A 241918-nucleotide genomic window follows, 5' to 3' on the forward strand; every position below is an offset into this window, starting at 1 on the left:
TTTATAATTGCTCAACTCTCTCGATAGGCGACCTTTTCACGTGTTTGTGCATTTGTAAACATAACATGGTCTATTGGCATCATTTGGTTACGAAACATTGTTTTAAAGCTAAATTTTCAAGTTAGACTTCTAAGAATACTAAATAGACTACAACGGTCAACTTTGATGCTTTAAAATTTCTCAACTCTCTCTATAGACGACCTTTTCACGTGTTTGTGTATTTGTGAACATAACTTGGTCTATTGGCATCTTTTGGTTATAAAACGTTATACGAAAGCTACACTAGCAACTTAGACTTCTAAGAACACTAAATAGAGTACAATACTCCACTTTGATGCTTTCCAATTGCTTAACTCTCTCCATAGACGAGCTTTTCACGTTTTTGTGCATTTGAGAACATAACTTGGTCTAGTGGCATCTTTTGGTTATAAAACTTTGAACGAAAGCTACACTACCAACTTAAATTTCTGAAAACACTAAATAGAGTACAGCGGTCCACTTTGATGCTTTAGAATTGCTCAACTCTCTCTATAGACGACATTTTCACGTGTTTGTGCATTTGTGAACATAACTTGGTCTATTGACATCTTTTGGTTATAAAACGTTATATGAAAGCTACACTAGCAACGTAGACTTCTAAGAACACTAAATCAAGTACAATACTCTACTTTGATGCTTTGCAATTGCTTAACTCTATCCATAGACGAGTTTTTCATGTTTTTGTGCATTTGAGAACATAACATGGTCTATTAGAATCTTTTGGTTATAAAACGTTGTACGAAAGCTACACTAGCAACTTAGACTTCTAAGAACACTAAATAGTGTACAATGCACCACTTTGATCATTTGGAATTGCTTAACTCTCTCCATAGACGAGTTTTTCACATTTTTGTGCTTTTAAAAACATAACTTGGCCTATAGGCAACTTTCGGTTACAAAACATTGTTTTAAAGCTAAATTTTCAACTTAGCAAAGTGATTACAGTTCAACCAACGACTCACCTCTACTTTCTTGATAGAGTTTTGTATAATAGATAATTTAAGTATTTATTATCTATAATCATTATTACATTCTGAACTATTAAAATAATATATTCTTTTTATCTTCTCTCTCCACTCTTCTGCATCACACTCCTCTCGTAAATAATATTAAATCAATAAAGAAATAAAAAATTAATGTTTTAATGAATTAGAGGTTATAAAAGAGATACTGATGCAGTGATAGTTAAATAAAGAAGCTGTAAATTGTCAAAAAATGGTGTTTGAGGAGGTAATATAGAGAATCGGTTAAGAGACACTAATGCGAGTGCTCTTGAAGAGGGTAGTGTTGTGCGCTTGTCATAAGAGAATGTTGTAGCCAAATACATAATATAGTTTTGTAAAGATCAGGATTAGACTTTTTTGTACATAACAAATGGAATGAAAAATCGGTTGATAACAAATAATAGCTTTCAATTAATTTTTATAAATAATAATAAAATAAAATAAATATTTTAATATTGTAGAGATTTAGAAATTAGGATAGAGACTCTGATGTAATTGTCGTGATAGAGAATATGTGAATTTAAAAAAAATGGAGTGAATTGTTAAAAAATGACGTTTGAGTAAGTAAATTATTCATTAAAAGATATCAATACAAATGCTCTTATCAACAATAATTATCATTTAAAACAAAAGAAAAAAACTTTAATGATTGAATATTTATCTCTCTTCTTTATCTTTAAAGAAGAGAGATAATAGAAAATCGAGATAGATAAATATAAAGTGAAGAGAGAAAAATTGTTATATAGTAATCTTAAGTATTGCTACAGTGATTATCTAAATATAGAGAACCACGATTATCTAAATGTAGAGAACCACTTCATAGGGTAATCCCATGGAGATTTTTTTTTTTTGAGTACAAGTATACGTACAGGTGTCAACAGGTCCCACGCAGGAGGCACAAATCAAGCCCACGCAGGGGCCGACTATCAAGCCCACGTAGGGGTAGACGAAGCTCACACACCTCCTTGTAAATATTCAGAGGAGGTGAGACTAGAACTCATGACCTCAGTCAGAGACATGCAAAGTTATTGTCATTCAACCAATGGCTCATTTACCATGGAGATTTGTTTTTGATTAGTTCTTTAACTTTGTTCTCTAATTAGCGAACTAAACTTGTTTAGATAATCTGGAGAGGAGTGGTCTAAAACTAAAAGTTCAATTTTGCAAGTTGACAATTTTAAATTACATGTCAGGTAAACATTAAACGATGACGTTATTATATCTTACATCCCACAACTGGCATGGCAACAATACTCGTCACATGGCAAAACCTTAATCCCACTCTCCTCTATTATTCGTGTACAGCACTCGCATATAAGACAAGCCTGGACAATAACATCTCCGCGTGGTTATCACAATTGCGCGTGGACCAAAATTCCGTATACTGCGGAACTTTCAACAGGCCTTCCATCAACCTTCCTTGCATATTCCCCATTCCCTCCCCCCCTTAACGCGTAAAAGGGGGTCGGTCTTCAGAGTTCAGTCTATTCTCTTCACTTCACTTCCCCTCTACGCACACGTACACGCGCTTCATAATGGAGTTCTCATGCCCAGAAAACAAACCGGCCGGTCGAGGAAAGGCAATCGAAGAGCTCCAACAAGGTTTCGAGCTCGCAAAACAACTTCAGAATCTCATGATTGCTAAATCTTCACCAGGAAATAACGAGAAGTCTGTGTACTCATCATTTGATGATCTAGTTGAGAGGATATCGGATTCCTTCAGTTATGCTATTTCGGAATTCAGTAATGATCAGTGCAGTGAAGTTAATCAGTCTCCGGTGAGTATGGCTGGCCGGAAGTCGGAGGATTCCGAGAGGAATAGCAAGAGTACTACTATGACGGTAAAAAATCGAAGAGGATGCTACAAGAGGAGGTGATTACTAATAATTAGTCTTTATGAGAGGGGCTGTTTTATAATTAGTGATCAGTTCATTAGTGGGAGTTATAGCTAATCGTTTTCGGCTGATCTGACATGTTGTCAGGTAGGAGTGGGTTGGATTGACAATCCAAATTTAGAGCTAGTCCAGTTGCGATGAATATGTTGGGTTTGAGAATTCTCGCTTATCAAATTTCTTAAAAAATTTGACAGTTAATAGCCAATAAGAAAAATGAGGGTGACATCAGTGACAATATAAGGAATTATTAGATTTTAAGGATACTAACTGGAATTTCTTGATTGCAGAAAGACAGAAGACACATGGTCAACAGAGACCCTTAATTGGGTGGAGGATGGACATTCATGGAGAAAGTATGGCCAGAAAGAGATCCTCAATTGCAAATACCCTAGGTATTAATTCTTACTCTTCAAATGGATATACTGAACTGCGTGTCTTCAATTGTTTTTATGTTAATTACGTCACAGATAATGATTGTCGCATTTCGGTTGGAAAGATTCCCTCTCTATATATATATATCTGAACATGGCGGTTTTTCGGTTATATATTTGTGTGTGTGTGTGTGTGTATACAGGAGCTATTACAGGTGCACAAACAAGTCAGATGGTTGTCCAGCTACGAAACATGTGCAACAAATCAGAGATGATCCCCCAACATACCGTACAACACATTGCGGCAACCATACATGCCAAGATTTGCTTAAACAATCTCAAATTTTGTTGGAAGATGATTCTGATTATGCTGCGGACTCTTCTGTTCTTGTCAGCTTTGATAACAGCAGCAACCTCAAGAACAAACAACAAGATCATAACACCATCTTTAATCCCTTTTTCTCCTCCTCCTCCTCGCTTTCAATAAAGCAGCTGGATCAGCACAATATTGTTGATCAAAATTATAATATAGTACAAAGTGATTTCACCCAAAACCAACCCTCATTGTCCGATCAATATCTCTTCTCTCCTGATGAATTTACTGCCTTTGGATCACTTTTGACATCTGATCATGCGGATCGTGCCATTTCTTGCACTGCTAACCTTGACATGGGATCCTTTGATGGCTTTGAGGTGGATGATGTGCTTAAACAATATGGGTTTGAGTAATCATGCATGATGCAGATTAAATCAAACTTCTTAGTAATTAGGAGAGCTGCCTTATGTTCAATGATGACGTGAAACATTGTAATTATATATGTTCTTGTTGTCGTAAATAAGAATAATAGTTGCAGAAATTGAAACCATGCAAGAAACAATTTTATTGATCACTAATAGATTGTAACAGATTATAAAAATAAAGCAAAGAACGGACGACTTTGAACCCATAGACAGAACCGAGTTAGAACTATTTTCTGAACACAAGTTTGACACGGTTTTGAATTACATCTCTTATTAAAAGATACGAGATTGGAGTTTAATATGAGAAAAACAATCCAGCAAAGAGATTAAACAGATCATAAAAATAAAGTGAAGAACGGACGACTTAGAACCCATAGACAGAATCGAGTTAAAACTATTTTCTGAACACAAGTTTGACATGGTTTTGAATTATATCTCTTGTTAAAAGATACGAGATTGGAGTTTAATATGAGAAAAACAATCCCACAAAGAGATTAAAATTTAATCAGAGAAGAAAGTATACCTCATTAGAATCTAATCACCTAATCAATTTTAATATAATAATATATTTTTTATTTTCTCGGGGGTCCATGGTGTGGAGAGTCTCTACACCATAAAACCTTGGGTGCTTTTGGATCCAAATATCTCGTCCAACACTTACCCTTATAAACTAAGGGTCTGTTTGGTATCACTTTTATTTCTTATTTTTTGTTTTAGTTTTCAAAAAATAGAAAATAAAAACAAAAACAAAAAATATCGTTTGTTTGTATTTTCTGTTTTTGGTTTTTATGAAAACTAAAAACAGGTTTTCAAAATTTGGAAAAAAAAGTTTTTAAAAGTTTTGAAAACAAAATTAGTTACACTTATTATAGATTGTACTTTCTTTAAGATTTCATATTGCAAATTGCATAAAGATATAAAAACAATGATCAAATATACTTTGGGTTATTGTTTTATTTCTTTTTTTTTCTTTCTGCTGATGTTTTCAATGGTGAAACACGGCAAAGGCTGCAGTTATAAAAAATATAGTGGTGTGGATATATTCCATTATTATGAAAATAAAAGCATAAACACGCTTTTTTTTCTCTTCAGTTTTATACTTTCAGTTTTAAGTGTTCAATCAAACAAGTTTCAATTTTATGTTTTTGTTTTTTATTTTTGTTTTCAAAATTTTTGGAAGTGATACCAAACACAACCTAACATTCTTATTACAAAGTTTTCAATGTGGGACTTTTGCAACACACACTTGTCTCTTTGGATTTAGTAGCCATTCACATATGTTTTTCCCAACAGCTCTTGTGTATTCATATTGCATGCATGCGTGTTTTTCAAATATTCTGCGAGAGTTTTCTCCTTCACCTTATTTTGGCTGAATAGTTTGATGACTTTGATCTAATTATGTTTCCGTTGCATGCATAGACCCATCCATCCATACATACATACATACATACATATATATATACATACATACATATATATATATATGGGAAACTTGACGTCTGGAAAATATCGACCTTAGACTTGGTCATTGATATTGCCCTGTGAGACTGAGACTAACATTTGTATATAGTGGGAGGTCCAGACAGGATCATTTGAGATATAAATCAACGATATTCTCTTTCTGCTACACAATACAACAGGAAAAAATAAAACGACATTTTCTTTCTTATTTTTTCGTTGCTTTCATCAAATTGAATGACCGTCTCATTCTTTATGCCATTTTGACTGCATTTCATAAAACATACCAACATCAACATACATACATACATACATATATATATATATATGTATATAACACTTGTCATCAGTGGGTAGAAAAAGTTTTGTGTATATATGTTAAACTAGATACGCAATTGGGAAGTAGATTCATGGATGTTGCCTTCCGATCGAGATAAGGCTTTGGCTTTGGCTGTCACTTTCACTGCTAACAAAATCTTCTTTGTGTTTATCGCTGTGGAAAATTATGCTAGTGTGAATGCTTGGAGAAGGGCCCACGTCAATACAAGCCGTTTTTCCAACAGTGGCAGATCTAGATATTCCAGGCCACACTATTTTTAAAAAAAATAAAAATAGAAAAGGGCCCACTCGTCAGTACAAGCCGCTTTTTCAACAGTGGCGGATCTAGATATTCCAGACCGCACTATATAAAAAATATAAAGATAAATAATCAAAAATAACGTACAATTGTTCCTTACAATTTGTATGTTTTCAAAGGGGTGTATTACACTATTATTAGTCATAGTATCAATCACTACTTTCTTTATAAAATATAGTATACAATCATTTAAAAATTGGTCATTTATTCTTTTGTACGAATTCTTTTTCACAATATTTATTTCCGAAAAATATATATCAACACTTGCAATTATTATAAGGCAATGAATTTCTTTTACTTAATAAGACAGCATCTCAAAATCATAAATCCTCAAAAGTCTTGGATTGTACTAAACGGCTCTGAAAACCCATGCACTCATTTATACTTCCTTCCCCACTATAGTTGTTGGTATTCTTGACAAGATTTAAGCCATAAGACACTTCTACAGTATGCCAAATTTCATGGTGCTGGGCACAAACATGAGGCTTACAATTTGGGTTAATATAATTTTTGCACACCGAAAAATAGTCAGTGTTTTAATTTGCACACTGTTATTTAAAATGTTCCAATTTGGTCCCCCAATGATACAATTGTTTCAACTTGGTCTCTCGGACAGATTTTCTTATTTTAGGGCAGTCAAACTACACATGTGACAAATTGACTATTCAAATATTGATTGCCACATATGCAGTTTGACTGCCCCAAAGTGGAAAAATCTGTCCGAGAAACAATTTTATCATCGGGTGACCAAATTGAAACATTTTAAATAACGATGTGCAAATTTAAACACTGATTATCTTTCGATATGTAAAAGTAATATTCACCCCTTACAATTTTCATCTTTTCTGGATCACAATGGCCGACACATTGTGGCAGGGTCTTGTTCTCTTTTACATACCACTGTATATCTACAAGGAGAACACAATTGATATATGGAGCATGGGCAGCTTGTGTACAATATCCATTGTTGTCCTCGTTACTATTTTGTAGTTACGAAAAATCGTATGGACCCACTGGGCTACTTAAGGACAAATCCAAACCCATAACACTTACCTTCACCGGTCCAGTTGGCATATTTCAGCACGCGTTGAGGCCCATACAAGATGTTCAAGGCTCGATCATCGAACAATAAGGTCACATGACAGCAATAGTGACCCTGACCCCACATTTGGCAAACGTAACTAACGTTACGCCTTATATATCTACTTTACTGTACTCATGACATCACTACTTAGCAGGGACTTTCTCTCACCCATCTGTGGCGCCACCACAGTAAAGACGCCTATACAACAAAGGCACTGACTATTTTACCAAGTAGCACAAGATCGAAGACTATTTGTTTGTCCAGAATAGGCTTGCATATCTGATCCATAGAAAGATATTGATGTGTACAAATATCAGAATCCTGGTGGATAATGTTCTGCATGAATTGTGTGAGTATATAATAATATATGCATAAAACTTCCCGTGATTAAGCTATCTTGTTCTTTCAATGTGAATTTATGTTGCGACTTCTGAAGTTTCCTTGTACTTGTTTAATCGGGTGAGCAACAAAGCTGATATTATAACAGATAAGGCAGGCAAGATCATATCGTTTGGCAAAATCATTGTGGGTGATAGGAAAAGCTAGGGAAGAGAACGTTCTACGGCAAGGAGAAATGGTTGGTGATAGAAATGAAACTTGGATGAAATGAACTTGGGACGTAAAGGTGACAGAGATGTCCTGAAGAAATTGCATAACAAGAGGGCTCTCGGGGTATTTGTTTTGATATATTTGGTGGGTGGGTGGTTGACGACAGACGACTTGCCAAAAAAAGGGTGGTTTGTTGACGGGAGTCAAAATATGGGGGACAACGTAACTGTAGAAAATAGAATTAGAAATGATTTCAGGGATCTGAAGAGGGCAGAGTTGTGCGCTTATCAGAAGAGAATGTTGTAGCCAAGTACATAACAAAGTTTTGTAAATAACCAATGTGAATATTAAATCCACAATAACTATAAACCATTTAGGCTGTGATTGGCACAAGGGTTCGGAGGTGTTAGCCAGGGGAGATTTGGGAATTGGTTGGAGAAGTGAGGGTCGGGGAATGCTTCGCCAAATTCTTTCTTATTTATCATATTTTTTTATTTTATGAAAACAATGATTTTTACTTCTTTTTTTTTTACTTTCTATTTTAATGATTTTTACTACTTTTTTTGTTATTTTATTAATCTGATATTAGTGCTCAGCTGGGAGATGAACCCTTCTAGATATAATTTAATTTTGTAAGTTGCCAATTTTAAATTAAATGTCAGGTAAGCATTAAACCATGTCGTCATATTCACATACCACAAATGACCTCACAACAATAATCGTCACAAGGCAAATCCTCCCTCCTCTCCTCCATCATTCGTGTGCAACACTCGCATGTAAGACAAACCGGTCAATGACATTTCCGCGTGGTTATTAACAACTGCGCGTGGACCAAAATTCTATACACTGCGGGAACCTTCAACATGCTTTCCAATCAACCTTCCCTGCATATTCCCATCCCCGCTTGAACCCTTAAAAAGGGATCGCTCTTCAGAGTTCAGTCTCTTCTCTTCACTTCCCCTTTCCGTACATACAAAACGTACACGCTTCTTAATGGAGTTCACTTGCCCAGAAAACAAACCGGCCGGTCAAGGAAAGGCAATCGAAGAGCTCCAACAAGGTTTCGAGCTCGCAAAACAACTTCAGAGTCTCATTACTAGATCTTCACCAGGAGACAAGGAGAAGTCTATATACTCATCATCTGATGATCTACTTAAGAGGATATCGAATTCCTTCAGTTATGCTATTTCGTTATTAATCGATAATGTTGAGCTCAGTGAAGTTAATCAGTCTCCGGCGAGTATGGCTGGCCGGAAGTCGGAGGATTCCGAGGAGAGTAGCAAGAGTACTACTACGATGGTAAAAGGTCGAAGAGGATGCTACAAGAGAAGGTGATTGCCAATAATTACTCTTTGTTTAATTTTCTTTTTCATCAGTGGGAGTTATATATGGTTAATCGTTGTGAATTTGACAGTTTATTAGTAGCCAATAAGAAGGGAAAAAAAAAAAGTCCGATCAGTGACAATTAGGTATAAGGAATTATTAGATTTTTAAGGATACTAATTGTAATTTCTTAGTTGCAGAAAAACGGAAGAAGAAGCATGGACAACAGAAACCCTAAATTGGGTGGAGGATGGACATGCGTGGAGAAAGTATGGCCAGAAAGTGATCCTCAATTGCAAATACCCAAGGTATTGTTTCTTGAAATGGATAAATTGAACAGTTACGTTACACGGATAGGGTTCAGAATATTATTAAGTTAGAACACCAACAATAATTGTCGCATTTCGGTTGGAAAGATTCCCTCTATATACATACATATATATATATCTGAACAAGGCGTCTTTTTGGTTATATATATCTATATATACACACACATATAGAGAGAGGTATCTGAACATGGAGGCTTTTTGGATATATATATATATACACCCACATAGAGAGAGATATACATATCTGATCATGGCGGCTTTTTGGTTATAAATATATATATATATACAGGAACTACTACAGGTGCACAAACAAGTCAGATGGTTGCCCAGCAACGAAACATGTGCAACAAATCAGAGATGATCCCCCAACATACCGTACAACACATTATGGCAACCATACATGCCAAGATTTGCTTAACCAATCTCAAATGTTGTTGGAAGATAATTATGATTATGCTGCCGACTCTTCTTTTCTTATCAGCTTTGATAACAGCAGTAACCTCAAGAACAAACAACAAGATCATAACACCATCTTTAATCCCTTTCTCTCCTCATTTTCCTCCTCCTCGCTTTCAGTAAAGCACCTGGAGAACAACGTTGACCATAATTGTCCTGTGGCACAATGTGGTTTGACCCAAATCCAACCCTCATTGTCCGATCATCTCTTCTCTCCTGAAGAATGGACTGCCTTTCAATCATTTTTTCATCCTGATCAAACGGATGCCATTTCTCGCACTGCCGGAACTCATCGCAACTTTGACATGGGATGCATTGATCGCTTTGAGGATGATTTGCTTAAACAATACGGGTTCGAGTAATTTTGATGCAGATTTATAATCAAATATCTTAGAGTTTATGAGAGCTGCCTTGTCTGTTTTTTCTTTGCGGGTTATGTATTTCATGTTCTTGTATATTCATATTGGATGCATGAGTGTTTCAAATATTCAGCGAGTTTGAGAGATCAAGACGGTATTGTGAAGAAAAAAAAAAATAGTGTGTTTTTTCTTCTCAAGCAATTTATATACCTATAATTTTCATGACAAGGAAACAATGTTGATCGGTGGAATTGATCAACATTTCTACAATTGTTGTTACTGTAAACAAGTCCTATAATTATTCTATTACTGTTATCTATGTTCACCACTTGTATTCCTATTTTGTATTTTTTTCATATATTTAAAAATATAGCAGATTGTTAACTAGGATACAACATAATTTTCATGTCAAGCCATACTCATCCCAGTAATATCCAGGGCTAGATTCAATTGATGAATACATGGTTGGTTTCGATCGAGCCACCGGGAATTTTTATTTTTCTGGCGTACTGTATAGTATTAATTGTATTAATGCCCATACAGAAGTAAGATGATAATATTGATTGGACCATATATATACACACGCGTAGCTGGCAACCCTTTGATTGTACTTTGAAACAAAGGAAGTGATCATGTCGAGAAAGAATATTTATGGCCCGTTTAGTTTGTTCTTTTCATTTTCTATAATTAAAAACGAAAGTAAACGCATTCTAATTTTTCGTTTTATGTTTTGAATTGATTTTAGCTATTTTCCTTTTCCAGGTATTTTTTAAAATAGGCAATTTCGGGTTGTTTTTCGTTTGTGGAAAATGGAAACAAAAAATGCATAGAAAGTAAAAATACCAAACAAACCCTAATTGGAGTTTAATTTTTCCTTAAAATAAGTAAACACAATAATATATTTTTATATAGCGATATTATATATATATATATATATATATTCTCCAGAGGATGGGACCTTCGACATCTCACCTGAAAGCATCAATATTACAACTAGTTATTGACTATAAAGTGCATGTGTATAATGTGCACGAACATACAAAATTCAAAGCCGTGGATGCGGTCAATGCACGGAACAGAAACATTAGATCAAACTATATATTAACTGTTCACACCTCATTAGTGCCAAAATAAGTTAAAGGAGAAAAGTCAACTAATACGTAAAATTATTATTGGAAGGGTAGGTGACAACAATTGATCATATATGTAACCTTTCATAAAAAAAAAATATATGTAACCTTATCATCAAGACGTACGACAATGACGTACATAAAATTCGCATAATTGCAACCAAATGCTCCTAAGGGGGAAAAAATCGGTTCCGAGTCGAACAATATCACGTGTTTACGAAATATTTATATGTTCAGATCCTAATTCAGATTGGATTTCAAACGTACTTAATTGACTACACCCGTATTGGTTTAAATTCAGATAAGTAAATCGAACAATAACTTACTTTGGATTAGGGTTCGGATAATTAAAGTAAACAAAACAAGATTTATGTGTTTAGACTCGTACACAATTTTAAACCGAATAAAAATCTTATGTTTGGATATATAACTTATGTTTGAATTTGATTTAATTCGGGTATAAAAAATTTGAATATAAAAATCGCACAGACTTTTGTCAATCCTACCCTATTCTTTGCGAATTGCGATCAAGCCGTTCTTTGACTTTGACTTTCACTGCTAACAAAATGCCAAAATCTAATTCGTCTTCGTGGGTATGGAAAATTATGGCACTGTGAATGCGTAGAAAAGGGGCCCACTTGCCAATACAAGTGGCCTTTTCAACCTTGTGGGAAACCTGATCACACTTCAACTTGTGCTAAAAGACAAAAGCCAATCCAAAGTTTGTAGGGTCCACCAGTACTACCATAAACACCATTTTTCAAGCTTAATATTGGAATCTAATTAGTAAGATCTTATATTTAATATTCGTAAATCGCTTGTCCAATTGGTTAATTCAAGCAATGACCCATTGTTCAAGGAAGACAGCACAAACAATAAAAAGTCATTTGTGACACGTGCTTAAAGAAAGCTTTAGCTCTTGTTTTCTACAAAAAAAAATTTGCTGCTACTGAAAGGTCAGCAAAACAATGCAAAACTATTTACTTTAAAATTTAATTGTCCTCTCTCCTTTCATCTCAAACAAAGTTTCGTGAGCTTTTCATCTGTAAGTATTACGGATTTTAGTGTTTTTTTTTATCAATTATTCTAAATATTAAAAAAATATAAATGATTTTATGTAGATCATATAATTTTACGTGAATTATGTGTATCTATCTTCAAATTTGGAATATAGTCAGAATAAAAAGTACGTGAGTCGTTTATTGCCTTTTGCGTCCCAACAAATCACATGAATTATTATTTGATTGAAAATGAGGTTAGAAATTAACCATGGTTCCATCCCGTGACCAGGCATTAGTCAAACGTGGGTGGGAGCATGAAGAATTTAAGATTAGGAACCTCAAGGAAAATGTATCAGTTTATAGTTTATGGTATGTTGTTGGACCAATTCTGGCCCAAAATGAAATCTTGGGCCTTTGTTCTTAACTGAGCCCAGACAGGACACATTGCATAGTTTTAAGTCTCCACTCTTGAGCCCAAAATGGTGCTTATAATCAGTAAGAGCGAGCCCAAACCATAATACTGATTTGAAGGGTGTCCAGGCCCGCTGAAAGTGACACATGGGCTTGGCAGGCTAAAGCCCATGAATTCAAGGAAATGAAACAGTACAACACCCACTCGTCAATCGTACAGTAGATTTCAGTTTGTTACAATTGTGTACAAGAAATAATATGAGCGATCACAATTCACAATTAGGTTTCTGCACATTACGTTTTACTAACTTGGGAGCAAAATCAAGCCCGTGAAGTCCCCAAACAAGTGCAACGGCTGACACGGCCATCGCTACTGGACCAAACAACCATATAATCAATGGAAACGCAACACAGAGTGTTCTGTTTCCTATAGTAGCCAACAGAAAACCTCGCTCAAATACCATTTGTGTGTGCTCGACAGAAGACAACTCGTTGAAAGCGTTGATCAAGAAATTGGCGTCGATGAGGTATCCGACGGCCATGGAGCTGCATAAAAAGCTTAGCGACACAAATATTGATGCCGAACCGAACTTGAGTACATAGATTTTGTCGGATTGTGAGCCGAATATTGGATTACTGAAGAGGTGTTTTTGGGTGTAGGAGTTGCTAGTAAGTGCTGCCAACGCGACGCTAATGAGAATGGAAACTGTAGCTGTGAGTATGGTCCCCATTAATGTGTTTCTTAAGCTTTGTACTGCTAGCATACCCATCTTGTCAGTAGCCTGCATATAATAATTTAATGTAATCTTAAAGTAGACAAAAATGATTAGGGCCTGTTTTCTGAGAAGGGTTAAAAGCTCTATTTTGAGTTTTGGCGTAGTTTCATTAAATTTATGGACAACTGTGCAGACAGAGTGACCATCCCAAGTTTAGAACTTGCTCAGTGATGACAAAGTGATCGTTGGAATTTGTGGCTTGAGCTCATTCAATGAAGCCTAGTTGTTTTTGGCATGTTGAAGTAAATTTAATTGAATTGTGTTTCACTAAATCCTTGTATTCAAGCTCAATTTGAAGTTTATTAATGAAATCTATCAAGCTCAAGCCTAATCAACTAGGATTATATTAATTTTAAGAAATTGAGCTTGGACGAACGTTAGCTACTAATTAAGGCTAAAATTCTGATAGAAGTGGGATTTTTACAGAACATTAAAGTGTACCTGTTCGATTTCAAGATGAGAAAACCAAGACTTCCTCCTTATTGCGTCGATGCCAATGGTGGTTTGAGACTGTCTATGCTTGAAGTATTGCCATACATATGTATGGTAACCTATCATCAAAAACAGACTCAAGGGAGCCAATACACTGTCCAGATAGCCGATTACACCCATCGATCTCCTTCAGTACTGTAAGCAGATGCAAGAAGCCTTATAATATATGTGTGATATATATATATATATAGAAGAACTATAAGCAAGACCATGGTGGTGGAATCTTGGTCATAAAATTGAAGCTGGCGTGGGATGCATTGTATATTTGTATGGATACATATAGAGGCAGTGAACATTAGGATCACATTAGGTTCCTATTCGCATTCGTCGTTTAGTGGGAGCTACAGAAGCAAACTCTAATAGGTTGGTTTGCCCACTATGCATTAATGCATGCATGATATATATGCGTTACACATCATCAACCACAATGTTTCATCAGTGAATTAAGAAACTACTAACATGTCTTAATTGGAAGATGCATATATATATGATCTTTGTAAAGGACCTATATATATATATATATATATATATATATATATATTAGCCTTGCACGTAAACTAATTAATGTCATTGTCAAAATTAAAGAAGTGGATCCGAATGCTTCTTTTTTCCCCCTTTTTGTAGAGTAATTTTGTATTTTGAAAAACATATAAAGGGAATAGCCGAAAAGGAGGAATACACATGAGTTGTGTATTGTTTCAAAGTGATCCCGTGAGGGATATTCAGGGACATGATACGTTATTCTTCTAAAATTGATGTTTTAAAGTAACGCGAAGTCCCATATAACCCTTGTACTCTGATTCTTTTTTTTTGAAATACATTGGATGGGAGGGAGATTGAATCCAGACCTAACATTCCCCACTTACTCTTATGCTGGACATATGTCTCAAAGAATCTTTCTATGTTTATACGTAAAAGGAAAATAGGAGAAAGAGGAAACAGAAGATGACATAAATTGGGTGAATTGAGATAATGTTTTTAAAAAGACAAGAGATGTGCATTCCACTTTAAACTATGTAGTAGATATTAAATACATAAGTGGACCGTCTCTTTCAATTATGATAAGATGTCACGAAGCATTGACTGACTCTCTTTTTCATGGTTATGTGGTAATCCAATGGATGAGACTATGACTATATATCAATAGCCATACTCGAGACTCGAGGAGTTGTCCCTTGTCACTAATTATTGATTGTCTTCGTTACAGAGATGAGGCCCAGTGACACCTTTATTGCTATAAGACTTCAGACATGACCCATTGTACAGATCAAGCCCAACTAAATGGGCTCGGAATAGGCCCTAGCTCAATTCCTGGTCCAGTCTTGCAGGCTTCGTATTTGACCCTGTGGTTGTCAACCGACAACAGTCAATGCTAATCACCAATGTTCTTCCTTACTCGCAAATTCCAAACTCAATGTTGGCGATTGAAGTCCATGGAACATAGCAATTGGCAACTGCTCCCCGTGGATTCATCAAGAACGACGAGAAGAAACTGAATGACAGAGACGATGGAAGGCCATGATTGAAGCTGGAAACTAGGGTTATTGTTTGTGTTTCTTTGTATAAGCAATTCAATCTACAATACTAATGCTTCGATTCACGAATACCGGAATGAAGCGTCTAGTGCGGAATCGAATTCGTTCTTCTTCCATGGCGGCGGCGAGGGTCTATACACTTATTCTTCTAAATTTCACGCTTTAATCGACAGTTCCCCTGATAAGCCCCTTAAGGGAAGCCCTTCATAAGGTAATCACATTTATTTCTTTGATTTTTGTGTGAATTCACTTTTGCGTATCGTCTTTGTTGGAGAATTTCCCGAGTTGTAGTGTTCAGTTTAACTATTATTTACTTGATTATCTATTATTTTCAGCCTAGAAGACCAATGCTTGTGTTGCTTTATCTGTATTATTGCAGTTACTTTAATCAATCTGTTCGCTACTGCCACGATTTTTTGTAAGTAATACTGAAAAAGTTCAATCTGTAGTGCACATATGTTTGAATGCTGATTTGATTTATGATTGAACTTTCGGGAATATTATAGTCAAATTATTATTTGCTTGTGTTTATGATCTCGAAAGTAGCATTGACTTGAATATTATGAATGATTATAATTGGATGATAGATTATTAGGATCATATGTAAACGTAGGACGAAAGGGTTGTCATGCCATTCTCAATGGAACTAAAGTTTCAGGTTTGAATGTGTCACCTTTGTAAGAACCAAAGAAGCTGCGAGTAAGCCGAATGAAATGCAGCAGAGTACCGGATTGGTTGATTAATGGAGCTCTAGATAATGAGAATGTGCTGTTTATTGTGATTAATGGGTCAATGGTGAGTAGCCAATGTGTGGGAACTTCACTGCAGAACTATTTCGTGAAGAATTCAAGTTTACGAGAAAAAATTTCTGCCATAGTGAGGATAAAAATAGTTTAGGACAAAATGAGACAAAAGAATGGAGAACTGAACTTTCTTTTTCAGGTTAAGTATGATGAAGAAATGTGTTATAATATGAGTAGCTCAGGACTTGAATTAAAAGCTGGTTATTGGTATGGAAGCAAGAGATTGCTATTTGTACAGAAATACTGCAGTAGTTCCTAATCTGAGCCTCCGCCTACATTCAAGCATGGGCTAGCTGATTCTTCAATTTCTTTTTCCTTAGTCACAACTGGAAATTATCTTCTCCGAGTTCTAATTCTATTACGTCTCATTGAGACAAACATCCAACCTTCTTTCTGAGCCAGATCTCTTTTGCTAGAAAGACGGACAGGCACAGCACAGATAGATGTGTGAGCAGTCGTGTTCTACCTCCTTGGCCTCAAGTGTACTGAACATCTTTCTCTAGGCTTTCAACATCAGTATCTGAGGTTTAGGGTTTTCCAACATTAACCTCATTTTGTGAGTTTTTTTTCCCCCAACGGTTTTCACCTTAGAAAATGTTTGCCTATCTCATGGACCACAATGGTGTCAACAACAATTGGTTTTCTTACTTTATTTATGCGAGAGTTTCTTCAATAAACCATTTGTCAACTTTCAATCATTGGGTTTGTGAGATTTGTTTCCAAAGCAACCATCATGCTGTCATCTCCATGCATTGCTGCAATTTTCTGCAGCCCATTTGATGTCTGCTTTGATTGTTTTTATTGGTGTTTTTTTGGCCACTGCTTCAGTAGTTGAAAATGTTTTCTCGAGCCTTTTGAGGGATTTCTGGTTTGGCCTGCCTTAGAAACTTGTGTCATATCTCGTCCTTCATGTGTTTATTTTCTCGCAATTTACCTGCTCTGTGCAGCGCGAATATAATTAGTGATGTGGGGGCGAGTGAGTGGTTCTTCAAATGCCGGTATTAGAGTGAGCTTGAGATAACAAATGGTATCATATCATTACGAATACCAATACTCATGCGGGGAGTAGTACCTTTGGAGATCCTTGGCAATTTGGTTGGCATATCTATCTTGTCTTGTGACCATGACTTTGACTAGAGATACATTATGATCATGGCATTGCTTTGAATGAATGCTATCCCATGCGAAAATGATAGCAATGGCTGTGCGTATATGAAGAGAATAACAGGTTTAGTTCAGACTTCAGGCTTCATAGTTAGGTTTATGGACAAGAGGATGGCATTATAAACGAAGATATGGGCAGGTTTGTGTTGCTGACTTGCTTCAGATAGGCTAGCTCTCTCAAAAACGAGAAATAAATTCACATAAAAATGAAACACCTGGATAGCATGCACGAAAGGGGCCAACGAGCCTCTGTCGTGGGTCTACTTTTTACCCGGGCCCAATAAAATCGGACACCGATGATTTTTGCAAGCTATTATTCACAATACAAGGTAGCAAAGGTACTAGTCGGAAAGCTTGTAAATTTTGGGCGTGGCATCATAGATTCATAGTGACAAAAGTTCAAAAGAGATGAGCCAACAGCCATGGAGTATGGCTTCGCAGGGCATCCGTCAACCGTCATGCATAATCAGTCACAAGCAAATAATTCATGAGAAACCAAATTTCCCATATGTACAACTCCTCTTCAAAACCCAGACCAATCAATAATTAAAAGAAATTCATGATAACCATAATTCACCAGATTATACTCCCTCCACGACAACACAAAGTAGCACGCCAGACGACTGGAGTTGTTGTAACACGCCTGATTCTGTAAACACCATACTAGAACAGAGCATCAAGCAGTCTTTGCTTCTGAATGATTTATGCCCTTCCAAGGTTTACCGGTCAAGTCAACCCGGTCCCCTAAACAGTAAACACGTAGTGAATGGGCCCTGCAAATTTCACCTGATCAAGCAAATATATTATTAAATCCTGTCACCTTGATCTACAAAGCCTTTCTTTTCAAATCAGCAGAAAGTGAACACCATTTTATCTGTTACCGTAAGATGTTTAAATCTAATAAGATTACCATTTTACACTCTTAACTAATTGATTACACATTTGACAGCGAACGAGTTTAGATTTAAACTTCTTAATTGCTATCATCTACTAAATCTCTTCTCTAACAAATAGAGCCTCTCCAAGACGTGGCCACATTGGGCCATTCCCAGCAAAGCTAAATCCCAATACCAGTGGTCGTCATCTACAAACCACTAATTCATACCAGTTAAACCCTAGGTGCAATACAAGAATTTTTCGTTCACAGCTAGCCCAAGAGTATTCTTCCCACTTGTTCCCTCTCCACACAGACTGGACTACTCTTGAGTGAGTTAAAACTTAAAATACATGCTCATCATCATTTTCAAGCTTAATACCCAATTTTTCCTGCTTGTTTGGTTGCTCCTAAACAAGGATCGCCTAAAATCTCTGGCGACCAGGGTCAGAATGGGAAACAGTAAACTTAAGCTGCTTTAGAGGCTTAGAGCACATTAAGGAGAGAATGTATGTGTTTCGAATTCATCATGAGCCCTAAGTTACCAAAAAGAAACTTTATTTACAAAATTTCATTCAAACTTCTACTTACTCAGCTTACAAAAATAAAATTTGTTTTTATCTTTTCCGCTAATGCAAAACGAAATTTAATTAAAGGGCACCAAGTGGGTGCCTTGTGCAACCCAAAGAAAAGCTAAGAGAGCAGATGAGTTGTTTCTTTGGTTTTGTACAATTTGTACAAAACCTACAATGGTACCCAAGGGCTAGTAACTGCCTGATATTTGTATACTTTTGTAGTAAAAGTATATTCAAGAAGATTGAGGTGATGATGCATAAATACCTAACAATATTGAATAAACAAAGATGGATCCATGATGGTCCAATATTGAAATATCAATGCATGCACCATTGGAATAAAAATTCAATAATATGATTATAGCAATTAGTATGTAGTTGTCCTAAAGTAACAGTGGTCATTGGCTTGTAAAAAACTAACATTTTACTGCTTCAAGTATACATTTATAACAAACTAACCTTAGACTGACTTAATTCTCTGAACCATGTTGCAAGTCTGATTCTTTGCTTTGCTTGGGATTCAATATTTTATATACATAAAATGCCACCACAACACCACTGCACACACAATCAACTTATCAGAAAACTGGATTTTACGTACTTGTTCGAACCCGAATCGCAACCACTGTTTTGCATAAAAATCTAGCTCCCAAAATAGTAAAAAGAAGTTCACAATGATTGGCTCCTCTTTACACTGAAGATAGAGAATTAACTCACAGACTGTGGCATATCATCATGCACAAATGAAAAAATAACTCATAGCAGCCAGATACTCTATTGAATTTCAAAGGAAAAAAAGAAATAACTAGGAGCTCTATTTGGGCAACAACAGCAAATAATAAGAGGTAAATATGGGAGTTTTCGACAAACCTGACAAACACAGGAAAGCAAGTAAGAAATGATGGTCTCTGCAAAAATGTAAAGAAGACCAAAAAAGGAAGAAGTTTGAAAAGGCATATCCATAACAAGAATGATTTAATAAACAAGTAGAAAATCCACATGAAAAAGTCCAACCTGATATAGGAAGCTAATCTCCCTCAGGAATATTACAGCTGCTATTGCTGCAGACAAAAAAAAAATTCAAAATGTGATATAGGATATGGAACAGAATATCATTTCAGATAAATTGCTGAAAAAATTTACGAAAAATGCAATAAGAAATTTACAGTTTTAAAGCATCTGTTAATTGAGTTAGAATTTGACATTATTGATCACGGAAATCAGTGAGAGATCTTCAACCACCACATACTCAAGGGAATTATAGATGATAGAATGAGATTTGCAAGGCACCATAAAATAATATTTCAACTCAAAAACTAACACAGCAAAAGAAATAAGTTCCTTAATTAAAAGGATCTAGAACTCAATCAGTATAATAGTCAAATCAAATGATGAAATCATGTTCTCCGTTCATCTTCAATCTCAAGGCAACTCAGACGCTAACCTGCCTGCCCTTTCAGAGCTAGATCATTAGGTTCCCCTCTCTTATATGATCTTAATCTCTGTACACTTAAGGCCAAGAGAGCACCACCGAGAATAACACCAAATCTAATGGCAGAAATGCTGCCTGTGAGCATGAAGGAAAGAAATCCACCAACAGAGAGAAGCAAACCTGCACAATGTAACCAATACCCATAACAACAACGACGACAATAAGAGCTTCAAAGGACTAAAATAACAGGATCATTGTCCCTCAGACATCAGCTTAATATTAACGGCCGATATAGCTAAAGAATGTCATCATTTGCATATAGCTGTAAGTTGTAACTCCTAACCTTCTTTTCATCCTAACAAAAACAGAAAATTGGAATCTCATATTCCTCAAAAATACCGATGAAACAGAGTAGTATCTCTTTACTCTCTGAATAAAAAACTTCATTGCATAGAGCACATACCATATGGTATTCCAAGATGAAAGTCCTGGAGCTTAGAAACATCATTCAAATCATCAGCTGAGGAAGTAAATGTTTCAACAACATCCTTCACTGGTTCAGGAGAATTCTCCGCAGCTGTTGACAAATATTCTTTACCATCTTCAGTGATTTCACTAGCTAGTACACTCAAATCATGTCTTGTCTTGTCTGCTTGAACTTTCAGCTGCTCTGAAGTTTCTTTTAAAATGACTATTGCTTTCTTAGAGTATATCTCATAAGCTTCTTCGGACACACTTTGCATCTTTAAAGCTTGTTCTTTGAAGGATTCTAGAGTCTGTTTCCATGCTTTTTCTGATCCCTCAACTTTAATTTTTGCATTATCATCCTTCTTTTCCACTTCAATTTCTGAATGCTTCTAAAAGGAATAGGATTAAAGACAGCCACAATCAGTACAAAGCAACAAAAAAATCATAAGCACACCAAACTTAAGGACATGTGAAAGTAGCAATATAGAAACACAAACCCTAAGAATTTGTTATATCAACAATATTACTCAATATGAAGCTTATCCCATTCATTCATAGAGTCTAAATGACAATTTTATCAGCTAACATTAACAACAGCAGCAGACAGCGACACATGGCTTCAAAAATTTGGAAAACTAAACGGAGCCATACAATTTGAAAAAGATAACTCGTACAGCATTCGAGAGATCTGATCATATCATGTTTTGAAAAGAAAAAAACAAGTATAGTTGGAAACATCTTGAGCACGAATGCTACAAGAAAAGGAATCAAAAATTAGGAGGGAGGAATTGTTATACGAAAACAAAATTCGAGAATTTGACAAATTCAACTGAAAAATTGAACTAGCCAGCAGATTTCCCTAATTTTCGCCAACCAAAATTTAGGCCAACTTTCATGTTAAATGTTCAACCACTGGAACCTCAATCCTACAGCCAATGGAAATATAAACAGACAATAAAGAATCCAGACTTCAATATTCAGATGAATGCTACTTAGAAAGCCTAACCTTGCTTATTAATCTTTGAAAATTGCCAAAAGAATCTCTCGCCACAAGCGAACCAAAAGTAATTAAAAAAAAAAAAACTGAACAGAAAGCAAAGAAAAAGGTCGAGTTACCGATTCCTCATGAGAAGCTGCGGAAGCCACAACAATTCGATTGCCCGACTTCCTTCGGTCCAGAGAAACGAAACCACCGCCAATTCCCATGGGAGCAGCAACACATCGAGCCACATCAGAAACTCTGCAACAGCGAAGTCTTAACATAGAGTCCAGTCTTATACTCGATGATGTACACGAAGCAATAGGAGTAAAATTAGTGAGAACTCTATTCATGGGAAACAAACCAGATAAGCTAGGGTTAGGGTTTTTGATGGATAACAAAGCTAATGCCGCGCTCATTTCGCCCTTCGTAGTGACAGATAACGGGGAGAGAGAGGAAATTCTGGTGTCGGGAAGAACAAGGCAGCTGAGCTAGGATTCTGCTAGAGTGCGCAGGAGGCCAAAGTCTCGTTTTGCTCGGGAAGAGGGAACCTTATAATGCGTCGATGACACGTAATCAGCTAAAGACACCGGCCCTACTGAATCTCCGAGGGCCGGTGGCGTTATATAATACGAGCTAGGTCTATTTTTACTGATGGTCTGATCGTTTTTAAGCCGTCGATCATGTCATGTCCAGTTGGCGATTATAAGATGGAGAATGCGATGCATTCATGAATTGGGCTTCATATCCTTTACAGATGAGCCCAATTCATTTAAGCCTTATATATTGAGGCCCAACTAATCTCATTCATTTGGCCCATGCACAAATAGGACCGGCAGCCCAAGAGCGAATCAGCGTGGTGGTACTCTCCGACGTCCGAAGTGAGCAAATCAGCATTATTGTGAACATGTTTCTCCCTTTTTTTAATTTTCAATGCGTGTGCAAATTTTTTTTCTTTGGTTAAAAAGGAAGAAGCTAGCAAGCACAAACTTTCTTCATCCACAAAGTCAAACAAGCCAATACTTTATTGGTTAATTTTGTTAGTAAGACTTGGATCACAGCCTAACATCTTTTGACCAGGAAAAACCTTCAAAGTCCAAACACATTGCAAGCATTTGCCTCCAGAAACCAAACTTATGTATACATGAATATACGATAAAGAATTCCATTTTACAAAACCTGTTCTCACTCAAAAACCCAAAACATGAATTTTTTTTTATTGATTTTTATCATAACCCCTGAAATATCGAACAAGGCTCTTGTACTAGAGGACCATTACAGACGTTCAGTTTATTTATCATTTATGGAAAGTTTTGTTGTCTTTAATGTTTACACCGTCCGCCGGAGGTTGAAATTATTACCTCGGCTGCCGTAAAAATATTAAAAAAAAATCTGAATTGAAGTTGACGAGCGCTAGCTATTGGTAATTAGGTACTTTGGGGAGTAACGCAATGTTGTGCATCCCGTGGGAGTGAGAGGAGGACTTAACACGCATAGGATTCTTGTTTGACCGAAGACTGCGTAAATGAAGTCAAAAGGTCAGTATAAGGCTATAATCCCTTCTTCTATGCCTTTTCTCTCTTATCAGAACAGAAGCAGCTGCAAAACATGTTGCCTCTGCTTTACTCTTCCGTTACATTCTTTTTACTGCACATAATCATTTCTTTATTTCATTTTTAATAATTGTTCTGTTTACAGGCCTCAGTCCTCACTGTCCCTTAACCTTCTTTAATGGCGCTGTAGGGTTCCCAGCTTCTCCGCTTCTTCTCCCTCTCTTTCTTTCTACCGCCCCTTCCGCCGGGAATCCCTGCCTGGAAATCTAGGTTCCAGGGAAAACAAAATATTGGTATTTTTTCTTTTTGGGTTTCTGTAATCTGTGATCTCTGTTGTTTCGGTTCAAATTGGACTTAATTTTATGCTTTTCTCTCTCATTTACTCTTCGTTTTGCAATTCATGTGAGTTTGGTGTTTTGGTATTTCTTGGAGATCAAAGCTTTACCCTTTTTTTTATCTGTTACTGTGAGTATATATAGTTTTACCCTTTTTTGGGTTAGAAAATACAAGCTTCAAACTTCAAATACAGAGAAAACGAAGAGGAAAGTTGTTCATTCTTGTCCCCAGACAGCTAAAGTGCATTGTCTTAACAACCTCGTCATATCATTATTATCATCATCAAGTATAGCTTCCATTTCAATAAGCATTTGAAGCTTCATTGAGGTTCTTAGTGGCTACCTGCTTTCCATTTCTCTGTTTTCTGTACACTATTTGTTTGTACGTGTGTTGTGTTTATATATCAGCTGATTTTCCTGGAATTCCTTTCATTTCATGGCGGACTGACATTTTTAACAACCGAGAAATCGACTGAAAAATGCTACACCGTCTACTCTTTTGTCTTCTTTTAGCTCCATTTCTGGTTGTGTTGGTTCAGTCTCTTGATCCGACTCTAAACGATGACGTATTGGGACTGATCGTGTTCAAGGCCGGTCTACGAGACCCAGAAGCGAAGCTGCAGTCATGGACGGAGGACGATTACAGTCCATGCGGTTGGGATGGTGTCACATGCGACCAGAGAACCAACCGGGTCACCCACCTCAGCCTTAACGGTTTATCGCTCTCGGGTCATATAGGCCGCGGCCTCTTGCGGTTGCAGTTCCTTCAAGTTCTGTCGTTATCGAACAACAACTTCTCCGGCAGCATAAGCCCTGATCTTGCTCACCTGTGGAGCTTGCAGGTTATTGATTTGAGTGAGAACAGTCTTTCCGGGTCGATCCCAGATGAGCTCTTTCAACAATGTGGGTCGTTGAGATCGGTTTCGTTTGCCAGGAACAATCTGACAGGGCAAATCCCTGTTTCTTTGACCTCATGCTCTTCACTTCAAGCTGTTAACTTCTCCTATAATCAGATTTCTGGGCAGATATACTCTGCTTTGTGGTATGTGAGGGGCATTGAGGCCATTGATCTTTCAAATAATTTGCTTGATGGGGAGATTCCTGAAGGAATTGGAAGTTTATACAATTTGAGAGTGATCAATTTGGGGAAGAACAGATTGTCTGGACGGATTCCATGGGATATTGGAGGTTGCTTTCTATTGGAATCCCTTGATTTTAGTGAAAATTATTTGTCTGGAGGTCTTCCAGAGTCGATGCAGAGTCTTGGTTCCTGCAGTTCACTGATTTTACGGGGGAATTCATTGACTGGAGATATTCCACATTGGATTGGAGAACTGACAACTATTGAGACCTTGGACTTTTCTGCAAATAGGTTCTCTGGTTGGATTCCGGAATCATTAGGGAGTCTAACAGTGTTGAAGGAACTGAATTTGTCTATGAATCGCTTGACTGGAGAGTTGCCTGAGTCGACGAAAAACTGTTTCAACCTTTTGGTTATTGATGTCAGCCAGAATGGATTGTCTGGTGATCTTCCTTCATGGATTTTTGGGAGGGGATTACAGAATGTAGTGCTTTCTGAGAACGGGATGAGTACGGCGGCTTTTAATCAAGGTCTTCGTGTGTTAGATTTATCTTCTAATGCATTTTCTGGCGAAATAGCAAGTACCATTGGATTTCTTGGTAGTTTGCTGTCTTTAAATTTGTCCAAAAACCAACTTCTTGGTTCCATTCCGACGAGCATTGGCAAGTTGAAATCAACTAATGTTCTTGATTTGAGTGACAATAGGCTAAATGGAAGCATTCCTTCTGAAATTGGAGGAGCTGTTTCACTCAAGGAGTTGATCCTGGAGAAGAACTTCCTAAGCGGAAAAATTCCAACCCAACTCAAGAATTGCTCGTCTCTTACCACTTTGTAAGTTTTTCCCTGTCACCTATCTTGTTTGACTGTGAGAACCTTCATATTTGCTTTGTCCGCAAATAGCATTAGTCATGTAATGGCATTTAATAAGATGGCAATTAAACTCTAGAAAAAGAAAATTTTAAAAACAAAAGGTCAACTGAGCATTGTTGGGGTGCACTGTGGTAACAGAACTTCATGGGATCATATGCTCATTTCTGTAGTTGTTTGAATATTGTTTAAATTTAAAAGCAGGCTTGTGTAATTGAGACTGTTTGCTAATGTATAACTTCATTGGCAATATGATTGTCAGGATTCTGTCTCAGAACAAACTCACCGGTCCTGTCCCGTCTGCAATTGCAAACCTAAGCAACCTTCAGTTTGTTGATTTTTCTTTTAACAACCTAACTGGAAGCTTACCCAAGGAGCTGACAAATCTTTCACACCTATCGTTGTTCAATGTCTCCCATAACCACCTTCAAGGTGAGTTGCCGCTTGGGGGATACTTCAACACAATATCCCCCTCATCTGTCTCTGGCAATCCATCTTTGTGTGGCTCGGTTGTGAGGCGTCCGTGCCCCTCAGTTCACCCAAAGCCCATTGTCCTCAACCCTAACTCCTCTGATTCGTCCAATGGCAGTTCTTCCTCATTCAATCACAGGCGTCGGAAGATAGTTCTTAGTATCTCTGTTCTTATTGCCATTGGGGCTGCTGCTTTCATTGCTGTTGGTGTAGTGGTTGTTACTGTTCTCAATATTCGTGTTCGGTCATCAATGTCACGTTCTGCTACTGCACTCGCATTATCTAATGGGGACGATTTCAGTTGTTCCCCGACTAATGATCCAAACTATGGAAAGCTTGTCATGTTTACTGGTGATGCTGAGTTTGTTGCTGGAGATCATGCACTGCTCAACAAGGACTGTGAACTTGGTCGTGGTGGGTTTGGGATTGTTTACAGGACAATTCTTCGAGATGGGCGTTCAGTTGCCATCAAGAAGCTGACAGTTTCCAGTTTGATCAAGTCTCAAGAAGATTTTGAGAGGGTAGTGAAACATCTTGGAAAGATCAGGCACCACAATCTCGTAGGACTCGAAGGCTATTATTGGACTCCATCCTTGCAACTCCTCATCTATGAATATATATCCAGTGGGAGTTTGTATAGGCATCTCCATGACGGACCTGGCAGGAACTGCCTGACTTGGCGCCAGAGGTTCCGCATAATTCTTGGGATGGCAAAAGGTTTGGCGCATTTACATCAGTTGAACTTAATTCACTACAATTTGAAATCAACCAATGTCCTCGTAGATGATACTGGTGAGGTCAAAGTGGCAGACTTTGGCCTGGTGAAGCTGTTGCCAATGCTGGACCGTTGTATTTTGAGCAGCAAAATCCAGAGTGCACTTGGTTACATGGCTCCTGAGTTTGCTTGTCAAACAGTGAAGATAACGGAGAAATGTGACGTGTATGGGTTTGGGGTCTTGGTTTTGGAAGTGGTTACCGGGAAGAGGCCTGTGGAATACATGGAAGATGACGTGGTGGTTCTTTGCGACGTGGTAAGGAGAGCACTGGAGGATGGCAGGTTGGAGGAATGTGTAGATGAGCGGCTTCGGAGTAATTTTCCAGCAGATGAGGCGATTCCAGTGATAAAGTTAGGTCTGATATGTGCATCACAAGTTCCATCAAATCGACCTGACATGGAAGAGGTTGTTAACATCTTAGAGCTGATCCAGTGCCCGTCAGAAGATCAAGAGGAGTTGGAGTAGATTGAACGTCTCATTTTCAAGAAAAACAAAGAAGAGAAGTGTCCATCTGGGGAAGAAGAATCCGGGTTTTTTTTTTTCCAAATTACAGAAGAAAATAATATATTGTTTGAATGTCCATTTCTTTTTCTTTCCTGCTTTTTTTTTGGTTATTGTTCTGTGTTGTTTCTGTTTTCCTTGTTTCTCTTACCGGATTCCTTTTCACCGGGTGGACTTGGTGCATTGGTACTAATCTTCATAGTCTATCTACTCCATAGACAACACTGAATCTCTCTTTTGTTTTGATATCATCTGCTGCCACTTTTTGCTTTTTTCAGTTAACAAGGGGAAACAGGGATGAAGGATTGAATTGCTAAATATGAGAAAAGTAAGTGGTGGAAGAGTATTATTCACTTAATATGATAACATATGATAGTCACCAGTTAAAGACAGCATAATTGACTACAGAAGATTAGTCATGTTGTCTGAAAGAAGTAATCCCTTGCTTTGCCTGCACTTTTGGTCTCAACACTAGTTTAAGCATGTACCAACTACCAAGTGGTGCTAATTATGGTCTAGAAATGCACCATTTTCAAAGTCATGAGTTCGAGCAGATAATATAAACACAACCCTTCAGGCCTTCTGTGTTTGTGCAAGTAGGGTTAATAATTGAGGCTTAGATTTCAAGTCTAGATTAATGGAGAAGTGTTGGACCAGAAATGAAATTGTGCTTGGACATCATTATAATCATGTCACATGACTTGGCGGGGTCCTGATCCTGAAAAGAATCTTTAAGCTTTTGATGGGGTGAAATCTTTTGGTGGATGACTATTATAGGCCATAGCATGTCACTAGCAATTGATATTTCTTTTTCTTTTTTGGACCCCAAAAGGCTAAATCATGAGTTTATTAGTTTTGCAGAGAAGTGAGTGTTTATACACGCACAAAATGTTGAAAATAGTTGTCTAGTTGATCCATAGCAATTAGCAAATGAAGAAAGTAACAAGTTTAAAGTTTAAAGCGATTACTGCTGAGTTAAAACTTAAAACAAAGACAATAAATGAGAGAGAGAGACAGAGAGAGAGAGAGAGAGAGTCCACTTTTCCCTTTCACATAACAAAAGGCCTTTCATCCGACACTTACGAGTGCATAGACTTCTCAAGTTGGGCTGCATAAGTAACTCTAAATGGGCTGTGGGCTTTCAAATTGGGCTGCATAAGTAACTCTAAATGGTCTGTGGGCTTTCAAATTGGGCTGCATACGTAACTCTAAATGGGCTGCGGGATTTTGGCTGCAGCTAATGTGATTGGGCTGGAACACACTATTGCGCTATTTGGGCTTTAAGCCTTTAACAGACAAAGCATTGTAGGGCACAGAGAGTCGTGATTCCTCGAGAAGCCGGCCAGCTTCGCCGTTTATCATTCTCCGAAGTTGTTGTCTGAAGTAGCTGAGAGGAGTCAACGAGGGGGAAACGTCCGGAAGAAGAGGAGAGAAGGCGAGGAAGACGAGAGAAAAAATCCAGGTACCACACTCTGGCACTGGCATCGTCGTCGAATATCTTCGTTGAAGCCTCTTGAAACGCAACGAAGAATTCTCCAATTTGAGCAGGATTAGTTAAGAAAGTCTCCAAATTCGAGTTGGATTCAAATACCAGCAGGGCTGAGAAGACACGACGATGTCAGAGGAAGGTGTTATTAGCAACCTCCAATCTGAACTAGAGTCTCTCCGTGAAAGGGTTAAGGAACTGGAGGCCGAGAATGCGAAACTATCATCTACAATCTCTCGTTGTCATTGTTCTAAGAGAGAGGAGAAGAAACTTATGGTAGACGAGAGTAGGAAAATGATTTCCAAAGTTAACAGAAAATCAACAGAACGACTTCCAGGTTCTACCGATCACTATTTCAGGAGATTCATTGCTCTCAAGGTCATGTATTTTGGCAAGGGGTTTTATGGTTTTGCTTCGGAAGCACAAATGGATCCAACTGTTGAGTCTGAGATATTCAAAGCTCTGGAGAAGACCAGGCTTTTAGTTGGCGACAAGAAGGAGTCGCAATATTCAAGATGTGGAAGGACTGACAAAGGTGTTTCCTCTGTTGGGCAAGTAATTTCTCTGTTTGTACGATCAAGGATCAAGGAAATCAGAGAGGAAGAAGAACACAATGATGGAGAATTTGATTATGTGAGAGTATTAAACCGTGTACTTCCAGAAGATATTCGAATTGTAGGCTGGTGTCCAGTTCCGGTTGGCTTCAGTGCAAGGTTTAGTTGCTTGAGCAGGAAATATAAATATCTGTTTTGGAGCAAGGATATGAATCTCTTGGCTGTGGAGGATGCAGGCAAGAGACTTGTAGGGGAACATGATTTCAGGAACTTCTGTAAGATGGATGCTGTAAATGTACACAACTATAGGCGGCGAATCACTTCATTTCAAATTTCCTCTTGTGATATGAAGTTCCTCGGCAATGAACTTTCTGCAATTGAAATCAATGGCAGCGCGTTCCTGTGGCATCAGGTCCGGTGCATTGTTGCTGTTCTATTCATGATTGGCCAAGGTCTTGAATCCCCTGATATCATTGACACATTACTGGACATTGACGGAACAGCAAGGAAACCTCAGTACGCTATGGCTCCGGAGATTCCACTAATCCTTCTGTCCTGTGAATTTGAAGGTCTCAACTTCATTTGTTCATCAAATGCTAGGCAAGCTTTGTGCGAACACTTGCAGAATGAGTGCAGAACCTACCAACTTCAAGCTGCCATCTTTCATGAGGCTCTGTTGGGTTGTTTGCCTTCAGAAAATAATCAATCTTCATTGTGTAATGGAGTAGCAAAGAAGGCTTCCCATGTTCCGCTCATGTCACGGCCTACTGAGCCATCTTACGAAGAACGACGCATCAAAATAAACTCCAAAACATGAAGAGTTTAGTTACTTTAGTGCTAAGTGAATAAGCATTGTACCATCAGTTATTACCTTACATTCAAAAGGATCTTTTGCCGTAGTGTTAATTATGTTATCATCAGAGAAATCAGGAATGAAGTTTCCATAAGAGGATCCAAGCTTGATTAATGAAGTTTTTCTACCTTCTCTATCTTGCCCGCCCATCCTTTCTCTGTCTCTTTTTTCCTTTCTTTAAAGAGAAAAATTGTCAGGTGGCAGACCTTGAACAACATCTCGCTCAACCTTCTGCAGCCACACAAATGAAAAATCTATTATTAAGATTTGAATCCCCAAAGTGATTTGAAAACACTCGAAAAACTATAAAATCCCTGTGACTTCAATTCCTTGGCCATTTTGATATCCTTTCTCTGAGCTCTCTTAGCTAAGTACTCACCAATTTTTTCTCCTGTAATATACCTCCAACTCCACTCTCTCTCTCTCTCTCTCTCTCTCTGCCCCCATGATCATTGTCACAGGAATCATCAGAATCCCTATCACGCGAGGACTTCCGTCCGCCACTACTAATCGATGCCGCTCGCAGGCAATTAGTCTCGAGCATACTTGAGGTGCGGGCCTCGTGCAGAATAGCAGTGATCGGCAATTCATCGTTTTCCTCTAAAAGATTTCAAACAAGGGTCGCGCAGGCTCTTAATGGTAGCGTAAGAATCATCTCCATATCCATCGAGCACTCTCTGAAGAAGCTGAGAATAGTGTCAAGTTCGATCAATCTGGTGAAAATAGGATTCCGTTTTAGGTATTTAGCTCTGCTTCGTGGCTTAAAGAACAAGGAACCAATGAATTTTTTTTAAAATTATCAAATTTAAAACGTAACGTAAAGAAAACCATCGAAAATGGGCCTTCGCCAAGTCACTTGGCCCAAGCTGTCTTGTAACGGACAAGCTAGTAGTAAGTAACTCTGGCCCACTAGATTGGGCCCCCAACACCTCAAACTCACCACTAATGCAGATCTCCCAAGTCCCAAGCAATTGACCCAACTCTGGCTTTGAACGACAAAGCCACCGGTCTCGGTCGGATCAGAATGGACAGTTCACATCACAAATATGAACCCCTGGGTACGACCTGTAGTGGTTACATGCACGTACATTTTGACCGTCAGATTGCACTCTATAACCTTTGGATTGTTTTCTCATTCTCTTCCGAAAATACAAAATAACCCAAAAAAAAGAAAGGAGAGAGATGGATGGCCGAACCCAACAGAAAAAAACTTCCGAGTTCCGTATCTATTTGTTTAAAAGATGTCCTATACAATTTGAATCAAAAGATAGTCGCCGCTAGATCATTTCTCCTCCAAGGTCCAACCTCTCTCAACAATACAACACAAAAAGTTTTTGAAAGAACATTCTGTTTTTACCCAAAAGGAGACTGGATGTCAAAATATTGTACAAAACAAATGTAACCCAGAATCATATCCAGCGAAAAAACAAAACAACAGAAGATAGGTTTCAAGAAAGAAAAATATATTACCTCCGGTATTTGAAGTAAAAATAGCATTCAGTGCATTAACCAGTGCAGCACAACCCCAAGTCGTATTAGAAAGCTTTACAGCTAACATTGCAGATTTGGTATTCTCTGTGTCTATTTTTTTCCCTTTTAATTTACCTCATCATCCAGCTCGGTATAAAATCACTAATCATCCCAGTCATTTTGCAATTCATCTCTGTTTGAGGCTCTTGAAGTAAGGCCATTGGCTGAGACGTTTCCTACAGGATGACTTACTGGTGACTTGAAGGCCGTTTCCTCGTCCCAGTCATCATCCCATCCTTGATCCCAACCTTCCGTTGATTCCACACTGTTAGACATGTGAGATTCCGGCAATCCCATTTCAAGCTCTTGATAAGCGACTTCACCCTGATGTCTCTTCTTCCCAAACTTACAGCAAGCCCATGCCCCACCAAAAATTATCACAGTAAAAATTATGAAATAAGCACCGTTGATGGGGGTCACCAGCTTCTCATAAGAAGGAAGGTGCAGGAAAAAATTCTCTTCAGATTCATCGGGCCCTATGTGAAGCACACACTTCCCATTTCCAGCATCGAAGATTAGCTTGGTGCTTTTGTCAACGGTGACATTAATCTGAAAGTACAGATGAGCAGAAAGTAATGAGAAATGCTTTTGTAGTTTTGTTTATGAGCTTTGTGGGAGAGCAACAACAAACAATTTGAAAGGATATTATATCAACTTACACTAGCTATTTTTCCCCTGTTTCTTATGCTAATCTTTGTTTTTAATTATTATTGCCTACCTTCTCACAGAGTTTTAATATTTTCCAACTTAATTTCATTACTATTCAGTTTCTGAACTCATATTCTACGCAACAACTGACAAAGACGAAGTAATAGAGCTCTGTCAAGACCCATCAACATAAAACAAAGGTTATGTAGGAAGCAGTGTTTTTGATACTGGAAAATGGATATGGACTTTTGCATTCTCTACATGTACGGGGGATAGTGGGGTAAGTTCAAGTGGAAAAAAATTTGAGGTCCAGGTCACTTTGAATCATTTATTAGGGTCATATGTGTGCTTGCCTTATGTATAGATGTGTGTTATGTATCTCGTTCCTTTTTCATTCTTTCTCCATGAATCATGTGTTAAAAAGCCATCAGAATGTGGAAGCACGAAGCCAACCCTCCCCCCCCCTCCTCCCCCCTCTTTCTTTTTCCCTATCCGTTGCATCTTTGTTTTTTCGCAATAAATTCTATGGTTCCTCCTTCATTTACTATTTAAGGGAATGAACACTTCAGAATGCAGTGCCCATGGAAAGCACGTCCAAAATCAGTATATTGAAAATTACAGAAAAGATTTATTTTCCAACAAATATCTCAGACAATAATATGCATTTAGGAATGTCGAGTGAACTCTAAATAAGCTAGTAATCAATCTATCTATGAGACTGCAGAGGTTTCACCACTCAGGTGTAGCTTAATAATGAGAAAGAAACATACGTCAAAATGTTTCTGAGGCCTATCCGAGCTTCAATTTCTAACATTATTGATCACAACAAATATGAGGTCCATTGTCCAACCCTTGTATGAGGAGTGTAAAACATTTAAATAAAATTAAAAAAGATTTTAGGATTAATAGCATGCATATAACAATTATGGAAATACGACAAAGTATCAGAATGAAGAACAAACCTTCCGGGAATGGTGTTTCGGTATTTCAATTGACTTGTAACTATTCTCTAGAGAAACTGGGAGAGAAAGATTCACGTTCAAAGCGACATCTCCTACATTTTCCACCAGCACACCAAATTCTTTCAACCCTTCAAGATAGCAAACAAGAAAAATAATAAGACTGATTAGTGATTACTCATATCATCAAGAATCAGTACAATTGTAATCAATTGTCCATCACTCCATTGAAATAAACAACTAAAGCCTGGAATATCCTAAAAGTGGTGTATGCTGATGATATTATTATGACTGCATAACCTTAGAAGATAACTAATAAGGAATCTAAACAATCTCACACTAGGTCAGTATATGGAAGCACCAAGAACCTCTCATTGAGATGCTGACATTCTCCAAGATCTAAAGGAACGCTAGGTTGTAGCATCTTGCTCAAAAATAGACTACCTGGGCCAAATCTCCTAGACTCCTTCAGTGACTGTTTGTGGCCGTGATGACGTTTCTACTTCTCCATAGATTATGTGCATTCTATAAGCAACGAAGTAATTGCGTTTCAATATTCTGTAATCTAAAATGAAACTTCAACGAGATTGCCATGAGATTTGTATTTGGTTTTGAAGTATTGGTTTGCAAAATAAGCAGCTATTTTTCACTTTTCATTAAGAGATAGTGTAAATTGCCCAATGCCATTAACCATCCAACTTCCATTCACAACAATTTCATAGGCCAAAGTCTTTGCTTCCATTTCACGGAAATATGTAGAAATTTGCAACCAAACGAATTATTTTGGTCCAAAAGTTAAAGGAAAGAAAATAGATAGGGATTTACCGGAACGGAAATTAGGAATACATGCAATCAATGAGTTCAGGTCCTTGCACCTCTTAACCAGACCCGTACAATTTTCACTAATTACTGACTTTGACATACTTCTATCATCGTCATTCTTCTTGGTTTCCTGATTATTGGCGCCATTTGTTTGAGTTTTAGGATTTGAGCTCCCGGATCCCTTCTTGCTCGAACCCGTATGATCGTCTTTATGTGGATCATTGCTGTTGGGTCCCTGAGGATCCTTTTTTGAATCGTTTGAACTGGTTGAAACAGGACTTGGTGATGGAGAAACCTGACAACAAACGCGTCATTCCATTGTTGCCCTCACAATTAACAAAAGAAAATTCTATATAAAAAGATAGATTCACAGAGAGAATTACTTCAATTCGGGCAGATTTGTAATTATTGTTGCTTGAATCTACAGCAACCAAATATCGAAACTTAGAGAGCAGTGAAGCACTGGAAACATCGGTGAAAATCAAAAACAGAAACAGAGCTACCACAGTTACATATTTATCCATAACACAAACAATAGAAGCATCCAAACTCCAATCACTTATCAGATCTGCGAAGCCAACTCATTCCGGGAAGCCACACAACTCGCAGTCACCGAATCAGCTCAAACGTAAACATTCGAGGACATCCAGAGCCAAATCCAAGCTTAGAATTCACGCAGCCAGAGCATATAAACGTCAAACGATTTAGAAGTTGACGAAACAAGAACACAAAATTGCTGGGACTTTCTATTCGGGTTATAATCAAGGGTTTTGTTCCTGATATTCGTGTTTTTTTTTCCTAGGTCGGTTACGACTCAGACTTGACTTACAAGAACCATACCCAAGCATAGATTTATTATTAATAATATATTATTATTGACTTATATAAGTTGGTTTTCATGGCAGCTGATAAATCATAATGGGCCAGATTTCTTTATTTTCTATGGACTTGACTTCAGAGCCCAATAGAACGTGAGACTTGGGCCATTATTATCCGAGACTGAGAGTTGAAATTGACACCACCTTTGGTTGGTTGGCTCATTTATAAACTTGGCTAAAGGACGAGGGTGGTTTGTAGGTCATTATGCGAGCTCATAAATTTATTCACACTCGAAAGGTTATATTTCCGGGTTCTTATGTCATGAAAAATATTTAAATTTCTCTCTTTGGGGATTTTGTTGGACAATTAAGTTATGTGCATCATTGGTTAGATTCAAGTGAGTACATAAGTTTTCGATGTCTGAAATTGGTTCTTAAATGAATATTTTCGGCCTAGTTACTAATATCACATTGACAACTTATTAGGAATTGACATTCATATCCAATATATGTTACATCCATAAGAGTCGTACCAATTTTTCACCGTGTTAGGTAATTTAGTGTTAATAGCCCTGCCCTTATGTCAAGAATGATATGTCCCAATAATGCTGAAGTTGCCCCTTCGCGTTGCTCCATTCCTTGGGTTCAACTGATCCATGATCAAGCTCTAAACAACCCATCACAATTCACAACCGAGAGCCGAAGGGGAAAAAAACCTTAATTGGGTATATGAAGAGTATGTAAGCCCCTTCATCCCCACAAAATAACGATACTCAAGTTAAATTACTCACATGCAGTACAAGAACAATTATTTTAATTTTTAAACTATTAAATTTTTCTAATTTTCGACCTACTTTTGTGTTAGACAATCAATTATATTCAGTAGAAGAACAATTCTTTTTAAGTTGGACAAGCATTTTGACAAAGCACCTAATGGTTAATATTCCCAAGCCACGTGTAATTAAATTACTCATCAACCCTTCTTAGATCCAGGCACATTAATATCAAAAATAATAAAAATATCCCAACAATTAATATCTTAATTATCTCACTCGCTGAATTAGATAAAAAATGACATGTTGCTTATCAGTTTGGTAGCCCATGGGAGTACAATTTAATAAATGAAATAGTTTTATTTCCACTATTTTATCCCGTAATTTATTGTTCAAAATTTATTGTTTTGATATAGATTTTATTGTTTTTAAAAGCACAGTTTATAATTCATTATTTTAGTTCTGAATTCGTTTGTTTTTGAAACTCATCAATAATTGATCTTGTTAGAAAGAGTTTTATGTGTTGATTCTGAATATGTAATTTTTTTAAAAATCTAACATGTATTTTGAGAGTTAAAATGTTTTAAAATTTTGTTTAAGAGATTTGGATACACATAATTCAATAGTAATTTCGTGGACTCTATATATCTCACATAATAGACGTAAAATTATTGTGTACCGCAATTTTGATAACTGATTGGGATGATTGAGATACTAACGGCTGAAATCGTACCATTAATACTCCGGACCGTATATATTTGGTGATCTGTATTAGCGACAGTGGCTGCATAAAACAACTATTGCTTGGGGACAACTGGGTAACTGCAAAAACTTGTGCACAGCCTTTGCCGTTTCCATTGCTTGGGAATTGGGCAAGGCAGCTTCTCTCTGATACAGAGTTTAATTGCGATTATAAAACACAAAGTATGAGTTCCTCTCAACAACAATCAAGTTTTGCAAATGAAAAGGAGATAAAATCCATGGATGAAATAGGAGTGGTTCTTAGAAGATTTGGAGACGAGCAGAGCACACCGTTGGACCGGTTCGAAAGGCTCTCCTTAGAAGTACTGTTGAACAAAGCCATACTGAACCGGAGCTTCTCTGAACCCAGTCTGGCTCGCTCCCCACCGCCATTGGTGACGCACGAGGTTCAACAAGGGCGCCGTGGTGGGTTTGGTTTTCGCAAGGTCTTGAAGAAGTGGCTCAAACCTATTTTCCGTAGAAAAGCCAATAACAACTGTGGTTGTCATGGCAGTGGGAGGAAGGAAGTCTCCGATCCCAAACATTTTAAGGCTTTTAGTAGATCAGTGCGGTTGTGAATAAGTCGTCTATTATTATTATTATTATTATCTGGGTATTGGCTTCCGCTCCGGGGTCGTTTCGAGTCCCATCCCATCCCACATACAACCATTGTGTTGGGGTCTAATGATATCACAACATGTCATCAAACTTAAAATCAACGTCCCATCCTTTTATAGGATGGGATTCGGAAATTTTAGGCTTCTCTTATTACACTTTCATTAGTTCCTATATATATTGTCCCATTCTGAATAAATGAACAATATACATAAACTTTCGGTACATGGTTTTTCATGCTCAGATAAGGAGTGGAAACGTTGGTTCTATGGGCTGGGCATGTTCCTCCACTTCCACGATACTTCTAGATTTTAATTTCACGGGCTTGGCCCATGGGCCTACATACTCTCTTGATTTTAATTTGACGGAGGCTAGCCCATGGGCCTTTCTCAATCTTACCCAGTCCGCTGTAAAAATAAGGAAAAAACCAGCTGTATTGTTAGATTCTTCCATCCCAAAAATCCGAGTTCCAACACCAATCGCAGTCAGGACGCGTGCAACGACCTGCAAGGTCAGCTGTCAGACGTGACTGTCCCTTCTTTCCGCGCGTGGAAGTTAGGGTTTCTCTTTCACCGTGTTAGGTATGGCATTTGAAGGTCACCTGGCTTACATCATCCCCATTATTTTTTGTCGTAAAAACTAATAACTAAACGAAATAAATAAAATCGTCGACAGTTGACCCAATAATAAACTCAGTGGGACGGCAGTAGGCGTGGTGGAGGAAGACCTTAAAACGACAGTAGGGTTATGCAGGTAATTTGACTGCTAAATGCGTATTGCATGCTCGCGATTGGTAAAAAAAGCGTCTAGTGGCGCATTGCTGCCGCGCCGTCGCCGTATGAATTTCTAGCACTCTTACATGACAGTAGTAAATACTAAAATAAATAAGTATTTTCGTTTATTTCGGAAATTTAGGAGAAAAACAATGAGTGGGTCCGTTGGGGAAAAGAAAGTGCGCGAGTTCGCCGAGTCTTGAAGTATCATCGTGCATGCATATTTGAAGGTACCATTACCAAACTCTTTCTCTCTCTTCCATGCATTTGTTTACAATTCCTTTACCAAAACACGGAGCTCAACCGCCGCCGGTCGCCGGGACAGACGCCGTCATCGATTTTAGCTTATTCTCTAGCTTGATTGTTGTCGATTTATGCATCGAAGCCTTACGGTGGACATAGACAGTGAGACAATCAAACATGAAGGCTTATCGTAGCGTTTGTGGAGTTGAAGCCATTATGTTTTGCTATTTTGATATGTAAACAGGGTTTTAGGTTGGTTCCTCTTGTTTTTGAATGCTCTGGTGTTGCTATTGCTATCTCTATGCTGTTTGTTGACCGATTTCTCTTATTTTGGTGAACTTATTGAGAGAGGATCGTTAGGGTTTTATTATGATTTGAGTTGATTTGATTCGATTATCTTTGTTGTCTTGGTAATCAGAGAATCGAGCCTTGATAATTTATAATGGCGTCGTCGAAGACTTGCATGAATGTACTATGCGGAACTCCAATCTCCACCGAGTGGAGGAAAGGTTGGGCTCTTCAATGTGGCGGATCCGCTGTTCTTTGCGATAAGTGCGGGTAATTTTACCCCTGTTCATCCCCCTTTTTTCCAAATGCATAATAGTGCCCTGCAACATGTACATATTAGGACTAGTGGTCTTGTAAGGGTCAGTAGATTCGTAAGTTAATCAATGGCGGGCTGTTATTCTGTATTGAGTTGTGATAAGCAACTAATTCCTGGTGTGCCCTATTCCCCTATATTTACTCCTTTAAAAAAGCCTTTTTGGTGGGTACGTTCGGTAGTTATATTTATTGGGTTCCTACTTATATTAGAATGGTTTTTGTAGGCTACTTTCTCGCAAAACATTAATACGGACTTGTTTGGTTGTTTACGGTATTTGTATGCCTTATTTTTGATGAATTTAATTGATATCATTTACCAAACTGGTTTGACACATTTAATTGGGAGCTTTTATTTTCAGTTATTGTCATCCGTCCTATAGCAAAATGACCAGATTGGCCATTCAACAATTTTGAAAGCAAAATCATTTTAATGGCCATAATGCAATATATATATCCAAGCTGTTCACATGACGTGATTGCATCCAATCATATGTCCAAGTGACGCACAAAGAGCATTCTGTGTTTTTTTTTAAAAGTCAGAATCCTGCTAATGTTTTGTAATTGCTGATTGTGTTAAATGCGTTTTAACATTTCTTAATTTCCCTCAAAGCATTTTGCATATTGTTTTGGGAAATCCAAATTGGAATTATATAAGGGTAAGTGACTCACTGCCCAATTTAGATGTGTTGTAGTTTTGCATTGCTGCGACTTATTTTGGAATCTTAATTTTGAAATTTAGCATCTCGAGTGATTATTTGTACTTAAGGCTAGTAGTTTCATTGTTTCTTTGTTCTCTTTCAATTGGATGAAAATTCTCATTGACATTTTGAATCTAAAGATAAAGAAACCAGTTAGATAACAATCTTACTTTGAGGATATTGACTCCATTGTTACTTTCTTTCTACCTCTATAATTGGTTTTTACGTTTCCATTTCTAATGGAATGGGCTGTTTGGGATGTATTGATTATAATATATAAGGGATTGAATTGATTTGATACGTTAGCTTCATAACATAATGCAATCATGATGATGACTTTAATTTGGCTTCATTGTTGCTCTAGTTCTGCATATGAGCAATCAATCTTCTGCGATGTGTTCCACGCGAAGGATTCTGGTTGGAGGGAGTGCAATAAATGTGGCAAGGTGTGTTAATAATCCGCAATGTGGATCTATTATCATAGTATTAAACCCTAGCTTTTTCAATGACTTCCCTACTGGCATTGAGGATTATGTTTAATTGAATTTTGGGACTGGCAGCGGCTCCATTGTGGATGTATTGCCTCCAGGTGTCTGGTTGAGCTACTTGACAGAGGTGGTGTAATCTGCATAGGTTGTGCAAAATGTTCGGGAGTTAATTCTGTAAGATCCTTTTACTTTCATGTCAACTTATCTATTTTTATTCAGAGATCTCTCATACATTTCTACATTCAAAAGGTAATAGGTACCCAGCTCCTTGTGCATGGTGATAACTAATTCATGTCAAATTTAGTTATCATAGGAGTCCTGTGAGACAACGTTAAAATCATGTTGGTATCATTACTCTTCTGTTAGATATGATATTTTTCTCTAGACACTGTTTGAACTGAAGTTACTTAAATACTTAATGTTCACTTGTCAATGCAAATATTTATGATCTTCTGAAAATATTAACCAGATGGCGGGAGATGGAAACCCCAATGGCTCCTGCGTGCCAATGCTTGATATAGTTGGTGAAAGGCCATCCACATCAGCAGACTGCCAAATTGACAGTGAAAGGAAGCATATTCAGTTTGACAATAATACTGAAAATATTGGGCTTGGACATCTACTACAGTTTCAGAATGATGACACAAAAGGGTCTTTTGAACAATTTAAAAGGGAGGGAATTCTACTTCATCCAGGAGAAAGTGGAAATGTACATTCCCCAAAACTTAATGAAGTGTCGAATGGATCATCTCAAGCAGCCAAACCTGTCATTCATGCACTGGCACAAACAAACTTGAGCATTACCCTTGGTTCTCCCTTGGGAAGCCCCAATCCCTTTTCTGATGGTGTTCCTGATGAAAGGGGATATAATAAGGCATCCCCACCATTCCAACAGGGACTGAGGTCTCGACATCTTTTGCCCAAGCCTCCTAAGTCCACCCTTGCCCAAGGTTTGGAGGGGAGCATGGGCATCCCCCAGATATGTGTTGCTAGGCCACCTGCCGAAGGAAGGGGGCGCAATCAGTTGCTTCCTCGTTATTGGCCGAGGATTACAGACCAGGAATTGCAGCAAATATCTGGAGAGTATCCATAAGGGTCTTTAGATATTGTATTTTCTAATTTCTGCTAACTGCTAAGCCATGCTTTGAATTTTATTATAATTATTATGGTTTCGGTGATTCTTAACCATTTCAACTCTCAGTACAAATTCCACTATTGTGCCATTATTTGAAAAGGTTCTTAGTGCCAGTGATGCTGGTCGCATAGGACGTTTGGTGCTTCCCAAAGCATGTGCTGAAGTAAGTTTTTGATGTTATTATTAGCATTTCAGTTGATTTTCTATGCTCACTCTGGTTTCATTGTGGAATCGACTTTCTTGATCAGCTTTGCTCTGTATCATTTAAAATAGAATGGTTCTGCAGGCATATTTTCCTCCAATATCTCAACCAGAAGGCCTTCCTCTAAGGATTCAAGATGTAAAGGGGAAAGAATGGGTGTTTCAATTCAGATTTTGGCCTAATAATAACAGCAGGATGTACGTTTTGGAGGGTGTAACCCCTTGCATACAGTCCATGCAGTTGCAAGCTGGAGATACTGGTATCTTTTAATGTCTTTCTAAGCTTGTCCCATGGATTTGGCATAACTCCTGAACATTCTTCATACCTTCATCTTGCTTCAAGAATCTATAGCTACTTCCTACTGCTACCATTACATTAACATGTCAGTATGTCACTACCTTCTATCTTGTCATGGTATATCATGGTGCTACTAGAAGGCTACTTGTTTGATGATTTTTTGACTCCATTATTTCTTCATGGTTTTTTGGGGCTAACTGCGAAGGCGAAGATAGAATAGGATTAGCCCTGCATGGGATATTATGCTATGGAATATTTTTTGTTGTCATTGGAATGGACAAAGGTAATATAAGTGTAGCTCTTTTTTCAGTGTTTGAGCCATGTTTGAATAAGTCAATATTAGATTTAGGTTAAAAATGCCCTCATTGAGCTAATGCTTGATTAGAACAAAAGGATTATTCTATCATATTTACCAATCTTGTGACGCCTCCTAAACAGGGCCTTATAAGCTTAAGTTGGAGTGGGATTTTCAACATTATTGCTTTGACTCTTAAGTGCTTCCAATTCTAAAAGAAACATGCTCTGACACATGGCTAATTTAAACTGTGTGTGATAGTTTAGCATTTAAGAGTAATTGTGATTGCATACTCATAGTCGTTGTCTGTCTTGATCCTAACTTTGACATTGTTTACTGGACAATCTGGATTTTGCTTCTAGTTTTATAGTTTTTGGGGAAGTGGAGGCACATACTGTAATATTTTGTGGTTCAATTTGTTAATCTGTGTACTTTGCTGCAGTAATATTTAGCCGTATGGATCCAGAAGGCAAACTTGTTATGGGGTTCAGAAAAGCATCAAAACCGATCACGATGCAGGTAATATCAGTCTGTTGTTCCTGTTAGCAAACTTGACCGTAATAATATTGATATATACCATCAAATAAACAGGAAACCCAACCATCTGCCATTTCTAATGGTGTTCATTCAAGTGAAAGTTTCTTTCCGGGTGTTTTTGAGAACCTGCCTATAATAAGTGGTTATTCTGGCCTTCTTCAGTCATTGAAGGGAAGCAATGATCCCCACCTAAATGCATTGTCCAAACATTTCAATCCAAACAGTGGTGATATTAGCTGGCTTAAATCTGAGAAGCATGATGACCAGACAAGGAAGGGCTTACTGCTGCAATCACTGCAGGTTCCAGAGAAAAAGAGACTTCGAAATATTGGGTCCAAAAGTAAGAGGTTGCTAATTGATAACCTAGATGCTTTGGAGTTGAGACTTTCTTGGGAAGAGGCACAGGATTTGCTCTGCCCACCTCTGAGTGTCAAGCCGAGCATTGTCACAATTGACGATCATGATTTTGAAGAATATGAAGTGAGTGAATTTATCAGTTTTCTTGATTACAAGTTTAATAGTGTCTTCTTAGTTGCTAGTTCTATGATCGTTTTGATCTCATGTTTTTTTTTCAGTGATCACATTTGCCACATCTCGTTTTCTTGATCTAGGCATTTTATTGGTCGTACATATCTTTCCAATTTGTTATCTTATGAAGACAATGAGAAGTTTGTATTTCACTAATTGGATGATGAGTCAGAACATGCATTATTTGCAGAGAAAAGGGAGCTTTTACCACTAATATTCTTCAGTAGTTTCAGTTTTCCTGAGATAAAATCATGTATATGCCTAGAAATAGAAGATACACTGTTTCCTGCTTGAGTTCTTGTTGGTCAACACTTCACTGTGTTTCAATTAAGCAAATCCTTTGTCCTATTCGTGTGATGCTGATTAAATAGCATTTGAAGTTGCTATAGAAGTTATAAAAAGACGTAGTAGCCTATAGCTATCGAAAGATGTAAAAAAGCCTAAAAGACTGTTGCGAATTATTTGCCTATTCCATGTTCCAAACAACCTCTTTCCCCTTTTCCTCTTCTATTCTTATTATTATAAATCTTTACATGCAGGAACCTCCAGTTTTTGGGAAGAGGAGTATATTTGTTGTCCGGTCAACAGGGTAAGAACTTTGGTGTTTCATATAATTATTTATCTACAATAGTTTGTAAAGAAAGTACTTTGGTGTTTCATATAATTATTTATCTACGCACTTTGTTCTTATGACGTAAATATGGCCGTTATGCAAGGTTTGGAGTTCAATTGCATCATCCCTAGGATATTCATGGAAATGATACATTATCAGTCCAACTGTGTGAAGAACCTTCTTAGATTATGAGTTTCTGTTAATACTCTTGTTGCATTTGTGTGATTTCTGCAACTTTTTCTAGGATGATTGGCAGCAATCCATTTTTGTTGCTGAACAGCTGAGCTTTGATTTTCAGGGGACAAGAGCAATGGGCTCAATGTGATAGCTGCTCTAAGTGGCGAAGATTTCCGGTTCACATTCTTCTTCCACCTAAGTGGGCATGTGGGGACAATTCTTTGGATCAAAGCAGGTGAATGATATTTTTGAGTTGTTATGATGTGAGGCAGTAAGTTTCCTGGGACACATTTTAAGCCTTGGCGATTCTATTTTCTCAGATATTCATGTTCTGCACCAGAAGAATTGACCCCAAGTGAATTGGAAAATCTTCTCAGGTCCCATATTGGTATGAATTGTGATTTTAATTATTTTCTTCTTAATTGGAAATTGCTATGTTACATTAAAAATATTTCTTTCCATTGATCATTTCACTATGCAAGGTAGTGTACGTGAGTAAAGCTTCGTTGGAACTTGCCCATCCATGATAAAAGTGATGTGACTGTCAATTGCTACATTTAGATACTTATCTTTACGTTATAAGTAATCAAATTTGAATTTGTGTTTGATGATCATTGACCTGACAAAGAATTGGGAATGGTTTGCATAGTTCTTTTATACTTTGGCCTTTTGCTTTTGGTATAAGAAATATGGATGAATTTCACCTCTCATGTACTCAAAATATATGTGGACTTGACTGTATCTTTGGTGTGGTATTTTCTTCCACCAAGTCAGGTAGATCAATACCAACCTTTTTAACAGATATTCTATTAGTGAGGGAAAGCTTACTCTATGATGTTGGTAAAAATGTGAACACGCGTGATCATTTTGGTCCTAGGTGACCTTATATATATGTGTGTGTGTGTATACACACACACAAACACATATATATTGGATAAGCTACGTGCCCTTATAATTGTTTTTCACGTACATGCCGCTTTTTATTGTCCTATGATGGTATTGGTGTCCCCTGTATGTCCATATGGATTCGCCAGTTAGAATTACTCATAGATTTTTCTTTAGATTGAGGTGATATTGTTAAATCTAATTTTTTAATAACAAGAAAGTGTCAGTACCACGTTGTTTGATGCTTGATAACCTCATTGTTGAACAGATTTCAAGAAACGCAAAATGGTGCCAAGCTATAGGCCAATCCAGGAGCATGAATCTTCTGGCTTGGATGCCTTGGCCAATGCTGCAATTCTCGGTGATAATGTGGGTGACCCAGGCACGACTGCAGTTGCAACCACAACCAGACACCCTAGGCACCGGCCTGGCTGTTCATGCATAGTGTGCATCCAGCCCCCAAGCGGGAAGGGAAAGCACAAGCCTACATGCACATGCAATGTCTGCATGACTGTTAAACGCCGTTTTAAAACCCTAATGATGCGCAAGAAGAAGCGTCAATCAGAGCGTGAAGCAGAGATTGCTCAGAGGAATCAGCAAATTTGGGGCTCCAAAGATGAAGCGGAAGTAGACAGCTTGTCTAAACATGCATCCCTGCACCTGGATCCTTCGGAGAATGAAACCAAGTCAACGAATGAGCTAGAATCCAAATGCCAAAATGAAAATTCCTTGAACAAATTGTCTGAAACTGGCCAGGGGAACTTAGACTTAAATTCCCATCCTGACCGTGTGGATGAACTAAGAGTTGGGGTACCCCTAGTAAGCATGACGAGTCTTCTTCAGGTAGCAAACCTGCCACTGGAGACCTATCTTAAGCAGAATGGTCTTACAAGCTTGATGTCCGAGCAAGAAGTGGGTTCAGTCTCTCCTTTGCCACCACAAACAACCGGAGATAGTGAAGGACAACATCTGGATGATAGCCATCTACCTTCATCCAATGAGCGAGAGAGCAGCGAGGGTGAAGAGAATGGGGACCCCAGCGAACCTGATCTAAGCCCAAATGATCCTCAATGAATGTCTCTTTCATTTTCTGCCCCTTCAAACCCTTGCTTCACTATATTTTTTTTCTTCATGTAATCACCAATTTGTGGTTTCTGGTCCTGTCAGCTTGGTAATTTCTGCCCAGTGGGGTGCTCCGGTCTTTTATTCGTATGGATCATAGATAAAAGAGTTTCATATTGAGAGTGTGTATGCATGGTTGTGAGAGTTGAGATGGTACGCACCAGTACCTCCGGTAAGTTGTGTACAGGAGAGTATAAAAGTGTTTATTGACTTCTTGAATATCCTATCAGCTATCAGTATTCATATTCATTTTGCAAAATTAGCTCCCAGGCATGGCTTCATTACGTCAGTTTGGGTATCGCATGATCCATATTAAGATAATACATACATTTCGGGTATTTTGATGTCAGGCATCTGTCGTCACATTGCAGGATACTGGTAAGATATAGCACAAGCATGGATTTTTGTGAACTAATTGAATCCAGTCAAAATTAGGCTTGCACTTTATCTACAAAAACAGCATCCTCCAGGCTCCATCCAATCACCTAGAGGGATGCCAAAGGTGGAAGAACCACCCATCTTTATCTTCTATATAATTGTGAAGAATCAAAACCCACCAAAAAGGAGAATGCACAAAAACAATCAAAATCCTTCAACACTGGCTCTTCGAACAGTCGATGATGCTGATTTCCGAGACTCCTGCCTATCAAGCTCCTCCAAAGCAAGGGTGGAGGAACAAGCACGAGGTGGGAGAGCCAGGGGCAAAGATGATGCTGATTTCCGAGACTCCTGCCTATCAAGCTCCTCCAAAGCAAGGGTGGAGGAACAAGCACGAGGTGGGAGAGCCAGGGGCAAAGCATGCAGCTTTGCAGTAGAAACGGATGCCCGAGGTCCAGATGGAAGGGATGGAGAGGAGCTTAACCTTGGAGCTGGGGTTATGATACCATTAAGACTTGGGGATCTTGACATCTGTTTTCCTGAAATTGCAGCTGGCTCCTGAAGAGGAAAGCGACAGGAATATTTGACGTCCTGTGTGAATTTGACATTCTCGACAACAATTCTCATGGTTGGTCTTTCTAATGGGTCATTCTGAAGACATCTTAGAGCAATGTCAGCCACTTTCCGAGCCGCTTTGGGAGGAAAACGGCCTTTTAGCAGAGGATCCATGATAAGTGATAATCGACAATCATCGGCTAGAAAAGGGCGGCTCCACTTAACTAAGTTTCTCTCTTCCTTGGGACGGCGACTATCAAGATTTTTTCGCCCAGTGAGTAGTTCAAGAAGAACAATTCCAAAACTCCATACATTACTCTTTGGAGTAAGCAAGCCTCTCTCCAATGTCTCCACTGATAGATTGGCCACTGCCTGTAACAAATTAGATCAAATGAGAGCCAATTGAAACTGGTGAACCAAACAAATGTAAAGAAGTTGAGGTTTACACACCAAAAAACACAGTTTAAAGGTAATAGAAATAGGGGTTAGCTAGCTTTGAAAAATGACATCACCATACACAGTAAAAGAACTTACAACTGAACTGTTAATCTCCGTTTCAGGAATGTGACCAACACAGCCATATCCTGAAAGCTTCGCACTAAAGTCTTTGTCAATCTGTACGTTGACAGTAGAAAATTCATTGTACATAGCCTGTAAATAAAGAATGGTCTCAGTGAACATAGACGAGTATTTCAGTTATACAAAACAGAAGTAAACGACTGAGGTAACATGCACAAGTTTACATTTTTATCCCAAAGGATGATTAGATTAAACCCTAATCACCTGGAAAGGGCCTTCCTCATGCAAGAAAGTAAGACCTTGTGCAGCACACAATGCAATTTTCATTCTTGTATTCCAATCAATGGGAGGGCCATCAGCTCTCCCATAAAGAAGCCGGTCCAAGCTTCCATGAAAGAGCCTTTCATAAACCAAAAATCTTTGTTCCGAACCTTCGCGTGCATGATAACCAAGCAATTTACATAGATTTGGATGTTGCAAAGACGCAAGAGTGTTCACTTCATTTATGAATTCCTTCAGACCCTGAAAAGCAAACTAAAAGAATATGTAAAAATGTTTATAGTTTCAAATATAAGATACTGTGGCATAAATACACCAGAACAATGATATACCACGAAAATTAATCAGAGCTTTAACAATCTACCACATTCAAATGAGGGTAACTACGTACCTGAGTGGATGGATGAAGACGAGTAACAGTGGCTTCAAACTTCTTTGAGCATGAAGGGTCATCCCCAAATGAAGCCCTATACATTATGGAAGAAAGACCTTCTGACATGCAACGATCAGAAGAGAAATTAAGGCAAGCAGAAGTGACTTCTTCATATGAAAAGTTTCTGAGTGCCCCTGAAGGAGGCAGCGGCAAAGGTCCTGAAGCAAAGAGAGGCCCACTAGCATTCCCTACTTTAAAGCTTCCTGAAGCCTTCAGTGCACCAGAAACCTGAGGTGAGGGAAGAGGAAGAGGTTGTGCACTTTGTGAGCGTCCAGCTCGGCTCTTTGAATCCTCCTGTTCATCATAATCAGCTGAAGAAAGAGCATCCTGCTCAGCTGCATCAAGGGTTGATGGTGCTGATAATGCCCGTGCTCTACTGTTGGTGATGCTATTAACTGGTTGAACTGGTTTCACTCTAGTCCTAAAACTAGGAGGTGCAGACTGCAGTGACCGAGTCGGGACTTGTGGCACAGGCAATGTAGTTGGTGAATACTCTTTAGGACTGACTCTTGTAATGCTAACCGATCGATCAGGCTTCTTTTTCTTACTCTTCAAAACAGTGAAACAACCCATCCTTCCTTCAAACTTTAATTCTGTAATGAGAGGCTATTCGTTGCTGTGTAGAAAAATCAGGAAGACCACGTATCAGCAGGGGCTTCAACATTAACGGGGTCATAGAACATTGTTAATGCCAAATACATAAAACAAATCCCTCCTTGTGGAGGGCTAAAAAAGGAAGCCATACTCTTCTACTCCTGCTAAAAGCTAATGAATTGATTAAAAATATCAGGTTGCAGCAATGTATTCACCAGGAAACCTGAGTTAACATCCATGCTAGCAAGACCAACTTCAATTGTATCAAAGTAATTATTATTAATATTTTATTTGACTGGCAAGTAGAAACTCAAAAGTGTTTCAAGTAACCACTATTTGCTTATGACTTATGAGCAAAAAAAAAAAAAAAGCTTCAAGTAGCAGACTCTTTCCAATCAACCTTTTGAATAATTAAGAGGTATCAAAAAATGAAAAGGTTCCACTTTATGACTAACATGGCTGCCCAAATATCGTAAAATTCCAGATACGAAAAATATTCCCTACTGGAATCAAATCCAATCAAGTAAAGAATCAAAAAATTTAAATGCATAATGACCTTTAAATAAAGCAAAAGATCGAAGAATCGGCAACTAAATCGGTCCGCATCCAACAAAAATAATTAAAAAAATAAAAAACCAGATCCAAACTGACAGACATAACACAATTATACACCAAACGATCACCTTCAATAAATATCCCCATCCGCGAAATTTTCCGTGAAAGCTATAACACAGCAACAACAAGAACAACGCCGTAAACACATCCATGATTTTCTCATTGAACTTCAAATTTTCGCGTAGATTACCCTCAATTTCACAATTTATTTTTACCATAAAATTAAATAAAAAAGTTACATAAAAAAAAGAAAGAATTACGAGTGCAAATCAAACCTGGAGAAAAAGGCAGCTGCAGTGAACGATCAATGGTCTCCAGAAATGGCGAAGAAGAAACAGGCACGCAGCTTTCGATTTGGTTAATGAAATAAAAAAACCCTCAAGGAGTAAATTAGGGGATAAATAAAAAAGAGCTTATCGAATATTGAAGTAACAGGGAGAGATTTCTGAGAGAGAAAAGTCTACAGGGACCTATTTAAAATATGACCAAATTGAGACTGAGGGCAAATGCAATGGGATTTAGGTTGCTGGGCCAACATTTTTGTTGGCCTGGTCCCACCTCTATTACACAAAAAGTCAAGTCAAACACGTATTCTAATACAGTCACATCAGCAAAACACAAATTTCTATACACTTTTTCTTCCCACACACTTTATCTTTCCACCCAACCCAACAACATTCCATTCCTCCATATTATCCACAACAAAACTACACCAAAATATCAAATATCAATACATCCACATCAGCAAAACACTTATCCCAATACAGCCACATAAGCAAAACACATTTTACAATACAGCCACATCAGCAAAAGACAACATCTTTGTTGGTCCAATACCACTTCACCATTGCATTTGCCCTGAAAGAGGTAATGGGTCCCATTCCCATTCAGCACTGATCAAACCCTATTTAAAAAGGCTCTAATTATTAATTAATAAAAATAAATCTCATTCCTTGTCTCATTTTTTACCCTCCTTGTGTTCTTTTATTATCGGAACTGCCATTCTGATGGTGGTCAAAGAACCCTATCAAAATGGATCTTTGACTGTTAATCACTGCCGTTGGATTCCCGAGTGACGGTGTGGTCAACCGCCCAAGTGTCATCATCTAAAGCTTACTGTGGGACCCACTGAAGACCTTTCTGTTCATGAACAGTATCCACGCTCGAGGTTACGCGTGGAGGAATTTCTCGTCATTTGGGCCCATATAATTCTCCGATCTCTTCGTCGGTTCATGCTTGGGCCCAGTTCAGCCCAAACAAGAGTCTGCGTTTTGCATTTTTTAATCAACAAAAATTAGGCCCACAAGCCAGGGATTGTGAATAAATAGGAAGAAAAACGCATATTCTCCTCATGTCAAAGAAAGGGAGCTGTGTTGTTATTTGTTAAAGCGCAATTGCCTTCCCGATCATCATTTAAAGCTTCTTTTTCACAGTGGGCTTAGTCCACAAATGGGCTGGATGGGAGGAGGAATCTAACTTGGAACCCATTGCCCATTTGAGTTCTCGGCCCATGTAACCACAACTCACATCATATTCTCATAGACCTTTAATTCACTCATAATACATCACGATGTAAAAGTATATGTGTATCTACACCCCCGAATCACTAGTTAAAATGATAAAGATAGTGTGTATGACTATGGTGATTAAAGTTCAAATCCCCTCCCTATTTCAAATATATATATACATATATCCAACAATAATGAATTGGATTAGGTCTACGGGCCAAGATTGTGAACACCTGTCTCCGTTATGTCTATTTAACCATTGCCAGCCAACTACTAACGTTCTTATTTTTAATTTTGGCTTTAATCCTCAGATGCATTATTGTTTGTTTAATCCAACCAACAACCTGATAAAGACACTAGTGGAAGAAAATATTACATGTCAATGCGCATTCAATTTTTGAACATATAGACTCCACTTACATTGTAAAATTACTGAGTGAGCCATGGATAATAATTCCCCTTGATTTTCTCCGGGATCGATTGAGAGAGAAAAGCAAGAACTCCAACGGCCACCACCGCACTGCAGATTGAGATTGGTTCCTGCAACAAACAAATGCTCTGTCACGATTTATGCATACGAATTAAATCTGAGAATAATAACAATAATAGTGTAGACAATTTCCGGAAGCTGTTGAATCATACCTTGCCAGCAAACCTAGTGAATCGATTCACGGGGATCTCATTTTCCGAGTTTTGGAAATCCAGGACTTTGTTCGGAATCGGAGCACAAGTTTTCTTCTCTCTGTCGGTTCCTCCGGACCTCAATTTCTTAGCAGCTCTGGAAAATTTGGATCTGAATGTCTTCCGTTCTTGGACCGGAGTTGAAGTTCCATATTCGGATTTCACTTTGAGTATAAAATTGCGTAGCCTTACCAGAATGGAAAATCGGTGAAACATCCAAGCAGGCACGACTCTCTCAGCTTCGAATCTGAAACGGTAGTTCTTGGCTTTCCCATGGACTTTGATCTTCCATGGCGGCTGCTGCTGCTTCTCCGCTTGCATTTTTCAGGGAAGAGAGAATGGCATCCTAGGTGAAAAATAAAAAGGTGGGCTAGAAGGTCTACGTTAATGCTTTATTGAGCTTATTGATTCATCCAACGCTGTTGGTTCGGCTCTCTATCGAGACGGGCCTTGCAGCCCATTAGTTGATAATTTAAACTCCGGTCCACTACTATTTCAGACGGAGTCCAGAGAAACATGAGAAAGTGGGCCAAAGCCCATCTTCGGAGTAGAAGCATTCTCAAAGCCCATGTTTAGACTGGCAAGTCGTAAGACCGGAGTGCATCACATAATAGTAATACACTAATACACATAACTGCGTGCGTTAGATGCGTATCATTATGTTTATTGACTTTGTGGTGTGGAATTTCTTACCTATGTCGGCATGTGTGCTTCCACTTCAAACCAAAAACAGGCCACAGAACAGGTTAGTAGGTCCAACGATTCCCGTAGATGATTCGACGCTCAAGTTAGTCTTTTATCTTAGAAGGTGAGTATTTTTGCAATCAAAGAATCATCCCCTATCTTGTGTTACATTTTCACTTTTATAGTATGATTCTTTTCTTGATTCTCAATTGTTCCCACGATTTATGTGATTAGTAATCCCCTAATAACTATCTGTCAATTTTTGACACCAAATCAGAAACATCGATCTTATTGACCGATCTTATGCGTAAATAATGGGATTGCTATAATGCTCTCACTTATTAGACCGCCCATTTTGTGACACACGTCCAAACCTAATTGGTCTTCTAGTTGACTTTTTTTGTGCTATGAGGTTTTATTCCGCTACATTAATAGATTTGACATCTTCAATGGGAGCCTTACTTAATCAACCATGGATTCCATGAAACCAATCTTGACTCTTTAAGATTATGAGGTTTTTGGGGTGTTTATATAGATCTAGTAGGGGTGTGTGTACAATATCCGATTAGAGAGGTCATGAGTTCGATTCTCACTTGAACTTGAAGTACTATATTTGTGTTACTTTTTTGTAACCACGTGTTAGACTTAGATACAACTTGTATGATAAAAATTTTGTATATGCATAGGTTTGTCTAAGTATCAAATTTGTATGATGTGTTGTAGTTATTTAAAAAAAAAAAGTGTACAGCGTCCGGAAACAATGTAGGTAGGACTTGCAAGGTGTCAAATAATGTAGGGCTCAATTGAATGCTGGGTCTTAAATTCTTTCTTTTTCATTTTTCAAGCTGTGCCAATTACAGTTGAGACTTAAATGCTATTGCTCTCAAGCAGAAAACTATGACAATTCAGTGAATTCACAACAAAACGAGACCATGGGTGCATAAACATTCAATGAAATGAATCAACCTACAACTACTTCCTTAATTGTCCCACTGGGTGCTAAATTTCGTAGGTAGTTGATGTACATAACACACGAGGATTCTACACAGTGGTTGCAGTGATGGTGTCAGTTCTTGATGAGGCATTGCTACTGAGAATTTTGTCTTCTCTGGTCATTTGGATTCATGTTTATATGTTTGGCAAAATTTTACCCTCCTCCTTTATTCGGGTTTAAGACCGGCTACAGATGAAGGCGGAGAAATTTTGTCTTCTCTAGTGCAAACATAAAATCACAATCATATACATGTCAGAAATTCCTGTGGACTTTTCCACACTTAAAGATGCTAGTAATCATTTTATTTACATTTTACGGGCTAACTGCATCTTACCATCTTTGCCTCGGCCATACTTGTGAATGTTCAATGTTGAATCTCAGATCATGCAAAGACCGCAAGCCCCACTGTAATAACGCTAGCGTTCAGCTCAACTGACTAATTATTCGTGTCTTTTTGTTTACCCACGGTGCCTGGAATGAATCTTGCGCGCTACATAGTTGTGTATATTTGTATGTGTGTGAGTTCTAAGTGCCAAAAAAAAAAAGAAAAAAAGAAGCTTCACCGCAATATGTTCGAGTGATTGCAAGATTGATCTTTCATTCCTATTCTAGAATGGGCTGGGCCATGGTCAGACTTATACAGAGAGTTCGGCTTGAATCATCTTGTTTTGTGTCAAATTTGTTTTAGAACAAGAAGTCCTCTGCTTTCTTGGAAGAATGATTTCAACTGTTCTGTATTGTTTGTCCAGAAAATTGATTACAGTTGAATCGGCTAAAGGGAATGAATACAACAGAGGTAATTATATAACAACTCGCATTAGATTATATATAGTTTTTAATACATTCATCCATACATTAGACCCCCATTACATTGCATAGACAAAACACAGACCCAAAACAGGGGAGGCTCGCTCTCAGATGGGAGACTCCAATCTTATTCTAAATACCTTAAAACGTAATTCTAAAATATTCCTCACTTCCTTTCCGATGATGCTGAGGTGATAATTCACCGGATCTTGGAGCAGTCAATGGAGGGGCTGATCTTGTAAGGAATGTTGACACCACACTTACCAGGGAGACCTGCGGCAAGACCACCATTAACGCCTTGTGAAGCAGCCTTCAAGCAATTGCAAGCAGCTTGGCGATCTGGTGTGGTAGTAGCCTTTGCGTTAAGAGACTTCACTCCGTTGCAGCAAGCAGGTGGCAGAGGCCCCCTACCCTGAAGGTAGCTGATACATGGTTGCAGTAGGCTTGCCACCGTGCCGCAAGTGATCGCTGCATCTGTCGTGACAGGTGCAGCCACCAGCATGCATACAAGGAGCAGGGAGACGATCTTAATGCAACCCATTTGTTCAAAACACTACTGACTTGCTTTGACTGTTTATGAGTAATACTCTACTCTGTGTTTGAGATGAATGAATCAAACCGGTCTCAAGTTTGCAATTTATAGAGAAAGCATAGCGGAAGGAGGGGTGGCAAAAATCATGGAGTGAATTGAGTTGGTTACTAGTTGGCTGTTGGGCCGTCTCATTAATTTTTGGCCCTATCATTAGTCATATTGAGCTCTCTAATTAATGGCAATGCTGCTGCTACTAATTAAGTTTGGTATTACGTGTCCCATCTGCTACGAATAGGCCTATATATTATACAAAAACTATAATTTATGATAGCGATCCGAAAAAGCAATTGATATTCTAGTTATCCCAACGGTTAGATTGTACGTACAAAATTTTATGTGTATCTTATAAGACATGTGGAACCCACGAATTTACTTATCCTCCTCATGCTAATTACTATTCAGAGTTCAACAGGATTCCATATCAAGGACAAAAAAGCATTCAACTCTACAGAACCATTCTGAGTTTAACAGGCCGTCCAGTCCTCCGCTATATGTCAAGCTCATTAGAATTTTGACTGATTTTTGATACCACGGGGGGCCCATTTGGCAATGTCCAGCTCACTGGCCTTTTGATGGGCCTATAGTTGCAACTAAATGATTGATGAATGGTTGTTTTAAAGGTCATTTACTGTCTCCAACCTGGTGTTAGATAACCAATGTGGGTGGTGCAGGGGATGTCAGGGAAGACGAAGAAAACAAAACGAATTCTATCTCACATTAACTTGTATTTATATATAAACAATCTTATGTGAGAGGGAAGCACTAAAGGCCTTCATCACTTGGAGAACAAAATAAAAGCTTTCTACAGAGTTCTCAGAGAATAGTTTACCAACAAAATTGAAGTAATTCCAGAATAAAACCACATACCCATTCCCCTCCAACTCGGTTCATCAAACTGCAGGGGTATCATAAGGGCATTTGCATCAAAAAACACCACCTCTACTGAAAGCTACCACTGCATTGCACATTAACTAACAAAACACCACTGGATCTAATAATTTAGCAAGGAATATTTCACTCTTAAAACAATTTTGCCTTTTTGCACACCGAGCTTTCCACCAGTGATTAACCAATGACCTGGTAGATCTGGTGGTCCTTTGCTCATCTCAGACATATCAACAAACTTGGCAAACTTGTTGCCTGCGTTACTTTCTCTTGAACCTGAACTTGAGTCACCACGGTTGGCTGTTGCTACACTACCAACTACTTTTTTTGTCTTTTCATTTGCGGAATGGTCCCACAAAGATCTTCGTATTGTGCAGCCAGGTAGTCTAGAATACAAAAGCTTCATGTATAGGACATTTCTAGATCCAAAGTCCCAAACTCCAAGCTGAACTCCAGTGACTATGAAAACACCAGAGAGGTCTCCTATAAAGGTTTCAGGGTTCTCGATTGGTGCAGTGCTCACATGAGAAAAGTTCTTCCATTTCACTGGCTCAAACCATCGGCTATCTTGCTCTTCAGGACCCTGCCATTTAGGAGCACCGATTGCCACATGAGCATCCCAATATGGTCGAAGGATATTCGGAAGAGATGATAAGTGCTGGAGACGAATGCTTAATCGATTCTGCCTGCTTCCTTCTAGACACAATCGCAACCCTGTTACAGGCTTACGTCCAACTGATATCTGCATGTACAAGCAAGGAATGTTAAAAGGTAAGAATTCACCGATCTCTGGATGTACACATAGCAAATAAAAGTAAAATCTTATCAAATACGTTTGATTGCTGCCTCAGATGCTACCAATTCTTCTGTCGACTCGTAATACTAAACGTTTCCAGAGCATCCAAAATAATGGTGATTTTACACAATTGAAATCAAAGAGATCATGTCATTACTTGCATCAAATGGCCATACTTCAAACCACGAATCATTCATTCTAAAAAGTGGTCAAACATAACTGCAGCAGGACAGATTGAGGCCATGCATTTCAAAAAAATACAAAAAAATCCATCTAAGAAATTTATTACATCATCATCACATTGATTTGTACCAAGATGGGACAGGTTCTTTGGATGAGAGGAGTGTTTCAGGGGTGGACTGTTCTCAATCATTTGGAAACAAAATTGGCAAATTGCAAACTTCGAGGTTTCACTTGTCAAGACAAGTCTAAAAACTAGAGGATAAAATTTGAAAAGGTATTATGCAGCAAGAAATATGTACCTGCTCTTGGCTGACATAGAGCTTTTGCCCCATCATGCTGAATTGCAAGGACGGGCAAACAGGTTCTTTCCTCTGGTGACCAGGAATCTTGTCCTGTACCGGAGCCCATACCCGAGGGACCTGGAACTCCAGAAAGTATCTCAGTTCTTCAATTTGAGGTTTGTCTGTGCATCAGAAAATAAAATTTTCCATTATCACTAAGGAGGGGCACTTACGTATTATCACATGTAACAGGGAAAATTACTAAAACCATCGACAATGAAATTGTCTTACGTTCAAGATATAAGCTAATAGCACGAGTCAGGTGCTCCTTCCCAGGTAACCCATCAAGGAGAGATGTGACAGGGATGAAAGTCATCTCAATTACATCTGGTGAGGACCTGACCGTTCTTGCCCACTGGGTGTGATTCGGCTCAAGATCATCTCCTCCCCTCCTCCGGAAAATGACTGTAACATCCTGTGTCATTGAGAGTTAAATGAAAACTCTGAAATGAACCAGACTAATTTATTGAACTATATGCACAATCCAGCTTGATGATGAGAATTGCATAAAATGGTCTCATTGTCAATTAAAAATAAAATTGCTGTTGCAATATGTAAGTAGCAAAAGCAGGAATCCAGGACTCCCTGCCATGTTCTCATTAAACTGAAAATGTTTCCCAAAAATATAATTTGACAGCCATCTCAAGCTTAAGCATCCTGACAAAAAATGTAAACTGTGGAATCATTTGTGCATGGAAAAGTCGAAAATTTAGAACTTGGAATTCCATAGTAACCACAAAATGTTAAAACTCAAGACCGAAACAACCAGCAAAAGACCCCTAACATGCTTCATCGTTACATTTTGAAGATGTGTGGGATTTAAGGTCAAGATGGAGATATTGAACTCAACATGAGCATTAAAATTTCAAACAAGCACTAATTCGCATAAAACAGTTAAACAGAATGGAAACTATAAACAAAAGTTAAAAGCCTTCACATACTTCTTTTCCAGTAGGAAATGATGCACTTGTGGGCTGAGGGTATATTTCTTGGCCGTTGAATAAGCCAGAATCAGCACCCTACAAAAGTTAAAAAGTAGAGCATAGTTAAATACACTTTGTCAGTAATAATCACAAATACAAGGAAAATTGTGGAAGGAAGATAGAAATTTATAAATAAAAAAAAAACCCAAGAAACATTGTGGAACTAGCCTTATCCTTGAATTTCATTTGACCTGAACTCGCAAGTCTTCCTGTGTCAGAGAACCTCCGATTTCCGATTTCCTGAACATAGTTTTTCATCTCCATGGTTGACAAAGGTGATGACTGGTGCTGTTTTACATATATCACATCCTTACCACCAATAGTTACAGAGGTGATAACGTGTGTCCCAAAATATTCAATAAAGCTGTCAAAAAAGTTTTTGAAGAATGAGAGGCAATTTACAGAGATGTGCAAACATTAAATAATTTAGAGATCCATACGTTGCCAAGGATGGAGGATCCCAACTGGTTGGAACAGCCTGCTTAACATTTTCTCGTAATACTAGAGATCTTTTAAGCTCGACCTTGGCAAGGGGAATATAAAACCCGTCCACTGAAAGGGCCTTCACTGTCGCAGCGTCAATGTGCTTTGAGCCAGTGAAGCTAAATGCAGAATTGAAGCTACCGAGAGGAAAACCTCCTGATAAATTAGCGATTTGATTAAAATACTCCACCATCTGCGTCGCCCATTATAAAAAATACATTAGGAAGAATTTCATTTGATTTAGAACATTTGAACACACAATGTGATGCACTTAAATTGAGAAAAGACTAATTCTATTGTGCATTCTTAAATGTCGAGTTGCCTACTTAATATGGTAATCAATCCATCTGTACCAATCTTAGAAAAACAGATTAAATCTTCATTAATGCCATTTCCGATATCCATTATACAAGGAAATAAACAAATCAAGCTTAGAGGCTCGACTAAATGATTAAAGCTCTATATAGAAGGAGCTGAATGAGGGCATGGTTGAGCACCTTCACGTGCTTAACTGACCCTCTGGACCTATCCATCATTTTAACTTAAACTCAGTTTAGCCGCCTCAACTTTTTAGCACAAAAATTGCCCATCAAGAATTGCATTCATTGAAACTTCATCAATTCTTTTTCATGCACACTCAAGCTCATCTTATAACCAAGTAAGCCCAAAACACAACTACATTGAGACTGGTAGACATGATAGATTGCAAAAGGGATAATCATTGATGATTCAATTGCAAATAAATAGCTTACCTACATGCACTTCAACAAACTATATATATGGCCTACTGGTAGCCTACTCGTTCGGGTTAGGGATGGCAAAAAAAACCGACCCTAGCACTATCCATAGGGTACCCGATCCATTTAAAATCCGAAAACCGATCCTATAGGGTTTGGAAACGGTTTTGGTTTTGATTTTCAAACCCGTTATGATTTAGGGTCGGGTTTGGTTTTTGATGTCGGGTTTAAGGTACCCGAACCGTTTAATTAAAAAAGTATATTATAGTAATAACATTATAAATCATTTATATAAAGATATATTACATTCAAACATATTAAATAAAATAAAATAATATAATTATATAGATATTACATTCAAATTATAACAACATGATAAGTCATATTATTTTTTAAAAAAATTGAGTTATACATTTATAGAAAAATAAAAATATTAAAAATTAGACGGTAAACGGGTACCCGATGGTAAACGGTTATGGAACGGTTCCGGTTTTGGAAATTTAAATGGTTTTTTAAACGGTTTTGGAACGGTTTTGGTATTGAGTAACTTAAATGGAAACGGTTTTGGTATTCACTAATTGGAAGGGTACCCGACCCGTTGCCATCCCTAGTTCGGGTCCTCTCTCAGACTAATAGTAGTAGTAATGAAAAACATACCTCATCAAACAAAACAAAAAAAGGAAAAAGAAAAGAAGATTCGCAATCATGGTAGATACGATATTGTACTAACTTATTGAGATAACTCATGTTTCAATTATGTGAATCTTGTAATGGATCCTTCTGTAACAAAAACATAGCGAAATTTGTCAATAACTCTATAACATCTGTTCCAGTACGATTCCTATAATATTGAGAAATTACTACCGTTGGACAGTTTTCCAATATGCTCGTATCAATTACACAGAGCAATTAAGGAAATTACAGACCAAAACCATGAAAATTTTAAAACAAAAACCAAGCTCGCAACTAAAAAAAAGAATACCTCGTTGAATATGCAAATACCAGAGCTCCTTCTGCCGATCGATTCAAGAGAGTTCTTGATATCCTTTGAAACATTACTCAACACAAAATCATCATACAAAAAGAGATCCCTAGTTTGTTCCTCATCGACCTCAACAATTCTAGACCCTGCGATTCCCTTACAATAAAGCAACCTCGTGTCCGAATTCACGTCAAAACCCCTGCCTAACGCCTGAACAGAGTTAACAACAGTGTGCATGGCCGCAGCATTTACCATCTCCCCATCTATCATCCCACAAACATATCCTCCACTTCACTCTACCATCCCCACAAAAAATTGCCAAAAACCAAGCCCTCGATTCCTGGTCACCATGTTTGAATCGGCCACCAAATGCATCCCTCTCTGAATTGGAGTTGACTAGGTCGGAGGAACTCCCGAGAAAGATTTCAATTGATACATGAATCTTATGGCAGTATCTGGTTTTGGAGATTATCGCCCAATCTCGACCCTATCTCTACCGTCTATGTACAGTTCTCTTCTGTCAATCGTGGGGCTGAATCCTCACACTCTGGACTTTTTTGATCTCCCGCAAGGAGGAAGCATTGACTCTCGGTCAATTTTTTTTGTTTTTTATTTTTGGGTAATATTGTTATGTTAGCGCGTATACTTGTCTTCCTTAGATTAGTATCTGATTGTTGACTTAACCCCAATAGAACCATCCAACGGTGAACTGATAAGTCTTGGTAATTAATGTATATTAGCTAAAAGCGGAAACTTATTCTTGTCTTGTTGAGAGGTAAGCCACTAAGCCCAGGGTGATATGGGCTAATACAATGTGGACCCAAATTTATAAGCCCAAACCAAAGTAAAGGCTAAAGCAACTCAACTGGCCAACACCCAAGCACGCCGGCCCATTTTCAAAAAATCCAATTCAAGAGAAACCTCGACGGCTTAACCAAAGAAATTAAAACTTCTTTTCATCAACCCACAACTGTTCGTAGGTTTTAAATTCCTAATTATGATTTATGAATTAAGATTCATAATCATTATTGGAATTACAATCAAATACCTTAAAATTAAAGAAGGCAAAGGGTTCCTTCAATTTTCTCCATGCTCCAGTAATCTTGTCTTGTGATCAACATTGACTAGCTAGCTTGAGTATCCATTCAAACATCTGAGGCGAACATGGCAACTCGATTGGCTTATCAATCGCTGGCGAAGTTTCCATCTCAAATTGTCCGAGCAGAGCTTGAAACATCCTGGAGCGTAAGCATGCCACTGGAACAACATACAGTTTATGCTCTTCTTCGCCAACATAAACCCTTAAAAACCCATCCTCCTCTACCGGGACGACTGCGACCGGCTTCTGCTGAATGCTTTTGTTGGTCTCAATCTCATGGTTTGGTTTTAAGCAGAGCAATCTCTGAATCTTTCCCATCTTGAAGGACGATGGACAGGAAAAGCTTGAACTAGCTAGCAAGATATGGGTGTCTGTCTGTTTGTTTTCCAAGGACAACAGTATATATATAGCAGTTTTGTTTTGTGTCGTAGGTCGATCGGTTGACGAATCCTAATTGGAGAACGAATATTGTATGTTATGGTTTTATATTAATTGCTCTTTCCTTTCTATATATATGGTTTGGTTTATATCTGCATCTAGGTTTTTCTTCCAATCTAGGTTTGTTTGTATCTCGTGCGTGGCTGGCTGCTTCAATGAACATCGGCAAAAATACGACGCGATTCACTGCAAACATCGGGGAATGCTTGTCGATCGCATCATGCCAGGGCCCACAGCGACTATCCTTTTCAATGGCCCTAGCCCAAGCTCAGTGTCCTGTCCATTCTAGTGGGTCGAACCTCTTAGTATGGTCTGATTGTTTACCATTCTAAGCCCAATACCGTATTTGATTTAATTTCTTTATTACGCATTTTAGTCACCATCATTTATAATAGGGAGTGACTATTTGCACACCAATTTAGACTTATTTACTGTCGACTAACCAGTAAAAGATCCGAGTCGGAAACAATCTTAGAAATCAATCACGCGTTGGTAAAAAATCTCAATCTCGTATTCATTTAGATGAAAAATAAAAAATTGTATTTTCATTATGGTCTTATATAACGATAATTTCTTAAATACGTTCATATCATCGAAAAAACCAAAAAGTTGAATACTTAAAACACCTTAATTTTTTCTTGTTACACACGCAAATGCCCTTTCAATATAAATATTCATGTACCCTACCAAAACAAAATATCACCTATACCATAATTTATTTGAAGAATATTTTCTGAATTTTACTATATTAATATAGATAAACATGTATTTTTTTATTGATATTATCATTCTTATCCATTAATGATCTCATTAATTTTTTTTTATATAAAGCGTATATCTCTCATTATGTTGAGATTAATTATTTCCCAACAAATTTTTTACGTATTGACTCAATAAATTCAATGTATCCGGATTAATTTGCACTAAAGATTACAAACACCTTCATAACAAAAAGAAAACAATGATATATTATATGATTAAAATAGTATTTATCGCATCCAATTATGGGAACAAAAGTACAAAACATACCATCATCAACCGAGCCTCTCAAGCTAATCATAGGTGGGCAGGGTAAAATAGGCCATACGTGGGAATTATTTGCTTCTTAAAGAGGTAATGCTCGGCCGAAACGGCAACAAAAGTGACGAACGACTACGGATGACGCATGTAAAAATGGAAGAAATAAGCACAGTTATAGTAAAAAGCTTAAAAGTGAAAAAGAAGGAAATAACAGGGGGAAAATGGAATATAGAGAATTAGATACACACATATTTGCGGTTTTTTGTTTGAGAAGAAAAAGGGGAAAAACAAGCAAACAAAACCAACCGCCGTACTGCGTTTCCTCCTTAAAAACCATCATATTTTTTATTTAATTTTTTGTTCCCAAATTTCAATCTGACTTGTTGTTTGATTGGTATACATTTGGCGGAAACTGTTTTTACCCAAACAGACCCTTTCACTTCAAAATCAAAATTTCTTAATTAGATCAAGAACACTTGCAGAATTTTGATCCTCCGTTTCTCATTCACCGTGAAATTCTACAGGCGATGGTTTTGTACTTGTTCTGACTTGACGGAACGTTCCTTGGAATTTCTTTGTGTTTGTGTCAAATCGTTGTTTTTTTTTTGTCGGGTTTGGGAGGAGTTGTGTACTTTCATGGGCGATCCTCGAGATCGGTCGCCTGAAACAAACGGTGCTGTGTTAGCAGAGAAGCCGTCACTGTGCAATCAAACGCCGATTGGTGTGGAGTACTGGCAAAAAGCAGAGCAAGTGGTGGAGAGGATCATCGCACGGGTCCAGCGGACTACTGACTCCGAAGAGAGGAGAAAGGCTGTCATTGATTATGTGCAGAGGCTTTTACAGAATTGCCTTGGTTGCGAGGTGAGAATTTGCATGACATGCGCATGAACCTATAACTTCTTTGTGATGATAAAGCATAGTTCAGAAGTTGAGGTTCTGTATTTGTGATGCAATTTACATAAATGTGATGTGTTATGAGCAGAAATATGCTATGTTATAAGCTAGTAATGTTATTACGATGGACAGTTTATTGCTACCTTAAACTGGATGTCTGAAGCTGTGCAACTTGTGTTTTAACGTTTAAGTGTGGTGAAATACAGCTGTAGTATGTCATTAGCAAGATCATGCATTTATGACCGACAATTAATAGAAGTACTTGGAGTTTTGGGTTGTATACCATGTGAATTATGATCATGGAATACTGCACTCTGGTGATTGCGGAAAGATTGCCAGTTGGCACTATCCATGGTTTACTCTGCTGGGGTGGAATCTATTGTGATTCCACATCATCGGAATAAGTTATGAGATGCTGTTTATTCTTTAGTGGTGTAAGATTATTATGTGTGGCAGAATATGAAGGATGCAGTAGTAGCAGATGATTATGGCCTTAATTGGCATTTGACGAAATATGGTATCGCTGTTGTAATTCTTATTACTTTTAAGTATTTTTGTGTGAGTGATATTTCTTACATGTTTAGGCTTAGGCAGCAGGAAAATAATTATTCATAAGTATATTTGGTAAGCATGGTCTCTTGTACCACAAAATTAAGTGAGTATGAGCCATCATGCAGGAAGGAGAGATTGTCTAACTCGAAAAAGGTATTGGAGACTTGGAGTACTTAGTGAAGGAGACACATATACTATATTTCCTAATGAATGCTTCTACTTTTCAATCATACACTTCCATTATTGGACACTGGTTTAGAAAAGCTGCTATTTGAGATCATGAAGCGACGATAAAGGTAAAAAAAAAATAGTTACTGTTCACAAGGATCGGGGACATAGGCCGACAGTCGGACACCTTTGCATGATGGAGCTGTTTCTGTGACTTGAACATGTGAGCCGTAGGTTGCATGAAGCATCTCAACCACAGGGCTATGGTTCACATGTCAAGGAAGTTATAAAGAAGTTCACCTCCCCTGGCTTAAGGGAAGATCTAAATGTGGAGGGCAAAGGGATGGGTGGTTAATATTTCCAGTTCTTTTATTCTTTGCTGCTGAAAGTGAATATTAATGTCCGCATCTTTATGATTTCCTTTGTATTGTTGAATACAAGAAGATAGGTACTAGGTAAGTTCTTTACTTTTTTGAAGTATCATTCCTCAGTATGGTTTTCCGGAGTATTGCTTTGACAAGGTTCTATCCCATAGTTATAATGTAGATTGAAGCTTGAGCATTTTTCGCGGGTACAATTGTTGTATGTATTTATTTCCCCTTCAGATGCAGTCGAATGAAATGAGTGGTTAACAATGGGATTTGTGTTTTAGAGTGTGTCAGATATCTATTTATGTAATTATTCTTTCTCGTGGTTGTGTGTGTAATTTCAAATTGGTTGTGATAATGAACCCCAACAGTTTGCATTTGGTCTTGATATTTATTATGACATAGACAGTTTTAGATAAATGCAGATTATATTAACCCTTGTTTTTCATAGGTATTTCCCTTTGGGTCAGTTCCGTTGAAAACATATCTCCCGGATGGAGATATAGATTTGACAGCCTTTGGGTGGTTTAATGTTGACGAGGCTCTGGCCAATGATGTTTGTTCTGTCCTTGAAAGAGAAGTTCATAACCGGGCTGCTGAGTTTATTGTAAAGGACGTGCAATTAATCCGGGCTGAGGTTTTTTTTTGCCTTTAGGCCAATTGTTTGTTATACCTTATATGAGTGAGCTTATTTGTTAATTTCCATAAAATAAGAAACTGCTGTCTGTTATATTTCTTTTGTTCATTTTTTTTATTGGCAGATAAATGAAATCTTGGACTTTTAATTGTTATCATATATTATTCGAAGTCTTTATGCTTATCTTGCTCTGTTGGCCCCGCTCCTGCTCCTTTTCCTATCAGCATGATGTTAATGGTAAGAAATGAAAATAGAATGTATATATCTGTGTGCTTGTGCATGTGTATGTGAACGTATGGATCTAATGATTGATAGGTGATGCTAGTAAGATGAAGGTCAGCCGAGTTTGAATGGGCAGATTTTGATATGGTCTATGCGGCTGTTTGTAGAATATTATCAAAAAACATGATTTATGGTTGGATTGGAATTTAAGATGGTTGATAACTCTACCCTTCCTAGGCGCACCGCACCTCACTTATGGATGGGGTGTATTAAGTCAAAACAGGATATAAGACGGGAAAATTAGTTAGAAACATCATTGGTTTTATGAATCATGATTAATTTCTAGAAACGAACTAGTGTAATGATACTTTTCTTGGATTGTGATTATCATTCAGAATAAGAATAAATGTCTTGAACGATTTCCTGTGGGCTTCACATTGAATTAGTAAAATTTGAAGTTTGGAATATCCTTCTAGATGAGTGTAATGGATTTTTGTGGGTTTTTCATTTATCTCTTTGCAGGATAATATTTTCTTTAGAGGTCTGATCATGCTAATTAATATATTACTGCGGACTGATCTGAATTTATCCAAGTTTTTTGTATGTCATGAATGGATTTTCTCTGGAACTTCTTTCTTTTATGCATCTCATCATAAGACTGCATTACACAGATGACATTTGTTAAATCATAAATGCTTTAGAAAGCTGCAAATGGGGCAATTACTTATGGCAGCACAAGCATGATATAGTCATGGAGATGTCCTATATATATTCTCACTGTTTCTTTGTTCAAGCTTAAATCTGCAACATTCTGCTGCCCTGTTTTCTGGGATCTAATGCTGGTCTATTAGAAGCTTAAGATAGGATGTCCATGCATTTCACTCACTCGTGGAGATTGTATTGATATATGAGATTTAATGGCCCTTTCAATAGCGTTTTATTTGGAGTTTAAATATCTTGAGTTTCTTTCTGGCAGGTTAAACTTGTAAAATGTCTGGTACAAAACATTGTGGTCGATATTTCTTTCAATCAACTGGGAGGGCTTTGTACACTATGCTTTCTTGAGCAGGTAGCCTATTTGAAGTACATATGTATATGTAAACTAAGGCCAATCTTCTGCTACTTAGTAAATTTTAGTAGCTGTCTGAACGATTTACCTTTTTATTTGTTTGCTGGTGTTGCCTTTTTTAACCAACCCTCAGTTTCATCAACATATGATGAAAGATCACTTACCTGATGCAGCCATTAATTTTAGTCTCGTTTTAAATTATAGTTGTACTATTCTCTACTAGGGAATTTATCAGGGATTTCAAGAAGAACTATTCTCTTCTAGTGAATTTGTTGGAATGATGGGAATTATTATGTATTTATTGAAATAAATCTCTAGAAATTTTGCTAGTGTAAAACGAGAATATTATTCATAATTAGCTTAGCACAGGCTTTTGAAAGGGTTATCTGTCATGTAATTATGTTGATATACTCCTTTTACTTATAGTAATCAGTTAAAAGACCGAGGAGGGAAATGAATTAAAGATTCGATTACATTGTAGGGACCCTAATTAGTAATTAATGCACGACTTACTCTATTACAATTTATTTGGTGGATTTGGAGCTTATATTGCCTATTTATTATGCTGGGCCGCAATTGACATGATCTGGCCTGGCATCTCATATGATGCCATAAACTCAGATCAAATGGATATTCTTCCTTGTTTATTTTTTCCGTTGAAAATTCTGCAAAATTTAGTTGCTCATATCCCCGTCAGAGTAGAAAAATTATGCGTGGTTTGAGTTTTGGATTTTTTTTTCTATTCTTAGTCCTTTTAACTATAATGGGCCATGCAGTTATCCTTTTGGAATTGACATGCTTGCATTACATTTTGCAGGTCGATCGGTTGATTGGTAACAATCATATCTTCAAACGCAGTATTATATTGATCAAGGCTTGGTGTTACTATGAAAGTCGTATTCTTGGTGCTCATCATGGCTTGATTTCTACTTATGCTTTGGAGACTTTAGTTCTATATATCTTCCATCTCTTTCACTCATCACTAAATGGTCCTCTGGCGGTGAGTGCTAATGATATTTGAAATCATGTGTTACAGAATCATAAATTGAAACCTATTAATTGCTCAACCATTTTTAGGTTCTATATAAATTCTTGGATTACTTTAGCAAATTTGATTGGGACAACTATTGCATCAGTTTGAATGGCCCTGTCAACCTATCGTCATTGCCAGATGTTGTAGGTGAGCAAGTTTTTTGTTTGCTTTTTTGAGCTTCATTATTCTATAGATCCTCTATTGACTTTTCTGGACTTCATTTGCAGTTGACACACCTGGAAATGGTGGGGCTGGTCGGTTGCGTAGTAATGATTTTCTTAGGGATTGTGTGGAAATGTTCTCGGTTCCTTCAAGGGGAACTGAGAACAATTCACGAACATTTTCCTCAAAGCACCTTAACATAGTTGATCCACTCAAAAAATATAACAACCTTGGGCGCAGTATTAGCAAAGGTATGGGACCTTTTGTTTCTTCTTTTTTTCTCCCCACTTGTTGGGACATATTGCCTCTTATTATTTTCTTCACTTTCTGGAAGGGATACTTGAAAGTTATTTCAGCGACCTTTGTGTTAATAGCCCAGAACTAAGTTTCATCTATAATATTGCTATTTGTTTTGTGAATTTAGAGATGGATAACTAGAAAACAAACTTCGAATAATTAGTTTCATTGGATTATATCTTTGTGGAATTATATAAAAGTGAAGCATCAACATGCCATATAAAAGTAGAAGTTCAGCTAATTAATAATAATATAGCTTGACAATTTTTTAAAAGTTGGCATATGACTAACCTTTATAAATGATTGATGGAAAATTGAATTTATTGAGAGGCTGGGCACGTTATTAATGCTAATAGCCGGTCTTTCTTGTGTTCAGGCAATTCTTACCGAATAAGGAGTGCTTTCACATATGGGGCTAAAAAACTTGGACAAATCCTTGCCCAGCCAGAGGAGAAGATAGCTGATGAACTTAGCAAATTTTTCTGTAACACCCTTGATAGGCATGGAAATGGACGGAGGCCTGATGTTCAAGATCCTATCCCAATGGCTGGACATAATGGGCTTGATACTACCCTTTTTTCAGGTGCTAAATCATATCATGAAGATCCAATGTTTTATGAATCAGAATCTGCTGATTCAAGTGGCACAACTGGGCCATTCAAATTGATTCATGAGCGACCATTATCTCCTAGAATCCATGATTTCATGTTATCAGTGACGGATATGACTCTGAATGGGCCTCAGAGTTCTAGGAGGAATGGTCCTAATGGGAGCCCTCTTTCTGAGATTCGTCTTTCTGGGGATGCAAAGGACCTTGCAACATCCAGACTACAAGATCTAAAGTTAGCAGATGATGTGATTAAGTCTTCTTCTGCTCCTGTTCCCGAGGAGACTGTTGCTCACACACATAAGCCACAATTTGCACCTCATCTTTTTTTCCATTCCTCAGCCAGGGGAAATGGAGAAGTGAACGATGGAAAACCATATTTGAAATTACCTGAAAGCTCTGTTTCTACTGACAAGAGAGTCTCATCTGGGATTTCACCCGAACCTGGTGAGGACAAAGGCTCTGTTACCATTGACCAGGATGAGGATTATTTAACAAATCCTCAGGCTGTTTCACCTACTGGACGTATGAAAAATCGTGCACTCTGGAGTGCAGCTGCTTGGTCTGTGGAGGACCTTCATCCTGGGTATTCTAGTTATCAGATGCTAGTTGGTACTGGTGGAAGTTCCGAGGCTTCGAATTCTCTGTCTGATCTCAGGGGAGATTACGAGAGTATTTTAAATAGTTGGCATCATGGTCGCCAGTGGTTCAAGTCTGCCTTGAATGCCTCTGCTCCTCTATCTCCTACAACGCCCTCTCATTTCCAGGGCAAGAATTCAAGAGAGGTACCAAGGCAGTCAATGCAGTTCAGGCAGAATTCATTCTCCCCTATGAATGCCAATGGCATCATCCACAGACCAGTGTTGTACCCAATGAGTCCACCTGTATTGACTGGGACATCCTTTGGTATGGAAGAGATGCCAAAGGCTAGAGGGACAGGAACATACTTTCCCAATATGGTATGATCATTGTTGTCCTTGGGATATTAGAATTTTGGATTTTATGTAGACAACTTGGCATCTTTGAGTGGCACCAGCTTGGTTGATCTTCTTGCCATATTTTTCATTTTCTGCTTTTCTTTTTCTTTTTTGGTACAAAATTGTTTAGTTGGGACTCATCATGTGATAGCGCTGTGCTTATGTTCTTGCAGAACCATTATAGGGACCGACCTTTGGCAGCTAGGGGAAGGCAGCAAGCACCACCGTGGTCTCCTTGTAGCAATATTCATGTCGTAACTGCCCTGGACACAAATTTATCTGAGAGAAGCAGCCGTGAGTTAGGACAAGTGCAGTTTTATGCAAAGTATGCTGGTTCAGATCTTCGCAACTCCGGTTCCCCTGAGGGAAATTCTCACCCTGGAGCAAATGGTTTAATCCATCTCCCAGAGAGGGCTGTAGAATATGGGCCATTTGGGTACCCACAATGGGGGGGATCCTCACCAGAAGGTGTCCGGCCCCAGAATCCAGATTTTGCTCTGACTCAAGATTCAAGATTTAATATCCCCACAGCAGCAATGCAAACATCAAAACAAGCATCGGGCGTGGATAAGGATAGGTAGGAGACTTTTTTATGAATCCTACACTTTTTATAGCAGCAGTGTTCGTATGTGGGAGTTTGTCTGAAGCTTTTCTCGTGTTCTGGACATGTAGGATTGCTGTACAGTCACATCAGTTGAACAACTTGAACTTGAAAGACAAAGATGATTTCCCACCTTTATCTATTTGTCCCCAATGAGAAGGGATTATCTATATGTGGTTTGGAGGAATAGCACAGCATATGCTAGCAAAGGAACGTAGCCTTCAGCTTTCTGTATGCAGCTCCGAGTCCATTTGGAAGCTCTGTGAATGGGATTCAGGATCTTGTATTTTTAGTGAATTTGTAAGCTTACCAATCATTTTAACTCTGTGAAAACCTGTAATCTCTGCTTTAGAAAGAGTTGTTAATTTATAGGATGCTCAAATCATGGTTTTGTACTAGGGTTGGCTTGTTGCGGCTGAAATTGTAGACTAAAGATGCTGAAGTGCTACCTAGTTCAGCTGTAACTTAACTGCTGGATTTTCCGATAGAATTTTCTCCAGGCAGGAAAAGAAAAAGAAAAATTTATTTAAATTGGTGGATTTATGTTTCTTGTCGCTTGAAATATTGGTCACTTTGCTACTCATGGCTGTAGACTGTTTAGGAGAATTGTGAGCCGAACTAGCAAACCAAGCCATTGTCTTCCACCTAAAACTTAGTCAAAACACATTTCCCTTCTCGTCTTTTTATCGCTTTGTTTTTCCAATTGCCTTCTTTGTGGGTGGAAGGTTTAGATAATCAATTATAGGCAAAGCCATCATATGGAAATGGCTTCGCTTTTGACATTGGATGTTATTATATAATTAATTTAGGTGTGACATGCTAATCAACGGCGAACAATAATAACAGTTTCTTAAGCTAATTGATTATTGATAGTCAACATGCCTGGTCAGCTTTGTTTTATTTTCAACTCTCGCTAGTAATTAAAAATCATGGCTGTCTTGTTCATTTCATGCCAAGTCATATCAACATACAGCAATGGCACACATATCTTGAATTGCAACAAATTATATGTGGTATTGTAAGTTCCACTTGTGATGCATTCCCCCTTGTGAAAACTTTTAATAAGTAATCGATTTCATAAAAGTACTTGCTCCATTTAAGAGAGAAAATATTCTTCTGCAATATTGTTGCAGTATTACCCTATTACAAATGGCTATGAGAGCTATGAGAGGGTAGATTGAGGACAGACAAAACAACAGATGACGTAAGCATTTGAAGCTAGGGCCCACTTCATCGGCCCAATTTTACATGGGCTAAAAGCCCACGGTCGCTCATTAGAATATGAAAACAATGGCTGCCTCCTAAACTTTGCATGCGAATTCCTGGAAAATTGCAAAGCAGCCGCCCCCAGATCCGCACTGCAGAGCTGATGAGCAGCCCCCGCATCAGCCTACGCTTCCCAATACACAATTAAATTCCTGATTCCTTTACTGGACATTTGGACTCTCTGTCAAAATGCGTCACCTCCTTCACGTTTGAGGACCATATGCACGAATTGCTTTCTAAATCAACTTTAAAAACCCAATACATACAGCTTTTTATACCACCAGCGACCCAAAACGCTTTCTTTTCGTTGTCTGCTGGAAATTCTCTCTAAGCTTCGCTTCTTAATCACTCTGTCACCCTCACACAGCTGACAGACTTCAAAACCCTATCTGGTTCTGCTTTCAAAATCAGTCTTCGAAGCTGCTCTCACATCCACAGATGGCGCTATCAGAGCGTGGCCGAAGGTTCTTCAAATTCAGAATCCAGATGACCCCACTGCCACTGTCTTCTACTCTTCTGTTGAATTTGAATTTCTAGATTTCTTGAATCCAAACACAAATCCCCATCCACCACAACCGCTAATTCTCCAGAGAGTCCACTACGCCAATAATAACAAATATTCTCCTTCTACTGAACAGACACGTCCAACACGTCTTTTCAGGCTTTTCAGTTTCGTGTAGGAGCAGAGATTTCGTTATCGTCTTGTAATAAGTATCTGAAGATTATTTATATAATTGGAGGACAGATGATCGTCAAGAACTACGAGTCTTCGCGTGCGATTGTTGAAATGGCTTGGATTATGCTCACTATCGATTACTCCAGGCTTTTTTGGTTACTGTTTGGTGTTTTCTCTTATGAAAATCATGAAGGAAAGCCTCGGATTGTCTAGCTCTACTTCAATCGCGCTCCATAGATTATCTGTTTGGTTTCAATAATATATATATATATATATTACTCTTTAGAATTAAAGATCAGCTGAGAATTTTGGATTGCGAGTGTTTGCGTGATCTCTAAGCCATGTACAAGTCACGATTAGGAGGAGATGGAACCAAGTCCCAGCTCGGCTATGTTGAAACTGATCCCTCTGGTCGCTATGGTCGTGTAAGTTTCCTTATGTTTCGATTGTTATATTTTACTCTGATTTTGTATTGTATTTACATCAAATTTATGCATATATGTGCGCTGACAATTGAAGCTGCTATGTATTGATAATTGCACAATCTGTTTGGTTAATCACGTTTTACTCTGGACTTAATAACTGGTAAGTTTTACTATCGGGATAGTTTTGTCTAGAGATGCAGTATGAACATATGTTATTTGATAACCTAAAGAATCACAGAATAAATTTGGTGTGGGACTCATTTTTGGTAGACATTACTGTATACATAGACATTATGTCAAATTAGAGTGTAGACTATGATTCCTGCTTCTCTGAAGAACTGGAGATCTTGTTAACACGTATGGAAAGACACATATGTTGGCTTTCCACAAGAAGCCACTTTCGGCTGCCTTTTTCTGGTGTCCCGTACTTTTTCTGATGATTCACCTTCAAGAAGAAAAAAAAAAAAGCAGCAGTTATGAATCTTATGATTGATCCTGGGATCTGAAGTAAAATTGCACGTTTATTGCCAATTATTGAATTGTATATGCATGTGCATTCACTCCAGCATGGCTTCTTCTTCATTGAGCATCGGGCAAACCTCAATTCTTTTAGCATTCTGTGGTCATAGATATATCTAGATTGGCTGTTTGAGTTTGAGTTAGCATTGCTAGCTTTAGAATGGCTATAAAGATAAAATAATTAAGCTGGCTTGGAATTATAGTTCACTTGGTTCATAATTCTCAGAATCAACGATTGGGGACTGATGTATTGTTTAGTATGAAATGGTTTCTTTATGACCTCAGTGACCTTTATTTGGCTAATGTGATTCCTTGCTATCGAGATCACCTCTTCGTTCAAATTCAACCGTCCTTTCAATTGCCTGAAGAGATTCCTTTCAAAATTGCATGAGACCTGAATCACCCAACACCAAAAGACTGCCTTTTATGCTAAAAAACAAAAAAACAAAAGAAGCCTTTATTGACTTATTAACTATCCGTGATAGTGTAAAATATTAATTTGTGAACATTAGGATCCAATCTTCCCAGTTTTCTGATATGGCACTTGGCTCAACTATCACTGATACTGTATGAAATTTCAATCCTCATCAAATTCTGTTCGACTTTCTATAACATGGTATACATTTAGCCAAGTTTACTTTAATTGAGTTGAGCCCTTCGTAAATAATTATTGAACACTAGAAATTGAAACCAATACAATAATCATGCATTGAAAAATCAAGAAACTTAGTGCATTCTGAAACTTGGATAGAGACGAGTACTTTGCAGCTTGCACTAATGACCTTTCTGTTGACAATTCTTTCCAGTTCAGGGGAATTCTTGGCAAAGGAGCCATGAAGACAGTCTACAAGGCATTTGATGAGATACTGGGAATGGAGGTGGCATGGAACCAAGTGAAGCTTAAGGATGTCCTTTGCTCAACTGAGGAATTGCAGAGACTCTACTCTGAGGTTCACCTCCTCAAGACCCTCGATCACGAGTCAATCATTCAATTCCACATGTCCTGGATCGACGTTGATCGAAGAACTTTCAACTTCATTACTGAAATGTTCATCTCTGGCACACTTAGAGAGTAACTACCAAATTGCTGACCAGTTCTTTCTGAACATGTTTTGATATTTGCTGTTGTAGGCTTAGGAAATCTTATCGAATTTGGTGCAGGTACAGAAAGAAGTACCAGAGAGTAGACATTCGAGCGGTTAAAAACTGGGCTCGCCAAATTCTGCGTGGACTTGTGTATTTGCATGCTCATGACCCTCCTGTCGTGCACAGAGATCTCAAGTGCGATAACATCTTTGTTAATGGCCATCTGGGGAAGGTCAAGATAGGTGATCTGGGCCTAGCAACTATTCTTCGTGGCTCACGACAAGCCCACAGTGTCATAGGCAATCTGTCGTTCTCTCCTCTCCTCTCTATTTGGCATGCGTGAGAGTAATTGATGACTTCAATCTCTCCGGCTCTCTTTCTCATCATTTTTTTTTTCATTTAGGTACACCTGAATTCATGGCTCCAGAATTATATGAAGAAGATTACAATGAGCTCGTTGACGTATACTCTTTTGGCATGTGTTTGTTGGAGATGCTCACTTGTGAGTACCCCTACAGTGAGTGCTCCAATCCTGCTCAGATATACAAGAAAGTTACTTCAGTAAGTTTGTGCTTCATTGACTTAATTAGCTAGACTTTTGATACATTCTCTGTTGCCAAGTTCGTTCACCAAGAGCCTGGAGGGTCTAAACCAAGCGATTTCCTGCTTTAACCAGGGAAAGTTACCTTTGGCATTCTACCAAATTCAAGATTCTGAAGCCCAGCGATTTGTGGCAAAGTGTTTAGCCACTGTTTCAAAAAGGTTGCCAGCCCACGAACTGTTGTTGGATCCATTTCTATCATCGGAAGAAGGGGAGCTGCTGTGCATCCCCATAGTCCTTTCTCAACAGACTAATTCATCTAATGGAACAGTTATGACCATCACAGGAACCATGAGCCCTGAATATGATACCATCTATCTCAGGGTGCAAATATCTGCCAAAGATGGTACTTGTATATTAGCTCAACAATTTGTTAATTGTCACATTTGCCTTGGATATAAGTCACCCTTCATGCACATTATAAATGATGCGCTTATAGTAAAACATTATTTTGGTACTCATTATAAATTCTTCAAGTAAAAACATTGAATTGGGGAAAGGATTTGCTGGAATGATTCCGGCAATTTTACATGATCTGCACCATTGAATGCATTGGGTGTAATGTTGTCAAATACTCAAATCCAATGCATTGTTGCATTGGATGGTGGAGATAAGGTGAAATTACTAGAATAATTCCAGCCCCCCTTTTCCCAATTAATTGTGATATTCGAAACTCATATTCCTGCATTGAAAATAATCCTGTGGTACGACCATTTACGGCTCTTAATTGTGCACTTTATGTTTCAGGTCAGAATAGAAACATATACTTTCCCTTTGACATCATGAATGACACAGCAATTGATGTTGCAATGGAGATGGTAAAGGAATTGGAAATCAGTGACTTGGAGCCCTCAGAAATTGCGGAGATGATAGAGCTGGAAATATCATTTTTAATCCCCACTTGGAAGGAACCAGGCTCCTGCGACATTCATCATCAGTACAGCTTTGACCATGAAGAAGAAGACGATGATGATGGAACCCACCATCCTTTCTACTGTAACTCCTCGCATTCTTCATCCCATGCTTATCTCATGGCTTTCACCGTGAACCAGCATAGTCATGGAAGCAACACCATTTGCAGCCAAGACCGGGTTGAAGGTACATTCAGTTCTTTTAGTTTTTGTTCATTAACGTTTTGGGAGTACTTGCTTTATAACCAACAGAAACAATGCAGTAATCCCTCATACTCAATTGAGCTCTTGCGCAACACAGAACAAAATTCTAGTACTTCAAATGTAATATATGTTCACCTTCTAGATTGAATTCCCATGATAGGGCCGCAAGGTTTGGTTTAATTTGCGCGTGGCCTTTTGAATGCAGAAGAGCGGTCTGTCAACAATGACGCAAGTTCCGATAGCTCTCTGAACTCCTTCAAGTTCTCCCGTTACAATTACCATTCAGTCAACAATGATGATTATGATAATTCTAGTCTCAGAGGAGAAGAGTTTGTTGGTGTTGCTAAGACGCACAATTCTACAAGATTCTGTCCTGGAGATACTTTGATTGCAAAGCACTATAAGCATAAGTGCAATTCAAAATTGGATTTCCAGAGAGCTTGTAGCTCAAATCAAGAGCACAAGATAAAAAGGATTCGGTCCTTAGTGGATCTACGCAGTCAATTGTTGCACCGGTCACTAGTGGAGATGATAAACAAGAAGCGCCTGTTCAAGACCGTCGGAGCTGTGGAGAATATTGGATTCCATGAGCCAAGTTAGATTCCTTCGAGCAAAGTGTCGCTTGCTGGTGATCTTTTTGGGTGGTCTCCCTGATAAACGATGAAAATGCTAGGTATTTGGAATGGTAAAGTACCCTTGCGAGCCATTAGTGTCTATAAATAAAGTTTGTAATGTAGGGGTTTGAGCTATGCAACTTCAACCTAAATAAAAGTCTCACACCTTTGGTGGAAGACTGAAGAGAACTGAACAATATTCACTCTTTTCACCATGTGATTCGATGAAATTCATTGAAAAGCAAAGAGTTGTGGGGAGTTACATTTGTCCACTTTGGGTCGAAGCCTTCACAGATTTGCTCCATAGACCCAACGTCTTTGTTTAGGTCTAGAAAATTGATCACATTTTATTACGTTGTGAGAACATCCTGACTACTGACTTTTTTTCCTTTTTTAACCGAAGTGGATCTCATCTATGGGGCAACCGCAAAGATTGAACAAAGTTGGACCGTGGATCAAACGGTCATAACCAGCGGCCGCCAAGCCCGCCACTGCCACGAAGGCCCAAAACACAACTATCAAGTCTCAACCCAAAAGGAAAAGAGCTGGGCCCAAAGAGTTGTGGGCCGCAAACCACGTGGCAAATTCTCATTCCAGTGCAATAAATTAAAAAAAATGATCAACATATGCGGAATGGACCATTCACCCCTGCAAAAGCGCAAATAACACGTAAAACGACGACGACGTGCCTCCAAACGTGCACCGGAATGGGTCCCCTGCGCATGTTTTTGATTATTCAGGTAGACTCTCAAAATCATCTCTATTATTTATCCCCTCGGAAAACAACTCTTATTCTACGCTTCCATGGCTAACTTGCGTCGTAGGAGTCGCTTGACCATCCCTGCGCCACCTCCTTCTCCGATCCCCACCGGCAGAGGGTCACGCTCGGCGGGAAACAAGACTCTATCGCACTACCTCGAGAAGACATCGCAAGTACCAGAGCTGAGTCTGCCGGAACCTCATTTTCCGCCAATCGCGAGTCAGAAGATCCCGGAGAGCATAGATTACAGGTTGCTAACGTCTCGCTCCAGCGATTCCTTGGATCGGCTGCTCATATCGGCGAGGGAATTCGGTGCGTTTAGGGCCACTTGTCACGGGATTGATGGAGAAGAGTTAAGATTACTGATCGAAGAAAATAAAGAGGCTTTTCGAGTTAGGGATGAAGAAGACACGGTACTCAGGAGAGATTCTGGAGGCGGAGATGAGAGGAGTGATGAGGAGATTGTGTGGGTTCGCCCGGGGACGGAGAGAAGGGCCTGGGCGCGAGAATTCGTCGGGACGGAATCGCATCGAAGTTTTCGGTAAGTTATTGGATATCGTATATGGGCTTTGTTTGCTGTCTGGGCTAAATTGTCTAATAATTTGGGCCTAAAATCGGTCGAAACGGGCCTTACGGTAAGTAATTACTAATTAGATAGCTTATATGTGCTTGTGATCTGTTGGGCTAATTTGTATACAGCCCACATGCAATCCCTAAATGGGCCTTTCTTGAATGCGACCAAGCTGTGGCTGACTGACTTCTTGAGGGTTTTCACGGTTCAAAGCATCAAATGAAACTCCTCGTAACAAACTTCTTTGACTTGCTTGCAGTGAAAACACAGGGAATGTTTCCACTAAAATTGAAAGAATCGCAGAAGATTTACTTCAAATTATGGAAGAAAACATACCCAATAAGCAAATTAGGAAGAGAAAGCCAGAGATGGAATCAGTAATTAGCTTCCGCAGACACAAACACGTTGACATAATTGAACAAACTAGTCCACCTACATCATCAAAGAACACAAACAGCAAATCTAGTGATTATATCTTAAGCCTCATACTTCCTTCCAGCAAATCTAAAGTCAGCATTCAAACAGAGAGTGGTCCAATTTGTTTCTATTTAGGCCCTGACACTATTTTGGCCACTTTCGGCAAGCAGATTGAGGTAATTACAGAGACCCCACCAACTTTGTTTTTTATTGCAAAATTGTTTTTTTTTTCCTTCTTTGACATTGTTGGTTTCTCCCAAAGATGTTGAGTAATCTCACATAATTTAATGCTTCCAAACAAGAGATGGGAGAGTTTTAATAATGTGAAGCTGTGACAGCAGGAATGGAGTTTGGGAGTATTCAAATGCGTTTCAGGGGATGATGATATGACGTGTGAGCCGGATCTCCTTGAAGAAGCTTCTTTCACGATACAGCTCAAAAGGTTTTCTCTCAGTTCAGAGAACAGTTTTGAGAGGGGAAAAACAATCTCCATAGCATGTCAGATGCTAATTGCGTTCCTGCTATACAATATATTTGTGTTTATTTCTTCTAAAGCTTGAAAGTAGAGGAAATTTATTGCAGAGAGCAGTATCGATCTTTATGTTTCTTTTTCTGTATATTATAAGGAGTGTGGTTCTTTTGTTTTGGGTCATAAGAACCAAGGTGTGGTGTGGAACTTGAGGGTTGAACTTTGAAATGTGAGTTTTGTGATACACATATTGACATGAATGAATGAAAATTTGCTTTGCTGTGCAATGTCTTTGATTTCATTTGGGTGAAGCAGCAGAGCATTGCTTTACGTGGATGAAGGAGAAGTTGTGCACTGCACCAATTTTAGCTTTGCCTAGTTCAGCAGCGGAAACTTATGGCTGACCAAGTTCAGGCAGCGGAGGCTGAAGTCAAACCATAGTTGGTAATTTTAGGGTTTCATACTTCTGCATATTAGGTTTGTTATCAAGAGACGTATGACTAGTTTTTGATAATAATATTTTTGGGAATTTTCTTAACCTATCTAGAAATCTCGATTTATCTACCCTGGTGGGTGAAGATCGATTTAAGTGTTTGTTGTGTTCTGCTCTGTAATTAACTATGATAATTAATGACATATTGATTAAAATTTTCATAATCAGTCAAACATAACTCATTCGTGTGGTTTATAAGCAAAATACGACTACTCTCATATGGAATATGCGTTTTCTAGGTTTAAGAAACAATTAATGGTGACGGCACATAAATAACAAATTCGTGTAAACCCATGACCCATAACGGAAAATGTTTTGAATGTGTTTAGGCCGAGAATTTGAACAATATTGTAGAACCATGTCTTAATCACTCTCACATCACAAACAATACGGTTCATCTAGTCAATTAAAGAATCTGATCCCCAAAAAGATCCGGTTGTCATATCAGTAGATTGGTTGGTATGGGGCAGCTTCATTGGTCAATATCCTATAATTTGTGACCCTTATTTTCGCTTGTGTTGTCAATCCGTTCGTGTAATTTTAGTTGGGATGTCGCAATTTTGAGACCCCGCCTTAATCCCATGATTAATCAACTTAAAATCTGCCTAATCCAATCACGAATCCATTATTAGCTCCTACAAATTAACACACCTAAACTTGCACGAATGGCAGAATTAGTCCTGCCTAAGAATCCTCATTAAGATTTAATTATTTTCCACTCTCATTTCAATCAATCATCTCAAACGTATTACAGATCCAACAACCCTAATTAGATTACAAATCTCGCAAAAAGAGCCTTTCCCATTATTAAATCATCATTCATCTATTTGTCTGGGGTCCATATATAAGCCTGACTGATATAGACACGTATATATGGACAAGAGATTGTAGCACGTACGGTGACATTATTGAGATAGTCAATGTTTAATAAGGATGGATTGATATATACACACATATATATATAGTATATAGTACACCGACTTATATAGTTGCGACGAACATGCATGCATGTACGTGATGTGATGTGATATGATGATATGTATTCATATAAATTGGCGTCTGTGTTTGTTGAAAACATTGGGTTTTTTTCTGATTATCACAAAAGAAAAGAAACGATAACATTATCCTTTGCGTGGACGGACATCGCATAATAAGTTGGAATAGTTGGGGTGATCAATTTATAAGCCTCATAATCCGGCCCCTCTGCAATGCCCTAGATTCGCCCCACACGTGCACTTTCTTTTATCCCAAATGACTCGACTAGGATTGGACCTTTCTTTGAAACAAGAAGCTAGCGTTTCTGATACTGCCGATGCTTGAAACAAAATAGAGTTTAATAATTGTATGAGTAGTTCAATAACAAAATTTGTTCCCTATTTTGGGCCTACTTGCCCCTGGCTTTTTGGACGTTGGGATTGTTAGTCAGGTGTCGTTTTATTTTTTGTTGTTCCCTTAATTTGTAATCATCTTCTTCATTAGTAAACAATTAGAATTTAGATTAATTTATCGGAGGGGAAAAAAAAAGAAAAAGAAATTATGAACTCAATAATTGGGAACCATATATAGGGTAAAAATCTAATGTGGCACCCCTAGAGACCTAAGAAAAAACAATGACAGAATACAAAACCCAGAATCTCCGGATATATGTTCGTCGTCTGGTCATCACTCTCCAATTTAATGCTTGATTTGATCTTCAATCCTCTTTTGACTTCACTGGGTCTCTCCTTACAGCTGCTCGCCGACACACATGACACCACTTAATGCACATACCTTATGGACTTATGGTGATGGAGTTTATTAATTATATTCGTAAACAAAATTAATTTCATTGTCTTGTTTTATTTTTTATGAAATCGATTTCACCTTGTAGTTTTTTTTTAAAATATCGCTTAAGAATATATTTTTCATTGAAATCGAATATTTGACAGCACCTTGTAGTTGTGTATTATATTTAACAGTAAATAAATACTTTGTAGAGAAAGTGATCACTTTATGCTTAACAATAACCGAGTAAGTAACCGACAGATTGACATTAAGGTCTCATACCCTTTTTTCTTGGTTTGTACTTCATATCCTCTTGCCATGATATTTTGTTAGATGTTTATTGCATGGTTTTTCCAAAGAATCTAAAGTTGTCTTTGGTCGAATAATGAAGACATAATTCAAACTATTTTTAATGTTCTTATATTTCCAGGTTCATGTATAGTTCCCCCTTTGTGTATGTGGATGCATATAATTTGTCTGATATGCCCAAAAACTATATAAGAAAATATGACTACGAATATATGATAATTGATAGAAAAGACTTTACCAACTAGAGAAAAAGGAGTTTTGATTGGGATGACGAAATTAATTATGGTATACTCCTTATAAATACGAGAGGTTTCAAGTTTAACTTTCACATCCGTAATTTTGACATTATTTTCCACACGAATTTTGACTCAATCTTTCATGTCGATAGTGTGTAGCAAATTGAGTTGATGATCATAGTTTAGAGTTGACTTGGTTGTTCGGATAGCACATTGGACTGAGAATTATTGGTTATCAAAGGGGAGGGAAAAAAAAACAATAAAAGAAAGAAAGAGCCTACCTACTATAGCTCGTCCCTTTTGGCAATATTCAGACCATGGTGCGCCAATGTTCACAAACATTGGATTACAATAAAATGACAAAACATGCCTTCAAATTAAATATTATGTGCTAAAATTGAGGGAATCTAACAACCAAATATTCTTAAAAAAATTAGGAGTTATTCACAAAAGGCCAAATTAATCCTCTCAGGGCTCAAACAGTATTTTTCAAAGCAGGTTTGGTGAGGGGAAAAAAGGTCTAATTATGGTTGAGTTATAGAGTGATTAAGAATAATTGGTGGGAAATCTATTTAAAGTATCAAGTAATTACAAATCTACAATCTGAAAGTCAATGGACAGTTATTACAAAAGTTATATAAAATTTACTGTAGCCACAAAATCAGGGATATCTCCAAAGCAAATATATTTTCAACAGGATAAAAATAACAACTTTTATTATTTTATTGTGCAAATTTTCACTCTTGTCTCAGAAAGAGACAACAAAAGTTTGATGCTTGTTTTTTTAAATGTTTGGCGCTTTCTTTTCATACAAATTGACTGTATTGTTTTTTTTTTTAATAAAATTATGAAATTCAACAGAGGTTGTTGCCTATTGTTGTAAAAAAAAAATAACTTAATCAAAAACGATATCATACTAATTTATCTTTTGAACATCTGAATATGAATTTAAACTAGAATCAGACCCGCACGTACAAAAATTTCTCACATGATGATATGATAAATTTGACCCAAATACACTGCCTGATCACAAAGTTAAGCAGGAGGCATGATTTATCTTACTATGAATGAATTGTACATTGTGCTTGGTCTGGAAGAGTATACTACTTTTGAAATCTTCGAAGCAACTTTACCTTTTGTCAAGACATCCAAATTTTTCCAACTTTAAGCCAGAAAAGCTTCCGAGATTTCACACCATTTGCAGCAAAATTTGAATTTTACCTTTACAAATTTTTTTTTTTAATGAACTGTTGATATGCACGTTTGTAGATGTTTGAATTATTGCTTTTAATTTGGTCTCTCCATGCAAGTGTAAGAGTACGAAAAGCTGAATATACTGCCCAGATCGAGAGACATTTTTTGAAAAATTGAATCTTTGCCCTTAAAACTTTAGGTAACCTTTACTGGAAAGACAAGAAAATACGATGGTGGAGTTTTGGTAGAAGAAACTGTCAGTGTAGGACGCTAGCTAGGGGAGAGACCCTTTATACTGATCTATTTATGTAGATTTGCATAAGAAATCCTGTTTTGTTTCTCAATTAACGAAAGATATCATATACTTGGAACAAAAGTGTCTTGTGGGCTCTTTCACGTTGAAAATGACATAGGAGTTAGGACGGGACCATATATTAAGATAAAAATAGACACCAATTATGATAGGAATTCTAGCAATTTATATCTCTAAAAAATGATGTGTATAAAATTTCATCTGTATCATATGAAACCCGTCTCATATATCTACTTGGATCTATGCAGTTGAGATGTTTTATCATTTTCGACAAGAAATCATCATTACTGTGGATCCAAAACAAAATGATAAATTATAGATTTTACTAAATGTCAATTACTGGTCTTTACAGGAGTTATTTATGAACAATAAGGTTATCTAATTAAAGGACTTAAAAAAAAAAAAAAAAAGCCTCTAACAGGTGATATATGATCGAGAATTCCACTACTTCACCCGGATATCTGTTAAATCGAACCAGATTTGCTTGAAAACCTTGATAATAAGGTCATGGTACTCATCAGAATTCAATGAAAGATAGCAGGCTAGAAGCTCCTCCAAGTCCTTTGATGCTCGGATATTGTTCTCCATAATCATCTCCACCATTGAATCCCTGAAATCTTTCTGGGGGTTGAAGGAGGATTTCACAATTGCCAGACTATCAGAGAGGCTCCGCCTCGATCTCGAGGTCGAATTCGATGATAAACTCTTCCTACCCTGAATTTTCCTGTTCATCAGTCTTGGTGAATTGATTCTTAATCTCACTCCAGGTGAGGTTACAGAGAGTCTCCTGATGACGGGACTTGTTTTCTGCTCCTTCACTGCAATGGAAACAGAGCTCTTTCTGCATTTGGTTGCTGCTTCACTGAATTTTGATGGCTTGGTTATGATTGGAGGAAGATCAAGATTGGAAATTTGATCAAACCCAGCAAGATTATTCAATTTTGTGACCGAAAACTTGTCACCCATATCGATTACGATGTCTTTGGAGCTGGGACTCGAATGCTTTTCGCAGCCAAATGAGGTAGACCAAGATACCATTTCATCAAATGTTTTGTTAGTGGCAAGTACCTGATCAGACCTGAATTCCGGTACCGGTGGAGGTGGAGGTGGAGGCGATGAGAATTGAAGTTCGGGATCATCAGAAGAGACACCGGAGAGATCAGGAGAAGGTGAGGACTCCAACGGAGAGTCTGATTTAGTCCATATCGTAGCGCGGCAGTTGCAACCAGCAGAAACAGAGGAGCTAACAAGCTTGGGTGAGTTTCCTTTTGGTCTTCTCCTGTGTTTTTTCTTGGATGATTTTCTTGGTGGGTCAGGCAAATTTGGGTCGGAGACTTTTGGGTTTGTGGGAGAATTGTGAAATCTAGACTCACATGGAATAAGGTCCCTGTTGATGTAGTATGACTTTCTAGGATAAGAGTGGTGATGGTAGGGTTGATTGGGTTTGAGTTGCTGTGTAGAAGCATTATGTTGCTTTGTCTTCATGGAAGAATGAGTGGTGGTGGTGGTGGTGTTGATGTTGTTATGGTTTCTGGCTCTGGCCATCTCCTTTAGCTTGTAAAACCAGGCATTTGGGATCATATCTGACAATCTAAGCCTGTACTTCCCCATCACAACACCACTTTCTTCTTCTTCTCTGCTTTCTATCTTGGTATGAATTGTTTGTGTCAAACTAGAATGGGTTGTAGATGAACCTTATAAGAGAGTCTCTCTGCTTTTGTGAATGAGAGTGTTGGAAGACAAATAGAAATTTGGAATTGCTGGGTGGGGTCCACAAGAGAAGAAAAAATAGGCCAAGAGGAGGAGAGATTATGATGGGGCCCAGTTGGAGTAATGGGCTTAACTTTCCTATGATAAGACCCATAATCACCTACCGAATTGAAATACCCTAATCATCCTTACTTTTTCTTCATAAACTTCTAATCACTAATAACTAATTCTGGAGGTTATATTTGCTTTGTTTCTATTATCTTCTTTCTACGGCTAATCCGGGTCAAACAATAATTTCTTTGAATTACCTGTTACACGTGGGTTACTACATGCTGGCTCTAATCAACAAGTGCCACGCATTCCGTGTCATTCATCAAGAAAAATGGACTGTCTCTCACTGTATTAAGGAATGGAAGGACTAAGAAATGGAGTTATTTTATTGACAAAAGTCAATATAATTAGATAACTTATTAATGAAATTCAATGTAATTAGATAACGTAATATTATTATGATGGGTTATGAAATAAATTATTAGAGATATATAGAGTTTTCATTACTTTATTTTTGGTTGGAAAAGCACAACTAATATATGTCCGGGGACCAAATCTTAAGGATATGTAAAATCTTGAGTTTAATTTCAATCGAGAGCACTATTTTTGTAGTCACATGTTCAACTTTGACTCAATTTAGTGAAAATTTTACATGAAACAAGCTTGTCATCCAAATTTAAATCCATATCGAACGTCTAATGACAAATTTTTACAATATCGTTTTCGATTAAACAAAATTTTACACTGGCGTCCAAACATTGGCCCGTCATTTAGATAACACAATCCACTCATATTTGTGCACATATACACACATTCTTTTTAAGTGTCCTTTCTTGTCATTTCCGACGGAGCTTTGTTTAGGCAAAATTTGAGTAAATTTCGAAGCCCGGCCCAAATATTTCCAAGCTAAAACATGACCCAGAAAATGAGAGATTTTTGGCACAGTGTTTTAGTCCTCTCAAGTCTCATCTCCTGATGGTTTTATGCAGTCCGGAACAGTACAGACAAATAAGACAATGTCACGGATTCACAAAGACGTTAATTAATGCACTAAAATTGGTGTAGGAAGACCTAGCTAGGCTAGCCAAGCAAAATGGTTTTTCTTTTTCTATCATAATCAGAATTTGTATAAGCACCCAGGAAATGCCAAAAAATCAATTTAAGCCCCCCAAACACTTTTCCTGGATATCGACACGTCTTCGAGCTTCCGACGAAATTGTTCACGTGTCCGGTGTTAGAGACGTATGTTGTTTCGGCCCTAAACCTGAAACCTCTAACTTAACATCACAAAATATGACAAATATTCTTTTATTTGTGTATTCAGTTGATCCTTTATGTTGTGAAATTAGACACACTCTCCTTCTTGACAGATAAATTAACATGACAATAGAAAAATTGAAACTAAGAAAAACAACAACAAACACACAAAATTTACGTGAAAAACTTTCAAGTCCGAAGGAAAAATCACGATCGTTGTCAAAAGACAATCAAGAGAAGATTCACTATGTAGAAAATTTGTACAAACCACAAAGATCCCCCGACCTTATTCACCCTTTCACTCTTACCCGCCTCTCAAAAACTAGAGAAATTTACAATTAAAATTAGGGTTAAAAACCTATAAACAAGTCCTCTATTTATACTAAAATAGTGTAGCCCCGACACCACGTCTGGAAGGCTCCCCGAGCTGTCCGGACACCTTGTCCAGATCCACCGTTTTTTATCAAAAAACTCACACTCTGGTTCTCATATGTCCTCTTGGCGAGGTTGAAGCGGGGGGACCAAATGAATTGTGTCACATGCCGATTTGGTTGATGGTTTTTGGTTTTTGTTTGGGACTACTTGAAAAGACAAAAACTTCGACTCATTTTATAAGGCGTGCAAATATGCAATCCTGGACCTTCTGTGTCGGGATTTCTTCGTCATATTCAATACAGCCACGGGCAGCAGCTTTTATATTGGGAATATTTGTCATCACTCGTGAATAAGAGCCCAGCCCAGCCAATCAACCATGCAGCTTTTTATTGGAAATATTTGTCATCGCTCACGATTTAAGAGCTCTAGACCTGTCCTCCACTTTCAACTATCTGGAAGAAAGGAGAGCCCATTTTCAGAGTCCACTAAAAGATCTAAAATTTAATCCAATGAGCCCAGCATTTATAAGTAAGCCCATTTCAGCAGCTCTTTTGGCCCTCTGCCTCATCATCAGCCCAAGACTACCAGTATGGTCAGATATTCATTTTTCTTCGCAATAAAAGAATAGAACTTGTTAGCCATATCAATTTTTATTTTTGATCGATTAATGTGGCTAACCTTCCACTGAGTGAGCATCAATTTGGGGGGGAAAAAAACATACCTCGTTAAACAAATTACATTCTTTACATTTTACAATTGAAATGAGACGGAATAATGGAAATTGAAAATAAAAATAAAAAAATTAAATGAGAGACGACAAATTTTAGGTTGTCAACGTTGTTCTTGAGGGAGTCACAGTTGTACCCCTATATCCCTCCATTAACTGACCATCCAGTCCGGCAGCCCATCTCCTTAGTATCCTTAACAATGTCCCTGCCTTCCTTCTTGCCCTCACTGTCCCTGCACCCATCAATTCCCAAATCACTCTCTCAATTCCACGTATCGCTGCGAGCTCTCCTACCATATCCGAACCTCCCTTTCGACAAATTGTAACAAGAGTTGCGGCGGCGCTTTCTCTGGAGATGTCTGTTCCCTCTCTTAGTAATAAACCCAATTTCCTGATTGCACTATGGGCTGGGGCGATGGCTACTAAACCACCTCTTCTAACCAACGCTTCTAGAATCGTCACCGCCTCCTCCGGTAACGCGCTCATCACATCAATTGCCATCTCCACCACTCCTCCTTCAACTAACTTCCCAACTGTTTCTCTGTCTCCCGCCAAATTCAATATTGCCACCATGGCATCCCTTCTCGAACCCGTGGGTCCATCTCTAGCTAAATCTGTCAGACCTTTTATGACACTTGTCTTTCTCCCTAGTTTCCCCCGGTATGAGTGCACAACGGATAAACTGAATATCGTAGCTGCCGCATTACCCTTTGCTTCCCACGTGGCGCCCGATAATAGGACCTCGATGACTCCGTTTAATGCTCCGTCAGTCTCTACGATCCTGGTTTTATTTGCTTCCAGAATGGAAAGGTTGAGAATTGTTGTGACGGCGTTGACTTGTAGATTGGGGAGCTTTGAAGCAACATCCGAGCCTAAATACCTTACAAGCAAAGGAATAGCTCCAGCTTCCGCGATGCAGGCTCGGTTAACCGAGTTTGCTTTCGCTAGAATCCGAAGCTCGTAAACGACGCCGTTACATTCTTCCATTGACTGTGAGACGGAGAGTTTGTTGAGCAGAAATGACGCCGTCATCTTAGTAGCCTCCAACGCAGCCTTGTTTGTTTTAACGCCGTTTAACTTTTGGTTGCCGTCCGCGGTTTCGAAAGGTATCCGGTGCTGGCGGCACCACATGGCTATTAGATTCTTCAAAGCAAGGTTAGGTATCAAGTTGTTATGGGCCAGGGTCTGACCTGTCTTGGGACACGTGTTATGTCCTGATTCAATCCACAAGTTGATAGACTCGCGATCGTACGTCTGACCTGTCATCACGACCACTGGGTCCCGCATAAGCTCGAGGCTTATCGGGCATCGGAAATCCGACGGCACAGTCATCTCAGATATCGACTTTCGCCTCCGGAAATTGGAGGTCGACGTCGTTGATGTTCCAAAGAGGACGCATTTTCCATAGCGAACGAGTCCGATCAGAGCCACCACCTCCGACTTGGATTTATCGTCGACTAGGTTGCGGACCTCATCTTCTAAACCCTCAATTTCTTCTCTGCAACTCAACGAATCGCGCAAACCTAACCTGCCAAAAATTTCAGCTAGTTTTGAATGTTCAGGTACGATCTCTCTTTTAATCCGATCAAGCATGGCTAATACCTCTTGCTTGAGACTATCTTCTCGTGGATCTATGTACACTTTCGTCTGCGAACTCTGTTTTCTGATCAGAATAAGAAGCTCTTTGACATCTTCGTTTAAATCAAACTCTTTAATGGGAAATACATCCAACGGTGTCGACAATTCCACCGTCAACTCATGAAAACTTGCGGCCACCGACTCGTTTTGCATCAACAACCACATCTTGCATCCGTTAAAGCAATCCTCAATTAGAGCCTTGATTCTCTGTAAAACAATGTACATTTCTTCGAAACAGAGAAGAATCGACGGTGAATAAAAACTAAATCGTGGACTGCCAATTAACTCCTCGAATAAGATCGCGATTAGCTTCGATTTGCGTATAATTGACAAAGAATTGCGTTTCTGGAGGAATTGAAGAGGCATGAATGATGAAACCTCTCGAGATAATTCAAGGACTGATTGGAGAAGATTCCTGCCCGATAGCTTAGGAGTCACGAAGGAACTCACTGGAGGCCGTCGTTTCCTTGGCGGGAAACTTTGAGGAGATATTGCCATAGCAAAATCGAGAATTCTGAGGAACCCGAGTGAATGATTTTACGAATTTTACACGTACGAGATGTTTTCAAAAGCCGATTTTGTTGATTGGAGAAGGAGTTGATAGCAAGTCTCATATGCTGTAACGAACAGAGCTGGCCTTCATATTATTACTATTATATACAGAACAGATAAAAAGTATGGGGCGCCTGCTAAGAATCAAGTTTGTCTGCTTTTGACCGTTTATTTATCTATGTCTTTGGTTTTGGTTGTTCGTTTACTAAGTAAGAAGTATGAATTCTACCTTGTTTTTATGTTATCAACCGTTGGATCAAAACCAATAATCAAAGACGGTCTTCCTTTAATAGCCGCCAAAAAGGTCACCCAATATTACTATATATATATATGTATATGTATATGTATATGTATATATTACTCTCTATTTTTGCATAGAAAATGCAATTAGTGATAATACATATTATAATGCGTGTAGTGTAGGTAGGAGATGTTTGTGGGGATGGACTTGTTCTGATCCTCATCAAGTTGTCAATATAATATTTTTGCATTATTTGGGAAGTTCCTTTATTTACATGCATTTGCTCTATCCTAACACATCTGTGTGATTTATAAGTAAAATCTATATCTTCTCTACATCAACAACGTATTTTTCAGGCCTATGTATCATTGTCGACAACCTCTTAACAAAAAAATATTACAAACTCAACGTATCTATAGTGAACCATTAAACCCAAAAGAATAAAATATTATTAGTGTATTTTGGTTAAAAATTTAAACATGATATCGGAGCAAAATCTAGATTCCGTCAGACGTGATATCTACTCCACTTATTGAATCTGGCATAACCCAACCGAGTAACTTATAAGCAAATCACATACCATCTCATATTAACAACGCATTATCTAGGCCCAAGTATTATTGACGACCCATGAATAACAGAGTCTTGTACTCCCGATGTATCCATATTGAACCGATGGACCCAAAAGAGAACAATATTGTTGATGTGTTTGAGTTGAGAATTTCAACAAATAGAGCTCCTAAAGACTTGGGGACAGGGAAGGTAAGAGTTGTTATTGACATAGTAGTTATGGACAAGGTTTGGGAATTTGAAGCTGTCAATATCGCTACTCAAAAAAGACTTTCTAATAGTGTTAAAGTTGGACAAGTTCTTTATATATGATTTGTATATAACTGGATAATTAAGGATTGGCGGCCTAATCCATATTGAATTCATGGTGTGTGCGAGCGGACATCGTATTTGAAATTTTACAGCATTTGTGCTCAACTGCCGACCATTAAAGTACGATTTTCAGATAAATAAATAAAGGAAAAAAAAAAAGTGGTACATATACTTATGGCATTGTGTGTAAAACTGAATTAGTTTGTTAATTAATTTGATTAAAATCATGGTCTCAGATCTTTCGTGACGTACAATGCATTAAAACAATCACCATACAAACAAATTAAACTTGGTTGTTATGGCAATTGGCAAGTCACTTATCAAGTCGCATGCATAAGGGAATATATTCCCTTTAACATATGTATATATATATATATATATATATATATTCCCCTATAATCTCATCTCCACCTAATAACCAATCCAATAATTGATTCCATGCATGAAGCTCGGGATGAAGTTAGAATATGTCAAGCCGTCGAGAGCAGCAGATTGGCCCAATGAGATTATGAGCAGTTGACCACTCTTTCCAATGTCCAGAGACAGCAATTCGCGGGCTCAGTCTCGACGGGCCTCAAATGAATTGGGCCTAGCTAAAAGACGGCTGATCCAGCCCAGCGCATTAGCTTTTACGTCGAAATCAAATTACGCTTCCATCCTCAATATTATGGAATGCTTGGGGTGCGGTGATTACTGGATCTTTTAATTCATAGGGTAATTGTCCCTCTGACGTTTGAAGAACAATAATACTACTCATTATAAAATAAGAAAGGACCAACATAAAGTTTTGATTGATTTAATGCGCCAAGCAGAAGATGGCGTTACGTTAGAATATATGAATTATTGACGTGATGAACTGATTGTCTGAAAGAAATAATAAAGAGAAAAATATTATTCAGAGGCTTTGCCCTCTTGTTGGGATGGGCACTCCAAACCTTCAAAACCAAAGGCATTCAACAATAATTTTAAGTCCTTTCATGGCTAGGTTTTCTGGCCCACAATCACATTTGTGGTTCTATATTTGATTGTCGTAATTTAGGCCCTAACATATGATTTTCAGCCCGTTGAATTCACTTTTAAGCCATTTAATCCCAGTAGTCCTAGCTTCCCATTAAAACTTAATTTTGTTATAATTTCATGTTACGTTGATGTGGTGTATCAAAATTAATATAATATTATGAATTCTTATTTGATCCACAATTATTGCATTTTAAAATTTTGAATAGCAAATTAGTTTCTCTCTTTTTTTTAAATTACCTATCAATATCAACGTATTTTTTGGTTGGACCCACGCATGCAGTTGATTGGTTTTATCAAAGAGTCCGCTGAATTCTTGTTTGTCCAATTTTTCTTGAAAATAACTTGTGTAGCCTTGAAATGTCCGCCACATGGTTATCCCTAATTTAATATCAAACGAACATACGCCACATCATATTGTTCCCACTTCTATGGTCCTTATGAACTGAATTATCAAGAAAGTCATGACGCACGAATAAATATAAAGAAAGCGAAAAAACAAAAGAAGACAATTTGCCCTTTCATCTCTGATGAATGAAAATCATGCATCTAGCAAGCTTTGTGACCACACACGGTCACAAACAATAAAAAATAATAAAAAAAAGATAAAAAAATAATAATGGGAGATATGTCTATATATACAAATTTTTCATAGGCAGCTATATATATAGGTATATGCTACATATGCATGGTCCCGATTTAGTACTCTTAGGTCGAGATGGACAGGCAGACAGCGCATATGTATACATGCACTTGTTTTCCTTGATAATAATAGCGAATGCCAACATGTCCACTCATTTAAATTTTGTGCAAGAATATCACAAATGTTTATCCATATAATGTTAATTAGATATATATATTTTAATTATATAATCACGTCAGCTACTAAACCCACGCCCATTGTTTTCCCAGACAACGTTAATAATTCACATGCAAGGCATGCTAACCGTTGTAACTATAATGCAAGCTCGCACCTGGCCACTTGATGTTCCACTGTATTGTTTTGCGCTCACTCTGTTGAGGTGATGTACAAATAGCATTACATATTTGCATACGCGCGCACACACATATAGAAAGACTTTGGTGTGGGAGTGTGACATCCATCTAACCCCAATCGTTTAGTGTAAATGTGGTACCCATACATGATGGGGCTTGTGCATAAATAATGTTAGATGGATCATGCACTTTAAATAAAGTGCGGGATTCTACATCGGATAATCCCTTATATATATATATATATTATTAAGGGGTGATTTGTATAATCGTGTTTTCTTAAAAATCATTCAAATGAAGTATTAGAATATTTAATTAGTCCATTTACTTTGAAATTTCGATTACTATCATTACTTTACTGTATTCACGACATTTATGATATATTTTATTTGTCTGTATCTATTTCTTCTCCAACAATCCAGCCTCTGGTTACTTTGGGTACAAGTGAAATCAAGTTCTGATTATCCTTAAAGAAGGGGAAAAAAGGAGTCATGGGTAGTAACGAGATACATGGAAAGATTGAAACACTTGATAAACAATTAAATGTTAATAAGTTATCAAAGGCAAACTGAATACAAAAAATTAAAAACAGTAATTGTTCTGATTATCAATAAATATATTGTTTAGGTGCACTGCCTATGACATTTAGGTTAACTAACGTATCCTTCCCACCAAACAAATATGGACAAGTGTCTGGCTAGGGCTAGTCCTTACCGCACTTTTCAATCAAGAAAAGTGGTCTAAATTTGTACAAATTCAAATATCAGTAATTTCAATTTAAATATCCAGCACAGACAATCTGTTAAAGACAGCCATTTTGGTTTCGCACTTCGAATTCCCTGTTTGGAATACAAAGAAATTCCGTTTTGTTCAAGTCGTATTCTTATATTCGCTCCTTCATAGTGCCATTTTTAGCTTAAAATCGACCTTATTCAATTCCAACCAAAAAAAATCAAATTCAGTTCTAAGAATCCCAACGTCTTTGTTCTGATACTTCCTTTCTAGATAAAACTGACAGTTCAAAAAAGAATTCCGGACTTTTGGTTCCAACTGTTCTTTCGCTATTTAGATAGTCTTCCTCTTCACGATATTATGATGCAAAAGAGAAACAATAATTCTCTGATTTGATTACTCCTGCCATTGTCAGTAAGAGAAACAATACCTGGGTCTCTGCTGATTTTTTCTTTTTTAAAATTTCTTTCTGAGATTAACTGGAGAGCATGGAGAACAGTAATTCGGATTCTGCCGGGGAAGGGGACGGCACGGCGGCAGCCGTGGCGGAAGTTAATTTGTTTGAAAAATACGAGCTGGGGAAGCTACTGGGTTGTGGGGCCTTCGCCAAGGTGTACCACGCTAGGAACGTGCGTACAGGGCAGAGCGTGGCGATCAAGGCCGTGAGCAAGAACAAGGTCATGAAAGGAGGGCTCGCGGCGCACATTAAGCGGGAGATTTCAATCATGCGCCTACTGCAACACCCTCATATCGTGCGCCTTTTCGAAGTCCTCGCCACGAAGACTAAGATCTACTTTGTCATGGAGTTCGCTAAAGGAGGAGAGATCTTCGCGAAGATCGCGAAAGGCCGGTTCAGCGAAGATCTTAGCCGTCGATATTTCCAGCAGTTGATCGCAGCCGTTGGTTATTGCCATTCCAGAGGAGTCTTCCATCGCGATTTGAAGCCCGAGAATCTGCTCCTGGATGAGAATTGGGACTTGAAGGTCTCCGATTTCGGTCTCAGCGCCGTCAAGGAGCAGATCCGACCCGACGGACTGCTCCACACACTTTGCGGGACTCCTGCTTACGTGGCACCGGAGATTCTCGCGAAGAAAGGATACGACGGTGCGAAGGTGGACGTGTGGTCTTGCGGAGTCATCCTGTTCGTGCTCAATGCAGGTTATCTTCCGTTCAATGACCCGAACCTCATGGTTATGTACCGTAGGATCTACAAAGGCGATTTTCGGTGCCCTAAATGGACGTCTCCTGATCTAAAACGGCTGTTGTTTCGGCTACTGGATACGAATCCCGGGACGAGGATAACTGTTGATGAGATCATCCATGACCCCTGGTTCAAGAAAGGATACAAAGCAATCAAGTTTCAGACCGAGGATTTTGGATCCAAGGACCACGGAGAGGACGCCAGCTCCAAGAATCTAAACGCATTTGATTTGATTTCGTTCTCGTCCGGATTTGATTTGTCCGGTTTGTTCAGCGAGTTGTCCGATTCTCGAGTATCTGAAGAGCGGTTTGTGTCGGCTGAGACGCCGGAGAGGATTCTAGCGAGGGTGAAGGAAGTGTCGCAAGGGGAGAATGTGAAGGTGGTGATGAGGGACTGGGGAGCAAAGCTTGTGGGAGATAATGGTGATTTGGTTATCGTGGTAGAGATTCACAGGTTAACGGAGGAGCTGATGGTTGTGGAAGTTAAAAAGAGAGAGAGGAACGACGGAGTAAGCCAAGAAATTTGGAACAAGCTGCGATCCAAGCTCAGTGCACTAGTTTATCAACCAGAGGCGTCGGTCACGAGCAATTGACTTCGCTACTTCATTATTTATCTCTTTTTTTTTTTTGTTACAGGGATGTCATGCATTACTACTCTCGGATGATACATCAAATTTTACTGGAGAGAAGTGCCTCTGCGAATGCAAATTCGCCCAGAGGATTTGAGGTTGTTGCTAGGACTCTGTTGTTGAGCTGATGTTGTGGGGCGGGTTAAGTTCCAACTGCGATTATATTATCGATTATGTCAAATCCTTTAAGTGAATTTGCATTTGGAGCTGCACTTTTCTCTTTGATGAAATTGGATGTATCATCCAACAGTACAAATGCATCATATCCCCATAATCAAAAAAAGTAATATCGGGTTTTCTATCATTGATTTTTTTCCCCATTTATACAGTAAATTTTGTATGGCTTACGTCTTTTTTTGGCATATTATTTTGTAGACATGATCCCATACCCAGTCCAACAATGATAACAATGATGGTGATACTGCATATTAAGACACCATAATCTGGGTTTCTAGATGCAGAATTCCAAGTTGAGAGCTCAATCTAGACCCAACTTTTCGATTTGAATAATCTCCTAGGGCTAAATATCTATTGGAAAGTAAGTTTACATGAATCGATTAACGGTCCTTGACAACCCACCTCTCATCCATGGCCATACTACGAACTGCAGGCTTGATCCTGGGTTGGGCCTTGACATATAGCAAGAGAAAAAGTCACATGTAATTATGTATAGGCCTAAAACCTGTTGCCATCAAAAAGGGCCCAACCCATTTTTTTTTCCTCCTGGCCAGTGACATAAATTTATGGGCTTATATTAGTATTTGTGGGCTGGAATCACCGAAAGGAAAAGCAAAGCTCATGGCTGCGCACGATGACATAAACTGGACTGGACATTAAGTAGAGGCTGGATTGCGTTCTATCTCGAGCACAAATAGGCCCATGCCCATAAAACTGAACAAAAATAAATTTTCTTATAAGGAGAAAAAGCAAAAATACAATCACTAAAGCCTAAAGGTAAAGGGCTACAAAACCCAGTTCAATAATAAATCGGTCAGACCGCATAAGGAATCCGGTTCAAGGGGTTGCTTATTAAATCTAAAATCTACCTTCCTTGCAAACTCATATTTTTTTTCTCTGTCTTTCTTAGATAATCTATCATCACATTTTATCCGCCGGTAAGAAGAAGGAACGGAACGAACAGACTTGAGCCGCTTCGACCCGAATCCAAATACGGACCCCAATCACCGCTACCTAATCGCGCTGCGTATTTTTCTTCGGGATAAAGCATATTAATCTGCTACCATTCCCTTAAATCTGTAAGTCTCGGAATTTCTCTGCCATTCGATTGAGAGAAGCAGCTTGCAGCAGCAATTCCAGAATTGTGTTGTTGTTGTTGTTTTTTTTTTTTTTTTTTCATTTTTTCATTCATTTATGGAGCTTCTATTGATCTAATAATCTATCGAGTTTCGAAACATTAATGCTGGATTAACTCTTTTGTTTCTATTTTTTTTAGGGTTCTTGAGATTCGATTGTTGGCATTTGATTTGGTTAGAGAGTTGGAGGAGGAGGAGGAGGAGGAGGAAGAGGCTGTCGTCATTTTAGGGTTTTGCTGGGATTTCAATACGGGGAAAATAGGTGTGGGTTGAGAGGATAATGTGTATACTGTGTGTGATTCAAAAGTGGTCTCGCCCGGTTGCTACAATGCTGCCTTGGTTGGTTATACCTCTTATAGGACTGTGGGCTCTCTCCCAGCTTCTTCCACCTGCTTTTCGTTTTGAGATTACTTCGCCTAGGTTGGCTTGTGTTTTTGTGCTTTTGGTTACTCTCTTTTGGTACGAGATTTTGATGCCCCAGCTATCAGCTTGGCGGGTGCGGAGGAATGCACGGCTCAGAGAGAGGAAGAGGTTCGAAGCTATCGAGTTACAGAAACTTAGGAAAACAGCCACACGGCGTTGTAGAAATTGCTTGACTCCCTATAGGGATCAGAATCCTGGTGGTGGTCGGTTTATGTGTTCTTATTGTGGGCATGTTTCAAAGAGACCTGTTTTGGATGTGTCTCTTCCACATAGTCTGGGAACTGTAAATACAGGTATTATTAAGGATCCGGTCGGAAAAGGTGGCAAAATACTTAATGGAAAATCATGGAATGATAATGGGTGGATGTGCAATCAGGATTGGCTAGAAAATGGGAATTGGATTGGAGGGTGTGTTGCAGGGAAATCAAGTTATTGGAGGAATGATGGGAGTGTGATTTTCGGACGAGATGAGCTTTGCCTGGCTGAGAACTCTTATTCAGGTGTTTTACTTTTTTTGTGTAAGCTGCTAACATCATTTCTAATGAGCATTAGATGGCTTTGGAGAAAGATTTTTAGGGTTAGTTCATCCAGGGAGGATGCTTCTGCTGATTCAGATCACAGGGGCTTGTTGGCTAAGCGGGGCGAGAATGGGGGAAATGGTCATGAGAGTAGAGGAGAGAAAGCACGCAGAAAAGCTGAAGAGAAGAGACAAGCAAGGTTAGGGAGAGAGCTTCTGGAGGAGGAAGAGAGAAAGCAGAGGGAGGAGGTTGCAAGATTGGTGGAGGAACGTAGGAGACTGAGGGATGAGAAAATGGAGGCTGAAAGAGATGGCAACAAAACATCAATGCCAGTCCGGGAAAAAGAAAGTAAAAGGGAAGCTGAGAAGAAGCGTCAGGAAAGAAGGAAAGACAAAGATAAGGGGTCTAGTAAGAGCAACTCTGATGCTGAGGAGCTAGAAAAGAAAGCTTGTAAGGAGGCTGAGCGGAAGCGGGACTGTGAGAAAAAGAATGATATTGATCGCAAGGAACAGAAATCCGGGACAAAGAGTACATCTACAAACGGTTTTAACCGTGGGAATACTGAAACTAGATATCTTGATCACATGAGTGGTACACTTTTGTCTTCATCTAGAGCTTTTAGTGGAGATAGTCTCTTTGGAAGGGGTGCTGGCACTTCTAACACTACTACAAAAGAGAACAAGTTCAGTAGTTCTGCAGATCATGTTAATGCTACTATTCATAGGAGGGATTTATATCCTCCAGACCACAAATCTGGAAAAGCAAGTATGAACGGGGATGATAAGAGCATCAGCCTTCCTGTAAGTTTTTTGCAGTTCACCATGTTTGTTGTGTCAGTATCTTCTATTTTTCTCCATCAATTATTGAAACAGATGATTTCTCTTCCTTGGAATATATGACTAGTTGCCCGTTCTCGTTCTGATTTTATTTTCCTGTCTTGCGTGTGTCTGCTCGAATGTCAATAAGAATTTTCAGTTGCATAATGATTCACCAGTTTCATTTTTTTGCATTTGCACCTTTTTACATATTATGGACTTGACATGATGCTTGTTTCATTCTTTTGAAAATTCTAGGCCTCTATTGTTCTCATGGTCTAGGATTCTTGGGTTCTATGTGACTTTGAAGCAAGAAAACGATTTATACCGCTTCTAAAAGCAGTTCTATTTTTTTTTTTTGGATTATTGTTATTATCATACTTATTTTTGGTGAACTAACACAATTAAATTTTTTTATCATGCACAAGAGGTAAAAAAATTCAATTTTAGCAGGTGCTCTTTTTTAAAAACAATTAATTAGAGTAGAGAGAAAACAATGTTAAAATAGTAGCTCTTTGTGGCAGGTGTTCTCTGGACCCCAGCCAAGAACAGCACCTAAAAAATCGTGGCAGCAATTGTTCACTCGTTCATCGTCTCCTCCACCATCCTCAAATGTAAATGTCATCAGTAGCCCTAACTCAAAATCTCAATCTGAAGTACAAAGCATGCAGTTACAGGGTCAGTTATCAACACAATCCTTTGATAACCCAATCAGTTTTGGGCTGCCATCACCATTTGGTGTGTATGCAAGCGGATCCACCAGTGGTAGTTTAGGCTTCTCACCTACAATCGAACCTGTCTTTTCTCGCACTGGAGAAGGGCCTCATGATTTTATACCTGAAGAGATTTATGAAGATCCATGTTATATTCCTGATCCCATATCCTTGCTTGGACCCGTTTTGGAGTCCCTTGACAACTTTAATCTGGACTTGGGGACTGGGTTTGGAACAGACCTGGGATTGGAAGGACGTCATGTTATGAAGAATCTCTCTCCTTCGCCTGAAGTCCGCAAGCTATCTCCAATTGAGTCTCCTTTGTCACGATTATGGATGGCGGATGAAAAGCTTAATAATTCCAACTGGCCGTCAGGCACCCCTAAGGTTCAAGACTTGCACGCATTTCCTGGAAATGATGCAAATGCTAATACAAGTGAGAAAGGGACATGGCAGATGTGGAATAGTTCTCCTCTTGGTCAGGATGGTCTGGGTTTGATAGGTGGTTCGGCAAGCTTGTTTTTACCCCCAGAGCTGAACAGATCAAATATGGAAGAGTTTCAGCACCCTCCAACTCAGAAATCTATGACATCATTGTTCACAAAAGATGATACATTATTGTTCACAAAAGATGATCCAGTTCTCCCTGGCACTCATTCTCCTCATAAGGTATTTATGGGTAATAGCCAAAATGGTGGACCGTTCAGCCCTGTCACTAGTTCGGGTGATCCTCACCCATGGTTACAAAATGCTTTCTTCCCTCCGTTAGCAGGCAGTGAGAACCATTTCCCTCCCAAACCTCAGGAGGAATGTAATCAGAATGATATGAATAATGGAAGTCCTAATGGTTCCACAATCAATTATTCATGTGAGGTGTCTCTAGCAAATTCTTGGGCCAAGTAAGTGCTTTACCCTCTTAACCTCTCTTATTTTGTCTAGGCTAAATAAGTTCGCATGTAATGCAAAACAAGAACTTAATGTTGACTGATGATGAATTAAAAACTTTAGATATGACAATATAAACAAACTTGAAATTTTTTTTTTTTGCTGAAACCTTTAAATTGACGGAGCTGAGACGGTTGGAATGCTTATGCCAACCAGGAAAAAGTCATGTTTTTTCTCCCGAATATAAGGATATCTGAATATTTTAGTGGCAATGAGACACCATTGGAAAATTGTGTTTCAAAATTTTGTAGAATAAAACTATGGGGATGTTCATTGCATTACAGTCTATTTGTTTGTTCTATACTTCTTTCTCTGTTATGTCCCTGATATCCTAAGGATTCTCCTTGGTATTTTGCAACGTAACATTACAAACCCCAAATTGGGGATTAAGGCTGTGATGATGATGATAACGAGTTCTTAGTTCTGTATCTTTTGGTTATGGTGTAGAATACGATTTCTTTTGAAAGCAAAAATTATTCTCTTAGGGGAAGGCGACAAGCAGTTGTAGAATCTTGGGCAATGTCTAGTTGATGAGAGAAGCAGTTGTAGAATACGATTTCTTTTGCAAGCGAGTTACATGATAATTTTTTATTTGTTATGGTGGCCACATTCTAGTTATGCTAGAGTTTTGGTCTAAGGTTCTGTATGAAACCTCAATCCTTGTCGGATTCAGACCCAAAGTAGCTGGCAGATGAATTTTTCTATGCTGCTAGCTCTTAGTACTCTATTGGATTGGCTTAATGAGTTGTTTAAGAAGAAATTGAATATTTGAATTAACTTTCCTTGATCAGATGACCTGTTGTTTTGATTGTAATGCAGACGACCTATTACTTACATGTCTTAAGGCATGAACTTGTTACTAAGTACGCAGCTCTAAGGTAGGAGGCGGTGCTTTCAAGTTTCAATCTTTATTTATTTTTTTTGAAATGAATATGCTAACTTAACGGGAGTAGGGTCCAACTGCTATTAGCATTCATGGGTCAATGTTGATAGCTTCTTTCGTGTTGTATTTTTATGACCGTCTTCAATGGTAGGAACCTCTCTGTTGTATGATACTCTAATGTCCTACTTTAAATTAGAAACTTGTGGAAACAAAGGTGGCGAGTTTTTGATGCCTCTTGTGCCTTGAAAGTAAAATATTTCTGAATGTTTACTGTACATCTATTGTAAAACAAAACAAGAAAAAAGAAAGAATCCAATTCAGATGCAATACAATGGCGTCATCACTCATGACTGTAATGAGAATGGAAAGCATATGCCTTGAATGTTCCGAACTTTTCTATGGTCATGATGTTCTCGCATTTGATATTTTTAAACATAATGAACTCCCTTCCTCTGTGATTGCTTCACAGTACACAAGCCTAGAGATGCAATGTTCTCATTGTCTGTGGTTTGGTTTCACTAAACCATTTTTCTTTCGAGGCTTTTCTTATGTTTTAAGTTTCATAGTGGTAATATAACTGTGTAGTGCTTTTTCTTTGCAGAAAGGAGCAGGCTATTCCATTTTCAGCAGAGGGTGTTGGGAGATCGTCTGTCACAAGGCCCCATATTGGGAATTTATTTCCGAACTCAGATGTACAGTCACTTTGGTCAATTTAATTAAGAAAGAGAAATGACAGTATGAGGGACTTGAACAAAAATACACCTCCTGATATGAAGAGGCAAACAGCCTCTTTGAGAATTTAGAATACCGGACAGATTGTATCTTCCTCCTCTTTATAAGGAAGATTGATGTTTACTTAACATTAGCATGGATAGGAGGAATATACAGGGTATGCATTAACTTGTGTGTCAGGTAACAGGTAGGTCTCTTATAATTCTCTTGAATTTCTCGTTTCATTTCTACTGGTGGGGAAGAGGGCATCCTTTTTTGGGAATATATATACATATTCTTTATAAAGAATGGGTTACACCCTCTATTTCAATTGAATGGTTGTCTAACAAGATGAGACTAGTAGAAGTGGCTTTCCTTCATCATATTTGCCTTTGCGTGCACGATTTTTATTAGTTTTGTGAAAGCCCTGCCTATTCGAAGAGGGAGGAGAGAAATTGAGAATGGTGATTTATTACTGGTTTAGAATGTGGATATGGCATTAATATTTGGAGCTGGCTTTGAATTTGATAATTAGCCGCTAGGCTGGTTGTAACAGAGTTTTTCATCGATTTTTTATGTTTATTCAGGTCGGGTGTGAATGGTGGGAAATCAGAAATGTCATTGATAAGTGGGAATGCGGTGGCTCATGTTGTTTCTGAATGATCTGATCTTTACCTCTAATTTCTATTTAGCTCACAAACTCTTGTGCTTTGGGTGTCCAAAGGTATTGCGAGATAAGCTCAAAGAACCTTCATACAAAGACCCTTAACAAACTCGCCCTCTCACACAGCTCAAACGCCTCAAAGAGCCTTAAAAGAAAAAAGAAAAATTGAAGAACCCTACTTGCCGTCACGAAATTTCGTCGAGGCACATGGTGTAGCATTTCTGTTGTGAAGACAGTTTTCAGAATCATATAACTCGAAATAATACTGAAATTTTACAACAGTACAGCACAATCATATTATTCTTTCCACGAGTGGAACACAAATCACTTTACGTTTTGATTAATGATTATCATACATGAACTTGTGTTGAAGAATAGTAACAGCCGGGCACGGAGCAGATCCCATTCCCCAGTTTTTTCAACTTTCCTGCCATAAATTATGAATCGGCCAGCAATGGTACACCTACCGACAGTAATGATTGTCTTGCTGTTTCAGTGTGTGATTTGCAGGCCTGCAAGATGGTGCATACATCTGTAGTTTCAAGAAACTGCTCTGCGTTGGCAAGGATAATGGGCCCATACTCAAAGACCATCTTCTTACACTGCGAATGAGTTCAAAGATATCAGCCTACGTAGTGCTTACAAAAGGTGAAGGGAAAAAAAAAAGAGTCAAGAAATGTTGGTATTTCATGCTTTTGTAGAGAAATTCCAAAGCAGACTGAAATATAAAAAGTTCCTTCTCAACTATGGGGTTGGACCTTAGACTCTGTTTGCTAGAAGTGAACAGGAAGAAGGGTGGAAAATGGATGAAAACGCAGGAAGGACCTTCTATTTCCCTCGCCTCGTATTCCTAAGGAGAAATTTTTTCTTTCTTTTTTGCATGCCCAATAAATGATATGTGATGCATCCATTGGATATGAATGATCCATATCTCTAGCGGTATCAACAAGATGGCACAGGCTACACAATGCTCCCTACCAAGTCTATAACAGAAACCATTTGTTCGTCTCATTTAGTTAACCTTGTTAAAAAATCTACCGTATATTGAACTCTCTTACCTAAATCATGGCACAGGGAAGCTCTTGCAAATATAAAATTAAAAATTTTGGAATAAGAACTAGGTTCAAGCACAGTCAAGATTTTGTAGTCTTTGACAAATAGTTCTTACCTTCGTAGTGAAGCTGTTCATGGAATTACATGCCTTCAAAAGCTGCTCAATAATCTCCAGCTGGCATAGAAGCATAAAGAGCATAAGTCACCAAATTATAATATCCCTCATGGCATGAAATACCCTTAAGGCCTGTAACATATTGGTGGCATATTCTTTTGTGACAATTATCACTTGATCATGCATCTCGATAACATAGAGGCAATGTGAAGCTAATCATCTCACAATTGGTACTGAAATTGCAACCACACTGACAAACTTGACGCTCATGTCTCGCTCAGGATATGTAATATTCCCCTATTTTCTTTTCTTCTTCCAAATTTCAAAGCCCACTACTGTTTCCAATTCAAAAAAAAAAAAACCAAAAAAGAAAGAAGTAAACCCAGTTTTATGGAACACAGACACAATTAGTCCCATATAAAACTTAATGGATTTAATAAATATCACACGAGTGTGATGCAGGAAGACCATTAATTTTGTTTTTCTTTTTAATTTTTTTTTTAAGAGTCGAGGGATCCTTTGTGGAGAACGTTTCCCTTTTAGCTAGGTCTTTTTTTTAAGTCACTGCTTTTGTCTAAGACAGTAAGATTTTTTAATCTTAAAAATAACCCTACCAGAGAAGCTTATTTTGTTAGCAGTGTGGGTGTGTATCAGGAATCATTAGTAACGACCTATGAAAAAATTCATGCTATTTAATAACTTTAAACTTTAGAGGAACTACTTGCATAGAGACTGGATTCAAATAAACAACTGAGGTCGTAGATAAATCATATCAATTATCCTTCCTTAAAAATGATCAAAGTTGCAAATGCAAACCTGTGTGTCAGGATCTTTCAACTTGATCAACACTTCTGATACAGCACGTTGGCATATTCCACATGTATCTTCATGTATTTTAGGAGAAATAAGTGCAATTTGCTCACAGAGATTGACCTTCATACAGAAATCTCCTGGCTGTATGGAGGAAACTTCTAGGAAGAACAAAGGAGCATAATAGTCCACCAAAATCAAGCACTACACAATCCAAATCAAAAGGGATCATAAGAAAATTACCCAAAAAAGATGCCAAAAGAAAAGGGATAATATGTAGACAAGATGTAACCCAAATAATTTCAAATAAGGCTTGGATGATGATGATGATGATGTAGGCAAGATGTGATACAAGACATATTTATCACGACATAGATGGTCTACAACCCATTGACAATTTATAGTCAGCTAGAAGGCAGACGATAAATTCATACTTGTAGACTATGCTCATTCATGAATCAACTTGATAATAATATTTCTTTGTTTGCCAAAAAAAAACATGAATCATGTCCATATTTTCTCCTCAAGCATGCATTGGGAATGGTCATCTATGACAACTTGACAAGCATCAGGAGTAACACATTAGCAGCCCCTCATTGATTACCTAAAATGGTGTATATTCAAGATTACAAAGACCAACCAAGAAACAGAATAAAATCTAGAGAGAGAGAACGAAACCACATGTGCAGCCCCTCATTGGTTATCCAAAATGGTGTCTATTAAATGACTACCTGTTCCTTGAACGAAGATGCTCGTGAGCATGCTTTGTGAAGCATGTCCAATACTTCTGTCTGGGTTTTGTTTTCAGAGAGGTAACCAATTGCCTCTGTAGTAAACTCCTCGCATAATGTGCACACTCTGTCAGTCCGGGAAACTTCCAAGGCTCTAATTCTGCTTTCATGCTTCTGATTGCCTGCAAGATACGGCATTATTTTACTGCTAACATATAGTAAGGATTACAAAAATCTATATATTTCCTCAAAAAATGTGAACTATTGCTCCATCCAGAAAAGGATTGCATACATCATGCTACAAATTTTCAGGGATCTTGAATGAGATATCATTGTAGTCCACATCCATCAACAAATGTAAGAAAGAAGTTCTATAAAGTATATGAAGCTTAGCAGAAAAATGTATACATAAACGCTACATTATAATCAAATGCTTATATACATGTGTTAGAGGTGAAATCATTAACCTATACATGTCCAAGTGACAAAGAAACGTCACCAAAGGGCAAATGCATATTATTGTTCACCCATGGGATCTATTCATATTATGCGGTGAGGGCATAATAAGTAAAAGGATATACAGACATAAATAATTTTGCTCTTATCATCATCATCATTAAAGCCTTTGTCCAAAACTGTACAGGTTAGTCCAAATGAATCCATCGAAAGGAAAAACAAATTTCTGTGGCTTCTTCTTACTCTCATCTTATGCTGAAGAAAATAAAGTACACACACGCATAAAAAAGATCTCAAGGCACAATGCGATAGTTAAGAGGCCCCACATCAAATCAATTAAGAGGAAAATAACTTTTGCTATTAATGAATTTTAAGAATTAATTACAACGATAGTAGTATATAACTATATATAAAGCTACAATATCCACATCATGGATACCATTAATTGGGATAACAAGCAGTAGATGACTATTTCTAGTTTAAGTAGTGTATGGTGCTTGATCAGAGGAATACAATGTGGAGTATTTCCATGCTTTCTTCTTAGGCATTGGAATGATGAGTGGAATAAACTCACAAAGGAGAAAAAAAGAGAGACAGAGAGAGTAAAGGCAATGCGATGATATTGGTTGAAGGTCACCTGAGATATCATAGACCACTTTATTTGGCTTGAAGGTCACCACTGTTCTAGCATCACAAGTCCAAGTAACTCCCAAAACCAAAAGAAATAGAAGTCCAACTCTCACTCCCATGATGCCTGAAGGCACATCCAAAACAATACTATATCAGAATTCCACCATGCCATTTAACTCTATGCTGAGAAAATTTTAGGCAGTAATTGATGAGTGCAAAGAACCTCACAAACATGCAAATTGCAAAGAACATCACAGGATATTCATGAGTTATCCATGGATAATCTAATAGAAACAATAGGAAGAGGAATTTCATTTCTATTTTAGTACAAGAGCAAAAGATGCACTTGAGGTATACAAACGAAGCAAAAGAGAGTTCCGCTCTTCCAAATTTGATACCTTATTCCACAACTTTCTCACTATTTTTGGCTCCTTCCATGACTGAATTTTTTATTTCATACTGGTATGTAGTTTCCCTATTCACTCAACCTCAATAAGGCTTTGCCTGTTCTCACCAATGTCTTTCCGTCCTCTCTGTCCGTAGTTTCCTTTACCACCATGTTCTATGGCATATTCTATAACTATGGCTAAGGTATGTAGCCCAGCTATCAGATGAAACCATGAAACAAACATATAGATTCTCCTGGCCAACACAATTGAAGTTCATCTGTAGCTAAAAACCTAACTTCAATAGCAGAAAATTTTTATTCTATTTACAATACTCAAGAACAGAAGAGTCTACTAACTATCAAATAAGCGAAAGCGAATATAAACCCTGGATATCTAGTTCGTCTTCTGCAACCTGAAAACAGCGAGAGCGAATTCAAATCACGTCGTAACAGGATTTCAAGTTTCCCTCTCTCTTTCTGCTTTTGTTTTCTGGTCGATTCTCAGGAAACCACACGAAGCAATCGAAGTCAAAAAAATGAACCAGAAAACATTACCTTTGCAACAAATTGATCGAATCTATCGAATTCGATGCGTGCGAGAGCAGGCCAAATTGATTCCCGTTGTGTTTCGGTCGCTCGAATTATTGTTGGCTGGTGCCTGGGGGCTACCATCTTTAAATAGTCGTCAACAAAAGGGGTCATGCTAACCTGCGCTGCGTGCTATGTAAGCCATTCAAGTTCTACGTATCATTTGATTCCACGTGTCAAGGTGATCAAATTTAAAAACAATGCTAAAGATTCTCAAAATTTGACACTCAAAAGTCCATCAAATCTATATGACATTAAAATAACCATTGATTAAAAACATATATATAGGGCCCACTTCACATTCAAGGCTTCACATTAATTGAGGGTATTTTGGGATCACTTTTTAAGAATTTCAGAATTTAATATAGCAATGCATGCAATAAGTTGGGCCCGTTGGGCCAATAGCTATCACTTAGAAGAGAATGGGCTGATGGGCCCTTTGTAAAGTACAAAGGTAGTTAATGATTGGGTCCATAAGCTGGTTTGGTGGGCTCTCTTCAAAATGGACTGGCCATGTCCCTCTGCTTTCGTGATACCTTAACGGCGTAACTTTGATCAAAACAATGTGTGGATATCTATTGGGCCAAGCCCATTTCTCGAAGGACTCAGCGTGGCTTGGTCCATTTGACTTTTCTAACTGCATTAGGGGCGGTATTACCCAGAGGAACAAATTCTGGGTGCTACTTTCCTGGAAAATGAGCGAAGGGAAGAAAGAAAACAAGATACAAGCCCCATGAAACTCGAAACACAAAAACCCAATGTGCGTTTGTCCACGACACCCGCTTGCACTCCTATTAAATATGGCAAATGCATCAATTAAAATGTAGAAAATGCAAGTAAAAAAGCAATTGACATATATCTAGTAAATAATCAAATGCTGTTAAACGATTCCTCTGGAGTTGCCATTCACCTGATAAGAGCATCCACAATGGTGCTACTTGTGCACACACTCCAAATTTCACTAAATTATATTCTCTCTCTTCTCATTTCTCTTAGGTGGCACAATTTAATTGGGTGATTGGGTCCCACAATCTATACTATTCATCAACACTCCATACATTCCAACACTCTATATTCATTTGCTTTATTTTCTCTCTCTTCTTTTTCATCATCTCTCTCTTATTTTTCATCACCTCTCTCTTCCTTTTTATCTTCTCTCTCTCTTTCCATCATCTCTCTCTTACTTTTCATCACATCTCTCTTCCTTTTTCATCACCTTTCTCTTCACTATTCATCAATTATCATACACTTCAAAGATCAAGTATGAACTAATTTTTCAAGTGTCATTTTTTATCACAAGTGTGCATGTAGTGCTTAACTTATCAAGAAAGTATCATCTCAAGTACCCATTGTGAACATCTAGCGCTTAATTTATCAAGAAAGTATCATCTCAAGCACTTCAAAATCATCCCATTGTGGATGCTCTAAGATTTAGCACACGACAAACGATAGAGTGATGCATCAACCAAGGAATATCATAACTCGACCAAAGCACGTCGAATCAGAAGGTATCATATTTATATACAAGACAGGTTTAAAAATCCACCGTTAGAATAGCATACTCCAGAATGTCATACAAGCTGAAGCGAAAAATCTTAAGAATAACCTTGAAAAGGATGAGGAAATATAGATACCACTAATATTTTACAACTGCCAACTAGATGAGAAGACTTGACAGGAGGAGGGCCATGCAAGAGGGCAAACGAGGGCAAAGGGAAATGACATGAGAAGTTGGCAGTAAATCTACCGAAGGATAACTCTCAACATAGCATTACCTCAGGTTCAGTGTTGGCTTTGTCTTCTTCTTATGTTGCTTTGTCAAAAGAAGCGAAAACCGAGCAAATCCATACTTCTTTCTCTTCCCAGAAAATTGCTTGTAGCCACTTTCCTTATCAGCTTCCTGTGAAGGTTGTACATTACCATTTTGTTTCCCCAGCATTTGACCAAGTGACACCTTCTTCTTCACAGTTCTTTTTCCTGTTTCAAACTCTTCTGGCAGAAGTAGCTTCCTACTCAATATTTGGCCTATTGATAGCGTAGGCTTCAAAACAGGCACTGTTGATCCATCTCCAGCCAAGTTCAATCCATTCACATCAAGCATAAAAGACTCCCTATGATTGTGAGATGGGTAAGAGCTCTTAAACTTTGTAGATTTGTGTACAGAACACCTTTTCTGCCCATGATCTGACCTCCATCTGCGAAGTGCTTCTTCCACTGCTAGTTTCCCCCTATTTGCAGCCTCTACTCGACTCAAAGCTTCTTCCAATGCCTTCTTACTAGTCTTAACTTCTTCTGTAGCTTTCTCAACCATTTTCAAAATTTCCATTTTTGATACATTTGCTTTATCAACCTGAAGCATTGCCTCAATTACCCTTATCTTGGAAAGTTCATCAGCATCTCGTACCTTGCAGGATAGAGAAGAATACTCTTCATATGAAAGAGTTACTACTTCAGGCTTTTGCAAGCTATTTCCTAAAGTGTAGCCACTACTTGGCAAGGCCTTGATCTCAGCTACAGCAGAGGCTTCGGATGCTCTAGCCGCTTCCTTCACTTTCCTGGCGGCAACCAATCTGGTCTCAGTTGTTTTTATTTTAGCCTTTGTCAGCCCAATTTCAGATATTGCTCTTGAAACTTCTAATCTGGCATTTTCTCCCATCTTTTTGAATTGCTCAGCCTCGCAAGTCAAACGTTGGAGCTCCCTTGAGATGTCCAAATGATTTTCTGAACCATCTTTTATTTCTGTGTCTTTTGCCAGCTGCAGCTTCAGTTTTGTTTCATTCAGCTCTTCCTCAATAGAGGATATTTTTGACAAATTCAGTGCCAACCTCTCACGGGTATTCTCAAGAGAGGTTCTTTCCTTCTCTAGTTTTCTCTTAAGTGATTCAACAGAGGCTCGTATATCGGCAAGATCATTAGTAGTCCTCGAGATGTTCAACTTCGCCTGTTTCAGCTCCATTAAGATTAAACCTGGAGCTGAAGAGGGGCAACTGCCCAAACCTTCAACCAAATTCAAATGGCCAACATGAGTCTCATGGTTTTCTTTGTTAGCTTCTATGCATGCAGGAGTTTCATTAGTATCCTCCACATTCGACTCAGACCTTACATTGAGTTCAGATGCTTGTTTCTGTAGCTTTGATTTTAGTTCATCCACAATCATTTTGGTACTTTCCAGCTCTTTCAATACATCCAAGGCCTCTCTTTCTTTGATAACCAGATCTTTCTCCAACTCTGCTGCCAGCTTCTCCATTTTCACAATGTCAACCTCCTCCATTTCGTGCTGTTGACAACATTGATTAAAAAAAATATTCTAATACCAAGAAAGAAACATAAAACAGATATGAGCCATTTCAAGTGACTGTATGGTGTTCCTTCTAACTTGTATAATAGTGATTGTGCCAAAGAAAATGACTAAATTTTGGGCCAAAAGAAGACTTGAATGTAAAAAAGGAACAAATGAAACGGTAGGGCTATGTTTATCAACAATTACATCCTAGTAGTAGGAATTGCAAACATCCAAGATAATGATAAAACTTCAACCGCAAAGACACTTCTCCTCGTAGAGAAGTCTAAAAGAAAGTTCCAAATGTACGTTCACAGGTAACGGCCCAGGAAGTACTCCATCATAGGCCTATACTTCAGTCAATAGTTAAATCCTCATTTGTTTACCAGATTAGAAACATCATATAAGTCAGCACAGTAACTGGTTGCTACTGTCAATGTAGTGAAAAAAGTATATAGCAATCAGCAAACTTAGGAGCAATGACAAGCTAAGGTTTAACTCTGAACAGACTAGTACAAGTTATATCAAGGAATGAAGGGAACTACGAATAATAAGAGATTGCAGAAACATTTGCCCTAAAACCGCACTCGCACTCGCACAAACATATTATGAATTTCATAAAAGCACAGTAAGCGTACGGTGTATCTCCTTATGAGGCTAATATAATTACAGTACTTCACAATCATCTGGGATGTTTTGTGGCATGTCAATTTGAGATTAGATTCAAAAAAGAAAAACAATCCTTTTGAATTATGTGTGCCTATAATGCCCAAAATCAAAAGAAGTGCCAATAAATTTTGCCTATCTTTTCACACAAGGGCTTAACATCAGCCCTAAATTTTGCAGTGGAAATACATTAACCCTACAAGAAAATTATGATAAAAACGTAAAAGAAAGGATTCAAGCAGCTGGAAATCAACCGAAAAATAAAGGAGAATCCTTTAAAGCAAATTTCAAAGACGGCCATTTTTACTCAAATGGCTTTCTCTACTTTCTAATCAAGTAAACATTATTTTAATCCTTAGCTAAAACCAAGACTAAATGTCAGTATTATAGTGTAAAAAACCAAGGAAAAGTAAAGTTGAAGCAGAATTTCGCACAAAAAAAAAATAGAGAACCACAATGTAAGCTAACTTCGAGTGTGCATGAAGGAGAGGGAAAGACAATGAAAACCTCAAGTTCGGAGATCTTATATTGAGAGGGTTTCCAGTAGCCAATGCCACCAAACCTCGTCGCAGCCTCCTTCACCGACTCAAACGGGGCCGAAGTATCAATCTCCACTCTCCCATTCTCCTCCTTCTTCCCTGAACTCGAATCCACCTCATTACAGCGCATTTTCTCGACAGACTCAAATTCCTCGCCGATAACTGGTTCCATAACCCGACCCGTTTGTAGCTAGGGTTTCTCGGAGTTTAAATGAACAGGAGCACACTAACGGAACCCTAAAATTGAAGGAATCATGAAAGCATGTGATAGTTCTTTAGTTATAATGATGACTATGAAGACGTTTGGAGTCGTGAGAATCGATCAAAAGCACTAGTGCAGAGACTGGCTCAAAGCTCAGTGGACTGCGGAAGAGAATACAGGGGGAAACAGAAGAAGACAATGCAAGTTACACTTTCCTTAAGGATGGAATTATTAAACTACCCCTACTTTTCGCACCTCCTTATTTGCTGCTGTTGATTCCTAACGGGCAATTTGGGGAATACGTATCTCCACGGACTTCTTTGTCCTTTGCGGGTATTCGAGAGGTCAAAAAAGGGTCATGAGTTAAATGGAGTCTACGGACCGGGCCCTACCAAAAGCCCATTATCCACGGCAAGCCCCAGGCCCCAGTTACTTTTGGGATACTGTTTGAGTGGGCTCCAGCACAAAAATTCAGGCCCAAATAACTGGCCCGGCCTTAGCAAAACGATTGTCCTCCCAAGTTTCAAACCTCTGAACTTGAACTTGTCTCTAGGGCTGAGCAGCATTACGAATCACTGAAATACAGAATAATTTAGCCCAGAAAGAAGCCCGTCATCTGCTGGCGGGTAGTTTGAGTGGGCCATTGCAAAATATCTCAGGCCCGACATATATCTATTCTTCTTTTAAGCCCATTCGAGGCATGGACTATCATAGTCACAGGACAAAGTGAAATAAATTGGGCGAATGTCTGAACGGTACTGGCCTACTGGGTCATGCCCCCCATTAAATTAACTTCCCCCTCCATTAAACGTAGCACTTGTGGGTTGTAACGACCATGGGCCACTAGAAACAGTAAATAAACACTGCCCGGCCAGCTATTCCAAACATTTGAATAAATATAAAATAACTTCCCCCTCCATTAAACGTAGCACTTGTGAGTTGTAACGACCATGGGCCACTAGAAACAGTAAATAAACACTGCCCGGCCAGCTATTCCAAACATTTGAATAAATATAAAATAAGGAAGAATTTTGCATGTTAAATCTGTAACATTTTCTTGTCATTAAATGCTCTGGTGTGGGATACCATAATTGACAAGAAATCTAATTCAGTAATTCAATGTGTAGTGGGCTTTTATTAATATTCCAAACACAACACTAATTGCAAACCACCTAAGGCTAATTAGGTTGGGATAAAACCTTCTAAACGAGGGATTCAAGTTCAACTCTCCACGTCAATACCCTAAGTACAACTTACTAGATATATTATATCGAGCATTTAGGCCTATGGTTTCTCTCACGAAACAGAAAACACCAATTGCAAATCCATCTGCTTCTTCTCCCTCCTCTCTGCCTCTCCATTTTTCCTTAAATCTTTGAGAGAAACCCAAAATGTTCACTAGTAACCAAGATGTTCCAGAGAAGTCACTACATATAAAGCAAGATAACAAATTCTTCTCTAAACTTCTCACCAAAGAAGCCAACAATCCGTCTTTTAGAGTGTATAATGGAGGAGTAGCTGGTTCAGTTCCATTTATGTGGGAGTCTCGGCCAGGTACTCCAAAGCACAAACTCTGCGACAGCACTCTTCCTCCTCTAACTCCCCCACCTTCATATTACTATTTCAATTCCAACAAAAAACCCATCAAGAAAAATTCGAGATCCAGTCTCTTGTACTCTTTGTTTCCAAGAATCAATCTCTGGAACAGAAAATCGAATGTGTGCTCAACTCCATCATCATCATCATTATCTTGGTCATCTTTAAACTCTTCTTCTAGCTCTGCTTTGTCTAACTCGATACATTCTGATGAAAGAAGCTCTGTTTCTTCATTATTTTCTGTGGCAGAATATGAAGAAACGCACACTGGATCGCCAAGATCAGTTTTGTGCTTTGGCCTGAACAGAGGAATTGTCTGTCATTTTGGAGGATGCAAGAAATGGTGATCATAATTCATCGAGCAAACTCTGGGCAAGTTACTATGTTCTTGGATTTAAGGGTCTGCTAGTTCATCAATTGTTGTTGAACTTGCAGAATTGAAAATGTATGGTGGTTAATTTACTTTCTACCCTAAAAACTGTATGTTTGATTATGAGATATGAATGACTTAGCCTTAAAATTTTCTTTTATCCTCTGTTTCTTCTATGGTATTGCCTGAGATGCTTAATATTTGTGATAGTATTTGTTAAAAACTGGTATAAAATTCCATTTTATGGAAGATAGATACTCAGCCGTAGACATAATCACATTTGACTTTTGGTCTCACAACTGTACAATAGAACAACGAGTGTGGCACCACCTTTGATTAGTGGTGCCTTTGATTAGTTTATGTCAAGGTGGTCAGGGTTGATAGATATGAATGAGCCACGCATACTCTGTTCAGTTCGCGCATTTATTAGGTGATTTATTGCTTACACACTTTGATGAGCATACTTGATTGGCCATCCATTCCCAATGTCCATTAATTACCGGAAATATAGCTCTTCTCTACTCTGCAAAGTGTCTATCAACAAGGCATATAAAATGGATACTCACTCGTTGGTGAGTGTTGAAAAGGTGTTAAAGGGATAAAAATCCCACATCGATTGTCCAGCCTTTTCCAGGAAGGTGGGCTGGGAACTGCCACGGCCCAATGGGTTGAGATGGTGGGGAGGCTGGCTCTGGGTTGTGCCATCGTGGGATTTTCTACATGGTATCGAAGCAGGTGTGCTCGTCCCCGATGAAAAAGTCCACTCGTTGGACCTTGGGCTTTGATACCCAGTCCACGAGTGCGGGGGAGTGTTGAAAAGGTGTTAAAGGGATAAAAATCCCACATCGATTGTCCAGCCTTTTCCAGGAAGGTGGGCTGGGAACTGCCACGGCCCAATGGGTTGAGATGGTGGGGAGGCTGGACAATCGATGTGGGATTTTTATCCCTTTAACACCTTTTCAACACTCCCCCGCACTCGTGGACTGGGTATCAAAGCCCAAGGTCCATGGACTGGGTATCAATCGTTGTGGCATCAACGCTTAGCTCATCCTTCAGAGCCCATTCTATCCAAGATTTTTCCAAATCTGCATAAATCTTCAATAAGTTGTGATGTATGTCACCTGTCAAAATCTACTAGACTATCATTTCCGTCTTCTGATTCTCATTCCAATAAAATATTTGATTTAGTGCATTCCGATGTTTGGGGTCCAACTCTTGAATCTTTTGATGGCTACAAATATTTTGTTACTTTTGTTGACGACTACTCTCGATTTACTTGGCTGTATCTTTTAAAATCAAAAAGTGATGTTGCCAATGTATTTCAAGATTTTCATCAGCTTGTTCTCACTCAATTCTCAACCAAAATCAAAGTCCTACGATCAGATAATGGCACTGAATTTATGACACACATTATGTCACAATACTTGAGCATGCATGGCATTATTCATCAAACTAGTTGTGTTGGTACTCCACAACAAAATGGAATAGCCGAGAGAAAAAACCGTGACTTATTAGAGAAAACTCGAGCATTAATGTTTCAAATGAGTGTTCCCAAAGTTTTTTGGTCTCAAGGGGTGTCCACGGCAACTTATCTCATTAATCGACTACCAAGTCGCATTTTGCACTTTAACTCTCCTTATGAGTTGTTGACAGGTCAAAAACCAGCTTTAGAGCATCTTAAAGTGTTCGGATGTTCTTGCTATGTACACATTCAAGCTTCCCAGCGTGACAAGTTAGAACCCCGAGCTGTCAAGTGTGTCTTTCTAGGCTATTCACCAACCAAGAAGGGGTATAAATGCTACAATCCTACTACTAGACGGCTCCTTGTTACTAGGGATGTTAGGTTTGAGGAAAATGCTTCTTTCTTCCCTCAAACTAAGCATATATTCAATCAGGGGGAGCTAGATCAATTTCCTTTGCCTATAACAACACCTGAATTGTCAGTACATGATCAGGGTGCTCCTACTCCAGATTCGGTACCTTTGTCTAGTGAATCAAGTAATGGTGACATACCTCAACAAGATACTGCAAGTGAAGTAGTGACACCACCAGCATCAATTTTGGGTGATAGTGTGGCTCTTCCTAAACAACGTCACTCCATTCGTACACGACATCCACCATCCAAACTACAAGACTACATGGTTTACTCGGTAAGACACCCAATCACTGATGTTCTTGGATATCAAAAATTGTCCACTTCACATGCAGCCTATCTTAGCAGTATTTCTAGCAACATGGAACCTCAAAGTTTTCATGAGGCTAACAAACAAGAAGTGTGGCAGCATGCAATGCAAGAAGAGCTTATGGCTCTAGAAGAAAACCACACCTGGAGTATTGTTCCAATACCACCAGATAAACAGGCAGTTGGCAGTCGATGGGTATACAAGATAAAATTCAAGTCTGATGGATCAATTGAGAGGCATAAGGCTCGCTTAGTTGCGCAAGGCTTCACTCAAACTTATGGAGTAGATTATAAGGAGACCTTCGCACCCGTTGCGAAGATGACTACAGTTCGTACATTGCTTTCGGTGGCTGTGAATCATGGATGGTCCTTGTCTCAAATGGACGTTAAAAATGCATTTTTGCATGGTGATCTCAAGGAAGAGGTGTATATGAAATTGCCACCGGGACATCCTCAAAGCAATAATTCTAGTCTTGTGTGCAGGTTGCATAAATCAATCTACGGATTGAAGCAATCTCCTCGTGCATGGTATGCAAAGTTGAGTGCCGTGCTTGAGGAAATTGGTTTCAAAAGGAGTAATGCAGACCATTCTTTATTTGTTCGCACCAGATCCAATGAAAGGTTGGTTGTTCTAATTTATGTTGATGATCTCATTATTACTGGTACTCATGATACAGCTATTCACAACCTTAAAAAGATCCTTCATCAAAGATTTTCTATTAAGGATCTCGGTGCTCTTAAATATTTCCTGGGAATAGAAATGGCCACATCGCACAAAGGGCTTTTCTTGAATCAACGGAAATATGTGTTAGATTTACTTCGTGAAGCAAATATGGTTGATTGCAAATCAGCCAAGACACCGCTAAACAGTAAGCTTCAGCTCTCTATGCATGGTGAGCCTCTTGATTCTGCTCAACCTTATCAACAGTTAGTTGGCAAACTCATCTACCTTACCATCACAAGGCCGGATATTAGTCATGCAGTCAGCCTCGTAAGTCAGTTTATGCATTCTCCTACCATTGATCATATGATCATGGTCAAAAGGATTCTTCGCTACCTAAAGGGATCTGTTGGTCGCGGCATTCTGGTGCAGAATAACGGTCACTCTCAAATTCTTGGATATACCGATGCTGATTGGGCAGGTAATACTCTTGATCGGAAATCCACAACTGGATATTGTGTGTTTATCGGGGGGAACCTGGTTTCATGGAAAAGTAAAAAACAGGCTGTTGTTGCGCGTTCAAGTGCGGAAGCAGAATATCGAGCTATGGCTTCTGCTGCCTCTGAACTTATGTGGTTAAAGGCGTTGCTTATTGACCTTGGTATCTCTACCTCTCAACCTATGACTCTTTGTTGTGATAATCAAGCGGCTATGCACATAGCCTCTAATCCAGTTTTTCATGAACGAACTAAACATATCGAGGTTGATTGTCATTACATTCGGGAACAAGTTCAAGCTCAAGCCATTGCTACTAGATACACTCGGACTCAAGATCAACTTGCGGACATATTCACAAAGGCTCTACCTTCAGCTCAGTTTACTCGAATACTTTCCAAGCTTGGCTCGATCAACCTACTCGATCCAGCTTGAGGGGGAGTATTGGAGGATATTGTGTGATTAGATTAGTTGATTCTATGTCAATAATTGCGGCTGATTATTGTGTGATTAGATTAGTTGATTATGTCAATAATTTCGGCTATGTCAATATCCGAAATTATTGTGTGATTAGATTAGATTAGATTAGTTGATTCTATGTCAATAATTGCGGCTGATTATTGTGTGATTAGATTAGTTGGCCATGTCAATAATTTCGGCTGATATGTCAACAATTCGGCTGATATGTCCATAATTTCGGCTGATTAGATCAATTGATTCTATGTCAATATTTTCGGCTGATTCTATGGCATAATTCTAGTGCTTATATATGTAAGCAATATGAGTTCATGAATAATAAGAATGAAAAGCTTTCTGTCTCTGCATCTTTATTTTCTACATGGTATCGGAGCAGGTGTGCTCGTCCCCGATGAAAAAGTCCACTCGTTGGACCTTGGGCTTTGATACCCAGTCCACGAGTGCGGGGGAGTGTTGAAAAGGTGTTAAAGGGATAAAAATCCCACATCGATTGTCCAGCCTTTTCCAGGAAGGTGGGCTGGGAACTGCCACGGCCCAATGGGTTGAGATGGTGGGGAGGCTGGCTCTGGGTTGTGCCATCGTGGGATTTTCTACAGTGAGATTGATGTATACTCCTTCTCCCACTTCCAAGAGGTGGTCATGGGTTCGAGTAAGGGAGGTGGGCATCCGCCTAATAGAGCCTACAAAGAGTGCCCAGCTCAGGCCCAAAACGCACAATACCACCTTGGGGTCTATCTTGTATTTCCTCTATTTTGCTAGTGCAGGACAACAAGGCATATACGTTAAACATACAAGTATCTGTTGAAAATGATACTATATGAGACACTTCAATCAGGGGTCCTGCTTTATCTAGGTATTATTCTAGTCAGAGTAAGAGGAACAAGTTAAAAACAACCAAAAGAGGAGTCGAAGCTCAAAAGTACTGATTCTCTTTGTTTTATCAATGAAGACGAAGCTACAGAACCTTATAAGACGTTGCATGACCAAACACTTGTTCCTCCGGCTTGATTTGCTCGCCCAAATTGTCGGTACGTTCCATGGATAATGAATATGAGAATCGCCATGTGCGTATGGGCCATGACTTTGATGGTATTATATTAAAGAAGGACAATGCTAGAGACCCCCAAAATTTCCCTAAATCTATATGGCATTAAAATAACCATTGATTAAAACAATACATGTAGGGTCCACTTCACATTAAATGAAAATCTTTTGGGGGTCACTTTTTGGAGATTTCAAACATTATTCATTACAGAATATGGCTACGTGATTCTGGGTGGAGCGGTCTTCATATATTAAAGTCAACTTTTGGGGTTAAATTGTGAGGTGAAATTACATTCTAACAACTCCCAAAGATTTTCAAATATCAGTAGAGAACAACTTGTGTAAATGGGCTTTATAGGAGGGCCCAATGCAGCCCAACCACTACAACTGGGGGTGGTTGGATTCTATGACCACGAGGCCACGACTTAATTAGCTAAATGGGCTACATGGGTCCAATTAATGTAGTGACTGCATAATGAGGTCTCATTGAGGCCCGAAATCTTAGAAAATTTAGGCCCAATTAATAACTGGTTGTAACTTAAGTACTGAACCCATTATGAAAGGAAACAAGGATTGCCACTTAATGGGCTGTCATCGAAGCCCATAATCATAGAAAATTATCCGGCATCCGGCGGGAACAAAGCTTGAATTTCATTGCTACTCTCTTTGATGAGAAACAGTCGCAGTCTCTCCAACAAAGAATTATACAAGTACAGAAAATAAAGACCGAACACAATTAACTCAATCAATTAACTTTCCCACAACTGGTCCTGATCTGGCCGCTGGTGCCAGTGAGTGGGCTCAGATTCCCCATCTTGACCATCGCATTTGCAAAATCAGTTGTGAAAGATCCAGAGTTTGAACTATAAGCAGTAACCTGAGAATCTGTCGAACCCCCACTGAAGAGTTGCTGGTCAGAGTGCATTAGACCCTTTTGACTTATCAAGTTCTTGAAGTAGGCGTTATCAAAAGACGTAGGACTTGTAGTATCTAGTGGAGATAGATTGTTGTCACCACCAGAGGCTGGACAATTTGCCTTTACTGATGCTGCAAATGAAGAATTGATTGTGGTTTCATTGTAAAGTCTGGCTCTGAAGACTGTACACCTTGCTTGGCCTATTGTGTGAGACCCTAAAATAAATTATACACGTAAATAAATTAATAGGTCACCAAATCAAACACACACAACATATATAAATATACACAATATATGAATATATAATGAACAAATTAAATTAATTAACCTGAGAGAGCCACCATTTCCTTTGTTGTGAAACCTTTGTTTGAGAAGGAACTTATGAGTTGGCTAAGGCTAGAACCTGGGCCAGGGAGATTGCTATTGGCAGCATTCAAACTTGCTGTTGTGGAGTCTCTTCTTCCCAATTGAACAGTCCATGAAGGTCCTCCCAACTGAAAATATGATAGAAAATAGTGAGAGATTATTCTTCCAAAATTCATTCATAGTAAGGAACACATATGTAATTGCTTTACAGCGACAACAGAGTCCCTAGCAGCAACTGCTATGATATCAGCACAGGAAACAACTCCACGACATTGACTTTCCAACTGCGATTTTATGGTGTCAATTACGCCAAATCCTCTCAATGAATTGGCATTCGGACCAGCATTTTTCTCTCCAGTGAAATTCGAAGTATCATCCAATAGTACTGATGCGTCACATCCCTAGTGCACATATAACAGAAACAATAAATTTAGAATTAAAAGAGATTAAAAAATAATGTACAGACCAAGCTTCATATCTTAAAAATAATAGCATTACATTGACAAAGCAATCATGAAAATGAAGGCGGAGCAACGATGCACCCATACGAGCTTCCTTAGAGACTGCTGTGTTTACACCACTTTTAATGGTAGCAAGAGCACTGGGGCACGAAGTTCCATAGAAGTTAGATGATAATTGACCAGAAACTATCCCAATGACTGTGAATAAATTATAAAGAAACCACAAACGGAATTTGAGGTTATGTGGAGTTAATAAAGAGAAACAACAATGAGACGCCATAGCTAAATAATGCCTATAAAGATGAATAATGAGATTTCAGCTCTTATATAGTTTGTTTACTGCTTTGTGTACGTTGAGGCTTCGATTGTAGGCTCTATTTATACAAGAGCTATCGGTCGTCTATATGGCATATTCTTGTGTTGGTAAAGTCAATATTTTAAAAACCATGATATATATATATATATATATATAGTTTTTATTAAAATAAAATTTCTTAGGCATGGTAGGAATGTTTATACAAGAGTCCTGGGTCGTCTCTTGTGGCCTCTCTTTTGATTTTTTAAAAAATTTACGAAGGTAATAACTTAATTATAACTATATTTTATCTAGACAGGCTGTATTTGTCTGCCAAACTTATTACATACAATTATTTGCTAGAAAAAATCAATATCATGTACATAATATTCCAATTAGCCATGTCTATGTAATTTGCATCATTGTCAGTGGCCGGCAGATTGCTTTAAACTGTTAACATTAGCCAATTACACCACCCACGTAGAGACAACTTTAATGAGAGATGTTTTGCTTTAAACTGTTAACATTAGCCAATTACACCACCCACGTAGACACAACTTTAATGAGAGATGTTTTGCTTTAAACTGTTAAAGTTGGCCAATTACATGACCCACGTAGACACAACTTTAATGAGAGATGTTAACCTCTATATTATCAGAAATCCACACCCTCATACATGTCAAAAATATTATCCATATCCTCATACATATCAACAATATTGTCCGTTTTGGATTATCCGGTTTCCGTAAATACATCGGGCTCACACGGCTTTATTCCTCCTTATATCCAAGTAAGTGGACTAGGCCCAACTCACTCAAGTTTAAGAAAAAGCTTTGTTACATGTAGGGGATGAGCTTTGCTCATATAAATCACTTAAGTGATTGGCACAAGACCACCCAATGTGGGACAAGTCTTAACATAGACAATGCTTAATTGATTCGATCCTACTTAGATACAAACATTCATAAAGATATTTGTATCTAATCATATATATATATAATCTAATCAATTAAGCCTTGTCTAGATGTTAACATCTCTCTTTTTTAAAAAAAATTTAAGGACAAAAATCATCATAGTCTCTTTCACAGGTCTAATCGTTTCTGTAATTCAAAATTCAAACAGTTTTAATGTCTCAAATGATTGTAAAAACGTAAGAAAAAAATAGTAAAAGAAGGATCGATAATGCTCCATTATTTGCTAAATTAAAGAAACCGCGTCGGCGGATAAAGATATCAATCTTCATGCATGCAAATTTGGTTTGATGCTACCTAACCCCTTTACATATATAGTGCTTAATATATGATCATGACTCGTGCAAGTTGTAATAATTATTCTAGTTGAAAAAGACAACCAAGACACGCCCACGTAACCAAAGTCAACTGCATCTGCAAATCAAGCCAATTTATTTTTTCCACAAAGTGCCCAGCTAGGAAATTTAGACCAAAATTAATAATTTTTGTACCGTTGAACATTATGTATTTCTTTATAATTCCTTTCTTAATTAACCATCCGATCATTCTCAAAACTATATTAAGTAATATTGCTGGACCGTTGAATGGTAATTGAAAATGACATTTACCAAATAAGTATAACTAATCCTCCTATAAAAAATAATTGAGTTCAAAATCATGACAGCCAGGACTATAATAATTAATTAATTAATTAGCTAAGAAGAAACACTTTTTAGAAGTAGTATTATTTTTTTTAATGATTTTGAGGCCGGCCATGATAACGGTATGGTCGATGAACTAAAGTCAAATTAACAAAGAGGTAGGCATCAAATTGTAGCAACTTTACACATCACAGAGTGTTCGGATAATTCATAATTGATTTTGAAATTCCTCCCAAATTATATCTTAACCTTAATTAGCTAGAATTGACGTTAATTTCACGGTACACTACACACAAAGCTAGCAATATTTTTACATGTCAATGGCCCCACACGCTTTGCTTAAAGTGAACGTGTAGGAGAGTTTTGTGACTTATGAGTCCATATTGCAGATTCTATTCACATTAAATTGTTCATTTCGTCAACCATGAATAGCCTTCCAATTTAAAAAAATGATTGCGTTGCATTAATGCATGGTAATGTATACAAAAAGATTTTTTCCTCAAGTCTAGTGAATTGGGTTTTGACCCATTAATAGTTGGGCTTTGCTCAGTGAATAATAACTGGGGTTTAGAGGAATAAAGTCGTACGAGTCTCATGTATTCACGGATAATATTATTGATATGTATGGAGGTGTGGATTTAGGATATATTTTAATTGCATCCTAGGATTCTATGTACGAATTTCAAATATTGCGTTCAGAGACTTCGAGAAGTAAAAGAAAGAGAAAAAGGAAGGAATATTTAGTGGGCCCATTTAAGGTTTACGGTAGATGGGTTTGAAAATTGGGGTGCTGATTCTCGGTAAGCATGAAGCCCAACTAATTTGAGAATTTTATGTGTCACGGGCCGAAAGGGGGCCTACAACATGTGTGGGCCTATTGCTCCTGTTAGCCTGTTATCGAGCAATGAGCATACAGATTACAGAATACGGTTGTCCGTATTTCAGTAAGCACGAGCCACGAAGACCAGATTTGGGCCTACGAGGCTACGACAATGGCTATGTTAGGCCGTTGGTTGATGCTATAACTTTTTTCTATGGGCTCAAAATTAATTGGTTAGGCTTTTCAGAGATAGAGACATGGAAGGCTCATGAGTAGGAAAAGATCCAGCTCTCATGATTGGAGGGTGTCCAATTAACAACTTTAATTTATCAAATGATTTTTTAAAAAAATTATAGAAAAATAACAAAGGATAAGTATGCATGAATTTAACTGTGAGATTATGTTTTAAAAATAAAATAAAAAGATTATATGTTACGCACTCTAAAAAAATTATTCAATGGTCTTGACACAACATGTCATATGCTGATGTGATGTACCATGACCAATAATTCAATATCATGATGTAAATTCACAAGCAGTTGATGAAAATGCATGAGTAATTGGGAATGGAGATAAGTGTTTTCTAATTCAAATTTCACAAAATACATATATAAGCCGTATGTGAATTGACATTATCTCATTAGTTCAAGTGCTCCACATCAATGAACGACATGGTATACCAGGACCATTGATAATTACTCCGTGACAATGAGGACTTTAAGAGTATGTTTTTTGATTGATGGATTTGGGGGAAGGGAAGAGAAGAGAAGAGAAGGGAAGGAAGAGAAGGGAATAGAAAGAAAGGGAAGGAAGAAAAGGGAAGGTATAATACATTTCCTTCCCCAAGTTTGGAAAGAGAAAAAAAAAATTTAGTTTAATTTACTAATATATCTTTATTTTTATGTTTAAGTATTATGTACGATGATAAAATATATTTTTAACTTATAAATAATTTGATTAGACATCTATTCCCTTCAAATGACCTCATTTTGGGGAGAAAGTATTTTGACAGAAGTTTGATGAAATATTCCTTTCAATCCTCTCCAAATCCCTCCCCTTTACTTTTTTCAAACTATCCAAAAAAACTCATTTTTCCTTCTCTTCCCCTCCCCTCCCCCAAAATTCTTCAATCCGAACACACTCTAAAATGTCGCATGTACACAACGCCATCAAAGCGTAACTCCAATCGAAAGAGCAATGGTACATGTCTCTGAACTCATAAATATATAGAGAAGAGGGAGTTGATTGTATGATACTTATGAGAAGGTCATAGCGCGTACATATATATATTTTCATTGACACAAACTTGAAGTACATTTCCATATATAGATATAGTAAAGGTGCACTCTTTGAATGCAAACCTCCTAACCAAGACTGGTATAAAGATTTGGTTGATAAAAAATCAACAAAATTTATTAATGGTGAAGGACTCTTTGCTTGCATGTTCATTCTCCATATATGTCTTGATTACCAGCTGATATTTCTCTACTATGAGGAGAGAAATTAAGGAGAAGATGAAACTAATTAATCAAAATCCAGTTTCACTACTACTCCAGCTCTCAATAGCTTGCAGCACTGCATTCTGCACCACTTGAGCATCCATGCTGTCAATATTACTCCCTTGATTCTGCAACATTAACGTAATACATATATTAGCTAGGGATCGATCCAGTTAATTATGCTTATTCAACTAAAAAGTTCAACCAAATTAATTAACCCATCTAATGGGTAAAACACACTATGACACCAATCCTTCAATATAAATTAATCCAAGCATGCAATCCCATTAATTTGTCTCACATCGATCCATATATTACAGGAAAAAAGTCTCAAGATTCGCGCGAGTTCTAATTAAAAACTAGTTAAATGTATGAACAATCGAATTATTACGTGCATATGTGCAGCTAATAATTTAAGTTTCATTGATCAATCGGAACAGAAACTTATGAGAGAAGAGGTTTAATTGTTTTTTTACTTGTCCAACAGCTTCAAGTTGAAAAGTGTCTGCACAAGAAACGCTAGCATCAAGCACATCAAGCCCCAACTCCTCAAACGCTTCAAGAATGGAGACAAGCAAGCCTGGGCAATTCCTTTCAGATAACACGTTAATTAGGTAACCGTTGGCTAGGGTTTCCACCGTAACCTGCTGCGGTATAAAAACAAAATTATTATAATCCCAATGAATCATTTCGTTCTTAATTAATTTGAACAAATAATTAATTAGGATTGGAAGATTCATATATAAGGTAGATAGTATTAAATTACGTACGTACCAGGGGTAATGGATTTGGGGCATTTGAAACTTGTGAAGTAGAAGTGCTTCCAATACTCTCTTGGCTTAGCTCTTCCACTTTGTTCTTCAATTCCTCTATATATTTTGATGCATCCACTATGATTGAAGCTTTGTTCATCTGCCCAAAATCAGCAAAATACAGTGTTAATACACGATCGAACAAAGCAAATCCCAACTTCCACAATCTGTTAGGTATAAGAGTACTCTAGATGAACAAAATAGGGTTCAATCTTTCATTTACAGATATATCGAGTAAATAATATATAAGATGAGAGATCTTAATTGAAACCCTAATGCATACAGAGAGTTTTGAGGAGGGTAATTACAGCAGTAGAGTTGGTGGCGTCACGAAGTAATTGGTATTTCTGATATAAATCTTCTCTCTTTCTCTCCTTTGATGTTGAGTCCATGTGTTTCTTTCTTTCTTCTTCTTTCTCTTCTACCTCTTTTTTTGAGAGTCCCTTCCCTTCTGTAGTTTTTTTTTCTTTCACGGTGATTAAGCTTTGTTGAAGAGTCGTTTATAAGGAAAAAGACGACCTCCCTCGGCTACTTGATTTCTTGTTTTGTTCCTGCATGAGTATGTCGTTTCCCCATATGAAATTCATTTCTGCAATATCGAAGTTACAATATTACCCCTCATTCATTTTGTATGATCAAGACAACATGTATGTAAATGTTACAATATATGGTGAGTATGTATACATATATATAGCGAAATATATGATGTATATGGGTTTCCTCAATTACCATTTTTTCGCAATGATACTATTAAATCCAATATTATTGTTCTTGCTAATTAAAAGTCACCATCATTATTTCTAGTTAACATCATAATTAGTTTATAGACAATAAGTCCATGAAACTTGAATTTTAATTTGTTATCATTGTTGTGTGAACTAATTAACTACTAACTTCATCTTCTTTTTTTACATTTCCATTAATTTTCATATCGATACCTAGAATTAGTGGCGACCACGGTTGTTTTTTTTTCCACATAAATTTAACCGACTGATGGTTGGTTATTTTGGTTTTTCGATTATCAATCGATTTTTTAAAGAAATATGTAATATTTATAAAATAACTAATCTATCGGTTTGATTATCGGTCGATTCAATTATGATTAGTAATTTTGAATATCCCTACCTAGAATAATCCGAGCTTCTCCCATCTAACTTGCGAAATGACATATGACCCACTCTTCCCCTCTAGCCAACATAAATCACACACCTAATTAAAAAACAAAAGCATCAAAACAAGTGGAGGATATACACACACTATCACATCCAAGAAATAGTGGTTTAGGCTTATTAATTAGTATAAGGAATTATACACAAAACCTACATGCATCATTTTTTTATTATTTTTTTAACAAAAGGGAAATTATTCAAGGAGTAGAAACAAAAATGAAGAAGCCGTGTGGGGACATTTTGGTATGTATGGAGGCTGGTTTTATTAGATGGACAAAGAAATGAGAGATAATAAGAAACCCCCGTGAGAAGTGTTTGGAGGGATTCACAGCTAAACATCCTTTGACGCTTCCTTGCACTGCTTTCGATGTCTCCAATCACGAGCAGATTCCCCCTTCCAATTACGCGTACATACATTATATATATACACACACACACACATACACCTCACGTGCCCCCTCTCGATCTCTTCATATATGTGATCCCCAACCCTTCAATTACTGTTGTTTCCATAAAATGCAATGTAGTTAGTGCTACGAATGCCAAAATTGGTGATCAAAATTATATTAATTAAACAATTACTCACAAATTATGTAATGGGGTCTCATACACTATATGCATGGATCATGCATGCAGACTTAAGTCAAAAACATATTATTCATAAATAAGAAAAGGTGAACTATTAATAATGTGGTGTAGGTTCCAAATATTCACAAACTTATTACAAGGTACGTTTTTTTTTTCTATTCACATGTGTGTCCATTAATCATCACAAGAAAACAGTCAATGACAAACATACATAACCTGCTCTTCACTTCACTTGTCGCTTGCCCTAGTTCCAATTTGGTCCTCTTAGCCTTTATAGAGTCTATGAGTAATTAATTAATATTCTTCAGAACTTATATAAGGTTTTATTTTCTTACTACGCACTCTATTTGTTTGGAATATATATATATGGATGGTAATATGGATCGTCACTTCTTCAGTTCCGTTGGTGCTCAACTTCACGGGGAGATTGGTTCCAATTAACCAAACAAAGACAGCTTTTTTAAGTACAAGAGAGCATCAACAGTGCTTGTATGTATGTATATATGTAGACAAATTAGGACATCGTGTGCTCGAAAACAAGACTCGCAATTCCTTGACAGCTATGTATATTTGTCAATATCGAAATTTACAATCTTATAGCATTTTAAAGAATTTGATATGCACCCAAGATGTCCTATTTGGTGATAACAATGAGTATACAAAATGAGAAATGCTGAAATAAAATTCAAATCAAAGGCACAAAAGATATACTTTTATATATATGTGTGTGTGTGTGTGTGTATATCCTATTAATATATTGCCAGTATGCTTATCAAAGCATGTTTTCAAAAAAGGTATGATTATATTCGTTTCGTGTTTTAGATTAATTTGTTGAAATAATTCATGGTGATGGTGGTCTATAGTTAATTCATTAGGGTAAATAAGTAAATTAGATTTAATGGGTTAGGACTTGCTATCAAAGGTGGGGTCTATGATCTCGAAGTGTTAGCTATGACAACTAGCCAAATGAAGGATAAGAACCCGATGGGTCCCATGGGAATACATGCCAACATGCCACGTCTTTGTTGTGACGTGAAAGATTTGTGACATCAAGGTTCACGGGCTATCTTTCTAGTTTCGAAACACAACAATGATCCATGCACCTTAAATTTGTAAAGCTAACCAGTCGAGAATTATGGTAAGAAGAATAAACTTGGTGTATTGTGTGGAGGGTATTCTACAATGTGTCTTTGTCTTGTTTCCTCGCATGTGGGATATTTAACCAAATAAAACAATATCCACCTATGAAAACAACCAATCTTCATGATTATATATATATGTGTGTGTGTGTCATCATTTTCTGAATGAATAGGGTCTCTGCAACTATAGACAGCTAAGATAGTTTACTTTGAAGTAGATGTTCTAACCCCAACAAAATAGGAGAGAAAGCAATAACTTTTTACGTTAGGGTTACAAGAAGATGGTGACAGAAAACACTCTTATTGAATCATGAGGCCTATGCATGTGTACATATGTCAGGCACAGTATATGTACGTGACATTATTATGACATATATTTAGGAGGTCATCCATGCATGATTAAATCAAAAAATAAATATAGGGAATAAAGTTTACTGTCCCATCAAAAACATACAGAACGAACTTCAATGATCTTATCTCCATATGCGGCCTTGGGTAAGGCAATGTGCTTATCTATACGATATGCATTTATACACACATATATATATGTACACATACTAAAGCCTATACCAATAAGATTCCTAACTTTTAGACATGCATTATGGATATGAGAGTTCCGCAATTCTCTAAAATCTATAATTCTCATCTAATGGTGAAGAAAAATTCAAATAAGTTTTAAAAATATAAAAATAAAAATATGTTGTGATGTGGCGACTTTGGAGACCAATAAAACTGAGAAGAATCATAAACTTATTCGGGCCCCGAATTTGGGCCCACTTTATAGTGAAGCCCATGTATAGGCCAAGTTAAGATTTAGGGGCTTTCGTATTGGGTTATACAAATGAAGAGCCCAACACGCACCAGCATATTATGATATTACTAAAGTGATGAACCGACGGTCCATTTAAAACCCACTAGTGGTGCTGTGGTGATTCCTAACGGGAAGCATGTAGCTCAACGGGCTTCTTTGTCCTCTGCGGAATTCGAGAGGTCAAAAACGGGTCACGACTTAAATGGAGTCTACTGACCCGGCCCTACCAAAAGTGATGACTATCCGAGCTTTGAGGCTCACAACCAAGAAGCCCATTATCAACAGACAGCCCAGGCCACAGTTCCGTTTGGGATACTTTTGAGTGGGCTCCAGCACTAAAATTCAGGCCCACCGCAGATCCAAATACATGCGTATAAACATTGTTTATACTGGCCCGGGCTTAGCAAAATGATTGTCCTTCGGTCAAGTTTCAAACCTCTCGACTTGTCTCTTGGTTGACATTCGGAATAATTTAGCCCTGAAAGAAGCCCATTATCTACTGGCGCGTCCATTTGAGTGGGCCACAGCAAAATATCTCAGGCCCGTTTTATGCATAGATTATTATAGACCAACAAAATGCTCACTTTTTATTTTATATCAAACATGACCACACTTACTTAACATAATTATGAATCAAATTTCCCGTAAAGATGAACCCACACAACATGATTTGAGTGAAACCGTCATCCGCTAGAAAAGGAGACCCACACAACATGATTTGAGTGAAGCCGTCATCCGCTAGAAAAGGAGACGAACTACAGCCATGGCATCCACTAGGAATCTAAACAACTTCGTATTAATATCAACTAGATTTGGTTCGCTTAATGGAAAGCTCATGCAATGAGTGGTTTCACTCTTGACAGCTTCAACTTCCTTATACGCATCCTGGTACTTGTCTCCTTCAACTAGTCTGACACTGTTTGTCATGTTGACTCTGCTACTATTGTATCCATACGTGCAGACCATCACATAGGACCACTCCTCGTACGACTCACGTTCACCGACGAGTGCCTTTTGAAACGCTGATGCCGTGTTATTGACTTTCGACGCCAAAATTTCAAGCGAAATCCTCGCGAGCTCTTTGATATCTTTTGCGTGGGCGCTCCGCGGGTCTGAATCCAAATTCGATGTACAATCTTGAGGATAATCGGTTTGATTGCAGGTTTTTGCGATCAAAGACTCGTTATCTGCTGTGACGAGCGTTCCACTGAGAACAATAACAGAGAGCACAATTGTCTGCAAAAGGAGGCGACTAAGAGAAAGTGGATTCATCATTTCTCTTGCTCTAGATTTAATTTCTTAAGGTTCAATTTCACAGGCCTCGTTTATATAATTTAATTCATACCTACCCTCTTGAGTCTGTGTTCACGCATCGACAGTTGTGTTTCCATAACAACGTTATATTCAACCTTAATTGGCATAATGAATTAATTAAGGCGATTCTTTTCTTTTTTTAAACCGTAAATCCCTTGATTTCCTGTGATTAAGCTCATACTAATTGTCTAATTAACGTATAAAGATTAGTAAGAAAATCCTGCGATTTTCCCCATTTTTTAACGGTAAATCCCGTGATTAAGCTCATACTAATTAACGTATAAGATTTGAGCCCACTTTAGAGTGAAGCACATATATAGCCCAAGTGGTTGAAGTCCAAATGGAAAGCCCAATAAGCACCAGCTTATTATGGTATTACTCAAAGGGCGCCGCTATTAATGGTGGTCCATTTAAAACCCACTAGTGGTGAAGCCCAAATTTGAGAACAATGAAGTGGAGGGAAAGCACGACTTTGTTCAGGAGCCCAAATGTGAGCCCACATTATAGTGAAGCCCATATATAACCCAAGTTAAGATTTAAGGGCTTTCTTAAAGCCCACTAGAGGTGGCGTCCCTATTTCGCAGTTTCGCTGCTTCTCCACACTCATGACTGATGAGCTGCGACCGACTCATCACTCAACTGGTTTGAATTACTGGCGCTAATGTCTCCTCCCTCACATGGTCTTTAACTTTGAACGAATCTCTCTGTGAGTATCTCCGCCTCTCTTCTACTTTTGAGAATCTTAATATGGATGGATTCGATTTTTGTTTGGAGGTATTTAATTTACGTTTTCTTGCTAAATATTTTGATACGAAGCAGAAATATTTGAGCGACTTCTCAATCTTTGATTTTACGAAGTGCATTGCATGCTATTGCTTCGATTTTGATTTGGAGGCCTTTAATTTGCTTTTTCTTGCTAAATATTTTGATATGACGCAAACATATTTGAGGAACTTCTCCATCCTTGATTTCACAAAGTGGATTAGACGCTATTTAATCTAATTTTAAGATGCATTTCACTAAATCCGTGTGTTGGTTGTTTACTAAACAGGTAATCTTTGTACGGTGTCTATACTGTTTTGTGCTTGGCGTTTTAATCTGTTTATTGCTATGTAAATTCTGTTTGGGATATGTCTGTGACTGTATAGTTTATTCTATTAGTCTTTGTTTGTTGTACTGAATTTCTCAATAATTCTAGGAGAATTGTGGTTTGGAATGTCATTGCATATGAGAATCAAACTGCTGAAGACAACCAAAATTGTGTGTGTGTGTTGGGTTTTTTTTTTTTTTTTTTTTTCATGTCAACCTGAAAAAATTGAAACAAGGTCTTGATTTCTTTAATTGAATCCACGAGATCTCAAGAAGTACTGTAGTATGCAATGAACGTTTTATTTTCTTCCGAACCAAATGGTAACTGAGGCCTCCCACAACTAGAAGAATAATCAAACCATCAATCACTTGTAACATGACCAAGATCCATTTCTTCACCTTAGGCTTGCCATGACTTATATGGTTCCTTTGGGAGACTTGACCATGTAACTCAATCCAGCTGCATTTTTGGATTGTTTAATGCCTACGACCACTCAGTAGATAAAACACTCACTGGAGGAATATGAAGCTGCAAGACACTTGCAGTCATTTATGCACAAACGTACACTTCTTCCTTGCAAACATTGACCTTTTTGGTGCCATTCCTCAGTATGCTGATGCCACCTGCCACCTGGTAATTCCAGCATCTCTGCGTGACCTTCATCACTGAATTGTCCAGGAATTCCATCACCACAATTAGAATTCATCATGACTTGCCTGGTCATAAGTTGGATGCATGAGCACGCGTTTGATAAGGTACAGACTCCATAAGGTTTACATGCTAGGGGAATATCACATGTGATGTTGAGTGCCTGAAATGCAACCTTAAACTTCCACTCTTTATATGTGTAGAAATAAAGCCCCATATTACCTGTTGACTGTTGTATTCCCTAGTGCTAAAAATCTTAGTGGTTCAAGTCTTTGTGAAGAGATCTGTGTGATAGTTTTATGCTTATCATTGAAAAACTCTAGCCATCCTGAACCCAATTCAAGAGATGTGATGTTTCTGTTCTTGAAAGGCTTAAATTCCCAGTAAGAATAGCTTGACTTGCCAGAATTTAGGAACAGAGCTACTCTGTCACGTTGAATTTCAAAGGTGTAGAATTTGTTTGAGTTGCTGGGAAAAGAAGTCAAGTGAATAGCTACATTTAGTCTCTGACCCCAGAGCATTATGTCTGTTGGAAAATTGAAGCTCTGAAATTTTATGGAGTTCAAAGCGTCAGCCAGGGCTAGATTACCTGTCTTCAGTATTGCACTGTCTGCATCAAATGGATTGCGAGAGATAAGGTGAACAATGATTGTATTGATGATGAGATAGAATCGCTTATAATTATAAACTAGAATTCTTGATGAAGAAAGTATGATCAGGAGAATTGTTGGTTTCTATTCTAACATAATTTTACCTCTACACCTTGACCAAAAGTTCCAGTTCCCCATCCCACTTGTTGTCCCAACCCTTTCAACCACAAATCTCCATTTTCTGTGAGCTCAAACACACATTTATCTGTCACGTAGAAGTGCAAATAATGACCAGAATTACACAATGGATTCGATGCCAGAAATACTTCCAAAGAACATGAATACTGTCCATCACTGGATTCAATGCTCAATGCAACTCAAAATTGGGCTCCATTTGGTTAGTCTAGCAGGAAAGCCTTTCCAATGAATACTGTGGTATACTCTGGAATGACTGCAAGTGTAAAATGATATCCTACATGGATATCTGTCATGCTACAGCTACGATTGAAAAAGAAAATCAGTAAGAACAATGGATAGCGCATCCTCATCTGTAAAACTGCAATACCAACTCCCACCACTTTGGTTGCTACTCTCTGAATCTCTCTCATAGATGTTTTTTCTTTTTCTTTTTCGGTGCATAATTAGGATTTCCTTTCTAAAAATGTTGTTAAGAAAGTTAAGGGAAAGTTGGGTTCAAGTAGAAGAAACTTTTGCAAGTCTCACACCCCACCCATATAAGAGTCTAAGCTTTCATGTTGTCCTGTTATTCTCATACAAATGTTTTCAATGTTGTTCTTTCTTTTGGTGGATAATTATTTTCCATATGGCCATATAACTCATGGCTTATTCTTCCGATACCATGCGAGATCACCGTACGATGAATATAGCAAGTGTCTATGTTTCTCTATATGAAATACTTTTAAATTGTCATTTGTTATTCATGATTTACTTTTCAGTGAATGGATCCATGATCCTCTCTCCTAATGATCTGGGTTCAAATCCCCCTCCCTTTTTTTTTAAAAAGTGACATTTCACCAACTTGACAGCTTAGTATTTTATGTTCCGGTGTACCAAAATAACTTTTTTTTTGTACTTAAGAAAATAAACACGTCAAAAATGTTCACACAATATACATATACTAATATGAATCTAATACATACCCCAAGAATGAAACATAAACCAAGTCGAGGTGTTCACCTCTGACCTTAAAGTGATTAATTGTCCTGCCTCTGTGCTTGTAGTCACAACAATTTCACCTCCCATACCTCTTTGGTAACACGTTAACGTAAGCACGCAGTTAATGTAACGGCGAACCAAGAATCGAAGAAACTCTCTCTCAAGATGACAAAGACGCAAGGAGGAAGAATAGAAAGCTTGTTTAGAAGTGTACTGAAAAGGACCAACCTGTAGCAGAAAGCTTCTATTCCTTTTCCTAGCCGAAATTGGCTATTAAAAGGCCTCAAAAAATCAGTTTCCTAGTGGCCCAAATCTCGGCTATTAGTTGAGACGGGTTCGGTTACATACTGAACCATGATCTCCTCATGATTCTCCTTAAATCAGGGTTGAACATGACTAAATCAAAGAAAAGACTTGCCACATGTTTAATTGGATTATCATCTTAAGTTGGTCTTGGGCTTGGTCAAATCTTGACAAGTAATGTCAATGGGCCTAGCCAAGCCCAACCCATACATAAGTCCATGTAAGACTTTCCCACCAACAAACTTGAGTGCCCTTGGGTCCAAGTTCATAAATTCACTCTTGAGTTTACAATCCATTAAATAGGGATTAAGATTTACAACATCAACTTACACCATTTCATGCGTATATTTTTTGGGATCAATTTTTCATTCACCTGATATTAGTTTTCTAATCCAAGTGTATTACACTCATCTACACTTTGAGATGTACGTACTTAATCTTGGACCATCCCAAAGGACATGCGGGTCCCACACTTAATTATGCTCAAAATAGGCCCATTACAATTCAATATCCAACATTTTATTAGTGTCCCTAGTGTGAGGGTGGCATATCAAATAATGCTCCACACTAGGCAGAATACAAGTTTAATGTCAATCGCGTCAGGGACCAAGATAAGGTATCAAAAATGATAACATATAGAAGTGGAGCCACGCAGACAAGGCGTCATCATAGTGAGCAAGATAAGATGTTCAATCATATGGTGGGTGATTTGATGTATATTATATTGCTTTGCACAAACATCAATCTTAATCCATCAGTTGCTTTCCCATATAAGTTTCTTCTTTTGGTGCTGCTATTCACACCCTCATTTTTGTTATTTTAACCCCTATTGAAAAGACTGCTTCAATAGGGTCTCGTAATTTGTGTTCTGTTTTTTTTATGTCTAGCCTATTCTCAGTGTCAAATAAGGGTAAATTAGTCCAATGAAAAGTTATTCTTTCAGACTCAAAAATCGAGAATGTGAGAGAGACTGCAACACATTTATTGTCTTCTTCTCCCTCCCCACCCCACTCTGCAAACTGGCTTTTTAGTGCTTCCTTGATTTGCCCTGTCTCTTTCTCCACTTATTGGAGGCCATTAGTAATAGAAGATGACGAAACCCATAACCAAAATCCCTGCAATTTTCAAAACCAAACCCAGAAACTCCATGTTTGTCGTGCTCAAGTTTGTCATTTGAATGTGTTTTCTGTTTTTATTGGCTTAAGTAGCTAGCACTTCTAGCTGAGATTCAAAACCCTCAATCCCAAAAAAGAAAACAACAAATCTTCCACTTTCTCTCTAGCGCAATAACAACAGAGCCAGAGAAAGAGCTTCTGAAAGAGGAAGAGAAGCAAAGAAGGGAAACCCACATATTATTGTTTGTGTCAAAACTTTGTCTAACATGCCTTATCTCTCTCTCAACAAAACCACAAACAAAAAGTATTTCTATTTTCTTGGAAGAAGAGCCTCTTCCATGAACTTCAAACTTTGTGTGGTTCTCGGTGATTTATTATATTAAAATATGGTGTCATTTCATAAGGGGGTAAACAAGTAAAAGAGGGGTGTGAGAAGAGTCCCGCCGTTCTTCTTTTTCTATGATTGTGGGTTTCTTCTAGAGATGAGAGTTTGTTCCCTAGATGCAATATCTATTTTTATTGTCAGCAGTTTATTACTTTATTCAAACCCTTGTGTAGGCAACAATTATTACAACTAGAAATAAAAAAAAAAATGTGGAAATCCTACACGGAATACATTCAAACGTGGCGTCTAATTAACCCAAGATGTCGAAAGCCGCCTTCGTCTTATACGTTAAAGTCCGAATTATTCCCACAACTGCATTGTTAATCGATTTGTTTATAGTTGTTGAGTACATGTGGCTGTGATTTTACTGTAATTTAACCAAAAGTATCTGGTCACGAAACATGGATAAATACATCAGATTCTGTAACTAGGGATGAGAATTCCTCCTAATTAAATTTCTAATCGGGTCAATTGACTTTAGCTTTGAATTTGTATCTGGCCTTGATTTCGAGCTAGATTCCACAATGACACGAGTCAATTCTGTACACCGATCTAAAAATTGGTTCCGCAATTCATGTAGACCGAAGAATTGGAAAAAAAAGTAAATAACATTTCAAAACCGTTTTATTCAGTTCAATTTCGTTAGCCATCTAGAACTATTCTAACCAACCAGCCTTGTAGTAGGAAAGTCTTGGCGTTGGTCAGTTCTGAGCTTAGTGGTTATGAGGGAACCTACTATCATTATCTTTTGGGTATGCACGGGATAAATTTATATGCTCGTATAAACCACGTGTGTCAAGCAATAACATTCATAATTCTATGAATGGACTCGGATAATAATGAAACTCAAACTCACAACTTCCTTTTAGGCAAAATTCACATGAATTTCTTGTAAGGCAAAATTCACATGAATCATTAAGTATATAGATAGTGATTTGCATGCACTATTTATGGAGGTCCATTCTTTAAATGAATATCTTGCAAAATGCAGCCAAAGAAGATGCAAGTGGGGTAAGCTTTGAAAATGGCATAAACAAAACGTGTTAGGTATTTCATTTTACTTGTAACGAATTGACTGAGAAATTGCAAGTGGTCTTTGGCATGTCAATGAGAAGTAATTTTGCGTCCTCACAGAATTAGAATAGGACCATCATGGTATCTTATGGGTGGTTTCGTTTGCGGATTTGAAGATGAAAATGGAAAGAGAATGTCATGAAAGTTGTTTTATGGCATTTTCATTCCTTGTCATTGTCAAACATTATTGTTTACTTATTTATGTTTGGTTTGTGTAAAAATTAAATTATTTATGACATATTTAAATTAAAAAATAACACTTTAATTTGAATATTTAAATTAAAATTATAAAAACGAAAAAAAATTAATTTTTATGTGATCTGATTAAATCTGTGAGAAATAAAATAACATACATATTATAGAAATTAACTGTTTTTCATCGAGTGTTTAATTAAAAATAAGTGAGGATTTTCAATCGTTTAGGGTGATTCCTCCGTTCCTGGGAGGAGATGAGAATTCCTCATTTGGAAGAATTCAAAGATTTCATCAACCAAATATAAGAATTATTAGCATAGAGGAAACTCTTATTTTTGGAAAATTGGATTCCACCAACTAAATGACACCTCGAGATTGTGACACGGTTATGTCTTTTTCTTGCATGGCGTATTTATGTTCATTGTACATATTTGGGGGAAATCACAAAATTAACTGTAAAAACCAAGTTGAGGCGGCCCATCTATTGCGGCCCAGATGGGCCTAAAGAGGAAAATTAGTACCGTCCAGGTAAGAGTGTAAGACCCAGTAATTCTGCGCAGCGCAGACACTCACACGAGGCCAATGTTGTCACGTGCCGCCTCCTATATAACGGGTCATCCGGGCTGGCTCCTCCATAGTATTCAGTATTCACTCTCTCCGTCGCACATACAAACAGAGTCCTGCATTTTCGGCGGGTTCTTCTCTCCCAAACCATAAACCCCCTCTCCCAACAACGTGTGTTTTCGAGGGGGAGAGAAGCACCGGAAACGAAATGATGTCGAGTTTTATTACGAGGAGGGTATTATCGTCAGCAAATTCTCTGAGCGCCGGACGTTGCTTCTCTCAGGTACCACAGAAGGAGGCGTCGATTCATGAAAATGACGTTCCCATTCCGAAAATACCTTCTTTCGACTTCTCTCCTCCTCCCTATACAGGTCCCTCCGCCGACGAGATCATGGCCAAGCGAAGGGAGTATCTCAGCCCGTCCTTCTTTCACTTCTACACTAAGCCCGTGAGTCCTCGATCGCCACAGCCGATCAATTCTTCTCTCTGTCTCTTGGTCTTTCTTCTTGATTAATTAACATAATGTGATTAACGTTTTGACAAGTGATTGCGATTCAGTTTCTTAATATTAATCTCTGATGTTCGTGACGATTTATATCTCGTTTCGATTTTATTTCATATTTATTAATTAGCAATGCAGTGTGGCACTAATGTAGGATCCGAATTGCCTGTTCATAACGCAATATTTTAAGGTGTTTCGATTTTCTAGTAAAAATGGCCGTGAATCGTTGGTTAATAGGGTTGTTTTCTATGTTTGACAGCTCAACTTGGTAGATGGGAAGATGCAGTATTTGTTCGATGAGAACGGCCGAAGATATCTAGACGCCTTTGGAGGGATTGCTACGGTAAGCTGCGGGCACTGTCATCCCGATGTGGTCGAGGCAATTGTCAGCCAAACCCAGCGGTTGCAGCACTCCACTGTCCTCTATCTCAACAACGCTATAGCTGATTTCGCCGAGGCCTTAGCCTCAAAGTTACCGGGAAATCTCAAGGTACTTATTTTATGTGGCTGACGTCACGTATTCTCATGGATTTGGCAATATTATATATTATATCATATATATATAACACCATCTATGTTTATATCACACAGATTTGTGTAATCAATATGATAAGTATAAAGGATGACATTTTAAAGTTTGTCCAGACGGACTTTTGAAACTCATCAAGCCAATCCCACTGTGGTCTATATCATACTGTGAGTTCCACGTTCAAATAAGCCGTCTCTGCTTGCCTACAAGAACAATTACTAGTCCTCATTCAAAATATTAATATTTTTAACACTATTTCAATTAATTGGTATTGTGACTTTTGAGTAGATATTTGAATCCACTGTAGGCAAATACATACATATATATATATATACACACACACTAATAGTACATACATAACGATTAATATTGCTGCTGCTGGAATTAATAGGTGGTGTTCTTTACAAATTCTGGGACGGAAGCAAATGAATTGGCTATGATGATAGCAAGATTATACACAGGATGCCATGACATAGTTTCACTGAGGAATTCTTATCATGGGAATGCCGCCGGGACTATGGGTGCCACTGGACAGCGTACCTGGAAATTCAACATTGTACAGGTAAATTTGAAAATGAAGTTACAATTATTATTTACCCGTACGACAGTGTCACCATATGAATTAACGAAGCTTAATGCAAGCTTTGGTTATGATTATGACATACTTGTTTCTTTTTTTTAATGCAAATGGGAATCTTAGGATACTATTAATATTCTTTGTTTTTATTAGTGCTTAGTAGAAGATATTTGTAAGAGTATTTTGTTTTAGCTCTCTGATTTATTTTAACGACTATGACCTGAAAAAATATCCGGTAAAGTGGCTTTACCAAAAAAGTTAACGTAGAGCAAGAAAATACAACTTATTAGTGCTGATTTGGGGCCCTGTCCTCCGTCAAGTTTGCCAATAAGTCACATCCCAGCATGATTGGGACACTTACCATAAGCTAAGAACCTGCTTTCTGCAACCTCACCAATCATGGAACACCACAACTGTTGAACCGGGCCTGATAATTTTCTCATGATGATATTTGTGGCTTTTGAATAAAGTGTAATATTAGAATTTAACCTGATTCATTAGTTGACTTTCTTCGTTTTAATTGCTGGACTAACCTACAGAGCGGAGTTCATCATGCAATGAACCCAGACCCATACAGAGGGATGTTTGGCTCAGATGGAGAAAAATATGCCAAAGATGTGCATGATCATGTTGAGTTCGGAACCTCAGGCAACGTCGCCGGTTTTATATCAGAAGCCATACAGGTAATAATGCATCACGTTTTGTTTCTTAAAGACAGTTGAAGACATATGATAAATGTTCTAATTGGATGTAATTTTGACAGGGAGTAGGGGGCATTGTAGAATTGGCCCCAGGTTACTTGCCTGCTGTCTATAAGACCATAAAAAATGCTGGGGGCCTTTGCATTGCCGATGAGGTACAGGCTGGGTTTGCTCGCACAGGAAGCCATTTCTGGGGTTTCGAGGGTCATGGCGTTGTTCCTGATATAGTCACAATGGCAAAGGTTAGTAATACTCTTAGCCAATCCAAATTCTGGTTTTGGTCTTAAAAGATTATTGCTTCCAATAAGCATTGCTGCAGGCTGTCATTATGGAATCGAGACACTGAATTTTTCACGTAAGAAACTGGATTATAAGCTTTCGAGATGTTTTCTTTGATGGTAATCGCAGGGTATTGGAAATGGAATTCCTCTTGGTGCTGTGGTAACAACTCCTGAAATTGCTGAAGTTCTTACTCGTCGGAGTTACTTCAACACCTTTGGTGGGAACCCTGTTTGTACTGCTGCAGGGCATGCTGTACTGAAAGTTATTGAGAGAGAAAAGCTTCAGGAGAACGCATTCAAAGTAGGATCCTATCTGAAACAAAGATTAGTTGAACTCAAGGACAAACATGACAGTAAGCTTCCCTTCATATTTCTACATTTGTCGAACATTCCCTTGTACAAGAGAACCCATAATAATTTCCTCTTCTAAAACGTATTTTGTTATTTCCAGTAATTGGAGATGTGAGGGGTAAAGGACTTATGCTTGGAGTTGAACTCGTGACTGACCGCGAACTGAAAACTCCTGCAAAAGCGGAAATTATGCATGTAATGGACCAGATGAAAGGTTTGTGTTTCTCTCTTTCAATGTTAGTCCAGATACGCTTCAACCTTTTCTTCCGTCTACTAATAAATCTCAACTCTTAAATTCCAGAACTGGGAGTATTGATTGGAAAAGGAGGATTCCATGGAAATGTATTTAGGATTACTCCTCCTCTCTGCTTTACCAAGGAAGATGCAGGTGGGTTTTGCATCTCACATGCTAATATTTAATTCTCTTTTGCTTTGGTGACTAAAGGTTCTCTTCTAATATTGCAATATGCATCTTTTGGTGGCAGATTTCGTTGCAGATGCGATGGATTACACAATGTCGAAGATGTGAAGCTGCCTAGCTAAATATATGGATCAATAGTGATGTCTGCCTTTGATCAATTGCAGACTAGCTAGTGTTGTCTCAATCAATTACAGTACATTATAAGTGAACAGAATTTATCCGTGTAGGTTTTCTTCTACTATGAGTTGCTACTTGGGAAACGATGAGCCAACACCTTGTTGCCTCTCGTTCAGATATTCGCTGTGATCTTGAATGTGCATGCTCAGAACTCTCCCTTTACCTCAGACTTCCAAAAACTTATAAGTGAAGGTAATTGAGCTACACAAATATATTGTTTTCTAAAAAGAGAAGAAACAGATAAATCGTAAATTGCTCCTGCGTACAGTTCTAAAAATCATTTTTCCGGCATAATCATATGATCATATGACTGTTAAAACTAGAAAGGATTTTCTACACCGGCACGGGCACTGAAAGTACAGACAAAGGCAGTCACGTTGTCAATAGTTCTTCTAGAGCCACTGGGCTGTAGAAGGTAGTCGGCAATTCCGAAAACTCACTTTCAATTAAAAAAGGGGCCCGAAATGATGAAGCCCAAATGATGATTTGGGTGATTGGGTCCAGACTTTTTAGTCCATACCACATCATGAGTATCTGGGCCCTGTTAACCATCTTCTTGAAGCTCCCATTATGTTAACCAAGAAAAAAAGTGTAAGGAAATAAAGATCTGTAACTTCCTTTTTTGCAATTTGCAAAATACGATGAACCTTACCTAGGAGCATGTCCAACGCATGACTCAAAATAAGTAAAAACCAGTTTTTGGTCATGTTTTTTCACTTTAATGGCTTCTAACCGGTAACTTAAAAGCTTATTCATTTTCAGCTTTTCATTTTTGCTAACTCAAATCTCGGTGTCAAAAAACATTACCTATATCTCAAAATTAATTTTTTTATTGTTTCTCTGGTTCCTCCACACCAGACTCTTCACGCGAATCCCCTTTGTTCACGAGAGTTGCTCCCGATTGCGAGAGTCGGTAAACTCCTGTCTTGAACTCGTCATACTGAAGTCACAGATTCGCCCTGTAGAACCACATCAGTCTTGCAATCCACCGGAACCACCCGCTTGCCGTAGAAAATCATCATTCTATCCACCGGCGCAACTCACCCAATTGCCACCATCAATCTCCTTCTTTGAGAGCTTCAATTAGACGCTTCTTCTTCTTCGAAAGATGATTTCTCTGCAGATTCATCAGGTGATGAGTCGAAGGATGATTCGGACATGCGCTACATGGTTGCGCTGCTTCCATACTGCTTCCATTGAAGAAGAAGATATTAAGGGCACAACTTTGCTAATATCTCAATAGACACGTGGCCTTATCTCACACATTCGATCAATTTTCTTTTCATCAAATGTTAGGACACATGTCCTTATCTCATACACGTGACCATGTTATTTTTAATTAATATAAATATTTGAAAATTAATTACAGTATAAGTTATAAAATATTTTGATGAAAAATATTTTAAAAAATTAATTAGATAATATATAAATATTTGAAAATTAATTACACTATCAGTCATAAAATATTTTGATGACAAATATTTAAAATAATTAATTAGATGATATTAAAAAATTGGAGGTGGTTAAAGTTAGTTATGTTAAAAAATATTAAAATATTTGATGTGATATTAAAATGAGGTATGTGATTTGAAGGGTGTTAGAAAATTAGTAACCTATAACTGCTTTTTACTTAAAATAAGGGAGTTGTGTTACTCAAAATAAGTAAGTGGGTTGGACTTGCTGGTAATGCCTAATGGGAATGAGAGTCGGCGTGAGAAGTTAGTCGAAGGTGAAAAAATCTGTGGTTGGGGCTGTAAAGCACATAAGCAGCCCATCATGGGTTGTAAAGCTGGACAATAAAGCAAATTCTGTTGATGGGCCTGATTCTGAACGTGCGGGCCCTGTTGTATAGTTATGATATATAGACGTGAATAATAATATCCTTAAAACTTAAAAGGTAACTCATGAATAGAGTTAGACAGAGATGGCTCAATCTCAACTTGCGGGGCCTGTTGGTAGGCTTGAAGGTAGAAACCGGTAGACTGGTTGCTTGGTTGGGATAATTTGTTCTCTCAGGAACTCTATAGGACCGGTGCTTGGGCCGCATAGGGAAACTGATTTGTGGTCAATTTTGCTACTCCTTAACTTTCCTTTATGAGTTGACATTGATTGTACTGTGCATTGTGTATTGACTTTCATTTTCTCAAGTAGAGCCTAGATGGTTCCACTTAATTCGTGTTTCTCAGGAATCCTATGCCTTCAAAACCAACACCTGAAAGCATAGATGCTGTGGCTTTTCATTTTCTTCTCTTCTTCTTTATTTATTTAGCTTCTTGATTCATTACTAACCAAAATTATACCAGGAAAGGAAAATAATATTTGATTATGTCATAGTCACATTGAGTATAGGGACAAGTGACAAGTCCTGTAATACTTATATGTCTAAACCCAGTGCTAATAAAAAAAAAAAAGAAACCCATATTTGGTAGTCAGAGATTAATATTATAGTGATATTAAGCTTGAGTTTCAACAAAACAAATTCAAATTATTTTCTCAAATTGGAATCATGCTTGACAGAGCACAAATAATTAAGAAGAAAAAGTCAGACCAAGCTCTCTCTCGCTCTACTCGCAATCAAAGTCCTACTTTCTTCGTCCGAACCCCTCTTTTGGTATTTCCCCTCCATTTTCTGTTTGGCCCGCCACTGTTATATGCGCCTCCACCACTGCCAACCCTGTCATCTGCGCCACCTCAACCTCCACCACGCTAGTCCTTCTCAACAGCTAGTTTTCTTTTGCCTTTTCGAACTTCACTTCCCTCTTTTTCTATTCTACTCCGAGCTGGATTTTCTTTCTTTCTTCCTCTGCATCTCCGTGCGCCGCTGGTTCAGCGGCTTCGTTGATTAGCCTCGTTGGGCCATTCTCTCTTTCTCGCTATCCTAAAGCATAGCGTTTCGAGACCTAGGGTTTTATAGTTCCAGTTTCACGTGCCATGGCCAAGAGGTTGATTCCTCGGCTGTTTTTTTGTATTTGGTAAATTTGGAGGGTTTTTGAATTTGAATGGCATTGGGGGATTTGATGGCTTCAAGGTTCCCGCAATCTTCTGTGTTGGCAGGGGTTCCAAACCACCTCTACAATGATGACGGTGAATTGCTTTCCTCGCAGCGGAGGGATTCTGAGACCACAACTAGTACCTACGGGGGCAATGCCGCCACTGCAACGAGTTTGGCTTACCTTCCCCAGACTATTGTGCTCTGTGAGCTAAGACATGACGCCTTCGAAGATGGTGTGTCTACGGGCTGTTCTGATAGCGGCCTTGTCTCTCAACGGCGGCCTAAGGACCGAGTAAGATCAAGTTTAGGGGCATCATTTGTTAGTATTGTGCCGAATTTTATTGATTGTGTGCGCCAGAGGTTATAATATTTCTACGGTGTTTTGTTTGTTGGTTGCTTTGTGTGCCATATGATTTTTTTTCTTAATTGATGAAAATTATGATCGATCGTGTTCCTTGTCATGCCTGGTTTAGTAAGCTAACGAAGTAATGGAAGAGTTACTGCTAGATGGAAGGGATCCAATTTTTAATATATATATTGGGAGTACTTTAACTTGGTGCTGAGTCTGGCCAAAATTTTATTAGCTTATCATTTTTTTGATAATTTTGTTTCCTTTGTTTAGCCATAGACATTGCAGTATTTATGTTGAACTATGCCAAAGGGAAAGCATGGATTATAAGAAGTGACCTGCCAAAGGAAAATATGTGGCAACGTGAAATAGTGAGTTTACTGTTAGGTCAGTGAGAAAATAAAATAAAATAATCTTGCCGCTCAAGGTTGTTGTTGGGAGTGTTTATTCGAAGAAATTGTGCGATCAGTCAGCAGTTTGGGTTTGAATTATATTTTTGGTCGGGGTTTAAACATACATGACATTTCCCTGACTGATTGTTGGGGCATGCATCTGTTTGTCATGTAACATATGATTCAGAATGTTACATTGATTGATGCAGCTAATTGGACTTGTTGATTGGTGAAATCTGAAATGCTATTGTTGTTGAGTTTTTCTTATACTATACCTAGCTATGCAGTAAAGAAGAGATCAGGTGGGTTTTTGGTTCCAAAGTTCCAGGATATTATCAAAAACTAATATCACTTGAAGAATCGTATTCAACTAAACCTGTAGCAGCACTGAAGACCTATTAATTATTATGAATTTAAAGAGGTTTTAGATGTTATATGTAAAATTGTCGTGTCCTCCATTCTCACATCCTCCCCTCCCCTCCAACTCTGCCTCTACCAACTTGTCATTCTTTTATCATTATTTTGGACCTTTTTTTGTTTCTTTGTTTGTCTTAACTTCTAAATCTTCTTGCAGACGAAGACAGGATGTGTAGCTCTAGTATTGTGTTTAAATATTAATGTCAATCCGCCCGATGTAATAAAGATATCTCCTTGTGCCAGAATGGAGTGCTGGATAGGTGCATTTTGCCACTGATCATCCCTTTTAATGCAGTTATATGCTAGTTGTATATGTGTTATGTTTTGAGTGTATGAAGTTGTATGGGCAGTGTTTTGCGATACTTTGAATTAGCGTGTCAATGTTTATGTTGTGAGCATTACATAGTTTACTCAAGTGCAAGCATACACGAAGGTGTTCGTGGAAGTGTCAATGTTCATATTGTGATTTGGCTATAGTTTATTAGTTGCATTGGCCTGATGGACAAAGTTTGGGAACACTCCCAACTTTTTGCTACATACAAAGATGCTTTCTAGTTGCTGATAATGGTTTCTTTATTGTTATTTTAAACATTTTTGGAAGTTCTCTGTCTCTGTCTCTCTCTTATATTCACAATCATTTCAGACTTTCAGCCCTTATGATTATTTTGGGCCTTTAAATCTACTTTTACAAGGGAAATGTATGCTTGTAGAATGATATTTGGTCTGTCTCCTTTTTATGTGCTCATGCTTTGTGAGTTTATGCTTTTGTCTTGCATAATTGATTGAATGATCGTCTTGTTACTGGAAAGACAGAAAAAGTGGATTATCTTATTAATTTATTCCTGCAAACAACATTTTGCCGGACATTTTCTTTCGTGTCTTGGCGGTTAATGAGCCTTTATTTTTGTTATCCAGAAGTTTTTATTTATTAGTAGAAGCTAAGCCAATATTTTTCTTCTGTATTATCTTCTTTATTATGCTTCAATCATTTTCTCTTCTTCCTTTTGGCAGATCCATTTTCAATGGCACCTTAGAAGGCACTTGAAACAATTGGAAAAAACTTGACACAACAGTATGAAAGGTGGCAACCCAGGGTGAGATCTTTTTCGAAGGGCTTCTGTTTGGCATGCAAATACGCATACAAATACAAAGTTTATTTGTGAAGTTAACTTTTTGTATATTGGCAGGCTTGTTACAAGGTTCAACTTGACCCTACTGTGGATGAAGTGAAGAAACTTTGCAATACATGTCGCAGGTATGCTAAGTCAGAGAGGGTTCTGTTTCACTATAATGGACACGGTGTGCCGAAGCCTACTGCCAATGGTGAAATCTGGCTGTTCAATAAGGTTCATTTTTTTTAGTTCTTTGATATTTGCTATGGGCGCTCTCATTTCTTAACTACTATAGTCTTCTGCTTCTTGGACTGTTATGTTGATATAGAGCTATACACAGTATATCCCCTTGCCAATCAGCGATCTTGATTCCTGGTTGAAGACACCATCGATATATGTTTTTGACTGTTCTTTTGCTGGGATGGTCGTCAATGCCTTCGTAGAGGTATCTAATGACAACTCATAATCAGTTTATCCTTCGTGAAGTTTGGTGGTTTTCATGATACATAGAAGTCACCATTTATTCTCTTTCCGTGGAATTTAATGTGATTTTTGGGGTTAATTTTTAAATAGCTTCATGATTGGGGTGCTTCTAACTCAGCCGGATCAACAAGGGATTGCATTCTGCTTGCAGCCTGCGAAGCACATGAGACTCTTCCTCAAAGTGTTGAGTTTCCTGCTGATGTGTTCACTTCTTGCCTCACTACACAGATCAAGATGGCATTGAGATGGTGAGACTTTTCTCCTTTTCTATTGTTTCGACAACGGTCTTTTAAATTTCCTGATTTCTTTTATTGCTACTACTGATTTTGAAGATTTATTTCCATTTCATATGGTTTTCTTTGGAGCATTGACTGCTTTGGCAATGGTTTGGTTTTTGGACCATTTTATGATTATCTAGCTCAGAAGGAGTTCCCACTCCTTTAAACATCTAGCAAGGAGAAGAGGTCATGCCTTTATTTTTCTTCCCCCTACTGTTGACTCCTTTGCTATGGTTCCAAGCTTTCAGCTCATCTTCCACCGGCTTAGCAACTACCCCTTTAATAAACCTGTTTATGTTGCAGTTTAATAAACAATATGAATCCTCACTTGGAAGTTTGTCAATAGTTAAGATCCTCTCCCATTACGTCTCCAGCATTCAAGATAGAACTTTTTATTTGAATCCCTCTGAGTTGGTTTTGTATGACAAAAAACAAGGATAAGTATGTTCTCCGATTTGATTCTGTTTTATTGTTTGTTGCAAGTGTCTTTCTTTGTACTCATAGACTGTTTTTCTTTTCTTTTTTTTTGGCAATACCTTGAAGTAAAAGATGGACTGGTTCTGATAAATTTGGCTTTGTCTATGATTTTTTAAAAAAAATAAATTATTTGTAATATATAAATTTTTTATTATTATAGTATAACTGAAGGGAGCTAACATCTGGAGATATTTTTATTCATTTTCTCAGGTTCTGCACACGGTCATTACTGCACGAGACCCTTGACTACTCGCTAATAGATAAAATTCCAGGTCGGCAAACCGATCGTAAAACGCTTTTGGGGGAGTTGAATTGGATCTTTACGGCAGTGACAGACACAATTGCCTGGAATGTTCTTCTGCATGGTAATTGACCCTTTTTCTTCAAATATAAATCGAATATGTCAAATTGCTGTGTCTCTCACTTTGTTGTTCATGTAGGTCTTTTTGGTGTACATGTAAGCCAACCATTAGTTTCATTCTGCAGATCTTTTTCAGCGACTATTCAGACAAGATCTATTAGTCGCCAGTCTGTTCAGAAATTTCTTACTTGCTGAGAGGATTATGCGGTCTGCAAATTGTTCCCCAATTTCTCATCCAATGTTGCCACCAACCTATCAGCATCATATGTGGTATGAAGGTTTTGTTAATTAATTGTTATTTGGTTTTAAGTTAATTCAGCCCTGTAACACTAACCAACTATGTAGGGATGCCTGGGACATGGCTGCTGAAATTTGCCTCTCTCAGCTACCGGCATTGGTTGAAGACCCTAATGCAGAGTTCCAGGTTCTTATTTTCTCAAGCTTGTTTGTCAGGATTATTATACTCAGATTTGTTATGATAAAATGAATCTTTGTGCAATTATCAAGTGTTTGAGGAATATTTCTTTATTTCTTACACCTTTTTCATTTTTTAATAACTAAGTGAGTTCTTGTTGTTTCAGCCAAGTCCTTTTTTCACTGAACAGCTGACAGCTTTTGAGGTATGGCTGGACCATGGGTCTGAGCATAAGAAGCCACCCGAGCAATTGCCGATTGTTCTTCAGGTCTAGCACTTCTCTTGGTCCATGTTATTTTTGGGTTCATCAATTGGTAATTGTTGGTTTTGGTGATTCTTAGCTTTCAGTTGCGTGACTTTGGATTTGCGATGTCTATTACCATTGGTTTTGCAGGATAAGGTGGAGGTACAACTTTTTTTTTTTGTTTGTCGTTTGGAAAGTTTACTTGTTTTTGGTAGATTCATTGTTTGTGTTGAGGCCTATACAACATGGAGTTATCAAGGTTTTTTTTGGGATTAATTTTTAAAATGACATCATAGGCATTGGTAATATTTGTCAAATTCTCTAACTAGATGTGATAATAGTGGCACTTTCTGCCTTCTGAGATATGATTGTACTGTTGATAATTTTTAGAATATGTATAAATGATGTGAAATGCCTTATCCCAAGAAGTTAACTTATTGGGTTGAATGACAAAGTAAATAATCTTAACAAAAATGTTATTTGCGTTGATTTCCAACGATTTCTTGTATATTTTTTTTTCAGTGATGTGAAATGCTACTTATATTTTTTTAATGATGATTAATGAGTTTTCCATGTATCAGGTTTTGCTAAGCCAATGCCATCGATTCTGGGCACTTGTTCTTCTTGGGAGATTTCTTGATATGGGACCTTGGGCTGTCGATCTGGTAGTTATTGTAACCCTTCTCATTGTGCCTTTTCTTCTCTTGCTAAGAAATATGTACCTTGTGATCATGGTGTAAATATACTTATGAGCTATGGTTCTTTTAGGCCTTGTCTGTTGGAATATTTCCATGTGTTCTTAAGCTTTTGCAAACAAAAACACCAGAACTTCGGCAAATTCTGGTATTCATATGGACGAAAATTCTGGCACTTGATAAGGTACATTTGTCCTCAAATACGGTACCCATCCAATTAATGTCGTCCAAATCTGTTTTCTTGAATGTCCCTTAATACTTATCCAATCAGAAAGATCAACTTTGAATTTGATGATAATCTTAAATACTGTTAAGAATTGATTTCTTAAAACTAATGTCCAATGTTTGTATAATCTGCAATTCTATTTATTGGAAAAAAATTGCTTATACTATTCTACTGTTCTATGAGCTTAAAAAAAAGTTCTCCATAAATGTTTATTTTTTTTTCTTTGGTCGAGCAGAAAATGTTATTGTTAAGGAGAGAGGATTCGCTAATAAATTCTTTTGGGTTATATGATAGTTTTCCACAATCCCTCTTTGTGATTTCTAGCTAGTGTCGTCCGTCTTCCCTGAACTCTTTATAAATGTCTTATGTGGTTCAGTTTTCTTTTAACTTTAACTTATTTTTAGACTGTTTTTACCATATATATCCTTAGCACTCTCTACTTCATTGTATATGAAGTTCTGTCTTGTTGGACTACAGTCATGCCAGGTTGATCTTGTAAATGATGGGGGGCATACATATTTTATAAGGTTTCTTGATAGCATTGAAGCATATGCAGAACAGCGTGCAATGGCTGCATTTATTTTGGCTGTCATTGTTGATGGGCACAGACGGGGTCAGGAAGTCTGTATTGAAGCTGGTTTAATTCATGTTTGCTTGAAGCACCTTCAGAGTTCAATTCCTAACGATGGACAGACTGAGCCCCTTTTTCTTCAGTGGCTTTGCCTCTGTTTGGGTAAGCTGTGGGAGGATTTCTTTGAGGCACAAATAGTAGGTTTGCAGGCAGATGCTCCAGCTATTTATGCTGCTCTGCTGTCAGAGCCCCAACCAGAGGTTTTCCACTCTTGCATTGAAACTATGCTGTTTTAGTATCTGGGTTTTGGATGCTGATTTCAATTTAATTATGAAATTCTACTTCAGGTTAGAGCTTCTGCAATTTTTGCATTAGGTACATTACTTGACATCGGGGATTATCCATGCAGAGATGGTATTGGAGGTGATGAAGATGATGAAAAAGTTAGAGCTGAAACTAGTATTATCAAAAACATTTTAAATGTTGTTTCTGATGGCAGTCCTTTGGTCAGAGCCGAAGTTGCTGTAGGTACGCTATTGTCAAATTTACTTCGCTAAGTTCAATGCCTTTTCACTTCCTTTTTTATTTTCATGTTTCGTTGCACAGTGTTCTGTTAGCTCCTTCAGTTGTAGTTTGTGAGCATACGTGTTTGATGACTGCTAAAACCTTTACTGATACCATTTTTTGTTGAGTACCCTTGTTTATGTACGTCTTTTATTTTAAAACTACCAGTAATATTTATGCAATGGATTGGTTCCCCCCCCCCCCCTCCCGAGTTTACTTCTGGTAGCTCCACAAACTTTTTTATTTACTTATATATCCAAGTGGTAAAAAACTATATTTATTTATATTGTCCTAAGATGGGGATAAGTCCTGGTGCTTCATTCAGACGACAAACAACTTCTGAATCAAGTTTACATGCATAATGATTTTTTTTGAAGGAAAACGTGTGGGGCTTCAATGTTCGTGTGAATGTTTTAAGACTCTATTGCGCAAGGGGTTTTTTTTTTTTTTGATAAGTTGTGCGTTTATATTATTGTTTTTGAGGAGGGGGAAATAAAACCTTACAGCTCGTGCAAGTTTTAAAAATATATATATTTTTAATTCTTTTCTCATTGCTCATTATTAGGTGGTTGTCTACTTGACTTTTCTTCTTTTTTTCATTTTTAGTTTAGCCTGAAAACTTTTTGATTGGGAGTACATCACTAATGAGTGCAATGTTCACACGACAGCTCTTGCACGCTTTGCATTTGGCCACGAGCAGCATCTCAAGTCAGTTGCTGCAACATATTGCAAACCACAACCCAATTCTCTACTGAATTCATTACCTTCCTTGGCTCATATAAAAGGTGCAGTTAGCGGATGTGCTCTGCCCCACATGAGTATTGTTCCATCTCAAATTGGTCCTTTGATGCGAGTTGGCAATGACAATCCATCATTGGTTCAAGATGGATGGGTCTCCACCAGCAGCCCTTTAGCTGCGCCTGCAATTATGCATGGATCACCTTTATCTGATGATTCATCTCAACATTCTGATTCTGGAATTCTGAATGATGGCTTTAGCAATGGTGTTGCCAACCATTCTAGGCCGAAACCCCTATATAATGCAATGTATTTGCAATGTATACATGCTATGTGTACACTGGCCAAGGATCCATCTCCACGGATAGCAAGCCTTGGCCAGAGAGTGCTGTCAATTATTGGGATTGAACAAGTGGTGACAAGACCTTCAAATTCCACTTCTAATAGTTTCTGCCCTGATGAAACCACAACGGCTCCAACAACCACTCGTCTTGCTGGCCTTGCTCGCTCATCTTCATGGTTTGACATGAATGCAGGTATCGCTATTAGTTAAGATTTTGTTCATCGCGGTGGAGCACTATGCTTGATTTCAATAGGGCTTTTCAATTCCCTCACTAAATTTACTGCTAGAAACTCCCACATCGGAAAGATAGGGGAGTTAAGTGCTGTTTATAAGGAGGGCACAGACACTCCTTAACATGTCTAATAGGTTTTCACAAGAGCCCATGAAACATTGGTATTGTGGAGACCCATTGGACTACAGCCAGTCCATGGGTGCACGCACCCATGGATGCGGGCTGGGCCTACTGGACTGTTAGGGTGGGGTTTGGTCCAGAGCCCATGAAACACTGGTATGGAGGGGTCCTTATCAATGGTATTGAAGCTGTTCGGTCCTCCGTGTGTGGGTGGGCCTATCTCCCTTTGTCCGGGTAATCCCTGGACTGGGTTGGACGTGCCAGGGGAGGGGCTACCTGCTAATCCGGGTAGGGTAGGGAGAGCTTGTAAAGCCCGTGGAGGCCCGGTGGCCGTAGAGTGTGCCAACGTGGGCGTTGGCTCAGTAAAGCGGAGGGTATTGATAGAAACTCCCACATCGGAAAGATAGGGGAGTTAAGTGCTGTTTATAAGGAGGGCAAAGACACTCCTTAACATGTCCAATAGGTTTTCACAAGAGCCCATGAAACATTGGTATTGTGGAGGCCCATTGGACTACAGCTAGTCCATGGGTGCGTGCACCCATGGATGCGGGCTGGGCCTATTGGACTGTTAGGGTGGGGTTTAGACCTGGACTCTCCAGAGCCCATGAAACACTGGTATGGAGGGGTCCTTATCATTTACTAAATTCTAATTTATTTTTTTTCTCTTTAGACTGTGTGTGGGAATTTCAAATTATATTGAGTTCTGAGATTGTTGTATTTTCTCTCAACTTTTGATCTCTGATCTCATCATCAGGTCATCTGCCTTTAACATTTAGAACCCCTCCCGTCAGTCCTCCACAGCTGAGTCACTTAGCCGGAATGCGTAGAGTATGCTCTTGAGACTTCAGGCCGCATTTGATGAATTCTCCAGACTCAGGCTTGGCTGATCCACTCTTGGGTTCTGGGAGATCCTCTGAGATTTCTGGACGGAGCTTGCTTCCACAGTCGACCATTTACAATTGGAGTTGTGCAGACTTCTCAATGCCACTTGGTACTGCAGTAGATGATAGTGAAGTGCTACTAGCAAGAAGAGAAGAGAGGGAAAAATTATCATTGGAGCACATTTCGAAGTGCCAACACACTTGTGGGTGTCTTCTCAACTTATTGGTCTTCTTCTCACTCTCCCTCTCTCCCTGTTTCTTTCCCACGTGCATGCACAGAGACATGCACACACACACACGCACACACACATATATAGTCTACATATATGCATGTGTTTGTACCGTATATATGCAAATGCAACCTCTTTTTGATTGATTTGTTCTTTCAATTCATGTTTTTGGTAGCTTTTGCTGTAATGTGCTTTCCATTTTCTTTGCCAGCCATTAACAAGCTTAATAATCAAATTGCTAGCTGGGATACAAAGTTTGAAATGGGTACTAAAGCAGCCGTGATGCAACCTTTCTCTCCTATTGTGATTGCTGCAGATGAGAATGAACATATCAGGTAAGCAAAGCTTTTGAAAAAAAGATTACTTTATGGTTGTTTGTTTTGATTGATGTTTGTAATGATGGAGATTTTGAGTATAGAGTTGTTGAAACTTGTTTTGTCACCTCCATAGTCCAGATTTTATGAAACACTTCTATTGCATGAGAATTTTGTGAAATTAAGGGTCATTTTAGCTGACAGATAATCTAGTTTATATATACTAATTTTCTCAGTATCTTTCATAATTTTTTTTACTGGTTAATATTTGTTGATAGCCCTTCAGATTTGATACTAGAACTGTAGAACAATTAAAGGATGGTCTTTAATTTTTTTCCTATGATCATTCTTACTTCTTTATGTTTCAGATCATTTTAGGTCGTGTGTAACAAAGTGTCTTCAAGATAAACAAATAAACGTAAAACTTTTTCATAACTTGGATTTCGATGCTCCAGAAAATGTGTGTGGGTGAGGCAGAAGGGGGACAACAATGTTAGATTGACTAAAAGCGCACTGATTTTTTATTTTTTAATTTTGTGTCTGGCAATTTGACCCTCATTTTTCTTGTTTAAATGTTTTTATGTACCTTTTTTTTATTTATTGTGGATAAGGTTGTCAAGTATTATTAATACTGAATGTTTCTCCAACCTCTATTTGTAGTTATGGTAATTACTCTGTTCCACCATTTCAAGTACGATAATAATTTTTTGCTGGTGTGATCATTTTTTGGTACTGTTCTTTGTCAGGGTATGGAATTATGATGAAGCTGCCCCTCTCAACGGTTTTGACAATCATGATTATCCCGAGAAAGGAATTTCTAAGCTCTGCCTTTTGAATGAGCTTGATGAAAGCTTGCTTCTGGTTGCTTCATGTACTATTTATGGCTATGTTTGTTGTGTTAAATGGTGTCATGTGGACCCATCTCTTTGGAGTGTCATATTTTAGGACAATCTGACTTTTGTTGTGCTTGTATATTTTAAGGTGATGGAAATATTAGGATTTGGAAAGACTATACTCTGAAGGGTAAACAAAAGCTTGTTACTGCATTTTCTTCAATTCAAGGTCATAAACCTGGTGTGCGAAGTGTGAATGCAGTTGTGGACTGGCAACAGCAGTCTGGATATCTGGTAAATTTTGTCTTTAAGATTTGATATCTTCTTGGTCTGGTGCCCAGGAATTTATGTGGACAGTTCTTTGATGCATCTTTGCCCAATTTCTCACTTAAACAGTATGCTTCTGATGACAACATATCATCTATCATGGTTTGGGACATGGACAAAGAGCAGCTTGCTCATTTTATTCCTTCATCCTCAGAATACAGCTTGTCAGCATTGGTGAGTTTATACTTTTCCAAGTTCTTGTAATCTCTTAGCTGCCGAGTGTGACTCATCTTTGGTTGCTTATTGCCTATCCAATCAACATAGCTCTAGCATCATGTGCTTATATGTAAGCACAGGAAATTTGAACATAATTCGTTTAATGCTGCATCTTTGTACTGTTGCTTGTCTAATGAAATATCATAAGGAGAAAGGTATTTGGTAGTCCTTTGCTGTGGAACTGTTTTAGCTAGATTCTTTTTGAATATGTTGCCAAGACATCGAGTCTGTTACTTTTAGCTGTTTACAAAGATTGTTGCTTTGTTTGGGCGATCCATTTGTTGTAGCAATTCAGTTCCCAAGTGTCATTTCTTTTGATAAATTGTTTAAACTTCAACATGTTAGCTTTAATTAGTCTTGTTTTGTTTTTTTTTTAGTTACAACTACTGATCAGCTTTCTAACTTTGATCAATTTGTAGTCCTGCTTCTCAAGTTCATGGGGGTCAGTTCGCTGCTGGTTTCATGGACGGTTCTGTCAGACTTTATGATGTCCGGACACTCGAAATGTATGTATCTTAACCTAGTCCAATGTGAATATTTACCGTCTTCACACTATAATATTATTCAAATAGTATCATCCCATAGCCTCCAATAGTTTTTTTTTAAAAAAAGGATTTAAAACTAACATAGACATGGCAACATATCTTAGGTTTACAATGTATTCTCTTTGACATCTCAATGATGACTTTATCTTCTAGGTTTACAATGCATAACTCTCTGACATCTCAATGATGACTTTATCTTTTCCTACAATTTCAAGGCCGACTTTATCTTCTAGGTTTACAATGTATAATTCTCTGAGTCTCTGACATCTCAATGATGACTTTATCTTTTCCTACAATTTCTGGCTTGAATATATTGTAACCTTTGTCATTCTTAGGCTTGTTTGCACAATTCGGCCGCACACTCAGAAGGTGGAAAGAGTTGTGGGGATTGGCTTTCAACCTAGACTTGATCCTGCCAAAGTAAGCAGGATTTTGTAGTGATTATTTGTCTGCTTAGAAAATTTTGACATCATTCTTATCTTAGACTCTTGAATCTTAATTTTATATCATCTTTTTCCTTGGAGATGCTTATAAAAACTATATGGACGTTGAAGATGTGGAAGATAAGACTTTGCGTTGATCAACTTGTCTGCTTTTCAGATTGTCAGTGCATCTCAGGCTGGTGATATTCAGTTCCTAGATCTCAGAAATAAGAGGGATGCCTACCTCACATTCACAATAGAAGCTCACAGGGGTTCACTCACAGCTTTAGCTGTCCACAGACATGCTCCCATCATTGCCAGTGGGCAGTGGCTCAGCAAAACAACTGATCAAAGTTTTCAATCTAGAGGGTGAGCAACTGGGCACCATTAGGTACTTATCAACTTTCATGGCACAGAAAATTGGTTCTGTTAGCTGCCTGGCCTTCCATCCCTACCAAATACGACTGGCTGCTGGTGCTTCTGATTCATGTCTATCAATCCATGCCTACGATGACTCTCAAGCTAGATGAATATTTGCTTCTTATATTTAATTGATGGAAGTCTTCTTGCTGGAAGAAGCAGAAGCCCGTCGAAGTTCCATTATTGGTGCAGATCCATGGGTTCATCTTCACTGTGAATATATCTGAAAAAAATGGTTGGGCCGTCCGCTGAAATTGTAAGCTGCATATTCATTAGCCTCCATTATAAAAGGGCAATACATCAGTGGAAAGAATTCCTGCATATTTGTTGGTGGGGGGCTTAGGCAAATGGTTTGTTATGTAGGTAATGTATGTAAATATCTCACTTTTTTTCAACTTCCTCTCTTTTTCTTTCCTATCCTTTTTCTTTCGGAACGTATTCTTTATTCTTTTCTCCCCTTTTTGTTCATTTGTAAAAGCAGCACTCAGTCGATTATCATAGTTTCAGTGGTGAACTGAAGATGTGGATATCAAGATATGGATGATGTGTGTGTCATTAGAATTGGATTGAGAGATCAATAGACTTGAGAAATTTTCTACTGATTGATTACTGTTGTTCTCGCCTTCTTGGTCGTCTTCACCCATGTGTGTTTTCCTTGGGATACTGAATCATATTTTTTAAATATATCAAGAGGTGAAACGGGCCGGATACGGAAAGGCCCAACTAGTTTGGGGCCGGGCTGGCACGGCCCTTTGATCAAGTCAACGGAACTTGCTAGATACGGCCCAGGATGCTCGTAGCGGGCTGGGTAGCCGTTTTCAGCCCACAAGAACCCTACATGGGCCAGAGGAGGGTCGGCCCGGCCCACTAAAAGCAAAGGCATGGTTCAGGAAGCTCTGGCTGGCTGGGCCGAAATTTTCAGCCCATATGCCCGTTAATGGGCCAGAGGAGGGCCGGCCCGGCCCGTAAAGAGTAAAGGCACGGCCCAGGATGCTCTTAGCGGGCTGGGCCACAGTTTTCAGCCCATACGGCCTCTTACTTCAGTTCTTCTCCAGATCTGCACACGAAGGCCTAAGTCAAGTCCTCTGATTATCCTGTTGATCATCGGATGATCACATCCTCAAGAGTCAAGTCCCTCCTCAAATCCCTCCAAGTCCAAGAGATTAGTGTCTCCTAATCTTCTCCAACACTCTCTCTCTAACACAGTAACACTTGAGCAATCATGCTCATCTTCTCCAACAAACTCTCTCTAACACAGTAACACTTGCGGATGATCATCCTCCTCAACTTCAAGTGACTTGCCGCAAGCTTTCTCTCTCGACAAAGGGGAGAGAGAGCCTCGCGACGGTCTCTGTCAAAGAGGGCTTGGCCTGGCCCTTAGGCCTTTGGTGGGTTTTTGGTCTTTGTGGATCGGCCCATATATTAAATGAACGGGCCTGAACGGCCATACTAAGTCAGCGGGCCACATTATGAGCCAGGCAGGCCCACATGGCTATACCAGGACGACAATTAAATGGCATGATGTCCATAAAAAAACAATAAAGCAGCTGTCTTATTGTCCAGAAATTAGGCCAGGTCTTTCTTTGTTAGAGGCCCAACATCGTCATGCGTGACAATGAGAGACTTAGAAGGTGCCCCCAAAAGAAGAAGAAAGCATCCACTTTAGTGACATAATAATAAAATAATCTGATAAGCCCAGCCCATGGCTTTCACTGACGTCAGGCATTCTTTACAGTTTTCACGAAACCAATTCCCCTTTCACAATAACCAGAACAAAGATAGAAGTCCGCGGCAAATTAATCATTAATTAAAGACGCAAATTTTAAAGATGATGAAATCATTGAACAAGCAAAAAGGTAAAATCGTCTACCTTACTCTTTCAGATGCAACATATTCACACAAATATTTCCAACTCCTGTGCCCTTGCGTAGCTCGCATTTCACTTTCTCCCAGCCACCATACCCTGGCTAGAAGTTCCAGACATGCTTGGCGTGGTGTTAGTACTTGTCATTTTAAGTCTTCCATCCGCACTGCCAAGAACATTCAAATCCTCAAACAGTCTGTATGACGGAATGAATGGCTTCTGAATAACAGTAGGGGCAGGATTCCGAAGACCAGAGCTCATCTGAGGATCACCATGTGCAGCAAGCCCATTGCTTCCTCTCGAAGAGAACGAGTTAAAATGTTGCAAGGGTCTAGCTGCCTGCATGGTTGTCGAGGCCATGGCTGCATTTGTTCTGGGAGTAGAAAACATACTATTATTTGTTGCAGCCAAATGACTTTGGTTGTTGGCATAACCAGGGGTTGCCGCCCATGGTGGAGGGGGGTATTGAGATGAGTACTGAGGAACCTGGGATGGAGATTGGAATTGTGGTTGCTGTGGGCGTTGTAACCCCGATCGAGACTGAAGCTCAAATTGTTGCTGGAGCTGAAATGGTGATTGAGCTTGAGGTTGAAATTGTTGCTGGGGTTGAGGCTGGGCCCATGGAACAACATAACTATTGTAGGGCACATGCCCTTGGTTTCCAGAAAAGTTTTGGGAAGCAAAAGGTAGCTCTTGGGTGCTGGAGGAGACGGGTACCTGATGCGTATTTCCATTAGAGGCTGATGGAGAATGAGGGGTGTGAGAGGAGGGTGATGTTGTTGCTAGAGCAAGACTCAAAAGGTCGATCATGTCCTGTTCTTTTGTTGTTGTCCTAACAGAAGCTGGTGGATCAGGAAGAGCTAATGCTAATGCATGATCGGAAACTGGAGATGAAGCACCTGGCACAGATGAGGTACTACTATTATCTATCAATGCAAGACCATCGTTGGTTCCAGCAGATGTACTCGCAGAACGCTTTGGCTGTCCTTTGGAGTGCCTGCACCCACATAACAAAATAACAAATTAATCAACTTCCACACCAGGGGCAAAAAAAAATAAACAGCACAAAACAGAAAGATTATAGGGCTAAATAGTGTGCTCTCAGAGGATGAGAGGAATAGTTTCCAGGCTTTCAGCTTGGGAAAATAATCCCACACGTATATTTCACTGCCTTGCTTCATTCAATTACCTAGGCCAAAAAAGGCCTTGATAACCGACCCATCTGTCTTTTGATACCTGGTGAGTACCCTCAGGGGGGATCCCACTCTGATAAGACAGCACCCGATAAATTTACCTCACTACCATGCTCTAAGGAAGAGTAAGAAAACAGGTAAGCAAGAGCAACCTTCTTGCAAGCTGAGCGAAGTCATCTTCTTCTTCCTCGTCTTCATCAATCTGGCTCCTAGTCATATTCACAGCTGGAGGAGATGGGTTAGCATTAGATCTAGGACTAAAGTCCGATGGTTCTCCATGTTTCACACTGGATTCACAAAATTCAGTTTGTTGGGGTCTCAAGTTTGTAACTTGACTTGGCATGGGAGAACCAGAAGCTATAGCATCATGCTTTGCAAGGACGATCTGCATACTGTCATTTAATTCAAGACCTCGACAAAGAAGTTCTTCATCACTGCCACAAACCATGAACAATAATTTTAGATTTCCATTAACCAGCAAGCACATGCCATAAACAGGCACGGCAACAAACACAAGATGTACAGACACACCTATTCATCTGCACAATGGCAATTCAAGGACTGGGAACATGTTGAAGACCCTAAAGCTGGCCGAAAATCAAACTTTGAAAGGGGACTAACCTAGTTGTAGTTAGCATTTGCATTAGCATCTTTTGGTTCGAACGACATCGGTCGACAACATCGGCAATTATTTCATCTTTAACAGCCTGTAGAAAAGAAAATATAATAAAGGGATGAAGCATCTTGATGATGTTATACAAGGAAGATGAGTTTAAAAAACCAACATGACACATACTGAGCGGTCACTAGGATTCACAGCTTGCAACATGTCATTTAAAAGTTCCATAACGTTCCGCATAGCATCCATGCTTGACAAACTAAAATGATTGAGCATAAAATGAGTTATAAAAAGTGAAAAAATGCGAGGGAAAGGGATTTACATAACCTCGTCAAAGAATGGAAGACAGGCAGAAATAAAGGTCCAGCAGGGGTGGGTACCAAATGCAAGTCCTCACCTTAAGCCTTCTATCTTTGTTGCCATTGTTTCATCAAGTCTTCTAGAAGAATTAGTCGGCATTCCATATCCAGGTTCTGTAATTCTTAGTGTTGGATGGCTAGCAGGTGGTGTAAATATAGGAGATGTGTCCAAGGATCGCTTGGGAAATTGTACTCCAGAACGCTGCCATTGGTAAAATCAAAAATTACCGAAACTACTTCTCTGTGGATTAATCCGTACACATACCTTGCTATGCACAAAGAATGCTCACCCTTAGTTCCTCATATGCCCAGTAGTAGTGGGGATGCTTCCCTCCAGGCCCACCAAATGCCTCTTGCCAGGCATCCAATAAAACCAATATTTTATCTCTAACATGCATATCTGACTGCAAACATGATCCAAACTACATGACATCAGAGCTGTGAACATACAAGGTCGCTGATCAGAGTATCGGACCATCCAATTGATATAGAACAAAACAAACAGAAAATATAAATTGAACCATCAGAAAGAAGACAGAAAAACCAGATAAGGAAAAAAAAAAACAAGCACGCTATGAGTTCCACGAATTCACGCCAATAAAAGTGCAGCCAACCTATGTCTCTTGCTGTCTACCAATCATGTATAGTATAAAAATCCCAAGTACCCAAACTTTCTAGACAGAAGAAGAAAAAGGACATCAATCACAGGCCCTCTTAACATCAAATCAGTCCACCAAAGATGAAATAATTTTTGCAACAAAGTCCAAGTGGAAATGTAAGCACCTACTTAAAACATGGCAACATAGTGTTAGCACACAGGTTATTAGAAGCAAACAAGTATAATTATGAGCTTGCTAATACAAAGGCTCATAAAAAGGGATTCAAACATGCTCTTGTGACTTTACAATTGCTACTCCTGATGACAAGATTAAAGTTTACAGATCCTCCCTGACGGAGTTTGGTATAGGGGAAAATCAAACATTGGTAAGAGCATTGTGAAGGGCCCCGTGCACTAAATTTGTGAGTTGTAAAACAGGGAAGCAACTAGTAACAGATTCAACATGTTCTGATATGTGATTTCAACCCAGCCAAAAGCAATTCCAAGAAAACTCCGAACTAAAATCCATCATTCACCAACTTAAATGGTAGCAACTTCTAGTCACATGTTACCACATGCACATCCTCAACATTCAAGGATTTCAACTCTTCCGGGGGTATTCAATGTTTTTTACAGCCTATCCTACAGTGAAATTACAATATATAGAAATCTTTTTAGAATAAGTTCTGATGCCTCTAGCATCAAATTTATCTTCACTATGAAGCCCAAAATTACAGCGATTAATTGCATGAATTAAAAAATTGAATATTGACCTTTTTCTTTACGATCTTGACCATCTCTCCCAATATATTCTTCTCAGCAATTTGAAAATGAACATAATCACCGCAGTTTTTCACCATTGTCTCCAAAAGCTGCAAAATGCATTTCACAAAAAAAAATTAGTTTTCAAAACTTTTGCACATGTAGCATCAAAAGAATTCCCAGACTGCATAGTTATGGCTTTGGTATATTGGTAAGAAGCAAAAATTCTGGATAACAAAGTGACTAGTAGACATAGAAATTTGGATAAATAATACAGTCAAATCATCAATAAGATAGAAAGAGAACACAAAAAGATTCCGACAAAATTACCGTCAAAGAAAGTAGTTGCACTTTAGAGTTCTTATGCTGCAGCCTCTTTTTTACAGCTTTCACAACATCTTTTGCCTGCCTGCGTATTCAAACATACACCATCAGTAACCAGCAAACTTGTATTCCTCCACCTCCATTCTCTTTCAATTAATTACAGCTCCATTCTCTTTCAATTTATTACAACAACAACATCAACAAAAAAAAATACAGAAAAAATACAACTAACATTGAAATTTACCAACACCAAAAGTGGCTCTCTAGAATTTCATTCCAAAAAAAAATTCACCAGAAGCATGGAGACTCTCAGAAATGAAACAAACAGGCATGTCTCCATCAGCATAAAAAGGTCAAATTATAATTTCTCTCCCCATCATATAAGATTATTCATCTTTTTGTATATTCTTGAGAGATCAAAATATATTTACACATCAAAAAGCAACAAAAGAAGCTCAGACAATCATAATTTTGAGGATAACACAACCATACATCATGCGGACAGATGAAAATCGAAAAAATATATGAAGGTGTTATAAATATCATTCAAGTAACCACATAATTCAACCATCAAAGGCAACCTCGTAAACAAACGCGCACACACAGAGTATGAAGGTTTAAAAGTTTTAAAAAATTACCAACGATGAGAATTAACGGAATCGCAGATATCGATATTCATAGTCCAATCAGGCCCAATCAGAAGGTCGCTCGTCGCCTTCTCCACAGCCACCGTCGCCGACGACGAAGAAGCCATCTCTCTCTTTATCTTTCTCTCTCTCGCACACAATTGAAACCTCTTTTTATTTGTTTATTTCGTTCAAAACAACCAAATAAGGTAAAAAAAATATTTATCTCTCTCTCCGAAAGCAAGAAAACAAGATAACAACAATTATATTTATAATACTAAATAATATGCGCTGCTCACAGTCTCCATCTCCCTCCTCGTCAAAGTCTCCTTTTCTCTTTCGATTTCCTGGAAACTACGCCGCTGTTAAACGGCCCCGTTTGGCTTCGTGGAAAATTCTTCCAGAAACCCTAGAAAATCACTGTAATTTTCTCGGTTCTTCCCTGCAGCTTCACTCCAAGAAAACCTAATTCTCTTGCTCACAAATTATTTTCTCAGACATAACAATTTCGCTCGCTTTATTTCTCTCTTTACATCCACCGAAATATGCGTCTGGTATTGCAGTGCTTCTATATTAACCCCTTCTCAGTACGCACGCGGCACGCTTTCCTGAAACCCTAATTCCACTCTCAACACAAACACGTGAACGCACGCGTGCGTAAAACCAAGCGCGTGCCCTTTTGTGCGTTGGTGATGCAATTGGAAAATGCCCTGCATGCCTTTTTATGATAAATACCTCCTTTGTTTTGATAAAGATAAATACCTTATATTTATTCCCTTTGAAAATAAAAAAAAAATGACCGGGGAGAGCCAGTGCAGAATTTGGTGGCGAAAATAATTTTGAACAATTTTATTTTAGGAAAATTATAAGTGTGCATATTTATCATGATAAATCCAACTGACTATTTTTTTGTTTAAAATTAAATTAAATTAAACATAAAAAGATCTAAAAATTATAACCTATTCGATATAAATTAAAAACATTCGATTTTCTATGATAAAAAATTTAATTTATTTCTAATAAAAAATATTGTTAGATTGATGATGGTAAATATTACAGATTTTTTTTTTTTTTTTGAGTCCCAATTACTAGTTCTACCCCAGTACCAAAAATTTTGGGAAAGAGAAAAGTCAGCAGGAACTACATCAGTACAATGAAAAAAAGGACAAAAATATTATTATGAGCCCCAAATCCCAATCAAGGGGTGGGTTGGTGTCAATTTTTATTTTTGTCTGTTTTGGTATTTAACCATATTCGTTTGGTTAGTTAGACGTATTGATGTCTCAAAACTCATGTTTGGCAACCTATAAAATATGCCTTGATTCATTTACTTTCTTTTGGGCAGGAAGGAAGTAGTTTTGAGTTCAATCATCCACTACGATCCATTTATGAATCTCTTTGTTCTTTTGGCAATAAGTGGATTGGGTAGGAGTCTTATGTTGGCTTCTTCTCCATGCAAGCATGAAATGTGTTTGGTCCATTAATTTGGAATCTAGTGTACTTGAATGCGGTATATGCCTTTGAATTGAGCCCCAGTGGTAATGTCAAACAATAACAACAGACTGATACAAAAAATACATCGACCATATGACTCTAATCGAACTAAGCCAAGTTTTAAACTTTTACTAAGCTCAACCTCAGACAAATATATATACATATATATATAACTGTCAAGGTGGGGTGCAGAAATGGCCACCATGAATGATGAATGGATAGTGTGGCATTTCTTTTTTGACTTGTCAATACTTTATTTATGGTGTCCACTGAACAATTAGTTGATTTTTAATGGAACATCTCTCGTGGATGTCGTGATCGGATTGGATAATTCAAAGGAAAGGGGGACATGCATGAATCATGATAGCAAAAATTTATTAAACAAAGTAGTTTTAAAGGTTAATCCAGAAAATATTTCTAGGTCGGAATTAATTCGATTAAAATTAGATAAGTTTTTTAATAATATTTGATGGTGTTGATAAATGGAAAAAGATTGAAATTGGACCCAGCTTAACTTATCTGTAACTTTATTATAGCTTATAGATGACGGTGGTGCGAATGATAACGATAAGACCTATGTAGAAGATAATAATATTGATTCAATTCATCGGATGGAGATAGAAGAATGAGGTTGGATCGATATGGACAGGATGGCTTTGACTCGAGCTGGGCTGTCAATCATCAAGCACTAATCAGCCCGCTTGAAAGGAGGTTGTGGGCTGAAAAACCCGAGAGTGGCCCGTGAAGTCAGGTTCTGTGTTAGAGTCCATTTGCATTGACTAGATGGGTTCAGACAAGTCCATTTCGGTAGGTGATGTTAAGGGATGAAGCCCACCTCAACGAGACCCTTCAGGCTTTAGCACCCAATCATTAAGGAAAAGATAGACTGGGCCCAGCCCAAAACCATGGACTATTGCCTTGTGCGTACTATGTACGCTACTGTGCAAAATCACCTGAAACTGAAATTCTGGTCTACAATATATAAATTATTTCCATGATCCGGTTTTCTCCAAGATAACACGATACATGTGAAGAGACAAGGTAGCATAATTAAACATTACATGATAATTCTGGCACTACGCACAGCTGATACGGCGATTCTAGTGCTACACACGCATTTTGTGCTTTTATTGTAATTTGTAGACAATACTACAGTAGAGGGGATTGAGATCTAATCCTCACCGCTGCGATCCTCATTGATCTCTTGAAGGATCACCACAAGAGCCACAATGAAGGCGTAGTCCACATTGGGATACACAGTCACGGCGAAGCAGTCTTTGTCCAACAGAATGCTAGCGGCAGTGTGTTTCCTATGCATCTACATATATATATTGCGTTAATTAACAAATTAGAACCTAAATTGGCCTACATTTGGTGACATTTACGGCTGAATTTAAGAGAAATTAAATTGTTTAATTAATTAATTACCTGTGCAACAATGGTGTTCGAATTTCCAAGGTATACAGTGCACGATCTCTCGAGCCAGCTTCCTTTGACCTTGAAATCAGGCACATCCTCTTTCGTATTATTGGCCAAGAACACGCTCAATTATGTCTTGAACTGGATCAACGATGATTTCCTGGCACTGAATAGCAAATCCTTATCGTCTGCGCTATCTCCTCTGAATACTTGCCATCTTCTATGGGCACTTAATATCTGCAATCATACTCCTTTGATTCGGTCAGATTCAGATAATCAGATTCAGTGGTAATTCAAGAGATCGAGGCATAATGTTACCTTCTGTTGGAGAGAGACGAGGGGGTTGCCTGAGGTGTCAAGCAAGATACGGCGATCGCGGAGGCTGAAAAACTTACCTTTGATGGAGAAGAGGACGGTGCCGTTAACGTCAGTGACGCCGAAGTTACCTTCAGTGAGCGACCATGTTTTACTCTTAACAACGAGATCGACAGGGTAGGTTGCAAGGAACTGCGGCCCGATCACCACAACAGGGTTCGTCGGCATAGGGTAAGTCGTCATGGCGGGGATTGGTTGAGTCATTTCCACCAAGGCAATTACACACAGACAGGTATTTTGTATTGGATTTCTGATTATCATGACTTGATGTGAGATGGGGGTTATATACATAGGGAGGTGGGCCCCCGGTTATGTATTTGGTAGTGTGAATGTCCAGCGAGTGCGACGTGGGGACGAGATCCCATTACTAATGTGCCAATTACATCAAACGCGTGACACGAGTACGAATGCTAGTCCGTCCGTCCGCGTATGAGTGGATGTTATGACCGCCCGATAAAGATGTTTCATGTTCCGAGAAGTTGAGTTATACTCTTGGAGATATATTCGTTCTGTCACAAATCTAAATATATTAAGATATTCTTCGTTTTAAATCAAGACCCGCACATATATGTTTCTCTTCGCTCAATATCCTTTACGTAGGACCGAAAAGCTCAATAAATTTTTTTAGATTGTGGAAACTCTTTATCTCCTAATCTCTCATTCCTTTCTTAATCGATGTGGGGTCTCTCACCATCCTAACATTCTCTAAAGGTTTCCTTGGTCCACCTCACATGCTCTCAAGTCTCAACTGCTAATATCATCATATTCTTAATCTCCAAACCCTTACTCGATTACGTATTTGAATGTTAATTTTGGTCATCCACATAATGTAAATATTGTTATTTCACATGCATCTCTGGCGTCATGCCGTGTCACAAAACTCATGATGCAGTTTTCTTTTGATTGGTGATCCTCTCGCATCAATGTGCATTATTTTTCTTTATATCACGATCAAAGATTCTAAGGAGAAATATCTGCTGACTGCTGCAAAGTGGCACTAACTTTGTTCTGTTACTCCCATGTCAGTTCTATTTTTGTGACATTTGTAATTTTGAGTATTTAATTATTTGACAAATGTTCCAAGTCAATTAATTAAATATTATATAAGTTGAATAATGAAAATATTCATATTTATAATTTAATTAAAAAGTAATTTTTAATACTCACATTTCTTAATTTTTTAAATCTAAATAATTAAATTATTTAAAATTATTTTGACACGGAAGGGACGATAAGGCCCACCCACACTTTCAAATTTCTTGAAGGTCCCACCCACTCGCACTGTTATCGTAGATGAGACCAACCAAATACAAGGTTTTATGTTAGGTGGGTTTGGGCAGTTGGGCTTTTAATACTGGGAAAGAGATTCGGTTTTTATGTTAAGTGGGCTTGGGCAGTTGGGCTTTTAATATTATGAAAGAAATTAAGAAAATTTACCATACAACAATTGACCAAAGGCTGAACCCCTACCATTTGAGGATAAATCTGAAACTTCTTGCTTGAAATGAAGAACAAAGTTTTCCTAACAGAACTAGGAATGAAGGGGAACCATACAATCATATATAAAACTATTCATGGGTTTTATCTTAAGTGGGCTTGGGAAATTGAGCTTTAATACATATATAGGTTCTAAGATCTACAAGTCGGACTTCTTCAAGTTTGTGCTCGGCCCGTTAATCAAATCGAGTTTCAAAATAGATCCAAACTCAACTCCTTCATCGTACAAGCAAGGCTCGCTGACAGCCTACTAGCCGACTTTCATCCCTTTGCAAATCGCTAATTTTGGCATTGAGTCTCACTTTACACTTTCTCAATCAACACTTGGAAATACTAATTTGAAAGAACTCTCTTTTCGATTGAATGAGAAAAAAAATGAAAGAGAGTTAGAGAGGCTTTCTCTTTGAAAGTGCGATTCTAAGTGAAAACATGAAGGATCGATTCGTTTTATCTACACATATTTAGTTAACGAGCCCAAGAAGATCATTTCCTTTGATATTCAAATCCCCAAGAAGACCACTTCATTTTGTTTGTTCATGATAATATTTCACCATGTCTTCTTGCCAATTTTACTAGTGAACTAACTAAACTACAATGTATTTAAAAAACAAACCACAAATAATTTTTGTGTTTGCATCTAAACCCTATAGCCACCTGATTTGTCCAATTCATTCAAGTTGGTGGCTTCAATGAAAGGTTAATAAAAAGTAAGAGTGATTTAACGATTCGCTCTCTCTATCAATTAGTTATAATTAGGTCTCGCAAGGGATCGACTCTAGACCCAGATCCGACTCCAACTCCAAATATCGGATATGGTGTTTGTCCGGATACCCGACCCTTTTATGAACCGGATAGGATATACCCCTATTCGGTCTGTATCTGACCCATTATAGGCTTAGTTATAATCAATCACATTCACGCCCTTAAAAAAACAACAGCTAAAATGAATTTACAATGTACAATTTTCACTTTTTTAGTGAAATCATTATGATTGACGCATCCAAGGGAGGAGCGTTATGTGTGGATCGTAGACTGTCTTTCTTAAAGTGAACTTTGTCGGTGTGACAACAACCGAATTTTGGAAATTGATTCGTAATAATAATATCTTAAAAATGAAAGATTTCAGTAATAAAATATACTATTGATCATGAATAAATTCCAGATTTAATTTTCCAAAACACACATGCATTTCATCATGAACAATAAAAATGCATGCAAATACGTATATAGTGTATATATATACACAGACACGCTAACACATAATTCATAACTTCTCAAATTAAAGATGCTTCACAGTACAATCCATCATAATGGAGAAGAACAGTATATGTTATGTGGGTGTTATTCGCATCGAAAAGGAAGCCCTTTGTGTGGCTTTTACGGTCATTCCAGACAAAAGATAGTGGTTATCTTGTACTCTCTCCTGACCTCCTGGGTGGTGGCACCTCACTAGTGTTGCAGCAAAGTCAATTAAGGACCATAGCATTACATGGTAGAACTAATTATCCAACGACAAAAAAAACTAAACTGCTTAGTGAAAATTAGTATTTTTTTTAATATTTTGATATGTGGATGGTATATACATATAAAGCTCACATATACCTGACTAATACGTACTCTCTTTAGGATATATATTTAATGCTTGCTTTATCTCTAATTGTATATATGTAAGTAGGTATGTAGGACAGCTTGAAACCACTGAATTAAATGGCAGGTTTGTGTGGAATACTTTCTGAAGAAATAATTAATTCCATATTCAAATAGTTTAATTTACAGTGAAAGAAATAATGTAGAGGACGTTTATGAAATTTCCCACACAAATTAAAGCGTTTTGGAAAATATCTTCCAAACTAGTGCTCGTTAGCATTATTCTGTTATCGATCAGTTTGCATCAAAACTGGATTTAACTTTATATAATAAAAAAAAAACTAAAATTAACTTTGAGAAGGAAAACCACCTGGGTTTCATCATAATCAAACTCGCCACTAGATGGTGACTCTACAGGGCACTTGATCAATGTATATGCAACTTCATGATCTCCGATTATGACGCTCATCCGATCATAATACAGTCAATGCCTATCCAGTATCCATCTTAATCTCTCTCTCTCTCTCTCTCTCTCTCTATATATATATATATATATATATAAACACTAGTCAGTAGCTAGTGGAATTTTGACAAAAGTATATCCAATTAATTAAACCACTCAATGCGTGATAGATGTTTGGCCTTACAATTATCCTCAATTTTATTTCTTCATAAATATTATTCTCCATGTTAACTCTCTCTCTCTCTCTATACATCTATATATATGTTCAAACTGGAAAAATTGGTATTGAGTTTGACTCACCGGAGATTAATGGAGCTTCATCAATGGAGTACTAGTTGAAGTGGGAATTATAAAGCTGGGTCAGTGGTGGTCATGATGGGGAAGACAGGCACATGAAGAACTAACTCGATCACTCGAGAGTAGGTGACAGTACTCATAACTGGTAATATATACTACTCCACCAAGAAAATAATATACGAGTTAGTAATGCACGTGCCCTGCTTCTCCATCTTGCTCACCCGCACCCTGTCTTCTTCTGATCAATATCTATGTCTCTCCATATGAGAATGAGACAGATAAAAGTAAGAGAGCATAGAGAGGGGGGTGAGTTTTGGAGGCTCATCTGCAAATTTCGCTACTCCAAGCCCATTTATTTATAACGAATTAGGGCAAATGATGCTCTTATTTATTTATAACGAATTAGGGCAAATGATGCTATTTTAAAAGGAAAGGGGGCATTTGGGGGCAAGAAATGAAAGCCCTTAGTTGGGTGTGGGACCCCCCTTCAAGCTTTTGAGCACAAACAGGTTGTCACAACTCACAACTACAACACAGGACCACTCCAACTTTACTGCGATACGGATGCAATTACCTACCTGCCCCTACCTAGTAACTTTTTATCTTCTGTAATTTTTTTTCTCACTTCTTAAAAAGAAAAACCTTTTTTTTTTGTCTTTTCTAAAAGGGTAGTCTCTGTACTTGATTAAATTAAACCCGTGACTCCTAATTTGCAAAACATTGGATCAACGAACAACACACAGGACCACACCAACATTACTGCGATACGGATGCAATTACCTACCTGCCCCTACCTGGTAACTTTTTATCTTCTGTAATTTTTTTTTTTCATTTCTTAAAAATATTTTTTTTCTTTCTTTTCTAAAAGGGTAGCTCCTGTACTTGATTAAATTAAACCCATGACTCCTAATTTGCAAAACATTGGATCAACGAACAACACTAGTCTAGTTGGTAAATGGTTGTTAGTCTCAATTATGAGCTTCTTAATTAGTTTTGGCATACGACTGATTTAATTTCTATCATTGAATTAATGGTCCATATTTTTAGTTGACATATTAAATGTGGAATATATAATAAAATATAACACCGAATCATTAATTGGAGTAGTAAGGATGACATCTAACATCTTAGTGATCAGGATTTGAATCTCTCTCCCCATTTCAAAAATGTATAATAAAATATAACAATATGTGGAGAATGGACTAGTTTCTGTGATGAACGAGCAACTCGGAATTCTATATCGATCTTAGCACATAAATTAGGAACTTAAGCAACTCGAAGATATAACTCAGAAGAATACAAAAATTAATATAATTACGACTATCTGTACCTAATCATATGATTGTTATCTATATACAAGAGTAAAGAGTGGGGCAGTCAGCAATCTCAATGCTTCTTGCAAACAAATATTGTAATGTTTATATATACATATGTGTGTGTTTTTGATCGCTAGCTAGCTTGTGATTATTTTTCATTTATTGTAATGGAAGAGAGTGACGTGTAGGGTTTAGAAACTTTCACTAACTGTGGTTTTTACAAGACCCACTACTTGTTAATTTGTCCAACCCCACTTCCGATATGATATTGGGAAGGTCATTGATGCTTCTCATGTCCAAGCTAAATAATTAGACTTTGAAAAGAACAAATGAGCGAATCTTTTTTCCTTCAATCACCTTCTACGACCACATGGATGTCAAGATTGAAGGCATCATTCCTCTCTTGTGCACACATTATTCACGACGCTAATTAAGTAAGAACCAATCATTTTGATTTGTTTTCATTGCTGTAGTTTGAAAATTAATCTGGAGTCCATGATTTGAATAAGAAATGTGTTTGAGTTGATTACAGATCACACCCAAAGTTGTATTAGTTATTATTTCACTACTTGTAGCCACGTGTTTGGTTTCGACCCATTCGCTATTATTTCACTGAAACTGTCCTAAGGTTAGTTAATCTGGTTTTCTTATTGAAGGACAAGCAGCCGGGTAGCTCACTAACTGAAGGATTTACTTAAAGATAGTATATCCTAGGGTGCTTTTGCGTGTGTCGGGTTTGATGGCCTAAGTATAGACTTATATCGAATATTCAAAAGGAAAATTTATATGATGTTGTTCTCGGTTATAAAAAAAGAATAATGTATTAATTCAGTCAAATCATCTCCTAATTAATTCGGTTCGTCTAAATTAATTAGTCTCATTGGGTTGTATAACAATGGAACCTAACACCCTTTTCTTTTCTTTTTTTCCCCTCTGTGTGTTGTAAGTGTGAATGTGCATATATGCGTGCGTGAGAGAGCAATTTCTGAGTAGATATCCATATATATGTTAACTTCAAAACGATTGTGGAAATCTTGTTCTAAGGTATATTATATGAAAGACACTAAAAAATAATACCTTATCTATATAACAAAATGTATAGATGGTCCAGCCTAAATAAGCACATTGATTAACGCAATATATATTGGCAGATATCAATATGAAAACACCTTTTGATTACTTTGTTATTCACTCTTGTCTTAATCATACCATTTGTGTGGGAATTAACTTTAGAATGTGCCCCTCCTCCTTCATGCTCCAATTGAATTATTAATAATTAATTGCACTATCTTTTTAATGCTGCAGGTCCACTCCTTCTAGAGAATCTCATTGGAAATAAGTGTCCCAATATAGTCATGGATGAAAACTTAATTTCATCATTTTATGAGCGAACGTGTAACTTGTGTGTGTGTGTGTGTTATATATATATATATATATATATATATATATAATCATACATTCATATTAATTAGTAATTGGCAGGATATGAATGGCTTCAGAATTAAAGGAATTTTGATCTATAATGAGTAGTAAAACAGATCATGAACTGTAAAACTTTTCGTATGATTTCCACTTGATTAATATTCCAATAATTTAAACGATTTACTTTTATATATGGTGTGTGTATGGGACTTTTTGTTCTTTTGTGGCCACGAATTTGCTGGATGCAATGCTGCCATTGATGACGTGGCATTCCACTGAGAACATTGATGGTGATATGAGTAACAAAAAGAATACTTAAATTAATCCCAATTAGTGACTGCAAATAAAGGAAGATACATTTTACAATGTCTTTTGGGTGCCAAAAAATGTTATTTTATTTCAGTCATGTCAATTTGAAAACTATACTTGACATCACATTTGAAAAAAGAAGTATTATTTATGTATATATTAACAGCTGAAATGAAGTGAAATAATGTTATATATGTGTGTGTGTGTCTATTACTCTATACCCAAGTAAGTGGTTTGTGTGGTAGTGGTGTATAAATTATAGAAAAGAGGAGGGAGACAAGCATGGAAGTAGGTAAAGGTGTCATTACACAATCTTGTGCATATATAATGGATGTATCACCTGCAACCACAATATCTAAGAGTGGAGGCATGAAAATAATTGTTTTATAATATATATATATATGTATAGTTGGGATTTAAAAGGCTTGTGGACGACCTAAACAATCAAATATAATATAATTATATGTACGAAAAATTGTCTTACTTGTTGACAAGTCAACTTTCAACTGTTGACCATCACAGTTTGCTATTCATTAATGATGAATTAGGACTTCAATCAAAATCAAATTTATCCACCAATTCTCACCCCCCGTATCTAATCCTATCCTATTGTTCACATCAAAAAATTAGGGTTTGCCAAGAAGATTAGGAGCCTTTGCCGATCCCATTTGATATTGGATGGTCTTAATTAAATACTTGATATTTAATTATATTTTATATTTGATAGGAAATTAAATGGTCTTAATGAGGCATGCTTTTTCTAGTTAAATCGCTTTCAAGATAATCTTGCACTGATAAACTAATACGATCTACTTTAAAAGTTGATGAACAAAAACAAAAACTGGGGACAGATTTCGCATTATCGGCCCCCGAATCTGGGAAATCAACTGAATCATGAGGAATTAAAGGATTAATAATGTAATGGGTGTATGTAATGTAATATGCTTGTCATGCCATCGTCATGTTGGAATAATTAATAAGATCATGAAATATAATACAGTACTAATAATAACTAGTGTGGGTAATTAGAGAGTTTTGAATTATTATTATTTTTCCTTCGGATTTCGTTTATAAAGGGCATAATCATTCATTCATGCATGATCTTCATTGTTGTCTAATCAAACGTAAAAAGTGGGAGAAGATAACCATTGTCTTCATATTTACCTCAAGTGGGCACTTGCTAGCTAGCAAGGTCTTCATATTTATCACCACCTACTCTAATCTTTGTATAGTAAATCATTGACGAAGTACTATCATGAGTTATGACCTCTAAATCTTATTCACCATGACTCGTAAGATTAATGGATATATTATGTCCGAGGTCATTGAAAAGCAAGAGTCCAAATTGGTCACCCTATCCACAAAATGATTGACAATTTGACATGTACAAGATACCTACCGGTCTATTAATGGCTAGCTATAGCGTCAACTCTATGACTAACATAAGACACAAATATAATTAGTTGGTTGATTGTCTAGTTTGTGAATCTATTAGAAGCTAAATCGCATGGACTCGGGAGATATTGAATTCAATTCTCACTAGGAGCATTCCTCATGGCCATGAGCTGGATTTTGATCCAATTTAATATATCATTATGTGGGAATTAAACTTCTGTGCACACAATCTTGTTGACCCGAATTTAAGCTCATATCAAATGTCAAAACAAACTTGTATACTTGTATAGTATGATTCTTAGTTAAAAAAAAAAAAACAAATATCAATTATTTTTTATCAACCCACTCAACGGCTAATGCAAGACGATAAACAATATAATATACGGTAAGCCATTCTCGGAAGAAATACATGCACAAACCAGCTTGTAATCTCTTTCAACATGACTTGGATTGAAATACGAATAAATTAATGTCACCTACAAGAACCTAGAACAGTTAAAAACTAGCATGCTGATTTGTCTTTTAAGGTTTCAAATCATTCTACAAGAAGATGTTGATTGGTCGTAAATAGCAAATTAATATAGCCCACTAGCTAGCTAGTAACAATAAACTTCATTATATATATATGTGTGTTTTGATGTGTCCAAGATTGACAAACATACAATTTTGGTTCTATGCCGACAATTTATTTTGGACGAAACCAGCAAAATCCAAAACCTATCTTATACTACTAGACTCATTAATGATGTAGATCTAGCTACTGAGTTGTACGGATAATATTTCATGTGCATCATACGGGACATGTGGAACCTACGAATTCACTTAAATCTTGTGCATCCAACTCATCAGTTAAGATAACGGGGATAATACTTGTTGGGATCTTTATCATTTTGGGTAAAAAACAAAACAAATTATCAAATTAAATGTGAAAGTCTTTTCTACCCGCAAGGCGCAAACCTAAGGAGACCCAAGAAATACTTTGGCCCATGTGTAGAGTGGGCCTACACAAAAAAGTTAAAACGAATAAGCTCAATGATGGATCAAAGGCTTCTCGTCATTACGGCCCACCCAAACAATATGGGCTAAATTTTGGGCTTGCTTGGGCCATGGAATAATTTCATTACCGGCGAGCTTGAGAAAAACATAGAGAAGGGAGGATTCAGATGAACAAACATGCATATAGTGATATAGGAGTGTGTTAATTAGTTTTCCTAAAAATTTAAATTCTATGCATCTTCAGGCTCCTACATACCTTACATGTATAGTATAACAAGTTATTTATCTTACTTTTCTCAGTTTGTTTATTCTCATAATTCATCTTTTCCATGCTAGATAGCCAGTACAACCCCTGGCAACGACCGGCGCGCAAGGTCTCTGGGTTGGCTCTGCCACAATGTGCGCCTTTCATGCCAGCTCCGTGGCCTTGTATGCCTCACAGTAAGCCATGTATTGAAATACTCTCTAAATTGTGTTATCACACCATCTTTTAAGGTCCACACATGGACCCAGTACACATTTTTCCCTTCCCATCCCTCAGCAATCGCATACTCACCAACAACGTCAATGCTTCTGGGCTCGAAATTGAAGTCGGTTCGGCCGGATTCCCCCGTAAGAACCTGCATCATGTGTTGGCAGTTTGGAGGTCCATGGAACCAATACTCCAGGTCAGTCGCCACCAATTTTGCTACAGCCTGTCTGTCACTTTTTGCCAATGCTCTGTACAGTGTAGCAATTTGTGTCTCCAGGGTTGGATTCGAATCGGATTCCGCCACTGGGGAGTTTGTTTCGTTGGTTGCCATACCTTTGGAACTGAATTATCAAGGATTTTACAGAGGGTGCTGCTAAGCCTTTGAAATCTGACCCTGCAGCCGATACATATGCAGCGAGAAATTTGGATTAATCTATGTTGATGGGATCAATAACAAGGCAAGAGTGATGACATGGAAGATCCAAACAAATAGCCTTTTGTGGGAATAAACGACGCACACTTTCTTTTAATTAAACTTCCTTTTATTGGATTATCCGCTGCGAAATGGAGCCTGTGACTGATTTTATCAGTATGCAATTTTATTTTTTGACGATACAGAGCAGAGCAGATTAAACAATTTCAGAATGCGACATTAATTGATTTAGAATTTGTCCGGCACGAAATTGACCGCAACGGTTCATTTTGAAACGTTTTTCTTACGATGACCTAATTGCAAACGTCTCTATGACTATTTGAACTCAACCCATTAATTAATTCTTAATTGATTTAACTTTCTTAGATAAAACAAGAAGCAGCACTTTTACCTGTTTTGCTTCATGTGAGTCACCAACCCGGCCAGCTTAAAGCCAAATATCAAAGCCCATACAAACGTCTAAAAAGGTAACAAGAAATGGGCCAACTGGCCCAATCTAGTAAACTACGCAAAGAGAGTTGGTGTTGGGCCTGGCAGTCCATCTAGATAGCCAGCAAAAGCCCAGGATAGGACCGGCGCGCAAGGTCTCTGGGTTGGCTCTGCCAAAAGTTGTGGCTTTGGTTCCCAGTATCCCAACTACGTGGGTTTACACAAGTCACCGTCAACCATGTATTGAAATACTCCCTAAACTGTGTAATCAGACCATCTTTGATGGTCCAAACATGCACCCAATACACATTTTTCCCTTCCCATCCCTCCACAATCACATACTCGCCAACAACTTCAATGCTTCTGGGCTCGAACCTGAAATTGGTCCGGCTCGGGTCCCCTGTGAGCACTCGCATCATGTGTTGGCACATTGGAGGTCCATGGAACCAATAGTCCAGGTCACTTGCCACCAATTTTGTCACAGTTTGTTTGTCAACATTTGACAATGCCTTGTACAGTGTCTCAACAATAGCCTTGTTTTGCATCTCCGGCTTTCGCTTCGAATCTGATTCTGTAGCCATGTCTTTTTGTGGAAGCGAATTAATATTTAAGCAAGTATTTCTAAAAAGGGCTGCTAAAGTGCTATGGAAGTATGGCTATGGGCTACACTATATATATATATATAATGTTGGTGGGGCCCCTTTTTCATGACGTGGACAATCGAACGGTGTATATTAATTAGTATCATAACCAAACCAAACGAGGGATTCGTGGTTTATATAGTACCAGTACCAGGTGATGTCGTAATGACAATGTTGTGTATTTAAATATTCAAAATTTGAAAGCCTTTTGAACTTTCTCTGATATATAGTACATTTTAAAGAGTATTTCTGGTAATTGTTAGAGTTGCCAATTGTAGAGGAGCATAAGGAAAACATATTGTATGTTTGGGAAAGAATTTCAGAATTAGCATATATGTTGATTTTAAATTGTTGTTTCAGATGTTAATATATATGCTATTTCAAATTTGTTGATTGTTTTATCAAATTTTTATTGATAACATATGTGTTTTTTTAAATATTATGACAAATTACGTAAAAAACATATGTTACTTTAGCTTATATGCTACTCAAAATAGCTTCTCAAACCGGCATTATCCATATAGAAGTGTAAGATGGCGCATTTAGTAACTCACCCTAGTACCTAGGCCCATATTGGAAGTGGAGCCATGTTTGGTTTCAAACTCCAACCTAACCATGACTTAATCTTGAAAAATACATATATTAATGTGAAAATCAAAACACAATAAGACAAAAATAGCAGTCTGGTGATCTGGTCAGCAGTCGACATTGCATTTAAAAACACCAGTTGGATCCAACCAAGAACCCCCCGTGTACATGCATGGTGCTTGGACATTCTCCTATAAACGATGCATGAGTACAAGATCCACTGCCCAATAATTGTAATGAAAATCCAGAAGGATCAGTATTACTACACTGGCTATTCCATTATTGTGTCCTTCCCATAAATCATTGTTGGGTCATTGAGTACATCTGTCTGGTATTCGATAAATGTGCATTAATGGTGCCTATCTCCATCTGCTAGCTTTACCACACGGCTTTTCTGATCCAGTGCATGCAATATTGAGTAGGAGGAAGGTCCTCGTCAAGCATATAATATCGGATCCTTATGGTTCCGGTTGGTGCATATCACAGATGAAAAATTATTGTAATGTGAGACCAACCACGGAGCAATGGCTGAGTTGATTATATCTCCAATTTTAGGGCGGATGCGTGTTTAGGCATGTTGCTAAGGTCGAGAATTCGAACCAACAGATAATATTTTTCTTGTAATTTTCCTAGTCTCATGGGTTTTGGAGTCTACTTTTGTAGAAGGGTTAGGATTTCCGATTTCACCTACATAGGTTCTGGTCAAGTCTTGCATACATGTCGTAAGCGTGGAACTTTGTGGTGCAGACTATTTTGGTGGCCTGAAGTTCACGTCTACTCAGTTGTTCAATACGGAAGTTGTATAAATTAATGTAGTAGAATATTTATTCGCCATAAACTTAAAATACACTTATATAACCCATTTTGAAGTCTCCGCCGGGGGTGTTATACTACAATTCTAACTAAACAATACATTAAAATCAAGAGTTGGAGGGTGCTTGAGATAATAATTTAAGTTTAAGAGATTATCAAACCGTGCCGACTCTCAACTTGCTGTGTTTATTAATTAGATTAAAATTTTAAATGTTGAGTAAACCATGAAAGTTGGTAGGGCATTGCATGAGACCGAAATATGACTATTTGATGGAGTTTTTGAATTCGATCATTTCACATTCGATCGGAGAGGCAGCTGAGGTTTGTAATATTCGCTAGGATGGGTCAGCAAGAAATGAGTGAGAGTGGTCAATTGTTAGGTGAAGAGTGTCTATCCAATATTTGATATAAAAGTGATTTGTCCATTTAGTTCATTAATGTTGGTCAAATGGGTTTTTCTCGGGTGCAATCATTCTAATGGAAATGGGGCCATGCACACATATGATGAAAGAGATCACAAACTGTATCATTTTTCCTCTATGTAGAGCATCGCATCAACCTCTCTTAATAGATTTTGTCAAAATGCATTCAAATAAGTCATTTAACAGTCCATTTTTATTATTAAAATAATATTTACCTGATAATGTAAATTTTATACTGAATCCTATTTTTTACGGAGCTGATTATTGATTAGGGGTCTTTTTTAAAATTGTTTTATCCACTCAAATGAGTTTTTTTTTTAAGCGTTTTTTATTCTCCATCCTCTAAAATAGGTAATAGGATATAGATCTTTTTACGGGATCTAATTGGATGCACTAACATTACTTATTTATTTTTATAGACTATAGGGCTTCGAAGGGTAAACCAATACGACGGCTCAACCCAAGAAATAGAATCCAAAAGTTTGGGCCCGATAAAAATTAGAATGGGCCAATAATTAAAAAAGGCTAAAAAAGTCCGACCTGCCGGATTCGAACCAGCGACCTAAGGATTAACTGTTCGACAACTACAGTCCTCCGCTCTACCAACTGAGCTAAGGTCGGTTGTTGTTATCATGAAGTAATTAATAGTTATAGCACAGGATACCTTGTCTTCTCCCCAAATTACAAAACTGTTTGGTTGGTTTCTTTACCACCATGCCTACCTAAACAAACGTAAAATAGGAAATGCACACATTTAAGAAATCTCTAACTATTTTTTTTTCCCGTTCTAACTGAAACTTTGACAATCAAGAGACCTTACATTACATGCTGTTGAGGATTTATATGCACATCCTTTTGACACCTGCAAGGAAAATTTTTAAAAGATGTAAAACTAGCCAGGATCACATTCATTGAACCCGCCAGATCAGGGAACAGCCTCCTCGTCTTCATCATAGTTTGTCGGAATCACCAACCATTCATCTGGGAATGAACCCTGATCATCACTTTGTTCCACAAAAGTCATTTCCCCTGATTTCCCCATAAAAATGTTATCCGCATTGGACTCTTCTTCAACACAACTACGGTCACTATTCTTATCCAACGTCTTCAAAAAACCAAACCACCAACTCCAAGAAGAAGATTCATTCTCGCCCCACTCAAATTCCAGCTCCTCCGCCGGAGCCGGTGCAGCCAAGATTGAAGGTGCAGTTGTAGACCAAATGGGCTCAGGGGTAGGCAGAGTATTTATCAAAGAGCAACAGTAAAATGGTGACCCAACAATGAAATTAGGCTTGTTAACATTATAATTATTACCTAAAATGGTGTTTTCCCTCCTTGTGGCACTTGCTGATGATCTATGGAGGTGTAAAGCATGGACAATTTCTCTTCTAGCTTCAGCCATGTTAATGGCAGAGTCTTTAGAAACCCTTCTTGTATTAGATCTCCTCTTCATAGGCTTTCTTGGACACTCTGCAGTAGTAGGAGTAGTAGTCTTGTGTGAATCCATAGTTGCTGGCTTGCTGGCCTCCGGAATGAATATATGGGACCAGGGCAGTGATTGTGATTGATACGTGAGAGTAAATTGGAGGCAGGAGCAGGAGTGCTGCAGGAGATGTGTCAAGAAAGGAAAAGAAAAACGGAAGAAAAAAAGGGTGTGTAATCTGACACGTGGTGCATCAGTGTACACATCAAATCGGGTGTAACTACTAACTAATAGATGTCGTAGTATACGCATATCACTCTAACAGCGTACGGCGCCATCTCTTCATTCATTCAAAGGCCTGAGATTTGCCAAACCACCGCTCCCTCTTCATTTTCCAGTAGCCGATGCAGAGTTGCTTTCTGGTGCATCCGCTGATGGACTTGTGACAGCACAGTAAAGTTGATGGCACAGCACTATTGGGCCTAATTAAATTCCATTCTAAGAATTTGCAGGGATAGAATCACCAGGCACCTCGAAATTGTAAACACAATGAACCTAAATCTAATTCATCCAAACTTTTGATACAAATATCCCACATTTTTTTAGATATGAGAATTGTGATCTATATTAGTAAGGAGGACAAATGTATTATTTAAGTAATCAACAAGCCCCTATATGGGTAGTGGTTGAGCTTGTGTGGTTAGTTAAAGAATATATGATTACGTTGGATGCGTGTAAGAATACCATTAATATCATTCGATTGGTTATGTCAATCCGATCCGATGTCAGAATATATAGTATTCCCGAATCCTTCTGCCTGTTTGGCAGGGCGGCGGCCACAGCGGATCCGCTAAGCGATCCGCTGGAGGCCAATGCACTGCCAAACGACACATTTTCGCTAGCGGATCCGCTGGCACATACCAGCGGATCCGCTGGCGCAAAAGAAGCTCCCTAAGGGAGCTTCCTTCTAACTCGTGGCTGAGAGTAAGCAACCCACGCCAAAAAGCTGCAGCTGTTTTTTTTAAAAAAATTTTAAATGTGTGGGTCCCACACTTTAATATAAAGTATTAATATTTAATGATTTAAATATTATGAATTAATTATATTTATATTTATGTATTCTAATAAAAATATTTATATTTATGTTTATGTTTATGTATTCTAATAAAAATTATGAATTTATTATATTTATGCAGTTATAATTATTATAACAGTAAATTTAATATTGAAATAAATTAATTAAAATTTATAAATACAAATAAAATATTTATATTTAAGACTTTTAATTTTATAGGTGTTTAATTTTAATACATAATGATAAATTAAAAAATACAATAAATGTAGAAAAATAATTTTATTAATTAAATGTAAATTAAAAATACAATAAATATAAGAAAATTAAGTTGATTAATTAAAAAAATACTTCAAATTAATTTTAAATATAAATTATATTTGATTAATTAAATTAATACTTAGAATTAATTTTAATAAGAATTATATTTATTAGATTACTTTTAATATAAATATAAAAAAAACTAATATTATAATACTTTATTTCAACCATTTTTCCGCTAACGTCAGTTTTTAGTTCACCAAACACCTCACAGCATATTTCACAGCTTTAAGCTCAGCATATTTTTCACAGCATTTCCGCTAGCATTGAAAATCAATTTTTCCGCTGTGCCAAACGGAGCCCTTATTTGAAAATTCGGAGCGATCCACAGTCATCACTAATCAGGCGTTTATGAACTAGCCATAGAAGACCACTGCGCCCGGGGTTTTAGTCTTCTCATTTCAGCCCAAAGTCTTCATCCATTAAAAGAAGCCCGTATTATGTTTTTTCCAAGCCCATAGTAGTCTATTGGTCTGGCTTTTAGGTCTTCCCCGTTCGGCCCAAAATTATCCGATTCATTAATGGAAGCCCGTGTGACTTTTTCCCTAGGCCTAGCGAGCATGTCCAAATTGGGTAACTTTAGTCACACCCCGGTTTTTTCTAAAGACACCCCAATCTAAGTTGACCATCCCTTGTAAAAATCAGTTGACGGGGTGTCTTTAGAAAACATCGGGGTGTGACTAAAGCTACCCGTCCAAATTTCAGGCATAGACCCATAACTGAAAGCTAAAGCCCACAGGAGTTTGATTTATTTATTTATTTTCACACACTACAATCCTTGGACTTTTCTGTGACACTCATCCATTATTTGACTCTTTATAACAGAGTAGATATTAGAGATTCTCCCAATATAATCATAATGAATAAAATGATTCTCAAAGGTACAATTCTTCGCTGGATTCAATCCAAGTTTAGAATTGGACCCAAAAGCAGTCAATGAGCGCAGGAGGCTTCAATATAATACTCCCTGTTTTGTACCCCAATATGTCGGCAACAAACAAAGCCTCTTCTTTCTAGCCACTTCATACCTGATACTGGTAGGTATTATGGTCAAACTTTGAAAAATCTTGGAATATCTAGTCTCTACCTAACGCCGAGAGACAGTACCCTTATAACCAGTAACCTTGACAATTTATTTCAAGTTTTCAACAGTTGTTTTTTTTGTTGTGTGTGAAATGCTTTGGTTTCCATCAACTTTTGGTACATGTTAATTCAAAGGTGTAATCAATTTGGCCAACCAAAGCTGCATGGTGGAATGTAAGAATAAGACAGAGAGTCTTACAACTCATGCTTAGTTAGTGTTTCGATCTTGAAATCCAGTTCTCATCAGTGTTCGATTTGGTGACGAGCTGTCATCATTTAGTATTCCAGGACAAGAGAGAGAGTGTCAAGGTTGAAATACCACATCCCATTAATATAACCCAATCGAGTGATTTATAAATAAAGACTCACTCTATGACACAATCGAGGTTTTTTTTAGCTTAAACGTCATAAACGACGGTTCAAAAGAATAAAATCATATGAACAATGTAATAAAGAATTCTAATAAAATTTTTAGCTTTTGTCTTTAGAAAAAAGAATGTTACAGAGAGTAACCATTCCTTGAATTGTTGATTTGGGCCTAATTTATGAACGTACATGTCAAAGTTTCCTTTACATCCAGGAATTGTGGACAACCTGGAACAATATTTAAAAGTAATCACATGATATGCAATGGTTCTGACCCAATCTGTCTTAATTTGTTTTCTTCGTATTCTTGGAATTGTCTTCGATGACTTTTCCTGGACATCCCTTTCAAGGGTAGATGGCTTTTCAGTTCACACATAAGATATATTCATGGAATCAACCAAACAAACACTAATGGAAGTCAAGAGCCAAGACCACGACAGCTTTGATAGTAAACCCTTAACCACTGTTAATAATTCATTTTAATACAATTCACCCGTTTAAATCAAACCAAAGAAAAAAAAGAGTATTTTTTGTCCGTTGGTTTTGTACTTACTAGACACTGCATGCTTATCATCTAAGGAAGCCCAACTATTATCCCAAAGAAAACTATTTCAAGTTTATGATATATAAAAATTAGACATCGACCTTTAAAGCAACAATCTTACGGATCTCAGTATTTTTTATCATAGATGTCTCAAAATGCTTAGATGAACTCACGCGATTTCATATGATTATATGGGGGCATGTGGTAGCCATGATTTCACGTGAATCATGTGCGTCAATCTAAGTATTTGAGATAGTTGGAAAAAAAACATTGACATTCTTAATATTTCCATCTATAAAATTAAGTTGCACTATTTAAAAAAATATATTTAAATTAGTGGAAAGTTTAATTTGACACAGTTGGTATCTTTCTTTCTTTTTTTTTTTCTTTTTACCAAACCCAAAAAGGTTAGAGAATTTATGCAGCCTTGCAAAATTAAACCCTAATTGATTAGAATCACATACGTATACACAACTAAAAAGTAGACCAAATTGACCAAATGTGTCCTCATCTACTTTGTTTACCAAAACTTTTGTACACTTTAATTGGGAGTTGGGCTTGTATTAAAAAAAAACAAAATTTAAGAAGACAAAACAAACAAGCCAAACATGACTCGATGGTAAAATTACAAGGGTGTAATCTAGAGATTTAAATTACTGAAAATAGCTAAGAAGACAAGCAATTAATTAATTAATTCCTATTAGAAGCCAAGACATTTTGATGCGGTGGTGACTCCACCATCCACAACTAGGTTGTGACCACTGACATACTTGGCTCCATCGCTAGCAAGATAAACCGCTGCCTCAGCAATGTCAATAGCTCTCAATGTTGTCCCTTGAAGATTAGCAAGTCCCCTCACAAATTCCTCTGTCTTCTCCACTTCTTGCTCACTTGGAACCCCAAAATTCATAACACAGTCTTCCTCGTCCTCGTCAACCCCTCTCAATCCATTAACAAGCATTGATGTTGCAACCCCAAATGGAGAAATACAATTAACTCTAACTCCATACCTTCCAAGCTCACAAGCTGTGTTCTTTGTTAATCCAACAATGGCATGCTTTGAAGCCGTGTAAGCGTGCGGACCTAGCCCTCCCATGACTCCTGCTACACTAGCCATGTTGATTATGCTTCCACAGCCTCTTTTAGTCATGACCCTTGAAGCATGTTTGATTCCTAGGGCTATTCCTCTTACATTTATGCTCATTATCTTGTCGAATTCATCGGCGTCGAATTCCATAATACTCTTGCGTTTGGATTGATTTCCAAGCACTGCAGCATTGTTGACGAGGATGTCGATTCGGCCGTAACGCGCTGTTGTGGAGTTGATCAGGTTCTCAATGTCTTCTTCCAAGCTAACATCACAGTGAACAAATGTGGCATTTGAGCCTAATGAGTCGGCCACTGCCAAGCCAAGAGTGTCATTGACATCTGCAATAACAACCTTTGCACCATTTTTCACAAATAGTCTGACAGTAGCCTCTCCAATCCCTCTAGCTCCTCCAGTCACCACAGCAATTTTCCCATCCAAACTGCAAATTGAATATATATTACAATTAATATTGGATTGAAACACAAGAGATTAATTAGGGATCAGCAAAAATAATACCTTTTAGGGGAGGGAGGAGGGTTTTCTCTCCCTAGGACATGATGGTCAATGCCTTGAATGGTCTTCTCTGGTATCACTTGAGCAGGCATAGTTTGGCTGGACACACTTGGAACAATATGCAGAGAGAGAGAGAGAGAGTTGTATATATCATTCTATTACAAGACATGAAAGGTATTTATAGGCAGTCTGCTTTCTTTGTGTATAGGAATATTCCACTTTTTTTCTTTTGACTAACATAGCCCTTTGCAACGTTGTGCCAAGGGAAATAAATTAATCCAAATTGTTGTATCCTTTTTTCTCGGAAATCTGATAAAATAAGATAAAGTGGATACAGAGAGAGCATTTGCACTCTTGTCTGTTTGACATTTTATGAAGATTGGTGTCTTCAAAGTGAAGAAACCATCCCATTTATGTTACCAATCTAAGCAACTGCATAAAATATCTCGTTTTGTGTTGGGAGGAGAAGAAGATCAGCTTGAGATCTTCCCACATGACTTGTTAGTTGTAATATTCTTCTTTGGAAATAATTTAGTATCTAGCAAAAGTTCAAGAGAACTCGAGCCTACTAGCTAGCCAATTTATATACATATTACCTAATAATATTGCTGAGAAATGAATGGGTATGCTATAGATATTGTGTTTTTTGCCGTGGTACAGTTGAGGCTAAATTTATTAATTTGAGGTCAAAAAAATAATTAATATTTCCCATTCATTAAATGAAAGTTAAACGAATTTTGCCCATAAGAGCCAATTCTACTTGGTGGCAGCTGAAGACCTAAAGTTAGCCCATTTCAACATCACTGTCAAATGTCAATATCTGTAGGAGTTTAGGAGATTATCTTGTTGTAAGAGAACATCGAAGCCTCACATATGTTGAACAACTGTTTGTGGCAATTGACAAATTTGCCATTGGGCTCAGTCTCGAGTTAAGAAAACATTTGGTCCCGCCGAAGATTTCTTGTTAGAAATTGGGCTGAGGTTTGGACTTGAACTTTGCGCTTGTTATCCTCCGTCGCTCAATACTAGTTAGTCATTGACCCTGACCCTGACACTCCCAAGACCCGGCCCATGTTTTGGCTTGCAAAATGCTTGGGCCCAAAAGCTGCCAAATGGATTGGGCCTCTACATTTTGTTTTATCTTCAATGGTTGGCTGGTTGCTTAAACACAGTTGACATGATTTGCTATCTCTTATTTATTTTTTTAATATAGGGGAAGGGGATGAGGGAGACTCGAACTCGAAACCTCTATGAAATATCACAAACATGAGTGTCATCTAAACTACTTGTAGTTCTCACAATCTTATGATTTTGGCTTGTAATTTGTGTTATTTTTAGTCTTTTTCTAATATTTCATTTCGGTCTTTTTTTTGTCATTGAAAGAAGGTTCAAATCCAAAATACCAAATCCTAGAGATACCTTGTGGCACCAATTATTTTTCAACTGCCCTAAAGACTCATAAGAATGTTGTCAGCAAAAAATTGTTTTTCCTCAACTACATCCACTAAATGTGATCAGCGACAAATCCAAAAAAAAAAAATTCTACCTACTTTGCTTGCTTGGCAACATAGTAAGGGCAGCACAGTAGAGAAACACTAGAGTTTGCACCAATCAATCAATATCATACTAAATCCAGCATCAATGAACCACGTTGTCCACATAGTTGGTTTGGTTTTTAAGGGGATGACTTTGTTGAAACCAAAGCTTCAAAGCAAAGGTTGCATCATTACATCCACATATGAGGATTATATAAGTCATATCGGCCATTAACAGTGCATACATATACAGTATATCTATTGGTAGGATTCTGAATGTAAATCCCTTTGTGATTAAGAATTATTAACTTTATATTTTGTCATTAACGCGCTTGTATTGTATGCTCCACCACTTATACTACAAATATATATAAACTTATTCTACGGGACTATGATTGTATGCTAGCAATGCAATGCAACCAAAGTGTAAAGTGGTTCGGTTGACAATTTGAGTTACGTATATGCGTGTTCGAGATTCGATTGTAATGAGAAACATATTTTTCAATGATATTAAAAAAGCAGAAAAAAAAAAAGAACAACCAAAGTGCTGCTACAATTAGACGCTTTTCCTTGTTCCCGTATTCGTTTGTCATTGACTTAATAGCTTAGCAAGTCAACAAGGTGGGAGGAGTTGTATTAACCACAGTTGTTGTTTTGTAGGTTATAATGATAGGGTCGGTCTCGGTCTGACATTAATGCTGGTATTAGTGCCAATCTATGCAATGGCGGAATGACCTCCTGCAAGTTCAGAATAATCACACACAAAAAAAAAGCATAATTGTACAAGATAATTGGCTTAACCACGGGGTCCTATAATATTCCGATACTTCACTTATTTATTTATATATTTATAATTGTTGGTTTAAATTTTTTTATAATTTTGCATCTATATCCTTAAATAAGGGGGTTCAATGGCGTGAATTGTAATTCAATCAACCAAAATTTAAAATTTTACGCAGCTTGCTAGATTTAGAGCCGAGACTACGAAATTTCAGTGCTCTCACAGCCACCTGATACCTTCTCACCAAGCCACGCTATCAAAAGTTCAAAATACCATGATCCAAAACAACGATCGCATCACGACCGACGAGCCAAGAAACACACCGCATAATAAATAATCCACACCGTTTCACTCTTCATGATTCTCTCCCAAATGCCGCAAATCTCCTTCGCGGTTTAGGAAAAAAAAAAAAGTGCAAAAAATAAAATAAATAGAGTCATTCTCGTCTCTCGCTCCCACATTCTCCCCCCCCCTCTCTCTCCACGTCTGTATACGTTCGTTCACATTCATTTCACTCCAACAAACCCCAAGAAAAATCCTCCACTGGCCTCTCGTGCCGGTTCTAAATGTAGTGCAATCGAAAATCAAAGCACCAGGGCGCATATCTGGGAAGAAATTAGGATAATTGTTTTAATTATCAAAGCAGGTTATCAGCAATCACTCCAATGCCGTTGTCGAGGTACAAGGTAAGGAGCGAGTACGGTCTGGCCGATCCGGAGCTATACAGAGCGGCGGATAAAGATGATCCCGAAGCGCTTTTGGAAGGAGTCGCTATGGCAGGACTCGTCGGAGTTCTGCGCCAGCTTGGCGACTTGGCAGAGTGAGTCTATATCTCCCAGACATCTGTGGTTTGGATATTTTGTTTTCTTTGAGCTTATATTGTAGCGATTTCTGAAATGCATTTTGAATTTGCGTGCCTCGAGTGCTTTAAATTTGGAAATTGAGTTTTAGTTTGGATTTGACTATTGTGAGGGGTTGTTTTTAAGATTTTGGGAGGCATATCTCTGACTGCAGTAATTATGTTGTTCCCTCCTTCAGAAAGTTGTATAGAATCTAATTCGTATTATGTTTTTTTTTGGTGAACTTTAATATCAGCCTTTACGAAGCCTTTTTTCTTCTTATTCTGGATCTCAATCGTTTATTTTACGAGTTTGGAAGTTTTTTAACAACGCGAATTTTAGCTCTATCGCGAGTTTGACCTCCGAAACTACTTATATCCATTATAATTGGTCATTCTTGGTTTGGTGCTGAACTGCCGGTTCTTAGGTGGACTTTTCTGGCCTCCACCAAGTTTGTTTTAAACAAACTGTCTTAGTTCACCTGCTGCAATGTTAACCTCTGTGGAAGTCCAGAATCTCATTCCCGTAACCTTCAAAGTGGTGTTTGTTTTATCACTTTGAATTGGAAATTTGAATTAATGTAGGTGAAAGCAAGGTATGCAGTGTTTAATGCTCAATTAGGTACAGATGTCTTCCGTTACAGTTGTTGGAGTATTCATTGTTAGTTGCTTCAATATTTATTTGGAAAAGCAATTTCATACATGCAAAATGTAAATGTACGCAAAAAGGAATCATGCACTTCATTAGTAGAAGTTCTTGAGTTTTGGTCTCTTGAAGATTTCAACAATATATTATGATTTGTAGATTGTGAGTTTTCTTTAAAAGACAGTTATTAATGTTGACAACCATTCAAAAGGTATTATTAGTTATTTTCACTCTCAAGGATCAGTACTGTAGATACCCAAATATACAATTGTTGAATAGTCAATGTAATTTATCTTGAGCCTTCTACAGCGGGGTCCTGTGGAACAAAGCAAGGTTGAGGATGAAAGACTTGGGCACTGGTGGAGTACCTGCCAAAGAGCCTCCGACGATCAAGTAAGTAATCGGAGAAAGTCAAGTAAAGTAAGTATATAAAAGATGTAAGGTAAGAGATCAAAGATGTGAAGTATGTGCGTGAGTATGTAGGTGTTAAATAATGCAAGTATGTTGGAGTCAAGTAAATCCGTTGAAGGAGTAAAGTATGCAATGCCAACATGAGATGCAAGGTGGAAGATCGTATGAGGCGGCCGTAGAAATGCAAGATATAAGTTGGATGTTGGTCGACGATGGAGGATCGAAGGTTGAAGATGGAAGGTGAAAGGTTGGAGGTCGAAGGTGAAAGGTTGAAGAAGCTCTGAGCTTTCCCTGGGTGAGTGAACGAGAGAGTGAATGTCTCAAGCTCTTAGGTCCAAAAGTCCTCCTCCTTTCTTATGAAGGAGGAAGGGATTTTATAATATAGTTGCGTGGCGACCAAGACTGACATGGAGTACACAATACGGATAATTGTGGGAAGGTGGTGTTGGGTGTCAGGACACATGGCTTCTTTTGGTTGGTCATGGATGAGATCATACAAAGGTCAGGTGGCTCAATGTCAGGTATTGATGGCAAGTTGATTGACTCGGCATACTTGGGTCAGAGGTCATATTTGTCTTATTGAGGTTGGGTCCAACAATGGTCTGAGACGACCGTTGCCTGAGGTCAATGTGGTCATTGTCCTTCGACGGTTGATGGCGTTGAATGTCTTTGGTTTGGTCGCCCGTTGATGGCTGAATGAAGACGTTGGGTGCCCATGGGTTGGGCCGCCTTAGGCTTGTTCTGACAACGTATGGTTCGGTCGTATGACTGATATGGTATGAATTGTATGTATGCATGAATACGGTACGCAATGGAGTTGAGTTAGGTGATTGATACCTAAAGCAAGCCTGACCAATGCTCGCCAACTGTCCATGGCGTTGATTGACTTGGACGTTGATCAAGTTGGTCGTTGACCGACTTGGTAGTTGACCGACTTGGGCTTGGACGCCCGAGTATGTGCTGCTTAGCTTGAACGTCCGAATATGGGTTGCTTATGGGCTTTTGGATGTCGACTGACGTCTTGTCCAACTTGACTGACTGGGTCATGCATTGACTAGGAAGTTAGTCAATGACGGTTTTTTGACACTACAAGTAGTTAGCTTCATTGTTACAGAATCTTGACTTCTACTATTTTCGTTGAGGATTTGTGACAGGAGTATTAGAGTATATGAGTAATAGCTTTTTCCTTTTATTGGTGTAGGTTTGCTGCTGAGATGTTTCATGATTTGCATGAGGAAGTAATGGCAACTGCTGCCAGGGGACATGGTCTAATGGCTCGTGTTCAACAACTCGAGGCAGAATTTCCTTTAGTTGAGAAAGCATTGTTGTCCCAAACTAACCATTCGTTATTCTTTGGCAGTCCAGGTTAGATTTCAATCTCTATGTGCTTGAAAATTTAGTTGACTATAATTACTCTTTTTTTTTCTTTTCAATATATTAATTAACAAAATCTTGTATATAACAATTAAATAAAAGCTGCAATGCCAAGTACCCAGTAACCCACTCCAACTCCTACTAACTTCTTTATGGATTCGTATGGCTGACACTAATTTATTTGAGATAAGGCTTTAATAGGATGACTCTATAAAGACCTACTGGTTTATGGAAAATTTTCTGGGCTGTGATGATGATGATATATCTTTTCATCTCACCACTTGCATAAAATGAATCCCTTATTGATATACAGTTGAGTTGAAAACTTGAAATAATAGTTAACAATGGCACGATGCTTAAGAACACTTTTGGAGGAAGAACATGATAAAAACTTTACTGTTTTTTTTTGGTCTTGCATACCTTCTCAGCTAATTACATGAAAATCTCACTCCCTTTTGAGATAACAAGCTTTGTTCTTGTGATTTCGTTGTACCTTTTTTTATGGGATTTGAATTAGACAAACTAAAGGATGTCATTTATTTCTTCATGCTACTCCATGTATAATTGTTATTTGTTAGTTTCATACCAATGCTTGACTATGTAGTGCCTTTCTTCTGTGGAACTTCTTTTTTTTATGAACGTATTCTATGGTGAAACTTCAATCCAGTTTGTCCATATCGGAAAAAGCCAGTGTTCAGTGATTCTTTGTATTTTCAGGGTGATGACAGGTAATGAGGGGTCTTTTGAATTAATGTGCAATCAAGTTGCAGGTGTCCATTTTGTATGTCCATTTAAACGCATAAAGGCATTATTTTTTCCAGTAGTGCTTTAAGGTTTCATTTTATGCATTTAATGAGTTCATGAATCAATTTTGTTTTTGTTTCCTCTGTGGAAATATTGAGGTTCTCATGTCTTATGGAACCCTATTGAATTGCATGATGAAAAGCTGTCCGTTCCTATGTTAATGTGCAATAAAGTTGCAGGTGTCGACTGGCATCCACATCTATGCTTTGAACAAAATCTTATAACTCGTGGAGACTTACCTCGCTTTGTAATGGACTCTTATGAAGAATGCCGGGGCCCACCACGGCTATTCCTTCTTGACAAGTAGGGGTGCTTGAGTTTTCAAGGCTGTGTAATGTGAATAAATTTCATTTTTGGAAATAAGAGCTGTTTATATGTTTCATCCTGATCCGGTAGGTTTGATGTTGCTGGGGCTGGGGCATGTTTGAAGCGTTACACAGATCCATCATTTTTCAAAGTTGAAGGGACATCTGTGGGAGTACCAACAGTGGAAGTTCAAAGGGAGAAAAAAATCCGCAAAGTGAAGGTATTGCTTCAAAATATATAGAATACTACAAAACATTTTTCTTGTTATGTGTCTTAAGCAGGTATACATCTTGTTAATACCTATCATTCATTTTTCATAAGCACTTTATATGATCCAATAACTTTTCTGTCTTATACATATTGGATTATCAACTCTGGGTGACTATGATAACTTGATGATCAGCTTTGTTGTTTTGCCTTCTTTCTGCTAGAATTCCAGCATTATAGGGTACAATCAATTACCTGACAAAGATGTTTGAATTGTAATTTGATGTTTTCCTACTTGCAGAAGAAAGGATCACGCTGGCGAAATGGAGAAACCCCAGAAATTGTGCCAGCATCACACACCAAGTGAGGCCTCAAGTCCCATTTTTTTTTTTGCATAAATCATTCTTTTTATTGCTTTGATTTCACACACTTAGTATATTGTTGTTTGGTTATTCAAAATTGATTTCATTATGCAGACTACAGCAGTTGTTTCTGGAGGAGTGTATTGAAAATAGTTTTAGCAACCCTGCGCGTCTTGTGAACTTAAAGAAAAGGCAGTTAAATGGGTCTCCATTTGATTCAAAATCTGGAAAAAGCTACATGGAAAAATTCATAGGAAGTCCTCCAGAATGTAAAACCATTTGTGAAACTTCTGTTTTTGCTCCCCCCTTGAATTTGGCACCTGGTAATTCGAGTGTATCAGGGCTCGAAATAATTGAAATCAGTACAGTGACTCATGTTAAAAATGTTCTGCCAGGAGAGGAAAGTGTATGTTCTCCACGTAATGGACGTGAACTGGCTCCAAGACCTTGTATGGATCAGTTAAAGGGAGATGTTACTGATAGAGAAATAGTTAAGGTCGTTGAACAAACTGCTGCAGGTGAGGTAGAAGAAACACTTTCTCCCCATGATAAAATAGCATTGGACTTGGGAGACAGAACAGAGGGCAGTGAAGATGGGGATGATGCGATTAGTGAAATAGATAATTTCATGGATGCTCTTGCTAGTATGGAGTCAGAAATGGAAACAGACACTGAGTATAGAATGAAGAACAACCAGGGTTACTTGAATGCTAGCAAACATGAGACAGATTCTGATGCAAATGAGGAACAGCTGGGAGTACTTGCTCATTTTTCAGATTCTCAGTCGATGGGAAACTCGTCTCTGTCAGATGATGGGAACAGTTCATTCAAAAGAGGAGGATCTAGCTTTTCTTGCTTTGATACTCGAAGCAATTTGGCTGAAAATAACCCATCTGATGTTGAAGAAACAGCTAAGATGATCCCTTTCACAGAAGCTTCTGTTGTTGAGACTGTTGAATTGCCATCCAATCAACTCCCTGCATATATGAAGACTTCAGGAACCACATCTCTTGATCATGTAATGTCTGATGATAATTCAATCGAGGAAGAAAATGCCCCTTATCTTGGAGAAGCATCCAGTTCATTTAGTAAAGATTCAGAAAACATGCATGTTGAATACGATACAGGAATAAGTTCTCTAGTAGTTTCATTACCAGTAGCTGATTCAGATGAAATACCCTCTAAATGTATTATAGATGGTGCCAATGCGATAAACATTGAAAAAGATGTGAGAAACCTGGTAGAGTCTTCTGTGGCTGTCTCTGACTTTTCACCCAAAGAGAGGGATAATTTTCTCTTCAGATGTGATGGGATGCGTGAGAGAGATTCAAATCTTCTTTCTGATGCTTCAGTGAATTTGTCAAACATAACAGATATTGATCGTGACAAGTGCTGGATTGATAATTCAAGAAACGATGTGCTTCCAACATCTCATCTAGAAGACAATTGTGCAAAAGATTTGTCCGATGAACACAATTGTTCACCATATTCTGAGAAATTGCCTTCCACTCTTTCAGCAGAAATGTCTTCAGATAGTGCACTGCTGCTTGATCCTTCAGACACTACAAAACCTGACGGCATGGCCTGCCAAGACAAGGATTATTTTCCAGATACTGATGTAAACTCAGAAAATTTAGCTCCTGCGGTGAATAATCCTGAACTTCTTGGAATTGAAGAAACGCAACCCTCAGATGTTGCAGATGATATCTCACGACTTAAATGTGATTCAACAGAAGTAGGATTTCCATATGTTGAAGAGACTTCTAAAACTGCGGGTGGTGATAAAATTGGTAGTTTTGCCTCTGAGATAGAGTCAGTGGGAGAAGGTGATTTTTCACTTGAATATATATCTAGTTATGCATATAAAGAGGGGCTTGAGGGATCAGTGAGCTTTGATGGTATGGTGAATGAAACTAGTTCAGTAGAGGATGAGGCTGTATGTTCTACAATGGCTGCTTCTGTTAGTACTGATGTCGTCAAAGATGTTACTTGTCCGTCTTTACATTTGGTTTCTTCTCCAGCTAATAGTTTTACAGATTTGCAAGAATGTATTTCTAGCTCTGAGGATCTACACCAGAGAAGATTGGAATTTATTGAGGCAATGTCTATGGAATGCCTTGCAGAATCAGAGTCAGAAAAGGATGTGAATCAGCTGAAGACGGCTCCCAAAGATTTAGATTGCGTAACTTGTGAGTCTGTCCATTATAAACAGTGCGACCAAGAAACTTTAGAGGATGCTCTCGATACTTCTGGTCAAACCCAAAGAAATTCGCTTAAAGAATCCACATCTTCACCTTCACCTTCTTGTTACCCTTCAGAGCCAGTAATTTCTTTGGAGCAATCATTAGAGTGGCAAGCTGGTCAATGTAATGTGAAAACTTTGAATGTAGATGAAGCAAGTTTTAAGTCTTTAAATCAGGCTTCACCTGATTGTCGTCTTTCAGAGCCTATATCTTCTTCAGAACCATCAGTGCAGTTGCATGTGGAGCAATGTGAGGATAAGTTCCTGCCAGCTGATTTTGCAAGTTTGGAGTCATTGGATCAGCAGTCTGACCAGATGAAATCTCCAGGTCACATAGATGAGGGGACATCCCTTGTGACTTCACCCAAATCTTGTCCAGAACATCTCAGCCAGTCTCCGTTGTCAGATACTTTGGTAGAGTTAGCCAGCCAGGAACTTAATGATTGTAAGATGGCTGTGAGTCCATTAGACACTATGTTTCCTCAATTTGGCTTGTTCTCTGAGGCAACTAATGTCAATCTGGAGGAGATACCCCCATTGCCACCTCTACCTCCCATGCAGTGGTTAGGAAAAATAAGGATTACTCCCCATGTTGCACAGAGAGAAGTGGTTGAACAAAGTGAGGATTCTTTCCGACTGATTCAGCCATCTTCAGCCGTCGACAAAGCTCAATTTAATTTATCCGTATCAGAGAAAGAGATTGTGCAGCCAGACAACCCGTTTTGGTCTTCCATGTATGCAGATTATAAGCGGCAAGAAGTTTCTGAAGAAATAGCCAGCAATTCAGGGCAGGCCAGTCCCTTCTCATTGCAATCTTCAACGGGGGTTCTGGATGCAAATAGTCAACATGATGAGCTTGCATCAGTGGGAACAAAACTGTTGAACCCATTTTTACCTCTACCTAATGACAGGCCTGAGCATTTTTTCCTGGGCTTAGAAGGAGAACCAATAACGTCTAGTACACATCCATTTACTCCTATTCCATCTGAGGAGTATACAACTAGACGTTATTCTGTACCATCACAGGATACATCAATTCAGCCTCTGAATCAATTAGCACCAGAAAAAGGTTTCAAGGCTAAGGCACCCGAACACACTCCACAAAATTCTGAAGGTGAAGAAAGGAATCCTCCTGTTGCATCTCTGCCACTCCTGCCGGAAGAGCAGCTTCAGCATGGATCTGTGACTTCACAGGGAGAAACAATATGGCCCTCAAATGCATTTGCTCTGCCACCAGCCTATGATGTTGGGAAGCCAAATGGGAGTAAGCTTCCCCGCCCTAGAAATCCTCTCATTGACGCTGTTACTGCTCATGACAAAAGCAAGGTAATGACTATTGTCGTTTCTTCTTTTTAACATTAATCTTCTGTCCCAAAAATGTGTAATTGACAACAGGTCAAACCTTTGCAGTTGAGAAAGGTAACTGAAAGGATCCGGCCTCAGATTGAACCGAAGGCAGATGAAAGAGATTCATTGCTAGAGCAGATACGAACTAAGGTTGAGCCTCAAATACTTTTGCTTTGCATTGCTTATTATAGGATTACTACTGTACAATGAAGACTAAACACATTCCTGTTTGCAGTCCTTTAACTTGAAGCCAGCAGTGGTGACAAGGCCTAACATTCAGGGTCCTAAGACCAACCTGAAGGTTGCTGCCATCCTGGAGAAAGCAAATGCAATCCGTCAGGTCTCACTGTCTCTCACAGATGTGTGTGTGTACTTATGCATGTATGTATACACAAACATATATATAGAACATTTTATTTGAAATGTTGGATTTCATAACAGGCACTGGCTGGAAGTGATGATGATGAGGATGCAGATAGTTGGAGCGATTCTTGAGAAACTTACTCTACCATGGTACTCCACTACTGCTGCAATTCTTTCCCCTTAGCTTCTCAAAAAGAAGTAATTCTTTCCCCAGTGCCGTGTCACTGATATGTTCATTGCCTTGAAATATACAGATGGATCTTCCTTCCCATATAGTGAGATGGTAAACATTCATGTATTCTTTGCCCTCTCTAGTATACTTTTGTAGAATACCTCTCCCTTCAGTCTCTCGTCTCCTCTTCCTCAGATAGGCTCAGTACGTATTCGCTGCTATGTGGCATTTCCCTATCAAGAAAAATCTGGTGTGGAGTTAATACAAGAATGGCTGCTATGAATCAGTATACTAGCGCCGTTCCAGTCAAGTTTTATGTATTACTATAATATCTTGCAGTTGTAAATTGTTTTGTAAGTGGCATACGTTTTGATACATAGTGTACTTCCTATACAGTTTTGTAATCTTCTATGTAAAGGTTTCATAGTGTAACATCTAGATAGCAGAATTTGCATTCGAAAGAGTATAAAGCAGAATGGATTCTTGCGGCAGGGCGCACTGCGCGGTGGCAACTGGCAGGTGCTTGTTATGAAGAATATATCCAGAAGTTTGTGTAATTGTGTAGGAAGATGTCCTTCCATATTTTGATGATCATTGCCGACTGTGAAGTACTTCTCTTCGATTTTTTAAATTATTTTTTTTTCCACCTGCATATAGTATATATACATATTTAATAATCACGAATGAAAGATTTGTCTCAACTTCTTTTAGCCTTTTAACGATTTGTTGACTAGAAAAGTTAGAATGGGTATTAAGAGAATTTCTTTTATTTTTCGTTGCAAAATAGACATTATCCATCTTTTAAATACAGATATTTGATTCTCATAATTTTTTCTTCTGAATGGGAAAGGAAGGGAAATAGTAATACACATGGTTTGCGGTTATTGCGCAGTCGGATGATTTATCCAGTGCGGATGGTAGTTGCTGGGGTTTTATATATAAAAGAATCTCATAATTTAGGTGCTCCATCAAACGTAAATGCAAAAGAAAAATAAGACAGGGAGGTGCACCGTTCCTGTAAATGGTTTGGGGCGAAGCGAAGGGCCATGACCATATTAACAAACCCCGCTTCTCCGTCGTTTCAAAAGGCAGTGCAGATTAAGACACGCCTCCTTCAGGGCCTCGACACATTTAATCAATTCAAGCATGTCCACGCCGCGCTTCTTCGTCATGGCCTCGACCAGGACAACTATCTACTTAACATGCTCCTGCGATCCAGCTTCGACCTCGGTAACACCAGCTACACCCGCCTCCTCTTCGACCAAACCCAAGAACCCAATATCTTCCTATGGAACACCATGGTCCGCGGCTTGGTCTTCCAAGACTGCTGCGAAGAAGCCTTGCAGTTTTACCACTGGATGCGTGGACAGGGATTCTTGCCCAACAGCTTCACTTTCCCTTTCGTTCTAAAGGCGTGCTCACGGGTATTGGATTTTCGGTTGGGGTTGAAGGCGCATTCTCTTGTGGTGAAGGCCGGATACGATGACCAGGTGTTTGTTAAGACCAGTTTGCTATCATTGTACGCGAAATGTGGGTATTTGGACTATGCTTATAAAGTGTTTGATGAAATCCCTGACAAGAATATTGTGTCTTGTACTGCGATCATTAGTGGCTATGTAGGGCAGGGGAAGTATAAGGAAGCTATTGAATCATTTAGGAGGTTGTTGGAGATGGGTTTGAGTCCGGACAGTTTTACCATCGTGAGAGTCCTAAAGGCCTGCACCAAGGCTGGGGATTTGAGAAGTGGAGAGTGGATAGATGGATACATTTCGGAGATTGGGATGACAAGGAATGTGTTTGTGACTACCTCTTTTGTTGACTTTTATGCTAAGTGTGGAAGCATGGAGAAAGCGCGTTGTGTCTTTGATGGGATGCATGAAAGGGATATAGTTTCTTGGAGTTCTATGATACAAGGTTATGCATCCAACGGGCAGCCCAAAGAAGCCCTAGACCTTTTCTTCAAAATGCTGAAGGAGAATCTGAGACCAGATCGATATTCCATGGTTGGAGCTCTTTCTGCTTGTGCAAGATTAGGAGCACTGGAGTTAGGGGAGTGGGCAAGCAATTTGATGGATAGAAATGATTTTTTGGCTAATCCAGTGTTGGGTACAGCGTTAATTGATATGTATGCTAAATGTGGGTGCATTGCAAGAGCCTGGGAAGTCTTTCAGGGGATGAAGGAGAAAGACCGAGTGGTATGGAATGCTGTGATATCTGGGCTTTCCATGACTGGGCATGTCAAAAGCGCATTTGGGCTTTTCGGCCAAGTGGAGAAATTTGGGATTCAACCTGATGGGAATACTTTCATGGGCTTGCTTTGTGCCTGTACTCATGCTGGTTTGGTTAATGAGGGTCGCCGATATTTCAATAGCATGCATCATGTCTTTTCCTTGACTCCTACAATTGAACATTATGGTTGCATGGTGGATCTTCTTGGTCGTGCAGGTTTACTAGACGAAGCTCATCAGTTTATAAAAAATATGCCGATGGAAGCAAACGCGGTGGTTTGGGGAGCCTTGTTGAGTGGATGTAGGTTGCATAAGGATATTTACCTAGCTGAACATGTTCTAAAGCAACTCATTGCGATAGAACCATGGAACTCGGGAAATTATGTTCTCTTGTCAAATATATATTCTGCAAGTAATAGATGGGATGATGCAGCAAAAATAAGGTCAAACATGAATGAGAAAAGAATGGTAAAAATACCTGGTTGCAGTTGGATTGAAGTGGATGGAATTGTCCATGAGTTTCTTGTGGATGACAAGTCCCATCCCTTGTCGGAGAAGATCTACACAAAGCTTGCTGAACTCGCTAAGGGGTTGAAAGCGGTCGGATTTGTTCCAACCATAGATCATGTGCTTTTTGACATAGAAGAGGAGGAGAAGGAGCATTTCCTTGGTTGTCACAGTGAGAAACTGGCAATTGCATTTGGTTTGATCACCACAACTCCAAAGGAAGTGATTCGAGTTGTGAAAAACCTTCGTGTATGTGGTGATTGTCACGAGGCCATAAAGTTTATTTCAAAAATTACAGGCAGAGAGATAATTGTCAGAGATAACAATAGATTTCACTGTTTCAATGATGGTTCATGTTCATGCAAAGATTACTGGTGATTTAGCTATAAGTCAACTTAAGAATGGGCTTGACCATTTATAAGTTGAAGTTGCATCCTCTGGAGTAACAACAGTTGAAGCTTAAAGGGACATGAAGTTCTGCAAACTGAAGGGCATTGCAACAAAAATAGCACCCAGACCCTGTAAGACACTAGTATTCTGTCTCAAATAGATGCACCTCTCAATAGTTCTTTTTAGTCGTTACCCATTTAAGGATTTTATTTTGATCAAAATGACAATTCTGTTTTCTACTCATTATATTGATTTGTCAGCTTTTCATTTTCTGTCTTTGGTCTGGGGTGAGACAAGGGATTTAGGCCGCGTCATATCATGTTGGAGGGTTTTTTTTGGCTGCATCACCGGTGTTACTTCCTAAATGGACATATGGTGATCCATTTTTATACTGTGTTATATATTCCATTTTCAACTTGGGGTTTTATGGAATAGCTTCACATTGTGATATGAAATGCAGAAGCATGCATGATCATCCTTTAAATGGTTATGATAAGCTCATTATCATCAAACTTGTGATCCTGTCTGATTGCGGATATACTTATTATGGCTTGCTCTGTGTTTTCAATCTGCAGAGCTTTTCTGATTTTTGAAGTCTAAGCTTGACATGCGATGAATCTTTGGTGATTAGCTTCAACGTTCAAGTTTAGAATCTCACGATGAATAATGCGATTGGAATAAGAAGTGCTCTATGCACTTTACAATATTGAATATGATCCTCAGTCTCTCTCCGGTGTGTATATGTGTGTGGATTAGTAGAAGTTGGATATTGGATCCTTCTTTGGTGGAAGTTACTGCTTGTGCCGTTGTGCGTTCCCAACTATTTTTATTTCCCAAGTAAAATGGAATTCTGTTAAAAAAGGCTGCTGGTTATATTTATAGTTTAATCACTAGGAAACTCTGTTTAGGCTGTCAGTTCTGAGTGGCTTTGAATGTTCTACTGCTTGCAGAAGCAAAAGGTTATGCTGGAGAAATGGGGAGACTCAAAAGCTCTGAATACCGCAGGCAAAGTAAGACCTCTACTTCTCTCTCTTTGCATTACATTATATTTTGGACAACATATATGGCAGCATTTTAAACAACATTCTAAAACCAGTATATAGTGGAGAGAGAGAGAGCATATTTGCTAAAACTCAAATTGTTTCTCAAACGGAGCCATGATTTTTGTTCTTGTGGTGGTTGCTTAATTTTCCTGCACCAGAGGATATATGGTTCATCGGTTGCTCAAACCTTCTGTTGGTGCAAAGCTGCTCATTGAATCATATCGTATCTGAAAAAGCTCATTGGGAATGTGAGTATATGGTCGTTTGGTGGACAATTTTGAAAGTAATGTATATGTATGATGTATGATGGTTTAAATGGTAGCATATATGTTTTCTATGAGTGTAGTCGGCATGATATACTGGGCTGGGGGTCTGTTTAATTGAGTGGGCCTAGTCAGATCAAACAAATGATGCAAAATGTCGCATGAGCCGGCCCAACAGTACTGAGTACATATTGGGCCATGCTAGGCTTTGCGAAGGCCCAAACTCTAAGCTATGCTGTGAGCCTGTGATCTGTAATCCGGTCCTGGATTCGACGAACCGAGCTATGAAAATGACGTGATGGAGTTGCTAGGTCACTACAGTCGAAACAGATTCAAACGTCGTCGCTTTCATTATATTCGTACACCTTTTTCCACCCTGTAAAGTATCCTGTTAAGATTCATCTCCCCCTTCTATAAAAGCTAAAAACCCTCCTAAATTCCCAAATTTTCAGACGTAGCGTGTAATTAGCCCCAAAACAGGAAAAAAAGGTCAGCATGATAAAATCCCAAACCAAAATCCTAATTGGTCTTGTTGGCCTCTCTGTGTAGAAGTCAATAAGATTCAATTTTATGGGCAAATCCCCTCCTATCAACACAATCACGCTACAAAATCTCGTGAGAACCTCGAAATCCTTAAAACCAGCGTCCCAATTTCGCAAGGAGAAGTCAAAGAACATGGAGAGCAGCAGCCGCGCTGACAGAGATGAGAGAAGTAGCAGCAACGCTACTCGGGTGCCGCTGTCGGAGATTGTATCGGATTGCGTAAAGCGGTGGTTCAAAGACACGCTTAAAGAAGCCAAAGCTGGGGATATCAACATGCAGGTCTTGGTGGGTCAGATGTATTACAGTGGTTATGGCGTTCCCAGAGACGCCCAAAAGGTTCGTCTAGTTTTATTCTTGTTTAATATTTTTCGATTACGTGCTGCCTTGATTTGGTGGATTGTCGATGTTTCTGCGTTTATGATTTTGTGTAAATTTTAGTTTGTAGTTCTCAGTTGAAGTTTATCTCTGTTGCTATCTTGAGGGATTTTTGTGCTGTTCGGATATAATAGGGGTTAGAATCTCTACCAATTTTCTATTTTTGGGGCTTGTTGATTGGTGGTTTTATTTTCTTGCATAGCGACATAATTGGATGATGGAAGCTCGAGTAAATTTTTCTTTCCTTCGCTACTGAATCTCTTTCTTTTCCCAGTCTCTTAAATGGCATAACTTAATGAAGCAGTTGGTTCATTTTGATTTTATCCTTGTTTTCTATGGGCTTCATTCTTATTCATCCATCGTTTGTGTTGATAGCATAGTATTTATTTATGATCATTGGTTACACATGGTGTTACAGGGGAGAATTTGGATGACGAGAGCATCAAGGACTAGATCCTCAGTTTGGAAAGTCAGTGATAAGCGTCCAGGTTGACCTTTATCCTCATCGATGTGACCCATTACTTCTCTTCAGTTTTATTTAATATTGATTAGTGCCTTTGTCTGTGTGGTTTCACTTTGTCAGGTTATAATGCCAGTGACTCAGATTCAGATGAGTTGAAGGGTGATTCTTAGCAAGATAAGATTAATGTTCATGCACTGAAAGTTTGAAATGGTGAGTTGGTGTTGATTTTACTCGAGATTTTTGTACTTAATTTGAAAATTCATTAAAGAGGCACTGAGGAGGGGCCAACAAAGCATAAAGCTTATTATACATTAAATCATGTCCAGGAATTTTTATTTATTGAAATTAAATCAGAGAAATCTCCCCTGGGTGTTTTACTATGATTTTCTGTTCCTGGTTCTGCAACACATTACTAGTCTGGGTCCTCAAGAAATAAGAACATAACTAATCAAAGTATATAGATTGATGATGTTCTCATGGCATACTTGTTTTCTTAGAGATTATTGATTTGGAGTCCCCAAATTTCATCTGTTTCTTCACCTTTTTTAGGTTGGAAAATGTGCTAAGATGTTTTTCTCTCTTTGTAATTCACAGGCCAAAACTTCATCTCATTTTTTTTTGCTGTTGCTCTTATTGAGGATTTTGCTTGGTTAGATGAATGGTTGGAGAGGAAAATTTGACAGTCGTTCACATGATTTATTCTCTAAGTATGGGACAAGCCAAACTATGATTGTTTGTTGTGTGAACAGGTTTTGTTTTGCCTTGAATACCATACTTTATTCAAGCAGTAAGATGAGAATCACCCCAAGTCACTTGGTGAAATGAGGGCAATTCTCCCAATTTCACTTATAGTTCTTGCAGTATGGCACAGTTTATCTGTACTTTCCCCATAAATATATGTAATCATTTTTATGTAAGTTCCAGTGCTCTGTGATCTCTCTGTCTTGAGAATCTGCTTTCTTCGACGAACACTCCTTCATGATCTCATTTTTGTTGTGTTAAAACTTTTTGCAAAAGAGGGGGGATTGTGCTATTTTTTAATGATGATAAAGCTCTCTCATTTATAGGTTGAGAGAGTGATAGTGAAATTTGAAATTTCATCAACACTTTCTCAGGCAGTGTTCAAGTTCCTTTTTGTTGCATTATGTACTTGCAGTTGCTCACTGATTATCTTTTTTCAAGAGGTACTTTTAAGTTTGCTTTGCTTTTGAGCTTGTTGCCATTAGTTTTTTCTTTGGTTATTCTGTTTTACTTTGTTTCAGAAAAAAGATTAAAAAAAATGATTGTTCAGTCATACTTATGCGGTATTGAGACTGATTGGTCCACTTCAGTAGACACAAACAATTGAAAGGGCATTGCAAAGCAGAGGGTTCTGTAAATTTAGTTGTGAAGTGGTAAATCACTTGCTTCCTCTGTGGTCTGTTGTAAGAAAATCACGGTGTCTCATTTTTGAAAAATTTCGAGTGTGCTTGGTGATGTCTTTGCTCTGCCGTGGACATACTGGTGTTGTTTAAGAGGAAATTTTGAAAGGTATAGAAATGGAGCCTCCTATTGGCTGCTGTTTTCTTTTTGTTTGTTTGTTTCTTTTTTCAGGCTGTTTCCTTTCTGTTTGGTATAGATTGCTAGATGTTTTTTTTTTTTTTTTCAGTAGAGCCTTCCTGGCCCTTCAACCATGCATACAAATGATACAATTATCATTCAAGCTTCTGGTTTTCTTTTTGTTCTGTAGGGCCCTGCTTCGTGCTGTTTTTCCTTCTCCACCACCACTTGGAAGTTTGAATGTCCATGGAACAATTTTCATACCAGCTCCTTTGCAATATTGCTGTTTACTTGTTTTTAACTGAAATATGTTGTTGTTAATAAATACAAAACAATTGTCATTTGTCAATTGCTGTTTGTGGCTGGAATGTTTATGAAAAGATGGCTGTTATCTGAAGGTACTGGTTTTGTGTTTTACATTTTATAAAGAAAGAAGTCAAGAACTACAAGGGGCACAATATCTCTGATCATAGGGGGACTGCCGTGGCCCATTATGCAAGGTCTTGGACACTAAACTTTGGATCTTAGATATTTGAGTTTGAGATTATTGAGCCCATCATAGGCCTTCTGTGGCCCATTTTGCAAGGTCTTGGACACTGAACAGTGGATTTATATATCTGAGAATCTGATATAGTTTGAGCCCATCCACCACTTCCAGCACTTGCAGCGCAGGAGAGCTTCACCAATTGTTGGATCGGTGATGGTGATTTTCTCTTGCAAATTTAATCTTTCCTTTTTGGTTGTAACTTGTAAGAAGTTCATCGTCAAAATTACAATACATACTGTGTGGATCACTGGATCCTATCCTTTTGTAAGACCACGAGAGGCCCATTGATTTATATGCTTGTCCAGTCGTCCAAGCCTGCTGAAAAACGGGCCAGATGGGCCGGTCCCAGCAGACGGACATCAAAGCCCGGCCCAGATTTATATGCTTTCCAGTGTCCAAGCCTGTTAAGAAACGGGCCAGACGAGCCTGTCATAGTAAACGGACAGCAAACCCCGGCCCGGTCCATTGATATATATGCTTGTCCAGTAGTCCAAGCCAGTTAAAAAAAGGGGCCAGACAGGCCGGGCCTAGTAGACGGACATCAAAGCCCGTCCCATTGAGTTATATGCTTGTCCAGTCGTCCAAGCCTGTTAAAAAGGGGGCCGGGCCTAGCAGACAGACATTAAAGCTCATGACCACCTCTATTCCCTCCCCATCATTCTCATCCCTGATCCCTTCATTACGGTTTCCATTCACTTCAATTTACAAGTTACAACGCGAAGCATGCCTTTTTCTTTCCTTTTTTGTCGAATTATTTTTTTGATTTGAGGAAGTTATAGTGTATTTTATTGTTAATTCTGTAGAGCAGCTGAAAAGAAGACACGGTCAAGAGAGAATAAAAGTTCATAATTTGCAGGTGCAGAGGTGCACTTCAATTTGATTCGCCAATCAGGACAAATCCATTTGGTAAATTCGATCCAGAAACCCAGTCTACTCCATGTGATGATGCATTGCCAATGTATTTTTTTATTACTGCTAAAAATTGAAGTCAAATGGGGAGGCGGGTGGGATCTGGACCACGTACAAACTCTGAACTGATAGATAATGATGGCTGCATCGCATGTCATCACCATTCATTCACCCATCTGTATTATATCATCAAATCATCATTTTCATCTTAATTAAGCATCATCAAATTTAATGAGCATTCAATGCTCTGGAACCAAACATAGAGGAGTAGGACATACAAGATGGTTAGAGAGGCAGCCCATGACCAAGAACAACCACTATTGCAACCACATCAGAGTCCTTCTTTGAATGACCTTCCTTTCCCTTCCTTTCTCATCGATTACTTGTATGCAGGACACTTCTTAGCCAGATGGGGTGCCAGGTTTTTGTCTCTTTTCTCTCTTTTTTCCTGCTTTCTCCACACACCAACATGGGTTTGATTTTGCAAGTTTGTGTACATATGTTAGGGGTTCGATAAGTTCTTAGAGTTTCTTGATGTTGATTTGACTTATTTCCCGTTTTGAGAGGATAAATTACCTCCAAAGAAAAATGCTGCAATAGTTGATTTAATTGGTCTGATACGCTGAGTGAACTCCATTAGTTTGACATTAAATTAATTGTGAAGTGAATATTTTAGATATTGGGTGCAACTCCCTTGCATCACATGATAATTTCTGATTTTATTTCCCCTTCTAAGTATGTCTGTGATATGCAGAACTTGGGAATTCTCTGTTGGTTTATACATGATAAGTGTTTGGCCAGATTCTTTACTCCTTGCTGCAATTTATGGCGTCATCGAATCTGCCTCTACTGCTTTGTTTGGTTCTATCATCGGAGAATTGTTGGATAGGTTATCATATGTAAAGGTTTGCTCAACTTCTGTTAACATTTGCACTCTAGATATGCATTAAGATTTCAAATTTCATACCCTCTATGAATTGTTAGATTTCGGTTTTGAACTTTACAATCAACTGATTTCTGAAGACCTCAAAGAAATGAGTGCTAGCTAATAATTTAAGTTGCCAACTCTTATCGATTTGTGCGGTCATACATATTGGCTTTTGATGATAATTTAAGCCACGGCTTGATTCGCATACAGTTTCATGTTGAACTACTTTTTGGCAGGTTCTCAGACTTTGGTTGGTGACCCAGAATCTCTCCTTTATAATTGCTGGAGTCGCAGTCACTGTGTTACTAATCTGCTCAACTCTGAGGTCGACAAATTTTGGAGCATTCATCCTACTTATCATAGTAACCAACATTTCAGGAGCGGTTGGTGTGCTTTCTACTCTAGCTGGAACCATCTTAGTAGAAAGAGAATGGTACTATGCAACCTATTTTAGTAGAGAATAGTCATGTGGGTTAATCTTACTTAAACAAAGAATTGTATTTGTCATTTCGAATTGCAGGGTGGTAGTGATATCAGAAGGCCATTCTCCTGAATTACTGACAAAGATGAATTATATTATCAGACGAATTGATTTAACTTGCAAGCTCCTCGCTCCAATCGTTACTAGCTTCATTATCAGCTTTGTATCACTTAAAGCCTCTGCCATAGCTCTGGCACTATGGAATATAATATCAGTGTGGGTGGAGTATTGGCTCTTCCTATCTGTACTTGGCGGGATTCCAGCTTTAGGAGAAAGCAGCCAGAAGAGGCTCTTGAGACTCTCTCCAACCAATGTAGAAGACAGTTCATCCACGTCTGACATGAGGAAGAGCTTACTTCCTCATGATGAAGGAAGTTTGGCAGTGGTAGAAAAAAGAGGGGGATGGAAAATCATAGAAAGGTTTTCGAAAGTCCCCTTTGTGGGTGCGTGGATTGTGTATCTACAACAAGATGTTGTGCTTCCTGGTGTTTCTCTGGCTTTATTATATTTCACAGTCCTCAGGTGAGAACCTACCTCATTACTTCAACCAGAATTGAAAATTTTCCAGTAGTTCCTAGTTGGCTTATTCTGTGTTGGTTTCAGCTTTAGTCCCTACTGTTTCTACTGATTTTCTTTCTGTTTCTTTTCCCTAAAGATTTCTTGTTCTTGTTCTGTTCCAGCTTTGGAATTTTGATGATAGCTGCCTTAGAGTGGAATGGAATACCTGCATATGTCATTGGAATAGCACGCGGCATAAGTGCTACAATTGGAATAGGAGCAACAGTTGCTTACCCAGTGTTACATTCTCATATTTCAACTCTCCGAACAGGACTCTGGTCTATATGGTCTCAGGTATAATTTAGGAGACCATCTGAAATAGAATGATTCCTTGTGCACACATTGGACGAAGATGCATAAAACCAATAGCTTACAGCGTCCAACACAATTTTTTTCTCCTCAAAATATTCATCAGTACTAAAGGCAACTGAAAAGCCTTGTAGTGCAATTAAGTTTGTTCTTCATTGAGGTCACTTCCCTATTTAATCTTCTAGTTGTCTTGATTTTGCACAGTGGGCCTGCCTCTTAGTATGCGTTGCTTCAATATTGGTCAAAAATAACATTCTATCCGCATACATGCTGATGGGTGGAGTGGCAGCATCTCGGCTTGGATTATGGATGTTTGATTTATCTGTCATCCAGCAAATGCAGGATGATGTTCCTGAATCTGATCGCTGCATTGTCGGTGGTGTCCAGAACTCACTGCAGTCTTATTTGGATTTATTGGGTTATGTGATGGGAATAATCATCTCAAATCCACAGGTAATCATCCTTGTTAACTCATTCACCGGGTCGGTTTCTGTTAAATATTCCACTGTAGACTAGCAGGTGACATGCTACCAACATCCTAATTCATGCTTAGACAAGATACTCATTATTAACGTCTATATTAATTCATCTCTTGCTGCTGCATTGTTGCTCAGGATTTCTGGAAATTGATTTTGATATCCTTTCTGGCATCGACATTAGCGGCATTACTCTACACTTTGCATATGTATCGTGTTCGTAAGCACCTCATTCACTTTGAGAAGTTGGTAATGGTGTTTAAATGGTCTCTAAGATCATCTGAAATTGCAACTGCGAATTGAAGGTTTACGCCTCTGCTACATTTGCTGAATTTTAATCTTCATCCAGAGATAAAAAAAACATGAAAGATGCTGTTGATGCATGAGTTCAATGCAGTGATACTGGTAGTATTAGGTTTGATAGGCTTCTAAAACTTATGCTCTTGCGGAGAGTGTAATAGAAATCATTGAAAGATGCTTGAGATGGATTGCTGCACTTTGTAGTTTGTTTTCCTTCTTGAGTAAATCTGTGTGATTTTCAAGGCATTTCCCACAGCTATTACTATATAAGCCAGCAATTCTCCACTTTGGGTTGCCAACTGCGAAAGGATTAAATCGAAGCCCACTACGATTGGGCCAAGATATTGTTTCCTTTTTTAATAGTGAGATACAGGCCTTGAGGCCCAGAACTTCCTAAGTTGGATCATGGCCCGTGGGTTGTAAGACAGACAGCGACGGAGGGGACTGACTTGGCCAACGTTGGCTCTTCCGCTACGTGTCAAAAGGAACTTTGAAAGAGTCAAAATGTTTTAAAAAAAATTCCTCCGTGGACTTGTCAAACAAAATAGTAGGAAAAATTAATTATCCTTCTAATCCCACAAAAATTACCTAACCCTATATTGCTTGTGATTGTGATTATGGGGGTAAGGTCAAATTTTTAGCACAAGATTAATCATGGCCTTAATCGAGATCGGCTCGGCTTTGCTGACCATGAGTTCTAAACATCTTTGCTAACGAAACTCGTAAGCATATTTTGTCAGCAATAATCACAATTTCATGCATATTCTAACCATATGAAATTATGAATGAACCCATTTTAATCCTGTTTAGCAGAGCTAATATGGGCATAATAGCAAGAACAGGTGGCTAACAAAAGCTCTTCCGGGGCATCAATGTACATAATTAAGCCGCCGATGGAGAGGGAAAGTCAAGTCAAACCCACAAGCTTTGACCCAGATTATTTTCCACGGTCAAACCTCCTTTTTGCGTCTCAGAAGAAGCTGCACGGAGGGAGACCTTGATGTAAAATAACTCCACCAATACCTCCATCCATGTCATCTATGATAATCACCACTTCTCTATTTAAAAATCATCTCTTTCTCTGATCCTTCTCTCTCTCTCTTCCTCTCTTATGGCTTCCTCTTCAGGCAACTTAAGTAGTTCTATAAATTCTCAAACAAACTTCTCTTTCTCAACCCAGTTTGTTACTTCTAACTCTTCCACTGGTACAACAACTCATCTTCTGGCCAATAACAACTGTAGAGACATGAACAGTATAAATGAAGAGAGGGCAACAACTAGCTGGGGACCTTATGCCCACGTATCTAATAATAGCATAGGTGGTGAAATTCCAAAATTCAAATCAACTCCACCTCCTTCACTACCATCTCCTACACCAGTTTCTCCATCTTCTTTTTTAGCAATTCCACCTGGTTTAAGCCCTGCTGAGCTCCTGGACTCCCCCATGCTTTTCTCTGACTCTAGTGTAGGTTACACCCACATATACATATATATACATATACATATACATATTATTTTTGTATGAACACATTTGAGCATGTAATGGTTAGTACTAATGGGTTTCTCTTATTATGTTTGTTTGTTCAGTTTCTGTCATCTCCAACTACGGGTGCATTTGCTGGTCAAACTTTCAACTGGAGGACTAATTCTGGTGACATGGCCCAAGAGAAAAGCTACAATGATTTCTCATTTCAACCCACCCAGGCAAGACCTCTTACTACAGTATCCTCGTCAAACTTCCAGTCGTCTTCAAATGTTGTTTCTGTGGTAAGTTATAGTTCATATCATGTTATATATTGTTTTTTAATAAGTTTTTGTGGCACAGGGTTTGCAATTTATGGAGATAAGTTAGCTGGAGACTTTAGATTTTGATTTTTGTGTTGATGTAACCTTATTTTGTTCTATACCTGAACAGGAATCCGTGAAAAGACAAGAAGAATTCAGCAAACCCACAACCCAGACAGGCTTCTCCTCGGACAAGACAGGTGTGAAAACAGAGTTTGCACCAGTTCAAAGTACCCCATTCCAGACAAATATGCAGGGCACCTCTGCTCCTCAGTCTGGTTATGGACATTCCACTATCCGAGAACAAAGAAGAGCAGATGATGGATATAGTTGGAGGAAATATGGACAAAAGCAAGTGAAAGGAAGTGAGAATCCGCGTAGCTATTACAAGTGCACACACCCAAATTGTCCAACAAAGAAAAAAGTGGAGAGTTCTTTAGATGGGCAGATCACTGAAATAGTCTATAAAGGAAATCACAACCATCCTAAGCCTCAGTCTACCAGAAGATCAAACTCTAACTTGGTTCAACCATCTGTGAGTACCAATTCAGGATTCTCTGATCAATCAGGGAAAACACTAGGCAATACACAAGTGGAGACTATCAGGATGCAGGATGATTCTTCGATATCTATCGGAGAGGATAACTTCGACCATGATTCACCAATTAGCAACTCAGTAGGAAATGAAGATGAAAGTGAACCCAATGGCAAAAGATGGTAAGTTATTTCTAAATGAACAACTATGTTCTGGATGCAGTGATGAAATAGTGCACAAGTTTAATAAGATGATGTATTTTTTGCAGGAAGGGAGAGAATGAAAATGATGTCATCTTAGCTTGTGGGAGCAGAACTGTTAGAGAGCCTAGAATTGTAGTTCAAACGACGAGTGATATTGACATACTCGATGATGGGTATAGATGGAGAAAATATGGACAAAAGGTTGTAAAAGGAAACCCAAATCCAAGGTGATTACCACAGATGAACTCTGTAACTTCGTCTACTTAATCAATATATCTTATTTGTTCTGAACTATTATGTGATTTGTAGGAGCTACTACAAATGCACATCGAGTGGTTGTCCGGTGAGGAAGCATGTAGAGCGCGCCTCACATGACATGAGGGCTGTGATCACCACATATGAAGGCAAGCACAACCATGATGTTCCCGCAGCGCGTGGCAGTGGATACACCATGAATAAGCCACCAATAAATACCAACAGCAGCAGTGCCCCCATGCCTATAAGACCCTCTGCCATCGCCAATCATTCTAACCACACAAGTTTTCCCAATTCTCTCAACACCACAAAGGCAATACCAACTTCATCAAGTCAGTCACCATTTACACTAGAAATGCTGCAAAGTCCAGGAAGTTTTGGATTCTCAGGATTTGGAGAGCTTACTGGAAATTATATGAGTCAAGAGCAACAACCGGAGGGTATGTTTTTTGGAGCCAAAGAAGAACCGAAGGATGACAATTTTTTTGAGTCTTTCCTAAGATTAAACAACTAACTTATGGAACACCTAGGATCAAGGATTGATGTCAAACAGATTCGTTCTTCTAGTTTATATCTCCGTAGTTATTGGTAGAAGGGATCTTAAAGTAGAATAGTCACAATTTTTTGATTTTTTTCAAGCTCCCTGTAAGTCTTGATAATCCAGGCCTCTTTCATCTCCACGCTGTTATAGAAGTAGAATAAAGTGGAATGAGTTCAATGATTTCAGAACAAATGTTCATTTGCTTTGTTGACACTCCTGTTTAATTGTCTATTATTCATTTATTTTAGTTATCCCAAGCCATTTTTGAGATTACAATGGCTCTTAAATTTTGTGGAGCATGCGCAAATTTGATGCGAATTTGCATGGAGGACTTCAAATAACAAAAAAAATTCATTTTGTTTCAAACGTAAACACATTTTCTACAGAGGAAACACAAGGATCAAGTCATAATTCGTCATCTAAGAGCAAGATGGAGAAAATTTTGAATAGGTCAATGTGACTTTACACACAAAAAAAAAACATATGATTTTACTTAAAGTGTGTCAACTATATTACAAATATGTAAAAGAATCATAAGAGTTAGAAAGAGAGAGAAAAAAAATATGTAAAGTTGTATATAGACAACATGTTCACTTTTTATAACTTATTAGAGATAGGGTTGTGTAGATAACTTATGTCCAGAAATGAGAGCCGCCAAAGCCAACGAGAAGAACCCAAGAAAAGCCATACCTATGGCCGCTGACGAGGAATCTGTGAATATGTTGTCTGCTCCTCTTCTCATGCGATTTGTCAAGGGAATTGCAGTCGACGATGCAGATATCAACAAGTATGCTATGATCTGATTTTACCAAAAAAAAAAAAAAAACAGAGAGAGAAGGTCAACAATGTAAAGACTGGTTGGGATAAAAGCTTAACCACCAAGCAAATAATACATTGTTTTGATTGGTAGTAGAATGAGGAATTGAAAATTTCAAATCAAAAGGGCTGGTTTCCAACTGGTGACTGAACTATGCATTTGCTATTACTGGTACCCAGTTGAGGAATGAGACCCCACCATGTGCTATAAACACTGAGCTGTTTCCTCCCCACTGATGAGAGACTAAAGTCCTAGGCTAAAAGTTGGAGTTGGACACATCTATAGCAAAGTCGACATTGAATATGCTGAACATAGACAAGCCCAAAGCTAGGGCATGTAAACTAAACTCATTTGTCAGAGCCTTGACCAAATCCTCAATTGAATCTCATAAGGATCATCATCAATGTTTGATCACAACAACAAAGACATCAATTAGAGACGGATATTTATTTAATCATGAGGATAGCAACAACTGCCAGTCTTCCATTAGAAATGTTCCCTTTACCTATTCAATGATTCTAAAGTAAAAAATAAAAAACCAGAGTGGGTTCTGGAATGAATCATGAATGCTAAACAATGAAATTTTAGAGTGATCCACAGTTGAATTTGAGTTCTCAATTGATCTGGAAATCCCAAAGTCTTTAAACAACACACCAAAACAAAAAAAAAAGAAGCTTTCTGGCATTGTTAGTTTATTGTCTTCGAGAATTTTATTGGATGTCCACGAAGGAACTTACTTTCTTTTCAAATTGAAATTTCTATTGCAGAAATCTCATTAATCTTAATCTCACTGACGTGAATGCATTCAATTCCTGGAGCTCAAATCAACAGAACAAAGAAAAGAGAATGAAAGTTGAAAATTTTGGTTTTCCTTTCTTATCCTACTATTTTCTGAGGAACCAAACAAGTCGAGAGATAACAAAGTGAAATGAAAAAAACTAACCTGATCTCCAACAAAATCAACCAACGCAGACGTCCGCTGCTGGAGCATACTTTTACCGGTGGAAAGCTCGTGCACATGCCGCAGCGTTTGTACTCCCGTGTACAGAGTAGACAAAATCGCAATCGCTAACAAGTACCTGTTAAAATCCCAAAATTGATCAGAATCATAATAAAACACGATTAATCAATTTCCAGATCCACTAATGCCAAACAGATAATTCGAGTTACCGGTACTCTTCGTATTTGTCAAAATCCATCCAATCTCCATGCTTGTTACTTGCCATAATAATGAAGGCCAGCAAAGAGAACAACAAAGCAATTGCTCTCAGACCCAAACCTCCTCTCTTCAGCAAGTCTTCTCTCCTCCACCGCCTCGTGATTGCAGATGCTCCGAACCCCGTCCCCGGGGTCTGGCCCTCCATGTCAGACGCCCCCGCCTCCGGCGTTGCCATAGGTGGCGGAGTTACGTGGTTGCCATCATGTTCGGACATAATAATTTCCGTAGGATTCGAGACGCCAACACAACAATGCCAAGAAATGACGCTTTCCTCTAATTTTGTTTTCTTTTATTTGGGATTGACAACTCAGCCATGTTTTTAGACAAAAACTTGGTTGGGAATGGTACTGCTGGCACGCTCATTTAATCCAATTAAAGTTTGACACGTATTACAAGCGCAAAATAAATCGTTATTCGCCGAGTGATCGCGCGAAACAAGTCGAGTATTTAGTTATGACGTGGCATGAATCCATTGGCTTTTGTTGCATGGGTAAGGGCAAATGCAATGGTGAATTGGTATTGGGCCAACAAAGATGTTGTGTTTTACTGATGTGGCAGTATTGTAAAATGTGTTTTGCTTATGTGGCTGTATTGGGATAAGTGTTTTGCTGATGTGGATGTATTGATATTTGATGTTTTGGTGTAGTTTTGTTGTGAATAATATGGAGGAATGGAATGTTGTTGGGTTGGGTGGAAAGAGAAAGTGTGTGGGAAGAAAAAGTGTATAGAAATTTGTGTTTTGCTGATGTGGCTGTATTAGAATAAGTGTTTGACTTGACTTTTTGTGTAATAGAGGTGGGACCGGGGCAACAAAAATGTTGGCCCAGTAAGTTGTTTCTCATTGCATTTGCCCTAACTAACTTCCGTTGGTAGTCTTAGGGCCTAGGCCTTTCCTTAGAAAAATTCTGTATGGGCTGGATTTGTTGCCCACGTTTTAAGTGGAATCCACGAAAGCTCTCATATTTCGTGGGCTTAAGGTCGGCCCTGTAGGTCCAACAATCATGACCAACTTGACCATTCACTACCCAATAGGCCAATTAACATGCATACTGCATAGACAGTTCCTTTGTGCTGTCCCCCATTCACTGCCCAATAATAACATGGATGGGCCCTCGATTGATCGCGAAATATAGTTGAACATATCATGTTATGCTGTCAAGAGCTGGCCATTAAATAATTCTGGGCCACTACGAGGCCCACGTTAGTAGGTCCTCCATCCAACCGTTTATCGTGTCTTGAATCGTTGGTATAGGAATGTTTGATGTGGATAAGTAGAAAACCAATCGCGTCGTCAATCATTTGTATTTGATGGTTTACTGAATACTGACCGTCGGCTGTACTTGTAGCCTTGATTCATCACTCTTGACAAATGCAGATAATTAGGAGGTCGTGGAAAAGAAATAAAAGGCATGAGCGGCCCACTTGGCCTGATGGCTTGGTGTATGATCGAGAAAACTTTGGAAGCTTTGCCACCCATTTCTTTCGCATCTACTCATATATAGATATTATTTATTACTTAATCAATCCATATCAATAAGCTTTAAAGAATGAATATGAGTTTTTTTTAAAAGGCGGGTCCCCCTGCATATGTGCCTTGAGAAGATTTAGATGATGCTATTAAATTTATAACCCACATTGATTAGGTGTAAGTAATCAATGATTTATAATTTAAAAATGTTGATATGGTTTATAATTAAAAAATTCAATCACTCTCAACCAAAATAAATTCTTTTAAGAAGAGAAATATATGCGGACTTTTTAAGGCATGAAACGGACAATACCTCTATAATTTGATTAGGTCAAATATCTCTCTCATTTTTCCTACTTTATAACATGACATAAGAGTGTAAACTCAAACCTAAAGGACTTTCTACCCTATCCATTTGTTAGACCTCTCGCATAATAGACCACACAAGTACGGGAGAGCGTTAAGATTTGTATTCCACATAGGTTACATGAAATCACCGATGTGGTTTATAATTAAAAATTCAATCCCTCTAAGTCAAGAAAACTCTTTTAAGGACAAAAATTCAATCTGTCTTAACCAAGAAGATATCCTTTTAAGGACAAAATCGTAGAGTCTTAAAGCCTAAAATGGACAATACATCTACAAGTTGATTAGGTCAAACCTCTTTCTCATCTCACTACTTGCTTCTTCTTATACATCTATTTTTTAAAAACTATATCATTTTCAGAGCACAAACTCGATTCTAATGAACCTACACTCCATGTCCATTTGTTTGGTCTCGCATAACCGGCCCCACAAGTTGAGGAGAGTGTTAAAGACTTTATATCTCATATAGGTTAGGTGTAAGTCACCAATATTGTTTATAATTAAAGATTTAGTCTCTCTCAATCAAGAATACCATTTTAAGGATAAAATCGTGCGGATCTTAAGATCATACAGTACCTCCACAAATAGATTGAGTCAAACATCTCTCTCATCTCCCTACTTGTTTATTCAAATCCATTTCAATTTCTTAAAGCTATAACTTGATATCCTTAATCACTAGAAATTCTCCTATGTGAACATACTTTTCAACCATAGATGTGACATGTCCCACATAAAATTTATGGTTCCCATATTTTGGTTCACATAGAATAATTTATGTCTAAAGCACCTCTCTACTTGTGTCCACTTATTTATTGGATGTCGTATGACCGCGCCGATTGCGCAGCAGTGTTGTTGAATTGTGTGCTAGAATGCGACGATTCACGGAGAGCGCCGAATGCGGCTTCATTTGGCGCCGTTTTGGGCCCATTCCCTTGGTCCACCTCTCACTTTTCCTTTTCTATACAGTATTACAGTTTGTCCCTTCCGTTGCCACCATCATTTCCCCTCTCAATGGATTCGATGAAGTCATTATTCAAGCGGGACACCTTCCACATGTCACATGTAACACCTAACTAGTCGAATTATGGATGGTTTCATTAGTTTTCTTCTTCTTTTTCCACAGAGGCCTTATATCAAACTATCGCAATTACTAGTAATGAAAACAAGTTGGTGGCTCATTGTTTCAGAACCAGCTGTGTCGTCAACCACTAACAAAACAGCCACGTCGGCCCTTCAATTTACTCATTTTGTACAAGGAAGCACAAAGTCACAAACTAATAATCTCTGTCTCACAATCACAAGATGCAAAACTAAAAAGCACACTGGAATGGGGGCCATGGGGCCCAGCCCAGAATGGTAAAGATAAACGGCTACTTTGCCTGTGGGGTTGTCATCGTCCATCGGTACTGGCAATGGCAATATTGTGAATAATAAGGGAAGCCAAGGCTAATGTCTAATTAGGCCGCCTCGCTTTCAACGGAAAGAGCTCATTTTTCTTTCCTTCCGCGTTGATTTAACCGGTAACTGGCAATCCCGGTTACCACGCCACCTTCTCTTTTATCTGGAAGTCAATCGCCATTCATCATCTTCTTCTACCGGAACGCCGCACTCCCCAGATATGAGAGAGAATTTTACTTTCTCGCAGTGACACCTCAAGCCGTAACAACAGCACTCTTATCGCCTACCATGTCTGCCCACTCTCCATAGCTTCCAATTGAAAGCATCTTCAGCATGCGTTCCCGATTTGCCCCTGAATTCCCTCTTTATTTTCATCTCTCCGCCACTCTCTCCAAGAGAAATACCTTAATCGGTGCCAACCACACCTCTTCCCGATTCTGCTCTCGCTAATCAAATCCCTTCGTTCTCTCTCTTATTAGATTTAGGAATTGTTAAGGAACAAAGGCAGAGCAGATAATTTTGTTTTTATTCTACTCTCATGGAGCATAACACGGGCAAGAACAGTTTTCTGAGGAATATTTTGGTGCGGGTGCTCCTATTTGGTGTTTTCATTATCGTCCTCCGTTTCGCATACGTTGTGACGATCACGGGAGAATCATGTGATCGTGGCGACTTTTGCTTCTTCTCTCTGCCGGAGGATCTCAACCTTGTAATCCCTTCCGTTGGCACCGGTGCAGCTTCTGCGATTGGCACCGCGAACAAAGCCGTCAGATCCACCTCGGTTGGTCCCTCTGGCGCTGATATCTACACTAGCAAGGACTGGATCAAGGCGGTCCAATTCTACTCCTCGATTTTTCAAGATCTGATTACCGAGGGTTACCTTGCTCCCACCTCGAAGTCCTTGTGCGTAGAGAGCGCATCCGGACAGGACGTGTTTTCGTTGAAGGAGATTGGAGTGGAGGACTCCGTTGGTATTTTCAAGAAGGCGTCGAAGCCTCTGGTCATTAAGGGTGAGGGGCATCGCATACCATTCGACAACAATACCTTCGATTTCATTTTCTGCGGTGGGGGAGCAATCAACAAGTCACCTCGGCCGGTAGCTGTTGCGGCTGAGATCGCAAGAACGCTCAAACCCGAAGGGTTTGTGGCGGTCCACGTGAGTGTTAATGATACGTATAGTCTCAATTCGTTTCTTGATTTGTTTCATTCTTTTAAATTGGTAAAATATTACGACATGGAGGGTTACGATTTGTCAATGGCTAATTTTAGAGAGATTGTATTGAAGAAAGAAGGTGATTTTGTTCTCGGCCATGGCCCAAAAGAAGGGGATAATAAGTGCTTAGTTCCTGCACATAAACGAGATTTGGTGCGGAAAGCAGAGCCTTTGATTTCAGAGGAGCCCTTGAAGCCTTGGATTACCTTAAAGAGAAATATAAAGAACGTAAAATATTTGCCGTCAATGGCAGATATTAGCTTTAAGAGTAGATATGTGTACATTGATGTTGGAGCTCGAAGTTATGGCTCTAGTGTTGGCAGTTGGTTCAAGAAGCAGTACCCAAAACAGAACCATACTTTTGTTGTGTATGCAATTGAGGCTGATAAGACCTTTCATGAACAGTACAAATTGAAAAAGGGCATTACATTGCTACCATATGCTGCATGGGTGAGAAATGAGACATTGTCTTTTGAGATAAATAGAGACCCCGGCAAAGAATTGATTGAGAAGGGCAGGGGAATGGGAAGAATTCAGCCAGTGAAAGCCTCGTTGCGCGGTAGCTCTGATGGTGAAGTGGATGAAATTTATGGTTTTGATTTTGCAGATTGGCTTAAGAATACAGTGGAAGAGAGGGACTTTGTGGTGATGAAAATGGATGTGGAAGGAACTGAATTTGATTTGATTCCAAGGTTATTCGAGACAGGTGCAATTTGCTTGATAGATGAAATTTTTCTAGAGTGCCATTACAATAGGTGGCAGAGGTGTTGTCCTGGTCAGAGGAGCCCAAAGTATGAGAAAACATATGGCCAATGCTTGGACCTGTTCAGTTCCCTCAGAGATATTGGAGTGCTAGTTCATCAGTGGTGGTGACTGGTAAAAATTCTCTAATTTTCATGTTAAAATTGAAAATTTCAAAAAAAAAGAAAAAAAGAGAAGAAGAAAAAACATAGATGTCAGTTTTCCCTCCTTTTTTACAGTCAAAGGTGACACTGTTGTATTGTCTAAAGATATTCCCCTTGTTTAGAAATTTATTATTTACTTCACAGTAGCAGTGGCCAAACGAAATTTTCTGTACTCGGGCTCCTTATTTGTGTATAAATATGTAGTTTATGCAGCCTACAATTAGAGATGAAAACAAAATCACAGTGTTACATATTTGTTCACGGTTGTTATTTTGCCACATGAGGCTTATTGAGGATGTGATTTCAGGGTACATTAGACAGCTTTACCTCTGAATTACTGTCTTGTGGAAGTCATGAGAATGTGCATTCTGGGCCGTGCTTTTATTATTTGAATTCATCTTTTCTTCATTTGTTTTCGAAACATTTGCAATTTTACTATTCAAGATACTAAAATGAAGTTTCAATATAATCTGACTTCCTTATTGCTTGGCATGGAGCTTTGAAGCATATATGAAATGAAATTTGCTTCTTGATTGGTACAACTCTTTGAAGGGTCTCTTGTGGGGCTGGTATTGCCGTCTTGTATCATTCACTGTACTTGTTGCATGTTGACTATGAGAGGAATCTATGATTGGTACATACCTGGTCTACATTATTTTTGTCCAGATTCAGTGTCGATTACGTAAGAAGCTGCAGTATCTATGATTTGGAGTCGTTCATTTTATGCTGCATTCAGGGAATTCGATCTACTGAACACCTCACGCATGGGCACGCGCCCTTGTTGATTGCGAAAGTCCTCCGGGAAGTGGAGATAAAATATTAGATCATTTAGAAGCATTTTATATTTGATGGTTTTTTTATATTGCGGAAGAAGTTTACAGAAATCAGATTAGAAGAGAAGATGTAGAGAGGATGAAGAAGAAGAGAGTAGTGGCTGAATTCTCTCTTATTCAACTTGCCTTCAACGGCTAACAAATATATACAGGAAAGAAAAAGTAACCAATGGTTACTGACAGGTGACATGAAAATTCAAAACATTTTAGTGTGCCGTTTTGTGCAATAAGACAATGCTTGAAATTGAGTTGGGCTGAAGCAAGACAAAAAGCCCATTTACACTGGACTCATATTAAAAGAGAGAAGCCCAACTTCATGAATCAAGAGCAAGCCCAACTTCATCTATCAGTATCGAATGAAGCTCCAGAAGGAAGCAGCTCTGGAAGAACACAACTCTGCTTCGATGAACCCATTCCCTGCTGCTGCCTGCTATCTTAACAATATTTCTATTTATATTTAGTTGTCTCCTTGTAAAGTTATGTAGGAGTAGGACACACCGAGTCTGTATATATAAAAAATCTAACGCTAGTTAGGGTTTGGCATTCTCACCATAAAATAAAAAGAATTTTGAAAATCAATTAATGCAACGAAAAATATGGACCAGCGACTTTTGCATAAATGAAAATTGCAGTTTCCGATAATAATTTAGTAATTTCGGAAAGAAAAATTTACAGCCGTCTCTCTTATTTTCTCAGCGTTCTTTTGACTATGCTTAGATATTACCAAGCGCGGATCACGCCGTCTTCTTCTGATGATTTTCTATTATTTTCTTGTCATCCTCATCCTCATCCAATAAAAACGTTTCTTTTTTCGGTTTTGTTATTGTCCTTTCGATTACGTGCTGGTTTAGTACACATAAATACCTGTGAACTTTGAATTCTCCTCTTTTGGGGGTTCATCATCATTTACGCATATGTGCCTTTTTGGGTGCATGATAAAGATCCCCCGTTTTCCTTCCTTTTCCCGCATGATTTTGCAGGAAAGTTCATTGGGACGGGATTGTATTTTGGTGGGTCTGGATTGGCATTTTTGTTGCCATTCCTAGGGGTCCAAACATGGGCGCCTGTTGCAGCAAAGAACCTCATTTTGGAGGCTTCATAGAGGATGATGCCGATGAGATCGAATATGGCGATGGTGAGGATGATGATTTGAGGAATGGAGATTGCGGGGCCCGAGTGAGGTTACAAGGATCTTCCAAGTACATATCCATGTATACCCAACAAGGAAGAAAAGGGGTCAACCAAGATGCCATGACTGTTTGGGAGGTACCATCAAAGTTGATTCTTAATGTTGAATGATCATTTAGAATACCTCTGATTCCTATATTTGCAGGTTTTTTTGGGCATTTAATGCATTTCTTTGTTGTTTATGTTGCATGGGTATTTAAATGTCGGCATTGTATGATGAGTTGATTCGTGCCAGCCGGCCTCTTCTCTGATATTTATTCGCCCTAAATTATTTATGTAGATAATCTTTTGTTCATGTGGTTGCAATTGTAATTCTGGGTGAGGATTATGATTTCTGGGGAATTATTTCTATTAGGTGGACAGCCATGATCTTAAAACTTATCATTTCCATTCCAGAAAGCAAGATATTGGCTAGCAAATCTTGAAAAAAAGAAGAAGCTTGGATGATATTGCATTGGATTTCTTTAGTTAATGACAGTCAATGCTATCCTGTGAAGTTCCTTGTTCATAAAATTTCACGATTAAGCTGTTCCGATGCAGTGATAATGATATTTCTGTCGAATTATGCTCCAGAATTTGAATGTGAGACTCTGAATTAGATAGGAAGTTTGTCCTACTTTTCCCCCTTTATGGACCCATTTATTTCCTATGATGTTGATGATTCAATTAATAAGCTGTGGTGTGTATCCATACGAGTTCCTTTTCCATCCATTTTGTATGGTTGGTTTTAGTATCCATCCTCCTTCCAATATTGCATTACCATTTTCCTGCATCAAACTAAAAACTTCCAGCTTGGTTCAGGACTTCACTGGCGAGAAAGGTATGTTCTTCTGTGGTGTGTTTGACGGTCATGGTCCCTTGGGTCACAAGGTCTCATGTTCTGTACGTGAAACTTTGCCCTCAAAGCTTTCTTCAGCAATCAAACCACCACAAGTTAATGACAGCAGAAATTGTGACGCTGATGGTTCTGTTAGAGATGATAATAAGGATGTCCCGTCCCTTTATCAATGGGAGGAGAATTTTATCGGATCCTTCGAGGAAATGGATGAAGAACTTAACTTTGATTGCAGCATTGATAGCTACTGTAGTGGCTCAACTGCTGTAACCATAGTAAAAAAGGTATTATAAAAGCATGAGAGTTATAATCTAGAGCACATTTATCTGAAAATTTGGAAAAAAATATTGTTGATTAATTTTGCTTCTCTTTTGTTGATTTCAATTTTCAAGGGAGACCTCTTGGTAATCGGCAACTTGGGGGATTCTCGTGCAGTTCTTTGCACGAGAGGTGAAGAAAACCAACTTGTTCCGGTCCAACTCACAGTTGATCTAAAACCAAATATTCAGAGTAACTATTTTCTCTTATATACACAAACATGGCCTAGCTCTGGATCCAAATAACATCTTTCTTTGTGATGCTATTAACTTAGGTGAAGCAGAAAGAATAAAGAATTGCAAAGGCAGAGTCTTCGCTATGGATAGAGAGCCAGATGTGTTCAGAATATGGATGCCTGATGACGATTATCCTGGCTTAGCTATGTCTAGATGCTTTGGAGATTTTTGCTTGAAAGATTATGGCCTCAACTCAATCCCTGAAGTTGCTATCAGAAAGCTTACGGACGATGATGAGTTTGTGGTTCTAGCAACCGACGGGGTAAGGATAAATTGAAGAATGCAAAAAAGGAAAAAGAAAGAGAGAGAGAGACTATTTATGTCAATGTGGTTTGAACATGTCGAAGTTACATTGAAGCAATTTTAACACTGGGGTTAATGTTTGGTCTTTCTATTTGGTATTATATCAACTTGAATTCATTTGAGGAAATTATTTTTGCAGGTGTGGGATGTATTGACAAACAATGAGGTGATAAAGATAGTTGCTTCTGCAAGGAGGAGATCCATGGCTGCTAAACTGTTAGTATGTCACGCCGTTCAAACTTGGAGAAGCAAATATCCTGGTTGCAGTGTTGACGACTGCACTGCTATATGTTTTTTCTTCAAGAGCCGACGTTTGTTAACTAAATCCTTGTCCGAAATACCTCCAGCCAGCGTTACTCACTCCCAGCTTGGTGACATAGCTTCCACTGAGGTTGCAGTTTATCGCAGCTGTAGATCCTTTAAAAGCGAGAGAGAACCCGAATCTCTAAATGACAAGATCGCTCTATCCTCCAAGGAAGGTGGTTGTCCTGTAGAAGAGGTGAATACAGTAGATTCAATCACAAAGCGCCCTAGAGTTCCTGGTGTTTTGACTCGGAGAAAAACGTTGAAGGATCTTGATGATGTGGAAGCTTCATGATGATCTCCTAAAATCTTGTATGAACTCTAATGGTATTTTATCTGGGATATTTGCATCTTTGAGAGTCTGTTCAATATAAAGAAACAGAAGCTCAAACATTGTTGTATCCCAAAAAGAAAAAATGAATTGTCAGTACTTGTACTATTTATTAGGAATCCAATGGAAAATTTGTAGTAAATTCGTATGTTCTTATCATCAAGTAGCACACACAGTAAAGTCTTGGCAAATACTAGTAGGCCTTATATCGTACCTCTCTTTCTCACTAGCTTCTTCTTTATATTGCATTTTTGACATGTAAACCAGATGTGAAGATCTCTCTGGGGTCTCAATCTTGTTTCTCCAGAAAAGACAGAATCATGCATGGCGGAGCATATAGTGTTTTTTTCTGTGGCAGATTCTGAAAATGCCGAAGCTTAATATACTGCAATGTTCTAAGTTGATGTACCAAATTAGACGCAACTGTTCCAATTCCATTTTCATTAGTCAATATGGTCAGTTTTTTGAAGCGCAATCTATGAAACAATACAAAGTGACGTTTCTTAGTTCTGCTGCAGAATTTGCAGCAGAAATGACTTCTTTCGTGTTTTGGATTGAGACAATGAAATAGTGAAGATAATGACATAACCTGTCATAGAATAACCAACCATTATTCAGGATTTTATGCTCGTGCGGGCCTGACGGCCCGAGTTTAGATTCATATCGAATGTTCAAAGGGCAAACTTATACAATGTTGTTTTTGGTTACCAAATTAAAACAAAGCATAATTCATCCTCCACCACGATAACAACTTTGGTTGAAGTCAATTTGCAGAAAAGTCTATAATTTTAAATCATTTGTAACTTATTTGAATGAAAATAGAGTAATGTTATGAATTATACATAATATAAAGTCATGGAAAGTGAAATATCTAAAACTGAATTGAATGCTAATTTCATGGTACATGGTCTCTCCTTGTCATATTTGAGACAAGTCCTTCCTGTCCAGTCTTCTTGCACTAATCTCGGCTTCAAGATACATTCTTATGAAGGCCACAAACAACACAACAGAAAAAAGGCTCCACCACAAAACTCCTCCATCAACTTTCTTCCTCTCCATTCCCACAATCTCCCCTTCTCTTCTTACTCGGCAAAGAACGAAAGAAAATCATTGTGGCAAGGCAAATCAGATTATGAATTCATCATCATTTACTGCAAATGTTACGCTAGGAACAAGAAATGTCACCATATTCTGCGAACCATTCACAAAGCTCGGAAAATATAGCTTGGGTGAAGATCTTACTCACTTTCCCCTTCAACTTTTGATGCTGCAGGTTGGTTTAGTAACTACCGTAACGATTTTTCTGCAGTTTTTCCTCCAGCCTTTTGGACAACCCAGTTTTGTCCCACAGGTCCTGGTAAGATCCGACATTCATCAAAATGACAAATCATTGATACTATGAACATCATATGTCATAATTTATGTTTGTTGACTGATTTGGAATAATCTGCCATTGCTGGTCTTTGTGCTTGCAGGGAGGGATTGCAGTTGGTCCATCGTTTTTAGCCCGCGATGAACGTTACAAGCGGAAGTTTTTTTCACCAAGAAGTGAGATTGTGCTTGATGTATGCGAAGCAATGGGATTCACCTTCTTTGTTTTCCTGCTCAGCGTGCGCCTGGATTTAACAATTCTCAAGAAATGTGGGAATCTTGCAGTTTTAATAGGCTTCACCTCCTTCATATTTCCATTAATAATAACCTTATTCGCTGCTCACTTGTTGAGGAGAATCGTTCAATTAGACGAAGAAGTTCAAAAGAGTCTCACAATTATTGCCACCCTTGTATCCACTACTTCTTTTCATGTAGTTCTTCATCTTCTCACGGATCTCAATCTTCTCAACTCTGAATTAGGCCGTCTCGCTCTCTCTTCTTCGATGATCAGTGGCTTTGTCAGTGGGATTTTTCTAATAATTACCCTTGCTTTGAAAGATGCTTTGGAGACCAGCGCAACATCAATGCTCTTAATGCAGTTAACCAAAGTTTCTATGATCCTAATTAGTGTTTTCATCCTCCGTCGAATAATGCTCTGGATGATGAGACGTACTCCTGATGGGAAACCATTGAAAGAATCATACACTATTGCAATCAATATAATGGTTCTAGTGTTTTCTCTATGGGGAGAATACACAGGACAACATTACTTCGTTGGACCAATAATTTTAGGCTTGGCAACACCAGAAGGCCCTCCAATGGGATCGAGTTTATCAGACAAGATTGGTTGCTTTGTCTCAGCTGTGCTCATGCCTTGTTATACCATTAATTTGGGCAGAAGGGTTGATACATTTCTTGTTAGCTTTCAGAATTTTGCAGTTATAGAGTTTCTGTTCGTTATATCTAGTACAGTGAAATTTGCAGCTGTCATGATTCCCTCAGTACTCTATTACAACATGCCTTTCTTGGATGGACTCGCCCTTGGTTTCCTCCTCAATTGCAAAGGCTTGGTTGATATACAAATTTTTGAACGAGCAAGGCAGGTCAAGGTAAAGAAAACTCCCAAGTATTGAACTGCTAGCTTGTATTGGATGGTTCTGAACATTTTATCTTTCAGTAACTAATTAAGAAGTATATTTTTGCAGGGTGTGGATACTGAGGTTTTCAGCATCATCGTCTTCTCCGCCTTGTTTCAGTCGGCCATTCTCACACCGTTGGTTAAAGCTGTGTATGATCCTTCAAGAAGATATGTGGCCTACACAAGACGCACCATTCAACACTGCAAGAGAAACACAGAGCTTCGAATCATCGCCTGTATTCACGAACAGGAAAATGTCCCAACACTTATCACAATCCTTGAAGCCTCCAATCCCACCAGAGAAAACCCAATTGGCGTCTATGTATTGAACCTGGAAGGACTTGTTGGAACCGCATTGCCTCTACTCATACAACACAACTACGAGTCCTCTTCACAACCCCACAAACAAACCAAAACTCATCACATTTTCAATGCCTTCCGACAGTATGAGTTTCGAAACCAAGGCCTTGTCATGGTCCAATGCTTCACAGCCATTGCACCTTCCACTACAATGCACGAAGATGTCTGCTCCATGGCACTAGAAAAATGTGCTTCCTTAGTTATTATTCCATTTCAAACCTACGATAGCCCCACAATTAGAACACTAAACAAAATGGTACTGCAAAAGGCACCTTGCTCTGTCTGTATACTCTTCGATCGCGGACAGTTTGGCGAATCCAGGTCCACGTTTACCGCTCAACTAACAACAAACGTTTGCATTATCTACTTAGGAGGTCCCGATGATCACGAGACACTAGCATTTGGTGCAAGAATGGCAGAGCATCCGAGTGTTAGGCTTACAGTGTTAAGGTTGGTAGCTATTAGACCACATTCGGGTGATTTGTTCGAGAAAAGGCGAGATTCAAACATAATCAATGACTTCAGGATTAGCAACAGGGATAATGATAATGTTGAGTACAGAGAGGAGAGTGTAACGGAAGGAGCGGACACGGCAAGGCTGCTGCGTTCGTGGGGTTATAACGATTATGATCTGGTCATGGTTGGAAGGAGACATGACAATGATTCGCCGTTACTGTCGGGATTATCAATGTGGAGTGAGATTGAGGAGCTTGGTGTAGTTGGAGACTTGTTAGCTTCTTCAGATTCTCAGTGTACGGCATCTGTACTTATAGTCCAGCAACAAGCTTCAGTTGTACAGGAAATGCTTCAAAGTTCAAAACATACAGTCCGGACTCCCTGAAGGGTTTAAATATTTTTTATCTTCCAGTTTGTTTGTTTTTTTTGGGTTCACTTGTTAGTATAGATCTTAAATGGTATATACAAATTCAGTTGTTATGATTTAACAAATCTTTTCATCGTCTCTACATCTAAATAGGGAAACGCTGCCGAGTTACCAAACTGAAACAAATTTTGACCAGTTGGTGATGAAAATGGAAAATGGCTCTCTTTCGGTAATGACATTGACATGTTATTATACTAACCCCTATGTCTCCTTCTTGCGAGCTTAGTTGTTGAAATTATCTGTCCAAACACACTAGCAATGTTGTCATCTTCGAGTTTATCGGTTCATTGTAGATACATCGGGCCAACAAGATTTGTTCTTCGTGGATGGTCTCCAACGATACTTGAGCTCATAAAATGCGTTGTTAATATGAGAGGATAAGAACTTTGCTTATAAGATATTCGGCTGAGTTTTTTTTTTTTTTTATCAAGCACACCAACATAGATTACACACCACACCATGATAGACCAAAAAAATGATTTGGAGGATCATGACCGTTATGCAATCAGCATTGAAACTCCGAAAAAAAATGCGTGGGAATGCTGCCCGAAAGCTTCAAAGCAGCTGCCCATTTGGCGAAAACATCCGCCCAGGCATTTTGTTGACTGTTAATCTTCACAACACTCCATTTCTGAATGCGATTCAATTTAATACTTGTGTCCTCAATCAAATTCTCAATAGCCCAATTGGAAACCTACTCAGGTCGAGCAACTGCATTAACGACAGACATATATGGGATTATATTGTTTACAGTAGTGGTGACCATTCCTGGAAATGGTATCTACCATTATCTGAAAACAATCAACAACATGTCAGACCCGTTGAAGTTCCTTATGGGATTGCGTGCCTCAATTTGGGCCGAGCTCATTCAACATGATTGAAACATATCAATCGGCCCAGCACATGCCATCGGCCTAATAGAAATCCGAGGCCCATTTAAATACTGCATGAGCATTTTTATTAGCTTTCCGTTGACGAATACTATTGAGATTTGGGATTTGAGCCCCACTAAAACACAAACGTTGTTGATTTACTGGACATATAACGTAATCCTCTAAGTAGGATTGAATGATTGATTGATATAATCATCGCTAAACTGATTAAATCTCGTATCAATATCAATAAATGTTGTTACAGTAACCAATTATAATTCGTCTTAATTGATATAATTCCTTTAATAGAATGTCAAAAAAATCAACTCTTCCACATCAGTGCGAGTTTGACCCCCCACGCACGCCGCCTCATACGCCAGAAATTTAGTTTTGCATAAAACATGTCGTCGTCATTTCGATTAATTAAGGAAACAAATATCAATAATTATTAGGAAACGTTATGATTAGAGGTAATAAATTGGTGGGTGCCCGGCTGTAATGTATTTTATAGGTAATAAAAAATTTTATTTTCATTTTTAAAAATCATAAATATGTAGTATTTTTCATAAGGAATCCAACGGTATATTTTTTATTTGAAACAAAAATCAAATTCATCGTGATCAAAACATTGAATATTTTGAGTTTATATCCGATGGTCTAGAATTGTTGTGTCTTTTTCATGTTGAATTTGATTTTTGTTTCTAACAAAAAATATATCGTTGTGTTCGTTGCGATAAACACTACATATTTATGATTTTTAAAAATAAAAATAAAAATTTTTAATGTCAAAAAAGTATATTACAGTGGGGTCTGCTGTAAAAAAATTACGGCAGACCCCGGGCTTCCTAAATTGGTAGTGTTGGTATCAAACTATATGATCTCTTGAATCAAAAACATAGCTCAACATCAAGCCAAGTTGGATAACAAGTTCTCTCAAGAACAAAATCCGATTACCAATAAGAAAAGCACTTTTCGTACTTGTATATATATACATGTACTCGTCTCAAATTTTCTACTTTGTTTTCTCTGAACAGTTTCCATAGCGTTTATTGCTTCTTGGTTTTCTCTCTTTCACGTACAGTCTCATTGGTTAGGTTCTTTGTGAGAGAATATGGCTGGAGGAGGAGGTGTAGTGATTGCCAGAGGAGGTAGGGAGTATGCAGGAAGGCTAACACCTTTCGTCCTCGCAACATGTATTGTTGCGGCCATGGGAGGTCTTATCTTCGGATACGACATCGGAATTTCAGGTTCGTAATTAATACCAACACTGCAAAATTTTATTCTATCTTTCTGGGTTTTATTCTTCTTGTTCTTGATCTGCCATGGTAGCATGTGGAACTCTGTTATGTTATTATCAATCTATCATACTGATATTGTCAAAAACATCTGTTCAATTACTTAATCATTCTTTAACATTCTGTTTGTGTACTAAACTCGATCAATATATGGAATTTGAGATATTTAATACAAAAACACTGGAAATTTTAGTAGATTTTCCCGTTTTGTTCCTATAGTTTTCGCATGCGAAACCCTGTTAATTATTTACAACTTGGTCTAATACTCTGTATGTGGCATTATTGATTAATTTATGGACTTTGTAGGCGGTGTTACGTCTATGCCATCCTTCCTGAGCAAGTTCTTCCCTTCTGTGTACCGGAAGCAGCAAGAAGAATCGACGACGAACCAGTACTGTCAGTACAATAGCCAAACACTAACCATGTTCACGTCGTCTCTCTACTTGGCTGCTCTTGCATCATCACTAGTAGCATCGACTATTACACGTAAATTTGGACGAAAATTATCAATGCTGTTTGGTGGTTTACTCTTCTTTGCTGGAGCTCTTGTTAATGGTTTTGCAAAAGCTGTTTGGATGCTAATACTGGGTCGACTTTTACTCGGTTTCGGTATTGGTTTTGCCAATCAAGCCGTGCCTCTCTACCTCTCCGAGATGGCTCCGTGTAAATACAGAGGTGCATTTAATAATGGATTCCAGTTATCAATCACAGTTGGTATTTTGATGGCCAATGTGTTGAACTATTTCTTCGCAAAAATTAAGGGCGGTTGGGGCTGGCGTTTGAGTTTGGGTGGTGCCATGGTCCCTGCACTTATCATCACAATTGGATCTTTAATCCTCCCGGACACTCCTAACTCTATGATTGAACGCAACCAGCACGATGAGGCTAAAGAGAAACTCAAGAAGATTCGTGGCGTTGAAGACGTTGATGAGGAATTCAACGATCTTGTTAATGCGAGTATTGCATCAAAGAAAGTGGAAGATCCTTGGAGAAAATTGTTGCAGAGGAAGTACAGACCACACCTCTCTATGGCTATATTGATTCCATTCTTTCAACAATTCACTGGAATCAATGTGATTATGTTCTATGCGCCTGTTCTGTTCAATACAATTGGATTTGGAAACAATGCTTCGCTCATGTCTGCTGTGATCACTGGTTTGGTTAACGCGTCTGCAACTTTGGTCTCAATTTGCAGAGTTGATAAGTGGGGTAGGAGGAAACTTTTCTTAGAGGGTGGAGCTCAGATGTTTGTTTGTCAAATCGTCGTCGCAGTCTGCATTGCCGTTAAATTTGGAGTGGATGGTAATCCTGGTGTTTTGCCACAGTGGTATGCAATTCTTGTGGTGTTTTTCATATGCGTGTATGTGGCTGGATTTGCGTGGTCATGGGGTCCGTTAGGTTGGTTGGTGCCTAGTGAAATTTTCCCACTGGAAATCAGATCAGCTGCTCAGAGTCTTAATGTCGCAGTCAACATGGTTTTCACATTTGTGGTTGCTCAGATCTTCTTAACAATGCTTTGCCACTTGAAGTTTGGTTTGTTCATCTTCTTTGCCGTCTTTGTGGTCGTGATGTCTGCCTTTGTGTACTTCTTCCTGCCTGAGACAAGAGGTATTCCGATTGAAGAGATGAGCCAGGTATGGAGGAGGCATTGGTATTGGTCGCGGTTTGTGATTGATGATTGCGCAAACGGAGACGTTGAGATGGGGAAGGCGAATGGAAGTTCAACAATCGTATGATCGAAGCTCCATTAGCTTATAGCTTTTGATATTTTCAGTTCAAGTTTCAGTTTTTTAATAGGAGGTAGTTTTAGCTTTTGATATTTTGTATACAGTCTATATATTTCTTCGCTTTCAGTGTTGGTTTTTCTCAGCTTTTATATGTAGTAATGAATGATTATCTCAGCTTTTAAAGTTTTGGTTTTTACTGATTAGTAAGTCACGAATTACACGTGAAAGAAAAAACATTCTGACAAGGGTAAGCCCAAAAACGTGAAAGAATAATTAGAGTTCACTTTATTGAATCACAAGTCACACATAACCCAGTGGACCGAAACAGCCCATGGAGTCATGGGTCATTTAAAATTTGGGTTTGAGAATCAATCCCAGGTTAAGCTGGAAGATAAACCAACAAGTTTCAAAACTTATTTTTAAACTCAGTAGATAAACGAGTTGAGCTTGAACAAGAGTGCATTCGGTTATGTTCATGAAGAGCCTCGGTTAAGTGCTTAGTGGTTCGTGAAAAAACTTGTTTAAAATATATTATTAAGCTTACTCTTTTGATTAATTTGCTCACGAACAAGTTTGATAAGTAACTCGTGAACATGCTCGTTATTAACTTTACAAAAACGTGCGCAAACTCCTTTATATTAATCAAACTAAGCTTAACTAACCTTTTTCTTCATCAGAGTAGATATTGTAAATTTTAAGGGACGACGCAACCTCAAATTCCCCGAGAACAGAGGCCCAGACCATCCTCCTTTCTACAGGATTTGCGAAAACCATATTCGTACCAAAAGTGACACCGACAAATCAGAGAGAATCAAATCATTCAATGTATAGTCGCTTTTTTACACAACCTCACACACGTTATGACGCAGGACCCGTGACTCTCTGCTCTTTTCACCGTTTGAGTTACTCATCACCACATCATCAAAGTTAAAACCTTACACAACCAGGTACAGAGTCCACCCACCCAACCAATTTTTTGCTTTTTCAGAAAAGCCAAATACACAAAGAGGACCGATCATTGAACTTCCAAACAGATTTTGCATTCATCCCGGCAGAAACTCCCATTTCAGGTCCAAAGACAGGCCAGACACAGATTGCCGTTTCTCACCATTTCATCATCAGCAGCAGAGCGTAGATCCACTTTTTTCAGATACCCACAATACCACAAGACAAAACAAAAGATCTCTTCCTTATGTTGTGTGATTGATCCCTAATTTTCACGTCCTATTCTGGATGATTCAGAGACTCGTCAGGCAAAAAGCCAAGAAGAGTGAACTTTTTCACATCTTTCTATATATTAATTAAGCCATATAATAACCGCAGTACCATCAGTTCTTATACATAATACCAATTACTAGTTTTACTAACATTAACACCAACAAACTTGAACCAAATTAGATGAAAACACATACAAAGGACCACCCAGAACACAGTGTTTAGTTAATGAAACTCTTGAACTCCTAGTTAAGCTAAACAACAGTAGATTTTCGGACAAAGTAGCGGTATGCGGCCACCTTTTTCCTCCTGGAGGCAGAGTTGTCCACACAGAGAACCATTTTTCCTGCTTCTTTAGATGTGAAGGAGTTGTGAACTGCTTCCTCTGATGGACCCATTTTCCTTTGCTTCTCCACTGCTATGGTGTAACTACCCTCTGAATTGGGCACAAATTCAGCACTGTATTCCAAGTCCCATCCACCCACCACTATGTCCCATGTTATAGTCGCACCAGCCTAAATTACCCACATCGATATTATTAGAAATTCTCACAACCCATTTCAACTCAACACAAACAATATAAAAAAATTGCAAGAAAAAGAAGATAAACGTTAAAGTTCTAAAAGAGGGTGGTGATTTCATGGCAATTGCAGAAAAAGCTGGAAAATAAAGGAAAGTAGTGTGGTTCAATAAAGGTGCACAAGAGTGAACCTCAATGCCTTCAATTTGAATGTTCACTCTCTCTCCTCCTTTGACAGTGAACTCACTACTCAGAGGCTGGTTTGGGTGGGCCATTCTCTAAATCGCTGGTTCGACTCAGTCCACCATACTGGACTGGAACGTCCTCTGGCCTGATAAATCTGGCAACAAACATAAAAAGCCATTGCGCTTAAGCAACTTAAAATGGCATATATATTGTAAAGGGTAGAAACTAAATTAACCAGAACAAACAAGGAAACAAATAACCCAAAAGAAACCACAAAATCCAACCAACAAATCAGTAATCGAACGAAGGAAATCAACCCATTTGAAACTCACTTGTACAAAGTCTCGGTAACATTTCCTTCCCTGGAGATCACAAACTTGCTCTTGGTCCTCTGAGTTAAGAAGGGACTGAACATTGAATATATGACGCTGAAGTACCATGGTACATTGATGAAGATCTAGTCCAAAAGAAACAGAAACAGAAACAAAAACAAAATAGTACATAAGACCGAGCTCAGTCTACCAAAATAAGCAAATCGGGAACCAAAGTAGTATTCACCTTACGAGCCACCATTTCAGGGTAATTATCCTGAAACAGAGAGAGAATGTGATTTGAAGCAACCCTGAGTTCTCGTTTGGGCATGTCTTTAAGATCAGTAACCTGAATAATGGAGTTAATTCCACCAGGCTTAAAGTGCAATAGCTTAATCCCTCTCTCAAGAACCTTAACTCTCCATCTCAAAAACTTCTTCAGCTTCTCTTCGTCCCCAAAAATCCTCTCATACATCTCTTTATCCCTAAAAACCCCATAAGCATTGTAACATATAGGGTGTCCTTCCTTGTCATAACCGTGCATATAAGCCACAACACCTTCCAACTCCTTAAACCCTAAATCCTCCTCTACGACGCAGTCTGCCCCAAATTCCTTCCTCCAACCCAAACACTTCACGAGCATATTATACGAGTCCAGGACCCTGAAATCCCGGGCTCGCAAGAACTTTAACAGTATCACATCGGCCTTTTCGTCGCCGTTCAAGAGAGGAATCCCCCACATTGAGCACTCAGTGGGCTCAGAAGAGGCAGCCAGCTTCTCTTTCAGCTCTTGAAGTGATTTCTTTTCGGCGGGCTTGAGATGGGATATGAAGTAGGTGTCTTCTTTGAAGGAAGGAGTGCGAATTGTGGCTGATTCCATTAAGGTAGTGACGAAGTTCTTCTTGGAAGGTTTTGGTGAGGCTTCTGGTAATGGGTCTGGGTACAGAGACTGCTGGATTGAGATAGGCGATGCTGAATCCATTTTTGAGAAAGACCCAGATGGAATCTCTTCAACAAAATGCACAATGTGAAGAGTTTGATAGTATGTTTGTAGAGTGGAGGGTGAAGTGCACGGAAAGCACTACTTTCGATTCTCTGTCTTGCAGAATCGTTGTCGAGTAGAAGACGAAAGAAGCCTCACCGGAGGAAACAACAAAACAGTTTAGGACCAAAGTGTGATACAACTGACAAATAGAAACGCAGATTAAGTCTCACCAAGAAAGAGAAAGTGCTTCGAATCGCGTGAGTGAAGCCGCGGTTTTGATTTGAATTAGACTGAAATCGGCTTTAAATCAAAAATCCGAATTTGAGCTGTGGCGCGTTAACACACGCGAGTGCCATCGGTGTGTTTTGCACCTGCAAGGCATTGGTTTTAACTCGAACGTACTGTACTCGGATAAAAATGTTTTTGGTCAAGCGATCCATTTCGATATATTATTACAAGAATAATGATTGAGAATTTTAAAAGTGATCCTTACTTAATGTAAAATGTGTTTTATAACTATGTTTTTAATCAATAATTATTTTAATATTATATAGATTTGATAAACTTTTAAGGATTAAATTTTGAAGGTCTCTAATATTATTTAATTTTCATTATAAACATAAAAATTTTTATCAATAAATATAATAATATATTTATATTATTAACTGATATCAATAAAAGATATCAAATTTCACCCTTTCTCGTCTCAATGTTTTTATTGATGCGTCAAATATTTTTAAAACTCGTATCACTTTGCCACTTGAGCTAGAAATAAAACACCTTTGGACCCAATCATTCAAGAACTAAGTCGACCGAGCCGAGCCGATTATAAGTAGTTTTGTATGTACGGATTAGAGAAACAAAGAGATGCCTTGTAGCGGAGGTGATAATAATTGAAGGGGCAAAGGGGTCCAAACGAGGGCCCCACAGTACCTGCCACTTTTTCTCGTTCTTTGGTGGGGTCCACTCTGCGTTAACACGCCTTCCAAACTCGAATTTCGGGAGCCAAGCAGTGTTTTTTATGTATGAGTTTGACAGTATGTTACAATTGTATAAAAATAACGCAAATGAATTCTTGATTAGATAAAAGGTAAGGTAAAAAAGGGTTGAAAACTTGAACTGAATGGCAAACGTTTATACTAAGTAAAGAAATATTAAGTTGGTTTATGATTGTTAATTAGGAAACTATTGTTTACTTGTCAAGTGTCTAATTGTTCTGGTCAGGTGGTCCTTGAAGCTAGTGCACTCTCTATTTGTATCTTTCACTTTTTTCCTAATTGCATGCTTTTCTTGGATGTTTTTGCCTTAAAGAAATACCGGATGTTCATGAAAGATTTTGGTAAAAGCTGGTCCAATTTATACTCTAGTGTTTGTATCATGCTATGTTCTCTTTGGTGATAGAGACCAAAGACCCAAAAAAAAAATAAAGGCTTCTAAATGCAAACATAATTATGCTAAATTGTCCATTATATGTCCATGTATTAAACTTAAGCAAATCATTAAACTTATGGTTTAAGTATTAGCCAAATGGGTATACTTAATCATAACTACAGAACTAGTTAATTTTTCTTGGCAATCTATGCAACAAAAGACAACAAAATTGTGACAAGACCCAAGCCTCAGTTGGAAAAATCATTTTCAATTTCAGATCAATTTGCCCAGCGGGTCTTTCAATCAAAGGTGTTTTGCAAGAAAATGATTGAGGGTGGGTGATTTATCTCCTGTCAACTTCCCTCTGAAAGTGCAGGGATCCATCTGCTCTGTAAGGCCTTTTTGGGCAACAAAAAATTTTTATTTTTATTTTTAAAAATCATAAATTTATAGTATTCTTCCTGACAAATTAAGGATCTCAAAGATGTATTTTTTTGTTATAATTGCATTTTTTTTTCATTTTTATTTCGAATAAAAAATATATTATTTGGAGTCTTTATGATGAACACTATGTATTTATGATTTTTAAAAAATATAATACAAATTTTTATTATCCAAAACAAGCATTACAACAGGATCTGTTGTTCTCAAATAATTGCATTGCAAAATTTGCATTATCCGAGATAACTATATTTTGTAAAATCCAGCTTTTACACCCACCTTAATTACACGAACAAAAAGTTTTACAAGCTAAATTACTGTTAGGATATATGGTTTATGACATTCTTTCATCTTTAATCGGCTTTGTTACTGACTTCTTTTGGATTATAAAATGTGATTACATGAGTAGGCTCATAACTTTTGGTCCCATTTTGTGGAATAAGTTGCATCGGATTCTGAGAGTAAAGAATCATAGTATCATTAACATAGAAGGTATTGATAACGGGTATTCTTAAAAGACAAGATAAGAATTTTAAATTTTGAGATAACGTGTGATGAATACTCTCACACCAAATTAAAATACGTATTCCAATTCAACTCTTTAAAGACTTCAATACACTTTTTTTATTCATTATCTTGTTCCCTAAGAACACCCGTTATCATTTTTCTTAGCATATATACTCCATCTCCATTTGCTAAACCATTTGAAGAAGGGTAATTATTTAGTGAGAATTTTTTGGGTTTTTGGGATCCCGACCACTAATTAAAGATGTAGAAAGTGAATGGGCATGCATATTTTGACTGTTTTGGGTCATCCATCATTTAACCCACCCAAGTTTCCTTAGCTTTAATAGTTTTCAATTTTGGATTTATAGAAAATGCCGTTTAGTGGATAAGAAGAAGGTTAAAGCCTTAAAGGTACTCATTTATGTGTACTTTCATTATATGTACTTATGTAGTGTTAACTTCACTAACACACGCATATATTTTAACAATAATATTTGGACAAAATGATTCTTTCTTTCCATTAAAAATATATATAGTTTGTAAATATTTCTATGTCCTGAAGCAAACATGGGAAGTTGTGACCAATAATAGCCAAAGTAATTCTTTCCCTCCTTTTACTTTTCCTAGTGTGGACCGTATTACTTTTGACTTTTTGCACCAAACCCACTTGATATCTTTGACAAATGAACAAAATCTTTGAATTTGTCAAAGATATCTACAAAGATATCAACAAAATCTTTGATATCTTTGACAAATGAACAAAATCTTTGAATTTGTCAAAGATATCTACAAAATATCAATGATATCTTTGACAAATCAACAAAATCTTTGAATTTGTCAAAGATATCAACAATATCTTTGATTTACTTTATTGACATTATTTTTCTTACTTTTCCTTTCTAACGCCTATATAAAGGCATGCTGTACACAATCAACATATAGTGAAATACAGATCTTTTACTTCTCTAACATATCCTTTCACTTCTCTAACATGGTATCGGAGCCTTGGTAATCACTATCCCATTTCATATCAGTTTCTCACCTTCAAATTCTATTTCATCTTTCTTGCCTACTGCAGTCCTTTCTTTCGTCATTCCTTGATCTGGTTGTTATTTTTGCACCTGTTTATTGCACTTATGGACAAATCAGATATCTCTCAACCCATCAACATTGTGTTAGATGGGCGTAACTACGTTTTATGGGCACAAGCCATGTGCAGCTTTCTCAAGGGTAGGAGACTTTGGCGATATGTCACTGGTGATTTCATTCTACCTACACAATCCCAAGATGAAGCTGATGATAAGTTTGCTGAACGTTTAGAAACTTGGGATAGCAAAAATCATCAAATCATCACTTGGTTTCGTAATACTTCAGTATCCTCCATCAATCTTCACTTTGGTCGATTTGATACTGCCAAAACTCTCTGGGATCATCTTGCTCATCGTTACACTGCCACCGATCTCTCTCATCAATATCAGATAATTCAGAATCTCAATCAGCTACGTCAACAATCCGGACAAACTGTCACTGACTTTCACTCTCAAATGCAGTTTCTCTGGGATCAACTCACTCCTACTGAACCAGTCTGGAAGAATACTGAAGATGCCAAAGCTTTTACCACATATAAAGACCATCGCCGGCTGATTCAATTTCTTATGGCCTTACAAGATATTTTTGAGCCTACTCGTGCAGCCTTACTTCATCAGAAGCCATTACCCACTCTTGATCAAGCCCTTGATGATCTTGTTTCTGAAGAAACACGGCTCTCGATCCGTCAACCACGACATCTCGACACAGTACTTGCCACTCCTCAGGTACACCAAACAAAGAAAGCTGACACTTCTTCAAAGTGTCGATATTGTCATCTATCTGGTCATATGATACTTACATGTCCAACTCGCAAATGTCGCATATGTCGCAAAATTGGACCAAGACACTATGAACAAGATTGTCCCAGCAAAGGTGGATCAACTCAGGGCACTCATTCCAGAACACATCTTTCCGCTGCCACAACTGATCATACTGCACAGGAGAGTCCTGAACATGTACCCACAACCACTCAATTGACCAGTGATCTTGAGTCACTACTTCGTCAATTCCTTTCTAACTCTGGTAACCATTCTATTTCAGCATCCACCACTGTGTCAGGTAAATCATCATCATGGTTCTTTGACTCAGCATGTTGCAATCATATGACTGCTGACTCTACTCTTTTCACTTCCACACACTCTTCTTCGCATTTGCCATCTATACAAACTGCCAATGGTTCAAGGATAAAAGCTAGTCATATTGGGCACATATCTACTCCAAACCTATCAGTGTCCAATACATTTCTTATTCCACAACTCACTTTGAACCTGTTATCCGTTGGTCAGTTATGTGAACTTGGTCTTAATATTCTATTTACTCCTTCTGGCTGTTCTGTACAGGATCCGAAGACGGGACAGACGCTTGGGACAGGCCGTAAAGTTGGGCGACTGTATGAGCTTATCTCTTTGCACCCCTTGCATCCCACTCTCCCGTGTCATGAGTTCGCTGCATCCACAGTTCCAGCTTCCTCTTTGAGTCTCTGGCATTCTCGATTGGGTCATGCTTCTGTTAGTCGTATTCAGTCTCTTGTTTCTCATGGTCATTTGGGAATTGTTTCTAATAATCATTTTGATTGTTTAACTTGCCCTCTAGCTAAACAATCTGCTTTATCGTTCAATAATAGTGATTCTGTTTCTCATGCACCTTTTGACCTTGTGCACTCTGACATTTGGGGACCTTCTCCTACTACTTCTATGGGGGGATCCAAATATTTTGTAATTTTTGTCGATGATTACTCTCGTTTTACATGGATCTATCTCATGAAAACTCGTTCTGAATTTACTACAATCTATCATGAATTTTCTCAGATGATTAAAACTCAGTTTTCATGTCCTATTAAAACTTTTCGCACTGATAATGCCATGGAATATAAGGATTCTAAATTCTTAACCATTTTACATGACCATGGCACTATTTGTCAGCGTTCTTGTCCAGGTACTTCCCAACAAAATGGAAGAGCCGAACGTAAACATCGACACATATTAGATACTGTTCGGGCTCTCCTTATCTCTGCCTCTTGTCCTACACGTTTTTGGGGTGAAGCAGCTTTCACTGCTGTGTTTACCATCAATCGGATTCCTTCATCAGTCATTGGTAATCAATCGCCTTATGAACGTCTTTATGGGTCTGTTCCTAACTACAGTTTACTCAAAGTATTTGGATGTGTTTGTTTTGTTCTCCTTCAACCACATGAACACACTAAATTAGAACCTCGTACTCGTCTTTGTTGTTTTCTTGGGTATGGGATAGAACATAAAGGTTATAGATGTTGGGATCCTATCTCCAAACGACTTCGCATTTCTCGTCATGTCGTATTTCTGGAAAACACTTTGTTCTCCTCAGTATCACATTTCTTATCTCTTCCTTCTCCCACTAACATGGTTGATCTATTTCCTGATGAACCATCTCCCTCTGAGTCTCATACAGGTGACACTCAAATTACTTTGCCTGCTCCTGAACTGTCTTCCTTGTCTGATGGATCTACTGCAGACACTACCAGTTCCCCTACTCTTCGACGCTCTACCCGGGTAAGAGAACTTCCTATTAAACTTCGTGATTTTCAGTGTTTTGCCACTACTCTTACCTTATATGAGCCTCAGTTCTATTCGGAGGCCAAATCTAATCCTGTTTGGCAACAAGCTATGTCTGAAGAATTGCAGGCACTTGAGCAATCTCATACTTGGGATCTTGTTTCTCTCCCACCAGATAAGTCTGCTATTGGTTGCAAATGGGTTTACAAAATAAAAACCAAGTCTGATGGTTCTATTGAGCGATACAAAGCCCGTCTTGTTGCTAAAGGCTTTACTCAGGAGTATGGCATTGATTATGAAGAGACATTTGCTCCAGTTGCTCGTCTTACTTCAGTACGCAGTCTGTTAGCTATTGTTGCTGCTAGAGGCTGGACATTGTCACAGATGGATGTGAAGAATGCCTTCCTCAATGGTGATCTTGCTGAAGAAGTCTATATGAAACCTCCTCCTGGCTATTCACATCCCCCTAATATAGTCTGTCGCCTTCGTCGTGCCTTATATGGCCTCAAACAAGCTCCACGCACATGGTTTGCCAAGTTTAGCTCTACTATTCAACAACGTGGTTTTCAATCCAGTTCTTATGACTCAGCATTCTTTGTTCGTCGGACAGCCTTAGGCTGTGTTTTTCTACTAATTTATGTCGATGACATGATTATTACAGGAGATGATTATTCTGGTATCACTGATCTTAAGGAATATCTTCAACAACAATTTGAGATGAAGGATCTTGGTTCTCTAAGTTACTTTCTTGGCCTTGAAGTACTCTCGGACACTACCGGGTACTATTTATCTCAGGCTAAGTATGCTTCTGATTTACTTGCTCGGGCTGGTCTCACAGATAGTAAGATTACTTCTACTCCACTGGAACCTAATATCAAGCTTAAACCTTCTGATGGTACTACTCTCAGTGATATCACCCTCTATCGACAATTGGTTGGTAGTCTCGTATATCTTACTGTCACCCGCCCTGATATAGCCTATGCTGTACATGTTGTTAGTCAATTCATGTCAGCTCCTCGCTCTTCCCACTATGAAGCAGTCATTCATATATTGCGTTATATCAAAGCAACTCTTTATTATGGCCTTCATTTTTCTGCTGCTTCCTCACTTGAGTTGCGCGCCTACTCTGACTCCGATTGGGCTGGTGATCCCACTGATAGACGATCAACCACTGGCTTTTGCATCTTGTTAGGGGATTCTCTCATTTCTTGGCGAAGCAAGAAGCAGACTTCAGTTGCTCGTTCGAGCACGGAGGCTGAATATCGTGCACTTGCTACTACCACTCAAGAAATTGTTTGGCTTCGTTGGCTTCTTGGATATATGGGAGTTCAATCTCCCAGTCCTACACCTCTATTTTGTGATAATAGAAGTGCAATCCACATTGCTCACAATGATGTTTACCATGAGCGTACCAAACACATTGAGATTGATTGCCATTTTACTCGTCAGCATGTCACACAGGGAACTATTCAACTCTGCTCAATATCTACTCTTGACCAACCTGCTGATCTCTTCACCAAGCCACTCCTGCCAGGTCGTTTCAGAGACTTAGTTTCCAAACTCAAGCTTACTTCTACTGCACCAACTTGAGTTTGAGGGGGGATGTCAAAGATATCAACAAAATCTTTGATATCTTTGACAAATGAACAAAATCTTTGAATTTGTCAAAGATATCTACAAAGATATCAACAAAATCTTTGATATCTTTGACAAATGAACAAAATCTTTGAATTTGTCAAAGATATCTACAAAATATCAATGATATCTTTGACAAATCAACAAAATCTTTGAATTTGTCAAAGATATCAACAATATCTTTGATTTACTTTATTGACATTATTTTTCTTACTTTTCCTTTCTAACGCCTATATAAAGGC

General features: G+C 38.2%; 41 protein-coding genes, 1 long non-coding RNA gene, 1 other non-coding gene and 2 pseudogenes across 63 annotated transcripts; 22 read left to right on the forward strand and 23 right to left on the reverse strand.

Moving 5' to 3' along the window:
• Positions 1–2311: 2311 nt before the first annotated feature.
• LOC119985799 (WRKY DNA-binding transcription factor 70-like) lies at positions 2312–4199 on the forward strand. Its single transcript, XM_038830194.1, has 3 exons — positions 2312–2916; positions 3226–3330; positions 3513–4199. Exons 1-3 carry the CDS (start codon positions 2579–2581, stop codon positions 4036–4038), a joined length of 969 nt encoding a protein of 322 aa, XP_038686122.1. The 5' UTR covers positions 2312–2578; the 3' UTR covers positions 4039–4199.
• A 4478-nt stretch (positions 4200–8677) lies between these two features.
• Positions 8678–10579, forward strand: LOC119989187 (probable WRKY transcription factor 70). 2 transcript variants are annotated; one of them, XM_038834549.1, is made up of 3 exons: positions 8678–9109; positions 9296–9409; positions 9720–10579. In XM_038834549.1, the coding sequence occupies exons 1-3, from the start codon at positions 8772–8774 to the stop codon at positions 10246–10248; spliced, it is 981 nt and encodes a 326-aa protein (XP_038690477.1). In that variant the 5' UTR covers positions 8678–8771; the 3' UTR covers positions 10249–10579. The 2 variants fall into 2 exon arrangements, with proteins under 2 accessions (XP_038690477.1, XP_038690485.1); XM_038834557.1 differs by having other exon boundaries at positions 8681–9109; positions 9302–9409.
• A 2246-nt stretch (positions 10580–12825) lies between these two features.
• On the reverse strand, positions 12826–14355 carry LOC119995376. The gene is made up of 2 exons (XM_038841856.1): positions 14005–14355; positions 12826–13569 (listed from the first exon to the last, which is right to left on the reverse strand). The coding sequence occupies exons 1-2, from the start codon at positions 14173–14175 to the stop codon at positions 13054–13056; spliced, it is 687 nt and encodes a 228-aa protein (XP_038697784.1). The 5' UTR covers positions 14176–14355; the 3' UTR covers positions 12826–13053.
• A 1065-nt stretch (positions 14356–15420) lies between these two features.
• On the forward strand, positions 15421–16121 carry LOC119995144. The gene is made up of 2 exons (XR_005467631.1): positions 15421–15801; positions 15926–16121. It is a non-coding gene; the product is annotated as an uncharacterized LOC119995144 (long non-coding RNA).
• A 1778-nt stretch (positions 16122–17899) lies between these two features.
• LOC119985353 (protein FATTY ACID EXPORT 3, chloroplastic-like) lies at positions 17900–22449 on the reverse strand. 3 transcript variants are annotated; one of them, XM_038829643.1, is made up of 7 exons: positions 22023–22449; positions 20902–21292; positions 20451–20618; positions 20021–20067; positions 19877–19914; positions 19466–19564; positions 17900–18343 (listed from the first exon to the last, which is right to left on the reverse strand). In XM_038829643.1, exons 1-6 carry the CDS (start codon positions 22302–22304, stop codon positions 19477–19479), a joined length of 1014 nt encoding a protein of 337 aa, XP_038685571.1. In that variant the 5' UTR covers positions 22305–22449; the 3' UTR covers positions 17900–18343; positions 19466–19476. The 3 variants fall into 3 exon arrangements, 2 of the variants coding, with proteins under 2 accessions (XP_038685571.1, XP_038685564.1); XM_038829636.1 differs by having other exon boundaries at positions 20902–21295; positions 22023–22446; XR_005465091.1 differs by lacking the exon at positions 19877–19914 and having other exon boundaries at positions 20902–21295.
• A 1013-nt stretch (positions 22450–23462) lies between these two features.
• On the forward strand, positions 23463–27720 carry LOC119993090 (leucine-rich repeat receptor-like protein kinase PXC2). Its single transcript, XM_038840014.1, has 2 exons — positions 23463–25685; positions 25984–27720. Exons 1-2 carry the CDS (start codon positions 24253–24255, stop codon positions 27431–27433), a joined length of 2883 nt encoding a protein of 960 aa, XP_038695942.1. The 5' UTR covers positions 23463–24252; the 3' UTR covers positions 27434–27720.
• A 1051-nt stretch (positions 27721–28771) lies between these two features.
• LOC119991364 (tRNA pseudouridine(38/39) synthase) lies at positions 28772–30498 on the forward strand. Its single transcript, XM_038837732.1, has one exon. The coding sequence runs from the start codon at positions 29085–29087 to the stop codon at positions 30324–30326; it is 1242 nt and encodes a 413-aa protein (XP_038693660.1). The 5' UTR covers positions 28772–29084; the 3' UTR covers positions 30327–30498.
• A 1149-nt stretch (positions 30499–31647) lies between these two features.
• LOC119991372 lies at positions 31648–35161 on the reverse strand. The gene is made up of 4 exons (XM_038837738.1): positions 34705–35161; positions 34325–34616; positions 33503–33630; positions 31648–32441 (listed from the first exon to the last, which is right to left on the reverse strand). The coding sequence occupies exons 1-4, from the start codon at positions 34843–34845 to the stop codon at positions 31995–31997; spliced, it is 1008 nt and encodes a 335-aa protein (XP_038693666.1). The 5' UTR covers positions 34846–35161; the 3' UTR covers positions 31648–31994.
• A 2956-nt stretch (positions 35162–38117) lies between these two features.
• Positions 38118–46088, forward strand: LOC119991330 (B3 domain-containing transcription repressor VAL2-like). 4 transcript variants are annotated; one of them, XM_038837693.1, is made up of 13 exons: positions 38118–38271; positions 38703–38842; positions 39950–40031; positions 40146–40247; positions 40543–41156; positions 41275–41371; positions 41495–41669; positions 42445–42521; positions 42594–43019; positions 43607–43656; positions 43979–44092; positions 44178–44245; positions 45011–46088. In XM_038837693.1, exons 2-13 carry the CDS (start codon positions 38727–38729, stop codon positions 45814–45816), a joined length of 2727 nt encoding a protein of 908 aa, XP_038693621.1. In that variant the 5' UTR covers positions 38118–38271; positions 38703–38726; the 3' UTR covers positions 45817–46088. The 4 variants fall into 4 exon arrangements, with proteins under 4 accessions (XP_038693621.1, XP_038693612.1, XP_038693628.1 ...); XM_038837684.1 differs by lacking the exon at positions 38118–38271 and adding an exon at positions 38278–38536; XM_038837700.1 differs by lacking the exon at positions 38118–38271 and adding an exon at positions 38278–38536 and having other exon boundaries at positions 42702–43019.
• A 149-nt stretch (positions 46089–46237) lies between these two features.
• Positions 46238–49732, reverse strand: LOC119991350 (probable serine/threonine-protein kinase PBL11). Of its 2 annotated transcripts, none has more exons than XM_038837724.1 (5): positions 49513–49732; positions 47987–48644; positions 47581–47838; positions 47332–47448; positions 46238–47169 (listed from the first exon to the last, which is right to left on the reverse strand). In XM_038837724.1, the coding sequence occupies exons 2-5, from the start codon at positions 48599–48601 to the stop codon at positions 46447–46449; spliced, it is 1713 nt and encodes a 570-aa protein (XP_038693652.1). In that variant the 5' UTR covers positions 48602–48644; positions 49513–49732; the 3' UTR covers positions 46238–46446. The 2 variants fall into 2 exon arrangements, with proteins under 2 accessions (XP_038693652.1, XP_038693644.1); XM_038837716.1 differs by having other exon boundaries at positions 47581–47850.
• A 1232-nt stretch (positions 49733–50964) lies between these two features.
• On the reverse strand, positions 50965–51795 carry LOC119995160. The gene is made up of 2 exons (XM_038841564.1): positions 51388–51795; positions 50965–51285 (listed from the first exon to the last, which is right to left on the reverse strand). The coding sequence occupies exons 1-2, from the start codon at positions 51745–51747 to the stop codon at positions 51175–51177; spliced, it is 471 nt and encodes a 156-aa protein (XP_038697492.1). The 5' UTR covers positions 51748–51795; the 3' UTR covers positions 50965–51174.
• Positions 51796–53901: 2106 nt separating this feature from the next.
• Positions 53902–54528, reverse strand: LOC119995186 (non-specific lipid-transfer protein 1-like). The gene has a single exon (XM_038841606.1). The coding sequence runs from the start codon at positions 54450–54452 to the stop codon at positions 54111–54113; it is 342 nt and encodes a 113-aa protein (XP_038697534.1). The 5' UTR covers positions 54453–54528; the 3' UTR covers positions 53902–54110.
• A 680-nt stretch (positions 54529–55208) lies between these two features.
• LOC119995216 (MACPF domain-containing protein CAD1-like) lies at positions 55209–60498 on the reverse strand. The gene is made up of 7 exons (XM_038841647.1): positions 59894–60498; positions 58132–58367; positions 57860–58055; positions 57650–57727; positions 56940–57123; positions 56667–56830; positions 55209–56130 (listed from the first exon to the last, which is right to left on the reverse strand). The coding sequence occupies exons 1-7, from the start codon at positions 60161–60163 to the stop codon at positions 55495–55497; spliced, it is 1764 nt and encodes a 587-aa protein (XP_038697575.1). The 5' UTR covers positions 60164–60498; the 3' UTR covers positions 55209–55494.
• Positions 60499–62731: 2233 nt separating this feature from the next.
• On the forward strand, positions 62732–70568 carry LOC119995106. 3 transcript variants are annotated; one of them, XM_038841486.1, is made up of 9 exons: positions 62732–63311; positions 64884–65069; positions 66268–66360; positions 67178–67360; positions 67438–67540; positions 67621–67806; positions 68229–69418; positions 69610–70013; positions 70109–70568. In XM_038841486.1, the coding sequence occupies exons 1-9, from the start codon at positions 63087–63089 to the stop codon at positions 70191–70193; spliced, it is 2655 nt and encodes an 884-aa protein (XP_038697414.1). In that variant the 5' UTR covers positions 62732–63086; the 3' UTR covers positions 70194–70568. The 3 variants fall into 3 exon arrangements, with proteins under 3 accessions (XP_038697414.1, XP_038697415.1, XP_038697416.1); XM_038841487.1 differs by lacking the exon at positions 64884–65069; XM_038841488.1 differs by lacking the exons at positions 62732–63311; positions 64884–65069 and adding an exon at positions 65106–65306.
• A 777-nt stretch (positions 70569–71345) lies between these two features.
• Positions 71346–76580, forward strand: LOC119991146 (probable serine/threonine-protein kinase WNK5). The gene is made up of 7 exons (XM_038837381.1): positions 71346–72404; positions 73730–73995; positions 74085–74308; positions 74413–74570; positions 74686–74956; positions 75358–75708; positions 75931–76580. The coding sequence occupies exons 1-7, from the start codon at positions 72321–72323 to the stop codon at positions 76323–76325; spliced, it is 1749 nt and encodes a 582-aa protein (XP_038693309.1). The 5' UTR covers positions 71346–72320; the 3' UTR covers positions 76326–76580.
• A 139-nt stretch (positions 76581–76719) lies between these two features.
• On the forward strand, positions 76720–78837 carry LOC119991155. Its single transcript, XM_038837391.1, has 3 exons — positions 76720–77640; positions 77930–78263; positions 78429–78837. The coding sequence occupies exons 1-3, from the start codon at positions 77144–77146 to the stop codon at positions 78645–78647; spliced, it is 1050 nt and encodes a 349-aa protein (XP_038693319.1). The 5' UTR covers positions 76720–77143; the 3' UTR covers positions 78648–78837.
• A 4322-nt stretch (positions 78838–83159) lies between these two features.
• On the reverse strand, positions 83160–84576 carry LOC119987028 (transcription repressor OFP1-like). Its single transcript, XM_038831737.1, has one exon. It carries the CDS (start codon positions 84474–84476, stop codon positions 83310–83312), a length of 1167 nt encoding a protein of 388 aa, XP_038687665.1. The 5' UTR covers positions 84477–84576; the 3' UTR covers positions 83160–83309.
• Positions 84577–86966: 2390 nt separating this feature from the next.
• LOC119994809 (U-box domain-containing protein 16-like) lies at positions 86967–89343 on the reverse strand. Its single transcript, XM_038841265.1, has one exon. It carries the CDS (start codon positions 89119–89121, stop codon positions 87082–87084), a length of 2040 nt encoding a protein of 679 aa, XP_038697193.1. The 5' UTR covers positions 89122–89343; the 3' UTR covers positions 86967–87081.
• Positions 89344–93114: 3771 nt separating this feature from the next.
• On the forward strand, positions 93115–95216 carry LOC119994825 (CBL-interacting serine/threonine-protein kinase 14-like). Its single transcript, XM_038841266.1, has one exon. The coding sequence runs from the start codon at positions 93529–93531 to the stop codon at positions 94831–94833; it is 1305 nt and encodes a 434-aa protein (XP_038697194.1). The 5' UTR covers positions 93115–93528; the 3' UTR covers positions 94834–95216.
• A 711-nt stretch (positions 95217–95927) lies between these two features.
• Positions 95928–101573, forward strand: LOC119995393 (stress response protein nst1-like). The gene is made up of 4 exons (XM_038841872.1): positions 95928–96125; positions 96323–97923; positions 98463–99550; positions 101081–101573. The coding sequence occupies exons 2-4, from the start codon at positions 96463–96465 to the stop codon at positions 101193–101195; spliced, it is 2664 nt and encodes an 887-aa protein (XP_038697800.1). The 5' UTR covers positions 95928–96125; positions 96323–96462; the 3' UTR covers positions 101196–101573.
• Positions 101574–102072: 499 nt separating this feature from the next.
• Positions 102073–106697, reverse strand: LOC119995395 (prosaposin-like). Of its 2 annotated transcripts, XM_038841875.1 has the most exons (7): positions 106593–106697; positions 105657–105773; positions 104564–104745; positions 103839–104036; positions 103023–103082; positions 102385–102456; positions 102073–102281 (listed from the first exon to the last, which is right to left on the reverse strand). In XM_038841875.1, exons 2-7 carry the CDS (start codon positions 105766–105768, stop codon positions 102273–102275), a joined length of 633 nt encoding a protein of 210 aa, XP_038697803.1. In that variant the 5' UTR covers positions 105769–105773; positions 106593–106697; the 3' UTR covers positions 102073–102272. The 2 variants fall into 2 exon arrangements, with proteins under 2 accessions (XP_038697803.1, XP_038697802.1); XM_038841874.1 differs by having other exon boundaries at positions 102073–102456.
• A 1427-nt stretch (positions 106698–108124) lies between these two features.
• Positions 108125–111486, reverse strand: LOC119995394 (WEB family protein At2g38370-like). Its single transcript, XM_038841873.1, has 2 exons — positions 111079–111486; positions 108125–109902 (listed from the first exon to the last, which is right to left on the reverse strand). The coding sequence occupies exons 1-2, from the start codon at positions 111280–111282 to the stop codon at positions 108397–108399; spliced, it is 1710 nt and encodes a 569-aa protein (XP_038697801.1). The 5' UTR covers positions 111283–111486; the 3' UTR covers positions 108125–108396.
• A 7224-nt stretch (positions 111487–118710) lies between these two features.
• LOC119985369 (cationic peroxidase 1-like) lies at positions 118711–120230 on the reverse strand. Its single transcript, XM_038829659.1, has 4 exons — positions 119918–120230; positions 119629–119820; positions 119382–119547; positions 118711–119268 (listed from the first exon to the last, which is right to left on the reverse strand). The coding sequence occupies exons 1-4, from the start codon at positions 120158–120160 to the stop codon at positions 118883–118885; spliced, it is 987 nt and encodes a 328-aa protein (XP_038685587.1). The 5' UTR covers positions 120161–120230; the 3' UTR covers positions 118711–118882.
• A 3613-nt stretch (positions 120231–123843) lies between these two features.
• Positions 123844–125468, reverse strand: LOC119995325 (transcription factor SCREAM2-like). 2 transcript variants are annotated; one of them, XM_038841797.1, is made up of 4 exons: positions 125227–125468; positions 124881–125018; positions 124583–124750; positions 123844–124234 (listed from the first exon to the last, which is right to left on the reverse strand). In XM_038841797.1, exons 1-4 carry the CDS (start codon positions 125308–125310, stop codon positions 124136–124138), a joined length of 489 nt encoding a protein of 162 aa, XP_038697725.1. In that variant the 5' UTR covers positions 125311–125468; the 3' UTR covers positions 123844–124135. The 2 variants fall into 2 exon arrangements, with proteins under 2 accessions (XP_038697725.1, XP_038697724.1); XM_038841796.1 differs by having other exon boundaries at positions 124583–124753; positions 125227–125467.
• Positions 125469–129363: 3895 nt separating this feature from the next.
• On the reverse strand, positions 129364–130546 carry LOC119995666. The gene is made up of 3 exons (XM_038842168.1): positions 130499–130546; positions 129975–130034; positions 129364–129861 (listed from the first exon to the last, which is right to left on the reverse strand). Exons 1-3 carry the CDS (start codon positions 130544–130546, stop codon positions 129364–129366), a joined length of 606 nt encoding a protein of 201 aa, XP_038698096.1.
• On the reverse strand, positions 130543–134042 carry LOC119995667 (annotated as a pseudogene).
• A 3126-nt stretch (positions 134043–137168) lies between these two features.
• Positions 137169–141797, forward strand: LOC119990079 (alanine--glyoxylate aminotransferase 2 homolog 3, mitochondrial-like). Its single transcript, XM_038835903.1, has 9 exons — positions 137169–137527; positions 137841–138071; positions 138502–138672; positions 139227–139370; positions 139451–139630; positions 139797–140022; positions 140121–140234; positions 140322–140408; positions 140506–141797. The coding sequence occupies exons 1-9, from the start codon at positions 137288–137290 to the stop codon at positions 140547–140549; spliced, it is 1437 nt and encodes a 478-aa protein (XP_038691831.1). The 5' UTR covers positions 137169–137287; the 3' UTR covers positions 140550–141797.
• A 1397-nt stretch (positions 141798–143194) lies between these two features.
• Positions 143195–156438, forward strand: LOC119995174 (annotated as a pseudogene).
• Positions 156439–157459: 1021 nt separating this feature from the next.
• Positions 157460–162734, reverse strand: LOC119991466 (TOM1-like protein 6). Its single transcript, XM_038837817.1, has 9 exons — positions 162173–162734; positions 161541–161619; positions 161222–161320; positions 160141–160254; positions 159889–160052; positions 159669–159750; positions 159494–159579; positions 159025–159306; positions 157460–158676 (listed from the first exon to the last, which is right to left on the reverse strand). The coding sequence occupies exons 1-9, from the start codon at positions 162286–162288 to the stop codon at positions 157755–157757; spliced, it is 1944 nt and encodes a 647-aa protein (XP_038693745.1). The 5' UTR covers positions 162289–162734; the 3' UTR covers positions 157460–157754.
• A 1874-nt stretch (positions 162735–164608) lies between these two features.
• Positions 164609–165713, reverse strand: LOC119991475 (protein LURP-one-related 10). The gene is given in 3 exon segments (XM_038837825.1): positions 164609–164972; positions 165083–165310; positions 165392–165713. Coding segments are annotated over 3 exon segments (693 nt in total). The 5' UTR covers positions 165710–165713; the 3' UTR covers positions 164609–164825.
• A 9349-nt stretch (positions 165714–175062) lies between these two features.
• LOC119984602 (wound-induced protein 1-like) lies at positions 175063–175600 on the reverse strand. Its single transcript, XM_038828635.1, has one exon. The coding sequence runs from the start codon at positions 175531–175533 to the stop codon at positions 175063–175065; it is 471 nt and encodes a 156-aa protein (XP_038684563.1). The 5' UTR covers positions 175534–175600.
• Positions 175601–175886: 286 nt separating this feature from the next.
• On the reverse strand, positions 175887–176686 carry LOC119984170 (senescence associated gene 20-like). Its single transcript, XM_038828000.1, has one exon. The coding sequence runs from the start codon at positions 176643–176645 to the stop codon at positions 176178–176180; it is 468 nt and encodes a 155-aa protein (XP_038683928.1). The 5' UTR covers positions 176646–176686; the 3' UTR covers positions 175887–176177.
• Positions 176687–179062: 2376 nt separating this feature from the next.
• On the reverse strand, positions 179063–179149 carry TRNAY-GUA. Its single transcript is given in 2 exon segments — positions 179063–179098; positions 179113–179149. It is a non-coding gene; the product is annotated as a tRNA-Tyr (tRNA).
• Positions 179150–183828: 4679 nt separating this feature from the next.
• LOC119995235 (short-chain dehydrogenase reductase 2a-like) lies at positions 183829–185081 on the reverse strand. The gene is made up of 2 exons (XM_038841675.1): positions 184944–185081; positions 183829–184866 (listed from the first exon to the last, which is right to left on the reverse strand). The coding sequence occupies exons 1-2, from the start codon at positions 185030–185032 to the stop codon at positions 184038–184040; spliced, it is 918 nt and encodes a 305-aa protein (XP_038697603.1). The 5' UTR covers positions 185033–185081; the 3' UTR covers positions 183829–184037.
• A 2614-nt stretch (positions 185082–187695) lies between these two features.
• Positions 187696–196950, forward strand: LOC119995680 (protein SCAR2-like). Of its 3 annotated transcripts, none has more exons than XM_038842179.1 (11): positions 187696–188076; positions 190353–190516; positions 191509–191632; positions 191726–191855; positions 192144–192205; positions 192319–195772; positions 195857–195943; positions 196029–196133; positions 196235–196306; positions 196411–196439; positions 196524–196950. In XM_038842179.1, the coding sequence occupies exons 1-9, from the start codon at positions 187922–187924 to the stop codon at positions 196286–196288; spliced, it is 4335 nt and encodes a 1444-aa protein (XP_038698107.1). In that variant the 5' UTR covers positions 187696–187921; the 3' UTR covers positions 196289–196306; positions 196411–196439; positions 196524–196950. The 3 variants fall into 3 exon arrangements, with proteins under 3 accessions (XP_038698107.1, XP_038698108.1, XP_038698106.1); XM_038842180.1 differs by having other exon boundaries at positions 196528–196950; XM_038842178.1 differs by having other exon boundaries at positions 187697–188076; positions 196411–196950.
• Positions 196951–197071: 121 nt separating this feature from the next.
• Positions 197072–200980, forward strand: LOC119995681 (putative pentatricopeptide repeat-containing protein At3g08820). Of its 4 annotated transcripts, none has more exons than XM_038842183.1 (4): positions 197072–199584; positions 200404–200463; positions 200655–200744; positions 200843–200980. In XM_038842183.1, exon 1 carries the CDS (start codon positions 197375–197377, stop codon positions 199439–199441), a length of 2067 nt encoding a protein of 688 aa, XP_038698111.1. In that variant the 5' UTR covers positions 197072–197374; the 3' UTR covers positions 199442–199584; positions 200404–200463; positions 200655–200744; positions 200843–200980. The 4 variants fall into 4 exon arrangements, with proteins under 4 accessions (XP_038698111.1, XP_038698112.1, XP_038698110.1 ...); XM_038842184.1 differs by lacking the exon at positions 200843–200980 and adding an exon at positions 200029–200261 and having other exon boundaries at positions 200655–200783; XM_038842182.1 differs by having other exon boundaries at positions 200404–200744.
• A 313-nt stretch (positions 200981–201293) lies between these two features.
• On the forward strand, positions 201294–204080 carry LOC119995682. 2 transcript variants are annotated; one of them, XM_038842185.1, is made up of 4 exons: positions 201294–201638; positions 202096–202165; positions 202261–202350; positions 203870–204080. In XM_038842185.1, the coding sequence occupies exons 1-3, from the start codon at positions 201330–201332 to the stop codon at positions 202308–202310; spliced, it is 429 nt and encodes a 142-aa protein (XP_038698113.1). In that variant the 5' UTR covers positions 201294–201329; the 3' UTR covers positions 202311–202350; positions 203870–204080. The 2 variants fall into 2 exon arrangements, with proteins under 2 accessions (XP_038698113.1, XP_038698114.1); XM_038842186.1 differs by lacking the exon at positions 203870–204080 and adding an exon at positions 202735–203240.
• An 803-nt stretch (positions 204081–204883) lies between these two features.
• LOC119992217 (solute carrier family 40 member 2-like) lies at positions 204884–208433 on the forward strand. Of its 4 annotated transcripts, XM_038838912.1 has the most exons (8): positions 204917–204934; positions 205030–205132; positions 205890–206040; positions 206300–206496; positions 206584–207066; positions 207225–207396; positions 207616–207864; positions 208026–208433. In XM_038838912.1, exons 3-8 carry the CDS (start codon positions 205918–205920, stop codon positions 208188–208190), a joined length of 1389 nt encoding a protein of 462 aa, XP_038694840.1. In that variant the 5' UTR covers positions 204917–204934; positions 205030–205132; positions 205890–205917; the 3' UTR covers positions 208191–208433. The 4 variants fall into 4 exon arrangements, with proteins under 4 accessions (XP_038694832.1, XP_038694840.1, XP_038694824.1 ...); XM_038838904.1 differs by having other exon boundaries at positions 204884–205132; XM_038838896.1 differs by lacking the exons at positions 204917–204934; positions 205030–205132 and adding an exon at positions 205149–205556.
• Positions 208434–209237: 804 nt separating this feature from the next.
• On the forward strand, positions 209238–211779 carry LOC119992211 (probable WRKY transcription factor 33). The gene is made up of 5 exons (XM_038838885.1): positions 209238–209652; positions 209775–209954; positions 210103–210689; positions 210776–210937; positions 211020–211779. Exons 1-5 carry the CDS (start codon positions 209299–209301, stop codon positions 211477–211479), a joined length of 1743 nt encoding a protein of 580 aa, XP_038694813.1. The 5' UTR covers positions 209238–209298; the 3' UTR covers positions 211480–211779.
• Positions 211780–211909: 130 nt separating this feature from the next.
• LOC119992241 (CASP-like protein 4B1) lies at positions 211910–213859 on the reverse strand. Its single transcript, XM_038838933.1, has 3 exons — positions 213494–213859; positions 213267–213402; positions 211910–212305 (listed from the first exon to the last, which is right to left on the reverse strand). Exons 1-3 carry the CDS (start codon positions 213754–213756, stop codon positions 212114–212116), a joined length of 591 nt encoding a protein of 196 aa, XP_038694861.1. The 5' UTR covers positions 213757–213859; the 3' UTR covers positions 211910–212113.
• Positions 213860–216952: 3093 nt separating this feature from the next.
• On the forward strand, positions 216953–219148 carry LOC119993749. The gene has a single exon (XM_038840975.1). The coding sequence runs from the start codon at positions 217313–217315 to the stop codon at positions 218858–218860; it is 1548 nt and encodes a 515-aa protein (XP_038696903.1). The 5' UTR covers positions 216953–217312; the 3' UTR covers positions 218861–219148.
• Positions 219149–220526: 1378 nt separating this feature from the next.
• On the forward strand, positions 220527–223396 carry LOC119993759 (probable protein phosphatase 2C 65). Its single transcript, XM_038840986.1, has 5 exons — positions 220527–220991; positions 221715–222032; positions 222141–222258; positions 222341–222564; positions 222745–223396. The coding sequence occupies exons 1-5, from the start codon at positions 220782–220784 to the stop codon at positions 223201–223203; spliced, it is 1329 nt and encodes a 442-aa protein (XP_038696914.1). The 5' UTR covers positions 220527–220781; the 3' UTR covers positions 223204–223396.
• A 698-nt stretch (positions 223397–224094) lies between these two features.
• LOC119995668 (cation/H(+) antiporter 27) lies at positions 224095–226949 on the forward strand. Its single transcript, XM_038842169.1, has 4 exons — positions 224095–224139; positions 224231–224596; positions 224715–225719; positions 225816–226949. Exons 1-4 carry the CDS (start codon positions 224095–224097, stop codon positions 226947–226949), a joined length of 2550 nt encoding a protein of 849 aa, XP_038698097.1.
• A 1800-nt stretch (positions 226950–228749) lies between these two features.
• Positions 228750–231075, forward strand: LOC119993740 (sugar transport protein 1-like). The gene is made up of 2 exons (XM_038840963.1): positions 228750–229110; positions 229465–231075. The coding sequence occupies exons 1-2, from the start codon at positions 228975–228977 to the stop codon at positions 230892–230894; spliced, it is 1566 nt and encodes a 521-aa protein (XP_038696891.1). The 5' UTR covers positions 228750–228974; the 3' UTR covers positions 230895–231075.
• Positions 231076–232137: 1062 nt separating this feature from the next.
• Positions 232138–234471, reverse strand: LOC119993769 (patellin-6-like). Its single transcript, XM_038840997.1, is given in 5 exon segments — positions 232138–232615; positions 232812–232868; positions 232870–232960; positions 233139–233263; positions 233365–234471. Coding segments are annotated over 5 exon segments (1269 nt in total). The 5' UTR covers positions 234100–234471; the 3' UTR covers positions 232138–232354.
• Between the last annotated feature and the right edge of the window lie 7447 nt (positions 234472–241918).

Source organism: Tripterygium wilfordii, chromosome 3 (assembly GCF_013401445.1).
Source record: "Tripterygium wilfordii isolate XIE 37 chromosome 3, ASM1340144v1, whole genome shotgun sequence".
NCBI classification, from domain to species: Eukaryota; Viridiplantae; Streptophyta; class Magnoliopsida; order Celastrales; family Celastraceae; genus Tripterygium; species Tripterygium wilfordii.

What these genes read in the sequence shown, in the direction of transcription:
- LOC119995668 (XM_038842169.1), top strand. Translation starts at nt 224,095, where the DNA reads ATGGAAAGTGAAATATCTAAAACTGAATTGAATGCTAATTTCATG. An exon ending in AATTGAATGCTAATTTCATG is followed by an intron (nt 224,140 to 224,230) that starts GTACATGGTCTC and finishes ATTCTTATGAAG; the next exon opens with GCCACAAACAACACAACAGA. An exon ending in AACGAGCAAGGCAGGTCAAG is followed by an intron (nt 225,720 to 225,815) that starts GTAAAGAAAACT and finishes ATATTTTTGCAG; the next exon opens with GGTGTGGATACTGAGGTTTT.
- LOC119992211 (XM_038838885.1), top strand. Translation starts at nt 209,299, where the DNA reads ATGGCTTCCTCTTCAGGCAACTTAAGTAGTTCTATAAATTCTCAAACA. An exon ending in TGCTTTTCTCTGACTCTAGT is followed by an intron (nt 209,653 to 209,774) that starts GTAGGTTACACC and finishes TTGTTTGTTCAG; the next exon opens with TTTCTGTCATCTCCAACTAC. An exon ending in CTTCAAATGTTGTTTCTGTG is followed by an intron (nt 209,955 to 210,102) that starts GTAAGTTATAGT and finishes ATACCTGAACAG; the next exon opens with GAATCCGTGAAAAGACAAGA.
- LOC119995235 (XM_038841675.1), bottom strand. Translation starts at nt 185,032, where the DNA reads ATGCCTGCTCAAGTGATACCAGAGAAGACCATTCAAGGCATTGACCAT. An exon ending in CCTCCTCCCTCCCCTAAAAG is followed by an intron (nt 184,867 to 184,943) that starts GTATTATTTTTG and finishes TTCAATTTGCAG; the next exon opens with TTTGGATGGGAAAATTGCTG.
- LOC119990079 (XM_038835903.1), top strand. Translation starts at nt 137,288, where the DNA reads ATGATGTCGAGTTTTATTACGAGGAGGGTATTATCGTCAGCAAATTCT. An exon ending in TTCACTTCTACACTAAGCCC is followed by an intron (nt 137,528 to 137,840) that starts GTGAGTCCTCGA and finishes TATGTTTGACAG; the next exon opens with CTCAACTTGGTAGATGGGAA. An exon ending in CTTTACCAAGGAAGATGCAG is followed by an intron (nt 140,409 to 140,505) that starts GTGGGTTTTGCA and finishes TTTTGGTGGCAG; the next exon opens with ATTTCGTTGCAGATGCGATG.
- LOC119991155 (XM_038837391.1), top strand. Translation starts at nt 77,144, where the DNA reads ATGGCTAACTTGCGTCGTAGGAGTCGCTTGACCATCCCTGCGCCACCT. An exon ending in GAATCGCATCGAAGTTTTCG is followed by an intron (nt 77,641 to 77,929) that starts GTAAGTTATTGG and finishes ACTTGCTTGCAG; the next exon opens with TGAAAACACAGGGAATGTTT. An exon ending in CTTTCGGCAAGCAGATTGAG is followed by an intron (nt 78,264 to 78,428) that starts GTAATTACAGAG and finishes CTGTGACAGCAG; the next exon opens with GAATGGAGTTTGGGAGTATT.
- LOC119991364 (XM_038837732.1), top strand. Translation starts at nt 29,085, where the DNA reads ATGTCAGAGGAAGGTGTTATTAGCAACCTCCAATCTGAACTAGAGTCT.
- LOC119984170 (XM_038828000.1), bottom strand. Translation starts at nt 176,645, where the DNA reads ATGGCTACAGAATCAGATTCGAAGCGAAAGCCGGAGATGCAAAACAAG.
- LOC119993759 (XM_038840986.1), top strand. Translation starts at nt 220,782, where the DNA reads ATGGGCGCCTGTTGCAGCAAAGAACCTCATTTTGGAGGCTTCATAGAG. An exon ending in ATGCCATGACTGTTTGGGAG is followed by an intron (nt 220,992 to 221,714) that starts GTACCATCAAAG and finishes AGCTTGGTTCAG; the next exon opens with GACTTCACTGGCGAGAAAGG. An exon ending in TGGTTCTAGCAACCGACGGG is followed by an intron (nt 222,565 to 222,744) that starts GTAAGGATAAAT and finishes TTATTTTTGCAG; the next exon opens with GTGTGGGATGTATTGACAAA.
- LOC119991350 (XM_038837716.1), bottom strand. Translation starts at nt 48,601, where the DNA reads ATGGGTTGTTTCACTGTTTTGAAGAGTAAGAAAAAGAAGCCTGATCGA. An exon ending in ATGAGGAAGGCCCTTTCCAG is followed by an intron (nt 47,449 to 47,580) that starts GTGATTAGGGTT and finishes CTTTATTTACAG; the next exon opens with GCTATGTACAATGAATTTTC. An exon ending in CGGAGATTAACAGTTCAGTT is followed by an intron (nt 47,170 to 47,331) that starts GTAAGTTCTTTT and finishes AATTTGTTACAG; the next exon opens with GCAGTGGCCAATCTATCAGT.
- LOC119994825 (XM_038841266.1), top strand. Translation starts at nt 93,529, where the DNA reads ATGGAGAACAGTAATTCGGATTCTGCCGGGGAAGGGGACGGCACGGCG.
- LOC119985369 (XM_038829659.1), bottom strand. Translation starts at nt 120,160, where the DNA reads ATGGCGTCTCATTGTTGTTTCTCTTTATTAACTCCACATAACCTCAAA. An exon ending in TTCATGATTGCTTTGTCAAT is followed by an intron (nt 119,821 to 119,917) that starts GTAATGCTATTA and finishes TATGTGCACTAG; the next exon opens with GGATGTGACGCATCAGTACT. An exon ending in CTAGGGACTCTGTTGTCGCT is followed by an intron (nt 119,548 to 119,628) that starts GTAAAGCAATTA and finishes TCATATTTTCAG; the next exon opens with TTGGGAGGACCTTCATGGAC.
- LOC119995682 (XM_038842185.1), top strand. Translation starts at nt 201,330, where the DNA reads ATGGGCAAATCCCCTCCTATCAACACAATCACGCTACAAAATCTCGTG. An exon ending in TTCCCAGAGACGCCCAAAAG is followed by an intron (nt 201,639 to 202,095) that starts GTTCGTCTAGTT and finishes ATGGTGTTACAG; the next exon opens with GGGAGAATTTGGATGACGAG. An exon ending in AGTCAGTGATAAGCGTCCAG is followed by an intron (nt 202,166 to 202,260) that starts GTTGACCTTTAT and finishes TCACTTTGTCAG; the next exon opens with GTTATAATGCCAGTGACTCA.
- LOC119995376 (XM_038841856.1), bottom strand. Translation starts at nt 14,175, where the DNA reads ATGGGTGTAATCGGCTATCTGGACAGTGTATTGGCTCCCTTGAGTCTG. An exon ending in CTCATCTTGAAATCGAACAG is followed by an intron (nt 13,570 to 14,004) that starts GTACACTTTAAT and finishes TATTATATGCAG; the next exon opens with GCTACTGACAAGATGGGTAT.
- LOC119991330 (XM_038837693.1), top strand. Translation starts at nt 38,727, where the DNA reads ATGGCGTCGTCGAAGACTTGCATGAATGTACTATGCGGAACTCCAATC. An exon ending in TTGCAGCAAATATCTGGAGA is followed by an intron (nt 41,157 to 41,274) that starts GTATCCATAAGG and finishes TTCAACTCTCAG; the next exon opens with TACAAATTCCACTATTGTGC. An exon ending in TCTTCTCAGGTCCCATATTG is followed by an intron (nt 44,246 to 45,010) that starts GTATGAATTGTG and finishes ATTGTTGAACAG; the next exon opens with ATTTCAAGAAACGCAAAATG.
- LOC119995160 (XM_038841564.1), bottom strand. Translation starts at nt 51,747, where the DNA reads ATGCAAGCGGAGAAGCAGCAGCAGCCGCCATGGAAGATCAAAGTCCAT. An exon ending in TCACTAGGTTTGCTGGCAAG is followed by an intron (nt 51,286 to 51,387) that starts GTATGATTCAAC and finishes TGTTTGTTGCAG; the next exon opens with GAACCAATCTCAATCTGCAG.
- LOC119992241 (XM_038838933.1), bottom strand. Translation starts at nt 213,756, where the DNA reads ATGTCCGAACATGATGGCAACCACGTAACTCCGCCACCTATGGCAACG. An exon ending in GACAAATACGAAGAGTACCG is followed by an intron (nt 213,403 to 213,493) that starts GTAACTCGAATT and finishes GGATTTTAACAG; the next exon opens with GTACTTGTTAGCGATTGCGA. An exon ending in TTGATTTTGTTGGAGATCAG is followed by an intron (nt 212,306 to 213,266) that starts GTTAGTTTTTTT and finishes TGGTAAAATCAG; the next exon opens with ATCATAGCATACTTGTTGAT.
- LOC119995395 (XM_038841874.1), bottom strand. Translation starts at nt 105,768, where the DNA reads ATGGGAGTGAGAGTTGGACTTCTATTTCTTTTGGTTTTGGGAGTTACT. An exon ending in AGTGGTCTATGATATCTCAG is followed by an intron (nt 104,746 to 105,656) that starts GTGACCTTCAAC and finishes CGTATCTTGCAG; the next exon opens with GCAATCAGAAGCATGAAAGC. An exon ending in CATCTTCGTTCAAGGAACAG is followed by an intron (nt 104,037 to 104,563) that starts GTAGTCATTTAA and finishes TGGATTGTGTAG; the next exon opens with TGCTTGATTTTGGTGGACTA.
- LOC119992217 (XM_038838896.1), top strand. Translation starts at nt 205,417, where the DNA reads ATGGTTAGAGAGGCAGCCCATGACCAAGAACAACCACTATTGCAACCA. An exon ending in ATAGGTTATCATATGTAAAG is followed by an intron (nt 206,041 to 206,299) that starts GTTTGCTCAACT and finishes ACTTTTTGGCAG; the next exon opens with GTTCTCAGACTTTGGTTGGT. An exon ending in TTATATTTCACAGTCCTCAG is followed by an intron (nt 207,067 to 207,224) that starts GTGAGAACCTAC and finishes GTTCTGTTCCAG; the next exon opens with CTTTGGAATTTTGATGATAG.
- LOC119985353 (XM_038829636.1), bottom strand. Translation starts at nt 22,304, where the DNA reads ATGAGCGCGGCATTAGCTTTGTTATCCATCAAAAACCCTAACCCTAGC. An exon ending in CAGCTTCTCATGAGGAATCG is followed by an intron (nt 21,296 to 22,022) that starts GTAACTCGACCT and finishes TATTCCTTTTAG; the next exon opens with AAGCATTCAGAAATTGAAGT. An exon ending in AGCTCTGAAAGGGCAGGCAG is followed by an intron (nt 20,068 to 20,450) that starts GTTAGCGTCTGA and finishes TTTTGTCTGCAG; the next exon opens with CAATAGCAGCTGTAATATTC.
- LOC119987028 (XM_038831737.1), bottom strand. Translation starts at nt 84,476, where the DNA reads ATGGGGAAGTACAGGCTTAGATTGTCAGATATGATCCCAAATGCCTGG.
- LOC119995680 (XM_038842179.1), top strand. Translation starts at nt 187,922, where the DNA reads ATGCCGTTGTCGAGGTACAAGGTAAGGAGCGAGTACGGTCTGGCCGAT. An exon ending in CGGCTATTCCTTCTTGACAA is followed by an intron (nt 191,633 to 191,725) that starts GTAGGGGTGCTT and finishes CTGATCCGGTAG; the next exon opens with GTTTGATGTTGCTGGGGCTG. An exon ending in TAGAGCAGATACGAACTAAG is followed by an intron (nt 195,944 to 196,028) that starts GTTGAGCCTCAA and finishes TCCTGTTTGCAG; the next exon opens with TCCTTTAACTTGAAGCCAGC.
- LOC119995681 (XM_038842182.1), top strand. Translation starts at nt 197,375, where the DNA reads ATGACCATATTAACAAACCCCGCTTCTCCGTCGTTTCAAAAGGCAGTG.
- LOC119991466 (XM_038837817.1), bottom strand. Translation starts at nt 162,288, where the DNA reads ATGGCTTCTTCGTCGTCGGCGACGGTGGCTGTGGAGAAGGCGACGAGC. An exon ending in TCCGTTAATTCTCATCGTTG is followed by an intron (nt 161,620 to 162,172) that starts GTAATTTTTTAA and finishes TTGAATACGCAG; the next exon opens with GCAGGCAAAAGATGTTGTGA. An exon ending in TGCAACTACTTTCTTTGACG is followed by an intron (nt 161,321 to 161,540) that starts GTAATTTTGTCG and finishes TGCATTTTGCAG; the next exon opens with CTTTTGGAGACAATGGTGAA.
- LOC119995666 (XM_038842168.1), bottom strand. Translation starts at nt 130,546, where the DNA reads ATGAGTGTGGAGAAGCAGCGAAACTGCGAAATAGGGACGCCACCTCTA. An exon ending in AAATAGGGACGCCACCTCTA is followed by an intron (nt 130,035 to 130,498) that starts GTGGGCTTTAAG and finishes ATGCCAATTAAG; the next exon opens with GTTGAATATAACGTTGTTAT. An exon ending in GTGAACACAGACTCAAGAGG is followed by an intron (nt 129,862 to 129,974) that starts GTAGGTATGAAT and finishes CTCCTTTTGCAG; the next exon opens with ACAATTGTGCTCTCTGTTAT.
- LOC119994809 (XM_038841265.1), bottom strand. Translation starts at nt 89,121, where the DNA reads ATGGCAATATCTCCTCAAAGTTTCCCGCCAAGGAAACGACGGCCTCCA.
- LOC119995325 (XM_038841796.1), bottom strand. Translation starts at nt 125,310, where the DNA reads ATGGACTCAACATCAAAGGAGAGAAAGAGAGAAGATTTATATCAGAAA. An exon ending in ACGCCACCAACTCTACTGCT is followed by an intron (nt 125,019 to 125,226) that starts GTAATTACCCTC and finishes GATTTTGGGCAG; the next exon opens with ATGAACAAAGCTTCAATCAT. An exon ending in AACTTGAAGCTGTTGGACAA is followed by an intron (nt 124,235 to 124,582) that starts GTAAAAAAACAA and finishes TTAATGTTGCAG; the next exon opens with AATCAAGGGAGTAATATTGA.
- LOC119984602 (XM_038828635.1), bottom strand. Translation starts at nt 175,533, where the DNA reads ATGGCAACCAACGAAACAAACTCCCCAGTGGCGGAATCCGATTCGAAT.
- LOC119991146 (XM_038837381.1), top strand. Translation starts at nt 72,321, where the DNA reads ATGTACAAGTCACGATTAGGAGGAGATGGAACCAAGTCCCAGCTCGGC. An exon ending in ATCTCTGGCACACTTAGAGA is followed by an intron (nt 73,996 to 74,084) that starts GTAACTACCAAA and finishes AATTTGGTGCAG; the next exon opens with GTACAGAAAGAAGTACCAGA. An exon ending in TATACAAGAAAGTTACTTCA is followed by an intron (nt 74,571 to 74,685) that starts GTAAGTTTGTGC and finishes TGCTTTAACCAG; the next exon opens with GGAAAGTTACCTTTGGCATT.
- LOC119991372 (XM_038837738.1), bottom strand. Translation starts at nt 34,845, where the DNA reads ATGGATAAATATGTAACTGTGGTAGCTCTGTTTCTGTTTTTGATTTTC. An exon ending in ACAAATCTGCCCGAATTGAA is followed by an intron (nt 34,617 to 34,704) that starts GTAATTCTCTCT and finishes GTTTGTTGTCAG; the next exon opens with GTTTCTCCATCACCAAGTCC. An exon ending in CGAAACACCATTCCCGGAAG is followed by an intron (nt 32,442 to 33,502) that starts GTTTGTTCTTCA and finishes CTGTACTTTCAG; the next exon opens with ATTAATGTCACCGTTGACAA.
- LOC119995186 (XM_038841606.1), bottom strand. Translation starts at nt 54,452, where the DNA reads ATGGGTTGCATTAAGATCGTCTCCCTGCTCCTTGTATGCATGCTGGTG.
- LOC119993740 (XM_038840963.1), top strand. Translation starts at nt 228,975, where the DNA reads ATGGCTGGAGGAGGAGGTGTAGTGATTGCCAGAGGAGGTAGGGAGTAT. An exon ending in ATACGACATCGGAATTTCAG is followed by an intron (nt 229,111 to 229,464) that starts GTTCGTAATTAA and finishes TGGACTTTGTAG; the next exon opens with GCGGTGTTACGTCTATGCCA.
- LOC119995394 (XM_038841873.1), bottom strand. Translation starts at nt 111,282, where the DNA reads ATGGAACCAGTTATCGGCGAGGAATTTGAGTCTGTCGAGAAAATGCGC. An exon ending in ATAAGATCTCCGAACTTGAG is followed by an intron (nt 109,903 to 111,078) that starts GTTTTCATTGTC and finishes TGTTGTCAACAG; the next exon opens with CACGAAATGGAGGAGGTTGA.
- LOC119995106 (XM_038841486.1), top strand. Translation starts at nt 63,087, where the DNA reads ATGGGCGATCCTCGAGATCGGTCGCCTGAAACAAACGGTGCTGTGTTA. An exon ending in CACTATGCTTTCTTGAGCAG is followed by an intron (nt 66,361 to 67,177) that starts GTAGCCTATTTG and finishes TACATTTTGCAG; the next exon opens with GTCGATCGGTTGATTGGTAA. An exon ending in TCGGGCGTGGATAAGGATAG is followed by an intron (nt 70,014 to 70,108) that starts GTAGGAGACTTT and finishes CTGGACATGTAG; the next exon opens with GATTGCTGTACAGTCACATC.
- LOC119985799 (XM_038830194.1), top strand. Translation starts at nt 2,579, where the DNA reads ATGGAGTTCTCATGCCCAGAAAACAAACCGGCCGGTCGAGGAAAGGCA. An exon ending in AGAGGATGCTACAAGAGGAG is followed by an intron (nt 2,917 to 3,225) that starts GTGATTACTAAT and finishes TCTTGATTGCAG; the next exon opens with AAAGACAGAAGACACATGGT. An exon ending in CTCAATTGCAAATACCCTAG is followed by an intron (nt 3,331 to 3,512) that starts GTATTAATTCTT and finishes GTGTGTATACAG; the next exon opens with GAGCTATTACAGGTGCACAA.
- LOC119995216 (XM_038841647.1), bottom strand. Translation starts at nt 60,163, where the DNA reads ATGATAGATGGGGAGATGGTAAATGCTGCGGCCATGCACACTGTTGTT. An exon ending in GTATTTGCATATTCAACGAG is followed by an intron (nt 58,368 to 59,893) that starts GTATTCTTTTTT and finishes TGGGCGACGCAG; the next exon opens with ATGGTGGAGTATTTTAATCA. An exon ending in AAATGAAATTCAAGGATAAG is followed by an intron (nt 57,728 to 57,859) that starts GCTAGTTCCACA and finishes TAACTTTTGTAG; the next exon opens with GGTGCTGATTCTGGCTTATT.
- LOC119993749 (XM_038840975.1), top strand. Translation starts at nt 217,313, where the DNA reads ATGGAGCATAACACGGGCAAGAACAGTTTTCTGAGGAATATTTTGGTG.
- LOC119989187 (XM_038834549.1), top strand. Translation starts at nt 8,772, where the DNA reads ATGGAGTTCACTTGCCCAGAAAACAAACCGGCCGGTCAAGGAAAGGCA. An exon ending in AGAGGATGCTACAAGAGAAG is followed by an intron (nt 9,110 to 9,295) that starts GTGATTGCCAAT and finishes GTAATTTCTTAG; the next exon opens with TTGCAGAAAAACGGAAGAAG. An exon ending in CTCAATTGCAAATACCCAAG is followed by an intron (nt 9,410 to 9,719) that starts GTATTGTTTCTT and finishes ATATATATACAG; the next exon opens with GAACTACTACAGGTGCACAA.
- LOC119993090 (XM_038840014.1), top strand. Translation starts at nt 24,253, where the DNA reads ATGCTACACCGTCTACTCTTTTGTCTTCTTTTAGCTCCATTTCTGGTT. An exon ending in TGCTCGTCTCTTACCACTTT is followed by an intron (nt 25,686 to 25,983) that starts GTAAGTTTTTCC and finishes TATGATTGTCAG; the next exon opens with GATTCTGTCTCAGAACAAAC.
- LOC119995393 (XM_038841872.1), top strand. Translation starts at nt 96,463, where the DNA reads ATGTGTATACTGTGTGTGATTCAAAAGTGGTCTCGCCCGGTTGCTACA. An exon ending in ATAAGAGCATCAGCCTTCCT is followed by an intron (nt 97,924 to 98,462) that starts GTAAGTTTTTTG and finishes TCTTTGTGGCAG; the next exon opens with GTGTTCTCTGGACCCCAGCC. An exon ending in CTAGCAAATTCTTGGGCCAA is followed by an intron (nt 99,551 to 101,080) that starts GTAAGTGCTTTA and finishes TTTTCTTTGCAG; the next exon opens with AAAGGAGCAGGCTATTCCAT.